General features: G+C 38.5%; 3 protein-coding genes and 1 long non-coding RNA gene across 8 annotated transcripts; 2 read left to right on the top strand and 2 right to left on the bottom strand.

The window, feature by feature from the left end:
- Positions 1-4,371: 4,371 nt before the first annotated feature.
- Positions 4,372-18,687, bottom strand: LOC106496240 (uncharacterized). The gene is made up of 3 exons (XR_010883271.1): positions 18,569-18,687; positions 13,379-13,537; positions 4,372-5,762 (listed from the first exon to the last, which is right to left on the bottom strand). It is a non-coding gene; the product is annotated as an uncharacterized lncRNA (long non-coding RNA).
- On the top strand, positions 17,629-155,340 carry COL14A1 (collagen type XIV alpha 1 chain). Of its 5 annotated transcripts, none has more exons than XM_067290210.1 (49): positions 17,644-17,744; positions 20,694-20,815; positions 26,500-26,616; positions 31,696-31,839; positions 35,176-35,262; positions 63,450-63,605; positions 64,338-64,457; positions 65,832-65,996; positions 66,395-66,556; positions 67,986-68,137; positions 68,981-69,110; positions 72,240-72,385; positions 73,594-73,723; positions 78,861-79,000; positions 80,673-80,799; positions 81,871-82,010; positions 85,700-85,832; positions 87,735-87,806; positions 88,632-88,774; positions 92,309-92,438; positions 93,482-93,604; positions 95,085-95,234; positions 95,952-96,068; positions 97,964-98,110; positions 100,331-100,405; positions 101,745-101,884; positions 103,152-103,275; positions 104,426-104,569; positions 106,537-106,701; positions 107,896-107,934; positions 108,171-108,309; positions 110,716-110,858; positions 112,373-112,482; positions 114,179-114,337; positions 118,776-118,853; positions 119,133-119,219; positions 123,712-123,765; positions 124,161-124,256; positions 125,527-125,580; positions 126,806-126,859; positions 135,544-135,597; positions 137,899-137,970; positions 140,092-140,127; positions 140,589-140,655; positions 141,158-141,346; positions 151,838-151,915; positions 152,865-153,020; positions 154,411-154,503; positions 154,594-155,340. In XM_067290210.1, the coding sequence occupies exons 2-49, from the start codon at positions 20,707-20,709 to the stop codon at positions 154,728-154,730; spliced, it is 5,583 nt and encodes a 1,860-aa protein (XP_067146311.1). In that variant the 5' UTR covers positions 17,644-17,744; positions 20,694-20,706; the 3' UTR covers positions 154,731-155,340. The 5 variants fall into 5 exon arrangements, with proteins under 5 accessions (XP_067146315.1, XP_067146314.1, XP_067146311.1 ...); XM_067290209.1 differs by having other exon boundaries at positions 88,632-88,783; XM_067290214.1 differs by having other exon boundaries at positions 17,629-17,744; positions 88,632-88,783; positions 154,411-155,340.
- A 6,566-nt stretch (positions 155,341-161,906) lies between these two features.
- Positions 161,907-197,610, bottom strand: MRPL13 (mitochondrial ribosomal protein L13). Its single transcript, XM_067290207.1, has 7 exons — positions 197,539-197,610; positions 196,942-197,065; positions 193,135-193,228; positions 191,408-191,468; positions 182,371-182,457; positions 180,278-180,399; positions 161,907-162,183 (listed from the first exon to the last, which is right to left on the bottom strand). Exons 1-7 carry the CDS (start codon positions 197,563-197,565, stop codon positions 162,159-162,161), a joined length of 540 nt encoding a protein of 179 aa, XP_067146308.1. The 5' UTR covers positions 197,566-197,610; the 3' UTR covers positions 161,907-162,158.
- A 133-nt stretch (positions 197,611-197,743) lies between these two features.
- On the top strand, positions 197,744-228,960 carry MTBP (MDM2 binding protein). The gene is made up of 22 exons (XM_067290206.1): positions 197,744-197,821; positions 198,570-198,650; positions 200,246-200,319; positions 200,418-200,563; positions 201,063-201,121; positions 201,910-202,054; positions 203,591-203,705; positions 204,372-204,500; positions 205,337-205,431; positions 206,202-206,274; positions 208,994-209,111; positions 210,315-210,488; positions 211,686-211,799; positions 213,170-213,334; positions 214,683-214,776; positions 216,139-216,294; positions 219,407-219,502; positions 222,039-222,305; positions 223,608-223,854; positions 225,201-225,314; positions 226,887-226,952; positions 228,454-228,960. The coding sequence occupies exons 1-22, from the start codon at positions 197,752-197,754 to the stop codon at positions 228,487-228,489; spliced, it is 2,634 nt and encodes an 877-aa protein (XP_067146307.1). The 5' UTR covers positions 197,744-197,751; the 3' UTR covers positions 228,490-228,960.
- The last annotated feature ends 1,928 nt before the right edge of the window (positions 228,961-230,888 follow it).

The following is a 230,888-nucleotide window of genomic DNA, read 5'->3' as shown; positions in this document are numbered from 1 at the left end:
AAAGCATTAATAAACTTCCGGTGTATCAGAATTTGGCCATCTGCATTTCAGGGCTCCATAGAAGCTGAAAGTAAAATCATCAGCACTGAAAAGACATAGTGGTGTCATAGCAGCATCTGCAATACCAGTAGATCTATCCTACCACCCTTTTCTATGAAATTACCTTCCAGATGAGGTTTGGGAGGGAGGAGGAAAAAGTCATGCAGTAGGAATTTTTCTGTCAAAATTTTCTTCCTTTGCATGCAAGGTTAATTCCTCATTAATAACTGCGCAGTGCCAGGGAAGTGTCTCAAACCTGTCCCACAATCCCTGGTTTAGCTGGCATAGTCTAGATCTCTGAGAAAATTGCCTGAGCATAGCTCAGAGGATAACAGGGTCCCAGATCAGAATTTGAGCATATCAGTGTAGGCTGTGTTGTGCCACTTGGCCTTAGGACCAGAGAACGGTTCCCATACCAATTTGATTTACTAGCACAGACATAGCCAAAAACAGTATACTAAGGATTAGGAAAAAAAAAGAATGAGTGGCCGACTTCTTTATTCATCTGCATGGACAGCGATGTATGCATGGAAGTTTCCTTTTCCCTGTGGATGAAGGCAGAATGATCAGATTACGGGGAAATGCACTAAAAATTTCAGATAAAACTTGACATTAAATATTAATTATTTTAATGTTAATTTTGCTAAATAAGAATTTTTCTAATTCTAGAGACAGGAAAAACTGAGGCAATATGGTTTGCCCAAATGTTTGCCTAATGCAAGACAGAGAGTGAGAAACTAGTTGCTGCAATTATAAGCATTTTTCCCACTGTATAATTAAAACTAGACCACTTGTATAAGTGAATAAGGATGTGTATGTCACATGTATAAATAAAACTAGACCACACCACTCTCCAAACAAAGTGAGAGAACTTCTAACCTTTTATGATAAAAAAAGACACTAAAGATTTCCATAAATCACAATTTTTTGAATTAGTCTTTCTTTATCTGGTGAGTGATATGGCTTGTATTTTTTCACTTTATATTTGTTACTTATTAAAAAAAAACCCCAGTAACTACCATTGTAATAATTCCTTTGTGTACAGACTGTCCAGATAAAAATATCATTGATGTTACAGAGAAGCTGAGTGATTTTAAGGCATTAGATACCTCTACAAAACTGTACATAAATAAATGTTTACACATTTATTTTTAAACTGACCCATTAATATAAGAGATAAGCTAGGAATATCACAGCACTCAAAGATACAATCAATTTATACCATAAAGGCAGTGTTTCATGTATAGATGTTCAGTTCTTACACTTGTAGTTCCTCAGTAAAATTTGAAAATATTCAACAGGGAGAAGGTATAACCATCTACTGAATGTCCTCAAGAAAAAGTATGTTTTGCAGTTAAGATACCTATACTTGCCTTGTCCACGGGAGCTGTGAAGGCTCATTACCCTTGAAACTCAAGTTGCGTAAGCGCACACATACAAATTAAATGCTTAGCTTCCAGAGCATGCATTGGAAAACAGGCCCTGTATGCTGGGTAGCACAAATCATTGCATGGCCTGGTTTATAGTCGTGCTGCCATGCACACCCAGCTTTCCCATCCTATGTCACTGTAGCTCTCTCTGAACTTACAGTATAATAGATGCCTACTGGCTTTTGTGTCACCTTGTCAAATAATAACTGTCACTTATTTTCAGAATTTGCATGTGATTAGAGCCATGGAAAATTATTTTTACATACAACTTCTTGCTTCTTTTCCAAAGGCACTGTTACACAGAGACTTCTACCAAGTGGCTCCTAAATTATTGTACGTGGATGGCTAATGATATGCAGGCTGCTTTAAAGTGGTGTTTACATGCTGCAGGAGCATCTGAACAGCTCCTGTAGTTGGGAAATGCTGCTGCTGCTGCTGCTGCTGCTGCTGCTGCTGCTGCTGCTGCTGCTGCTGCTGAGCGTACCCAAGCAGGCCCAACTGGGTAACGCTGGTGTTAAGGCAAGCCTGTGTCCACTGACTATTTTGTCTCTACCACTGGTTTATGGACACATTTAGTTTTCTTTTCCATTCTTCCATTTCTTTTGCCACATGGTCAAAATGGTCCTACTTTCTGCTTCCAGCCCTAAACATGGTTCTGGAAGGTCTTGACGGTCCTGCTTGCTTTGTTATTTCTACTAGTCTGGTTTCTGAGTAGCTCTGTCATAATCGTTAGCTTTTAATAAACTAGCAGTGCTTATTAATCAAACCTGAGATTTCAGGAAAACAAGTGTACTGGCTGCTGCTTTACTATCAGATGATAACTCATATACCAACAAACAAGCAAGGCCTTGAGATAAAAGAACAAAACGTTACCATAATGATGGAATAACATTCATTCGTGGTGTAAAATACCACCACACCTGCACCAGTATGTTCGTAACACATCATGGGCCACGGCTTTCATGGGTTTTCCAGCATTATATGAGAGAAAAGAAGAGAGACCCCCAGAGAGCCTGTTCTTCTCCTCCAGTCCCCTGGATGAGCTAACACCAAGCCTCTGCTCCTCTCCTCAGGACACAGCTCCTTTGCTGCTGAGGTCCAGGGAGTTATCACGTCTGGCTGGAGAACAGCCGTGCAACTGGGGCTGTGGTTAGAATTACATAAACTCCTGCCTTAACAGCAAAGAGTAAGTGACTGGAGAATTTAATCATTAGAATTTATGTTTTTCTCTCCAGGTTTTTAAGTATTATTAAATAGGAAAAGTTTTTTTTTCTCCCCCTATTCCATGCTTTTCCAATTAGGAAATGCTCCCTTCCCCCCTCCTATCTTTCCAGTGAAGCTTGAGATTAAGAGAAATCATACTTTCCTATTTGCATCCAAGTATCCCTCAGAGAATAATAGCTCTTACCTACACTTGTTTCTCATGCAAAACTCCGCTGAGTCTTCCCGAGAAAATTTTATCTGTGCAAAAAATTTCAGTATGGTGCCTATTACTGGGCAGCAGCTGGAAAATACATAGTACATACAAAGCCTTATTTTTACATAAGATCGAGTTTGCTTGTTTAAAAATTCTCATTAATGGTTTTAAGTTGAAAGCAGAATGAGCGTGGAACTCGGATTATCCTATCAGACAGGTGGTGACAGGATAGAGAAAGCAAAGTTTTTGTCCTGTTATGTTTCTTAATAGCATCACAGAATGGAAAAATGTTGCAGTTTTATGACTAAATTTACAATTTACATTCTTACCCCTTTCTTCACAATAAGAAGAAAGTTGTAATTTATATGTTTGCATTTAAGAACATTCAAGCATAAAATACACTAGAGGAGAACATAATAAAGATATATGTTGGTTTGTGAAACATTTGATATTCAAATTTAAGAAGCTACCCTGACAAAACCTTTTTCTTTAAAGAAATAATTTTCACTTATGTTGTGAAGTATTTATTTCTCACATCTTAAATGTCTAAAATCTTGCTTTAAAAATACATATATTCTTATATATATGTACAAGCATTGCATGGGTAGACTAAAAATAAATCCACAGGCAGCTAAGTGGGCTTGACTGAACAACCATTTTGTCAATGGAATTTAGCTATGGAGCTAAATTGGGCTCTTCATGTTTATTAGCAAAAGTTTAATTAAGCGTGATGTTGAGCAAAGCCTAGGAATTATTAAGTGACTCCACTCACAGGAAGTGCTTAGTAGTTTGCAGGATCAGTAACTCTTTAATGTGTGTTATCAAAATGTCCTAACACACTTGCTTTACATGCAAAACATTTCTGGAAATGAGGTAATATTTTCTTAAAACTCATTTAAATATTGCACATGAAACCCACTGGCTTTTACAGGTTAATTTGAAAAGCAAGAAACATGAAAGTATTTAAGATTCTAAATGTTACATTAACTGGTTACTGTTTTGTTTTTTAAGCACTGTCAGTTTGGCTGCTTTTTAAAGATACCTACTATATGCTTTTGTGTGTTATTGAAGCCTGGGGGCTGTGTGTACTTTGTTTGTTTTTCCAGAACCAATAAGATCCTGCTGAATATTTACAAAATTCAATAGTTTGTTTTCCACCACTGTCCAGCAGTCAAGCCATCTATTACAAAATATGCTTAAAAGAACCATTTACAAAGGGGTACTGAGTGACCCTCTTAAATGTTTGATTTTCATGGTGAAGTACGTATTACACTTCTAAAATTTAGTTTCATTACCCACTATACATGTATCTGCATGGTTGTGTTATTGTTCACACTTCTACAGAGATTATGTCCTAAAGCTACTGGCTTGTCTTCTGTACAGCACCATCAGGATTCCATTCCAGAGCCCATTTAAACATAAACCCACTTGATCTCACCCCCTGTATAGTTACAGACAATAATTTTCTCTTTTGGTTCAGTTAGGAATTTTATTTGGAAGATGAAGGTACATAAAACATCTTCCTCATCTCTTACTGATTCTTACCATTACTTTTGCAAAAAGAGGCAACGCTGTCTTTAATGTGCGGAGCTCCAGGAAGCCACATAATACAGGAGTAAAAATCCTTTAATTAAGGTTCAATTGTCTGCATTTTACGAGCTGTTTGATGATTCCCCCTTTTTTATTGGTTATCATGAATGACTCCTAACAACGGGCTTGTAATTGCAAAGATGACCTTTGGCATGTTGTCTAACGTAGTGCTAGTCCCGCCGACCTGCAGATAATCCGAGAAGGCATTGCGGCAGGGTGATGGCATCTACTTCTATCTATCTAACTGGAATCTGAACTCAGAAAGCAGGGACCAGTTCAGTCGCATACACATAAATGTTGAGTGCCATCTAAGATGCTTTAGGGTATTTGAGACATTCTTATGGGGCTGAGAGGACCTGTGGGAAACCCATGCCCACAGGGATTGCATCTGGAGACTAGGCCCTTGAGGATGTCTTAAATGCCATAGGATACTTCAAATGGCACTAGACACCTTTGTGTGAGCAACTGAATAACATCCCTAATAACTATCACTTCATATCAGCCGATTAAACTGTCTTACTTCTGATAATTTTGTTGGAGATATCCAGCTGCATATTCCATTAGTGCTGCTGATGGGAAAGAACTTCCTGGCTATCTAGCCAATTCTCCGAGAAGTCGTTGCACAATTATATCATGTAGAATTGACTGTAGCGATGTGCTATTTTTAAATGTCCCAAGGAATGGATCTTCTTTTCCTTTCCTTTTATGCCTTTTAACAGGCTGCAAAGTGGTATCTTTCCCAAGGATAGCTTTGTTTCTGAATTGTCTATAACCACTCAAGGAGACCGGAGCCATTTGTCAGTTGAGCTGTAATCTTCATATATAAATGATCCTACAAAATTTCTCTCTGCATGCATGAGTCTCTACAGACTCCTCCTGTTTTTTGTTGCCATTAAGTTGTCCTAAAAAGTACTATTTTCACCCAAGGAGTCACAGCAAGGCAGAAACCTGCTTCCTTTAGGGAACTGAGACAAAAAGAAGGACTGGCAACAACTACAACCACAAGAGATGAAAATGGAAGGAAGCAGCTGTTGAAGATGACCAGTTAGGCTGGAGTTTTGTTCCACTGCTTGCAATTTTGGCAGGTATTGCGGCTCTCAAGGGTCTTGAAGAATTTCCATACTTCCCATACACTTCCAGGATGGTTCTCCCTGCCATGTCTCCTGCACTGCAGTCAGTCAAGTATCTCAGTGTTTAACTTCTCATTCCTTGGTTCAAGGGTAGCTTCTTCTCACCCCTTGCAGCAGAAGGAGGACAGAGACAGTGTCCAAAACTGAATTAGGAATCTGAAGTGAAATTTATAGAAAATTTAGGTCATAACATTAAAAAAAAATCCATAAAAAATACATGCGAATGCGCTTAGGTGTTTAGAGGACCATCAGCGCTGAAGATTTCACCAGTAGAGAGTTGCAGAGTGTACTGTGACTCTACAGCTCTACTAGCTGGCTTACATGCCTTCATGCTCAGTGGGTTTCCCAACCATAGCACATCCTCAGGCCCCTCACTCCCCACATCTGCTCTCCTCTCAGCATTGCCAGACAAACTTCTGCATGTGCAGTGCAGGAGGTAGAACTCACATACACAGCTTGGATACCTTAAGTCGTCCAGGAAACCTGTGGAAGAACAGGGCTGAACCTTGATCTCTCAAGTCCTTGGCCAGTTTGCTACCCATTGGACTACCCTTCTTTTCCATGGACTTCAGATGGGAAGCAAAGCGCACAGTGCCTCACTCTGCCTCCTTTAATGCAGAAAGAAAGCAGTCCCCTGTATTGACTGCAATCCAGAGGCTCTGTGGTTGTGGAAAAATATTATTCTTTATATATTTTGAATCTTCTGTAGCCATAAAGTTGTTATTTGCAATCCCATATGTTCAGTTTTGGCAAGCTCTCGTTGCCAGTTTGCCAGATACCTGTCATGTGCAACCAACCTGTGGGCTTCTCAGCTTCACAGCCCTATCAAAGCTCCTCTCCCTCCCCTTCCTCCCCAAATTTTTGTGCGAGAGGCTCCCTCTAGAGCAAGTGTCAGCGCCAAAGCCTGAAGGCTGCCAGCTGAGCTCGCTGCGCGTTGGATCAGGCCTGGTCCCCGGGCGCTTGTACAACTGCTAAGTGCAGCGTGTGGGAGGATGTGGAGGCAAAGCGGAATGCCGCCTTACGCAACCGGCTCCGTGCTCAGCAGGGAACACGATGTTTACCCAAGCAAAGCCACAAAAACAGCCTGCAGTTCATAGAAAACTGCATTGTGCAAAATCCACTAAAGAGCACATTCAGTTCAGGGCTTGATTTGTCCAATACGCTACTTCCTATCGCTACAGAGGAAGCCTCGGGCAGCCGGCAGGCTTTTCAAAGGAATAATCTTATAGCTAAGTAATGAATATTGCTAAAGTTCAAGCAATATTTTCAGTAAAATAACAAAAATGGAAATTGGTAAGGAGGTATGCTGGGTTAGCATCTTTTGAACTATGACAAAAGTAAAATATGGGTTTCTCTTATGTAGAAAGACTGTGAATTATGAAGACTTCAGATGTGTAATTTTACCTCTATCAATAATTTTGATTTCATGATTGATATTAATCACATATAGAAAGCCATATATATCTTACATCCTTGCTAGGCAAGTGAAGAAATTTGATGCTAATTTAACAATTAGTGTTGAAAATTGTTTGAAAATGCAGATAGGCAAGTGACAATAGTGAATATAAATATTTATGGTGAGCTTCTGTTTTATTTACCCACTTGAAAATCAGGAAGAATTCCATTAACTGTATAAAAATGGCACTTGAACATAATAGAAGAAGCAAAATTAGAACCTGTATTTTCATTAACAGGCTGATTTTCTCAGCAGAAGGATACAAGACCATTCACATTTAGGAAATTATTTTGTAAATCTGAGCTGAGCTTGCCCACCGAATGCAGCCCTAGTTTCATAACAAATATTAATTCAAAGGGAGAAGCACAGATTTGACTATGATGATTCTCTAAATCACTCTGGAAGGGGAAAAAAATGACAACAAGGTTGGCACTCATTGTGACTACAGCCAAGATGCAATTTTATTGTTCTACTGATAAACAAGGTGGTTACTTGGGGTCATTCAAACACCAGTCTTGTCCAGGTACGTATTTTAATGGGATACTTAAAATGTGGGACACAGGGATACTAGCACTGATCTAATATTGTGAGCCCACAAATGACTCACTGTACACTTGAGGTGCTCATCTCTTTGTTTTCCTCTGTGCAGAAAGTTTTATATGTTGTGAAATACCTTATAAGTTTTACGAGGAAATTTTATGAAAACTAACAAAACGCACATAGTAAGCAATCTGAATTTACTTGCCCAGTCTTGTAACACTTTCTGAATGTGGCAAAAGGCCATGAGTAGATTTTTTTTTAAGATAAAATATATGAAAAATGTAACACGATGGAGAAACAATCCTGTGCTTTCCTGTTTTCAGTAATGCCTCTCTTCTTTGGAGTGCAGGTAATAGCTACCCATGTTTTTAAAACTACCATCAGATATAATGCAAAGAAAGTGAACTTCAGAGTACAGTGAGGAGCAAATGCACCTTAATACTTAATAGTTCTATAACCTCTTTGTGCCAGAGCTGCTGATTTCAGTAAGAAAATACATCATTACTGCCTTTTCCTCTGTTAACAATATACTACAGAAACAGCTAATTGGCAATTAGCTGGATTCTATTTTAGCCTATGTATTGGCACCATAATTTTGGCATAGGCCAACGCTTATAAAACAGAGTGCCCAAACGAAGTTCCTAAGTAGTTAGGTATGAAACTATCATGCATGTGAATTTCTGGACAAGCCCCCCATTATATTCCACAGACATGGAGATGGCTCCATATGAACTGGTGGAGAACTGCTCAGAGAACTGCGGTGTGGAAAAGCTGAGCCTGAAACTTGCTGAATTTCCAAGGTGCTTATAACTCTCTTTGAAATGGACTTTCCTTGTCAATGAGTTTCACTCTTGATTTTAGTGGGAAAACACTCAGATCCCAATCAAGTAGCTTTTATCATGACATAGATTCAAGTCCCCACTGTAGACTCCCATGGCTTGTGTATCTTAGGTTCAGTTCTATCTGCAGATTTCTTTTACTGCAGAAAGCTCATTGACCAAAACCCTCCATCCTCCTCTTCACCTTCCCAGCTAGGCTTTCCAGGATGGCCGTCTGAACAATAATGGAGAGCAGGGAAGATGGCAGGAGAAGCTTTTAAAAGATTAATGTCACTCAGAGAATCCCTATGGAGGTGGGGATTGGTCCTTCTTAAACCTTACCTCCATGGTATGGGAGACGGGGAGGGAAGTTACTTGCTTGGCTGGCATAGAGGAACAAGAAACCTGAGTCACCACTGAGCTATCAGTGATGGACATCATAATCTGAACTGAACAGTACAGAATAGGATCGTGGTCCATCTTGGTTTAATTAATCTGCTGCCTAATTGTCTGTATACTAAGCCTCTTACACACACTAATATTAGCCCTAACAAACTGGCACATGCAGAGGCAATACAAACATACGGTTCGTTACCAAAACAACCCAAATGCTTGTTCTAATTGCGAAAGCATTCGGAGCTTAGATTTTAAGAATTGATTCTCCAAGTCAAACCTTCCTAATATTTAAAGCCATAGTGTGACTGATGTTGCAAACAACAGCAGCCCCCTTTGGTGTGCTGATCTATTATTATCAACACCGAGACGTGCCTAGTGGCCCATGGCAGGGCTTAGGCCTTGGGCACAGCTGCTACGACAGAAGAGATATTTCCTTCCCAAGGAAAAAGCAAGGAGAACTGTGTGCTCTTGCCAGCGCTGCAGGAGGAAGCCTGTGCTAATCTGCAAGGCAAGAATGCTTTTTAAACTAATCTGATCTAAGTTAATATTCTGCTTCTCTTCCTCTACCAGTGATGTATGGGAAAATCTTTCCATCCTTAAGAGATATGGTAAATTCCTATAAAATGCTTGACCAATTTATAGAGGACTAAATTTGGCAGGTGTGGAAAAACATCTGTGTTAGGTGGACTGCCATAACCTCCTGTCACACAGCCAGCTTTTAGGAGTCTTCTATGGCATAGTAAGGATCTTAATTTGTGCCAGATGTTCTGGCTGTTCTTCCAAGACTGCAAACCCTGGGACACAGATTTTGGTCATATTAGATAATGAAAAACATTTACTATTTCACCAGTGTCTCTGACCATTGTGCTGTAAGAAACACTGTGCTCTTTAAGGCTTTATTTTACATATGGCCCTGTTGTAATCTGAGCCACCTGAAGTACTGTGTTAATTTAAACAGGCTATGATCAAACCTTTTTTTCTATGAACCATAAGATAAAGAATATTGCTGTGGCTGGTGCCAGTATGATGAGAACATTTAAACTAGCATTTATGAAGACTGCCTACAAGACACCAGTCAACTAAGGATTAAAATAGGGCCCCAAAAAACCGATAGTCTAAAGGAAACTGCAAAAAAGAGATCACATGCTGATTACAGTACTTCATAGAAGAGCCTGAGATGAAAAGTCAGTTAAATGAGAAAATACTGGAAAATGCTTCTTACTAGTCTCCTGTGTCCTAAACTACTACCTTGTGGCCTGTTACCAAACATCCCACTTTTACTTAGGCTTTGCAAAGAACATGGATTGAGGTGATCACTTGATCTTGTACAAGATCCAGATGCTGCAAAAACTTGCACACGTGCTTAAAATCTAGTCTCTGAATGTTCACAGAGTCAGGGCAAAAAAAAAAAAGAAAGGAAAAAAAGTAAAACCAAAAGCTTTCAAGATGTTATCTGGTTTCTGTGGTTTGAGACAGCTGCCTCTCCTTTTTTCAGCTTTCACAGTCTTTGTCACAATACCCTGTAATTCTTCAAGTCATCAGATCAATAGCTTTGGAGCACAATTACTCCCAGCTATTTCTTTAAGGCTAGTGTATATTCTTGCTTTTCTCCTGTGTAATTTCCTGTTATTTTTGGCATTATATTTAAAGCACTTAAATCATGTCCAATGGAAATTGTCTAAGGCCTTCCTGGGTACACATGCTACACACAGAGCTAGATCTGCTAGCACATGCAAAGCAAAGCTAAGACTTTGCTTCCTTCTTGTCTCTGACATAATAATTCTTGTCAAATCTTGAGGCAGTAAATGGCGATATCAATCTCAGGACAGTTCGCTGCCAGCAGTTATCGCACATCCTTGCAGAGCAGGTACCAGGGGAAGAAAGGGTCCCTTCCACTCAGTGACTTTATCAGTAATCCTGAGCAGGACTACAGTGCGTCGCATGTTGCCACCTTCAAAATAGAGATGAAAACTGTCCCACACCTTCTTTCTTGGATCTCCTGGAACTTCAAAAATCTCCATTGCTTTGGGGGGATGTGTGGGTTGGCTTTAAACAGCATTTGTTAAGTAGGGGCCAGCTTATGTGCTCATAGCCAGATTCAATCTCCAGTGATCAAAAAATATTTAGGCCTGAGAAGTTTTGAAACAATTTTATTTTTTAAAGGGAAGCATCTTCCCCTGAAAGGAGCTTTACATGAATTGCCTTTAACTGAATGGAACCCTTTTGCACAGAAGCTGGCTAACAGAGGTTTTCGCCGGTGTTCATTTCTTGAATCTTGAAATGAAGATCAAAGCATGGGGACTACCAGAAGTGTTGCGTTTTACCAGACACAATGCTTGAATTTGGATGCTCAGAAGCTAGAAAGGTAGAGGTTTGTTAAAACACAAAGGAGAATTTTGTCCAAGACTGCCCCCATCTGTCATCACTTCGAAATTGAAAGAAGTTCAAAACCGTGACTGCTGCAAATTCATTTCATAGCTGACCAAGTAGGATTTCCAGTATACTGATTTGAATGTTGATATTTATTGGAATAATTAACCGACAGTTATTTCAGATGCCTAAATGCCCCTGAAATATAAAAACGGAAAACATATTGAATTTCTTCAGTGAGCATTTGAGTGGGTGGCAATTTTATTGAGTTCTTCACAACAAGTAAAATATATTTTCTCTTGTTTTTCTCCACCCCCACTTTCTTTAAAATTACTCCAAAATACAACCTACAAATTTTTACAATAATAGCTTTTTCCTTACAAATACAAACTACACTACCACTTCTCCATAATAAAATTTCTGCTAATGTTAATTCAGTATTTTATTCATGGAAAGGTAACTTTGTATGTTTTATCTATGCTTAAATAAATACAGGAAAATTAAGCATTGCTACTAAAATTTTCAAAAGCAGCCTTAAAAATGTGCAGGGGAACAAAGAACCCAACTCTAAATTTCTCAATCTATTTTAAATCCCTTAAAATAAAAGCAAAACAATAGAACAAGGCTGTTTAAAAGTGAACAAAGAAAACAATTTTGGTGAATAAAAATTATGAGCAATAAAACTCCAGTCTTAGAGGACAGTTTTGTTCAGGTTTTTATTCAGCCACAGAACAAAACAGCATGTTATAATGTGGTATTATTCTAGGAGACAACTCAGTAATATTTCTTCAGAGTTTAATGAATAGGGGTGCTTTTCTAAAAATTGCAGATTTAAAAATCTGCGAATTCATAGTTTTGCATTAATCAACGAGACGGGAAAAACAGATTGTCAGAAAGCATTTAACGAATCTCACTCCTTTCTTGTCAAGATTTTTACTCTCATAGACATATACACTAGAAAAGTGGTTAAAGTAGATTGAAGCAGTCCATCAAAGTGTAATTCAAGAGTGCATAGGGCAGGAGGCCTGCTCAGACAGACAAGAAGCTCTCCTTTTAGCTAATAGCTTAAGATAAATGATATTTGGAAAGGATTTTTTCCTTGTTCCAGATGTCTCTTGTGGACATCAGTAAGACTTCTTCTGACTTACATTCATAACTCAAGGTACATATTACAGAGACCACAGAGGTATTGCTTCCTGTCACGCTACGAAGGTTTGATAGTAACGACCGAGACAGAAACGTAATAAAAAAACTATGTTTACTTCCTCACGCAAGCTCTTAGATTAGTAACATCCATTAAAATAATGTGATTACTAATTTAGAGAGGATAGCCTGAAAAAGGATAGCCCGAAATCATCGATTATTGATTCAGAAAGGATAGCCCGAAATCATCGATTACTGATTTAGAAAGGATGGCCCGAAATAAGGTGATTACTGATTTAGAAAGGATAACCCGAAACCGTCAGTTACTGCGCTGTTAATGGAAGCACTGCTTATCCCTGCTTGAAAGCCTTCTTGTTCACTCTCCTAGTGAGAGGGCTCTCAGCCTCGAGGAGTTACCTTAACCCAGCGTCCCAGGAAAAGGGGAGCGGGGAGGGATACTCACGGCCCAGCCGGAGAGGATGGGCAGGTCACGTTCCCGTCCCTGCTCAAACCCTCTTAGCTGCCAAGGGTCTTTTTGTACGGCTGGGGCTCCGGGCACACACTGCTTTTGCTGACCTCTGCGAGCTTCATAACAACAGGTCTGTTTGCCTGTCTGCTTGGGAGGACCCTGCCAGCGAGGCAAGAGCACACCACCTCCGCATCGCTCCTCCCCTCCCTGCGGCTCCATGCAGATCCCTTGGCCTTGTCGGGCGGCAGAGTTCTTTAGCCGTTAGCTCTTCTAGTCTGCAGCCTTGAGCATATCAGTTGGCAGACTTTTTCAGTCCTGTTAACTCTTCACTCGCTCGACACTTCCAGCTCCTACTGGTTTTAAACATGCATTTCAGCCTGGATTTCATTCCAAGGGAAATTACCTCTGGCACAGCCAGCAAATATCTGCAGGTCTTTTGCCTATTCAGGAGGGGATGGGGAACCCTTCCCTCACTATGTTACACAGGACCTTTCGTGGGACGCAACCAGCACCACAGCATTATCCAGTGAAAAGTAATCTCTGCTCGCTTCTGTCAGCCTAACACAATGTTTGTGCCTACCCGTTGCCAGCTGGTGGTAGCTCCAAACGTGATAGCGTCTGGTCTTTCTCCTTTCCGCAGGGCGCCCCTGCCTCCGTGCCTTCAGCTTCCGGCATCTGCCCGTCAAGCGCAGCGCTCTCTCAGGTAGGTCAGTAACATCTCTCTCCTCTCGCAGGCGGCCTAGGAGCACACAGGAGTAGTGACTGCGGACTGGTGTCTCGACTGCTCTGCTTGTGGCTCCAGAACATTTTCCTGGTCGCCAGGTGGGCACTCTTCTCCCAAACCCCCAGCCTCCCTGCTGCTCAGGACCTACAGCGAGAGGCTGAACTTCCCCCTCAAACGCATCTACCCCTGGTAAGCGCTGGACCTCCCTGCGACTTCCCCAGCTGCCCTTAGCAGAGGCCATGAAGAGGGAGCTGAGCTCCTGGCCGGGGCTCCAGGCTCGTACAGGTAATATTTCAGTGTCAGTTCCTCGCCATTGACCGGAAAAAGACTAGGCAACTAGCTCCAATGTTGAAGTGTAAACCCAGGAAAGAGGAATCTAAAAGGATCTGATTCGATTGCAGAATGAAAAACTAACTTCCCGAAACACTAAACTCTACATGCTTCCCATTGCCTTCTGGCTCCCTCATGCTTGACAGCCAGATGGGAAAATACATGACAGAGAAGTACTTATATTTTTCCATCTCCCTTGGCTCCCCTCTTCCCAGTTTTGCTCCCTTTTCTGGACTTTTGGAGGAGCAGGACCAAACCTAAACAAGAAGAATTACGCTTCAGTGGCCATGTCATCAATCTGGCTTCCTAGGTATCCCTTTCACTTGCTTCATTATGTGTAATAAACTTCAGATGAATAAAGCTAGCAGCTCAGTAAAGTGCTGACAGCACTAAAATCTCCTAGAAAGTATCAAGGAAATGAAAGTACATGACTCATCAGACATGCCAACCAATAACGAAGCAAAGCTGGACTACTCTGTCCGGTCTTGGCTAAAAACCGAGCTGCAGAAAGCCACATTTGTGAGGCTGATACCAGAGAAACAGCTGTTGTGCAAAGAAAGGCACTAGGAAAAACATTTCACCATCAATAACTACCCGTTTCAGAAGTAATTTTACTGCATATTTATATCACAAAATAACTAAAAATTGTCTTAGCTACTAAAGACAATAAATTTCAAGAGGCAAGCATGACTAATATGTTAGATATGGTGTATCACGATTACATTTTCCACAAAAACATTTTTGCTTATTTTTGAGGGGGGAGAATACATTCCTAAATCCTTCTCAGATCTCTCAGCATACACCTTCATAAATCATTTAATTATTACAAGTGTTGACAGACTGATCTTGGCAAACCACCTTCCAAAGAGCATTGTATGTACCATCATATTTAATAAGAATTACAAAATTTAAAGCAGAAGTTAGCTGTGCTTTACCTCAGGTTTTATCTTTGTGTGTGTTCTTTAATTCTTTTAATAGCAAAATAAAATGTGGGGAATTTTAATTAGGCTTGGGTGACTAGGTCTAGTCATGCAAATGGCAGTTCTGTAGTCAAAATTTTCAAATGTAACTGGGGTTTGGGGGCACTCAGGAGGAGGGGGAGAGAGAAAGGGCATTTAAAAAATGTATTTCTCCTTGTAAGATACATTAGCTTAGGAAAAACCTAGTCACCTTTAAAAACACCACTGTAATCAAAGACCTGATTAACATCAAACTATTTCCAATCTAAAGATATCCCCAAAACTTGATGCTCTTATTTCCCCAAAAGTTTTGTGAGAAATGGCACAGCAAATAACATTGCATCCATGAAGATATCGGAGAAAATGACAGAAATAAAAAGGCCATATTCTAAAAAGCAGAGAATTGATAGTCACCAAGTAATTCTTCCCCACAGTCACCAAACATACTAGTTTGGTTTCTGTTCAGCTCCCACAAATACTGCTTTCAGGGATCCATTACTTGGTTCAGTTTTAAAATCAGATATTCAGTCAAGTTCACTCTGGGCTCACCAGTCTGTGCTAATTCTGTTCTTTGTGGCACTTGGATTAGTTGAATTGTTCCGAGCTACGTTTTTAATATAATTCCTATTTAATACTATTTAAATAAATTTTGTGTGACCTACACTAGCCAAGCAAAGGATGTTCAATATCTTGTTGGTTAAAATACTATTAAGTGTGGTGACTGTAAATCAGTGTTGCTCTTTTGAACTCACTGAGGCTTGGCCAATTCAAATTAGTGTAAGGTAGATTCATGGGTCCAACACATATTTGGTAAATTTACTTAAAAAACTCCATAGTTTTTTTTTCAAAAGTGAGATAAGAAGGAAACACTGGTAAGTCATTTGTACATTAATATTGCTCATATGTTACTTCTGTGATTTTACCCTATTTCCAGATGTGCAGCTTACAAGAATTCTTTGAAGGAAGCCATACCTTAATAGGAACATTATTTTCAAAGGGTGTTACAAAACTCAGGATGAAAGGAGCACAATGAGAACAAGTTTAGAACAACATGAGCTCTTCCTTGTAGTTATGAAAGGAGTTCTGCGGTGCTTTCCAGAGCAAGCTGAGTAAAACTCAATGGCAACAAGCACCATTCACCCTAAAAGCGAACAAATGATATAAAAATATTACTGCAAATTAGGAAAATGAATTGATATTAAAAAAAAAATCAGCAGAATTACCCTTGAAATAATATACTTTGCATCGATGTAAAGGATTTGTTTAATTTCTGATGTAAACTCATGGTTCAAAATTACAGTATAAAGTCACGCAAAGGCTGCAGAGGGTTTCAGAACCTATTTACTGGTCAGTGGACTCAAGACTTGTAATCGTGGCTCCCAGGGCTCTGACTAGGCGCAGCCACAGGATGGTGCTCATGTACTTTGCATACTACAGTATTAAAAAAAAAGAAAAAGAAAAGAGAGAGAGAGAGAGGGAGAGAGAAACAGGGAACGAGACTCTCCCTTTGGCAAACTGTTCCTTGACTCATCCTGATATACACGCGCCAGCAAGCAGTCAAGGATTAGGCTGATTTCTCTCTCTACATTCACTAACTCTTCAGAGGTATTGCAGATAGACCCATCCATCTGCCTCCTTGTCTTCCAGATACTGTTGTCTAAGCTATATACATAAATTAGGGACTGAAAAGGTAAAAAAGGCATCACACATCAATGAGCTGAACATGTTATCGCTTCGAAGGAATCGTTATCTTGCAAGCTCTTCTGCTCTTGACAGGCACGAAGTGTTGGCCACTGCACGCACCTGGCAGTACGGGAGGGGACAGGATCTCCCGGATCCCATAGGATCTGGGAGAAAGTCTAAGACTAAAATCTTCAAAGTGCTTTATGATTTTTAACCTTTGCTATAGAAAACAGCGGAGCTTAAAGAGCTTCTCTGTAGTTTAAACACTTCTGAGGTTTCAGTAGAAAGATGCCTGAGCACAGTGACTTTGGACAAGAGTCCAGACAGACTCGGCAACAGAAGCTCCCACTTTACAGGGTTTAAGGTTATTACACCGATCACAGGCATCTCACTGGGACTTAGTGTTCCCCTGCCCTAGAAGTGATTCCTACTTACATTAACAAAGAGATGCACATCTCTGTTTCACCCATATCTGTCATTTCTTTAAATGCAATCCTTCGGGGATTTCATTACTAACTTTATGCAGATGATCAGGCACATTGAAATGAATATTTTCACTCATCTTGAGTGCCAGGCACGTGTAAGCTTCACAAGTAGTAGCCTTAACTGTACCTTCAGGAGGGTACATCACAGGACATATCCTTTCTTGATATATAGATTGATCTTCATATATAGATTCTGCAGTTCCCCTTCCCCACTGCTGTGTCCATGCATATGGCAAAAACGTGCTATGTACTATGACACGTTTGGTCAAGGTTTATATTAAGCCAGACAAGCACTGGAACACTTTAATAGAAATAATTCCCTGGTGAGTCATTAACTGCAGTAAGCTGTGGGAGGGATACCTGCACTCCAAGAGGCACCTTCGGCATTATTTAAAACTAAGTGAATTAGCAACTTGGGGGAGCAAAGAATGAGTTAAAAGGTAGCAAAACTGAAAAAAAAAAAAAAAAAAAGGAAGGCAGAAGCAAAGCAGAGCACCTGCAGATCTGACGTGCCTGTCCCGTCCCGTCCCGTCCCGTCCCCCCCGGCAGCGCGGGGGCGAGGCGGGGGAGTCGCGGGGACGTCAGCGCTCGCTCGTGCCTCCTTTCCCCCCTTCTTTCCACCTTCCCTCTATAACTGCCCGCCTCCTCGCCTTGTCGGAGGCAGGGAAGAGCGGCCGCAGGGGTGGAAGAGCAGCTCTCCCCGCGGCGCAGCAGCACCCGCCTGCCGCGCGCCAGCGGGCCGCGCCGCCGCCGATGCCCGCGCAGGTCGGTGCGCGGCTCCCCGCGGCGGGCGAGGGGCGGGAGCGGGGGGCGACACCCGCCGCGGCTGCAGCGGCGGCGCCCGCGGCCCTTCGGCACCTGCAGAGCCGGCGGCGGGGGCGGCTGCTCCTCGGGGAGGGGGCTCCGGCTGTGGGAGAGGACGGGGGGAAGCGGAGGCGACGGGGGGACCCTCTTGGAAACGCCTGCGAAAGCGGCGCTTCAACAAAATAACAAGGTTTTTTTTTTTTTAATTTAAAAAAAGGCTTAAAGCGGAGGGTCTCGAGGGGAGCGGCGCCTGGGGGAGGGGGGGGCAGCTCGCCGCCGCCGCCGCTGCCTCGCTGCCAGCGCCTGGGGCGCGTTGCTGCGCGGCGGCGCCGGGGGCCGCGGCGGCGGGAGGCACTCGCGGCGGCGGCGGCGCCGTTGGGGCTGCAGGTGGAGGCCCCCGCCGCCACCGCGCTGTGTGAGGGGGCAGCGGCCCCGGCGGCGCCGCGGGGGCGCGGAGCGGCGAGCCCGGCGTGTCCGCGTCCGCGGGCGGCTCCGGGGCGGCGCCGCCGGCCGCGCCGCGCCCTTCCCCCCCTTTCGCCCCGTGTCCGCGCTGGGTCACGCTGCTCCGTAGCAAATCGGAAAACTATTTGGTAAAAGAGTTATAAAAGGTGATATATGAAGGAGCGGGACCAGGGTGTTTCCTCACATCTCCTGGCGATGTCCCCAGCCACGAGGTGGCTGCAGGCCCGTGGCTGCCTCCGCGCTCCTCGCGAGCGAACCGGAGGCGAGGCGCGTGCGGATTGCTTTTTAGCCGGTGCCGGTTATATGGGTGTCGGAAATCGTACCTTCTCCACACGGTGGGTCTTCTCCCAAAGGAGGAGTGGAGAGCGGCTTTAGCCAAGATTGCCGGCCAGGTGGCGTCCGTAGCACCTCTCTGGAAGGAGGGTTTACATCTGCTCTAGCAGGTGGGGACCTGAGCCACCGCTGTGAGTGAGTATTTCCATGTCCAGACTAGTACGTGGGAGGAAATCCGCACGCCTTCAGTGGTGGCTTCAGTGAGCCGTATGCTGTTCTTTGAAGGCTCCACATTTGCCCGCTCCGGGTTGTATTCCTGAGCAATGGGAGAATCCTCTGTCCCCAATGTAAGATATACAAGGGGTGCTATTCAAGATCTATGTCTCTTTATTTTTCTTATTGCCTGTCACTAGGCAACTGACTGTTGACTGTGCTGGCCAGTTTGGATGAAGTCCTTGGATGCCAGACTCTGTGTTTGATGTATTAGGAAGCCTGGTTTTCTGAATCCCGTCTGGAGGACGTGTCCCTAAGAACTGGGCATAGCAATACCTAAGCTTTAGGTGCATAGTTTCTGTGTTGGATCTAGCTCTTTGCCTCTGTTTTAAGAGATTTATGGTGTAAGAAATGGATCCAAAAATATATTTAAGTACTGTGAAACTTGGTGATACATTGCCTAAATGTTAGGTAACCTCCTGTGTGAGTTGAATTCAAAATGACTAAGCACCCTCTATTTTTCTAAGTGGCACATTAGGTATTGATAACTGGGATTTGCAACAGTAAACTTAGAAAATGCTCGGACAGAGAAGGTGTTGGTCTCATCCTCTTATTTGGTTAATAAGGGTTGATATACTTCAATCCACATTTTCTATTCTTAGATAGTGGTTAGACCATTTGCTCTATGCCTTCCTCAGAAGACAAGGAAAACAGAGAAGGTCAGTTCAATCCAGATATTTTAGGGATATTGGATAATTTAATTTGCCAGTAAAATGCCAACAGGAGAGGGCAGCAAAAATTCTTCCTCCTAGCCTAGAAAATAGACTAAAGACAGTGCAATAAAGCTGGATAATAGATAACTATTTAAACTTTTTCAACATCATGCTGTATGAACATGCTGATATATCTTGAGAGATGCTTCTATATATGTTAAATAACTGTAGTAGAAAGTATTAAGGCCAAGTTCAGATAATGAAATTTGTATTGTTTTTAACCAGCTTCTTGGGCAGATTTACTACTCCATCTGGAATTCATTCTTTGGCACTGGGATTGCTTCCTGTATTTGAACTAGCTCACTTAAGACTACCTTGAATATTCATATAATGCTGCACTCTGAAGAGTAGATGTTACTACTGGATTATTTTAGAGTGTTTTTGGACATGGCATCATCTTCAAATAGAATTAGTACTTATTCAGCTGATATCCTATATGCCCTCTGAGCTGTGTCGGCTTTAGTCACTGCAAGTGCCAGATAGTACGACAGAGAACAGAGAATAAACTGAACAAGATAGAAATAGGAAAAATAGAGTAGGCTCTAGAGGACAGTGAGAGGAGGACTTGAATTTCCTCAGGAGGCAAAGTTCTGCCTTTTTTGTTGATGTGCTGAATTGCTCTGTTGAACTGACCAGTGATTATATCATTAGGGTTATTAGTTACACATACTTGCTGTTTTAGGGTAGGCTTGCCAGGCTGTTTTTGTTTTGTTTTGTTTTGTTTTAGTTACAGAACCTGAAATACATAATTTAAGCATCCCTCAAAATACCTATTAGTCTGTTGGTGTAGCACTTTCTAGATGTAAAGTAGATTAACAGTTTTCATCCTACTTTGTTAGCTAGAGCTTCAGAACTCCCCTGCAACACTGGAATGTATAGAGATATCCATTTTGTCTTATTATGCTTTGCAAACTCCATTTCCAATAGTCCTTTATGCTTTGCAGAAAATAAAAGCTCGCTCTTTATATGGGCCTAATTTTCACAACTGTTTGGTGCCCCAAATTTTGTCCTTTTCAAGTAAAATGTGCTTTGGTTATGAAGTTGCTTTCAGGATGAAATCCTGGCTCCACTGATGCCCATGGCAAGCTCTTTATTTTTTAATGGAATCAGGATTTTGCCCACACTTTTCATTAAAGTGAATGACTTAGATTGAAGGTTTCATAAATATATCTGTTCTGTGTGTTTTCAGACCTACTGATACCATGGGTATCGAGGGGAAAAAGATGCTTTGTCGATACGAGGTACAGAGCTGCTTCCTCTTGGCTTTTTTAGCTGTCACATCTTATTCCATCAGTCATGCCCAGGGCCAAGGTAAGCGATAAATAAGAAGACGGAACTTTTCACTAGATCACTCTGATGTGCAGAAATTGGCTTCCTTATTCCAAATTCAAGTGTTATTTCCCTTTCACTAGTGTGCCAATCCAATATTACTGAAATGAAGTAGTTTTGCTGCTGATCTCAGGGGAGTAGAATTACTCATTCACACATGCTCACTGAATCTAATATCTCAAATGACATAAAGCTTCTTCTCTTTGCAAGTTTAGGTGTCTCAAAACGAGTTATATGGAACACTTTTTACTCTTATTTCCATGAAAGCACTGATCAGATATTGGTGTGATTGCCCTCTATGTAATCAACTAAGTTTAAAGACCAGCTATGATACTCAGCTTGTATGGAATATGCATTTTTTTTCTTTGTTGGAAAAGTAGCTATTATAACACTTACATCATACAGTATTGCACAAGACTGTTGAATGTCACAAACTACTACTACAGCTTTTTCTAAAAAACTCCTTTGAGGATATTAAAAAATACTGCTGAGATTGTTAGGCTTAAATACTTATTGGATCAGATTGACAGTGGTTTGACTTCTAGAGCAAATTTATCCTATTGCTTGGGGAAGGAGTGAGGAAAAATGCCAACAAGTTTTTATGATTTCTAAAGAAAGACATTTCTCTCAAGGTCATATCTATATAATCCCTTTGATATGAAGCTGCATAGGCATCACTGGGAGCAGAATTTGGTCCTGGGACTCTTCTGTTGAAAGAAGTACTGTATAATGTGTTATTCATGAGCACATTCAGAGACTAGTGGAAACCTGAAGCATTCTGCCTCCAGAAATTGGAAGCAGGCAGCAACGGCTTGTGGAGTGGTCAGTGGGGTTAACCCTGAAAAGAGGTAAATGTAACAGCATTGTCCAGTCTGCATGACACTTAAGCCATGGGGAATCATACCATCTTGGATGTTTGGGCATCTGTGAGTGCTTTACAAGTTATTAGGGACACATGTTAGTTGTAATATTTATTGCGGGCTATGTGAGGTGAATGAAGAAATCCAAGTTCAATCCAATATTCAACACGTCAATTCTGGTCAGAAATGAGGCCCTGAATGTTTGTGACTTAATGAGTCAGTAAAGCAAAGCATATGGTTAGTCCTCTGTGTATTTCAGACCTAATACATATGGTTGGGATTTGCAAAGCAGAATTGGGGATTCAGACCCATCTCCAGAAAGATGTGTAAAATTCCTTGAGCTTTGAAAACCATACTTACCCCTACCCTTTTTTAAGCTTTGATTTAATCAGTCATATATAAAGCAAATAACGTACAGACAATTAATACAATGAAATGAAGGTCAGAGAAAGAGCTTTTTCCACGATGATCACACCAGCAGAAGCTGGAGTTGGTGTACTTGGTGAATAAAGAACAATACTCCGCTTGTTCTTATACTTTTTCAGCAAGCATAAGCTGCTGTGCCATCAGCAGTGAGATACTAGGCTAAGTGGGCTTTTGCCTTGGTCCGATATGACTATTATGTTATTGGATGAGGTGATATGAAGTCTCTATTCCATATTCACAGAATAAAAAATCTCATGCTACACTTAAAGTAATAGGATGTTTCCCAAATCCTTTCTTTCTCAAGGTTGTCACCCCTTGCAATAAATAAACTCTTTATGCAGCTGGCTAACTGTTTACAATTTAATACAACACTAACAATATATTTGTCTGTTTTAAGAAATTGCACATTCCATCAAGGTGTAGGAAGAGCAAGTATTAGTTCCAGCTTGTAGTTCCTTCCCTTGGCAAAGATGCTCGGTTAAAGGTGTGTAAGGTGACTTCTTGGAAAGGAGATGTTTGGGAAAGTAAAGCCAACATGCCTGCAGCTACAACTTATTCCTTCAGCTGAGGAATTATCTACATTAAGCTCCATGGTTTTATCTTGTGCATTGACTGGGTGCCTTCTAAACCACACAGTGCCATTCAGTTTTTAGTCAACATCTAATTATTCTCTCACCACTGCTTTAAGTTGAAAAGGCATTTCTTCCTCATTCAACCTAATGTCACTTAAACAACAGCAACAACCCCCCACTTTCAACTGTTCATGTTCTTATATAGCATACAAAAATAGCAGTGGGCAAGAAAAATACTTACTTTAGTTAGTTTTCCATTTATTCATAAAGCAACTTGGTATACTGTAAGAATTTTCCTTCTGTATTTAAAGATGGAAACTTTTCTTTGTGTAGCAATAATTTCCATATGTTGCTAATGTAACTGCTAAGTAATTGCATATTAACTTGTTCAATTCAATTTTTATGACAACAGAAATAAATTGGATGCCACAAGGTTTAGTGTTCCCAATCTTAGAGTATTGGATGTCTTTGAGAGAGCTGCACATACAAAATCTATGGTATTTTTCATTTCTGTTAAAATACTGAATAGTTCAAAACACCCTTTCCTCACTTGTCCGCAAGAATAATGTGTTTGGAGCACTAATCTATCTAGTTGCATAAACCAAAGCCTTGAACTTGTCTCTAGTTTTCTTTTGGGTGACTGCTCTAATGTTGCTGATGGCCATTCACTTTTGCATTCCTGTAAAACCACTTAACAAGCTCTAGCTACTGATTTTTAAATTTTTTTCCCTTTCTGCAAGAAGTGAGATTTTGTTCCACAGACAATAAAGGTCCAAAGAAATAAAGATATCCTCCTCAGGTTGGTGACTGCGTAGTAATTCCCATCAATATTTTGTTGTCTGTCCAAGTGTTAGATTTTAACTTCCTTAGCTATATGTACTTCTCTATGCCAGAACATTAGTCTTTGCACAACTAAGACACAGTTGAGTATCTGTCTGGTGAATAATTCTTTTCTTCCTCATGGTTAATTGCTGTGTGGGAATGTCTGCTCCCCTGCACTATCACCTTTCGATACAAAAAGTACCCAGAGAAAATTGACTAGTTCTGTAAAGACTATTCTGGCACAACTTTTCTAGTCTTTCATATTGTAACTCTGTAAAACAGAAAAACTTTTGGTGGTTGTGTCCTTCTTTGCTTGTTAGATCTGTGACTGTTTTTTTAAGGGCTCAAGTTTACCTGGTTTGGTGATGGCTAATTGCAATTAGGCCAGAACTATGCTTCTTTGTTAGAAAATGCTTTTATAAATTATTAAATTAAGAGTGGGACAGAATGACAGGGGATGAAAGATGGCAGAGAAAACAAGCTTTGAAATTCTAAGATGTATTTTTTGTCAATCCTTTCTTTTTTGATTGTGATAGCTCTATGCTCTGCCTCTTAATCCCCATACAAATTTACCATTTAATCCCGATAAAGTGTGCAGCCTTTTTACACTTACCCCTTGTCATTGTCCAAAAGTTTATTTGCTGTTTCCTAGACAAAATAAATAATAAAAGGAATTGCATATTTTGCAAACTCCAAGGTATGACTTGTCACTTTTGGTTCATTCAGCACCAGTTCATTATGATTTATGTATAGCTCAAGGACAGAATGAATCTTGAGAATGAATTAAAGGCTTTAATCCATAACTACAGTCTGCTTGGCTTTTCAAACTTCTTGCCATAGTCTCTGTCATTTTATTCCAATTATAGCATGCTGAATGTTCTTGCAGAAACCTGCTCAGCAAAACAGTTTTCAGTATGAGGGCCAAATTTTCAAAGAACTCATTTTGATGTGCAGTGGTACCTGCACACACTCTTACTTGCAGCCTCTCTTTTCCTAAACTTCAGAGATGTGATAGGCAATTTGAAGACTAGGTCTGACAAGACTGTGCCCAGCATATGGGGGAATGCGCTGGCTGGACATATGCCCAGTGCTGCAAATCTGAGAACAATTTTCAGTATGAGAAATTAGTTTGCTATCTGCTCTCTCTGTGCCCTCCCCTCTCTTCCTGAGCTTGTTCTCTGAAGTCCTTGAGAGTGCTGAGGTGTTACTAAACTGTTCTTGGTGCTTACACAGTCTCTTCTGTTCTGGTGCTAAGTCCCTCAAGATAGAGAACAGCAGAAGCTGCCTGTTGCTGTGGTAAAACTGTCCTTTATGAATTGATAGGGTGAATACAAGGGAATAAAATTCCTGTGTTAAACCTCCAGACTTTTACTTCTAACACCCAAAATGTTTTTAATGTTAGATGGCATTAAAAAATCCACCTAAAAACTCACAAAAAAGACTGCCTCTTTCTTTTTCCTTCTCTCGTCCCCCAAGCTGTTGGAGAAAGAAGCAAATAGGGAAAAGTAATCAGCTGAGGACAGATCCTTGGCTGCTGCAGTTGCCAGAGCTGCCGTGACTTCAGCAGGTCAAATAGAGAGGCCAGAGAGTGTTGGATAGCACATTCTACCTGTAGACTGAGATACTCAGTGTCATTAAATCTCAGAAATACCATGAGAACTATTGGCTTATCGTATCTAGTGGGCCAAGAGACCATGGGCATGAGCTTAGGCCATTAAAAAGCGGTATTGGGCCCTGGGGTAAACAAGTTGCCACTCCTCTATCTGGATAATTTCCCTTATTTTTTAGACTTATCTATAGAAACCTTAAGGGTGGAATGTGTTAGAAAGTGGAGGAAAAAGTCCAGGGAGCTGTGGAGGTAGTGCAAAGAGGAGGGATAAGGATGACAGATGAGTTTGCTAGGCTTTTCTATCCCTTTCTATTGCTCAGCCTCCAGACAGCTTCCCTGGCTGCCTTTTCCTCTAGACCAGTTAGTTCTGTGTGGGCCAAAACCCATTAAAATGTACGAAGATCCCCTGCCTCTTGACAGCCTTGGATGCCACAGACTGCACAACCAGCAGCTCTGCTTCAGTTGTTTGCTGTGAAGCAGGAGGGTTGTTGCTCCCCGGAGCAGAGCAGAAGTGCTGTGCAGAGTATTGTCCAACCTCAGTGGGGCTTGCCTCAGCAGAGAGATGCAAAGCTGCAGGAGCACAGTTACTTTCCACTTCTTCCTCTGTGCATTGCTTCACTGAAATGTCATGTCTTTCTCAAGCATTTTATGCTTTTACTCATTTCACCTGCTGCTCCTGTTTGATTCCTAGGTGATGGCACAAGATAAGTACAGGCCAGATTTGCTTTCCATCCTCAGAGTGCCCCTGCCTAAATCTTGACTAGCCTGTCCGTGTCTGCCAGCCTTGATGAGACCAAGGCAGTGCTTGCAGCCAGAGAACTGTGTGTGCCCCTGAGATGAGCTTTGCAAGCTGGGCAGCCAGTGTTCCTCCTGCCTTGTGCATGCCTACCTCTCCTCTTGAAAACTGTGTCTTCACAAGGCTTTGAAAATTTGGCCCTGAGTGACTTTAAATGTGGGGAAAAGCTCTGCGGTAATGTGAGGTAAAGGAGGTTAGGTAATGCATATTGTCAGTGTAAGCAAGGAGAGCAATTTTAATTCTCATATATTAACAAAGAGCATTTGTATTACCAGCTTTGCCTGCTACGCTAGTGTCTTAACATCTAACACTGTTTGTCTTTCTCTCCCCTGCCATTAGGTTGTTAATTTGTTTTTATTAAGAGATATATAAAAGGTATGTCTGAGGGAAGTAGTGCACCTGGGAATAATGTCATTTTTACAAACTAATAAACTGATATATGTGACATTTTGAATAACTTGCATCCTTTGTCATTAAAATTTTGTGTTGTCTTCCTATATGTGTTTATTTTAACGTTTATTTAAAAGTGATGATTACTTTTTATTGGAATTTAAAATGTTGTTTTCTTTCCCCACTTGCAGTGTCCCCACCAACAAGACTAAGATATAATGTAGTTGCTCCTGACAGTGTACAGATCTCATGGAAAGCCCCAAAAGGGCAATTCACTGGATATAAGCTTCTTGTCACTCCAAGCTCAGGTAAAAAAAAAAAGAAAAAAAAGTCTGTATGTACTCTTGTAAGACAAAATGACCATCATGACCTAGACCTAAGGCCAAGCAGCTTTTTCTGAGGCTAATCTCATTCTTCAGGACTACAGAACTGCAAGCAAGCTGTGGATAACAGAGTATTGACTGCTCAACAGGAGAGAGAAATCCATCTCACCACAGGATGGCTAGAGGCATAGAATATAGGAATTGAATGCCTAAGCTAGAAGAGGCTGGATGCTAGTTATGCTTCTTCTATAGTCTTTGGGAATTGTTGCTGATCATCTGTCTTTACCTTTCTTCCAGCAGGGTATAGGAAAGTCTGGGAAGTATTCAAGGGAAAACGTAGGAATTGAATTACAGTTATGTAACTCATGGGACTCTGTTTCAGCCAAAGCTTTGAGGTGGATCTTCCTGGGCCTTCTCCTATAGTGAGCTCCCCACAAAAGACCAGAAAGCTTTTAGAACAAACTTTAAAAAAAAAAAAAGACTTAAATTGAACAAAAACTTGAACTTTAAAATGGAAAACAAAGTGGTTATATTGGGCAAATAGAGGTAAGAAGGGTTATACACAGCTTCTGCCTGCCTGCTGTGTCCTCCAAAACGGGTCGTTGCTTCTGTACTTTGATCCAGTTAACTTGGTTACTTTAGGTGGTAACTAAGTCCAACCAGTCCCTGCTGGTCTCTAGGAAATTCTTTCTGTCACCTCTGAAGCCTGGCTGTCTTTTTCCTACTCACGGTAGCATTTGATACAGTTGTGTAAAAAGCAACCATTAAATTCAAAAGCATCAGCACCCTGTCAGTAGCTGTGTAACCATCCAAAAGTAGGCACTCACTTGATACTCACCACTTTGTAATGTGTGACGGAGTTGATTTTTTTCATTTTCGGCCACGTACATGCGCTGTTGAATAGAGGGGGTCAAATATCTCTTTTTCCTCTGATGATAGCCATCTGGAGAGAGGAATGCTACTATTTTAGGTTTAAGCAGCACAAAGCAGGACATGGACATGCAAGTAGAAGCCAGAGTGGTATACTGAATGGATCTATGCAGTGATAAGCCTTCACCTTTTCATCACCTTCCTTCTTATGGAATGTGTGTCAGGTCATCACCATAATCTCATTCCTGTGTCATCTGTAGGCCTCCTTCAAAATTTTTACATCTTGTTGGCAGTAGTAACTCAGTTCTTTTTGCAGGTCAAAATGTTTTCCTGGTTAGCTGTGTACCATGTGACAAGCTGCTTTTTCTCCACAAGCATCATGCTGTCCACTCCATTATATTCAGGTTGTGGAAGAGAGCCTATATAATTTTGATTTTCAGCGGTGCTGAAAAAATGTGGGAAGTAAGCTTTGCAGCCCTTGAATCCCAATGCTTGGGGAAGGCTGCTTAGTTTCATGGGTAAAAAATTTAAAGAGTCCGTGAAATGTGTACTCAGGCTGCAGAGTCAAAAGCCATATGAAAACATATGGGTATGACATTAGCAAACATGACAGCTCCCTGCCATAAAATAGCAGCCAAATCAAAATGGCAGCCCTTGTGTATTTAGTGGGAGGTGACTTCCTCTTTTGATATACTTCCAAGTAAACCAGAAGGGGCGGAGGCTTTCCTTGCCAGCCAGTCACAAGGCTGTCAGAAAACATGTAATGGATGATGTTGTGTTGTGTTTGGATAATTAAATGTATGAGCTATTGCAAATACGGCACTGACTTAGTTTCTATATATCTTCAATGTATTGTCTTATTAGGCATTTTGCACTTATTGGTAATCTCTCTGAGAGATACCTGTTGTGCCATGTATGTGGAATGGGCATAAGCATCTCAGGGACATCTCTTAAGAGATTATGGTGATTATCCTGATGAAACTTTCCATGTGGTAGTACTTCGCCCTGGTTAGTAGATCTGTCACTGGCATTAGTTGGTAGATCTGATGTTACCAGTGAAAGCAAACTCATTTTTATTGTCTTCCAAAAGTTCTTCAGACTAACCTAAATAGGACTTAGACTTTGTTGTGCTAAGAGAGGTAGCAGACAATATAAAGCCAGTTGACAACTCCTAGTTTGTTCACCCTGAAAACTGATTTTTTTTTTCATTTGGTTTTGGTGTCTGAAGATTTTTTTTTCCAATTGCACTCCTTTGTGTTATAAAACATTGCCTCCATGTTTTATCAGTTTCAGTTCATTTTTAGTGTTTCAGGTGATAGACCAAAAGCTCTTAGGTTTGTACTTTTTTGTGTTATGATCCCTTTACCTGTTGAATTAATTGTCTTTCATTTAAAGGACTGATCAGCTTTTTCTTGAAGCTTAAAACATTAAAAAGCCTGTAATTCTGTCATTGAGTGAGTTCTCTGACTCCTGACTTTCTTGCTTAAACAATACCGTATGTTGCTTCTCCTTCTTAACCTGCTCTGTCAGTGCAGTTCCTGGATTCTGTCTTTCCCTCATCCAAGTAGTTGATCACCTGTTTGATATTGTGATTTGCTCAAGCTAGGAGGAAAAGCTGTCAACACTATCAGAACTTCCTTTGTAACTAAAATGGTTACGAAGACCTGTTATCACAGCAAGAAATGTGGGGTGTAGGCTGGAGAACAGAGTAAACATAACCATGCTTCTATTCAGAGTGTTAAGCCCTCTTCTCTTTGGCATATCTTGGAAATTCCCTTAGATCACCAGAGGACTTCTCCAGTGTTTTTCTCTTGCTACCCTCAACCTTCTTGTCTCCTTAGAAACGTGCAAAACAGAAGGCAGTGAAACGCCTGTGCTTCTGTCTACTTAACATGTACTTTTATTCATTTATTTTTTAATAAGCCTCTCATGTTCAGACAGCATGTTCTCTAACGGCACCTCATAATACTGCTCTTGGATGATGGGACAGTGTGCACTCTCAGCAAGTTTGATACCAAACTGAGAGGAGCAGTTGATATGCTAGAAGGCAGGGCCACTATTCAGAGGGACCTGGACAGGCTGGAGAAGTGTGCTGACAGGAGCCTTATGGAGTTCAGCAAACACTAATGCAAATTCCTGCAGATGGACCAGAATAACACCCTACCCCAGTGCAGGCTGGAGAAGGTTTGCAGAAAAGAACCTGGGGGTCCTGGTGGGCTAGTTGAACAGTGTGCCTTTGCAGCAAAGAAGGACAATAACACCAGGCCGTGTGAGCAAAAATGTAGCCAGCTGTTTGAGGGTGATTCTTCCGCTGTGTTTGGCAGGTGTGAGACTGCAAGTCCTTGAAGCAGTGCCCTATTTTGGGTTCCCCGCTTCAAGAAATTGACATAGGAGAGTAGTCCTGTAGAGGGCTACCAAAATAGAGGGTTGGAGCACATGGCTTATGAAGAGAACTGAATTTACTCAGTTTTAAGAAGAGAAGGCTCAGGGGAGCTTTTTCTGCTGTCTACAACTACCTAATGGGATGATGTAGAGAAGATGGAGGCAGACTGCTCTCAGAGGTGCACAGGGATGGTGCAACAGATGATGGACTCAAGTTGGAAAATGGGAAATTCCAGTCAGGTATTAGGATTTTTTTTTTACCATGAGGGTGGTAAAATATTAGAACAGGCTACCCAGAGAGGCTGTGGAATCTCCATCCTTGGAAATACTCAAAACTCTTCTGGACAAGGCCTTCTGTTCAACTTCTTCATCAATGACCTGGATGAAGGAACAGAGTGCACCCTCAGCAAGTTTGCTGATGATACAAAACTGTGAGGAGTGGCTGATACACCAGAAGGCTGTGCTGCCGTTCGGAGAGACCTGGACAGGCTGGAGAGATGGGCAGAGGGGGATCCCATGAAGTTCAACAAAGGCAAGTGCAGAGTCCTGCAGCTAGGGAGGAATAACCCCATGCATCAGGACAGGTTGGGGGTTGACCTGCTGGAAAGCAGCTCTGCCGAGAAGAACCTGGGAGTCCTGGTTGACCGAGTTGACCATGAGGCAGCAATGTGCCCTTGTGGCCAAGAAGGCCAATGGTATCCTGGGGTGCATCAGGAAGAGTGTTGCCAGCAGATCGAGGGAAGTGATCCTCCCCCTCTACTCAGCCCTGGTGAGGCCACATCTGGAGTACTGCGTCCAGTTCTGGGCTCCCCAGTACAAGAGGGATGTGGCACTACTGGAGAGAGTCCAGCGAAGGGCTACGAAGATGATTAGGGGACTGGAGCATCTCTCTTATGAGGAAAGGCTGAGAGAGCTGGGCCTGTTTAGCTTGGAGAAGAGAAGGCTGAGAGGGGATCTTATCAATGTATACAAATATCTGAAGGGAGGGTGTCAAGAGGATGGGACCAGACTCTTTTCAGTGGTGCCCAGTGACAGGACGCGAGACAACGGGCACAAACTGAAACACAGGAAATTCCATCTGAACATGAGGAAGGGTGAGAGAGCACTGGAACAGGTTGCCCAGAGAGGTCGTGGAATCTCCATATTTGGATAAATTCAAAAGCCATCTGGATAGGGTCCTGAGCAATGTGCTCTAGGTGACCCTGCTTGAACAGGGGAGTTGGACTAGATGATCTCCAGAGGTCCCTTCCAACCACAACCACTCTGTGATTCTGAGTATGATTCTGTGATTGAGCAACCTGCTCTAACTGGATCTGCTTTGAGCAGAAGGGTGGACTGGAGATCTCCAGAGGTTCCTTCCAACGTATATGGTTCTATGTTTCTATGATTATTCTTTAGTCTGTGATTCTTTCTGTCTTAAGCAGCCCTTCCATGCTTTGTGGGTTGGCTGGTTGGTTTGTTTTGACCTTTTCTTAAGCTGCTTCCTCTTATTGCCAAATGTTTCTTTCTTCCTAAGAAAATAGTTATGTTAGGCACCTTGGCTATTCCATGAGGCCCAGGTATATAGGTAAGGCTGATCAATCACAGAGAATATTTGTATCCTCGTAAAGTCTTTGGTCAGGCTGCCTGACTTCTTGCTTTTCTGGGATGCTCTGACTCTGGCCTGGCTGTCTGGATCATTCTGGAAGTGGGTAATCAGTTACACTTGGTTCATTGTAGAGCTTGAGGTAGCTTTAAGTCATTAGATTTACCTTATTATAAGGAAAGCAAACACAAAGTTATGTTGTTTTTTTTTTGTCTTTCCCATTACAGGTGGAAAAACCAATCAGTTAATTCTTCAAAATACTGCAACCAAAGCAATTATTCAAGGACTTATTCCAGATCAAAACTATGCCCTTCAGATCATTGCATTCAGTGAAGACAAGGAGAGCAAGCCAGCCCAAGGCCAGTTCAGAAGTATGTATCTTTTATATCTGACATACGGAATTTCTTTATCAGCTATTTTATGTGATTTATGAAATTGTAGCAAACTCAGATGTAGAGAGGGACCATGGAAAAACACTTTTTGCTGTGGAGGGAGGCTGATCAGAGCCACAGATTTTACCTTGCACAGTACAGCTGGAGGCCTGACTTACTGCAATTGCTGTTACACAAGAGATTTTTATCCTGAGGTGCTTTGGGCTATTGCCATTTCCATTGTTTCAGGATCCCTATCTTCCTCATTCCTTTATGAAATTAGTTGATGTCTCATGGAAGAGAATCTCCAGTAAGCAGAAACAAGAAGGGAAGAGCTATATTATGATATTTTAAAAATTTCCTCCCCTCTGTCCAACTCTTTTTGTTAAAAGGTTCTTGGAGCTATGCCAACTGTCAACCAGTTTCTAGTTCAGTGATACTATCAAAGGCTAAGTTCTTACTGGTCTTCAGCTGTCAAATATGTTTGCAAATTATATTCAAGACTCTTTTATCTGACCTGCACATAACCTTAATGTCTGTATTAATGCCTATATGTAGCAAAAACATAGTGTTCTTACAACTATTTCACAGGCAGAATGCTGATTTGTCCTGATTTACCTCTTAAACAGCTCTGGATCAGTTAAACAGGATCAGTACAGATTTGGTCAATGAAGACAAAAATGCGACAATCTGGGAGTACAGTTGAAAGCGTTCTGAATTCCTTCAACACTGTGAATATTTTAATAACTATTTATGGAGGATACTACTCTCTTGCTGTCATTGCTAAACCACCTTTCTCTCAGAATCAGCACATGATAAAATGTGCTGACTATTTGATGTGGTATGTGTCAAAGTCCTAGTTTTTCACCACTGCAACTGTGTGTTTACTACTTTAAGTACCACTCTGCATAGGAAACCCACAAAACCACAGATTACTTTAGCTTTAAGAGCAGCCTACAGAACAGTTACACCAAATTCTGTAATATTAGGTGTATTTGTTTTTTAAACTAGTTCTATTCCTTAGGAAAAGCAGAGTTGGCAGCTTGATTTAAGAATGTGGGGGTTATGTTCTATTTAATTATGTTCTTTCTTTGCTGCCAATGAAAACATGTAACACTTAATGAGACTGGAGTTCCATTTGACAGTATAATGCCTTACGTGAGTAAAACCAGATACAGCATGTATGCAAAGATTTCTTTTTTCTTATCTGGTATTTTTATGTTTTTTCCCCCTTTTCTGACAAAGTAGTCACTAATTCTTAAGATGATAAAAAGTCAAACAAATCCAAAGCTTTGAGAATATCCTGGGTTCTAGTGCATTGAAAATGTGTTTTTAATGCTGCTGAATTGTAATTGATGTACAAAGAAAGTCCTTCTCAAACCTACAATAAAATTGTGTTGTTAAGAGACTATTGCTCTTACATAGTCAGATATACTTTCTTATTCTAATACTGCTTGTAAGTTATCTTACATAGTATGCAATTTGCAATTAACAAAGGTCACTGGAGAATTTTGTCCTTTTAAAATGCAGCCATAAAACATGCAGTAGATAAGTTAATCGTTTGTGCAAATAGGTGAATAAAACTGTTGTTCCTGTCTCTTCTTCCAATGTGGCTAGAATTTTGACAGTTAGAAATGGTTTTCCCAAATCCCCAAAATCTCTGTACGGATGTGACCGACTTGTCTCCTATGAGCATTTTCACAGACGTTTGTACTGTTTCTCCTTTGGAGACTCACCCTGGTGTTTTGGTATCTTCAACAGCACTAAAGTTAGAGGAAGTCAGCAGCAGCTCCTTAGTGGTGCTTGCTCTCAGCCTTTCCTCAAAGGAATGCTCTCAGTTGGCTGAGCAATGACATCCTTTCTTCCTAGTATTATTCTGGCAATTCAACCTCTTTTACTTTATTTGGAGACTTGTTAAGGTAAAGATTAAACCCAGACTTTTGAATAAGATCTGGTGTCTTCAAGGCTTTATTGTAACCCAGCTAATAACCAAGGTCTGCACTGATAGAAGTTGACTCCTCAGCAAGCTTGTGGACCTGAATTTACTTGTGAATGTTTCACAACCATTGTTTAAGGGGACAGGTGATATACAGGTACACATGATATATTAGTCTGGGGAGAGGAGTCAAAATTTCAGTTACTTTTCATTAGTATTCATACATCTGTACTTGGATTGCAAAGGCCCGAAGTTCTGCAGAGGCTTATCTTCCTGAAGGTTACACCACGATGTTTGACAATGGTCTTGTGGTTATATTTTGGATTGGGACTTGGAAGAACTCTGTTTCTGGGCTCTGTTTCAGATATTCCATATACAGTTGGGTAAACCAGTGAAATCCATTCTGCTTTGGTTCCACTTTTGTAAATTAGAATACCTGTATTGTCTATTTTATATCATACGTCGCAAGAGATGGACAGTCTTCCTTCACCCTCTCCCAGTGTTTTGTAAGGGGCTTAGCACAGTGAGTCTGATCTTGGCTAAGACTCAATGACTGCTTTGATGAATGTTGGTAATAATCCAGCTCTACATAAACTAAAGATTTTAATTGGAGTAGAATTTTATTTCCTGTGAGAGATCTTCTCTGTTTAGTTTTTAAGCTGTTCCTGGTCATTGTAGACAGCTGAGGTGTTGACACCAATTAACTTTCTAAGGAAACTCTGAAAGTTTTTTTTTAGAAAAATATGTGACTTCAGCAATGATTTTGCCAGAATCTTTCAGATTATGAAGGATTATGGCTACTAATATAATATTAGGAATTGCTAATCAGGCTGGGTTCTGCTTGTCTGTAACATCAGCTCTGGAACAAAATAAGGGAGCCATCCCACCCACTGCTGGGACAGGAAACTGTTGAATTCTGAGCTCAGGAGCAGCTCTGTTATGGGAGTATTTGGTGCCCTGAACACAGATTTGGGCATGGGATCTAAGCTGAATCTTTAAAGAGGATAATATAACAGCTGGCTTATGTGCTTTTGTGCAGGATGACTTGGAGTGGAACCCTGGAATGCTGGATTTTCCCCAGCTAGCTTTGCCAGCTTTCTGGGCTGTATTTCCAATGCTGGCTCTTGTCAGCGTGGGCTTAGATACTGATGTCATTGCATTTGGCCTCTCCTGTGTGAGGAGAGTCACTTTTGAGAACTTTAATGATGATAAGTTGTGGGCAGATTCATGAAAAGAATAAACCCAAATGAAGGGAGGGAAAACCTGGTAACAGTCACTTGTTACCTAAGTGTGTTGCCAGATATTGCAGGAAATGTCTCCTCTGTCTGAAAGAGGAAAATAATATGCATCTGACTGTGCTTTTTCTAGTTTGATTGATTTTTTTCCCCTTACTTTTCTAGTTAAAGATATAGAAAGAAGAAAAGAAACAAGTAAATCCAAGGTGAAGGATCCGGAAAAAACAAATGCGAGTAAACCAGCTCCAGAAGGTCAGATCATAACACATATGATTTGTGTGATACTCTGATAATAATCAGCTTCTTTATTTAACCTGGCCATTATATAGATTTTCTTTAAATCTGTATTTTAAATCTGATTCCAAGGTTATTACAATTTTTAGCAGTTAAACAGAAAGGCAAATCAAAATTTTCAGGAATATTGGAGAGTTGCTACAAAAGAGGGATTGCTTTAGTTCCGTGTTCTGCTTTATCACTTTAGACAGTAGGCATTAAATACCACAATGGAGAACATAAAAGCAGTCTTTGAACCTGCATAAAAAATCATTTGCCTGGATGTTCCCACCTGATACACTTTGAATAGTGAAAGAATGTAGTGTATTCATATGTAATAATAATGTCATATCATATTGACTACAAGTCAGACATCCAGTATTAAGTGACACCTAAATCAAATTAGTATTATTGTGTAATTCTGCACATAATAACTTGATATCTTGATACTAATGTGGGCCGTATATATGAAAACATTTGAACGTATTTGGAGGGAAGAAAGTCCATTTTATCCATCTGCAAGGAGTCAGACTTCTGGTGATATGTCACATGGCTTGTCATGAGAAGCACATCTAGTATAGGCAGTAAAATCCATTTTACACTTAATATATAACTCTGTTTCCCCTTATTCAAAAATTCAAGTACCATCTTCTTTATGAAGTAACTCTGACAGTAATTATTCCTTTCAGTAGTTATTTATGATTTACAGAACAAGCAGAGACAGGAGTAGCTTGATATGACCTTAAATAGTCTCCCTGTGAATAAGTTGGACAGTTTCAAGGCTCATGTTTTGCCAGTCCCTTTTAGCTCTGTATCGCAGTAATGCAATACCGAGAAGTATCAAAGACCTCATCCAGAGTTCCATGAAGCCCATGCAAATGTTTCTGTCTTCAGTGTTTTTTTTGTCTTACCATAAGTATTTGTGTCTTGTAATTATTAACAATATGCAAGTTTGTTTCCATACAGCATTGTTCAAGCCAAAGCACCCTTAAATTCATCACATTATGTATTTTGGGGAAAATGTTAGATAGTTTGTACTACACTTGAAGAAGCAAGTTATACCTATTAAGATAGGATGGGGTAATGGATAGGTGATCTCTCTTTCGTCCTCTTTCTAGAAGAAGACCAAGTTGGAAGAAATGAGAGCGCTGAAGAAGGAAAATGTGAATTTTTTTCTTAATGAGGGACAAGTGATAAAAGTTCAAGGAGGGAAAACTGGGCCCGTAATAGGAAAGTGTTGATTAAATGCAGACAGAGGAAAGTGTCTGCCAGATTGAGGGAGAGGATTTATGCTTTCTTCACAGAGTAGGGGCAAAAATGCAGTTGGCAAGGGGAAACCGGATCTGCAGTCTCTTCCTTTTTAGGATTCTTGTTTACTTGGAAAATCTATAACTCACCCCCCCCCCCCAACTTTTCAGTTGTCTGAACCTCATTGGTTGTAGAAAGATATTGGAATTCTTATGTATTGGAGCAAAGTACATTTTCATCTAGTACTTGTGAAAAGATGTTGTCTTACATTTTCTATAGCATCTTATACTAAAAAATTGGTGTATATCTGAAAGAAAGGCAAAACGTACAAATTTCTCAACCAGCAAAACTGACCAAAAAGAAAAAAAAAACTTTGCTAATTTTTATGAAATCTGGCTTTTGTTTAGCCTTAATTTCAATCCAGCTATATTTTAATATAATGAACATTTTCCTGCTGTCTAGCTATTTCATATTTTCTCCCTTTGCACAGTATAATGACTATTGAAAGTGATAGAGATTCCAGCTGAATGACTTCACTGCGAGTAGGGTGGGAGTCCAAGCACAAAAGTTATGTAGAAATAACAGCATCAGCAAAAAATGCATAGCTGGGACAGAAGTGAATTAAGAATTGATACAGAAAGAATAAATATCTCAAAACTTCCCTAGCATAATATCTAAAGACCTTTCCCCCTCAAGTTGAAATTGGATCAAAAGAAATTCAGGAAGAGTCTGTGAAAGAAATGGATTAAAGAATTAAAAGCAAAATTTTATGATAAAACCATGAAGAATAATTTGATCCTCTGCAGATGTTTGACAGGAAATGATTTGAGTACGACCAAATGAATTCAGGCCAGCAATTAATTGGTTTCATAACAAGTTAGTATATGGCTAAATTTGGTGGGTTTAACAGCAACCCTGATATTCTGTGGCTGCATTATATCCTTGATCTAGTTAATGAGACTTTAGGAGTTAAAAGCACAAAATAAAACATTAGTTAGTACAGTATACTTTTTGAAAACAAGGGCGATCTTTATACGCAAAACAAATTTAAAACAACCATTTTCTGTATTGGTATTGCCAGGAAGTGGTTATGATTTCTGCTTTTGGTCTTGACTGAAAGAATAGCAAAAGCCTGTTTCACCATTTCTGCAAGTATTGGAGCCAATTTTTGAGGAAAGGAGATGGCTTCTGTGGACATCTGTCCCACCTCTTACTTAAGGATGTTTATATAAGAAAAAACTATAGAGTCTTTGCAAGCCTTATAAAGGCAGAGGTCATTGGTCATTCTGCATATGGAGAATTGTTTGGCAAAGTTCTTCAATGTGAATATTAAAGCAGGTTTTGCATTTAGTAGCCCAAATAATCCGAATTCAGTGGTTTGGGACAAAACTATTAAAACGCAATAATGCACTTGTCAAAGTATTTGAAAAAGGGTGTGGACTCTAAATATTGCAAGGTCTTGTTTGTGCATTATGCTAACTGCTATGATCTGGTCTATGTGTATCCTGCTGATGTTGCTGAAAGGCAAAAAAGCTATATAATCATTGGAATTTGGTATTCATAAATACTTAGCTAATATACTTCTTAAGGATCACATAATAGAAAACAGGAGAACACCCAACAATTTCAGTGGGACAAAGATTTCACCATAAGCCTTCTATTCACAGAAGCTGGTTCTTCAGTAAGAAGCATAAGACAGATACCTACATTAATGATTCCAGATGGTTTCTAAGCTTCTTACTCTTCTTTTTCTCCATGATTTGGAGGATTAGTTCTGCAGTGCTGTCCTCTATTTTATTACCTAGTATTTGAGGCTCCAGGTAGTGCTGGGGAGGTGTGGTTGTCTCCTCCTAAGACCCCAAATCTACCTTTTTCTTCTGTCTCTAAATTACCTGATGTTTGGATTTACCTCTGTCCTTATGTGACTCTGTCAATGGCTTGAGTGGCTTGCTGGTAGTTCCCCCAGCAGCTTCAGTAACCTAGATTAAAATTTTCCATCTATTGTGTCCTGCCAATTCAAGCAGTTTTAAAATCCTGCACCAAATACTATGCTCTTATCTCAACAAACCTCCAGTAATATCATTGTACCAAATTAATTCAGCTTTAAAGTCTAGCACTTATCCATCAAATGTTCACTTTATATTTGATTTCTAGAAACCTTGTCTAGTTCTCCTGCACAGACACTTTCAAGTCTTGAATCTTCTTTCTGTAGTTTTCAGAACCTGTCAGATTTGAGCTTAGTGATTTGTCACTGTCACACACTCATATTAATAATGTCAGGAGCCTTTTCTCTTTCTCTCTATTCAGATAAAGTTCACAGACTCAGCTTCTTTCAGCACGCTCTGATATTCAACTACTTGTACCCTGGCACTTCTCCAACTCCCTCATGTACAAAGCTCCTTTCTGTACAGTGAAAGGGGTTAATACATTCTGTGCCTTCTCAGATGTTTTACAGTTTTTCAAAGAGCTTCTACAAGTGATTCTCTGATCAGATCCCTTTGGGGAGGGGAGAATTCACAGCATTTTAACTATATCCCGTGGCAAATTCTCTTCAGACTATTTCTGTGTGTGTCTTAATTCTAGCTACCCATCTCAATGAAAAAAAACAAAACCCTGAGGGCCAATTTTATTTTCTTGCTTGCAGACATTATTTTGGGGGTTTTCTAGTTGAGAGGCATTCTATTAATGTCCTAATAGAGCAAAATGCTTACACAAGTTCTTAAATCTGTTCTGTTCAGAAAATTCCTATGCCCGTCTGAAGTCTGGATGACTTAGGACAGCATAGAGCATCTATAGACCAGATTGCTCTACAGAATGAAGTTTTTGCAAGATAAAAGTCTTCTACAGATTGTAAGCTATTAAAACAATGAGAAATAAGCTCCTATAGAATGATCTAAAGTGATTTACATATGATGCAATGTAACAGTTACTTTCTCATCATAAAATGCAAGTAATATATTCATACAGTAAATATGACTTGTTAGGGAGGTCAGTGATCTTCATCATATGTTGCAGTATATGCTGGTTGGTTTGACCTGACCATCTAAAATTGTCATTCATCCCTGGCACAAGTCCGTTAGGGACAGGTGCTTTTTTTACCGATTCCTATAAAAATCTACCAAAGTGTGGCTTAGTTAGAAATCCTGGGAGAACTGCAGCTCCCACACTTGGTGAAAACTGGCTAAAACATAGGCATTTTAAATTCCATAGATGCTTCCTGCTGATGGAGTCTTCTCTAGCACGTGCTGGAAACCAAACTGACAGAAACTCACCCAAGCTGCCTGGGCCAGAGTGGGGCCAATTGCCCTGAGAGAAAGAATATTGCCCCTCAGTTCCCTGCTCAGAGAGGATGCAGGGGGAAGCTGTAGGATAAATGAACTGAGAATAAAAGCTAGATATGAGTTTTCATCATGGAAGACTGACAAGCAGGTAGAAGTTTGAGAAAGAGTTTTATAGTTAATCTGTTGATCATGTGTTTTGATTGATATTCCTAAATTTCTACATTAGTTTAAGTACAAAAGTTTGTGAGGAAGAGGTAAAAGCAACTTGGATAAGCAACCTAGATAAACAAATATGTTTCCTTTTAAAGAATTTAATATTATTAGTAATCCAGATCAAGGTTATGCACATACACTGGAGAATGGCTGCTCACCCAGATCAGAGCATTCCCTCTGACACGTGCTAGTCCCACCCTCGTCTTTGTTGTCTTCACTGCTCAGGCCTGCACAGAGAAGATATTTTGGTTGTATTGTTCTAAATTCCAATTCTTAGTGCTTTGGGGATTCATAAAGTATCAGAAAGTCTCTTGGGAAGACTTTCTCTCTGCTTCTTAAGCCATAAGTCTTGTATAATACTTACTCCTATTAATACTTAGCGGGTAAGTATGCCTGCAGTCTCTTTCAGGTGAATATGTTCTGTCTGTGCTCTGAATCCTGCAAAAACAGTGTCTCTTTGGTGCTGGATCTTTTGTAGCCTTTGTTATAACATTTATCTTCCTGGTCCATGTGTAGAAGTTCTCAGCTGCCTGCAAAAACTGTGTAGACATGTCCAAAGTTCATCTGTTTTGCAGTGAGATAATTTTAGATTTTTTTGTCCTCCAAATGGTATTTACCTGCTTTCTACAATCCTTGAAAGCAAAATTACATTTAGTGGAAAAGTAATTATGTCTTTTTATTTGTGTGAGGTTTTGTCATTGCTCTGAATGTTTCTCCTTCATAATACTTTTTCTTCTTCTAGTGATACACATACTATTGGATAACACAAAAATCGTTTTGAGGGATGACATGTCATAACATGCAAATCTGGGGCTTGTATTATATAGCTCTTGCAGTGAGTCACTTTGGTGATTTTGGATAGTGCTAGAAAACAGAGATACTGTAAACCTGAAAAATACACTGATTTGCTTTCTTACTCCTATGATCACATGCATATCTTTTCCTAATAGTGCTATCAGCTTTGATACGAATAAGCTTTAGACATTTACTCCATAATTGTTGAATGGCACTAGGTTAAATAGAGGAAAAAACTTCACAGTGGTGTAATTAAGATACTATTCAACAGAAGAGACTAATCATCTAATTTATTAGCTCATCTGCTTAGTTAATGTCAAATGCCTCAGTAAGTGTTACTAGACAGTATGAAATGAGTGCTATGAAGTATTTGACTAAGCCACAGGAATGAATACCTTCTGAACTTCTGCTGTATTGGCTGTGTTTCATAGTCTTACTCACTTCATCCATGGCTAATGTAACTGCAGATATAGGTTTTGTTCATGACATTTTTCTATTTTTTTATTACTTACTGAACTCTTAGGCTATGGAATTCATTAACTATGTCTTTATGCAACCTGTAATTAGCCTTATTAATGGTGTTTCCCTGAGCTCTTTGGAGGGCACTTTGGCTCTTGCATTATGAGCAACCAGAAGGAGATTGTAACTGTTTTGTATGTGGGCATTTCTCCCCAGTGCTATTCTGTTCTTCCTAAACAGTCCTTACCTTTTCAGCTTGTTGCACATTAATCTTTTTCTGCAATCTGAGATTAAAAGGAAATACCTGTTAGGTTACTGGAAAGTGCTTGTCTCTCCCACAGTTGGTGTGAGTTCTTTTGTGTATTGTGTTAGGGATTGCCAAATCCAGTAGCCCAAGAGAAGCAAGGATGCTGCAGCTCCATGCCCTAAGATCCAACCTGTAGCAAGGCTGAGCATGTCCAATAGGCACACACACAAAAACATGTATACAACACATATATGGCCACACAGATCCTCACAGACAGAAACACTCAGCATTCATGTAGATGCAAACAGCACCAAAGGCCTCATCCTGTTCCCCTTTCTGGCTGATCAGGATATAAGCCCATTATTTGGAAATATATGCATATATATACAATGCAGATCCTCTAGTAACTGGTCTTGGATCCTCACTCTCCCCAGCTACTGGCACCTGGGCAGGTGAGCCCCTGAAGCCCACAGCCCCATTCCAGCTGCTGTTCCACAGACTCCCTTGAACACACCGAAACATGCACAGACACACACACTATGGATCCCTCCAGCGACTGGGCTTAGACACTCTGTCTACCAAGTAACAGCCCCTTGGATCCTCTTGTCTCAGTTGCCTCATGCACAGAGACACACACATGAAACAGGTTAGTTCTCTTAGTTGACCCCTAGACCTTACGATCTTATGAGTGGTTGACCTGGACCTTGTGGTCCCTCCAGGAGCTGTCTTCTCTACTTGTCTCACTCACAGAGACACATACATACCTGGCCCAGACTTATGGTTGCTTCGATACCTGGCTCCCAAGCTGCTTATCCTATTCACCAGCTAGTCCGGCTTGATATTTGTTAGCCATCACACAGTGGTACACACACCCTGACTTGCTCAAGTTTCAGGGAGCATGGACATGAGCCCTTGTGATCTGTGGTCCAACCCCGGTTGCCAGCACTTAATTTTCACTCACTCTAGTCTCTCTCCACTCAGCTCTCTGTTTGCTGGCACCACAGACATATGGGCCCTGTGGCTTGCGGTACCCACTCCAGTTGCTAGCCTGTAGACCTCCACACACACATATGCACACAGAATAGAGAGCCTCTCACCCCAGAAATCAGAAGTGGAGTTTGAAGAGAAGACAGGACAGACTGGTGATCAGACACAGGACTTGGCCAGTCAAGTGTACTGACTAGCTACCCATTTACATGTGATTGGCCCTTTTTGTCCCCTTATCCCTCTATTTTCCCATGTGTGTTCCTCCCCAAACCACCCTGATGCCTCCCTTTCTCTGCCTTTGGTTCCTCCCCTAAACATCCCATACTAAGTCTTGTACAATCCCCAAAAGCTCTTGCCCTGCATCCCGTAATAAGTCCCATCACCTGATAGGCAGTAACCACCTCAGTCCGAGCGGTGTTCCAGAGAACCTTTCACTTGACTCATCATGGGTTTCACCCTGAAATGGATTGATTGCTCACCTGTGATGGCCCAGGGAGCAGCCAGGCCAGGCTATTAGTCAGGTTCCCCCCACCTGCCACTGTTCTGTGCTCCTTTGTGTGCAGAGAGGAGCTTTTTATCACATAACCTAACATACTCTATGTCTGCTGGTATTACAGCAAATGCAATATACATCTCCCTCTGAAACTGGATTAAGGGTCTGAACCAGCATAGCAAAAATACGGATTTATTGTATAACAATGAATGAATATTCCAGAATAACCACAGCAGGTGGAAGAAAGGAGATTCCATTTCTTCAGTGCACAATAAAACTGTTGTTCATGGGCTGTGTTTCTTGTCTTTGTATTTTGATGTGGATGACATCTTGTCTCCTCTCAGTCTTCTATTCCCTGTATCTTTGCTCTTTTTTTCTTTTTTTCTGCAGTCTTAAATTCTGTGAGATTCTTTTGTCTTTCTCTGTGAATCTAGGATTAGATTAGATTATTCCTGGAATAATCTGTTCTGTGAATACCTAATTACTAGTTTAGGTTCAACCTTGCTTTCTTGTTTCCAAGAAGATACTCATCCTTTTCTATACAATATCTGGCCAGCATCAGTCAGAGCAATAGACAGAAGTATGATTTTTTTAGACTTTTTTTTTCTTGCCTGTCCCAGAAGGATGGTGACCTAGTTCTTTGATAGGAGAGGTGTTACCAGGGAAATGTATAGTTTCTACATCTGTATTAGATTTAGACAAGAGACAAACACTGAGCTACTTGGCCTGTGAATAGCACTGAGCCTGCCCAGTAGCTAAAGCACAAAAAACATCAGGTCACCAGGGAGCTATCTCATGACTTTTGATAGTTCTATGACTAGCAGTTGCTGATGAGCGATTTTTGATTAGTTTCTGCATGTCTTTTTTCTGGTTCCTACACAGTGTAGTGTAATATTGAAGGGTTTCTTGAACTAGATGCAACCAAGCTTACTACAAAACTGATAGCAGTGCACTTACATCATCCAACACAGCACTGTGCCTAGTGAATATACTAGCCTGTTCACAACTAGATAGCTCCAGGCTTTCTGCTCTGTCCTCCCTTAGAAAGTGTAGACGTAACCCTAGCTATTAGTTTTTAGTATCTTGGTTTCTTAGATACTGCAACATTGAGGCAGATGCATTTCCTACCTTGGAGATGTGAGTAAGCGCTTTAAACACTGTGGAGTACTTTAGTATAATAGGGTTCATGTGTTGCATGTGTGAAAAGTAAACAGAGACTGCACCAAACTAAAGTGAAGTTTAGAAGTGTTGAATGCATTTGTCTAAAAGATAGGCTACTGTCTACATTTCCCTAAAAGGTATGTATACATCATACTGAGACTTGAACATTTCATCTTTGCAATGTCTGTAAAGGGTATATGGAGGCGTCACCTTCTCAGGTATGCAGCAGGACGCATGTTTGCTGCCATTTAAATACCCCCAGCTTGTGATACAGGCTCCATGTAGCCTGTTACAGTACTTTAGGACTGCTTTTTTTTCAGTTCACATTTGAGTTCTATGCTTACCATCTTGATGAGGATTTTAGTTCTCCAAAATTACATTTCAACACTGTGTGGCATGCGTTCCTGTGACTGACGTGTATGTAAGTAACTGATGTGTGTGTGGTGTATACCTGGTTGTTGTAGCATTTGCTAGTATTGAAAGACCATGTCAAAAACAAAACAAAACAAAAAAAATCTACTATCTGTGCTCTTTCAGAGGGATAACCTTAGATCTCAATGTCCTCTTTCAGAAGATTGTGGAATGCTTGGACCATGCTGCAGCATTCTGAGAACCTTTTGGACCACCACAAAGATTTGATAGGTGTTTAGGATTATGTTCCCCTTACCACACTCCGCTTACTACTCTTAGGCTACTCAACCCCAGGAGGAATTTTATAGACCCATCTGGTTTTAGACTCTAGCACTTTGGCTTATGGTTCACTTCTAAGGCTTTGTTCTGCCCAACCATGGCCCAAGCTGAGGATCCATGATGCATCCCATCTCAGCTACCACTGCTGAAAGCAGCAGCTGGCCAGATGTCTTTGCCAACAGAACTCTCACTGGACCCCCTGTAGCCAGTCTGGTGTGTCAGTGGTGTCACCACCAGAGTACCATCTTTATGCCGTGCTAAAAGATCTCTGCTTCGGGCTCCACTTGGTACCTGCCCAGCAGTCCTATCTGCAGGCCCCCATCCATGCCAAGTGAATGAGGTGTGGGTTTTTTTTTGACGGTGATTTTTTTTTTCCTGATGCCATGCAGAGATGGCTCCATTTTTCCTTCTGTCTGGCATGGAGATTCAACATCAAAAGAAACTGTCCTCTCCTTCCTCAACTCCAGGTGATGAGAACATCTGTTTAACGAGAGGAGAGGAAGTAATCTTATCAGGCTATACCACTGCCATCTCTGGCACATGAGTATAGGATATCCCATCCAAGCTGTGTTGGTTTCTCTGCTTCTCAGAAGGCAGAATTTGATGAGTCATTCATTAACTTTCCAAGCTAGTCTGTAAACCTATCTGCCACTGTGTAGAGCTTTGTACAGTAGGAGTTCCTTGTTAGTCGCTGGAGGATTTCCAGGAGAGCTCTGTTGCAGGGGAACTCTTGGATGAATTCTCCTTTAGTTCAGTTTCATTGTGCTGTGCCTGATCAATGCTTATTCCAGGAGTTCACCCTATGAATATCTCTGGAGGGCATAGCTAAGCCTTCTCACAACTTCGTGTCTTTTAACTACCATTTGCAAGTTGGATTTCCTATTTCAACCACAATGCTTTTATGGACCTGGCTAGAACTTTTTGGCAGACACCTGCTTCCTGCCTTCCATGGCCAGAAAAACTGATAGGAAATAACAACACTGAGATGGGCATAGTTCTTAAAGCCTTTCCTTTACCATTGTTTTGGTTGTTGCTTTGGAGAAGACCAACCAAACCAAGTTTAGAGGTTGTGACCGTAAGCTCCCAATAGCTGGGACAGGAGACTGCACTCCTGTGTCAGCTATATGGGATCAGGATGATTACCAGACCTCTTTGGTCACTTTGAGTACAAAAACCTGAATGGTTCTGCCTTACTGCCTTGATGGACTCCGGACTTCAAACTGCATAGAGTATATGGTTGCAGCTGTGCGTGCAGCATTAGGTTCTGTAACACCATCATCATCGCTGTGGCTACAAGATCCTTTGAAAATAGGCTCTGAGTAGGAAGGATAGCGAGTTGCTTTGCCCAAAATCTGTTGAAATACTATTGTAAATCTGTCAAGCTAAGTGAACTCCAGTCTATTTCTGCTTCTTAGATGTTTGTCTGAATTATGTTTCTAATAGTACAGGTTTGTGTTGGCCACTTGAGAACGGAAGGCATGGGAGAAGGCAGTGTTTACTCTTTGAGTCGAATAGGAAGAACAGGCCAGTAAGTTTGAGAGATGATACTTTGTAAGATTTACATTTCTGAAGGGGATAAATAGGCATTAGTTTAGTTGTAAAAATGTCACAGTTGTCCGAATTAAAGATAAATATGCTCTTGGGAGAAATAAAGTTTGAATATAAATGAAACTGAAGACCCAAAAGTGGCTATAAAGCCTTGACTTGGGAAAGCGGTCTGTTTAAATAATGCAGGCTGATTGTGGGAGCAGGAATCATGGTTTTAAGTGAGATCAGGCAAGAGAGATGAAGAAAGCATCCACGTTAGGTCAGCTGAATACAGAGAGAGAGAAATTATTTTTTTGGATTTGATCTTAGCATAAGAAGGGTCTTCTGTAGATATTTTTTAACTGCCCTGTTTTGGAAGTCTGTAAAATTGTAAATATTTACCTTAGCTTGGTTTGAGATTTTGTATTAACATTGAGGTTGCTGAATACCTTTTTCAATTTCTGTATGCCAGACAAACTCTACTTTTGCTTTGTCAGAAAAGAAAAAGCTTATTATTAGAAATTATGGCCAGTCTCCATTCTTACCCATGGACTCCACTTATCTCCTGGCTCCTGCTCCTAGCTCTGCTGCTTTTCCTCCATCTGGTAATGTTAGCATCATATAAATGGGTATGGCTGTGCATTACCTCTCATACAGTGTTCCAGGTCAGGCAAAAGCTGGAGATTAGACAGATTGCCTCTCTGTAATCCACAGACTCTCTACCTGTCCGTCTTTAGGAACTCTGCTTGAGTGCATCTGCTTTGTTGAAAAGTAGATTCAGTGTTGGCACAGATATCTAAAGAATAGATTCTCCTGTAGTTCAGAAAATGAGAGCTTTATGGTTGGTACAGGGTGAAAAAAGAGACTTGGCCTGTCTTGAACCTAAATATAAGTTTCAATTTTGTCATGAAATGATCCAGCTCCTAATATCAGGACTATTTAGATTCATAACCCTAGAGTTATAAGATGCTTATCCTCATACCTCTGTAGAGGAAATATGTATAATTCATGGTATGTCTGAAGCATTGCCAACCGAAAGCCCTTCTGTCTGCGTTCTTCATGTTCTTGGTGGCTTTCCCCCAGGCATTGACTATTTTTTGTGCAAGCTGTTCATAGGGAAGTGGGAGACTGCTATTCCCATACTTGAATTACTGATTAATAAAAGCTCAGCTGAATGAACTGTCTTTCATTCTCTTCAGACTGCATTTCAGCTCCTCAGGTCATTGGTCTTGAGTATCAATCCAATTCATAAAGTGCGCTGGCATGGCTGGATTCTGCTGGCAGCAAGAACCTATTATCTTAAGACAGACTCATGGTCTACATTGACATGTTTCATTATTTAAATACTCTCATTGCTGCCATGCTGAGACACTCTTGAACATTTCTTGATCATGTGACAGCATGAATTTTCATAATGCCACCATTTGAAGGCTGTATGCTTGCTTATGACTATGAGAAAAGTAAATATCTTTGCATCTCATGAGTGGTGATTTTCTTTGACATAAAACACTACCTAGTGTTTGAAACTGAAGCTACGTAGCAACATGTTAAAAGTCCGGTCAGTTTTTAATATCCATTTGGCAACCTTGAACAGCCAAAAATGCTGGTGAGGTCATAGCAGACTGCATCAGCACCCTCTGCTATATTAATGAACAATGAAGGGGAAGGCCAAGACCCTCTTGCAAGAAAGCTACAATCATATGGGATTGATGCATTCATCAGCAAATTCACCTCTCAGGGATTTGCATCCCAATTGTCTTGAACTCTCTGATGAACAGGCTGCATTGTCCTACACTCTGGGCAATGCAGTGGGAGATTAAGGTAAACATTTTGGTATCTGTTTTCAGGGACTACAGTCCTTGAGATGACTTTGTCTTGAATGCCTAGAAGGTGTTGAATCTTTTGCTGTTGAGCTGTCTGCTGTCCAAATTCCCTTTCAAGGCTGTTCCTTACACCTTGGGAGGGGAGTCTTGTTTCACAGTCTGTCTCATTCATCTAATAGTGACACTGTTGGTCAATGTTAAGCAGGAGATGGTAGTGAGGAGACTGACAATTTCAGGGTCATTTCCACCTGCTCTGTGTAACCTGAGGGTCTTCATGTTCTTTCTAGACCTGTTGATGCAGGACTTTCAGATTCTGGACTGTCTCATTGTCAGTACTCCTTCCCTTGGTGACCTGTGTGCCGAGTTACAATTGAAGTGTGCCCTTTGGTTAAAAAAGGTGCTATTTAGTAGCTGAAACAGAACTTACTCACCAGGCTAATCAGTTCATGTTTTCCACCTGAAAGGTGTCTCATCTGTTTAGTAATCTGTGCTCATTGACCTAGTCTGTCTGTGTATACTGAGGGAGTCCTGTTTCCTTATCTGTCTGCAGTTTGGTGTGTGTGTGTCTTGGCTGATTATTCCCCTGTGAACGGAGCCATGGTATTCTCATGCTCAGCCTCCTGGAATCCTCAAAGGAGCCAGTGCTTCTGCAGAGCTCAAGCTTAAAGCTTAGGGTTCTTGTTAGCCAACCCTTTGGAGCCTGCAGTAGTGTTCTTGGGGGCCGTCACCTCAGCCAAGTAATGGCTCTGAGAACTGTAGAACTCCAAGGCTGGTTATGTGTGTTATTTCCCTTTTGCCTTTTCTTCTCTGAATGCTTCAGAAAATCTGCCATTTTCCCTTTATGTGTTTTAGGACTGCTGCTGAAGCCCGGTGTGCTGTCCATGCAATGGCTGACTTCATACAAGAGTTGAGCAGTTAAAAATAGTTTCTTCAGCATGTGAAGGTTCCTTGTATGCATGAAAGTTAGCAGAATTAGGTCTACATAGTGGTGTCGACAGCTATTTCAGGAGTAAATGTTAGCTTCAGCAGTGTCTTTGCTTGATTGGCTTATTTATCTAGTACTAAAAATGTATGGTAACATTTCTTGTCTTGCAGTGATCTTTCTAATAAGCAAGAAAAATGGAGGAAAGCTGTAAATTGTGAGCATGGGGATGGTAGCTCCTGAAAGGCTGAATAGGCTGTGGCCTGTAAAATACTGCTCATATCTCATCTCTCCTCTCCCTTCCCCAAGACCTTTCAGACTCAACAGCCAAATTTAGTTCAATACCTAGAGGGCAGGCAGGTGGTGTCAAACTGTGGCAGATGTTGCTGCCTTGAGAGTTTCATAATGTTTAGAGTTTCTTTGTTCTCTTAAGAAGTAGTAACAAAGCATCAGTTGCATGCAATGATGATGTATCTGTCAGAAATAGACTGAGATATTTATACTACTTTGGTGGAGGCAGTTCTGTTTAGCTGTATCTTTCAAAAAATAAATGACCCTCAGAAGCTCATATTTTGTCATTAGAAGTCATTGAAACCTGGGAATGGAAAACAGATGAGGGGAGAGAAACCCTAAAACTCAATTAATAGAACATAATTATGTCTCTATGATGCAGCAGTTACCATTCATTAGAAAAAAATGAAGCTCCTCTACTGAGCTCCATAGAACTACTCTAATTTTAATAACTTTGATTCCTATATGGTTGACCTTACCCTGCTCTTTAGGCACCAGTGTGATTCAAGTATATATGTGTGTACTGAAGTACATGATTTTATTTAAAAGCCAGCAGTTTCATTTTGGTTATGGCTATTGTAAGCTACCACCTAGTTACTGACCAAACTAAAAATAAACTCAGATGTCTAAGCATAGGCTGTGTTTTGTGATAGGACTTTCCTTTGCTTTTGACAACGCCTGTAATAGTTGCATACTTTGGGTAGCAGTCTGTAACTCAGCTGGCTTAATTAAAGTAATTCTCTTTTCCTCAGTTTACATTTTAAATTCCCGCTTTCAGATTTAAAATTTACCATTGCTTCTGGCAGATGTTTTCAAAAATATCCCATGCAATGGAGTAATTGGAGTCCTATATAGACTACATCCTGTGTGAAATTTAAGGCAACTACACCCATTCTACAAAATCAGATTAATAATTTTCCTATATAAATGCAAATTAAAGATATAAAATTATCAGTTTCTGTAGAATGATTTTTTTTAATAAAAATTCATGTATTAAAGTCTGCAGGATAAAATACTGTATTAGATTTTTGGTTTTACTTTTTAAGAATGCAAATGAGTTTGGAGATAAGACTGATCATTTTGTTTTAAAGGCTTTGAAACACCATAAAGAGAAGTAGCTATAAATGGCATTGAACACATCCAATGAAGTAGTTTGAGGCTTAATATTAGTTCTGCTATTGTTATTAAAAATTTCCTTAACTGTCCCGCATATATGATATGGTGTCATGTAACTGACTGGCTTATATGCATTGTTTAGCTGTCTAGCTAGTTTGTACTGTAAGTGCAAGATCAAAGAAATAGTAAGGGAATGGAAGAGACTCGAATCGTGGACAGAAAGAAATGTTATAAACTTGAAGACATCAATGTAATGTGCCTGTGTGGAAAAATATGTTATATGGCTATTAAGTTATTTGCTTATGGTAGGGAAAAATCACTCTGGCAGATGAGAGGAATTTGAAAAGCAATGAACTAGAGGAAAAGAAAACCAAAAGTAGCTTGTGTGCTCAGCTGGGAAAGGATGTCTATTAAGTGGTGTGCTTATTGCTACTTAGCCCACTGATCAGGACTTAAACACAGTGCAGCAACACAGACTCTTGGGATTCTTCTTTTAAATACCGAGTGAGACATAACTGAACAACCACATAAACAGATCCTCACTGGAAGATTTTTTTTTCTTTTTTTTGTTTGCTTTTGCCTAATAGCACCTATTTTAAGAGATCAGGAATTAAATATGTAGAAACTAATTATGGTAATTGTGTTGCCTGAGACTCTCTGCATTGAGTGGTAACCTATCATACTGCTGGGAATAATTTTTTAGTAAGGCGAATACAGAAGTTGAAAATTTGGGAGCAGATGCTGTTTATGGTAAAGTATTTGTACTTCATTTTTTTGAATTATGGTCTGGGACTGTTGCTTATTCTAAATGTCCCTTCTTCCACACAGGTCCAGAGAGAATTTAAGGCTAAATCATGCCTTCTTGGTAAATCCTTTATAAGGCTCCCTTGCTTTTTTTTTTTTTTTCCGTATGCTTTTTTGATACTTGAATTGTTTCCTTAGAAATACTTCTAGCCCACTAAAAAAAGATTGCAATACATCTCTCTTCCAGTCTTCCTGGATATTCCTTTTTTTATGCATTTCTTCTTTTCTTTAAACTATTCATGACTTTGATGGATCCTGTCTTGCCTGTGCCCAGGCAGCCGAAGACACGAATGCTGGCAAAGAAACAAGCAGAAAATCGGATGACAGATTAGTTTGCAATAAAAAGAGTAGAGACTAGAAATCCTTAGGCCTCCCCTAGGAAAGGAGCAAGAGTCATCATTACTGGCTTTCAGAAGGTATGACTGCTGGGCAATCCAGGTTTTGTTCTCAAACCTACTGGCTCAGAGGAGCTAGACCAGAAGACCTCTTTTTGTTTTGCATAGCTCAAGTATTATTTCCAGAGGCATTTTGTGGAAAGTGGGTGGAGAATCATCAGTTCAGTAAATGAACCTCTCTTCTTTGCATTCCTAGTGCCTGATACAATAAGGCCCTGACAAGCATTATGAAATACCCCTTTGTTAAGATTTAGTACAAAGAAAAAAGGTAGCTGCTAATAGGTGCTGCTTGATGTAGGTAAGGATGGCAGGATTAATCTTACAGTTTTCCATTAGCTCATTCCATGAACTGAAAATGGTAACTTGTGCAAAGGATGCTAGGTCAGTTTTACAGACCCTAAGTTATTTTTCTTGAGGTGTTAGAGAATACTTTGAAATTCTAACAGAGCACAGCTAACAGAAGCAGCCAACAGACACAGCAATTTGCACAGCAGTTCACACAGAGGGGTGCACTCAAGGGTGCCAGGAACTCTGCTGAAGACAGCGTACATGGGTTCAGCAGTGGTGGTGATGTACTACAGGGCACGTTCCCCAGCAGCTACTGGAGGAGCCCGGAACAGCAGAAGCCTCAAGTCAGACAGAGCTCCAGAGGGAAGATGCAGTCCTCCCAGTCTGAGGCTGCAGGGAGTACCTGGTGCCTTTTGGCAGCTGAAGATGGTGTCCTTGTCTACAGGAGGTGTGTACTTTGTCTGTGTTAACAAGTAAAGAAGCTGCCAGGAGGAGGTCAGTAGACTGTGCAGCATCAGAGATGACAAAATGGGTATTGACCAGATCTCTAAGACCCTGCAAATACAAGAGCCTGAATTCCCAACTGTGCCAAAGGAGGGACAGGCAGAATCTGCACTTGTCAGTTTGGGAAATGGAGACTCCCATGATGGTGAAGGCTGGAGGCTGGTGACTTCTGGCACCAGGAAGGTGGCTCCTGCTCCCCCTGCAGATCTACAACTACAGACTAGGTCAGTGTCCTGGTGACAGATGTGGGGCTGGGAGGTCTGTTCAACAAAGCATTGAGCTGGCTGAGCCCAAGCCATGCAACAGCACCAGGAAGAAGCCGTGAGTTGTAGTAGTGGGAGATTCCTTCCTGCGGGGGACAGAGGTCCCCACCTGTCAGCCTGACCTGCTGTCTAGGGAAGTTTGCTGCTTGCCAGCGGCTCAGATCAGGGGTGTTGTGTAGAGACTGCTGAGGCTTGTCCAGCCCTCGAACTATTGCCAGCTGCTGCTTTTCTATATGATGCAACTGGGGAGACCTGGAACATATCAAGAATGACTGCATGGGTCTAAAGGTGAGGATCAAGGGCATGGGGGCCCAGGTGTTTTTCTCCTTAATCCTGCCAGTGAGAGGAAAGGGCTTGAGAAGGAGTGAATGGATCCTGTGGGTTAACAACTGGTTGTACAGCTGGTGTCAACAACAGGGATTTGATTTTTGTGACCATGGGACCCTCTTTGAGGACTGAGGACTGATAGGGAGCGAGAGGATTCACCTGACCAAGCAGAGCAAAAGTATCTCTGCCAACAGCCTGGCAAACCTGGTAAGGAGAACTTGAATGACATGAGAGGGAGATGACAATAGACAATCAAGTGAGGAAGAGGTGGACTGGGTTGACAAGCAAAGGGTGCAGGGTGATGTGGACAAGAGAGACCTTATAATCATCAAAACAGGGCTGAAGGGGGCCTACCCCAAGTGCATGCACACAAATAAGAAAGTGCCAAGAGACCAACGTTATGGGGGAAGCTCTCATACTTTTTTTGTGAAGTCAGCATGATTGGATGCCTCTCTGAAATGCCTGTGTACTAATACATGCAGCATGGGTAAACAAAGAGGAGAAATTAGAAGTCTGGGTGCAGTCCCAATCTCATTGGGATCACGGAGATGTGGTGGGATAGCTCACATGACTGGAAGGCTGCAATGGCTGGATACAGGCTTTTCAGGAAAGACATGTTGGGAAGGCGAGGAGGGGAAGTTGCCCTTAATGTGAGGAAGCAACAAAAATGCATAGACCTCTGTCTTGAAATGGATGATGAGCCAGTTGAGAGCTTATGGGTCAGGATTAGCAAGCAGACCAAAGTGAGTGACATTGTGGTGGGTGTCTGCTACAGACCGCTTGATTGGGAAAAAATAGATGAGGCCTTCTTCACACAATTAGAAGCCTCACGCTCACAAGTCCTGGTCTTCATGGGTGACTTGAACCATCCCATGTCTGCTAGAAGAGCAGCAAAGCAGGGCACAAGTAATGCAGGTTTCTGGAGTGTGTTGAGGCTAACTTCCTAACACAGTTGATGATACAGAGCCAAGAAGGGGAGGCACTCTGCTGAACCTGACACTTACAAACAAGTATGAAGTGTTTGAGAATGTGAAGGCTGGGGGCAACCTTAGCTGCAGTGACCATGGGATCCCAAGAGGATGGAGCAAGCGAGTAGCAGGGTCACAACCCTGGACTTCAGGAGAACAGGCTTTGGCTTCTTCAGGGATCTGACTGGAAGATTCCATTGGGATACAGTCCTGGAGAGAAGAGGAGTCCAGAAGAGCTGGCTGATTTTCAAGGATCACTTCTTCCAGTCTTAAGAATGCTCCATCCTGTTGTTCAAGAAGTCAAACAAAAGTGACAGGAGGCCTGCAAGGATAAACAAGGAGCTCCTGACAAAACTTAAGCATAGAAAGGAAGCATGCAAAAGGTGGAAACAGGCTCAGGTCACTCAGGAGGAATATAGAGACCCTGTCTGTGAATGCAGGAATGGAGTTAGGAAAGCTCTAGGTGACCCTGCTTGAGCAGAGGGGTTGGACTAGATGATCTCCAGAGGTCCCTTCCAACCTCAGCCATTCTGTGATTCTGTGATTCTGTGAACAGGACTACTGCATCCCAAGCCAAAGCCCACATAGAGTTGAATCTGGTGAGATTACTCTGCTGGTAAAACTGGCTGTCAGGAATCCCAGTGGGAAAGCTTAGAGCAAGGAGGACTTAACCCTCAGTGGAGGAGGATCAACTTAGGTAACATTTAAACAACTTTGACAGACAAAAGTTCATGGGACCTGGTGGGATGCACACAAGTGCTGAGGGAGCTGGCTGATGTCATTGCAAGGCCGCTCTTAATTATCTCTGAAAGGTCATTGCGGTCAGGAGAGGTTCCTAAAGGAATGGAAGAAAGCAAATGTCACTCCTGTCTTCAAGAAGGGCAAGGAGGAGAATCTGGGAAAGCCTTACCTCAATCCCTGGAATGTGATGGAGCAAATAATCTTGGAAGACATTTCCAAACATATGAAGGACAAGAAGGTGATTGGGAGTAGTCAGTGTGGATTTATGAAGGGAAATCAAACCCAACCAACCTGAGAGCCATCTGTGATGAGATGGCTGGCTTGGTGAAAAAAGGGAGAGCAGTGGATATTGTTTATCTTGACTTTAGCAAGACTTTTGACATTGTCTCACATTAGATCCTCATAGACAAACTGGAGAGTGAGCAGTGAGGTGGATTCAAAACTGGCTGAACTGCCAGACTCAGAGGGTTGTGATCAGCCACACAAAGTCTACCTGGAGGCCAGTCACTACTTGGTGTACCACAGAGATGGATACTGGGTTTAAGACTGTTTAACGTCTTCATTAATGACCTGGATGATGGGAATGAGTAAGTCTGTGGACAATACAAAACCTGGAGAAGTGATTGATAAACCTGGTGGTTGTGCTGTCTTTCAGGGGGACCTTGACAGGCTGGAGAAATGGTCAGAGGGGAAGCTCATGAAGTTCAAGAAAGGGAAATGCAAAGTCCTGCATCTGGGAAGGAATAACCCCATGCACCAATACAGCCTGGGGATTGACTCTCTGGCAGGCAGCTTCGCAGAAATGTCCCTGAGGAGTCCTGGTGGACAACAAGTTGACCATGAGCCAGCAATGTGCCCTTGCAGCATTGAAGGCCAATGGCATCCTGGGCTGCATTAGGCAGAGTGTTGCCAGCAGGTTGAGGGAGGTGATCCTTCCCCTCTACTTGGCACTGGTGAGACACATCTGGAGTGCTGAGTCCAGTACTTGGCTCCCCATACAAGAGAGACATGGATCTACTGGAGCGAGTCCAGCAAAGGGCCATGAAGATGATTTAAGGACTGGAGCATCTTTCTTATTAGGAGAGGCTGAAAAAGCTGGGACTGCTCAGCCTGGAGAAGAGAAGGCTCAGGGAGATCTTATTTTGTATAAATATCTGATGGGGTGAGTAAAGAAGATGCAGCCAGACTCTTTTCAGTGGTGCCCCGTGACAGGACTAGAGGCACGGACTGAAATACAGGAAATTCCATTTAAATCTAAGAGAAAACTGTTTTACTGAAAGGGTGGTTGAACACTGGAACAGGTTACATGGAGATGTTGTGGAGTCTTCATCCTTTGAGACACTCAAACCCAAGTGGAGTTAGCCCCGAAAACCTGCTCTTGCTCACTGTTCTTTAAGCAGAGAGTTTGGGCTAGATGATCTCTAGAAGTCCCTGCTAACCTCAACTATTCTGTGATTCTTTGAGACTGTGATTTTTCAAAATAGAGTGTTCACTCAGACTTATTAGATACAAGGTGAATTGTTACTCTCAAGTGAGCCAGAATTTCATCCCAGACTTTTGTAAATTGGTGCATTAGAAGTCATGGCATCCAAAATTAGTGCTGCTTCTAAATATCACTCTATATTTTTATACATGCATATGCCCTGTTTAAATTATGAAAGCATCTTTTCAAGAAATGCTTGAAGATAATACAGAGACTTGAATTTAAAACAGTCTTCTCCACTGTAACTGTAGTGCACCATCTTTTTTTTTTGGAAGAACTGACCGCAAAGCAATACCCATTTGGATCTATAGAGTTGGGCTGGAGTGTAACAGTGTGGTAGCATTTTGCTTCAACTAGTTTTTAGTTAGTTCTGTATTAATGATCTTCAGAGATACACAGCTTGTTCTCTTGGTCTCTTTTCTTTTACCTTACCTGGTGTGTTAAAGCTGTATTTTAGTTATAAGCTCACCTGCAGATGCCTTATGTATTGCCACATAAAACCAGATCATGCTTTGGAGGGATTTATAGATACAACTTAATCATTGTTCAAGGTTTCTGAGTGCTGATTCTGTCTACAGACCTCTCATTAACTGCATCCTAGATAACCAGAGAAAGTGGTCTCTAGGATTTCATACTTCACTAAGCCAAAGGAAAAGATAACTCTCTTAAATCATCAAGTATGTGGTTCACAGAAATGGTGAATAAATGTGACCATATTAATAAACTTTAAAGTTCTCTGCCTTGAAAAGTCATTTAAACTTTGAGACAGCTGTTTCATTTAAAACATAAATGCACTCAGATTCAGACCTGAGAGCAAAGAGAAGTAGAGAATTATTACTGTAATCTGCAGAAGAGTTTCTTAGTTTTCATGTACTTTATGGAAGGGTTGTGGAACATCTTCAGCATAAATCATTCTGGCTAAATGCACATAATATCTTGCTGTGTTGAACTTCAGTTTCAGGAAAGAGTTCAACAGTGTGCTTTGGTCTGCATGGATATGCTGCCTGTTGGAAGACAAATTAAAATAAGTGTTTTGAACGCTCAGTTTAAATACGGGGGGGGGGGGATTTTTTAACTTTTTTATCTAGGTAAATAGCAAAAAAAGGAGAGGTTAGCTTTTTGGGAAGCTGCTGTAGACATCAAGTAGCTCAGTGCTATCAATCAGCAATGTTCTGCTGGAAAGTATCAGTACTTTGCTTCATAGTTAACCTTTACATTTATTCTGTCTCTCAAGTAAATTACAATGTTAGTATGCAAGAAGAAATTTCTAAATGTTTCTGTAAGCTAGGGCTTGCTAGCTGCAGAAGTACAACTACTATTCAGTGTGTATGGAAAGGTGTGAAGAAAATAGCTGTATGCTTCCTGCTTCTTCACGCTTGAAAACTATCATCAGTAAAAATAGACAATTAAAACGTTTTATTGTCTACTACTTTAATTACTTTTCTTACCTTAAGTGCAACAGATCTTCTTTGAATAATAACATTTATTTATGTCTGCATACTTTTTGAAAGGAGCAAAATACTATTAAGCAAGTATTGAACTACAGCAATAACATTAACATGAAAATGAAATCCTCCAAACATGATTAGACACAACAGATTCAGTAAATCTTAATATTCAGACTCTCCAAAATAACAAATTTGTGTGCCTGCCAGTTGGGCTAAGGTAGTTCTATGGAACAGAACAAGATACATGGGAAAAGACTCATTGCTTTATTTTATTTTATTTTTTCTGTGGAGCAGGGACGAGCTCCTAACCTCATTGGGCTGCTTTTGCAACCTAATAATGTTCCAACATTTGAGTACTTCAGATTCAGGCTATGCTTGGATCTAGTTCAAAGAAAAACAGTTATGTTCTTTGCATTTGTCTGGTCCATAGCCTGACATATGGGATGTGTTAAACTGAGGTCTAAGTGCAATGATGATATCACCAGCACAGTGCAATAATATCAATGTCAGAAGAGCAGACTGGTGAGTTGCTGAATTTTGGAGTTGAACACTGCCTCACGTCCCTCTATTTTGTTAACCTCTTTTAAAAAGAAATACCATTTTGCTAATGTAGAATTGTATTGCCCTTGTCATCAGTGGGGCTTCTGCTCAGCCATAGTGCTGTCAACCACTGGGGGACTGACTCTTCTCTGTAATTCATGCTTTATTCACAAGGTATTTTTTGCTTGCTTCTGTCATCAAGCTTCTTGTGCTTTGCTACCCCATGGATGAGTCTTCCATTCATACTGTATGATTGCAGACCTCTACTTGAACTTTTTTCCTCTCCTTTCCCATATATTATTCGACTTTTCCACTGTGACAGCAAATAAGAAAGGAAATGACATATTGCAGACTCAGAAAGAAATATAGTCTTAACTTCTCCTAGCAGAAGTGTGTGTTTTGGCTCTTGAAAATGAGAAAAGAGTTTCAAACCAAAGGGAGGTAAAATATCAAATGTGTTTCTGCAAAATGTATCATAACTGCATGCAAATTGGACTGTTCCTTCTAAGGCACAGAGTCCTCCCATGTGGCAGTGCCTGTATTTGCTGCTTCTCCCTTTGCCTTTCAATGAACCTTCAAAGAACGATAATATTAACTCCAAGAGTCAAAGAGCCACTACTGTAGTCTAAAAATCATAGCTTTTCTATTTGTCTCTAAGTAATGTTTGTAGGTTTTGTCCAAATTCTGTTTTTTAACATCGCTTAATTGCTCACTGTATGCATATGAGAAAGAAGGAATAATAGCAGGTTGAACATCAAGCTTCAGACAGGTAATAAGTGTTTACAGAAACCTGCAAACCTGCTTTCATCTGTGCATTCCCACTACTGCCAGAGCCTCTACTGCAACTTCTCCCAATCCTAACTCTGCACTTCTGCAGTTCCTTTGACAGGAGGTCTCAGGGGCTATGTTTTGCAGGCTCCAGTAATTCTCCTTCTGTCCCAGGAAGTTCTAGCTGGACCTTTTTTTCAGCATTGCCATCACTGGCTTCTCTTCCAGCCAAAGTCTGACATAGGTCTTGATAGTGCAATAGCACTAGTGCATTGGAATTGCAGGGAAATGGGTCATTTGTAACATCTGGAGCCTTGAAGGATCAAAGGCAGGAAACTTCATTTAATAGATGTAAAATTCCTGCAATACCATTTTTTCTTTTTTTGTTTTTGAAAGACTCTCCCAAAACAAAGGACTTGAAATTCTTGTCTTCTGGTGATGATATGGTTGTTGACAATACTGAAGCAGGTTTTGTGCAAATACGTTGTCCTAATATATTGCCGGTAGCCTTGTAGTTGTACTCTGGTGTCTCTCTGGAAGTGAAATGCTGAGCCTAATAAAGCCCTTCTCCTCATTTGTGACACGAGGGAAATGAGCAGACCAAGCTCCTTCCTACTTAGTTCTGACAGAGTGAGGGTTACCTTTGTCAAGTAGCTTTAGAAAGATTGTAAATTTGTTGTAGAAAGTTTGCAAATTTCTTCTTTTCTCCCCATCAAACCCTCCATCCATTGTAGGTTGATGCACTGAAGATAGTTGCTTGTATAAAATATATAAGCTCTTCTTTTGACTTTAGTCTGTAGTTCTATCATTTTCTCTAATCTCCAGAAATCGCAGGCTTTGTTAATGTTTGCTGTGAAATGCATCATCTGAAGTAGAGGTAGAATTATGCTATCTGTGTAAGATTAGGAAATGTTATATAAAATTAGACATCAGGTCACCGTGCTACTGTCCTGCTGTTGAAATTGGTGAGTGTTGTATACTTCAGATGAAAGTGGCACCTTTTCTCTCCCTACTATTTAGTCATTGAGTAACAGGGAAATATGCACAATCTGTTTACAGTGCTTGTAGTGGGCTAAAACACTGAGTTTGGAAGCCTTTTTTTATGGAATTATATGCTATCACCTAGCTTTAAGAAATGTTTTTTTGAGAAAATTGCATTTTAAAGTTATGTTTAGGTATTTTAGAAGTTCAGAATTACCACCAAACAATATAGGAATCCATGAGCATGTATGAAAAGATTGTATGAAAAGATTATTGAAAAATCCATTTGCTAGAACTGGTAATGGAAACTGGCTAATCTCATTGGGTGAGTAAATTAATTACAACACACTGTGTCTTCTAGAATATCTTTATAAACTAGGATGATATGGTGTTTGTATTCCTGTCAGATTTTAACATCTTCTATACAGCATGGTATTCTATTTAATATCTCACTATTGTTTATTCCGTTTTAGGGAACTTTCTACAATTCTATTAAGTACAACAAGGAGAAAGCATAAGCAAATAGTGGGTATGCAGAAGTAACAAAACCTAAATGTTTTATGCAGAAAAGATTCAACAAGTGTCTCCTATCAACGAAGAATGAATTATATTTTCACACTCTGTGGCATTGCAGTACAGTCTTGGATCAAATCACACATGCTATTTTAACAAAAAAATTGCATGATACTATTTGCACTGATCTGATGATGTGGAAATAAAATATTGAAAGGAATGCGGTTATTGTTTTCTTTGCTCTTCGGATTTTGCTGCGCTAAATGCATTTACTTAACCCAATAAAAGAATTTCTGCACAAAGTGATAACCACAGGTTTAAAGAAGCCTTACAGGCCAAACTTGTTGGTATGAAAGGAGTAAGACTTAGGTACTAACTGGGTTTCATAGTAAGCGTAAGTTTTTAGAAGCAGTGAAGGGAAATTCAGCCCCACAAATCCTGTTATCCTCTTTGGGCTATATGATCATACTGCTGAGATCATATTGAAAAGGTACATCTGTGCTACAGTGCAGCTGCTTGGATGTGAATCAGGGGGCCTGGTCTATCATTCTTACTGGTGTTGAGTAGCATTTTACTTTGCCAATAATTCTCCTGAAATTAAAGAATCTAATCATGGCCAGTGTAAGAATGGCATAACTGAACTTCATGGAGAACAAATACTGCAAATAATACAGGCTAATTAACAGGAAGGTTATTTGGCAAATATATTTAAAGCGCAAATTTTGCCATGACCAGTAAGTTCCCATTAAATGACGGAAAAGCAGATCCCAGTCCCACTGAAATCAGTGGAAGTTTTCCTGTTGACTTCAGTGATAGAAGAATTTGGACTTCTTTTAGATTTATCTTCCAATTTATGATCATTTTTCTGATGCTTACTAAATGTTCCCCAGTGTTTATACATTAAAATGTGTTGCCAATTCAAATAGCTTTGTCTTGTACTGTAAAATCTAAAATAAAATATTTGTTTTGGCATCTTCGTAAGTGGAATTTTTGTCTTGTGTTTAGAACTTACTCTACACTGCTAACTGCACGTAGGAAATGTTCCCTGCTCTTTTAAAGACATTTTTCGTGCACGTTTAAGACATTAACTGTAACTTTGTGGATTGGGTTTTCTGTTCAGTGGATTTACACTACAACAACAATCTAACTTTTAATTGTTAACAATTTTTAAAGTCTTTCTGCACATCAGATTGTTTTTATCTGTGAGATTGTCATTTTTTCTTTAATGATAAAATTATCATTAATAATATGATATTAATGTTTTAAGTTGCTAACTGTGTAGTTTATTCCCTCTCTGACATAGGAGAGGTACTTGTGAGCAAATATTAGCACCTTTTTGATGCTCTTTCACTAAATTACTTTCTTGTTTGCTGAACAGCTGTGCTCAAGATCAGTTTATATCTAACACTTCTGTACTCAGTGTTGATTCCTGTTAGTGCCACCTTATGTGTGAGTAGCCTCTATGAACTAATTTGTCTAGTGGATCCTGAAGAAACCAGTGATAAAAGTTTACTGCTTCTTGGTCTGCAGCTTGCTTTACTACTCTGCCTTTTTTTCTGTGTTCAGTAACATGTTTTTCATCCCTCGATGGTTTCTGATGCATGATACCTTTTCTACTGACATGCTTTGCTCTGACTTTTCCGCTTCCATCCTCATTCTGTAATCAACGTTGCAGGGAGTTTGCTGCATTTATACCTCAAACATAAGCTTGTGTAGTTATACCTGCACGGCATTGTTCCCTTGTTTTCCCTCCCTACAATCTGAATCCACTACTTCAGCAACCGTACTTTAACATCATGCAGCCATTTCTGAGTGTTGGGACAGTTCTGTCAGAGGTTACAGGAACCTGTCTTTCTGCTCTTCCATGGTATGCCTTTCTCTTACTTCCCTCCCTTTTTCCCCTGACTGAATGTAGCACTTTTGCTTGTGTTTCTCAATTTGTTAAAAATCTGTTTCCCTAAAAATCTTCCTATTGGCTTACCTCACAATTTGACTCTAGACCTTACTCCCATTTTCTCCGATTTCCCCATTGGCTAACTCAACCTGAGAGATGATTAATGTGTGTCTCTGCTGATTCTGATCAGCTGTTTTCTGTTGCTCTTTTATTTTTGTGTAAACATCTGTAGGAGAGGCACTTAACTGAATGATCATCTGGTGTTAGTTAGCGTAGACATTCTGAATGCTAATTCTGAGGTCTTTGTATTTTACCCTTATTGGGTATATGTTGCTTAGGTTTAATACAGCATATTCAGTCGATCTTCTATTTTACTCTAGACTCCTAGAGTGGGATTCACTTCTAGATACTTCTTTAGATACCTACAATGGCAGCTAAGTAGGTATTTCTAAAGAGTTGTTCCTCTCATTTGCTTTAAGGCTGAGAAGAACTGCAGAAATACCTGTTTTTTTCTCAGATGACTGTAAAAGGAGTCTAGCTAACCTGCAGAAATACCTGTTTTTCTCTGTTGACTATAAAAGGATTCTAGATAGCTCTCTTAGATGTGTATATCTACATTGTCTACGCCTAAAGCTAAGTGTCGTGAATCCTATGTCTTGTATATTCCTGAGAATGAAAAAGAACTGCTGGTTTGGTGGCATTATATTGCAGTTAACTTCTTATTTTTGAAAGTCCATATTTTTAGAAGAAGCATTTTTTTCTCACGGGTCTCCCAAAATTAAGTTTGAACAGTTTAATAAAAGAATTGAAGTAAATAATGGCTAAATTATTTTATTATTGTATTTAGGACAAATGTGTTCAGTGATTTTGCTTAATTCTCACTTTGCACCTGGAAAAAAGCTTTAACCATTAAGCTTAGTGGAGGAAGGAAGGTATAAATTTATTTAGTTATAATTTTATTGTTGAATCAATTCTTTTCATTTTCATGAATTACAGGAAGTCTGTTTACCTGTAAAACTCCAGCTATCGCAGATATTGTGATCCTGGTAGATGGCTCTTGGAGTATTGGTAGATTTAACTTCAGACTTGTTCGGCTGTTCTTGGAAAATCTGGTTTCTGCTTTCAATGTGGGATCTGAGAAAACAAGAGTAGGTAAGGTATCAAAAGTTTTTTCTTAATATTTCAGGTCTGTAGCAGTGTAAAAATGTCATGATTTTTCAGGATAGTTAATGATACTTATCTGTACAAGACTAATCCTTGTTTTTCACACTATCAGAAATGTGGTGTACACCTGCAACTCCTGCTTCTATCGATGGGGGCAACGCTGCTGGAATGTTTGTAGCATTAGTGAAGATATTCCTCACAGTGTATTGCAATATTCAGTTTAATTAAACTCTAATGCGATGGCAGCTGAAAACAGTGAAAACACTCTTACTGACTTCAACCAAAATTAGATCAAACCCTGAAAGTTTAATTTTGAAGGGGAAAAAGTGGCAATGGATGGCTTTTCTCATGCTTTAAACAGGCTTAAATGTTATATTTCTGTTCTGCTACTTACATTTTAATCTGTTCAAAAGCATATTAAATAAAATTTTTCTTTTTCACAGAATGATTTCTTGGAGTCTTACTGAAGTCTGAAATGTGGTGTGCTCCTTCTCATTTACTTTCTTTAGTACTTGTTGTGCTAAAGAAAGGAAGGCTTTGAAAATAAATTGAGGATGTGCCATGAACAAATGGCTTTGGAAATAATAATAGTTTTTTGGAGTCAACTAATGCAGTTTTCTGGTTATGGTAGCACACTTCTAGTAACCTAGTACATAAAGTGTAGATATCCAAAAAAATTGTTTATTGTCTAATGCAGTACCTTAATTTATGGTTCTTTAGGTCTTGCACAGTACAGTGGTGATCCACGAATTGAATGGCATTTGAATGCCTATGGCACAAAAGATGCTGTTTTGGATGCAGTCCGTAATCTACCATATAAGGGAGGGAATACGTTAACAGGTACAATGTGTGTTTTAACTTTAACCTTTTATTGAAAAATATGTCCTGCTGCACAAACTAAGAAGTGCTTATTATGGAAGGTAAAAATGATGTTTAGTTTTGTACCTTTCTAATCAATTTGTGCAGTGTCTCTGAAGTCTCTCTGAGGTGGTTGTCCTTTTGGCTTCACTTGGGAATCTTTCCAACCAAGATGAGATCTCATAAAGCAAAATGTACATGAACTTTCTGTGCTTGAAGTAAAACCTTTTACCTGTTAGGAAGAGAATGCAAAATCAATTCATACTGTTCTTACACAAAGCTTTATTCTGGAGAAGGAAAAAAAATGCTATTTTAATACTTGACAACTGGCAATGGTAACTTTTCAAATGATCATCTGAGGCCTTTAGACTTCTGTTGACCTTTTGGTAGTTATAGTATTGAAGCCCCAGATGGCACTCAGTGATAGGTAATTGGGGACTGTTTATCATTGTGGAAAAACAGAGTTTTCGCAGTTAGCAGTGTTAGCTGTCTTTCCAGGAGAATGATAGACCTGAAGACCCAGGCATGGCTTCAAGTAAATTGTTGCCAATTTAAAGGGGGGAAGTTGAGGGGGAGGAAAGAAACATAAAGATTCTCCTTTTTTTCTCTAACATTTTATTTCTGTGGAAGGGGTGGCTAAGGTAGGATAGAGTACAGAAAGACTGTATTATGATTCCAGGAATGAGACAAATCTGAGGTAGCAAGTAGAAAATCATCATGATTATCTCATATGAATGTTAGAAGAAAATGAGTTAGGAACCTTTGCTGTAGGAGACTTAGGAGAATTTTCAGATAGGATCTCAGTGTGATATCTAAGTTAGCCCTGAGCAGTCATTCTTCTCTTCTGTCCCTTCCAATAATTAGCAATCAGTTATTAACATCAGATTCTCCCTAAGCTTAATTTAAGCTTTTCTTCAGCTTGAAAATGGTAAAACAAGCAAACAAAGAAACATTTAAAGTAAGACTGTATGTGGTATGGGGATTTATTATGTTCTCTAGACCACATTTCATATAAGCAGTGTAGAGGGAGAGTAGACTTCCTATTCTAACTGTCTTTGTAGGGTAAGAAAGAAAAGAAGATGAGTTCATAGGAATATCAGTGACCAATTTAGGTTTAAATAAGTTTCTATTACCAGTTTAAAATATACTGCTTGATCAAAAGGCTTCTAAAGATGAATATCACCTTCTCTGTAGTTCAGGTTGCTAGCTGGAATTTTATCTTTCATTAAAGAAACTCTTCTTTTGTACTTGTTCTTCAGTAAGAGATTTCCCAGGATTTTGATAAACGATATGAAATCAGCAAAATTAACCAACACTTCTTCCTTTAAAAGCCTTTTAAAATATTTCTTTTCTTAGGTCTTGCCTTAACTTACATTTTGGAAAACAGCTTTAAGCCTGAAGCAGGTGCAAGACCTGGGGTGTCTAAAATTGGCATATTGATCACTGATGGGAAATCCCAAGATGATGTTATCCCTCCTGCTAAAAACCTACGGGATGCTGGCATTGAACTGTTTGCTATTGGTGTGTATTCTGCTATATCCATCTATTGTGTCCTATTACACTCTAGTGTATTTATGTTTTTTACCTCCTATATTAAATATTCTGTTATGTGTATATCCAATAAGTATTGTCATTAATTTAAATCTTCTTTAAAATGTTCCTTGATTCATTATTACTTTAACTGGAATTTAGCAGGTTATATACTTGTATCAGGAGAAAACTGAAAAAAATGCCAGCTGTGCTTGTAAAATTGTAAATTAACATTATGAAGTAACATGTTAACTGCAGAGCTATCTGAAGCACATTAAAATCAATAGAAAGAATTGGATTTTAGTCATTTTAATGAGTCCCTGTGTGAGCAAAATAAATTTTTGTTTTTTTGTGGCTGATATTTTCTTTCTTTTTCTTTCCAATTAAAGGTGTAAAGAATGCAGATATAAATGAACTCAAAGAGATTGCTTCTGAACCTGACAGCACACACGTCTACAATGTTGCTGACTTCAACTTCATGCATACCATTGTCGAAGGTCTTACCAGAACCGTGTGCTCAAGAGTAGAGGAACAGGAAAAGGAAATCAAAGGTGAATAGAAAGATCTAATCTTACTTAGTATGATGTTATAACTACAAATCTTATTTTGAATACCTGCAGTTCTAAGCTGGCTTCTGGCACTTCATTCGTTCTGTATTTTCTTTTGCTGTCAGGAAAAGTACACTGTCAGGGAAGTTACCTTCCTGCTGTATGTTTTATCTTTACTTTGCTATCTTTGATCTTTTGCTCTCTTGGTCTCAAATACTATGGTATTTGATAATACAAAAAATACAAAAAAAAATGCATTCATTCCACTGTATCTATTTTCAAGTGGTGGGTAAAGAAAAAACAATTTCTAATATCCAGATTTGTGGATGAATTACATTAGCAGCTGCATATGGAATTTTTACAGTTATGCTATGCTTGCCATTTCCCAACTTGCTGATTTTTTTTGTCTCATAAGTTCTCAAAATTTTCAACTTTTAAGATTGCTTTGTGCCTTCCTGATGTTGGATTTTTTTCTCTTTCTTATTTAATATTTCTTTAAAATTGTGTGTTACAGAGCATAAGAAGATGTAGTTATGGAGAAAATTGTTGCTATATAGAAAGAATCTTCTCTGACAACAATATTTTTTGCTTTTCTGAACCTAAGAAATAGTGATGAAAAAAATATTGTAATTAGTCAGAGAAACAGTTCTACTCAAGGAAATTCTTTCTGAAAGGCTCCAGTGGAATTCGCTCACATTGCTTGTTTTGTGACTCTGATATATTACAGAAATACTAAGTAATTTTTTTCCATAAGCTTGTAACAACTATCAGAAAAGAAATTTGACTTTCATGCGTAATTCTACATGTGCAACGAAAAAGCGTGTATTAGTAAGGCTTCACTTCTTTTTCCCTCTTTTATTCACCTGGAAACTGGAGGAAATACAGAATATTAGCTGTGTCTTGTGGGAGGAGGAAGCAGTAAACTGGGAGAGGGAGAGAATGGAAAAACCATAAAGAGATGAAACATCGTTGTGGAAAGGAATGACTGCAAGAGAAGATGACTGTTCCCTGTATCTCTTCAGTTTGCTAACAAGCAGCATATCAATTTCAGACCTCTAAAGGAGCATAGGATATAGGCTCACAACTGTTTATGTTCTTAGATGTTTTTCATGTTTGGAAAAAAGGCAACTTGAGGGGAAAAAAAGAAAGAGTGAAGGGAGGAAGGAAAGGAAGGGTTAGTTTTGCATTTTTGTATCTTCTTCGTATAAAGGTTTCTACACAGACCAGGGAGGCTTCGTCCCCATGAGAATTCAGCTTGTAGTATTCATTGTCATTAGTTCTTTGTTTCCATTGAAAGTTACCTATATAAATGTACAGTAGCCAATTATTTGAATTTCTAATGAGGAGAGATCTTCGGAACTTCAGCAATTACAAGAAGCCAAATACTTATTTTGGAGAGGAGAATAAAATACTTGTGTTGTCTCTAACCTAGGAACAATTGAGGCTTCGCTTGGGGCTCCTACAGATTTGGTCACATCTGAGGTAACAGCTAGAGGATTCCGGGTTAGCTGGACCCATGCACCAGGCAGAGTGGAAAAATACAGAGTTGTGTACTATCCCTCTCGAGGAGGACAGCCAGAAGAGGTAATAAGAGGGAAAGTTTCTCAGAAGTTTTTAATACGGTAGCAAGGACTAACCAGACAGCAAATATGCTGACTTATTTAAATCAACTCTGAAATTCCCTGAGATTTGTCTCTGAAGCCTGCTACAAGAAGGAAGTATGGTCACATTGGATGGAGATCAAAGTTAGCAATGGCCAGGCTGCTTTTTCTGTCACAAAAGAGTTCATAAAAAGAAAAAATATATTTGATGTATTTGGGATGGCTACAAATGATCATTGAAAATTTAGAGAGGGATATTTACTTGCATAGGATTTATAGGCGCTTTGGAGACAGGAGCAAAAAGAATGCAGTAGAACAAGCTTTTGGCTTCAGCTGACAACTTACAGAAATGGATGAAAAGACAAAGGAGCAAAAGGATTTAACTAAGGACATGCTTGATTTATTTTTATACCAGAAACATTGTGTTTAGCATGCATATGTATTCATATCCATATGTAGTACTGTGTGTGTACATATATAGTACACTACAGGAATATTTATGAAGATACAGTAGTTATATCAAAAGTGCCCAATTCACACTCTTAAATTGTGTTGCGTGCATTTTATTTCTCTAAGCAATTCCTTTGTTCTAAGTGGCTACTTCATGTCAGCTGAGTACTTTAATTAGGTATATACTTGCTGTTCTTTTCTGGGACACTTTATTGTACACAAAGGCAGCAAAAGTGAGTTTGATTTACGAATTAAACTTTAGTAGGTTGATACTTAGATGCCAGTCTAAAATTTGCCTGAAACTGAGATTAATTGATTAAATAGCAATACGGTTAGTTTGCTTTATGCATATTTAGTTGAATTTTCTTCTAAACAGGTTGTGGTAGATGGAAGCGTATCAACAGCAGTTCTGAAAAACCTAATGTCTTTAACTGAGTACCAGATAGCTGTATTTGCCATCTACTCAAATGCTGCCAGCGAGGGCCTCCGTGGAACTGAAACTACACGTAAGTATCCTAATCAAGTTCATAATGGATTTAACTTTCTCCATTTAATCACACTGTATAAGCATAGTCTTTGTGAGGAAGAGATACAGAAGGGAATCCTCTTTTGTTTAGATCCTTTTAATACATTTGTCTTTAATTTCTGCTTGAAATAATTCGGGGCTAAGTTCCTAAGTCCAAATGCTCTGGGGACCTTTAAACTCTGAGAAAGGTTTTATTCATCTCTGGGCTCAATGCTGAAGTCAGTTGTACTGAACCCTAAGTTAGAGCACTCCTAAACTTTGGCTCTGGAGCCAAGCTTTATAAATAAGGCTTGTGGTTATAGATGATCTAATGCGTGGAGGATTAGATGGGAACAGAAATACCTGCGTGTGATTCCCACCTGTGCCAAAGGTTTCAAGGTAACTTCAAGAAGTTTCTTTCTCAGTGATTCAGTTGATTTTTCTACCATAAAATGAAGACTCAGAATATTGTTAGAAGGGACATGTTTACAGTTTGGGGTTTTACAATGGAAGCCGTGTTAGTATCTGACATAATGTGCTATTATAGATTAAATGAATTTAATATATTTGCATACAAAATACAGTTATTTTCTTTAATAAATATGATAGCCATAAGGAAGGTAAGAGTAACTTTTTTAGTTAAAACTAGAAAATTGAATTAAGTTAGACAAAACAGTTTTTAAGTTTGGGATTCAGCCAGGAAATCAATGCTAATCTCAATCTGAAAAGAAAATGAAATGAGTTTTTGCAAAAAGGTTTGAGCCATTAATTTTTACTCTGTCCCACAAAATGTCATCTCCATGGCTGTTGTACCCCATTACACAGTGTTAGGAACTGGTTAATTTATTGAGTTGTAGAGAATGGAATCACATACTGAGCCAACAGCATCATTTCCTCTTGCATCTGGAATTCCTTTGAAGTCACCTATTCAAGTTCTGACAGAGCCCAGCCCTGCTGACTTTCTGTGATCCGATCAGATCACACCCCAAGGTCATGCGGCATCAGGCACTACAGACATCTTTGATAGTGTGTCAGAAGTAATAGTCTGACACGTGCAAGTGTCAATCATTCCACCTAATCAAATATCTACAAATTGAAAGCATTTTCTCCTCTCCTAATGGACAGCTATGTAAAACTGTAGTTTACACTCTTGCCTTCCTGTGAGACACTGGCAGATAAAAATTAGCCACAAATATGAAAACTAGCACATTTGCTTATACAGAACACTGAAAATAGCTTACAGGAATTTTAAATCTAGATAAACATACTCAATATGCATGAAGTACAAGTAATTAGAAATGTTTCTGATTTAGTAGTCACTTCTAACTTGAAATAAATATGAAATTCTTTCACATTTTAATTTATTGCAAATATATTTTTTCTCAGTATTAGTTTACTCCAGTTCTTTTTCAGTATACTCCTAGTTTAATTTATCCCTATGACTTTATTAGGATATGCAGGTAACTGCCAAAAATGCAAATAAGCATTCTCTGATGGATATTTATATTTCAGAATCTCAGCTCTTTAGCTGAAAACTCCAGTAGAAGACACCACTTCTTTAATTTCTAGTCACCTCTTCATTAATTGTTATTTATATTGCCACAGTATCTAGGAGTCCCTGTTGAGACCATGAGTTAGAAAGAGGATGCTTTTCTTGGAGATTTTAAGAATCAAAATAAGGAAGAGAACAGGTGATAGATACCCTTTCTGTGATCGTGGGGCAGTTTGAGCAAGAATGAGATGATGTGGTAGAAAGTGTCCTCAGAATACCTCCAACATAATCAATTCCTTTCTGTAGGTATCGGAGGTTTGAGTAGATCTCTGAGGGAGAAGACTGAAGTAAATTTGAAAATGTTTCTTGGTAGTGTCTCCTTACTGTGAGGGGAAGTGTGCAAGAAAGCAGGAGCTGCTTGTCTACAATTTTTGTGTGTGTGTGTGTGATGGAGGTAGGCTTCATGGGAGTAGAAGTCAACACATCAGCAGGGATTTAAATAGAAGGGAAGCAGTCTGTGAAAGGTTTGAAAGTGAAGATAAGCAGCTTCCCTTGCAATAGGGAACCAGAGGTGATGGAAAGATTAAAAACGAGGAGTTAGTCAAATCAATGGGCTGAGAACACACAGCAGCATTCTGAACAAGACGTGATAAAGTTTGCCAAGGTCAAGGAAAAGGACCTGATGTGATGAAGGCTTTGCACTTCATTTTAATTGTGCCAGATGAATATAGAAGATAATATACAAGAGGTGTTCTGCAGCAAGAATTTTTAAGATGCATGGATAACCTGGAAGTGGAAACCTGAAGAGAGGCCTGTGCTGAAATTTTACCCAGGTTTACAGGCCTGAACAAGAGACTAAGTAAACAGATTCACCGAACAAGAAAGAACGAGGCTGGCATGATTTGTATATGGGGAATTGAGAGCTCTGTTAAAGCTTGTTGAACGTACATAATTAATAGATGAACAACTCCGTGGAGATGTCAGCTAGACAGGCTGCTATTTTTGTCTGGACAAGGAGATTAGAGAAGATCTGTGAATTATCAGCATTGTAATTAGAATTGGTAGCTGAATTTGTGTTTGTGGGTGAGATTATTTAGAAACACGCAAAGCAGAGCCTTGTAGAATCTTAACATCCAGCTTCTTCCAATCTCTCGGTCTTCCTAATAGGAGAAGATTAATATCAAATACCAACTGCCCTGTCCTTTTAGACCTTTTGATTCATTTTTAGGGACAATCTCAGTGTAGAAGTTCCAGAGGAGCAGCCAAAATTCCCTTGCATCTCTCCAGTGACTGGATGCTTTGGTGGAATCCATCACTGGTGTAACGGCAGTGGAAAGGCCTTGGGGCATTTCTCTTTTAGAGGGAAAAAAATGAGAACAATCAGAGAAATGAAAATGTTCAAAGCCAGGTAGGACAAAGAGCTGAAATGCTTTGTAACAAGTAAATTTGCCCTGGCAGTAGAATTCTGCAGGCTTTTATGTACTAATCAGCTCTTCAAGGTTGTGACACACAGACAGCACTTCCAAGCCTGAAGATAGCCATATTCCTTTGTGTTTCCTGGGGCAAAATGAGCTATGTGAAAAATGGCTGGTTGTTCAAATGAGACAACTGAACTGTCTGTCTCCCTCTCCGCTGTAGTTGCCTTGCCAATGGCATCGGACCTGCAGTTGTATGATGTGTCACAGAGCAGCATGAGAGCTAAGTGGACTGGAGTAGCGGGTGCCACAGGTTACATGATCCTGTACGCTCCCCTGACAGAGGGATTGGCAGCAGATGAAAAGGAGGTGATGTATTTAGCTTTTATTTGATTAATAATTATTTGACAAAAAATCTTTTAAAGAATAAAATAGTACATGGCCTTTAACCTCAGACTTTATCAGCAAATACTTAGGTTTTTTTCAATGACCCTTTTAAGTAATGTATTTATTACAGACTTGCTAAACAAAGGGCAAGTTCCAGCTGATTACTGTTTTATCTCATTGTCATACAAAAATGCCACCATTTCAGCTGAATTAAAGTGAGTCTTTTGACGTGATACATGAGGTGATATTGTATCATCATGTAAAGCAAACGCCCAAAGAAAGAAAAAAAATGAAATAAAACTATTTTCTGCATGTGCTGTTAGAAGAATATGAAGTTTAGCCTTTGTTCTCATCAGGACCTTTGAAAGTGAATTAAATTATAAGAAGAAAACCAATAAATGTCTTATCTTATTCTGTCCAACTTAGCTAAGTAGCTAACATAGTTCCAATGGAACCTTCGGACCAGGATTTGAAATGTTGTTTTGTTCCAATTTCTATACATAAAATTAAGTTTAAAGTCTTTGTCCAGGCAAGAACACTAAAAAGCATGCAAGGGCATGTAAACTTGTGGAAATGGGGTAGGAAGCTACCAAGATCTCACATAGACTTGTGTTCTCTGCTAAATGAGTGGCTATGAGCACGTAGCTGTTAAAAATGGGGCCTCCCTGAAAACTAACTGAATCAGGAAGACTGAGCCTCACCCTGAAAAAAGATTTTTTTTTCCACATTAAATAAATCACTTGCCCTTAATGTGGCATTCAGTAAAGACGTGGAGGAGGAAAAGAATACACAGCTTAAGGAGCAAAGAGCAAATCTGAGTCTTGCTCTGGGTGGAAAACAATTTCTCCTGTAACAGACTAAAGATGGAACAAGGTGTAGCTGTGAATGAAAAGGGCTTAGTAGCTGCAGGTTCTGCAGAGGAGGACTATCGTGTCATTGCTAATGTGACTGGTTGCTTTTAAATTCCTCTTACCTGCATGCTGGCTTTTGGCTTTTTGGCAATTTTGATGTTTTGGTTGTTGCGCAGAGTCCTAAAATCTTCGGCTAAGTGCTGCAGGCACGGTATCAGACAAAGCCTTGGCTCAGCAAAGCATTTGATCACGTGCCCAATTTAAGTGTATAAATAGCATTTTTCTCTATCATGAGCTAATTCAGAAATTATGTGTCTTTTTTATTTGTGTTGTTTTTAGATAAAAATCGGAGAAGCCTCAACATATCTTGAACTGGATGGACTATTGCCAAATACAGAATATACAGTCACAGTTTACGCCATGTTTGGAGAAGAAGCTAGTGATCCCCTTACCGGACAAGAAACTACATGTGGGTAGTACATATCTATATTCACTTAAGTGTTAATAAAACTTCAGAAGAGCCTGTACATATTAGAACAGACATCTGATTTTAAAATCTGATTTGAATAGTCCATAGGAGGAGGTCTTAACTGTACCTTAGTTGGGATGACTAAGTAGTTTCTCACTGCTAATACTTAATTTATACAGGCTGAGGATATTAGTTTCCACAAAACAGTTTTTTCGAACAAGATTCTGAACTCTTTTCTCTTACTGGTAGTGGTTCTACTGATATCCCTGTTGGTTTCAGTGGAACTAATGACAGAGTCTTTTGAGCTTGCTGAAGATAAATGAATGTCATGAGTTGTTATAACGTATAGCTAAATTGGGACTGCCCTGTTTAGACTCATGTAGTTGGAGAACCAGCTGTGTGGGAGAGTCTGCTCAGATGGCGAAATTTATTCCTCTGGCTCTGCAGTAGTCATTACAGAGGGGAAAAAAGCAAAGAGAAGACTTCTCTCCAACCCCCACTGCTGAACATCTGGTAAATGAAGGGTTGGAAAGTGCCTGTGCACTCATGATAAATGGTGTGTTTTTAATAAGCAGCAAGAGTTTGGCCAGCTAAATGCTGTGTACGGTTAGCAGAGGACAGAATTGTATGTCAGCTCTCTAAATAGCCTTAGCATTTGGAAGACAAAGGAATTGAAAATAGGCAATTGTGCTGCTGGGATATTTCTGGGACTGCATTCAGTGACATCTCCACTGCTCCCAGGGGTTGAGCGGTTACTTCCTCTTGTTTTGTGCTCCTGACATGAGTAGGTCAGTGCGCAAGTGACTTACATTTAATGGGTGCAAGTTCAGGCATGCAAGTACTAAGAAAAAGAAGCACCAGAGCAATTGCCTGTGAAATCAGTAATGGTGGAAGAAGCTGTAGAAATGCTGTTTGAACTGGGTCATCTCTCAGAGAACGGTTGAAGAGAGACGAGTACTAATCCTGAACTAATGCAACCTGGGCATATCTGTGGACTTGAAATGAGTATAGGAGATTCATAACAGTGAGAACCAAGTCTGTCTTTTCTCCCTCTGTCCCTGTCTCTCTTTTTCCCTCTTTTCATCTCTCATTCCTTCTTTTTTTTTTCCTTTTAGGCAATATCTGCCCAATTTCTGTCTTATTTGTCCTGAACACTAGTTTATGTAGTTTATAGCTATGCCAGCCTGAATTCACTTCATGTCATATGATCTTGGAGGCTGCACAGCTCTAAACCTGGCTAGCACATTGGATGGAAGATCACATGCAAATTCCAGATACATTGGCACCAGCCGAGGATCCATGACGGCAGTGTTTGATCACAGAAGCTAGTAACATATGCTAGTCAGCCCCATCATCATTACTGTACCAGACCAGAATAAAAACAAAACTAACCACCCTGCAACCTTCAGTTATTTTTAGGGTGACTCAATGCAGCCAACTCTGTCTGCTCTTTAGCACTGTAATAGGAAAGAAGATGGATGCTTCTCTATGAACCTTCTCTATGTAGCTATTCAAGTAACCCCTCTTCTAACAGGCTTTGCTTCATCAGGCAGTGGGTCAGTCTGGGAGGAAAGAAAGCTCTCGGTGAGCACATCATGTCACACATGGTGTTCACTGGTATTTTCTTCCCTGTCTGGATCTAGATTTAAGCTTATTTATTTATTTATTTATTTTCTTTCAGTGTGATTATTTCTGGCTTCCAACTAAAGAATAGGCTACCTAGTATTTTCTTCCTGGACTGTACATCTACCTGGAGAGTGATCTGCCTAATTTGCAATACCGTTACATGTATCAGATAGTCTGTATTTAGGGAAAAGTATTATTCTGCACTTTATCATCCCTGTCACTGTAGCAAAACCTCTCTCTATGCCAAACCAAGTCATGATCAACAAGTTTATTCTGGGATGGGTATTTGGGTGGGAGGGGAGGGGGGGCAAGGGGGAGCAGGATTTATCCAAGACTCACCGTAAATATCACGTAATTCTGGCAGCAGGACTGTCTGTCTGGTCATGAGTACACTGTTGGCAGGGGGATGGGTTCCAAAAAGAAAGAACCGAGACTGTAGTATTTTGTGGTACGGCCTGGTTGGTGAAATGAGGTGCGTTCCACAACTGATGGAAAGTAGAAAGGAAAGCCAGCACGTGATACTCCTTTCACTTGACTCAGAGGCATACACTGAATGCCAGAATGTGTGGCAAACTCATCTAATATAATTCCGATCTGTTCCTGTGTTCTTTTTCCTCATAGCCAAGTTGACTTGCCTGTTCCTAAGCTGGTTACATGTCTGCTTGCAGATTCAGGGTCAACATATATGGCCTGGTTAAAGATCCCATATATTACGTGTTTTTTCTTTTATTTTTTTCCCTTTTGCTCTTGTGTGGGGGAAACTGATTTGAAGTGCTGCAGCTTGTTTATCCACATAGATTGGTGAGGAGTGTGTGCGTGTGAATGCAGGAATGGATAGAGATACATTTCAAAATTCAAAGAAAATTGCCAGATGTTGGGCTAATACAGAACCTGCTACTGAGAGCAGCAGAGAGAGCACAAATTATTTTCCTCTGGTGTGAGAGAAAACTGGAAGCAGTCTGAGACTGTCCTGCATGGCCCCTTTTTCCTCCAGTTCATCCCGGTCAAAGAGTATATAGTCTACAGGCATACCTCATTTTATTGCACTTCCTTTATTGCGCTTCGCAGATATTGTGTGTTTTACAAATTGAAGGTTTGTGGCAATCCTGCATTGAGCAAGTCTGTCAGTGCCATTTTTCCAACAGCATATGCTCACTTCGTGTCTCTGTGTCACATTTTGGTAATTCTTGCAATATTTGAAACTTTTTTATTATTATTATATCTGTTATGGTGATCTGTGATCAGAGATCTTTGATGTTACTATTGTAATTGTTTCGGGGCACCATGAACCGTGCCCATACAAGATGGTGAACTTAATCAATAAACGTTGTGTGTGTTCTGACTGCTCCACTGACTGGCCGTTCCCCCGTCTCTCTCCCTCTTCTCGGGCCTCCCTGTTCCCTGAGACACAACAAGACTGAAATTAGGGCAATTCGTAACCCTACAATGGCCTCTAAGTGTTCAAGGGAAAGGGAGAGTCACACGTCTCTCACTTTAAATCAAAAGCTAGAAATGATGAAGCTTAGTGAGGAAGGCATGTCGAAGCCAAGATAGGCCGAAAGCTGGGCCCCTTGCGCCAAACAGTGAGCCAAGCTGTGAATGCAAAGGAAAAGGTCTTGAAGGAAATTCAAAGTGCTACTCCAGTGAACACACGAATGATAAGAAAGTGAAACAGGATATGGAGAAAGTTTCAGTGGTCTGGGTAGAAGATCAAACCAGCCACAACATTCCCTTAAGCCAAAGCCTAATCCAGAGCAAGGCCCTAACTCTCTTCAGTTCTATGAAGGCTGAGAAAGGTGAGGAAGCTGCAGAAGAAAAGTTTGAAGCTAGCAGAGGTTGGTTCATGAGGTTTAAGGAAAGAAGTTGTCTCCATAACATAAAAGTGCAAGGTGAAGCAGCAAGTGCTGATGTAGAAGCTGCAGCAAGTTATTCAGAAGATCTGGCTAAGAGAATTGTTGAAGGTGGCTACACTAAACAACAGATTTTCAATGCAAACGAAACGGCCTTATACTGGAGGAGGATGCTGTCTAGGACTTTCATAGCTAGAGAGAAGTCAATGCCTGACTTCAAAGCTTCAAAGGACAGGCTGACAGCAAGAGAACTAGAATTAGAAATGGAACCTGAAAATGTGACTGAATTGCTGCAATCTCATGATCAAACTTTAATGGATGAGGAGTTGCTTCTTATGGATGAGCAAAGAAAGTGGTTTCTTCAGATGGAATCTGCTCCTGGTGAAGATGCTCTGAACATTGTTGAAATGACAACCAAGGATTTAGAATATTACATAAACTTCGTTGATAAAGCAGTGGCAGGGTTTGAGAGGATTGACTCCAGTTTGGAAAGAAGTTCTGTTGTGGGTAAAATGCTATCAAACAGCATTGCATGCTACAGAGAAATCCTTCGTGAAAGGAAGAGTCAATGGATGTGGCAAACTTCATTGCTGTCTTATTTTAAGAAATTGCCACAGCCACCCCAACCTTCAGCAACCACCACCCTGATCAGTCAGCAGCCATCAACATCGAGGCAAGACCCTCCATCAGCAAAAAGATTACGACTCGCTGAAGGCTCAGATGATGGTTAGCATTTTTTAGCAATAAAGTATTTTTTAATTAAGGTATGTACATTGTTTTTTTAGACATAATGCTATTGTACACTTAATAGACTACAGTATAGTGTAAACATAACTTCTGTATGCACTGGGAAACCAAAAATTTTGTGTGACTCGCTTTATTGTGATATTTGCTTTATTGCGGTGGTCTGGAACCGAGCCCACAATATCTCCGAGGTATGCCTGTATAAATATGGCTTTAGCTGGGGTTGCTGTTCAGAAACAGCTTCAACCAAATGCAGTCCTCTATACAGAGAAGGACTCCTGTATGTAATAAAAGAGGAAAGGTTAAGTAGAGGTAAAAAAAATGAGCAGCTTTGGAGATCTTCTAAACTAGTTATGGTTTTGGACAAACTTACCCTTCTGTCAGGGACTTCTAGGATTCAAAAAGTGTTTTGCCAAAATTTTCCTGCCAGCAAATATTTTTGCTTGAAGACTTATGGAAAACAAACACACATGGGGTACAAATCTAGTTTAATTAAATTAATTTACAAATACAAACACATATTTATGGAAAGTATTGTGCAGGGTAAATCCAGCCATGACATCCACAATGAGCAGGAACCTAATTTCTTTCTGTTTTGGTATTAACTGAAACACACTTACCAGGACTGTAGGTTCTGTTTTAGCAAAGAACTAAAACCACATTACCTGCCTTTAATTACTTAAGTAGTCCCATTGAAGTAGAGATTGTGTAGGTTTTTTTTAATACAAGGATTCATGTCAGTGCTTTGCCTGATGCAAACCTGAATTAAAAGAGTTTATAGGCATACAATTATTAGCCTTATTACCTAGTGGTATGAATTTTGTAATGGAAAATGTGCTGTTTGTTTACAAGGCATGACATGTTTTGCAGATAAAACTTGGACTCATTTTCATGTTTTTATCTTTCTCCTTTTCAAGTGCCTCTAAGTCCACCAACAAACTTGAAATTTTCTGATGTTGGACACAGTAGTGCTAAGCTAACATGGGATCCTGCTTCCAAAAATGTAAAAGGCTATCGCATCATGTACGTTAAAACAGATGGAACAGAAACCAATGAGGTAAATTATTAGCTCTTCCCTTCTCTTATCTGTCTCAGACCTCCCCAAACTTCTTTAATTACTAAGGGTAACCTTTACAAACAAATGTTAACTTGCAAGCTGTAATAAAAGATTTACTAAAGAATTCTGAAATTTAGTGCAAGCAACAGTTTGCTTAGTATGGGACATATATTTGAAGTGCATCAGATAGGTGGGCAAAGTATTCTAAACTTCTAACATGCCAAAACAGTCATAGCTTGCACACACAAACTGACAAAACTACTCAAGTCAGTAATGGTTTGCAGACTTGACTAAGTGTATGGTGTGGAAATACTTATTCTTGATTCAGTCCAGGTAACAAGGCTTCCAGTACATCATATGTCATGATATAAAGCTTACTCAAAAAGACTATCTGAAAGCTTCACTATATTTTATTACATTTATTGCTGTAGTTGTATATTGGAGGGAAAATTGACTTTCCTTGAGCAGAATGGTGACAGGATGATACCAATTAGTTCTAATTTAGACTCTTGCTGTTTTAGTTATGCAATATGATATTTGCCTTGTGACTGAAGGTGTTTTGTATTAGCTTTTAACAGCCTGAGTTCTCTGATAGAATGAAAACTGGGATGAAATGAAATGGTATTAATACAGAAATAAAAAGAAGTAGAAAACAGTTTTAGAAAAATGATGATGAAGTCAGTCTGATTATTAAAACAGGCCAGATCCCTTAAAAAACAAGTTGTCATATATGCCTTAGCCCTCCAAAAATTCTTTAATAGTAGCTATATGTAATTATGTTTTTTCCAGAAATTGCCTTGTCTTTCTTACATATGAGATGAATATTTGTATTAAACCTGAAAGAAACTGTTCCCAAGTTTAGAAGAGAGCATGTCTGTGTAAAGTTTTGTCTTTTTTTTTTCCTCAAGTTCCCTTAACATTTAAGTTAGGAATCACTTGACCTCTTCCTAAAAGTTAATCTTAATATATATAATGTCTTGTCTGCATTCATCATAATGGTATTTGAACTTCTTGGGCTTGCTTTAATATACTTTATACTGTGAGTGAATGTTCAGTAGGTTTTTACCAACTTCTTAACTGTTCTTTTATGTCTATTGAAAGAGCAGGTGGCATTTTCTTTGTTTGTTTTGGATTGGTATCATTTTCCCTATGGTGCTGAGCTAACATGACACTGGATGGTTGGACTGATACACTGCCAGTTTATACAGCTTTGAGTTTTATATCCTCTGCAAAGTCATGTTAACTGTATTCTGGATAGAGACCAGATGAAACTGTCATTTTTTATCTTGACAAATATTAACCATAACAGTTTATGCAACACTTATCCATAATAACAAGGGACTGGATTTGATAGCCCAGGAAGTTCCTTCCATTTACACATTCCTGAATATACAGTGCTGATATTTTAGCTAGTGAGCTAGGCTTACTAAGACTGTATTCTCCTTTTCTCTAGTTTGTCATGAACAAAAAGATCTATTTTTAATGGATTTTGCCAGATTTTATGGCCCTGAATTTATCTTTGTTCATAGTTTCACAGAATTTCTTTCCTGATTACATGATGTTTTCTCTCTGTATTACCCAGAAGAATTTCAGAGACTGATACTGTAAAGCAGTTTTTTTTTCCTTATTCCTAAGTATGATCAATATCTACTGCAAATTACACTTTCTATAGGTGGAAGTTGATCGCATTTCAACACATACTCTGGAAAGTCTGACATCCCATACAGAATATACTGTTGCTATTTTCTCCCTCTATGATGAAGGGCAGTCCGAACCACTTACTGGCAGCTTTACAACAAGTAAGTATTGCTGAACTTTTAAAGGTTTTCCAAGAAGAATTTTGATATTCACTCACTTTACTGGAAAGTAACAGCAAGTGTCTCTGACTGTGGATTCAGATGTATGGAGAGCTTACAATTCATTTCATTGGAGTTTTCAGTGTCATTGCTCCCTTATTAATGGGGCCAGTTTCATCCTCACTCATGGGTGTAAGCTCTGACATCATGAACACATCTGTGTGGATAAGATTAATTTCTTCAGTGTTCACAGAATCAGCCATTTTTAAAGCATCTTTTATTCCATTTAGGTGGTGAAGCAGCTGTCTCCACAGCTTTCTGAAGCATCATTCAACATGATGGCATTTATCTCTCTGTCTGAAATGTGATGAATTTTGAATCATGCATCTAACTAGTGAAAGGTGTAGGCAATAAAGGGTACAACCATAAATACAGGGGGAGAAACTGGAACACAAAAAGGAGAAAATATAAGACACCTAAGGCTCCTGTGGTCCCTTTAGCACAGTTACAGTTTGGAGCAGTTCTGCAAGTTGTCCGTTCATTAAACAAATGGCTGATAACACTTGTAACCTTTTCTAGCATAGCAATGGGAGGAGAAGGACTTTGAGGGAGGAAAGAGAAACATGAGGTGGACAAGGAAAAAGGACATACATATCAGCAAGAGGCTGATAGCCACATGCCAAGTGCGAGTGGGAATGCGCACAGAGCCTCTGGCAAGGGCAGGGATTGGGACATTGGTCTGAGGTGAAAGAAAAGAAAAGAGCATGGTGCACAGAGCTCTGAGTAAAGGAGAGGAGTGAGGGTTGCATGGGGCTCCTTCAGTAGAGAGAGAACAAGGAGGATTTAATGCATGTGGTTGGAGTACATAAAGAGCATGTATTGTGGGTGTTCCCCTCCTCCAGTTATGAAAACACTTCCCCAAGTACCAGTAAACAGGCAAAGAATCAGCAGTGCCTCTAATGTTATACTCTTCCTGACAAGCTGCAGGTGAAATGGTTTGTGCCTGATGTTGTCATCTATGTAGGTTTCAGAAAATAATTTACTCTCACTTCTCCTTTGTGTAATATTTTGCAGAAAAGGTTCCAGCTCCCCAGCATTTGGAAGTTGAGGAAGCATCAACAGATAGTTTTAGGGTCAGCTGGAAACCTACCTCCTCAGATATTGCTTTTTATAGATTGGCATGGATACCTTTGGATGGGGGGAAGCCTGAAGAGGTGAGTTGCCTTGAGTCTCCAAGTGTGTGAAATGGAAGAGGGAATCCCACTCTGAGGACACCTGTGCTGCAAACGCCTAACTTTTGCCAACTAAGTGTGGCCAGTTGACTCATTCAGAGAAGAATCTGCCCCATTACAAAGCTCTCTGAAATAAAATCAAACCGATATTCCAGTTTGTTTTGAAGAGGAGGTGAGGAAAGAAGAGATATGCGAATAATCAATCTAGTCTGTAATGTACCAGTTGCCACAGACCTAGCTTTGCTGTTCTGTACTGCTTCAGTTTTCATAGGGTCATATTGTTTGCTTTGCTGTGAAGAAGATGAATGTGGCTGAGCGAGAGTTGTCGTAGCCTCAGATGAGGCTCCAAATTTGTCTAATAAGCTGTCCACAGTAAAATCACTTGTTAAGCTTTAGCTATGAACCATTCCTTACAGAGGGAAAAGTTTGCACATAGTAATTTTTTCCTTTTTATGATTTTCTTTCTCTTTTTCCTGCCAATGCTGTATTTTTTTTGCTCTAGGCCTTTGTGCATCTTTTCTGTAGTGCCATTTTTTCATTAGGCTGAGTCTTAAATGATTTTTCATCTCTTCAGCTTTTTCTACTTTATTCTCTTTTTCCAGCTACTTTCCCAAATAAATCCCTTTCCCAAATTTTCCTCTTTCATAGTCTGTCTCATATCCTCTCCTCCCTTTTCTTTTTTTTATTCCCTCTTTCTTTTTCCCCTCTTTTCTATTCCTCAGTCTCCTCTACCCTCTCAGACATCTCTCTCTGTAGGCACCTGCACTGTGAAGAGGGGCCACATCTGCAAACTATCTGCCTGGGCACAGGGCATGGTGGGGAAGATTATGTTGCTGGGCCTAGGTTTCACGCATCATTTTTTCTTTCATTAGGGCAGAAAGTGGTCTGTTCAGACTAGGTTATGTGGCATTTTTCTGGAAATTAGCCTAGCCTTATTCTTGCCTCCCTTCCACCTGGCAAGAAGCAGTCCCACGAATTGTTGAAAGAAGTTACAGGAGGGGGTGAGGAAAAGGAAGAATTTGCAAATGAGTGAGCTGACGCAAGTCATCCCCCAGAGTTTCCCCTGCAATGGATGGACTGATTTGTTTCTGTGTTAATTTCCAGTGAGCAGTTGCCAGCAAATCCCTTTAATCCATATGTGTTTTTGTAGTGGGATTTATGGTATCTGTGGTGTTTTTTGAGTGTGAGAATAAATGATCACAAAATATTTGAACTTTTAAGGTTCCACTTACTCAGTTCATTCATTAAGAATTGCTGGAGGCCCTCATATTTTTGTATCTTGAAATATTAAAAATCCCCAAGCTGCTTTCTTGTTTTGCTTGCATGACTTCTCTAACAGGGTCAGGCCAAGGATAGCACAATACCTCCAGGCTGTTGCCTCTTTAAACTTCTTTCCCAGCTAAGTGATCAGTCATGCAGAGAAACAACATGCGCTCCCTCTCTTTCTTCCAAGACCTGGCTTGCTGATTAGCTGAGTGGGGTCACAGAGTGGTGATGAGAATTACACACCTCTCGGCTTACTTCACACACTACTGATGCGTGTGAGAGTTGTGCAGCGTTAGCACTAAAGAGCTGGAATAAGATTTTTAAGAGTGACCTTCTATTTGTAGGTTAAAGTAGAGAATGCATGTTGTTATACTCTTGCGTTGGTTACTCTTCTTGCTATGCCTGTTATTTGTCCTCTCCGCTTGAAAGTTCAGCACTTGTATTCTTTTTTGTGTTCTTCTCTGTGGGCTAAATTGGCAGGGAGTGGAGGGTGATAGGAGTTACATTTCAGAAAGGATGCCAAAGTAATGTACAAGACAGTAACGATGCATAGAAAGTTCATGATGATTTGATACACCTGACTGGAGGCTCTGAGGAACTGGAAAGGAAGGTATTACTTATACCTACTTAGAAAGCAGCTAGACTCGCTCAAGCTCACTTCTGAATTTTTCTGAAGAAAATTTTTACCAGAAAGTGCAGTGTGGGGTGCCTAATTCATAATTTGATTGTTGCAGAAGACATGGGCCCAACTCATCTCTCTCTGCTGTCGTTTTCTATTTCTGAGTTCAGAAAGTCTGTGATTTTTATTTTTTTTAATGGGTCCCTCCTCCACGCAGTTTTTCTTTTTTCTGGACTTTGCCTGTCTGTCAACTAAGGAAATCTTATTCTGTGATAGTGAAAAGAATAAAGTGTGATTTGCTATTTCTGCTGACTGCTGTAGTAGATTTTATGCAGCAGAAGCGTTGTTTGGTTTCCATTACAAACCTTAATTTGATTCCCTTTGTACAGTGGCCACCTTTAAAAAACTTGCCAGTGTTACTCTAGAGAAAGATCGTTTTATCCTAGTATTTGTCTGCATAGCCTAAAAACTGTTCCCAAAACCAGTCAGCCCATTTCACTAGAATTACTGCTCAGGTTCCTTGTATTCTCCTTTACAGTTCCCCTGCTTCCAACTCCATCTGTTGATCCTTTCCAATGAAAATATTACAAAACAAAAAGATCCAAAGTGAAACCTTCCTCTTACAGTTGACATTGCATATGTGAATATTCTGCTGGTGTTGTAGGTAAAAATCAAGGAAACTTACTCTGTAAAACACCACAACATTACAGCAAATTCATCAGCAAAACACCTCCCATAGTTCCCAAGTCTACAGCAAATGTCCTTTCTGTTACACCATACAAACCACTTGATTGCTTTGGCTGTGGACAGACATCCTTTCTGGATCTAGCTCTGTCGGTGGAATAAATTTCTCCTTTGTGCAGTTTGCTACCACCTTCCTGCCACAGATTACCATTTCATGTACACACATCAAATCTGCTAGTGATACAGACTGTACAAGCCATCCCTCACCCTGTTCAATCAGAACAAGCCAGACCTGGTAAAACAGCAGCAAAGACCAACTACTGAAACTGTGTGAGGTGACGTTCTGATGAGTGAGGAACCAAGATGAGGTGCTGTGCTACCAGCCTGGGCAGCAGGGAGGGTGATAACCTGAAGCAGCTGAGAGATGGTGGAGTTAGGAACCTTTTGCATTTATACAACTGTTTGCAGGGTCTTTTTTCCCTGAGAGTAACATTCAAATGTGTGGAATCATTACTCAGATTATAATTATGTTAGCTAATGGCAGCGTATTCTTACCTTTTGAAACTGCAAAGGTATTACCTTAATGTTGCTGATGTTAGAGATCATGTTCAGAGACAAAGTGAAAATTTGAAAACCTGAACATAGGTAGTTGTATGTTAAGTATAGAAACAGCATTTTGCAAAGCTATGGAATTGCTGAGTGTGTTTGCTGTAATGATGTTCGAATGGTAGAAAAGTAAACTAAAGTTAATCTAGTGTTATGTTGCTTTCATCAGGGAATCTCAGTGATTATTTTCAAATGAAATGCACATGGTCAGCTTTAGCAAATAATTAGCTGCAGATGAAAGTCTAAGATTGCACATTAGAACATTCAAGCCAGCAATAAAGTAATAAATACATTCTAAATACTCCTAACAATTTTTTTCCAAACTTTATCTGGGTTACTTCTAATTTCAGTGTAATTAATAAATTATTTGGGCATATTGGAGTGTAGTTTTCTGTGATTTTAAAGTAGAATCTTTTTTCCTTACTTAACTTCAGTTAACTTATATAAATTAATCAAACACAAAACTCTTTTGCTTTAACCTTGCTCTGTTTTTTAGGTTGTCTTAAAGGGAGATGCAGACACTCATGTTATTGAGGGTTTGTTGCCCAACACAGAATACGAAGTTTCTTTGCTGGCAGTTTTTGATGATGAAAGTGAAAGTGAAGTTGTTGCTGTTCTTGGAGCTACATGTAAGAAAAAATATTGATTATGAATTTTAGAAGTTTTTAAAATTTAATGCATAAATCTTATGTTTAAGATATAATTAATCTTTGAGTATCTCTAACATTGAAGAATATGGTGATTTATCACCAAGGCTTTGCTGATTGTATTTTTTGCTCTTCTTATTTAATATTGTGTGGTAGATGGTATTGAATCAAGATGATGGTTTGGCTCCCTCTCTGAGCAGTGGTGTTAATAGCCTTTGGATGAGATAATGAATTCTTTCATCCTACATTTCAATATTTAGTCATGGAACAGGGTTCCTTATTAGAAGCTATATTAGTTTTTGTTTGGGGAATAAATGTTTTAAAGTAAATAGTTTACAAGAATTTCATTGAAAATGTTTGGCATTTGCACCATACCTTTTTCCTTCCTATTTTTGTAATTTATCCTCACTGGAGTTGCACTCATTCTTGGCTGTAATAGCGATCCAGAAAGTTTACACTAATACTTGTGAAATTACCATGGAAGTAACAAAAATAAAACTTAAAATCATCTTCAGTGTAATATTATAGCTCATAACTGAAACAGTGGCCAGCTATTTCAGCTAGGTTGCTAAAGTTCAGTGGCATACTTAGTCATGTATTTAAATCCACTGCTATTTAGTAAAGAAATATATTTTTTATTTTAAGCATATGTTTAAGTGCTTTGCTAAATGTACATAGAATCCTGATTCAGGCCAGAGAGTTGGATTAGATGCACATGGAGATGCAACTGCTATACTTGAACAATATCTACTATAATAATCTGCAATCAAATTGTTGCCCTGAAGATGTTCATCTCCCTCTTTTCCTCTCTCAAATAACCAGTACTTACCATACCCATCTCTAAAATAGTTTGAATCTGAAAATGTATTATTTTGTTTTAAGCCTGTTTCTGGAGAAATGTACAGTTTTGTGGAAATTGGCTTTACTCAAGCAGATGATTTCAGAGGACCAACCTGAAAAAGCCTCTCCTTCCTCTCTACATCAGACATGAAAAATAACTTGTCCTCGGCTGACAGTGTTATTTCTTCCCTAAGAAATCAGGCTGTTTTAGGTTTACTGGAAGGATATGGATTTTTTATTTATTTATTTTATTTTTTGCTAAATGAAGCACTTTGGAAAGTAGTGGAAAAGGCAGCTCTTCAGCAATTTGTTTCTAACATATTAAAGGAGCTTTTCTGTGGGAAAACATTTGATTTTGTTTTTAATCTAGCCTATTAAAGTATCAGTAAATTACTACTGAAGAGCAGGGTAGTATCCTTGTTGGGATGATGTAAACTGATGTGTGTTCTTTCTGTTTCTCCTATTCAGTGAGGGAAAAAAAAAACTTTCTTTAAAAATTCATGCACACATTTTCTTTTTATGGCTAGTGACTTGGTTAAGTCAATGGCTGTGAATTTTTCATGTGTAAATTCAAAAACTTATTTGATTCCCATAAATTAATCTGGGGCTTAATCTTGAATCTTCTGTTAAAACAAGAGGTCCTTAACCATCCAAAAGATGCTGCCTTTGCCAAGTGTTCCTGGGTGTACTTCCTCTTTTTACTTAAAGAGTTCTCAAATCGGTTAGTAAGATATTCTTAAGAAAAGGTGAAAGTGGAAGTCATGGTGCAGTGCTCAGCCAGAAATGTGGAAGACTATATGTATTCTTATTTAATGGTACAATTTATAGTTGTGTCTTATCTGCAGAGCTAAGTGCTGATCCTGTAAATAATGTGCCTAAAGAAAACTAAATGAACAGTTCTCTTTTTAGTTTCTAAAATGCCCAAAGTGTGTGGGATGCTTGTGTGTGTGAGTACAGTTTCACTATCATAATTAGAAATAGGAGATAAATACTGTGACTTCCCTACCTTGTTGAATTGTTATCGAGCTGAGTGTTGTTTTTCAGTTGCGATGACTACCACAATACCTACCACGGTGGCTACTAGCAGTACCACAACTTCTAAGCCCACAACAGCAGGTAAATGGAAAAAAATGTAAACAGTTTAAATGCTGAAGGCAAGCAACTAAGGCTCTCTGCAGCATAACACCCCCAACAGATCAAGGAGCAGAGAGCTGTGATATTAATGAGGGGCTGATAACCCCAGTTCCTGGTGGTTCAAGTGGTCAGTGCAGTCCCTTGTCACATCATGTGGAGGTGTAGACCCCAGGGGTGGGATGTCACCTGCAAAAGGCACACACTATCCTGCTCCTGCACAACCCTTCTGCTTGTTTCCAGCTGCCTGCACCTGGCATGTGGGATTGAGGAACCAAACTGTAACACGGTGTAGGGACTTTGAATGGTACTAGAGATGTTACGTAGGAACAAAGAGACTGAATCCAATTTGGAAAATCCAGCTCCCTTTTCTCTTTTTTTTGTGACTGAAAACACTTCAGAATTTTGTTTTGTTTTGAGGGTTCTGTTTGTTTTCCCTGGAATTAGCAAGCTGACTTTTAGGGATCAACAGTTTTACATTATTTCTCTTCTGTAACAGTCTAGCTGTAGTAGATTTTTGATTATTCTAAAGCTCCACAAGCCAAGCAATTTAAGTAAACAAAGCATGTGGGATAATACATATTAACTGGAACATAAGATAAGTATTATTTTATTAAGTTATTAATATTTAGTTGTTATTAAGCCCAGGTATTACTGAACTGTAGGTGTTTGCCCCAGATGGGTCTGCAGACCCACCATGACTTCAGTGGAGATGTAATGTCGCTTGCAGTTAGTTGATGATAACTAGCACAAATTTTAAATCTAAATATAGAGTTTAGAAGTTATTAATTGAATTATTTTTGGCTTTAGTTTTTCGACCAGGAATAAGAAACCTTGTTATAGATGATGAAACAACATCAAGCCTGAGGGTGATATGGGACGTTTCAGATCACAATGTTCAGCAGTTCAGAGTGACCTATCTGACTGCGAGAGGTGATCGTGCTGAGGAAGCGGTAAGAATGGTCTGTATGGGTTCCTTGCATGGTTAATAGGCTTGAAAAGTTTGTTTAATAATTTCTAAGGCATGGTGTCACCTTATGTGACACTCTTGTTGCAGTTAGGAGATGATCTATGTTTGGTATTACTGAGATTGAACTTGAAAGCTTTGATCCTGCAGTGCCTGATGCATAGCACACAAGGGCAGTCACATGCTCCTGATGCAGATCAAGGCCCTGTTGCATGTGTGTTTAAAGAGGTTGTGGTTAAAAGACTACCTGCCTGACTTCTTTTTCCCATGTTTTTTAAATTTGGCTAATTTGGGGGGAGGGGTTAATCCTAGGCCTTTCTCTATCCTAAGCTTGTCTTTTAACACTGCTCAAGATTGTTCTGTGCAAAAATTGAGGGATTTCTTTTATTCAGCAGTTTTGTTCCTTTCCTCATTTTATGCTCAGCCAGTATAATTAGGGCTCAAATGCAGACCTCTCATACTGCTCACAGGACCTGAACATGTCACTGTAAGCACAGCGCTTTTTAACTTAAGTGCCTAAGTATGCTTGTTATTCTTTTAGTATCATGTGATGATTAAAACTAAAATTGTTTTACAAAAACTAAAGCATCAGATGCTCAAGACATTAGGAAAATATCTGAAAGCATGACTAGTACTATGAGTACTCTTCTTTGCATATAGCAAATAAAAAAAATCCTAAGTGTGCTATTTTAAGATTTCACAATTTTTGAGATAATCTCAGAATACTGTGAGGCCAAGAACTTTCTTTTTAACATTTGGAGAAATGTTAATATTACAATGCTTGGTTTCCACAAAAATCAAATTTTTTAATTTTAAGATAGCTATATGTAGATATATTTAATAGAGTAAATTGTGTAGTGCAAGCTTATTTTCTAAGTTAATCGTTCAGAATGCAAAAATATTCCCATCAACCTCCTTCAGTAGAGTTTTGTTGGTCTCAGTCATGTGACTCACTTCTGTTCATGTCAGTTATATTAAAAATATGGGATATTCTTTTTGATACCAGCAGCTGTCATTTTAGCCCTATTTTTCTTTAAAGACGGTATCAATGGTTTAAAAAGGAGTTATTTGAATATTTTTTTCTAGAAAGAATATGAAATAGCCTTTTTGCATTTTGATTTCATTCACCTTTTATGAGACTTTAATAGAAAAATACTTTTTAGTCGTCTCTTTCATCTATAATCTGAAAACAAACTCTTAAAACAGTGGTTTCCTTTTGGACTGGAAAACATTCTTAGTAAATCTACATTGACTATATGATAGTACAGTATATAACACATTGCAGAGCAAGTAAACTTGCACAGCGTAATGGGTGCAACTCATTGCTCATGTGACAATAGGCAGAAGTTCAGATTCCATATTTACTGTGTCAGCTCTGGAAAGCTTAATCAAATTCAGCTAGATCATATAAATGTAGTTCTGTTTTAGTATTCAATGACTGGCTATTATTTTGAAAGGAAATTAAAACTGTAGGAAGGGTATTTAAATTCTGGCTATTAGAAGGAATTGAGTTGACTCAAAAATGCATTAAAGAAAATAATAAATTTGTAAGATTAGGCATCTTGGCTGCAATTCAGCAAATTATTTAATTTTAAGTAAACAATTCTTACTATCTTTGGTCATAATTCAACAAGCTAATTAAGCATGTATTTCAGAGCCTTTGACATTAATCATATGCATAAATTCTTTGCTGAATAAGGAATGACTGAAATATGTACTTTAAGTATATTCTAAACTGAAGGAATGTAGTTTATCATGTAGCTTCAAGCACGTGAGAAGTATAACACATGTTATATGATGTTAATGAAATGACACACACATTAAATTTTGGGGGGAGTGTTCACATCTTTAAGGACATTTCTGTAGCACAACCCAAGTTTTGTGGAATCTGTGCTCAAGTATACTATAGCGTGACAATTCTGTGGTGGACGCTTTCCTTAGGTTGTTTTGGCTCTGATTTCAGTGATATAAATTTCAGTTACTCCTCCCTTTCCATAAAAAATATGAAAAAGTTTTTTTTAATCCTTGATGCAATTGGCTGAAAATCAAGGTCTAAAAATGTAATAGAATACTTTTTACCACAGAAGGGTCAAGCCCTTAATTATGTGTATGTTCTTGGGTGTGCTGTACATGCTGGAAGGATCACATTTTTTGTCTTCCTTCAAGCCAAGAATGTTTCTCATTGCTGGAAAATATATTGTTTGCTGATGTGCAGATGTGGAGAAGAGGGACTTCTCAATACTTGTATCCGTTCTTTAAAAAAAAACAAGTTGTGTGTTGTTTTCAGAAACTTGGATTGTATCTTTAAGTATACGTATGGAAGAGTTTAGCATCAGGGTCTTTCATGCACATGTCTTTAGATGGTCTTGCACTAATATAGTTTCCAGTTTTGAACAATGAATGAAATATTTTGTTGACAAGTCTCAACACTTGGTATACTAGATTAATTTCCTTCCGTGTATCACTTGCTAAAATTAGAAGTAGTTTGAATGTATTCTGGAGCTTTAAAACTGGTGAGAGCTTTCTCTTTTATTCCTCAGAAGATTTTGTTGTGCCATCAACACTTTTTTTTTTTTTTCTTTTTTACTGCATCCATTCCATGTGCCGGGTTTAGCTCCCATTCAGGCTCTCCAGGCTCTCTGAGATTAAAATTTTGTTGACAAATTAGAAGATTCCAAGGCTTTCCTTGGTCACCTAGATCACCACTATTGCGATACTACTTTTTGAGTCTTTGGCTAAAGTGCAGTTATCCACTGAAGGTTTTCAGCAAGTACAGGAAGAGCAGCTTAGGAAGAAATCTTGTACTGTATTATCAAGAGCAATGCCTAATGCAGCGGTCTGAAACACTTGCTCTTGCACAGCCAAAACTCTCCAGAAGGTTGTGTACAGCTTCTCCACTTCTCTCAGGTTGCCTGATTGGACTCCTGCTGCAGAGCTTCAGTATTTCATGACAGTTGAGGATCCTCTGCTCTTTGTGGCATGTACTCCTGCTCCTCCTCTCTCAAATAGCTACCACTGCAGAGAGGACAAATCTGTTTTAATTGTGCTTGCTTAATTTATGCTTTCTGATCTCCGGAATCCATATGTCTTCCTCCCATGACATAACAACTGACCTTTATTAATAGGCATAGTTTTGGGCAATCCCTTTCAGGTCAAAAATAAATAAAATAGGAGGGTTTATTTTGTCTGTAGGGTGCAACTGTGAGTAGTAACCATGGAGATAACATCACTGGTTTATGGAGCTGTAGTGCCTCATAGGTTTAATATAAAATTATAGTCTCTCATAGGCACATTCTCTTTTTTAATTTCACTCAGGTATAATTAATAGATTTCTTAAAAGAGGAGACAGTTTAGTTATTTTATTTTACAATAGAGCATCAGAAATATATCTAAAAATGCAAGCTGTAGATTGCTGTAGAGCTGTATTAGTGGAACATGTTGTTAGATATCACCTATGATATAAAAACATTTTGGACCCTAGTCGTTAAACTTATTTGTTTCTGCTACTCTGACCATCCAGGTAATGGTGCCTGGGGGACAAAACAGTCTTCTGCTTCAGCCTCTGCTCTCTGATACAGAATACAAAGTTACCATTACTCCCATCTATTCCGATGGGGAAGGAGTCAGTGTCTCAGCTCCTGGCAAAACCTGTAAGTACAAACTTTCTGCTTGTCTCTGGCCAGGATATGTATAAAGAAAGGCTTATTCTTTTGGCCTTTTTTTCCTTGACTGTAATAATGTATTTGAGTATAAACGTCAGTTTACTTTGCATGACTTATATGACTCGAGCTTTATATTACTTTCAATTCATTGATTTATAAGCAATGGGTTACTTATAATTATGAGATTATATTCTATGCTCAAATACTGTAAATTGGAAGAAATTTGCTAAGGAATAAATTTGGTAAGTCCTTGATAGATAGCCCACCAAGGAAAATCCAACTAAATCAGAAAATAACATAAATAATGCCCATTGGGATAGAATTAAACCCACCACTGTACTGTTAGATTTTCTTTCGGGTGAGATCATTACGTCCTAAAGGTCATTAGAAACACTGCTGAACTTTTTATAAAAGTGGTTGCATTATCTCTAGGGTTCTGACCCTGTACCAAAAGATTACTCGGCTCTAGCTTAAGTTCCCTCTCTCTTGTATGTTGGTAAAAAAATCATCTCATCAGGCACTGCCAGTCAGGATAGTATAGTTTTATTGAATTATTCTCTTAATGGACGTAATTTCTGCCTTAATTGAAGTGCCATTTGTGCAGGCACTAAAATTGTAAAATAGTCCTCTGAATCCATTTGAAAGCTCTAGTGTTCACAAGAGCTTGATTTATACTCTTTAATGCATTTGGATTGAAAGAAGCTACGTATGTGAAAAATAATTATCTCTGAATTGTCTTATTTTTTTTAATGTTGGGACAAAGTTGAGAATTAATTTGAGAATTCATTGTTTATTGAACAGTTGCAAAGCTCTTAATTAAATCCTTAGTTTAACTTTCTTAAATACATCAACATTAATCCACTGGAATAATGTGAAGGATGAATTTGATTAACACTTTCATTCTGACAATGTTACCCATAAATCTGAGGGTACTGGGTGATGTCTCTTATTATTTTTATGTGCATGTCTGAGTTTTATGCCTGTGCTTATAAGAGATACACTTGTTAAAGGACAACTTTGCTTCCTTTTAGTACCCCTGTCTGCTCCTAGGAATTTGCGTGTCTCAGATGAATGGTACAACAGATTACGTATTAGTTGGGATGCACCACCTTCACCAACTATGGGTTACAGAATTGTCTACAAGCCTATCAACAGTGAGTTTTTAAACTGATTTCTTTTTGTCATTTGTTTTTGTCTGTAGAGTGTCTTGACATTGTCCTTTGCTGAATTATGCTTAAAGCCAACACATTATTTGGTTGCAGCCTATAGAGAACAATTTTCAACGTTGTTCACAGAGCTTTAAAGTGCTATTAACTTAGATGTCTCAGTTTTTGAGTATAAAAGCTTCATAGAATCACTGAATGACATAGGTTGGAAGGGACTTCTGGAGATCATCTGGTCCAATTCCCCGGTCAAAAAAGGGCCAACTTAGAACAGGTTCCACCAGACCTCATCCAGTTGAGTTTGTAATATCTCCAAGGATGGAGATTTTAAAACCTGTCCAATCACCAGGCATCTGTTCCAATGTTTGACTACCCTCACTGTGAAATTATTTTTCCTAATATCTAATTGAAATTTCCTGTGTTGGAGGTTTTGTCCATTTCCTCTTGTCATCTTTTTGTTTGCCTCAGAGGAAGGTCTAACTCTATCTTCTCTACACCCTCCCATTAGGTAATTGTAGACAGCAGTAAGAATCCCCCATAGCATTCCCTTCTTGAGGTTGATCAAACCCAACTCTCAGTCTGTCCTTTTATGTCATTTTACCTTGATTTCTTCCATTTATTCCAGTGACTACCTTTCGCCCCTTCCTGTACCTCTGGCCTCTGGTTCTCCTATCCTTCAGCTTCCTTCTCCTCACAATGCAAACAAAGCTTTAGTTGCTTTGACTTTCACGTCTCTCACCCTACTCCTCCCAAATACTTGCCATTGTACTCGTTGCCCTGTCTGTCTGTGCTGCATCCTACGCCTGCCTGCATGTTGCTGGTAGACAAGCCACCCGCTCTCATTCAGATTTCTTTATAAAACTGTTGTCCTCTCCTGAGAGTGAAATAAGAATGTGTTACCATTAAGGGACTAAAATGTTGTCTGAAGACAATGCTGTCTGGTTTCTCAAGCGTATCCAGAACAGCTAAGAGAAACATGGCAAAGGAGCTGTTTGCAGTTCTGATTTGGGGATAGTTTTGTTCTTTTCTGTTTTCATTATCATTTTTGTACAGTATTAAATGAAGCTGTTGTATAAGAACCCCTTAGGGACTGTGTTGCTGGCTGGCATCTGCTGTCCCCTGTTGGTCCTGGCACACCATCAAACTAAGGAGATTTTGGCTGCCTATTTAGGGCAGTAGTAAGTCACTGAAGCAGAACAAAAGAGTCTTAACAGATGCCAGTGTCTAGCCCTAATGAATCCTGCTGCTGAATTTCCCAAGTGTGTTGTGGCATCTTTCCATACAAGGACTGTGCACTGTTCTGAGTAAAAGTAGAGTGTCTTTGTTTTTGTGTATGGTAAACAACAATGAGGCAGAAACTTTAGGAGTGCATGTAATTTTGGATAAGCCTAAAGATTTGTTTTTATTACCTGCAGATCAGTGGATGAGCAAATGATTTTTCTAATTTTTTTTTTTTTTTTTTTTTTTGCAGTCCCTGGGCCCGCATTGGAGACCTTTGTAGGGGATGATATTAACACTATTCTCATTCTAAATCTCTTCAGTGGAACAGAGTACAATGTTAAAGTATTTGCTTCATACTCAACAGGCTTCAGTGATGCCCTAACAGGCGTAGCCAAAACCTGTAAGAATGATTTCATGCTGTTCACATCTCTACAGGCTGTTTTGCGCTGTAACTTCAGCTTTGTGCAGCTCCCTGAGTGAATTTTCACATGGAAGTCTTTCTCTGTTGTGTGCTAATTGCCTGCTGAAATAAAAGTCTCTTTTTTTATCAGACTGCCTCAGGCTTTAAAATATCCTGCTGGACATTAGCATGAGATGCATTATAAAGCAGATGTTACTGTTTAGCATTCAAGCATATTTGCCTAATAGTAGATATAAATCTCCTTAATGGAAATCTGTTTACTCTTTTTTTTTTTTTTCCTAGCTCCATGTATATAATTTGAATTAGGTGTTATACATCTAAGCCTTAGTTTTAAATTAATCTTTTACAGAAATATTGTTGTTATAATGATATTTTTATATTAATTGAATTTTAGCAGTGTTCATTAGTTGATCTTAACTAAACTGAGTTAGTTCCAAACCTTTGAACAAAAGATTCATATATATATATATATATATATATGTGTGTGTGTGTGTGTGTGTGTGTGTATTTATACATACATTTTTTTCTTCTTCCTTTTTTGGATTTTCTTGACAGCATTTTTGGAAGCAGCTGTTGAAATTATTTGTTATAAATGAGTTGACACAAGTGTTTCACTGTAGTTCTTCTGTCACTTTCTCTTGTATGTCGTATTAGAGGAGTAAATCTACTAATTTTTTTTTTATAATTAATTTTCAGTGTACTTGGGCGTGACAAATCTGGATGCGTACCAAGTCCTCATGACTAGTCTCTGTGCTCAGTGGCAGCTTCACAGACATGCTACTGCATATAGAGTAGTTATAGAATCGCTTGTGGGTAAGTTACTAAATCATTCGATATGCACCCTGCTGTACGGGGTTAGGCTACAGCTGCTGTACCCAGAGAATTGAATTGTATGAATTAAGAAATTGCATGAGGTCAGACCTGTAGACTGGCTCCTGAAAGACTCTACACGTTAAAAGTTTCAGGAATGGAAGTAGCATTCCTGTCATTTTAGATCAAATAGATGTCGATAACTTGTCCTGTTGATGGGAGGGAGTTCTATCTGTCAGTAAAAGATAGGTGATTACCTGAGCTTGTCACTGGTGTGAGGGACAGAAGATGGATAAAGGATGAACTGAATACATCCAAGATTTTAAATAAAGCATCAATGATCACTCTGTAGATTTTAGTCTTGTAGGGTTAGGATGGACTTGAGGATAGAAAGGTGGGGAAAGCTCTGATTGAATGCAGACCATGTTCAGAGTTAGGACAGGGTCCAGTTTTGTCTGTTCTCATTCAGTTGATGGTTAATTTGTAGTAATGCTACTCATCTGGATAAGCATGAGATATTTTTATGTGGCAACACATGGTGTCTTGACCCTTTCAGCTCAGACTGTATAGAAAGTGAATTATAACCTCTTATCACTCGCTGTCGGTCTCAGTGTAGCCAGAAGAGGTTGTGGAGAAAGTCACTATTTATGTAGACTAATTCTCTTATCCCCGGTAGACGTGAATGAGTTTTTTAATGGTGACAAATTAGACACTTGGATAACTTGTGAGAAGTTTAATTAATAGGTTCTAACGAGATCTATCAAAGCTCTCATGAAAAGTAGTACTAATTTGACTGCAAAAAATTATGATCTTTTTTGTGGTATGGCAAATGAATGGTGATATGGTTTATTTGAAGGCCTGGTCTACAGACAAGTGCAGAAAGCACAGATCTTTGCTGACACAAGGCAGCACTGATTTTCTTCTCATTTAGGAGCCAGCCAATATTCTGCTTTCTTGGTACAGTGTTCCTTATCATAGAGAACTGCCAGAATTGTTTTAACTGAGCCAAGAAAGCCCAAATATTAATAGAATGAACAAAAGTGTGAACATTTGCTTCTTATTAACACCTATCATGAAGAGTTGTGATTATCAGATTTGTCCCATTCAGGCAGTGATCAATTATTTTTATACTAATGCAGCTTCTCCTGATAAGCGTCAGATGTTTTCTCCTTGGCAGTGAATGACCGTTTGGCATTTTTATATATCCTCTGTAGAATGTGAGATCAATTGCTTGTGTTTCACTATAATGCTTCCTTCTGCTACAGATTATGAATTGTGCTGAAGGTTTTCCTCTTATTATTAAAGTGTGCATTGTGCTATTTCCAGTGTTCACACTTTTTCAATTGTAGACATGTTTTGCAGTTGAGAATTTAACTGAATTAATTTCAGAACACTATAAATGCTATTCCTTAACCACCATGTTAAGTGGTTACTAGTGGAAGCTGGAACTCGCTGTTTAATTCAGTTCGGCCTGCAATTACTAAGCACATTACAGACTCTGAGAACCAGAGGCCTAGACAAAGACTTCAGCAGAATTACAAAATGCAACAAGTCCTCATTAGACACTGATAATTTAGGACCAGATCCAAAGCCCATTGATGACTGCGTTAGTGTTTTTATTAACTTCAATGCATGGGATGAAATACATCTTTTTTTTTTTTTTTTTTTTTTTCTGCAAATGACACATCCCTCAGCTCCTACTTAATATGAAGGCTGAAATGTTGCAGAAGCCTCTGCACAGAGGCGAATTTCCAGAAGTCATCCTGTGATTTATTAATTTATGTCTACCACTTGCCATTCATCTGCTGTTATGTCCCTTCTAATTTCAGACTTATGTTACACCATCCAATAAAACAGGATAGGAAAATGTGTTTTAATGGTTTCTTGTGTGATTTCAGATGGGAAAAAGCAAGAGGTAAATCTTGGTGGAGGGGTGCCTAGACATTGTTTCTTTGAGCTAATGCCTGACACTGAATATAAAATCAGTGTTCATACACAGCTTCAGGAGATAGAGGGCCCTGCTGTGAGCATCATGGAAACAACATGTAAGTAAAATTGATCAGAGTTCAGCCAACAATGATAATGTTCTATTGCTTCTTGTTTCTTGCCCTTGACTGCAAATATGCTATTACTATGGAGTTTCCTTTAGCTGAGTTTTTAATTTTTCAGCTGCATTGTGACTCCTCTGCAGAAGTGCACAAAAGGCTGCTTCTTCCAGCTGATTCTTACACAATTGCTGTGTATTACTTGTGAAGTCAGTATTCACATTCAACAACTGTGTTGGGCTTCTTAATGAGAATGAAAGAGGGAGTATGAGTTACCTCCCTTAATAAAAAGTTCCATTAGGACATTTTCTTAAAATCTGTGACTCTGTGAGAAGAAAAAAAACAAAGGTAAAGAAATGAACCAAACAGAGAAACAGAAAATTTTGTATCCTGCAACTCTTGTCCTTTAGTAAAATTTTAACCAGTGTCTGAGTAATTTAAAGTTAAATGGGACTTTGATACGCAATTTACTGATGTACTTTTTTTAAAAAAAGTATCTTGTTTAATTTTCAGGTACACAAAGCATGCAGAAAAACATGACAGACATGTATGAAGGCAGGATCTTGCTTTCATGGGTTCAAATACTGTGAAACAAAATACAGAATGGGCAGAATGAAATAAAACATTTTAATATTGTTCTTCCTTTCTTCTAGCCCACTTTCAACCCAGCTGATACGCTTCTTCTCATACTATGTTACTATACACCATGGTGCTCTTACCCTTCTCTCAGGGTACACATTTTTATCATTTTTCCCCTTCAAGTTGACCCTCCCATATCTATGGTTTCACGTAAGAAACAATTGCACAGATGCATGACTCCCACTTCTCATTTTTCCAACCCTCATTGTCATCTTCACTCTCAGGGCAGTGAGGAACAGGCCAAAATTCTGCTGCTTTTGGCGAAATGTGTTCCCTGCGCTCGGCAGTTAGGGAAGTTAAGAGAAGTACCTACCCTGGCCTGCGCATTCCCCCTTTAAGGAGATAGCAGTCACAGGCCTTAAGTTGATTTGAGGAAGATGGTTTATCATGTAGAAGAGTTACTGTATCACATCAGAAAAATGAACTGTTCAGACTGGCCTGTACCTCTCTGGTGCTGAGAACTGCCTTTCGAGTTACCTTACTGCAGTTGTGGCACCTTCTAAATGGAAGCTCCTGACCTTTCTGGGTCTGTGGAGGTCCCCAGGCATTAGTTACTTTGTAGGTGTTTTGGAGTCTTGGCCCTTTGCTTTGTTGAAGCCCATGGAAAAACTATTGGTTTCAAAGGGAGGGAACTTGGATGTGGAGATGAGTCTTGTGTTGAATGGCACTGGTCTTTCCCCAAGATAGGTGTCTTTCCCAAGCTGGTTGTATCTAACTCTATCCATTGTCTAACTATAACTGTAACTTGTATATTATAACAAACACCAAGTTCACCAAGACCAAGTTCAGTCTTACTTGAAGGAACAATGTTTAGTTACATCACCTGTTGTTTCTTATGTTAATTGCATTGAAAAATTTGGAAAAAATGTTGTTGGACAGAAGTGGGAACTGTTCCTGAGCTATAGATGTGGAAATCAAGCATGTGCATGTTATCTTTGAGAGTTCAGCCAAAACTGTGTTGAAATGCACTGAACAAAGCTCTTATATTCAGCAAAGTTGTCAATCAGTGATCATGTATTTATTCAGCTAGGTTTCTGGGAGGTTGTCATTCCAAAGCTAATCTTTATGTGAAGGGTGAGGAACCAGTTTTAGAAACTCTGTATAGCAGCCTTAGTAAAAGTCATGGGCATCAGACAACAGACCCACAGTCCTGTGGAGTTATGCTAGGAACCTCGTTTCAGCTGGAAAAGATGATAAGGTCTTCTACTGAACTCAGAAAAATCTTCATTTTCATTTTCTTCATCCTTCATTAAAGGAAGGGGCTGCTGCAGGGTCTGCTGTGCTGGGGAAACTGAGAAAAGGGGCAGTTCCTGTTGTAGCTCTGTAACACATTGTGTCATTCACATCACTTTCAGAAATGCAGCCGTTATTTGTTTTGTAACAGTGATATCCTTTTTCAGGTGGTCAGTAGAAGAGGACATTACATGCACACATTCACCTACCTTTTCAATTGCCTAACTAGTTCGTTAGAAATGAATCCAAAAAGGTAGAGGTGAATAGAAAATGCTGTGTCTTATGTAGTTAAAATATACTGGGCTTTTCTTTAAGCATTTTCTGATATTCCTTCCTTGTATTCGCCAGTACCGTTTCCAACTCAGCCTCCAACTTCTCCTTCAACAACACCTCCACCACCTACAGTCCCTCCTGCGAAAGAGGGTAAGTGCTGCATGTGTGGGTTTAGAGTAATTTTAGGGTGTTGATGCAATGGCTTTCTGCTTCCGATACTATTTTAGATATGTAAGGGTCAGATTTCAAAACTCATTTGCTACAACTATACTATTAAGGCAGCTAGTTAAATGTAATGAGGCAAGAATCTGCCATCCACTGTTCTATTGAAATTTGCAGAAAGGAGTATTAATGTCCGTGGATTTTCTTCTTCCAGAGCTCCTAAACCATACATATTTTGCAATGAAGCAGATATCATAGGGGAAATTAAACTTCTAAAACAGCATGATTTTTAAAAATATGTCTACTTCAGGTAATGAGAAAAGCACTGGCATGTTCATCCTCTCCTCTTTAAATGTAGACTTCTATTTATCATTTCAACATGTAGTGTTTCATATAGGGTCTCAAATATTTCTGTGAGGAGAGCGTTGTTGTTGGAGACTGAAGGCCAAATCCTTCAGCTTAAAGTTGGTGTACTAAACGGACTTACAGTGATGGAAGATTTAATCCATAAGTACAAAAAAAGACCTTGTGTGTGTGTTTTAGATCTGCATAGCAGCAAATGCTTTTTTTAATCCAAAGAAGAGTAATGAGCAGAAAACCAGAAATACAAGTATATATCTTCGTGTCCCATCCTCTGGATTTTGATGAACATTTCTCTTCAAGACGAAACATGTTCAGAAACTAACCTTCCTTTGAGCCTCTTTGTTTCTGACCCCAAGCAGTACATTTGGATTCTGTAGTGCATTGGAGATTCCTTGCTGTAATGAGCAAATTCTGTGAGCAGGAGCACAGCTCTATAGGCCATTTTGCATAGAAGCATGTGGAATAAGATGAGATGGGGGAAACTTCAGTTGCTTCTAAATTACAAAATTAAGGGGGCAAACATTAGGCATTACAGATCTTAGTGTAACTTTTTGGATGGACTCATTTCTATAGTGAAGCTCCACAGCTCATCTTGGGATTCCTTTTGGGCTCTGGGACTGTGTAAGTGAGTGTGTGACTTTATTTAACAACCTAAATAAAAAGAAAAATGTTTAGCCTGTTTTTAAAGAACTCTTAAGGCCTTAAGCTGTGGCCTGTGATAGAATCTGCCAGTGCAGACCATTCACCCCTTGCAGAGCTCAGCTGGTTATACACCTGCACTGAAATCAATGCCAGCAGGTCCATTTGCTAGTCTAAAGCCTTATTTAGTATTAGCAATTAATTAACTTTAAAAAAGAAAAAAAAAGTCTTTTTGTGACAGTTATGTTTTCTTAAGTGATTTATTAGGTTTCGTGAGGAGTTAAGGCATTGCTGTGATTCCCAAATACTTGTTGTTCTTTCTCAGTGTGCAAAGCAGCCAAAGCTGACCTAGCGTTCTTGGTGGATGGGTCATGGAGCATTGGAGATGACAATTTCAATAAAATAATTAGCTTCCTGTATAGCACTGTTGGAGCTTTGGATAAGATTGGTCCTGATGGAACTCAGGTAATCAACTTGTAGAGAGAGGGAGAGAACGTGCACTTGTCAGGGCATTTTACACAAGCACCAGGAGTGAAATGAATCAAAGTATTTGGCATCCTTTCACAGGTCTTTTGAAAATATAAACTATTTTGTGACAGCAGGGTTTTATTTGTTTATTTATTTTTAATATATACACCATATGGTGAAATTCATAACATGAATTTTGCTAACAGTGCGAAGGCTAAAAATCAGCTTAGTCTCCCCTAAATATTTCTAATGAGATATAGGTTGTGTTAATGTTTTTGGTTTTAGTACTCATTGTGGTTATTTATTTCTAAATAAGATAGAAATGGCTTTGGTAAGGAAAATTAAAGGTTCATTTATTTAAAATCATATGGATACAAAATTTTGAAATAAAGCATAGTATCTACAGTGATTATTCTATTGATGTATTTGTATAGCTTGTAGAGAAAGATGTTTGAATCTGCTCCAGAAAAGACTATTTGCAAATGTCTTACTGTTTTAAGTGTTACCTGTTTAATATGCAGGTTGGGATAGCATTGAAAATGATTTTTAATTTTTGCAAAGCCTGAAGAAAGTTCAGTTTTTGCTGTGTCTTGTAGTCTGGCTATTTTCCAGAATGTAGTCCATGGTGCTTCAGAAACCTCGTGTACGCTCATGCTTAATTTAAGCATGTGAATATGCTTATGAGGAAAATGTGCATGTCCCCTTTCAAATCAGGGACACCACTTATGGAATATGAAGTTTAATACATCTTTTGTGAATTGTAGGGACTTAGTATGTCCTATTGTAATAGACAGTCTGGACTCGTGTAGCAGCATATTTGGGAGAGGCAATGTCTTGGAATATGGTCTTAAGATATTTCTATTACTTGCTTCAGTATTGCTCCTTAACTGTAGGTTACTCATGTGTAACTATTCATTGATGGAGACTGAATAAAGTTCCTGCAGTTCTGTGTGTGAGTAACTGTAACTAGGATTATGCTTTTGGGCTGGATAGAGCGTGCTTTTGCCAAGATGGGTGTTACTTTTCTCATCCTGTTTGCTGCAAAATGAAATCAGAATGCAGTAAGTGGTTGCCAAAGCTGCAGAGAGTAAAATTAATCTTTATTTAGTGAAAGCTTTTTAAAAAGGAAAAAATATTCTGGCTTCAATTTAAGAATGAAGCAGAGTCACAAAATAAATTCTTGTTTTAAATGTGCTGATTCACTTACTCTTTGCTTATACATTGGGTGGTGCTTTAATAACGACCATATCTTCTATGTGTGCAGGTGGCAATAATCCAATTCAGTGATGATCCCAGGACAGAATTTAAATTGAATGCATACAAAACAAAAGAGACTCTTCTTGAGGCTATTCAGCAAATAGCTTACAAAGGAGGAAATACAAAAACAGGTGAGAAAGGTCATGATTGTGATGCACACTTTCTCCCTCTTGCTCTCTCTGCAGCATTTCTTTTCCATTTGCTAAGTGGTTTAGGATGTCAGTGCAAAAGCAGTGATGATACGGTATCTCCCCACTGGAGATGAAAGGTTGGGCTCTGAAGTGTATTGTATTCCCAGGCAGAAAGTCTTTGGAATCTGCGGTTCACAGCTTTCACCCCCTGCTTCTGGGTCTTTAACCAACAGTGAGGTCAAGGATCAGTGGAGGGAGGGAGAGAGGGAGTTGGGCAGAACTGACTGTCTCTGGGAACTGGAGAAGGTGAGATGGGGAGTAATAAGAAATCAGCTTGGCAAGCGGAAAAGTGAGAGGGGAGAGAAGGTGGGAGGGAGATTGGAGAGCATGTAGGAAAACAGTGGACAGAGTGGAGGGTCTGTTTGGTTATAAGCCAGGACAGTTAAACCTCAGTGGTATGTTTAGGACTTGGGGCTGAGGGAAGAGGTCTGTTAACTGAATATAGTTATATTCTAATTAGCCCCTTAGGATAGCTCTCTGATGTGAAGAAATTAAAGATGACTACTGAAAGGGTTAAAATCTGTCTTAGTTGGAACCATATGTTTTATTACTCTCAGACTGCACAGAAATTTCTTGCAGCTGTTGCATTGCATCAAGTCTTAATAGGGTCAGAATGACACATTTTCCATTTACTCCAGAAAATGCTACAATGGCACATTTCAGTTGTTACCTTGTCTGTGCCCTGCAAGCCAGTAGGGGAAGATTTTGTTATCTCTAACTTGCACAGAATACCCTTTCTCAAATGTGTCATGTTCTTGAACTTCACCTTCTGGATTGAAGAAACTGATGACTGAAGCTATCAGATTTTCAAAGGCTAGGATCAAAATCAAATTTCTAAATCTTTATTTTAACAACTGCAGAATGCCTTAACTTACATACTGCTGAGCACCTGACATACATTCATAGCTAGGTGCTCAGCATTCTTCAGCCTCTTGATAATTATTCATGCATCTAATCATACCTCTGGGTAGGCAATTTTGAGACAGATTATATGGAGATATCTGCTTTTATTGGTATCTAACATATGATATGAGAAGCCAATAGAAATTGGATTTATTTCAAAGTATGTTGTCAATTTTTTCTGTTTCAGGCAAAGCCATTAAGCATGCAAGAGAAGTCTTGTTTACTGGTGAGGCAGGCATGAGAAGGGGCATTCCCAAGGTATTGGTGGTCATTACTGATGGGCGATCACAGGACGATGTGAACAAAGTCTCCAGAGAGATGCAACTAGATGGTAAAAAGTAGTTTTAAGAACTATTCACATTTTCCTTTTCCTCATTAATCATATTTGCCTAAGTTTGGACGAGATAAGGCTCCAGAAGGATTTCCAAGTTTAAATAAAGCAGATAGCAAATGCTGAGAAACTCAGAATATCAGTAGGGTATGGTTAGTTTCTAGATATTTTTTGTAACTAACGTTACGGTTGCTCATTTTGGAGGCAGTTCCAGAACCATGTAGCACTCAATGGGATTGCTCACATGAGGAAGTATTTAGAAGACATGATCCTGAGAATATGCACTGTGAGCTGTGAAGTATACTTTCACGATTACCAGAAAATTGAACTATTTTGTTCTCTATACAAGAACTCTTTTGAAGATTCTTCTATGTGTTCTTTTACTGTTTCTGAGCTGCTGCTTGTCCTACACTAATTACCTTTAGGATATATATATATTTTTAATGACTCTTTTAGTGCTTTAAACTATCACACAATGCTGCATTTCTAAGCATGAGAATTAGGTCAGTTATGTAGAAATATCTGTTAGTGAGGTTTGTATCAAAACCCCAAGTACACAAGGTGCCGCACAGAATGGAACTAAAGGATGGAAGAAAAAGAAGAAAAAATACATTTGTACTTTTTTATTTGCCTTTAGACTTTGGCAGCTATGAAGTTATCAACATATATTATTGGCTCCTGAAACTCAGTGCAATCACTGACCTTGGTTGTCTGCCTGTATAATTACTAGAAACTGAGTGCTGTGCCTTTGTAAATAAAATCATACCACAAAATAACAGAGCACATATCACTTGTTTGAAATGGCAATCAAGAAAACAAATCCCAACTTTGTGACCAGATTAGAGTCTCTGTGTAAGCTGAACAAAAATGTTCAGCTCTCAGAAAAGTCTTGCAGATACCTCATTACATATTAGAGGGCATTCAGTTGCTGACTGGGATATGTGACCTTGGAAAATGACTTCCAGTCTTCCATTTCCTTTTGTGCATGTTGTTTGCTTAGGCTGCAGATACTTTGGAGTAGGTACTGACTACCTACTCTAGGAGATACTGTGTGTGATGGAGACTAGCATGAAGAGATGCTGATCTTGGATGGGGCATGGAGGTGCTGTTACAATATGCTAATCATAGTTTTGTTGTGCTAAAAGCTCTACAGAAGGTGATAAATAAATGTTAAGAATGTCCCTTGGGCCTCTTTCAAATTTAAAGAAAAGACTGCTTGACTAAGAGTAAGTTTGGGACTGAGCAGTATGATGATGGACATACAGGAAGAGTATGTCCATTGCCAGTATTCAACCTGATGTAGACAGATCATTTCTTTATCTTTTATGGAAAGGAAAATGTTGAAGAACTTTCTGTTAATTTGCTGTTCTTCAGTATATAGGATATGATTCCCATTTCATTTAAATTTTTTAAATCAGACTCAGGTTTCAAATTATATTCATGTGGAACATATTGAGCAGATTAAACCAGTGGAGTTTAATTGCTAATGACATGAGAAGCAGTAGCTTGAAAACTCTGATTAATGCATGACATAGAACAAAATCTGTAATTAAAAAAAGAAGAAAAAAACTACCCGAAATTAATTTCTGTGCTTTATATTTATGTTATATTTTATACATGGGAATTTTTGTGTGTAATATAAGTACAGCGTTAATTCAGAAAAGCATTTAAACACACGTTGACTTTCAACAACTGAATAATCTTAGCTGTCTCCAAGAAAACAGTTAAGCACTAACTTAATGGCTTAAGCATTCAAACAGCCAAAAGAAAAATTTTAGAAATCTCACAGAGACTGTATTGCCTTTATTTTAGGCTATATGAATGAATTTTCATGTGTTAGAGGAAAATAATAAAATTTCCACCTTTGTATTTGATCAGGAAAGGAGCCAGTGCAAATACAGTTGTTGTGTTCATGTTTCCACTCTTCAGAAGAATGACTCACAAGAGTGCTCTTTTTTCTTTTACAGGTTTCAGCTTTTTTGCTATTGGAGTTGCTGATGCTGACTATTCAGAGTTAGTTAATATTGGCAGCAAGCCCAGTGAAAGACATGTCTTCTTTGTGGATGACTTTGATGCCTTTACAAAGATTGAAGATGAACTGATCACTTTTGTCTGTGAAACTGCATCAGCAAGTTAGTCATTTTGATTTATACTTGCTTCCAAAATAAGTGCTAAATATGTTTTTTTTCATGAATATTAATTTTCTGTTAAAATGAATACCTGTAAAAGGATCTTTTTGCTGTAATTTAAGGCAGATATTATAACTCTAATCTTATTTCCATGAAGAACTAAGGAGATGAAGGTGCTGTACTTCAAAATCATTAATGGTTGTTTGCTATAAATCCAGAAGAGGTTGTCCAGAAATGGAAAGGAAAGACTGTGCAACAACACCTAATGGTTAAAGATCAATGATCCACACACTTCTAGGTGTATGCCCTCAATACGTTTCCTGATAGGCCAGGAAGTAGGCACAAGTGAATCACTTGTGATTGTATAGAGTATTTGTGCATGGGACTGTGAGTTATCAGAGCTGGGGAACATAAGAAAGTTGCTTGTGTCCTGTCAATTCTTTTTTTTTTTTTTTTTGACCTTAGACACTAGTTACAATGGTAGAGAGAACTTTGAAAGTTGAGAATACTGAACAGTAATATTTACTGGTCATTCAGGCTTGTATTTCAAAAGTGACCTCCTATTATGAGTGCTCTGGAGTGCCATATTTGCCACCCTGCATCTAGGCTTATTGTTTCCCCAGGGCACCTTCCCTGAAAGAGATTAGTATTGCTTAGTATTATAGCTTGCTTTCATGCCAGAAAAGAAATAAAAAGCAGGCTTACAGCTTTTTAAAATGTGTACACCCATCTTAAGGACTGTGTGCAATCCTGGTCTCTGTCTCTCATGAAGGCCATTGTGGAGTTTGAAAAGGTACGCAGAAGAGAAGCTAAAGTGATTGAGCTGGAACTAGAGTTGAGTTGGGATTGGAGAAGCTGCTGCCTCATGAGGAGACACTTAAAAGGCTGGGACTCTTCACTTTGGAGACAGAAAACTGAAAGAGGATATGATTGAGGTTTACAGATTCATGGAGGAGGTAGATAGGGTGAATGCAAAGGTATCATTCATTAAACCTAACAAATATAGATCTAGGGAGTGCTTGACTGAAACACAATAAAAGAAGTCCTTTTTTTACTGAGCGGGCAGTGTATTTGTTGCCACAAGAGGTTTTGAAGGCAGGTTCACTGTTGGGGATAGAGCACTGAGCTGCATGGACCATTGTTCTGACCCTGTGGGACACTCTAACAACCTTAAATATATCTTTCATTCTTTTCCAGCTTGCCCATTGGTATTTAAAGATGGCAACAATTTTGCAGGTATGGTATTTATTGTTCATTTTTGTTTCTGATTTATGGAATCATTTTCATTACCTGATTTTCACTATATTAGGCAATAAATTGCATATGTATTCCCCTTTTAGATTAACAGTTGGTAAACAGATGGTGATATGAAACTCTTTGACGTGACTGACTTTGTCTTCCTTTTCTTCTTTCCTATAATGCAGTATTAATTTAATTGAAATTAATAGAATGTTTATTTTGATGCCTTCCAGGATTTAAAATGATGGAAATGTTTGGTTTGGTCGAAAAGGAGTTTTCAGCTGTGGAAGGGGTTTCAATGGAACCTGGTACATTTAATGTTTACCCCTGTTACAGACTGCACAAGGATGCTCTCGTATCCCAGCCTACAAAGTACGTATTAACATATAAATTTTCCTAAGATAATTGTTCTGTGCAGGTGATTATTCGTTTAAGGTGTCAGCATTTTCATCTCAGAAGAGCAGAGAGATTAGTTTATCTGTGTTATGCTAATGGATAGAAAAAGTGTTGTTGGCTCCTCAACCAGTTTCATTCAAAAATAACAGGGGTAATAGCAGGTAAGCCCACCTGCTATTTTGGGTTTCCAATATGAGCCACTTTCAGGCTTGTGCCAGTTTGGTACCGAGCAATTTTGTATAGGCATATGTTGCAGCAGATTCCAGTACTTAGTAGGTGGTGAAAGGTGCCTCTGTACAACAGGATGAGATATCATAGAGCGTAGAATTGCCAATTTTGAAGAAGAACATCAGTTGAAGTTGTTTACGGAGGCTGACGTTAGACCAGTAAGGCTTATCTACCTGCATTTTCCCTATAGTGAGTGGAAGAGGAAGGAGCATCTTTGAAGTGTGAGAGAGATTGGGAACCTGATTTAGGTGTCCTCAGTCACTTTCTGCATAGGTCTATGTCCATCCATTGATTATAGAGGAAAATTATCCTCCCTATGCTAAAATGAGTCTGTGCGAATACCTTCCAGCACCTCCCTGGGAGCCGGGACATAGTTCAGAAACTGGGACTGTGTCCTGGGAGAGATAGGAAGGAGGCGATGAAGAATCCTCCCATAGAACTTTTACAGACCCTTCCTCAGAAATAAAGTGATGGGAAACTGCCTATTTCTTCTCTGAGGAGCATGTGTGTTGTGCTTGGTTCCTCCGGTCCAGTCCCCCACTTCTTGTTAAGTGGTACCAGAGAAAACAGTAGCCATTCTGGATTAAACATGGGAGGAGTTGATAAAAACTAGACTTTAGCTGACAGAACGAACAACAGTGGGAAATGGCTTTTAAAGTTTATTTTAGATGCCTTCTTAGTCTTTTTGCGTGATTACCCTGTTATGTTCCAGCTGGAACAGCTTCTTGGAGCTTCTGTGTCATATTGATGGCTTCTCCGTGTTTGGATTCCTTCTGGGGTTAGAGGAAAGAGAATTTACAGGGATTAGCATTTCTCACTTCTCTGTTTCCCTTTCTGTATCTTTCTAATTGGATCTGCTGCATTTATATGGTCTTCTCTAGCTACCATCTCAGCACAAGCTTACTGACTGCTTCATTAAGCTTTCAGTCCTTTTCATGGTTCAGAGAATACCTTTCTCTTGATGATCTACAGGTATGTCTGAAAAACACCATTTTGTTTCTCATCTTGTCTGTGCGCTGAACATCATTAATGTTATTCTCCTTTTTGAGCTCTGCGTGCCCAGACCTTGTGTTTTCCCCACCCTGCTTATTGAATTCTCCTTCCATTGCTCTTTTTTATAATGGTGTACTGCAAGGCTTTGTCCTTTTACCTATTCAGTTCCATCTCTGCTTTCTCCCTGGGAAATGTGCAGTGTAGTGTCATCTTTGGTCATCCACAGGCCACAGTGGGGATTATATTAATCATAGAGCACATTTAACTCTCTTGCCAATATGATTCATATCTATGCATCTTATAAGAAATATTTTGGATAGAATGGCTCATGCTTTGGGACAAGAAACAGATAAAATAACCTCTTCAAGCTTCCTTTAGACCCCTCTTCTACGATTTTAAGTAATCAGAGTAATTAACATTTTCAAAATACAGGCAGTAATTTCAGACATTTCTTTGTCCATATGTCCCACCTTGGGATTTGTTAACCAAAGCTTAAATTAAATTGTAAGTACTAAATAACAAATCCAAACTTCAGGAAATGAAATCAAATAACATACTTCTCTTATATCATAAACTTCCTATCCCTTTGCAAAAATTCTAGGAGACCAGATTGTGTTTCCATATGCACAGTCTGTTTTCACTGCATTTTGTTACATGTTGGCTTTGAAGAGTATAAATTACATTCCCTATAATTTATAAAGCTTCCTGTAACAGTCTCTGCTATTCCTGATTGGTTTCTATCTATTAGCGATGGCTTAACAACAAAGGACACTTCTGTTGTCATTCATCTTCCAAATAACTTTTATTCTTGTTGTCCGTTAAACCAGACAAAAATGGAGGTCTTGCAAGTGGATACTTTTTTTTTTTTAATTCATGTATTCATTTCAGCTTTACTTCAAACTGAATTCAGATTTGATCTTCAAATTTTAAATTAAAAAAAATTAAGGCCAATTTTGTAAATTTCAAAAGAAAAGAACACTCTTCCATTCTCCACGAGTGTTCTCTTGATATCTATCAGAGCTTAGGTTCTGCTTACACTTATTCATGTGGCTTCTCACCTTTGAGTCCAAAGACAAATATGGAATAATAGAAAACACTTCTAGTGAGCATTGGTGATTTAAGGCTTGCTTCAATGTTTATAAAACATTGCTTCTCTTGCAGGTATTTGCATCCCGAAGGCCTCCCTTCTGATTACACCATTACTTTTCTCTTTCGTATACTTCCTGACACACCTGAGGAGCCATTTGCTCTTTGGGAGATTTTGAATGAAGAATATGAACCACTGGTTGGAGTTATTTTAGATAGTAAGTATTTTGTGCCTTATCCATGATTTTTTTCTTTTAAGTGTATGATTGATTCGTTCTGTGGCCAGATTCATTATTGCTAGTGTTTTAATATGTTACTAGAATAACTACCTGAATCTTGAAGGTGATGGTCTCTAATGGATTTTTTTAAACATTAAATTTACTTGAGATTAATTTGGAGTTAGAGTCAAATTTTGAGCACACTGCTGTAAATTGGGAGTAATAATACTGAAATCCAAAGAGTTCTACTAAATGTAAACTGATATAACTGAACTCTGATTCCTATTCATTTGCTTATAAAATTTCCACTGCTCTGGATCTGGTTCGAATAGTGTCTGTCTTGTTATATGCCAGTGGGACTGAGAACAGGATATATGTAGAGGCAATGCAGCCTGCTGGATAGCAGACTTAGAGCTAGAGACATGAACTCTTGATGACTCTCTTTTCTACATGGTTTGGTTTCCACAGCTGTAAAATGGGAATTGTAATTTGGAACATTTCAATATTTACTGTTGAAAAGACATAGATATTATGATAGCTGTTCTTTATAGCTGCCAATTTTTCTTAAAAAAAAAAAAAAAGATATATTAGTACTGTTTTTTCCATCTTTCCTAAATATTTTTAGATATGTTGCCCTGAAGTAGGTGGGACTAAGGCTTGAGGATAAGGCTTCTATAGCTTGAGGATCTGTGCCTCAGTTCTTGCCCAAGGCCCGCAGGGAGAGGGTGGGAGAGTGGGATTGGGTAGGCAAGCATGAGGTGGGCTCCCAACTATTGGCCCATACTTCCTCTCAAACTAGGAAAGACCATTTCCGTGTTTGAGTTTTTTTGAGGTTTTCTGTGTTACTTTTGGGCCAGTAGATCACATATGAGCATGCTTTATTGACATTTGATTGCAAGCCAATAATTTGACAAGTCTGACAGCTTACAATCAGGTGCAGCATGGGTGTATGAAGGGAAGAAGGTGTGTTCGTGAAAGACACTATATCATGCCATCTGGGAATGCTAAGATTAGAATTATATTCAGCAAACAACCCAATTCAGATTTAACTAGAAAATTAAGAAATAGCTTTGCAGTCATGTAGGACTCGCAGCAGTTTAGATGGGTATCACTGGATCACAGTACTGAGCTTCTGGTCTTTCTCTTAAGCTAGGGGCATTTGGGCTGGGATTGTTCAAGTACTGTGAAGAAGTTTTGGATTATGTTTATTTCTAAATTTGAAGCAAAATGGTGAACTGGCCTCAAACGTCACCTGGTGTTTCTAACGTGGACATCTCTTTTTCCACACAGAATGAATTTTCATTCATAACCAAATTTCAAAATGTTGAACAAAATGATTTTTTTTTTTTTTTTACAGTTCTACACAACTCTTTTTACATTTCTTTTAATAACTTGTCTTGGAAAAGAAAGCCAACATCTTTGATCTTCTTTGTTAACAAAATTGACCCTGTCAAATAATATATTGGATCTTTTACTCCTCTTACACTGAACACTTCTTTTTAATTCTCACACAGATGGTGGTAAAACTCTGACTTTCTTTAACTATGACTACAAAGGAGATTTTCAAACTGTAACTTTTGAAGGTCCTGAAATAAGGAAGTTATTTTATGGGAGTTTTCATAAGGTTAGTAATGGTAATAGAAAAATACACTCTGGATAAAAGTTTTGGAATTCCTTTTCTATGTTTTGAAATATTCTTGCATGTGATGGGCCACTGACAAAAGGAAGGCATTTTACATATTCAAAATCATCTACCAAACCATCTTAAAATGCTTTGCAATACTGACTTAGTATTAAACAAATGATTTGTTTTATGTGGTGAAGCTGGTGTGTTTAATTTTGGTTTCATGCTTTGTGCTTGTATTTTAGACTTGATTAAAAACTCTTGCCTTGAAAAGTAATTTAGAAATAAATTGGGCTTTCCTTTGAAAGTTTGGCTTGGAAATGTCACCTAAAATGAAAAAAAAAAAAAATCCGGCTAGAAATAATTACCCTCTTTTTCTTTTTTTTTTGACTGGTGTTGTTGTTTTTAAACATATTTTAAGGGCTATGCCATGTTGAACTTTCCTTGGCTGTTAGAGATCTCATAACATTCTTTCCAAAAGGAGATGAAGTAACGGTCAGGTTGCAGCACAAATTTGTTGAGGAAGGCTTTGTTGCTCGCTTTCATTCCTGATGTTTCTACCTTCCCTAAACAAAAAAGAGACTGTGGATTGAGTGATACTATTTACACAGGTGAACTTTGCTAGGTTTCCTTTTTAGTTGATGGAGGGAGAGAGAAGGTAGGTCAGAGCAGGAGTCTAATTTTGATTCTTTAAGCTTAGTCTAAGTGAAGAAATATATAAGCCCTTAGCAAATCCTCCTTTTATGTATTTTTCTGCTTTTAGAGTGGTGAACCAGGCTATACATGTGTTTGAAAGGCACAAGAGGCCGTATGCATAGCTGCTTTTCAGTCATTTACTTCCAACTCAGCTCCGAGCAAAATAGCTACAGGACTTCTCCATGGCCGTTCTCTCCTGCACCTTGGGCTCTGATCTCCTCGTAGTGCACCAGCTTAGAGCAGCTACTCCATTTCTGCCTGCTCTTCATCTGGTCTCTCCCCGAAAGAACTGCTGTTTCTTTGCTGAACTGAGAGCTTGCTAGTGACAGGACTGTGGTTAAGATTGTCCTTGCAGCTTGGGTGTATCCTTGCTGCATCAGGGCTGGATAGCACAGCGTGAGTCAAGGCAGACGGAAGAAGCTTTGTTGCTATATTCTGCTTTTCTGTGCTGCATTTCATGTGATTTGATTTTTTTTTTTTTTTTTCTGGTGTAACAACTTCACTGTGAAAGGTTTTCCTGTGTGGTAATGTCTAATTTACTGAGTAAATCTCACTGCTTACTTTTGGCTTTTGCAAGTGGCTATAAAGGATATATTGGTGAAATCCAACCCTATGTAGCAGGCTCATACAAAGCCCAGGAATCATTAATGACCACATAAATCAAGGGTTCTGTGGGATCTGGGTGATATATGAACCTTGTGTGGGTCTTTTGTAAGGGATAAATTATTTTCTTACTGAATAAATTATGGAAAGTGCCAATTTGTACACAGATGTTCCATAAGCAGAGAAATAAGGTGAGTTCATTAAAGAGATTAGAATCGTAGAATAATTCGGGTTGGAAGAGACCTCTAGAGGTTATCTAAGTCATCTGCTATGGATTATTCTCTCAGTTTTGGGAGCAAACATTAGGAGCTGATTTCAGAAAGTCCCTCTTTTGCCCAGTAATTTAATATACTCTGTGCACTACTCTGTATTTTAAAGCATCTTTTCTTTTGCTTAGTTGCATGTTGTTATCAGCAAGACTACAGCCAAAATAATTATTGACTGCAAGCAAGTGAGTGAAAAGACCATTAATGCAGCAGGGAATATTAGTTCTGATGGCATAGAAGTACTGGGGAGAATGGTCAGATCCAGAGGACCAAGGGACAACTCTGCACCGGTGAGTAGAACAAGCAAATTCTTTAAATCATTTGAAAAATCCTAAAATGAAGTGTTTGGGATCTGTGCAGTTTGTTTTAAGCTGAAGTAGAAGGAAAGCATATTTGAAACAGAAAAGTTTCACACAGAAATTCTGTGGAACCTGTAAGAGTTCTCAGCTTGAGCAAAATCTATTTTTGACTATTCTAGTAAATCACATCATGGCTAGATCATCACTGTTCAAGTGTTATTCTCAAACACACACAGGAACACAGACATACGCTCAGATATGGCTTGTGCTCCAAACAGTGTGCATTGCACAGAGTAATACAATGTATAACTCATTTGCCAGAAATCATTTAAATTTGGGGTTTAATGATAATTGTTCTCAGTGACTCTTATTCCTTCTTACGCTTTATCAGCCCCAGTGCTTACTGTCTGTTCATTAAATGCTTGAACTGGTTTGACACAGACTATCCCCAAGAGCCCCTGTCCTAATATATCTAGTTCTTTTAAAGCCATTAAATATTAAAATATTGAAAAACGTGAAAGATCCTTTCATTCCTCTGAAATTATTCTGCTAGAGGCAATAATTGATCATTCTGCTTGAATGGCAAGCTATGGGATTCTTCCCATCTTGCCTCAGGTGTCTTTAAGAAAGTATGTGTGTTTTTCTCAGGTAGCTTAGTTGCTGAAGATTTGACAGACTGGTGAGGATCTAAGGAAGGCTTATTTGCTGTGCAGTGTTGTTTGCCCATTTTCTTTCAACTTTCTTGACCCTAGAACGAGGTTAGCAAAGAATGTGAACCTTGAACTCAAGGCTTGATTTGAATAAGAATGAGGTTTCAAAAGTGTGTGTACTTTTTATTTTATGGAAAAACTCCGTTTGTGTATTTACTTTTTATTGTATGGAAAAACTCTGTTTAGTCAAACATATACCCTGAGAATATGTCTCTATGTACAAAAGAGAGCCTTTAGGCCTCAAGTTTATGGATAATAACAAATATATCAAGCCTGTAAAGGCAATTAAACAGAGCAACCGTTGTAGTCACATTCCAGTAGAAGCAGAAAAAGGCAAACAAAAAAGCTTGGAATTAAAGAAGGCTTTGTAAAGAGAAGTGGAAAGAAATGGTGGCTTTTGTTGGAACCTAAGAATCTATAAAAGATAAGTCAAACTACCCACTCGCTGAAAAATCTGGTTTTGTTCGAATGAACTGTACAGCTTACGTAAGACTACAAATAAGTAGCTGAAGGTGCAGTTTTACTCCATAGTACTCGTTGGATGCCTTCAAGTGTTACTGTATATACCAAATTATAGGTGGGTTGAGAAAGCATCCAAATACTGTTCTTTAAAGTCTCTGTTCTGCACATTATTCGTATTGAGTAGCACTTCTGTGAAAGGTTACATTTAAGAAATGATATTTTATCTTGTGCTAAAGGTGTTCATCAGAGGCCCAGGTTTTTGCGTAAGTGATACTGTTTTCCACTTCCTCAGTTCTTCGTTGTAAAATGGGATGATAATACTCTGTCCCTCTATGCAAGCACCCCAATTCAGAGTGGTTTTTTGTTTGGTTTGGTTTGGGTTTTTTTGACACTGTCAAACTCAGACCGTTAACAAAGGAGCGGGAACACATTCAAATGTTAAAATTTATGTCATGGAGCATGGATGTGTCATAGAAATAACAACTACTGCAGCAAAATTTTATCAGAAAGTGACATTTAGTGGGTAAGGTCTTTCCTTTAAAATCTAGTGGTTTCCAAGAGCAGGTTCAAATTTTTACAGACTATCCAGTATGGAAAAGAGACAAGAGAGGGGATATATGATAAGTGTCTGTAAAGTCATTAGAAGCTTGAGGGAGATGGGTAGAGATGGATTGGTTTCTTCCATTACAAGAAATAGTGGACATTGAAGGGAGCTAGTTGGAGACCGGCGAATAGTTTTTTGCACAAGTAGTAGATTTGTCAGCTCCTTGCTGTAGAATTTTGTGGATGCTATATATATATTCAGATTCTAGGGAAGCCTGGACAAATTCATGGAAAAGAAAAGTATTGGGTGTTACTAACTAAAGAAACAAATCTGGGGCAGGAAGCCCCTGAGCCGAAAGTCTTTGGAAGCTAGTGGAATATAAGGGAGAAGTATGACTTATAGTCTTGCACTCCATTAGATACCACTTATGCCACTGGTGCATATGGGATACTGGGATTTAGTCTGTTCCAGTATCTTCCCATTCTTAAGGGGGTTGTGAAGCTGTGCATACAACAGAAATTCCGTTATGGAAAAGATTTTGAAATTTGTTATGAATTGATATGATAATTGGATTTTTTGGATAGTTCTTTTTTTATTGATGTTCCCTTTTCTTTTGTATCTGACTTGTTTTACCTCCAAGCGTATGCACTGTTAAAAAGGTGACGTCATGTTGTCTGCTTTTGAAAATTCTTGCAGAGCTATAGTCTGAGCAGATCAGGATGGGCAGACTTTTCTGTCTTACTGGCTCCGCTTGCAGGATTGGGAGATCGAGGAAGCGAAACACTATGAATACAGAGACTTATGAATAAATGTTTAACAGCAGCAAAGAAAGCTTTGTTTAGTTATTTAGCTTGAGTCAGACAGAGCGACCCACATAATATTTTAAAATCAGACTATTGAGTCATTCAGCATTTAGATGCATTTAGATGGTGAATACAGCAATTCAGTGAATGTCTGTTTGCTCCTTATTTTACACCAAAATGTTTCATCACCATGGTTCTCTAGATTGTCTAATCCATAGAGAATGAATGCATATGCATGCCTATGTAAGGCTACATAACTTTAGCCAATACTGTCAACCTTCCGTTATTCAGGCAAAAAGAGTAGGCTGGGATGGACCAGTTTATGGAAAAAAATGGCCATACTACTGCTTCTAAATCTGAGCTGATTTCTGCACAACCAGCTCAGGTGTTTCTGCACTCCCTTGTGCATCAGACTCCCTGATGTTTTCTTAGCCTAAGTGTAGTACCATAGAAATGCCTAGGGTTATTTTGAGTCCCAGAACAGTGTGTTCATGCATCCTCATGTGATATTTTGCACAAGCTGATGAATGTGGTGAAGAGGCAACTAGGTGGCTCCACATGGAGCCAACTTGGATGTGACATAGCCAGGGACACAGACTCGTTGCACTCAGGATGGATCTTTGTGGAGCCAACCCAAGTGTCCAAAAGCTGCCTTCATGCTGCACTGCACCTGGTTACGTTTGTCCAAGCTGTTGAGCATGGAGCCCAGCACAGGTGTGGCAGCATCTGTAGTACAGTATATCTACAAACCAGGTAATCAGCTAGCAGATAAGGAGAATTTTCATGTATGTGAAAGTATCCCTTTGTTTAAAATACAACAGTGGACTTCTGTGAGGAAAAAATGGAGACAAAAACAAAGGTGCACGTGTGTAATTTATTTTTAACACAGAAATCACTAAGTTTAAACAACTAATGTTTAAATTGCACTCTTCAGTCTAGTATTAAAATAATGCCACTGAAAATAATACGTTAAAATTGTTTAAATGAGCACGAGAACAAAACCAGAAAGAGTTCTATCTCTAGCAGTTCCTCAATTTCTTAAACATGCGAGCTTAATTTAATGTTCTGTTCTGTTCCTCTTTCTATGCAGTAGGCACATACATGAGGCATGGAGACAGAATAGGAATAGGAACGGAACAAAGCTCCGTCTCTGTAGACCCCTTTGTTCAGTTCAAGGTTGTCAAGGAGACAATTGGTTTTACTATTCAGTTTTATTTAGTATATGAAGTGTTTCTGAGTATCTAGCAGCTTTTATTCTTACCAAATGTGTGTATTTCTGTAGATTAAATTCTTGTCCAAAGCATGTTTCCAGACCTGAGGTGGGATTTTTTCTTTCTGACCAAGATTGTCATGTGTTGAGCAATCTTTTCACCATCCTTAAAGTTTCATTGCCTGGGGATAATATGGGTAAGAGAGGGCATATTCTAAGGTAAAACAAAACTGGAGAATATGGTAAATATTATTTGTGGCTCAGCTCCAGTGTAAGTAATAGGCTGCAGGAGACCTTGTCCCAGATAAAAATCTGAGCATAGAACCAATGGGATAAGAGTTCAGTTTTGAGGAACTGAGCTCTCTTTTGCCTGTTTCTTGCTAGGCAAAATATCTGGAAGCACCACTGAACAAATCAAGAAAGTAGTCAATGTGGCTGGGATAATCAAACAAACACCTATGGCATTTAATATGCAGCCATTCAACACCTTGCTCGATGCATTTAATGTCTGATATGTGGACAAGTTGGTTAGAACAAAAGCCTTTTACCATTTAAGTTAGCATACTTGTGGCTAGCTGCTCTAAGTTCATAGTCTTTCCTCTGCTCCGAGTACTTCAATCAAGGTAGCTTTTCTTGCTGAAGGCTTCTTTTTGCACTGATCTTATAACTAACCTTGTGCATCATCCTTGTTTTGAAACAGTTGCAGTTACAGATGTTTGACATTGTTTGTGCTACCTCATGGGCCAATCGAGACAAATGCTGTGAGCTTCCTGGCTTGGTAAGAATGAATTTCAATGACTGCAGATTTTACCCTTTTTTTTTTTTTTTCTTTTATTGAGATGAATATTTTTAAAGGGAATGCATGGGTAGAGTTTTCAAAAGAGCCCAAGTGTGTTTGGATTAAATGTCCTATTGAAAGTCAATGTGATGTGTGTTTCTAAATCACGTAGGTGCTTTTGAGGCAGCCACACGATATTATGTATTAGATTCATAATATTCTCAACTTCTGAATCAAAGTTTTGGACATCAGGCTCTTCCTATCTTGACCTTTCCTTAGAGAGATGAAGAAAATTGCCCTTCCCTTCCTCATGCTTGTTCCTGTTCAGAAGCTAACAAGGGACCCCTTGGACCTCCTGGACCACCGGTAAGGCTTTATTCAGGTTTGTACTCAACTATTTTAAATAGTTCACTGGCCATCTTTATTCCAAGATGTGGGAATATACTGCCATCATACAAGTAATAAGGTTAAACTAGACTTTCAAGTGTTGGCAAAGATATAAAATTATATTCCATTTATTTAGCAAAGGTGCCAAGTAATACATTGTAACAAACCTCCTCACCTAATAAGTGAATCAAATTCTTAATGGTCTAATCCAGGCAAGAATAAATTAGCGTAATCTCTAGACCTTGAACCATATCTGAAGCGTTACTAAATATATCATAGTAAGTGCCATTTGTTTTCTTTCATTTTTTTTTTTTTAATCATCTGCTGTCTGCTCTAGCATACATGTATTAAATATAGCTTTAAATTTAGCTTTCTGAAATACTTAGTTTATGGTATACTTACGAATTAAAGGCTTGGTGTATGACCATGTCCTTTGTGTGGTAAAAGATGAAAGAAGACTGCTGTTGTGGAAGGCCTGCCGAAGAGCTGAAACACCTATTGGAAAGCAGAACCCAAAGTGCATATTCTTTTGTGAGGTCCTGGAGGCGGAGAGATAGCCAAGAGAGGCGAAGGGGAAAGAAGTGGATGTCCCTCCTTCTTTCCACTTTATTCCATGCTGAAGGATGGACTGAAGAGTGTATATTGAAATTTGAATTGAAACCTTTTCTAGCTTGCCTGTGAATGGTGAAATGCACAGGGTCACTTTTCCCTATATTTTACGTAACTGGTAGCAGTCTAACTGTTAAGATCTAGCTTAAACTGTACAACTAGGCTCCTTGCATAATCAGTGAGATAAGGTAGTCTCTTCTAGAGGGCAATAATTTCACTTCCATCTCAAGGAAGTATCTTAGAAAGTTGGGATAAATCTTTCTCTTCACTGGCTTAAGGAAAACTCAGATAATGGATCAGACCAGACAACTGATATATGGATGACTAAAGTCAGATAATTGAATTTCACATCACATGGCTGATTTTTAGCAGTTTAGGTTGTCAGCTGTGTTTCTGACATTTTATATTGAGATATTTAAGAAAAAAAAAAAGATTCTAGGTAAATTAATATATCATATGATATGGTTGCGACATTGCAACAGTGGAATTGTGGATAGCTGTAGTGCAATAATAATTTAAGAAAATACAAATACTAAGGTGTGCAATGGATTTTTAAATTCTCATTGATAGGGCTCAGCTTCTTTTATGTTACTGCTTCTGTTTCCCCAGATTTTAGGTAGTGTAAAGATAGCCAGCTTTTTCATAGTTTCCTAGACAACAGGTTGGAAAAGATCTGGAATCATCAAACCCAGACCCCTTTGCCTGGACTGTGATTTTAGGTTACTCATTTCCTCTGAGCATTTAGTCTGCTCTTAAACATTTTTAGGGGCCACATTTATCTCCCAAGGCAAATTATTCGTATAGTCCATGTGCTGAACTTGGGCCCCTACCACTTACTGGAAAAAAAACACTAATGGAAGAAAAATACTATGCAGGAAAAAAAATGGAAAAGATTGAATTTGGGTAGAAACTCTTGCATGCAGACGCTAAAACCTTTCAAGTTATGGATACAAAAACTTGAAAAGGATCTCAGGAAGAATTCTTTCTTATGCAAATATCTAACCAAAGAGGTGTATCTTGAACAAGAAAAAAATGATTCTTTTTCCTGTTTTATTGTAGTTATAAATCAAGTATGGATTAAGGATTTAATTCTTATATTTAGGAGTCCCAATTTGTGTTCTGTGAAAAAGGCAATGGGGTACTTCACGTGAAAATGCAAGTGAATTTGAGTAGTTTTACCACATTTCACAGTAAAATGAAATATGTTTAAAAATATATGTATATTTGATTGGAAGGATGAGTTTTACCAGCACAGTTCAGAAGATATGCAGATCAGGACTCACCAAAGCTTAATCCAGCAATGAAATAATGTACTTTTATTTATTACGGTTAAGATTAGCAATATTCGAGTAGCAAAGTTGCATGCAAGAGGAGGTTTGAAATCAAACAGAAGAATCGTTGCCTCATCATGGGAGCCTGTAATTCTAGAACTCAGCCTCTTATGAGTGACACATTTTTTGTCAGATAGTTAGATGGCATAGTTCTGGAAAAAGTTAGAAGCCTAGGAAAAAGCAGAACAGAAAACCAAGTCAGTGCTCATTTTTGAGCCAACCAAGAGTCAGAAAGTCGCATGTGCTATGTCTGGTCAGTAATGCTCCAAGCTGTTAAAATGTCATGTGACTTTTCTCTAAGCCAAGGATATTTCTGTTTAAGGGATCAGGATTCTTCCGTGTAGCTAATTTGAGAGATTATATTGAAAAGACTCAAAATAAAACCCTTCTATTTGTTTGTGATATCTCTGAAAATATTTTTAAAAATCTTTTAGGAAGTGGGTGATTTGGGGTAAGACAAAGTTTTGTTTAGAGTTAAGATTATATGGCAGTTTTCCTTATAGGTTACCGTTTTCATGGCTTAATCTTTGCCAGAATTTGGTCATGCTGTCTGAAGTTCCCCGTGCAAAGTAAAATTAAGATAGCCCACAACCCTGCTGCCTGCATTTTAAAAGGAGTGCTGCAAAACTGGAGAAAGTGAGGAAGGAGACAAAAATATTTTTGGAGGACTGGAGAAGTTTAATTGCAATGAAAAACATTAAGTGCCTCATATGTTTTAACTCAAAAAGAATATAAAGAGGTGACTTGATAACAGTTGATTAAGGTCTGTTTCAGGGAGAAAGTACTGGCTTCTAAGGAGTTATTTAAAATAACAGAAAAAGGCATAGTAATTCTTGGGTAGAAGTAGAAGTCAAAGAAATGAAAAAATTTGAAATTGGACACACAAGTTTCATAGTGCAGGGGATTAACCACTGAAACTTCTGAGGAAGATGAGGGAGACTCTTGTGATGTTTTCAAATTGAATCAGTGCTTTTTTACAAACTGCAGCCTACTGGATTCAAAACATGGATAAGTGGGCTAAAGTCCATGTGAATAGGAAAGCATATGATTCAATGGCTCCTCATCAGTCTATGAACATGATTGATTTTTAAATATATATCCTTCTTCAATAAACAGGTTCACTTGTTTCTGAGAATGAAATTGGAGAAAACTGTGTAATTTTGTTTATGTTAACGTTACAGTTATTTTGCTGAGCATTTGCATCAGAATTTTTGATCGGATAGAGAGGTTTCCAGGTAGGGGAAAGGGGAGAGGGAAGCTGCTGGACTGGAACGCAGAAGTGTGAGGACCAGGAATTTGGGAACTTGCAACTGGAACATGATTCTGTGGAGCATGTGGGACAAGATTTAAGGGTCAGAGAAGAGGTACTGGATGTGGAGCTGAGGCCTGATGGCGATGGAGTGGGTAGTGGGCGTAGAGTTGAGGCTTGGGATGGAAGTGAGAAGAATGAGGGCATTGGGACAAGGTGTGGAAAACTGATCATACAAATAAAGTGAAGGTATCATAATACTTTCATTGAAGGGCAAGAGCAATCCTGGTACTTCCAAAAATTTCCATTGTTGGCATTCCTATTTGAAGTCTCATAGATACTAAATATGCATTTAATCTGATATGCATATTTTATATTTTTATGTCTTTGATGTAGTTTTTAACTTTGATGTAGTTATTTTTATAACTTTGCTGTAGCTTCTAAATAATGCTAGTTCGCTATGGTGCCTAACTGTACGAGGTGCTCTGTGAGTACAAAGATGGACAGAGTCCCTGACCTTTAAAGCTCATATCCCAACAGATTAAGTAATATATTGGGGTGAGGGAAGAGGGAAATTGATCTGAAAAAAATGAAAATAAACCTTTACTTATATTGTCCTAGAGGAAAAAACACATCCAGCATATATATACAAAACACATTCATGGAAGCTGTCCATAGGTATATGCAACTCCAGTGTCTCAGATGATACTAATAAAGAAAGGAAGCTAAGGCAACAGTTGGCTATCAAATGATTAACAGATGTAAGCATCACTGAAGAAAGCTAAAAGAGAAAGTTGAGAAAGTTAGAGAGACAGAGGGGTGTTTTACCTAAGAATAGCTCTAAATCAAACCTTGATAAGTCTAGTAGGTCTGGGAGTTGCAGCTGCAGTTGGTTAAAAATATGCCTGAGTCATTGAACACTCACCCTTTAACAATGTGATGATCTTGGGGTGAACTGACAGATGTGTGGGAGGTTTCAGCAACTGGAGGGAACCCGTGACCACGTGTGTGCATTTCCTTGCACATCGTAGCTTTCAGCAGTATTTTGTTTCTTACATGCTGTGCATTCTTGGCTCTGGGATGTGTTTAAGTCCATGTTTAAATCCGCTCCTATGTATGACCAAACTTAAGTGTGTTCTTAGTTTAATTGCTCCAGCGGAAGGATATGGACAGATACTCTCTGATTCAAGAACAAGAAAGAAGAGTTTGGGCTTCCCTGGATTTGATTTGTGTTTATTTGAGAAGTTTGCTTTTCAGCTGGTCCTGTGCTTGTGCCTTACAGGGCGGTCCAGGTGTCAGAGGTGCCAAAGGTCATCGTGGTGATCCAGGTCCAAAGGTACTTTGTACAGCACTATACAATGGTCAAATGCACAGGTTCATGGTTTCTCTCTGCTGCATGTAAACCTTGAAATGAGTTCCCGATTGTCTCTGATGTTGCTGAGGAAAAAGCATAGCAAAATGCTGTTGGTGTTTGGTGTGTCTCTTTTCATAACAATTGCTTGTCATGTTTGTTCCTTGATAAAGGAAATAAAATTTGGAATGCTGTTGTGACAGCATAAATCTTCATTATTTGTATGTATAAAGGAACCAGGCCTTTTTAGACTGAACTCTAACTGGTCAAGTGTTACTCATATTTCAGATGTTTTTGAGTCTATCAGTGTTTAATTCTTCAAACAGAAGTTGCCTTTGTCCAGATGATAGGAGTTTAACTTATGTCCTGTGCTACTTTAGGGACCAGATGGACCTCGAGGTGAAATTGGTGTTCCAGGACCCCAAGGACCTCCAGGACCTCAAGGACCCAGTGGACTTTCTATTCAAGGGCTTCCAGTGAGTCTTATAAGCAATAGGGTTCTGTTTTCACTGTGATGTTTAGAACAACACATACCTTGGATTGAACAGAAATATCTTTTGGTGTCCTGATCAGAGTCTGAATTTCAGAATTTCAGTGTTTAAGGTAAAGTCACAGGTTTGGGTTTAACTTACAGTGGACCAGCTGACCAGTGGTTCAGCATCAACATGCTTGTTTGTATGTGGAGCTGAACTTTTAGTTAAGCTGGAGAGATTTGACCACAAGTTGAATATGGCCCAGGTATTAGCATCCAAGCCTGGAGACAAGTGAAAAAAATTTCACTGGGTTGTAACATGCTCCAGAAACAAAATGTTAGTATTATTTTACCCTTTTCTTGTTGTGGTATTGCTCATCTCAGATCAATTCTGATTTGAAAGGCATACCCAAGCAAAAACACCGCACTCACTGCAAAATTAAGCAATAGCAATTGCTACACTTACAGAGACTATCATCAGAGGAGATGATTAGGCCTGGAGCTTGGAATGCAGTTGTGGAGTACGTCTCAGAATTTCGTCATTAAGACACATTGGTAGAATAATTAATCACCAGCAATAATCTTGTCTTATAAACATTTCCTGTAGGCATCTTGAAATACACAGGCCTTCAAAGGTGCCAGATACATCTCTACCCACTAGACTTTTCTTTAAAATTTACTACCGTATAATACACTTCTTTATAACCAATGTATGAGATACAACTGTAAAAATATAATGAAGTGTTTTATGAAAACTGTATGTTCTTGATGATCTCATCAGAGAATAATGAATACATTAATTATAAGGCTATTTTCAGTTCTTTCATAGAAAATTTGTTTCTGTATAAAATTTTTTTAAATTAGTTTATTATCCAGAAAATTATATCTTTATCATATATACCTACCATAGAAACATGTAGTTTCCATAGAACTCCATTGGTGTCATCATTATGGGAAATATTCCTGAGGGCTGAAGAGAAACAGTTTCGTTTGAAGATAAAAGAAAACAACTTCCTTTTTGTAACATAAAGACCACAATTTTGTCAGGTTAATTCTGAAGTCTTTTAAAATGAGTTTCCTTTTCTTTATTTCCCGTGTAAATACTTCATTTACAATTTTGCAAATGTAGTCTGCAGATTTGCTCTTATTAGGAAAAATAATCTATCTTGTTGTTCTTTGATTAGTTTGTTTTTTCTCAAGATGCTGAAAGTAACTATTAAAACCAGAAAAGTGACCATGTATTTGGTTTATTATGTGTGATTCTTAATCTGCAGGGTCCACCAGGTGAAAAGGGAGAGAAGGGAGATCTTGGTTTTCCTGGCCTACAGGTATTGCCTTAGTTATTGTTTCATCTGTCACTTACTGAGTAAGTTTGAATGTCGAATTGACATCGTTGTGAACTTAAGGCACGTGTCCAAAGCTGTTGAGAAGTGTGTTGCTTTTGTGAATATGAGAGGAGGTTTAAAATCAGGAATCCAGGGTATGCTGATATGCAGTGACCAAATCATTCAGGGTCTGATTTTAAAGAACCAGTTAATCTTCTTGACCTTGTTAAACAGTGAAATTGGGTCTTTCTAGGCTCAGAGGCTATCCATTCTTAGATTTCTGCTTGCATATTACTGTCTGCTTGTTTTCATTTTAAACCCATAAAATTGCACCTGGAGTTATCTAGGAGGATAGATCAGCCACTTAATTTTTTTGACTCTATCTTTCATGAGATCAGTATCTTAAAAAGCTGTAGTGCACAGTGAATCTTTTCTCAGTTTGGTGACCGGTATTTAGTGTATAGAGTTTGCATTTCCTAATTTCAATTTATTGCTGCTTCTCAGGATCATTTGCTCTTCCTTTTACAAATGCTTTTCTGCTGCTGATTATATCCCGTCAATATTTGTTGGTTGTTACCACGTTCCCTGTCTCTTGTTACCGTGTGCTAGGGATAGTAAACTTGTACAGTCTTTCCTCATAAATCAGTTTTGTTAGCCTCCTGCACCACCGCAGCAGTGGTCCCAGACTGCTGCTCTGTGGCCTTCCATGTGCCAGAGAGTGAGATTTCATTTGAAGAATGTGAAACTCTGCTGGATGTAACTCATGAAATCATTCTTGGTCAAGTATTTCCCCCTTTGCTACTACTGCACTGACTTCAAATAATATGGTAACAGACTCCATTTTAAAAACAGGAGAGAGAAATGGTTAAGGGACTGATGTAGTGCAGTGGAGTTGCACTGATTTGAAACTGGAATGATGTAAGAAATTGAGCTCTCTTTTCAGCTTAATGGAGTAGGAAGCCTGACTTGACTAAGTAGTCTGCGTTATTCACAGAGGATTGTAGTGAGTGGATATGAAACCTGTGCATTTTAACAAGGTCTGTTTAACCATCTCTCATTTGACAGAAATGCTTTCTTTACTGAATCTCTTCTATGGCTCCACCCAGTATCTAAATTCCCTAGTTCCTCCCATTGATCCAAAAGCATTTAATACAGTTTCATTGGAAAGTGATTTTGTTGGACTGTATTAAGTTGATCTCAGCATTTGCCCTCTCTTTATAATGCTTAGGGTATTCCAGGAGCATCAGGTTCACCGGGAAGAGACGGAGCTCAAGGTCAAAGGGTAAGGTAAAATGAATGCATTGTCTGTTTGTTTTAAGAATTTCCATTCCATAACCCGCCTGGATGCAATCCTGTGCAATGTGCTCTAGGTGACCCTGCTTGAGCAGGGGGATTGGACTAGATGATCTCCAGAGGTCCCTTGCAACCTCAACCATTCTGTGATTCTGTGATAAGGGATATGTTTGCCGGTGTGGTTGATTTATTATACTTTGCCACTTCTGGAGACCCATATGTCTGCACCAGTCAGCAGAAAAGGCAGAGATGGGGTGGAGTATCTTTTCATGTATTAGATCAGGGTTGAGAAATACTAGAATGGTAATGAGGAACCTTGTACTGTGTTTGTATTTAATCTATTTCATAGGAATAGGTGTCACCTGTGACCAGCACTGCCAATTAGTACATTTGCATATACATTTAAAATTGGATGCTGGGTAAATGTTACAATTAGCATGCAATCCAATGCAACAATCTAAAATTGCTTTCTAGCTAATTAACAAATAACGAAGACAACTACAAAGGGAATTTACTTCTGAATGTAGAAAAATACATTTGAAAACTACTCAGAGTAGACATTTAGTCAACTTTCTTCTGCTTGTGGTAGAACAAATGGAAGTAATTACATTCTGTCTAGGTATTGGTAAAAGAACTTTCATATTAATTTAAGCAGTTAAATCTGTAAGTGCTTTCCCAGGCTCCTTAGAAACGATTATCAATCCTTATTGACTGGACTTTCAAAGCATCATCTAACAAGTCTTTTCTTTCATATTATTAGTCAGGTACTTGAAAGTGATTGTTAGCGTAGTACAAGGGTACTCTTTACAGCGGAAGTTCACTATTAAATATGACTTTTAATTTCTCTTAAACAACATTTATATATTTATGATCCTTTTTGGGGATATTTTATGTGACTTTAACTGCAGTGAAATCTGGAGTTTCTTTGGGTTTCTGGCATTGAACTGAGAGTTTATTATAAAATAATCCCTACAGTAATACGTGTGTTTAAGACCACTATTACAAATTTAAGCATGTGCATATCTTTAAATGTGTAAGGTATTCCACTGAAGTTACTGTAGAGTTTGGGCCATGCATTGATCGTTTTTTTTCTTCCTCTAAAATCAAGAGAAGAAGGTATTTTTATTGAAAGAAAATTTTGCACAACATTATCACCCAGTGAGTGAAATAGGAAGGTAAATGTATTCCTTTTCCCAATTTATAATACTACTATGACTTCTTCTGTATAGAAGCTCTTTTTTTTTGCGTGTCTTAAGTGTGTCCTTTTTGACTTACTGGAATTTTCTACCCTAAATTCCCCAAGCTTGGTGTCACCTGCTCATAAAGACTTAGAGCCTGACTGACATTGGGGTTCTTGCCACCATCCTGTCTAATCTTGCTCATAGCCAGGTCCAGGTGACTTGGTGCTTGAAGTTGTGGCAAGTGGTATGTGCCTCCTCTTTCTGCATTTCTGATTGCTGGGGACACTGAGTATTCCACAGTATCAGGAAGAAGAGAACCTTATGTTTTCACTTTATGCTGTAGCTAATTTTATATTTAGCAGTGGAGGTCCTCAGCCATGTCTTGATGTCAGCCAGCAGTTCAGAACTGGTCTAGTTCTCTTGCATGTGGAACTCAGCAGGTTGATGCAGAGGGATGACATTTCAGAGAAAAGCAGGGGAAAAGACTAGCGTAGGCAAAGGCTTTTGATACAGTCAGGGAAAAGGCATGTAGTGCTGCTTCTGTAGAAGGCCCCAGTGTCATCTGTAATAAGGCAGGCAATTAAATAAATTGCCATTTTATATAGAAATGATAATCATGATTGGTTCATGAGTTCACTTTCTTCTGATGTTAAACAAAGGAGCTACATAAATTGCCTAGATCTCATAGAGTCAGGCCTATTAGCCAGTTATTTGCTCTATGCGACCCTTATGCAGTATTGTCCTGCTGCAATTATTTCTATGGCAACAAACAATGATGTTATACTAATTTTATGGTGGTGTAACTCATTTGATTCCAGTGAAGTTATGACAACGTAATTGCTTTTAATGGGTGAAGATTCAAACCAGTGATTTCACTACACAATCTCTTTGAAGGGCAAGCACTGGAGAAAGGCGTCATTCTAAAAGGCATGACTGCAGCAACAGCAAAAGGGAGCTGGAAAACTACTAAGAAATAAATTGCCTTTTTGTATAATATACCCTTTGTCAAGCTTCCTCCTCTTAGCCAAGTTCTCAAACTGTTTTGCAGTTTTTATACAACTAGAATTGAGATTTTCCATGTTATTCTTAGCTTAGCCATCATTTTCTCATTAGTATTTGTTATTCATTGAAATATTTTAATTATAGTGGATCCAGTGCTGTAAAGCACTTAAACAGATGGCTAAATCACACTGAATTTAATGGGAGGTAAGTATGGGACTGGTATTTAATGGGAGATATGTGAGAGCTTTGCTGAACTGGGGATAATGTGATAAGATTCAAGAAGTCCTTGAATGGAGAGTTTTTTCTTCTAGTTGCTAGTAGTCAAAATCACTTCACTTTTACTTTTGTTTTTTCTTCTTCTTTGTTTTAATTTCTAGCATTCATCATTTCTGTTTTTATTGTTGAAATCAGTTGAGAAAAGGTCTTTTTCTTCCTCTTATTATTTTAATTCAAGAATGAGTCTACAAAAGTTCTTTTTGTATTTCTGAACTTCTGATTTTTAATCTCTGGTTTATATATTTATGTTTTTCTTGGATTTTAGTAACTCATTTTAAAAAAATAGAGCATCTGCCCTAATCAGTTGTGTAGAATTCAAACAGAGATCATTTTCACAATGAATCACCCACCCTATGAAAAAAGTGAGGTGAAATAAAATTACTATGTGAAGGTTGAAACAGAGTAAAAAAATGTGTTTTCCAATAATAAAGCAAACTCTCTGAATAGCCATAATAATGTTTTTAATCTGTCTGGTAGCTGGTTTAAATCTACATTTCAGAGTCACACTAAGAACAGTCCCTTCCCCTCTTGTCAGCTTCCAGTTATAAAAGAATGTCATAAAAAAAATTATAAAATCCAAGATGGTTTCTTCTAATTTTATGGCTGGGGACATGGTTTTGTTTTGAAAATATTTGGTGTCCTCTCTTGCTCTCTCATATTTGTAACCGACCATATAAAGAAGTTGTACTAAAGACATCAGATTGTGTTTCTATGCCAACTCTCCCAAGATAGCATGTTTAAAAAATAGTTAGATTTGCACATGCTAGAGAATCCAGACTGACATCATGCTGTTGGTTAGTGTGTGGCCAGAACAGTCAGTAATTAGATTCTCTTGTGCCTTTGATTTATCTCTTTCAGCAAGAGTATAAAGTTTGGAAGCAGACTGAGACTTGCCCTTTTTTAGAGGTGTCAGTAGAGGGGAAAAAGTCTTTCCTTTCCCATATCTCCCATATACCATGGCTCATATCCAAGGCCAGGTCACAGTTACAATTCCCATTCTTTTTTGTGAAGTGCAGGCCACCCGAGAGGACAGATCTACACAGCTGTGATGAGAGAAGCCTAGTGTATCATCCTGAGCAACAAGCACGTTCCTCTTGATAACACAGTGTAGGGAGGGGTCTCCATAGCTCTGGACCCAGAGTTTGAATCTGCTGTGCCCATGACCTTGCCATTTCTCACTGTTGCCTGGTGGTTTCCTCAGAGGTGTCTCCTCCTGGCCATATTTCTCCTGGCTCAGGAAAGCATGGCTAGGGCATGATTCAGAGGAGTGACATACTCTTCTTTAGAAGGTTGGGAAGTTCTCCTGGAGGAAGCTATGTTGGATGTGCTTCCCTATATGTCTGGTAAGGTGGGATCAGAGGGTTGCACTGTCTAATGATTGCTTTCTCTTGCTCAGCTGCTGCAGCTACATTGGGGTCCAGAAGCATTCACCAGTGCTGCCTTATTCTGCTTGCAGATATGGGTCCAGCAGTGAGGTACATCTGTGTGAAAGAGAGGATGATTCAGTGTCTTAGATGTTGCTCCAGCTCCTAGTGGCAAACTCCTTTCTCCACCTGCTCAGCATGCTCTGAGAGCAGGAAGGCACTCCTCCAGGCCCAGTGCTGGCCTGTGCTGATTACTGCCCTTTCAGCTCATGGTTCAGGGGACAGCCCAGATCAGAAGCCATTTCCAGTAGACACTTCGACTGTACACTGTTTTGCTGGGAGGGGAAAGATCACTTCCCTGGACCTGCTGTCTACACTCTGACTAATGCAGCCCAGGAATGTCGTTGGCCTTTCTTTTGGCTGCAGGGGCACATTGCTGGCTCGTGTTATGCTTGTCCACTAGGACCTCTGGATTCTTTTCTGTGAAGCTGCGGGTATGGATATGTGCCACATCTTTTGCCCTCTGGGTCTGTTTAATTTACTAGTATAGACATAGTCAGACAGACCCAGCTACATGAGGAAAGGATTATTACCCTCCAGATCTTAATTTTAGTGGCATGGAGAAATACAAAAAACATGCAAAAAATATATGTGCTTTAAATTATGAAGAATTAATACAGAAATATTTTCCGAATTTCAGCTATTATTCCGAATATTGGGTATTAGCTGCTACTGGTAGTTTCACAAGGAGAGGAGGTTATGCTAAGTCAGCATTATTGTGTGTTGAGGCAGAACTAGCCTACTGTGGCTGAATAAAGGCTGTGTGTTTTGAGCAAAGTTTTCAAAAAAAGCCACGTTCTTCTCTTTTTCTGGGTTACCGTTAATTAAAAACAGCTCACGTTGATGCAAAATCTTCTTTTGTGAGTGGCACTGTAATACACTGAATTAATCATTTAGGGGATTTTTCTCTGACAATAACAATGACTTCACACAGGAATAAAGATTAGTCAAAATACTTTTATCTATGCAGAACAGTTGCATATTTTGAGACAAATTTGTGTGCGTGAAAGTACTTCAAGCCTGAACTCAGTAGCTTCAGTTGAATTTTTGCCAGTGTCTAGTCTTAATTGCAAAATCACCTCTCCATGAATACCCAGAACAAAGTCTAAACTACCAAAAACTGAGGAGTTTCCGCTGACAATTTTCACTGACTTGAACAGGGCTGAGATTTTAACAGAGCTAAGATTCTACAGGGGTTTAGGTGGTGCCTACATTTTGTGATGCCATTTGGATTCAGGCAAAAAAAAAAACCCTAATAAAAAATTCTGTCATAGAAAGCTACACACATTATATTATTTTCTCAATGACTGTCTTTCAGGCCATTATCAAAATATGCCTTAACTCAAGTTAGCTCTACAAAATAACACTCAGCTTGAGTCTAAACTGCCCAAAATCTGAGGTCACACATGAAAAACTGTCACACCCAGCTCTTGGACATGCAGCTGCATGCTGAGATTCAGTAGCCCTGTACACTGTCATTCCTGTCCTGGATAGTCCTCCATCAGAAAGACACTGCTGTGGTGCCATGTAATTCCTCCAGTCATTCTGAGGCTGTTCAGGGTGAACAAAGAGAAGAGACTTCAGTAAATGAGAGAGTGAATAGTATTCTTTAAGGTTTCAGTGCTCCGAATACAACTTTGTGAATTCTCACAGTTTCCTTTACATTACACAGACCAAAAATAATGGGAGAAACAGCCAGAAAAAATACATTTCCAGTCTTTCTGCCAGTTTCTTGTTACCTATTAATCTCCACTGCTCACTACTGACATGTTCAGAGTGAGTATCAGATCCATTCTGGCCGTCGGATGATCTCAGGAACATCATATTCAAACCCTGTTGGCAGCATAAACAAGTAACCTTCGTCTTTTTGCCTGTGTGAGAGAATAGATATTGCCATACTCTTTCTTGAACCGAACCTCTGTTTGACTTACTTAATTTATAAATAAAAATTTTCACATCTAACAAATAGAGTAGGAGGTGATTTTATGTGGCCAAGAGATACAGAGACAGTGCCAAGAGGAATGAATCCTAGGAGAATGGAAAGGAGATGTTTCTTGAGCAACCAACAGTAAGATTATTGTTCAGAAGAAATAAATTTTGAGGAAAATGTAACATTTCTGATCATAGTGTTGATTCTGTTGTTTGACTGGGATAGGAGAAAAGAGGGGCATACAGCATTATTTTTTGCTTATGACATCTGCGTGAATCCACATTAGATCCTGGAAGTCGGTGGAAAGCTCTCCATTCCCTCCCCTGGTACTTAAGCCTTTAAGAGGGCCCAACCAGTTTTCATCCTGCACTAGGACTGATCAAAAATAAAAGCAGATTTTAAATCTTTGCTTTTAAAAAGTGAAATATTTCAGTAAATATGAAGGTATCGGTCTTTCTGAAAGTCAAACTGTTGCAAGAACAAGGAGATAGGCTAGTTTGTGTTATCTTATGGGGCCATGTTGTAAAGACTATGAAAGATGGCTGTCAATGAATTTTTCAAAACTTTGTTCATGACTAAATGCTTCTTCCAGACAATATCAGAAACCCTAGTTTATCATTTTAAATGTAGTTCACAGTTTCTTGTGGCATTCTCTTTCCTCTAGAAAAAACAGTTTGAGGACTGAACATACTTTTATTTGAGTTGAGCTAGGCTTAGACTCTTTTCTCCATATATATCTGAAAATTGCTGTCATGTAGTAACAGCAAAGTGACATTGAAATAAAGATACATTTGCTTTAGTTCTTATTGTGATAGGGGGCCTATTTTGAACCATGTAGCTTCAGGAATCATATGGCTATACTGCAAAATAGAAAAGTATTTTCTTATCAAGTCTAAGGATGCACAGATGACAGTATATGAATGGAATACATGGCTTATTTTATGACCAAAATGCTCTTCTGGTGGAATTAAAAATCCTTTCCAGGTACACGACAGATAATCCCAAACCAGATTTTTTGTGCCATATAAAAGAACTTTTGAATCATAGTTTCCAAATTATGTAAAGCATAAAACCACTAGTTCATGATATATTCGTTACTAAAACCATGTCAGAAAAAAGTACAAAACCAAGAAGATGTGAATTTTTTTTTCTGAAGTTCTATGAGATATGGAGTTTAGAATGTTCTTTACTGTGTGTATGAACATAAACACTTTCAAAACAAAGGCAAGTGCAGGGTCCTACACCTGGGGAAGAATAACCCCCAGCACCAGTACAGGTTGGGGGTTGACCTGCTGGAAAGCAGCTCTGCCGAGAAGGACCTGGGAGTGCTGGTGGACACCAAGTTAAGCATGAGGCGGCAATGTGCCCTTGTGGCCAAGAAGGCCAATGGTATCCTGGGGTGCATCAGGAAGAGTGTTGCCAGCAGGTCGAGGGAGGTGATGCTCCCCCTCTACTCAGCCCTGGTGAGGCCACATCTGGAGTACTGTGTCCAGTTCTGGGCTCCCCAGTACAAGAGGGATGTGGCACTACTGGAGCAAGTCTAGCGAAGGGCTACAAAGATGATTAGGGGACTGGAGCATCTCTCTTATGAGGAAAGGCTGAGAGAGCTGGGCCTGTTTAGCCTGGAGAAGAGAAGGCTGAGAGGAGATCTTATCAACGTGTACAAGTATCTGAAGGGAGGGTGTCGAGAGGATGGGACCAGACTCTTTTCAGTGGTGCCCAGCGACAGGACGCGAGGCAACGGGCACAAACTGAAACACAGATACTTCCATCTGAACATGAGGAAAAACTTTTTCACTGTGAGGGTGACAGAGCACTGGCACAGGTTGCCCAGAGAGGTTGTGGAGTCTTCTTCTCTGGAGATATTCAAAACGCGCCTGGACGCAATCCTGTGCAATGTGTTCTAGGTGACCCTGCTTGAGCAGGGGGGTTGGAGTAGATGATCTCCAGAGGTCCCTTCCAACCTCAGCGATTCTGTGATTCTGTGAAAACCTCTGTTTCCTTCTACTCTCACCTCCATATACTTTTCTTGAGCCAGTGCTCAGATCATATTTCCCTTTTTAGTTTGTATAGTAATTAAAGATTTGACTTATGCTCAGAAACCTATGCTTTATAGCATGTGGCTGCAAAAAGTGCATTTTGGTTAATTTGCAAGAATACTTTATTGATAGTGTATTTTCTTTTACATCTGGTTAGTCTTTCTTCTATGATTTCCTTGCTTTCCAGTCTCCAAGTTATCTTTAGTTTCTGGCTGTAATTTCTGGAAGCTCTGAAGCACGTTCATAATTTAAACCACATGAGCATTCCTATCGAAGTCTCATTACGTAGCTTCCTGAATCAGGACCTGTGATTGCTAGTACATATGTACAGTATTGCTGGGCAGAGAAATGTACTCTCAGTTACCATCTTTCAGCACTTAATCAGTGTGACTATGAATAGTTGCAAGCAGTGAGAACAGATTTAGAGTTGTGACCCATCTCATGGTAAAGAAGTTTGACAGCAAATCCTCTCATTTACCTCATTGCAGCAGTATTATGAGTGAAATTCACTCAGAGGTCGAAAGTGCCATTACAAAACTTTTGCATTGCTGCTTCTTACTTCAAAAGTATTGTGAGGCTTTACTTAGAATTTCGTTGAATGTAGGCTACGCTATAGGTTGGTCTTTTTCAGAAACTAACCCTCCCCTGTGCAAATAAAGAAATACCCTTCTTCTAGAACAACTGTACCACCATTTCTTAATTTAAGAAAAATAAAGAAAAAAAAGTCTTCTAGATGAATGGAACAGATTCATTCTTCATAAGCATACACAGAAATAATGTGTAAAAAAAGCTGACAAATTGCATATATTTCTCTTTTCTAGGGCCTTCCTGGCAAAGATGGACCCACAGGGCCACAAGGACCTCCTGGCCCAGTGGTGAGTGTTGCCCATGGAATCTGTTACTATAAAAGTCAGCAGGACTTTGGGGGATTGTAGGTCACAGTCTGTTATCTAGCTTTCAGAAGACAGACCAAGGCCAAGGGTTGTCCTTGGAAGTTGAAATTCTCACATGACTCATGTGGTTGGCAGAGCTCCTCATCCGGTGTAATTTCTTTCCATTCTTACTTAGCTCAAGAAAAAACGTCTCCCGTAGGGAGGAAAGACAGTTGTTCCATCAATAGATTGATAGTTTGCATTCAGTCAAGTAACTGCACCGTATAAAGGGAATTAATGCTCTTTGCAAGACTGAATACAAGACTGAAATCTGTTTTTGTAAGAAATTCCAATTTGGACTTGTTAGTTGAAGTGAACCAATGAGTTTTGCTTGGTCCTGCATTGCTGGAGGTGTTTGCAAGTATTCAGATGCTCTCATAGAGTCATCAAGAAAGACAACAGAGGCCACATGCAGCCTTCAAAACAAGACCTGTGTTTGAGGGCAATGCTTTGCCCTTAGCCTCTGGAATTAGTCTCATTCTTCTCAGCTGGGGCAGTTAGAGGCAAGGTTAATGCCTTCTTGGTGGAAAGTAGTTTTAAGTTCAGCAATCGATGCCTGGGAAAACACCCAATATGAGTTCATTTTTCTCAAGTATTTTTCTCAGGGCTGTGCTTTCAGTGCTCTTTTTCCTGCAATATGTGCTTCTCTGTTGTCTTTTCTCCTAGCATCTCTGGTCTTTGACTGGCAAACCTGTTTATGCCTGGGAGATGTAGCTGCTATGTTGGTTCCCTGCAAATACCTTTCTCTTTGCATTTTCTTGCTGTTTACTTAGCTCATATTCAGCTGAGTCCTTGGAAAAGTGTTCTTTATTATCCTCATTTAATCTGAATGGAAATATCTGTCAAGCCCCAAAACTGATCAGCATTGGTGGAGTTGCCCAGTCTGTGGTAACCTGTTGATTAGGAGCAATGCAAACACCAGCGACATTTGTAGTAGAGATGTATTGAGGCATAAGCCATTTTCTTTGTGATATGGAATATTTAAACTCCAATAGCCAGATTTTTGCCAATATGGTCCCATACTTTGCATGTAGATCAGATGAAATCAAAGATTATCTGAATAAGGGTGTCAAAATCCGGACCTGAAGTTGCAGTTTTGTTGTTAACATGGAAGCATTGTCTGTGTTTGGATTTACCAGTTTAAAGTATTTCAACATAAAAACAATATATCATGTAACTTGAAGTGTTAAATTGTTTTATTACAGTTGAGCAGATCAGGAAACAAGACAGACTATTACATTTACATTAATTACAAGAAAATAGATATTAAAAGGGAACATCCTATGTACAGTCTCCTGATTTTTACTCCTCCTCATCTGAATGCTGAACTAATAAACTTAAGTACCAGTAGCTCCTAAATCAAAAATAACAGAACAAAGCAGTTCAATAGCTGTAAGCCATTCATTTTTAGTTTTGAATGGAGACTGTCATTATCTAGTGAGTCACAGTACCTCATGGAATGTGTTAAAATGCTTAGTTTTTATTAGAAATTTCTCATTTGTGATACAGTTTAAAGTCTAGTGCATAAGGTTTCTCCATATTGGTCTAGAAGCAGGTGATGAGGGCAGGTTACATGGTGCTCAACAACTTGGCAGCCCATGAAATTAGGCTGTGGCCCCCATGGGTTGGGGTCGGGGTTAGGGGGGCCTGTGGTTGGGCAGGGCGAGGGCCGTGGCCAGGCTGGAGCCAGCACCGCTACAGCATCGCAGGGCAGGGACTGATGGCCCCGAGCTGGGCTGAGATGGGAGGCCCGCGGATGTGACAGGGCCAGGAAGGGCTGGCAGCGCCCACGGGGCCAGGACATTTCGTTCCTCTATAGAGCAGGAGACAGAGGAAGTTGGCTAGCAACCCTAATGATTTTTCTCAAATTCAGAAATGGACCTTTTTATCCTGATTTTTTGTGAGGATTGTTAATTCTTAATGTATTTCTATATCAATGTGTTTCTTTCTTTTAAAAAAAGAAGAAAAAAAAGAAAAGAGTTTGCATGTGTTTTACTGTTATTTCAGTCATTTGCCCTTAGGATTTTATAAAGGACCACACTTAGCCACAAAATTTGTAGCCTTCTTGCTTTGACATTTACCTGTGCTTAACAGTGCAACTACAATAACAGGTTCTCTTAATGCTTAAGTGAAAGAGTAGTGCTTTGTACAGTTACTCTCCATCACACAGTTATTTCTGTCAATAGGCTTCATGGGTGTTGATTGTCATCACCGCTAAGTATTTGCTTTCTTTTTTCTATGTAGGGAATACCTGGTGCTCCAGGTGTTCCAGGTGTTACAGGAAGCCAAGGGCCACAGGGTGATGTTGGAGCTCCTGTGAGTAAAATAAATTAATATTGCTATATTTGCTATTGTTGCATTAATTGGTTTCTGATCTTTGCTTTTACCATTGCACAGAGCTACAGAATATTTGTAGCTCATGATCTGTTTACAATTAGTGGGTAGCAAACATCACATTGGTCTTTCTTTGTTGATTTTTTCATACTTAAATTTATTTGTTGATTTTGCAAACAGTGTTTGGAATATAGGGATGAAAGAGTCAAAAGACAAGGTTAAAACACAAGTTTAAAAACATAACAGGATGTGGATTTGTAGTCTGTGTGTAATTACATTCTCCTTTTTTTCCTTTGTATTTCAAACAACTCTTAGGAAAATAAAGTATGCTATTTATTAACCTGAATATTTCCAAAATAACTTCATTCTGATTTTCAAGCTGGATTGTAAAAACTATTGCATGAATGAAAAACTGACTTGTGGTTACTCTTAATTTACATCAGGGCAACTGACAGAAAGATCACGCCTTTTTCTATAATGTCATTATAGATTTCAGCTGCAGAACAGTTGACCACCAACTTCAGTGAGTGCAAAATTACACCCTCAATTTTACCAAGAGAAGCTCTAGTACTAAGTTTGTCTTTCAAATGTCATTTTCTTTATTATCAAAGAAAACAGTTTAACTACAAGAAGAGAGTCCAGCTATAAAATTAATGTGTAAATTACGTAAAAGGTACAGTTTTGGAAGATTTTCAATGACCTTTTTTTCTCTGCAACAGTTCAGATAATTTGTTCTATTATAAAATTTGAACATTTGGTTAATTATAAAGCCTGGTCAAATTTTTTCCATATATCAAAGTGAATGTTGTATTTAATTTTAAAAGGCAGCTGAACATGACAGTGTGCACTTCTGACTTGATTTGTAGACTAGACTTTTTTTGCTTTGGAGATTTAGTCCAATGCAAGCATTTTTATTTGGCTAAATGGGGGAATGAAATGACTGATAATATATAAGCAAAGATGATAACCTAGTGCCCAGTTCTGCATAGTTTCTCAGTGTAATCATGAAGGCTATTAAAGAGATTTGATGAGCTATGGAACTTATTACTATCAATGTATAACATGTTGACTCTTTAGTTCCTGTCCAAACACATGTTTCAGATATTGAACTAAATTTCCTGGAGTGTAGATATTCCTGTGCATCATGTAAGCCTTGCACTATGAATGTTTAAACTCTTAACAGTTCTGAAAAAACAGCTAGGTGGGTGAAAAATAATTGAATTTCAATAAATGTCTTTCCAAAAATTAGGATAGAAGTCTAGAAAGAATCTTGCAGTGATTTTAGGACTTTCTTCTTTCCCAAGATATGCCTCAACCATGCATCAGTTGCCTGGTTACCTCTTCATACAAACCTTTCCTCATTTTAGCAGTTACTGAGAGATGTTTAACCTGCCCTCAAAAACCTCCATTGGAAAAGTTGTAACTGCTTTAGACAACGTACTCCAGTGCATAATCATCGTGGCCATTGATACAGTATTACGCTATCTCTAATGTCATACTTAATTTTCTTTGCAGTATAATCCTATTGCTGACCCTGTTCATAGTGGATACAGATACTTGGAGCAACAAACGCTACAAATTTCAGGCTGATGTTTTGTCTCCCATCAGTCTTCTCAGATTCATATTAGATGCATTTCATCCATGTGAAATGCATCACCTGGTCTCCTGCCCTTGCTGCCTTTTTAGTCTACAGAATTCAGTATGTGAATGAATAAGTCACAAGAGAGCAGAAGTTCCTTCTCTTTCCCCCAAGACGGCTGTTACACTCCTGTAGTGGTAATCTGCTCAGGAAACACTGCTCACTTGTCCCCAGGAGTTCAGACACAAAGTGAGGAAAAACTGAGAGGTCAGAAACCCCTGGGAGAGTTGTTATCTCTTTGGAATTGCCAAGTTGCATACTGAAATGGAAAAAGTATGTTATTATATTATTATATTATATTATATTATATTATGTTATATTATTGTCACATAGTATCCTGAAACTTTGTGTGTTGGGGATTTTTTTGCTTTCACTGTATTGTTGTAAGGGAGACTATATCAAGGGTTTCAAAGTTTTGAGGTAGAAAAAACAGAGAATTGATATCGTATTTAATTTTTTCATAGGGTGCTCCAGGGGCTAAGGGTGAAAGGGGTGAGCGGGTAAGTCTTACACTTGTATGTGAGCCACCTTTTTTTTTCTTTTTTTTTTCCTGGTCTGACCTTGTATCTCATATTAAAAAAAAAAAAAAAAAAAAACTTTTCTCCAACCATTTATGTTTCTCTGTGTTCACAGACCCAATAGAGTTCTGTGTTCAGTCAGGCAAACTTTCCTCCTTTCTCAGGCATTGTCTTAACATGTAGCTACATTAATGTTTTGAAAGTGAGGAGTATGTGACGTTAAGCATGTCCCCAAATCTCTCATTAGGGTTATCTTCTCAGACCTCTGCTGACTGAAAACAGTAATGGGAACCAGGGAAATACCCAAACTTTTTTGGCTTTTTTCCTCATCTGTGAGAATATACTCTCTCAGGGATAATAAATGTCTTTCATTGCTCTGAATATTTTCAAGAGAGAAATGATAAAAAACAGTGTGTTATTATACTGCTGCTGTTGTTATCCAGGGTGATCTCCAGTCCCAAGCAATGGTGCGTGCTGTTGCTCGTCAAGTGTGTGAACAACTCATCCAGGGTAAGTACATCGATAGTTCATATGTTCCTATCTCTAGAATGGATCTCTTCCTGCCAGTTCCTTATAAATATGATGCTTTTCACAGCATCCAAGGGGATCTGTTGGTTTTAGGCTACACAGGATTTATGTTCAGCTAGATTTATGTTCAACTGGATTTATGTCTAACTAGAATTGATTACCATCAGGCATCAAAAATGCTGTAATTGTCTCCAGGCTATTAGAATATACAGAAGGTTTTGCTATAACAATTTTAAAATTTTTATAGACATAAAATACCAGAAAAACCACCAAAGCAAAGAAATGTAATTCTACACAATAGCTCTTCCTCTCGTCTGTGTATCCCTAAATCACTATTTCTCCACCAACAAGCACAAACATCATATTATCAAAATTCGCTAACATGACAGACCACAGCCTTGGGGACCTGCCAGTGCTCTGTTCAAACATAGCTGAAACAGATTCTCCAGTGCAACTTGAAAATGATGACATTTTTTCCTGCTAGGTCATATGGCAAGATATAACTCAATTCTGAACCAGATTCCAAGCCAGTCTGTCTCGACACGAACCATTGCAGGACCTCCTGGGGAACCAGGTCGGCCAGGGTCTCCAGGGCCACAGGGTGAGCAAGGATCACCAGGCATGCAAGGGTTTCCAGGAAGTCCTGGTCAACCAGGAAGACCAGGAGAAAGAGGTAGGCTTCATATTTCACATGTACAAAAAGTACCTTACCTTTTCTGATACAATTAAATGGCTTTTTTCCCCGGTCTAAATTTATCATGAGAACAAAAGTTTTCTTGATACTTGATTGGTGAGCTCAACATAGACCATAATGAAAGCTCTGGAAACTTTCAGTCCTGAAAGTAATGCAGGCTTTGCAGGATGTGATGTGGCAGGATCAGGCTGAGGTTTGATGCCTCCAGTGCTGAAGACTGGTGATGTCTAACTGGGCACATCACATCATGCTTGCATTTTAGGAGGTTCTGAAGTGAGATGGAGCTGTGAATGTATAAACAAAGGAGATTTTGAAGAAAATCAGCATGAAAACTGAAAGGTTAGTGCTGGTGAAAGACTGAGCTTTCCTGCTAACTTTGATATGCATATCAATCTGAAGATTTCTAAATTATGAAAGGAGCAAGGTTGATCAGAAGAGAAAAAGAAGTCGTGGTTTGTAAGGGGATGGAAGGAGCAAGAACAGGAAATAGGGAAGGCAGAGAGAAATAATACAATTAACTCTCTACTTGCAAGAACTCTATTTTCTTACTTGTAGGGCTATATTCCTTCCTCCTCCTCCAGTTTTGTCCAGTAAAGAAACAAGTTCCGTGTTGTGATTTACTTTCTATCTGTGCATCACTGGGAAACTTCTGTGTACTGGACTACCTCACAGAGGTAGTACTGAGTAGATCCATGTCTGTGAAAGTGAATCCTTATCCAAGGAAGTGACTGAAAACCCAAAAGACCACCAGAAAACCCCCAAAAGAAATGTACTATTCAAGAGTAAAGAATTGTTGTTGTTATTACAAAATCTGTTAATTAGGTTTTAAAAATGAATTGTTATAAAAGCTGCTCAGTTCAGGGACCTAATAGTTCAGCAGATCATTGCACTAGCCATGAAGACCAGAGTTAAAGCATTGTTTTGAGGAGAAAGTCTCTGAGTGACGTATGAGTTTATTGGACCTTCCTTCCCCTCAGAACTGTAATTCTAATTACCATCTTCTTTTAAAAGAGGCAAGTTTTACAGTACTGACTTGTCAGATGTTGCTGAGCAAAGAGAAGACATTGTCCAGAAAGAATAAGGAAGGAGGGGGCAGGGGACAACAATGAAAGAAAATTGGAAGAGGCAGCAAATGAGTAACTGACTTTAAAAATGGTGACCTGGAGAAAATGAGTGCAGACTTCAGGGTAATTACTTCCATAATATATTAGCATATTTTAAATGTCTTCTTAGACAGGAACTATTGAGCACACAGGATATTTTGCTGGGGCTTCTGGAATGGAGGTATCAAAATGCCAGGCTATGAAAGGTAAACTTCTGACCCAGCATTTAGCATGTATCTTCTTTGTATTTGTTGTGCTGAGGTCCAGACTCTGCATGCTGTACTACACTGAAATCACAGAGGGATTAGATATAGTAGTTTAAATGAATCGTGGTGCAGGTTAGGTGATATTAATCTGTAAGAGACAACATTGGCAATAGAGTGACCACAGAAAAGGTAAAAGTTCAAATTAAAAAGAAAAAAAAGTATTAGATAGTCATAACTGAATAATGCACCATAATGTGGCCTTTGTGTTCCTACTCCTGTCTCTATAAATAGCTGATGCTAGAATGGACTGATTTTGGCAGAGAGCGCTTGTGGAGAATTTTGTGCATGGTAGAGAGCAAGCTCTTAACAAGCAGGCTTCACGAACAATAATCAGGCAGCCAGAGCTCTCTGCAGATTTTCATAATACGTGACTGATCACAGAATCACAGAATGGTTGAGGTTGCAAGGGACCTCTGGAGATCATCTAGTCCAACCCCCCTGCTCAAGCAGGGTCACCTAGAGCACGTTGCACAGGATCGTGTCCAGGTGGGTTTTGAATATCTCCAGAGAAGGAGACTCCACAACCTCTTCGGGCAACCTGTGCCAGTGCTCTGTCACCCTCACAGTGAAGAAGTTTCTTCTCATGTTCAGATGGAAGTGTCTGTGTTTCAGTTTGTGCCCGTTGCCTCGCGTCCTGTCGCTGGGCACCACTGAAAAGAGTCTGGCTCCATCCTCTTGACACCCTCCCTTCAGATACTTGTACATGTTGATAAGATCTCCTCTCAGCCTTCTCTTCTCCAGGCTAAACAGGCCCAGCTCTCTCAGCCTTTCCTCATAAGAGAGATGCTCCAGTCCCCTAATCATCTTTGTAGCCCTTCGCTGGACTTGCTCCAGTAGTGCCACATCCCTCTTGTACTGGGGAGCCCAGAACTGGACGCAGTACTCCAGATGTGGCCTCACCAGGGCTGAGTAGAGGGGGAGCATCACCTCCCTCGACCTGCTGGCAACACTCTTCCTGATGCAGCCCAGGATACCATTGGCCTTCTTGGCCACAAGGGCACATTGCTGCCTCATGCTTAACTTGGTGTCCACCAGCACTCCCAGGTCCTTCTCGGCAGAGCTGCTTTCCAGCAGGTCAGTCCCCAACCTGTACTGGTACATGATGCCAAATGTTGAGATTGTTTTACTGTATTTACAGCCTAAAATGAGATTGTTTTAAGAATTGAGAATCTATGGATAAACTTAAAGACAAAATGATTGGTTAGTTTATTTGGAGTGGAAATGGTTTTTAGCTCAGTCACATAACAGGAATCTGTAACAGAACCTGCAAGGAAGAGGAAGGAGCTCATTCAGAATCTAGGAAAAATTACAGGATAGTTTATTACTCCTTGAGGATCTAATTTCTTCAGAAACAGCTGAAACTTTGGACTGATGAGTGATTGATGTAATAGTAGTTTATTTAACAGAAACACATCATGGCTTTCTGAGTTGCACAGACCCTAGGAGATTTCAGAATCCATTTCCACAGAGATTGCTCTAGTCTGCCCCCAAAACAGAACAGTAAAAGGTAAAAATTAGTTTTACCAGCTTTGTGGTAGTGGAAATTAATAAGTTTTTTGTATATTCCCAGTTCTCACTGCCTTCCCAACTACATATCATACAGTGAATTAGCAGGTAAGAATGATCCTACTTGTGGACTAAAGTCTACTCAGTTTCCAGTGACTAGAGAAAGGAGGATAAATGGACTCAAAACCCATCCTTTGCTGTGGTCTCAAGCATTGTTTGCATTTATCTTTTTCATAAAGTCACAATTTATAGTCCTGTCATGTCCAGCCAGCCACTTAGAAGTCTTTATGAACAATATGTTTCTTTTTGTCATTTTTGTTGTATATGAAGTTAATTTTATGTTCAAAAACAGTGCCAGATTAGCAACACTGAAAGTCAACTTCCAAGAGTGGCAGCAGTACCAGCAGAGCATACTAAAAAATAATAGACTAATTAGAAGAAGAAGAAGAAAAAAAAGACCTGTTTCTTTATCTAGTAGATTGTTGCTTTTTTTCCTATAGAGTTCAAGCTATCGAGGTTGCTGCAAGAACCTATTACTGGCTCTGAGCTGAATGAAAAGGTGTCGTTAGACTGGGGAGAGAGAAAGTAGGGGGAGGCTAGACATTTCCTCTCATCCACCTCTCCTGCCCGCCGAGCATTCAGTCTGCATTTGTGAGATGTGGGGACTTTTAAATGCAGAGTGGTTAGAAATTGGTTAGAAATTATGCACTGAAGAGAGCTTTGCTGGAAATGTCAGCAGTGAAAGATCTTGAAATCAGTGAACTTCCTTGCTAACTTGCCTGGCCAATAGCTTCTTTCCCCTTGTTTCCTTTGTCACTCTGCCAAGCATTAATCAGAGTTTTTGGAAGGAGGCTCGGAGTGAGAGAGTGTCTTTGAGTTGTGCTAGAAACCTCCACTTGAACTTCCAGGCCCAGGGCTTCCCGTTCCTTAATGTGTTCTCACTGCTAATACTCTAAGCTAGTCAGTCCAAGAAAGACCACCTCAGTGAGAAAGGGTAATTCATTCTCTTGACAAATCTAGTTCTCTGGGTCTATTGCCAGTTGAGATCTTTTCTTTCAGTGTAGACATTAGTGAATGGATTGGGATCCCACCAGTGCATTTGTCATGTGGTTTTACCAATTGATTGTTGTTTTAGTTGCACGCTGTGGGGTCTTAACTGTTGTAATTTTTTTTTAATGATGTAATAAACATCTCTGGCTACCCCAATATTTTTAGCGATATTGACATTTTAGTGGTGCCCCAACACGCCATTTGAATCAGACCAATGACTTAAAGGTTAAGGAGGCCATACTGTGTCATCATTCCCCTACAGTATCTAATCCTGGATAAATTACTAGTATTTTGCTCCCTGACATATTTGCATAAATGCAGGAGTTTTGGAAACACTGATTATTCACAGCACTGATTTCTATTTTTATTTTTAATAGTTTCAACAGCTTTTGTTTTAATTTTCTGTTTATGAACAGGGACTTAAATAACTAGTGTCTGGTTTCTGAGTATTCTGGAAGAATTTGGACTTTTCCAGTCCAAATTTTTTCAGTTGTTTTTATAACATCTAGATGTTTTTTCCAATCCTGAGTGAAATTATAAAATCAGTAGTAAAAATTACACTGGTGCGCTGCTAGCTTTCAAATGCTGTGAAAATGCCGTTCTTTTTTTACCACTGGGTGGACTTCTGCTCTTATGACTTGTCCTGAAGTGATGTGCAAAACTTGTGGCTGCTGATTCCATCCTGCTATTATGAAAATATAATAAATACCTAAGCTGTCACTGTGAAAGTCACTATTCTCAACCACAGCTGCATACATATTTGCTTCCTGGCTTCATATGAAAGAGCTAGTTAAATGTGTGTTATCAAAAACCACGTTTACAGCTCTGATGGCTAAATTCTAATTGAGTTAAATGGAAGTTTTGCCAGTTGAGTCAATTAAATAATTTGTTTCCAATTTTAGTTTCATATGGGTAAAAAATCACCGCATGTTGTTATACACTATGGTTACAACTGAACACCTTTAAAAGAGGGCAATTTTGCGTAGTAGTTCAAAATTTTTTAATTGCATTACGCAACTCTCCTCAGATGACCATACTCTCTTGAAGACAAAAGTACATAAGCAGTACCTAAGATTTCTCTTTTTGCAGAAGCCATGGACAATTCATCTTCCTTTCTACAGAATGAGTTCATGATCTTGGTTTTGTTTTTAGTAACTGATACTGTCAGAGGTATCTTTAACAGAGGGTTGGAAATAATTGATTTAAGTTGCTTGTCACTTCCACAGGGCTCAACCCAAGCCACTGCTTATTTTGAATGGAGTCAAGACATACAAAAATGTTTAGCTTGAAGGGGGAGAGATGTTTTGAAGGTATTGTTGAAGTATGTCCTGAGAACAAATATGAAAAGAGTTACTAGAATTTGAAGCCAAATGAACTCAAATGACAAGTTTTGACACGCATTTTTATCCCTAACAGGGATTAACTTTTACAATAATGTACATGGAGAGCGATGGAGAGTCTGGTTGACTTTCTTTGAGCTATGCTCTAATGAAATGCAAAGGTAGACTCAATATAAAGAGAAATGGGTGAATTCTGAATGTTTTGTGATTTATAAGAGGGAGCCATTAACTATGACCAAGAGGTCTGTGAATCTGTCAGCTTACTCTCATTAAAGACCTTTGGTGGAAAGTCCTTTAAGGGAGCTTACGGAGTGCTTGTGTCTCTAATTTCTGTGAGTTTCGCCTTGGGAGTAGGTTTCCTTGCTTCAGTGTTTATGTTCTCTTTCACCTGTGTAAATTTTACTGGAAAAGAAACCAAAAGAAACCTGAAACAGACTTATACCTTGGCCTTCAGCATGTTTGCTTTAGGAACTTGATACCCAGGTGATTTCAAAGAAAGTTTGCCTTGTGAGGGAGCTTCATAAATTGTTCCACAATGAATATTTTATTCTTAGCTTGGTTAGATTTGTTCCATATTTATCATTTCTTACTGCTATAATTTCTCCTGTGAACACCATATATGGATGCATATACTTGTTTGTGTAAAAAATAATAGTTGAGTGCATGGAAGGCTGTGATTTGAAATCATTGTGGCAATTGTCTTTGTAGTCAACATTTAGTGTTATCATAGAGTAGGGTAAACAACGGCCCTTATACTAAACATCTGTGTAGATTTCAGATAGTTATCATGGGCCAGTCTTTTCGTGATCAAAGTAATCCACACATACAGACTCTGCATTTTGCAAATAGCAAACATTTCCTTACAAGGCACATATATTAAGAGGCAATTTAGATGAATTTACCATGTTAAAAACCTGCAATGAAGGTGCAAATGAAGGAATTGCAACAGAGGAGTCTCTCCATATGTTTCAAGCAAGCCAAGGCTAAACAAATTTTAGATATCTGCAGGCTGCATTTGGAATGCAGGACAAGAGGTTCGAATGAGAAATTAATCTTTAAACATGGGTGGAATTCAACTGTTGATGACAGAAGACATGTCCAGAGTGTTTTTTGGCAGTTCCCCCAGGAATATAGATGTAGGTTAGAGCATATTTCTGCCATCTAGAACTGTTTCTAGCATACACTGTGTGATACAATCATTTATCAAAGGTGTGGGATAGCACTTCACATTGAAACTGCAAGCTGTGTGCTATCCAAACGCTAGATTACAAACAGACGGCTCCTACTGGACGTGGAAGACAGAGATTCTGAGAGCAGGGATCCCATATATTGCATTGCTAAGAATCCTGAGAGAAAAGATGTTGGCAAATTTCAAAATGCCTGAGTAATTTAAACACTGAAGACGTTGACCTTCAATGAGATTTAGGAAAGGATATGGATATAAAATTGCGAAAACTTACCTTTTGGGCTCTTGATGATCTAAAAGTCTAAAACAGTCTGAACAAGACCCATAGTCATCTCATACAACCATGTGGTAGGATAGGTATGCTGTAGTATGTTAGTACATGATGGAATACAAAATACTGAATCGGATACAAATTTGGTCTGCTGCTGTTCTGAGAAGATCAAAGTGATTGTGCTAACATGGTGCTCAACCTTTGCTTTGAAACAAGGCTGTATTAGCTCAAGGCTACCGCTCCATCAATCTGGCCATATTGCCTTTAGTAATCTTGAGCTTGGCAAGAAGTTGCTCATGTCTGCCTGCAAAATACCAGGCATGAACTGACTTAGTTGTAAGAGAAAGCAGCTGGGTACAAGCAAGGTAGAAAATAGGAAGATCAAATGTGAGGGATGCTTGAAAGAAGAGATGGTGGTGCTAGTACCTCTCCAATTTTTCTCCAGTGGCAAAATGGTTAGAGCACCACTGCAGGAAATTTGAAGCTGCATCCCTTTCTCACCTACTCCTGCCACCACTGTGAGAAGGTCTTGTGGTCCTGCTTGTCAAATATATGCTTCTGTGTTTTGGATATTCGATACTAGAGCAAGGTCTGAAACAAGCTCTCCCTCTCCCCTGGTGAGTTTTTAAGAATTTAGGCTAGAGAGCCGCTCTTGATCTTTCTGGCCTAATGCATCCTGAGAAAGTAGTCGGAACCACTGAGTAGAGGAAAATATATAATCATATCTAAGCTATATCACCTTTTGCTGGCTGAAAATTTGCAGTAGATTTTCAGGATTGTCTACATTTGGACATCCAGGATTTCTGGAAATACAGTAGCTGGATTTGAGCTATGTGCAGTCAGCCTGCACAAGAGCTTACTGGTGTGTGTGTGCATGCAGTTCTGTCTGGGAAATCCTGAAAAATATAGGATGATCATAAGGGGGAGCAACCTCATCTTGGCTGAGTTTTGTGTGAGAAGAGACCACGCCACCTACACCTTGCAGTGCTGTGCAGCACTGGTTTCACTAAGGTAGCTCTGACCTGCATAGCTACATCTACCCAATACAAGTAGTAGCATGCAGGGGCACTAGCTTGGAACTGAAATCATCGTAGCTGCATCTGCATGGTTGTTCATCCAGAGTCTGTTTCTTGCCATGAAGTCTTGTCTCTTATCATGGTTTATAAGCGTGGGCAGAGTACCACAGGCCTGTGACTGTATTGCTCTGCTTCTGATATTTGCTCGGACTCCATAAGCACAGTTGTGATGAGTGATAGCTTAGACATACCTGCTAGCCATGTAACTCTGGAGGAATGCTCTGTGGTAATACTGTGGTGGTTCTTGTATGTGTCAGATGAGATGGTATCAGGGTTGTGAAGCACTGATGTTACTGCAATAGCCTCAGTATTAATTCATGTCCCGCTTTGCACCACTCTGTGCTGTCCAGCCTCTCCTGTTCTGAGCTGCCCCATCCTGCTGCATCTCTGCCTCTGCTACCTTCCACACTGTCATGCCAGTTCTGCTGACTTAGTTTGGCCACGTTACTGGAGACACTGGAGACCTCCTAATGGAAAATATTGTATAATGTGATTATGATTTTATAATTTCTTAATGAAAACAATAATTGGTCACTGAAAGACATTAAAAAAAAAGGGTGACCAATCAAAGGAAATAAAAGGTATAAAATGGAAACAGAAAATACTTAAACTGTACCAGAACAGTGGCAAAAAGCCTTCTAAAGTGTGAGGTAAGACAAAGAACTTGTTATGTGTTGGTTAAAAATGATGTGCTCAGTAAGGAGTAACTGAGTGCAGTCGTGTGGCCTGTGTTTTCCAGGAGGAGTTAGATGATATATTGCCCTTGAAGCCACCTGTTCTGTAGCAGACCTAGCAGATACTGAATCTCCTGCCTGGTGTGAATTAAAATCCCTGAGGATGCTGAGTGTGAGGCCTAGGTTCTTCTCAAGTCTTCAGCTGGGGAAGAGATCACAGGAAATATGAATTTCACTGCCTCCATTCCTGTTCTCAGTTCCTAACATCTCCTCCCCGAAGAACTAAGGGAAGTAATTTATATAGGCCCAGATGAGGACCTGCTTGGCCCTGACCTTGGAGAGGAGGCACTGAACTAAAGTGTGCAGAGAGCAGAAGGTGGAGCTGGAAGCTGTCCATGGATGGCGTGGGCTCTGCTTTCAGTGCCGTCAGTGCAGTGCTTTCATATGCTGACTTACAATGTAAACCACTGTGCAGTGTCACATCTCCAGCAGGTTAACAGTTCTCTAAAGCTACTGTTGCTTTTCAAATAGCATATCTGCAATGTATTCTTTTCTTGGCCTTTCCACTCCCCCTTTGCTCATGCTGTCATCAAAAGCCCAACTGCTGTCTCAAGACATACCCATGCAACTGTTTGTCCACATTGCTTATTGGTGGACCTTTATTTCATAAACTTGAGGTGAACAGTTCTTTGTCATGGATGGGTTTTAAATTCTTTTTTTTTTCCTCAGTTAAAGTTTGTTTTTGTTTCTTTGCTTCCATCAAAAATTAACTAAGGAAGGAAAAAATCTGATGTGGCTCCTTGCAAAAAATGAGGGCCTGGACAGAGTCACCCAGGAGGTGTCTTCCAGATGTTTTTCCCTATCAGGTAACAGTTACCTGAGGAAGGAAGGAGGCCAGTCAGTTGAAATTAGAGATATACTGACCCATCAAGGGTAGCAGCTGTTTTCTGTCTACTTTGCTTTTATAAAGGTGCTCAATATTGGCTTTGATTCTGAAAGTGTGGAAGTTGTGAAGCAGTGAGAGCCATTACCAGTGCTGGGAGGTCTGGAAAATGGGGGGGAAAGTCCCACAAACTAGCTTGGATTTTGTGTCTTTGAACCATCCAAATCAAACACAGACTTTATGAGAGCTTCCAAGTCACCAGTGGAAACTCAAGGTCTGGAATTTGTAGTTTTGACACCTACTTTAGTTTGACTGCTCATTGTGATAGCTGCTGTATAGTAAGTGTTTCATAGGATGCCATCAGGGTAGTAGAGAAGGAGATGGAAAGCTGGAAGAATATAGTGCCTTTTCTGAATTACTAGATCTATGATCTCCACAGGTCAGACTCCAACAGTGGAAGTTCAGAGACATGAGCAAGTGCAAGAATGCAGCTCACAGGCTGAGCATGGTGGAACATCAGAGTTTCATAGCTGGGAAACTTCATTTTTGGGGGGCCAGATTCTGGCTGCGCAAAAACTCCTTTCTTGCACTTCAGCAGCTTAAGGCTCTGCAATAAGTCGTGGTAACGCTCTCCTTTTATTTGTAGAGCTCCTCTGCTGAACCACTGTTTGGTGGGTAAATGCTTGAAGTGAAGGGAAATTGGCTACAGCATTAAATATTCTGACTTTTCTGTGCCACACAGTAATTTATAGACAGTTTTGTGAGGCTCCAAGGATTCTTCTGGCTTACTGTAGTTGTGCCTTGGTATAGTCCAGGAGCAGCCTTCCAGCACTGCCGATGGTGCAGCCTGGAAATTGGTCTATGCCTCTACATACCGCCTTGATGAAACCACCAGGGCAGCAGGAATTTTTAAGACACCAGGAATACCACGATTCCTTTGAGCAGCTGTCAGAGAAGGGAAGAAGAAAGAATCAAATAATTCTTTACTTCCTCCTCCCTCCATCTCTCCTCTGTTTCTAAGTGAAAAATAATGTATGGAACTATAACCCTGGTTAAATAATAAGCCTTCCATATTTTTGTTCAAAATGTGGCTCTGATGAGTACTATTTCACTAGGTTTACCAGGCGAGAAAGGAGAAAAAGGCAATCCAGGCTTTGGAACACAAGGACCCCGAGGCCCACCAGGATCTACAGGTAAAGTTACCACATTAGGGGCATCTAGATTAGCCCACTCTTACCCGTTTGCAAAGCAAATTAGAATTTCATGGTTCTTCCTACACTTTTAAGGCGTAAGCAACAGAAAGTGTCATTGGTTTGGATACCTTAGTGTCATGAAGTTCTTACTATGTAATATGGCATTGCAATATTGTATGTGATGGTGTCATCAGTCACACTAATATTTTCTGTTTTCCAGCAATAAATTGCTTCTTGAAAAACTTTTTTAAACAAGTTTCTTTTTTTTTCCAGAGATGGGGTCTGGCAGAGAAAGCCATTTGTTTTCTCATTGACTCAAGACCATACCTAACTGTAACTTGAGAAAGAAATGTATATTAAGCATGTTAATCGAAGGGATTTATATTTAGCTCCTGGAAAAATATAGAGGGTGAAATCCAGGTCCTGTTGAAACAGATGAAAAAATTGCATTGATTTGGTTAGGATATTCTCTCCGTATGAGTACAGGTATCGAGGCACAGCATTACCCAGATGGTGTATTGAAACGGAGTAGATGGTGTATTGAAACGGAGTAGGTAAATAGGAGAGCCATGCCAGGAGCCAGGGCTATCCTCCCCCATGAAACTGTCTTTCCAAATGTCTGACACTTGGTGAAACATTTGCTCTTCGGAAATACTAGTATAAATTTCTGGCTAAAAGCTGTCCTGGCAAGGAAGACGTAGCTGCAGCCAGAGAGGAGGTGAAGCCTGTCAGGAGCAGGGAAAATGCTGCAGCTTTTCCCTCGGCTTGCCTGGGGGAGTTTGAACAGGCAGCTCCATCCCCTCCGGTTAAGCTATCTCCTGTAAGTATTTGTAATGCGCTCCGTGCCATGGTGTCCTAGCACCAGGCCTGCGGTACTGCCAAGGCAGCCTGAACTCAGTGGTTTTATGAAAGATGCTAATCATATGTTTCATCTCTGTATTTCATGCAGGACCTCCAGGTGAAAGTCGCACTGGCAGCCCGGGCCCACCAGGCTCTCCGGGCCCACGAGGCCCAGCTGGTCATACAGGGCCACCGGGCTCACAGGGTCCCTCCGGCCTGCCAGGGTACTGTGATCCCTCTTCCTGCGCTGGTTATGGCATGGGAGGTGAGTAGTCACGATCTGTGTGCTTCAGGATTCGGTGTTGCTGATATTTTCAGATGTGGGGGGGTAGCAAGAAAATGTAGCACTTTTTTTCTAACAGCCAACGTGAGCTGGAGGCTACTGCTAAACATTGCAATAAAATGTGGTAACTCTTTAAAAACACGCATGTCCAATTCTTTTTGTGGAACTGCACCAAGAGCAGAATGTGACCACAGTGTGGTGACCAGAGAAAGTCCACCATCTAATTCAGGCCTCTAAAATGGATGAAGTGTATTGGGTTTTTGTCTTGTACATGTTTGTGTAATTGTATGAGCCTGCTCCATCTCAACTGAATGTTCTGTGTGTTGAGTCCCCATCTCCTAATATTCATGACAGCAGTTTTACATTTGTAGTTTTAAAACGTGTTGCTCAACTTCCTCTTCTGTGTGCCTCTGTACAGCATGAGAGCATGAATGTTACTAAACCCGTGATAGTGTAACCTGAAATGAGGATGCACGTGTGTTCATCATTAACAGTTGAAACAATCTGGAGAAAACGATTCTTTCTAAATCTTTTCTGTACCTTACTTTTCTTTTTTGTCATAGCATGGAGAGGCCATGGGAGGAAGTTAACACAATTAGCAAAAGTAATGTCGCCCAGCCTAAATTTTAAATTTGTTTTAGTAAAATCCTAGTCACTACAAATGGTATGCACAAGCCAGATTTGTTTGATGTTTATAGTTTAATCTGCCTGTGACCTGATTTGTATGTTTTACTTATGTGAATGTTTTTGTTGTCGTCTCTTCCTATCCTTTTCTCCTCATTTCCCTTCCCCATTGTTCATTTTCCTGTTTTAAGGCCCAATCCCTTACAATGGCTACGAATCCAGAAGGTGAAAGGCTCATTCTGGTTCATTTCTCATTTGGCTGAAGGTCAGAAATGGATGCTGAACTGCTCTATGCTTTCCATCAACGATATTGACTACCACTAATGAACTTCTTAGCTGCTGTATATGAACTTAGCTTCCTTGCACTGCTAAAAATTATTGCCTGACACATTTTGCCCATTAATCATATATTCTAGACCATAATTGGAATGAGCTAAAGCAGGCAGATTGTGCAGTGTATTACAAGCACAGTATTACAACTGGACACATGTCAAATTCTGGTGGTGGTTTCCAACAAACTTGGCTGTCTGTTGGTGGGTTTCCAATTGCTCCAGCTTATTAATTTTGTTAAATGTTTTCACTGTTCCTTTTTGTGAATAAAGATGTGTAATTAAAGAGATACATATATATTCTATATACATATATACATATATATTAAAAAATGTCAATTTCCTAATGAGTGCTCTAATTTTCTACTCTCCTTCTCCTGTGTTAACCATATGAATACTCTTGGTGGTGGTGGGTTAAGGTGGATACGGTGAGCCAACAGATCAAGACATCCCAGTAGTGCAGTTGCCACATAACTCCTACCAAATCTATGACCCTGAGGACCTTTATGATGGTGAGCAACAGCCGTACGTAGTTCACGGGTCCTACCCCTTACCATCCCCATACTCCCAGTCCTATCCATCACCTCATCTTGCTCAACCAGAGTTTACTCCTGTTCGAGAAGAGATGGAAGCCGCTGAACTGAGATCCCCAGGAATTAGTCGCTTCACAAGGAAGATATCCAAAAGAAGCATCAACACGCCAGTACACAAGAAGGCAACTGGAAAAAAACCCTCTTAATGAACTGTTAAAAAGGGAAACATTTTATGTGCATATGTTTGGCCTTTTGTCCAGGTGCCTAACCTGTCATGGAAAATGTTTACAGGTTCTTATGTTAATGGAAAAAAAATGTACATGACCAGTTGACACAACAAATAATGGTAATTACCTTGCATGCCAGAAACTTAGTATGTTAGTGGGTTGGTGCTAGATGATGATGAAAGGTCAGCTGTAGATCTTTCTTTGGATTACTGTTTGATACACTATTCAAACTGTGCCTAAAAAACTGCATCAGGATAGTTGGCGTACTTGGAACAATTCAGAAAAGTTAATGTTTTGTTATCCATGATTTTCCAACAGACTACGTTCTGTTAGTCTTTGATAAATTTGCTTTTTCTAGCAGAATAACCCGACTAAATTCACCGGCGAGAAGAAAGCATAATCAAGATGTTTCCTTAAACCCAGCTATTACCCTTTTGCAAAGAAGTCTTATGTTAATGGAAAAATTTTTTTTAACCCACATTATATAAAGACACAAGAATGTTCTGTGGGAACACACTGATAATTTATTGTGAACCTCTTTAATTTCTGTTTTGTATGCAAATAAAAGTGGCAAGCTTTTATACATTAACTCTGTATTCCACTGATTTTTAACTTGGAACAATTGTATTGATCTTCAGGGGGACAAAACAAAGAGAAGAAAATATGTTTTCCTTTTTCAGCACTTCTGGACAGCAGTTTTATTTTAAAGGATATATGAAAACAGTTTCAACACTTAGTTGAAACAATGTGTGGCCTTATTTTAAAAATTATAGATGAACAATTGAAAAGTGTGGATATGAAACAAGTTGGTTGTACCACCTATGGATGTGACATTTTGCATACTGACATGCCAAAGTAGTAGCAAAAGACTGACATATATAGTTGCAAAGGCAACTTGGATCACTGAATGATGAGGGGGGAAAAAAAAACCCAACCCTTAACCACTTAATGAAGAATACAAAGCAATTATGTTAAAACAAAGCAGGTAAATACATGAACTGACTCAAACGACAGCTTTGAACAGCACGCCTGAGACTGATCATTGAAGTAGTTTTAAAGTAGAAGCTCCAAAGATGTACATACATTTAAGCTGAAGTTGAAGACTTGGCATACTTTTAATCCAGCCCTATAAAGAAGTGGAGAGAGGTCAACCTGCAGCGCCCCAGAACTGTGTTCCTGCTCACCACTGACACTGTTCAGTCTGTTCATGCTCAGGAAGGAACGACCTGTCGGCTATTGCCTCTGGCTCCTGCCATGCTTAATCCCCCATGAAAAAGAGAGAGTGAGAGAGAGAGAGAGAGAGAGAGAGAGAGAAACTGGTGTTAAGCCTACACCTCAGCCTCATTAATAAACCAAACCATTGATCCATGTGACTAATACCCAGTGCTGCTTATACCCCTGGGCACTGTCCAGCTAGATGGCCATATACCTTTCTCTGCTATACTTCTATTTTCTCATTATTTCTCTCACTCCTAATGCCCACCATTTTCTTGAAAGAGGGCAAGAAAAGTTGCTGGAGGAACAAATTGAAGGTGGTGATATTTCCTCATCCTGACTTGTATCTGAAGTAGAAAAAGGTGGAAAAGTATAAAATGATTGACTGACATTCCATACCATGATATATGCACATAGTTGTTTTGAAATCCTTAGTTAGGAAAGGCTTAATTATGTGTCTTAAACTAATAAGAACAGAACACTTCTCCCAAGCAGTGGACACTTGTTGAATGCTAATTCTGCTGGCAGTTTCCTTGGAGTTGTATAAATGAGATCACGAAAATATTTCTTAGTAAATTAGCTTATTAAGTAGCGTGGCATATATTGGCCAGCTGTAACTATTTAGCTTTATACTAACACAGTACAGCAGACAGCGTAACATTAAACATGAGGTTAATAATGCTTTTGTATGCTGAGAGAGCACAAACACAATCGTACTGTCCTTATCATCGTTTGTCTGCTTTGAATTCTCAGGATCTATCTCAAAAACCATGCCACGTTCAAGCTCTCTTCCAGCAGGGTTGTTTAATATACTAAGCCAGGCTATTGTGTCTTCTCTCCCTTTCTTGTACTTATTTTAATCCCTTGAAAGCAGCCACTTGCTTATCATAAACCTATTACCAAAAAAAGTGTTTCTGCCTAAGCAAGTGCCTGACTTTGCAATCCTGTAAATAATCTAACTAACTGTTCAACTAAAATTAGATTGGTAGCAGTGGCACAAGGAAAGGTTTTGAAATTCTCAGCAAATAATGAAACTAATGGAGATGATATTTTATTTCTGTGAGAACTGAACGAGACTCAATGAACTCTAATAAACCTAGATAAAGCCATGTTTTCTAATGTGTGACCTAAAATAATGCATAAATAATCGCAAATTCAAGGTTAGCAATCTATATAGTGCCCAACAAGGGTAAACTTTTGAAGACAGTAGCATTTAATCCCATCCTTTTAAGAGTATAGATTTAGCACTAAACAAACACACTCATTTCGTTTCCCTGTATGATACGGGAACGTTTGGGTCTTCTGCTTACCTGTCTAATCCACTCAAATACCCACCTCAGTAAGTAGGAATTCCAGCCCACAGAACTGCCTTTCCAGAGAGGTTTTCTCAGCTGCTTCAGACACCACCCGACAAGCCCACCAGTGCAAGCTGGCTACAGGAGTGCAAGTGGCTGGTACTGCTGTAAGTGAACACCAGGCGCTGCCACGTAAGACTGCAGGAAAACTCAGCCTGGAAGGGACCTCAGGAGGTCTCCAGTCCAGTCGCCTGCTCAAAGCAGAGTCTAGGTCAGAACTGGTTGCTCAGGGCTCTATCCAGCCGGGGTGTGAAACCCTCCCGGGATGGAGGCTGCACAACCTCCCTGGGCAACCCACTACACTGTTTCACTATCCTCAAGGTGAAAAAGTTTCTCTTTATATCCAGCCTGAATCTCTCTCGTTTCCACTTATTATCTCTCTTTCTCCCACTACGCACCACTGGGAAGAGCCTGGCTCTGTTTCCATGATGATCTCCCTGCAGGTATTGAAAGGCTGCTGCGAGGGCCCCTGAAGCTTTCTCTTTCCAGGCTGAACGTGAAAAGAATAAACGATGTTCTACTTATCACTGAATCTTTTTTGGACTGGGGGCATGGGTACTAAAAGAGTACATTATATTACTGTATTTCAGCACTGCATGCTGAAAGATGCTTAAGGGTTTTCCTACCCCTCCCCAAAAAAAGAATCCAAATCTTCCCAGAGTAAGTTCTCCAGAACACTTTGAAGTACAGAGTGTATGAACACGAGTTACCAGTCAGCACAGCAGAAGGAATAAAAGAACATGATTCTCTCCAAGGCCAAAACCTGTATCTGTTCAAGATCTTGAGCTATTATCTAAAGAAAAAAGTGTTAGCAGCAATACATAGTTTTCTCTCATCATCTGATTAGATACAGCATCTCTGGGATGCTCTTAAAATAGCCCCCCTCTCCCCAATATCTTTATCCAGATAAACCCCAGTTTACAGATACTGAGGCATCAAATAAATGGGCATGTCTGTGTGCGTACACTCATACACATATCATATGTAGAAATTCCTAGCATCTAAGTAAGTATAAGTCTTTCATTGTAGTTAAAATAGAGATCAGAGTGCTTTGGATGGTCTTGACAGGTTCAAGCTATGTGGGGGCACATGTGTATATATGTGCGCATGCACGTGTGTGTGTGTGTGAAATGATGTATTTCTGTTTTCCTGAAAAGTTAGATTAATAAAGTAACTGTTTCCAAACCTGGCACATGTAGTTTAAATTCAGAGACGTATTAAAATAAATGCAGGTTATGTCTGTGTCAGATGATTAAGTTACCTGGTTGCACTTGGCTGTGAACACCCAGGTGAACACAACCTGACTGTGAACACTCACATAAAGCCCCATGCGTTTGGGGGAAATCCCCCAATTCCTTGTGCTGAGACCTTCCAGAGGCTCCCTGTAGTGTGCCAATTTGTTAGTCCTTTGGAAGAAACTCTGAGGACAGTGGTGGAAAATCAGCATTCAAGCAATTCTGCTGGAGTTGTCTCAGAAAGACTTTGAGCCTTAGGTAAAGTTATAATTTGCAGCCTAGACTGGTCATCAAGCAACACCATATCCAAATCTCAAGTTCCTGTGGGACTAGTAAGAGCGGCACAGAAAAAAGGGAGGTAGGGAAGATAGTGTAAACGTAGTCAAATTCTACATAATAAGGCAATTCACTGGAATTATTCACTCCACATTTCAAATGAAAAGAAACAGCTTGAAATCACAGTGAAACAATATTAGTAACAGGCAGTAAGATAAATATTTACTTAAAGGATGTCTATCCAGTGAATTGAACAAATGAAGGGATTGCTCAGAGGTCATCAAGTAGGGGTACTAGTTACAAATTTACAGATTAATTTGTATACTAAGGTACAAACTTTAATTGATTTTATTAATTTATTTGCTTTAAATTTATATTCATAATGACATTTACTGGCACCTCCTAGTCAGAATGCTTCATACATCCTGGCTCACATGTTAATGTCCTGCATATACCTTGGTAATAAAAAGTAACCGTTAGATGGGCACTACCACATTACAAAAATATGATTCAGAATTTGTGTATTTGCCAAAAAAAGTAAGACACAGAAGCATAAGGTTAACATTTTCTCCAAAATTCAGTCACTGTAATTCAGATTTTTCCACATGGACTTAAGTTGTTGATTGTGAAGCATTTAACACAGGATGAACAGCTGAAGCCACCCAGATCTTTCTTACCTATAAAATTTATAGTGTCTTTATGAAAAAAGAGGGTCTATTTTAATCTTTTGCTTTAAAAAAATACCCATATTAGTTAACTACATTTGGTTACTGACTTAAGAATAAAGTCTGCAAACTCACTGGAGAGGAACCTTTCCTGGGATAAGCCCATCTGAATGCCAGAGAACTGCTTGATGTGAAAAATAGGTTATAAATAAAATGTTTTTCTTCCTATACTATGTTTGTACAAAATAGATAAAGAAAATACTCAAATTTTCTTCAGCAAACAATGTAAAATTTGGAAGATGATAACACATCAGTGTTTTCTACTACACAGACAATAGGAAGTGCTTCAATTTATTTACATAACAGTTCTGGCTGTAGGATTATCTATTCTGAAAAACAGTAACAGACTTCAGGGAAGTGATCTGCAGAAGCAAAATAAAGTTTATTTTGCATCATTCAGCACTTAAGTTCAGTTTCATTGTTTTGTTTTCATAAGGAAAAAGCTGCTGCTCCATTCTTTAATACAAGTAAGGAAGGCATGTTCTTCAGACTTGAATCAAAATCAGATTTTGGCTTAAAAGGGAAAGGAGGGAAGGAAGAGCATCTCCACATAAGCTGCATTTCCTGACTGCTATTTCAAGGAATTCTTTAACGAATTCTATATCATGTTGGGTTAACATCAGACCTATTCCTGAAAGAGGAACAGCCAGTTAAAAAAAAATACACTGCAGAGTTTCCAAAGTGCACTATCTTCAAAGGTTATACCTGGATGAAGTTCTTTTGTTCGTCTACATTTTAAGGCAGAGAGATTGTTATGAATATCAACTCTCCTTCTTACAGTTGTGTAACGTCTCCGTACCAAGAATGAAGTAGCATATATATTTAATATTTAATACCATTCAGCAGCCAGAAAGAGGAGAAGAGCCAACCCTGATGTTCTCATCCGGTGCACTAGAGGTTTAAGTGCAGAGCAGACTAACAGCAGTCTTGAAAACAGTAAGACCTTAAAAAAGAAAAAGCAGCTCTGTTTCCGTTCATTATTTGAATTCCTTAAGAAACTGTGTAATGGAAGGATACCTTTCCCACCAACACGGTCTGTTGTGTGGATGCAATCAGGTTATGGAAGAAGGTTATGGAAGGCTGAAGATGAAGTCAGGCACGACCATGCCTGAGTACAGTATCTTGTAGAGTTTATAGCTACGGTACGTCTGCTTTGCTTAAACTTGTTAGTACAATTAGTCTATTCAGCCTATTGTTTAGGAACACTTTGGAAACACTTCAGCTAAAATTCCATACATTCCATAAATTTTGAGAAATGTCCTAGCTCACATCTGGAAGAGCCAGATTGTTCTCAGTGTAGCAGACAACGTCTTGCCTCTGAAAGTCATGCTTTCCTTGCGGCTTTACGGTTTTATTCCAGCAAAATGTTTGCATGGGGACACTGAAAGGTCAGTCTTGCAGCATCTGAGAAACTCCAAGCACTGTAGAATGCTACAATCTCTTTCCCCCTAACAGATCTGAAAGCATAAGTCTGTTTTCCCTTTGGCTTCATTTTCAGAGTTGCAAACCCTGGGCACACTGTATCTAAAAGAAGGCGAACCCTTCAGGATGAAAACATGCGGTCAGTGACCAAATATCTGCCTAGTCATAACAAATGTGCTAAAGTATAGGCAAAGTATGTTGTGCAGAAAAACAGTTTCTAGAGAAAAGAGTCATCTGAAGATTGCAAGATGAACTCCTGCAGGACCTAAAAAATCCCCACCAGAAATCTCACCACTTTCTGATTCCTCCAAGGTCCATTTTTTGATAATATTTTTCCTATATCTAAGAGGACTACAGTATGCTTGAACTGCATAGTTCATATGAATATGAACTGCTTTCTCTGAGAAGCAGCATTGGTTTTAATATAATTTGGCTCTGGAAGAAGTTTGCTATTCTCATCACTACAATAATTTAAGCAGGTATATTCATCTAAAAAGGTATGGAAACTACAGGTCTGCGCAGATGTGCATTCAGCAAAAACTCAGCATTACTTTCACATGGTATGTACTATCCAGATTCTAGAAAAGGCTTTCAGAACTGCACAAGATTTCTTCCACAGAAGTACAGAACAGCTCAAGTCACTTGTTTTTGATGTTCTCTAAAGAGAAAACGAGTACTTCATGAACAGTTCCCTTTCTCCGACCTGAAATTTGCACTTTCATCAGACTGTCATTCAGCATCTGTTTTATCAGAATACTAAATCAGAATACTGAGAGTCTGCTGTTCATGGTGCCTCTGTGACCACAATTATTCACTACTCTTACTGCATGAAATTCAAGTTTTGCAACCTTTAGAGTGAAATGCTTTCATTTCAATAAAGTGTACCGTTTCCATGAGATGTGAACATTCATAAAAATTGTATCAATTTTGTAATAATAATAAAAGAATTTTAATTAACAAACACCAGATCATACAATATACAGTACAGATGTATTAATAATGCAACACCCATTCTTAGCTGTTTCAGTTATGATAATTTTTACAGTCTTTCCCCATGAAGTTTGCTACTACCTGTCAAAAACATTCCATATAGAAGGGATGACTCAGAGACTTCCAAGTGAGAAGAATTCTTTTCAAACGGGGCAGATATTCCTGAGAATAATTTTTCTTCTTTTATTGTTACTTCCTTCGATAATCTTTAGGTCTAGAAAAAAAATTAGTACTTGGTTAGGAAAATACACAGAATAGAATGTTTTTGCTTTAAGAATGCAGTAACAACATAGATGTTATTTCCTCATTCTGGTGCTTGACATTTTTGTGCTGCTGAATATTTTCTGGATCAAAACAAGTCTACTAACACATCTCAGAATTTACAAACATCATGACTAGTTGGTCAAGGTGTTTCTCATGGACCACTCCTACTTTCCTAAGCAAAACAAAAAGCCTCTTTAAATGAATGCAGTCTTACAATGACTTTAAACACTATTATTAATTTTTCTCCACTTCTTAAAAATGAATAATCTCTGCATAAAATGACAGGTTTTAAGTTAACAGCATAGTCCACCACAGTGTTACTAGAATAATGAAACCTGATGACTGAAAATAAACCCCAAACCCTACTTCAATTTTTAAAGGTTCTGCAATCTCTTCTTCTTGGATCACAAATGCGGAAAACATTCAGACAAACAGACTGCACTGTTTGTAATCCTCAGTAATTTCCTATGAAGTGTATGTCACCCTCTCTGCCTGCCATACCTCCCCTGGCTGTAGAGCGCACGTTGTCCCTGAACTCACAAGGCGCAAGATCAGAGCAGATGACACTTTTTACACGAATGCTAAGTTCTGCGGCAAGCTGCAAGCTTATGTCCCTAACAAACCCTGGAGAAAAGTTAGGCCTCTGCTCAGTCACTTAACCCCCCCCCCCCCCAAAAAAAAAAAGCAGAACGGTGCAGGCTGATGGTCTCCGACGCCTGGAACGCACTGGGTGCACGCGGCGTGTGCACAGCATGGACTAGCTGCTCTGCACAACACACCACATCCCCAGCCAAACTATTTGCCCTAATACAACCTATTATAAATACAGAAGCATCTTACTTTTGGCTTTTCTGATGGCTTGTCTCACATACAAATTAGAAAAGGTAATGTGAACTGGGTCTTTTGTTAGAATTGAGCAAGAAATGTAATCACAAAGGTTTTGTAAATATGTAATAGTATAAAAAAATTAGGGTGGTGGATTTTCTGTGAAGCTGAATGAAAACCCAAGAACTGCAATCCACAATAGTAAACCAAGTTAAAGTTATGATGTTGCTAAATTTTATTATTAATGTTGTTAATCAAGGCAAATTAAAAGCAGATAGCAATGGAAGTAGGGAGCTCACTGTGGAGACTGAGAGAGCTCAGATGGTTGCAGAGAAGGCATGCAAAAATCTCTTACTACCTAATTAGATATTAACATCGTAGGTTGCAGATCTAGCATTTCTCAACTCATCATACTGCAAAGCCAAGTCATTCATGTCATTCTTCTACAAGTCTGTAGATTCTTACATGAAAACAACTCTGGAATTCAATTTGTGCTATTTTCAGTGCATCATCTAAAATTTTATGATTATATGAAGTTTAAAGAGAAAAAAAGAACTTTATAAAGACAAGCTAGCATTCAGATTGTAATGAATTACAAAGCTTCACTGTTTTCCCTTGAAGTGGTATATTCTGTATTAACGTTTAAATTTGTATCTTTTTGACATGAAACAACAATTTTAAGTACCACACATGGACAAGGAAGTGCTTAAATCAAACAACATTGTTTACCTACTTGTTTAATGTTGGACTCAAATGTACTTCACAATTGGTGCCTCGTATGCACTGGAAAAACAAGTCATGTTTCCTAGAGTCTGTGCTTGAAGTCCTCAGAAATATTTCACATTTTGTGTGACAGATCTCATCCTTACATACCAGAATATATATTTCATAATATTACACTGTTGGTGGTGCATTAGGAGAGAGTGGAATTTTGAAAAATTCTCAGCAGTGACTTAGTAAAAGTTTTATTCCTGCATCCATCCTGAACAGATAGACCATGCTGAAGGTTTTTGAATATTAAATTGTACAAATACAGATGTCTTGCAGCTCATATGTATTACTCCTTTTCATAAGCCACTTTATCTTCTTTCACATTGCTCAGCAAAGCATTCTACGTTTTTCTTTGAATGGCACATTTAAAACTTCAATCCAGGCTTAGAGCGTTGCAGAGGTGACGGTCCCACAGTACTTTTCTCTGGTGAGGAAATCCAATTAATTTATTTTTATTTTTTGCTGCATCCAATCTGCATTTCAACCTTAGTGCTCGTTGTCTTAAAGTTAAATGTGTAAGACACTGGACTCTCAGTTTGCAGTCTTAGGAAGTTAATGAAGCTTAAAAGCAGAATCTTCTATGCTGAAATGCTTGTGTGAACAAATATAAAAGTTTTTAAAGCCTTTTCTAATGTCACAGTAGGCTTTTATGCCTACTGGTACTTGGCTTTTGGAGGCCACAATCTCTGCTTTTAAAGATTCCTTAGCACTAGGAAAGCTAAGCCTTGAAAAATATTGCCTTTGGCAATAAATATTTTGTCAGAGGAAGAATATAAACCTACAAAAACCTTGTCCATTCCTAGAGAATTATGAACTACTTGTGAGCACCAGCAGAGAACAGCTCACTGATAAACCACATAAATCCATGCAGGAGTGTTCTTCTTAGCTGGCAGCGCTTTCACACTTCCTCAGCAAAGCACTGAAATTATTATGCATTTGGAACAAAGAAAATGATATCTCCTGGCAGAGATGGTTCGGAAATTCACCCAAAGGCAAGGCTTCACATAGCTTCACCTCTTTTTCTTTTTAAAAAGTAACATTCTTGAAAAAAAATTTCTGCTGTGTATTAACAGCAGACTCCAAGAAGCAGGGGATAGAGAGGGCAGAATGAGGGAACCAGCATCTCTGAAATCAATGCTGAAAGGCAAAGTATAATGCGTTCACCAAAAATATGCAACATAAATCTGTGCAGCAGATGTCTGCCACCAAAACACGTAAAAAATGTTTGTCCCACTAACAGTTTATACTGCCCATAAAAAGCATTTTAAGAGACAGTCCAGTAAGTTCTAGAAAAAACAGTCAGCAAATTAAATTAGCTGTTTAATGTCCAATTATGCCTTTCCTCTCAGTGCCTTTCTCTCGTAACAAATACTTTGCAGTTGAGTAAAAGAAACTGGAGAGCTGGCCGCAAGCAGCACATTCCGATTACAGATTTTAAATCTCTCACGTTCTGCCAACATTTTTCCATACTCACGGCTGATAAAAGAGGAATACAGCTGATGTAAAATTCTGACAATCCATAGTTAACTCGCACTGAACCTTACCCAACAGGTAGACAAGCACATACGTGCAGTTCGTAGGATCAGTCTTTGCTATGGAAAATTAAACAATCTTAGTGGTCCCCACTGTACCTGCTAGCACTTTCTTCTTCCCAAAACTCTACAGAATTCATGTAATCCAGAGTAAACTGCCATTTCATGAGGATGCCAGCCCTACATTCTTGAATACACACGAAATCAAATGGACCGAGATGGTTTGCCTATTTACAGCATCAACCCCTATGTTCTGTAGCCCACTTTCAGAAAAAAAGAACAAAACCAAACCAAACCCTGGGGCACCTGCTAAAGTTATCTCTAGAGGCACCATTAGGCCTGGTTCAGCCTATTGCATCATCTGATTTCTCTTACACATACGTCTGAGCACAGCTCTTTGTAAACCAACACCCTGTAAAGCTTCTCTACCCAGATTAGCCAGTCTATTTTTAAAAGAATTTGACCAATGATAGCTGCTAAGTCTAGTAGTTTCAGCGAGTGTTAATCCTTTCTACAGAGAAACACTGCAATTAAATATCAAGAGCCAATATGCATGAATAAGGAGAACTTTTCTGAAAATGTCACATATTTTCTAACTCAGTCACTGGACTGTGTCCTATAACACAACATCTTTAGGATCTGCACAAAGCAGGATGAAACTTTGGGTAGTATTTACTCAGGAAAACAAGTATATTCAGAATATAAGAGAAAACAGAACTGACAGCAGGTTAACAAGACTGAACTCTTACTAATATATTTCCAAAATAGAAAATGAGATGATGAAGAAAATCTTTACTCAAAAAACCTTTAAAATATTACATCATTCTCTCAAACAGATGTCAGGATTAGAAAACAGAGGTTCTTAACTTCATAATCTGCCTATTTATTTCTTATTCAAGTTATTTACAGATTCAGAATAAAATATTTATAGAAAACGGTGGTGAGTCTTCTGAGAACTCTGATACTCGGTGAAGACAATTCTGCCTGCTCTACACAAGCTGTTCCCAGCATGCTAGTTAGTGAATACACAGAGATCATATGGAAAGGGAATTGTGAATCTGTGGCCCAGGAAGACCCTATACACAGTCTGCAGAGTGACATGCTTCGCGGAGCAGAGCAGAGAGGAATGGGATAACTGGTTTAGAAAATTAAGAGAGGTTTGGTTCATATTTTAAAGGTAAAGGGCCTGAACCTGCTGTAAGGCTTTGTAAATACAGATATTCTTTCCATATCTATTACTTGAATGTAATGAAAATCTTGGGCTAACTGTGGACTGTACATAAAGGATAAAAACTCCACCTACAAATAGACTGTTAAAGGCTAAATCTACAACACTCACAATAAAACATTCAAAATGTTGGTGGGATTAAGAAGCAAAGGAAATGGATTATTTAAACTTTCATAAATGATGAGCTACACTTACAGGATTCTGAAGATGTCATGTATGTCAAAGTAACTTACAGTGATTAAAAATGAGAGCAATTAGTGAAATCTCACCGAAACACAAATCTGACTTATTCTCTCTCAAGATTAGAGCTATTCAGATGTATTAGCAAACTGATACTCAAAAAATGGGTCGGAAGTGCTACTTCAGAAGTGCAGATGCTTCAGATACCATTCATTTTAAAACATACTGATTTTGGTCTGTTGTAACACAATGAGGCAACTTACAAAACGTAGCAGTGTGTGAAATTTCGATAGACACTGAAGAAAGAATTCACAACGGCAAATTAGCTTAAGGAGGTAAGTCTCTTCAAGCCATCTCTAAAGCCAAAGAAGAGAGGTAGGGCTTCCCCAGGGTACCTTAAGTGAAGATCCATTTTAATTATTCCAAAGGGAGCTTGAGCTTCTTGGGTAAGACTGAAGTTTGGTGACCACACACTTTAGGAGAAGAGTAACTTAAGCAGCTTCCCTAACAACTCCCATCAACCCCAAAGCACACCAGTTTCTGCAGCTGCATAAAAAAAAGGGTTGTCTTTAATCTAGGTTTGTTTCCTGATTCTCTTTATTCTGTTGCTATACAAATGGAATAGAGAAAGACAGGAAAAGTGATGGAAGATACTTAAAACCAGCCTTTTTTCAGAAGAAAAGCTCATCAAGCAACAACCTCACTCTCTGAATATCTCAGATGGCAACTGCAAATTAACAATCCAAACAGATCAATTAGTTATGGCTATGATGAGAACCACCCTCAGCAATATTCAATATTCTTCTTCAATATGATGTGAAATGTGGTCTTCGTAAAGTATTTTCTCCTGCCAAAGTGGATAGAAAAGACACAGACCCATTCCAAATGTTAAATGTATTCAACTTTCAACTCCTGGAGAGAATATTTATTTTCATCAAGTCTGAACAGACTTGCCACACAGTTCCATCTTTATTAAATTCTTGTCAGCACATTCCAGCAAAGATGTTTCCCCTTGCCTAGCAGTGTTTTGTGGAGCAAAAACATCCTCCGGGGGGAAAGAAAAAACAAAAACAAAAGGGGGATGTTATTCTGTTTGTGAAGACCAGATCTAAGTACTCACCAGCCTACGCTATAGTGGAACTGTCTCATTTTCAAAATATAAAGCCAACTTCACAGCTTCATTTCGATCTGAGGGACAGAACACTTTTTAAGACAGTCACTACAACAGACAGTTGAAAAACAGCATTTCTTACCTCAAATAAATAATAAGGCTCCAGTGTAACATATAACATTATTTGAAGATTCAAGTGCTGTAAAGTACTGTGAAATAACTGCTTTATATACTCAGCGGATAATTTTTTAGAAATATTTTCTCTTCATTTTAGTAACTCAGAATACTTCTTCAAAACTATATATTTTAACTCACTTTACTGTTTCTTAGAACTTCCAAATACAGTGGAATTCCCTATAACGATATAATATATAATAGAATTTCCTCTTCCTTCTTCTCCCCAAAGAACAAGTTGCATGCCTGCGAGTGTTTTCAGCCACATACTGCTGGTAAAATACCATTTGAAAACATGACATTCTCTTCTTTGAAGAAAAATTTTCTTTGAAGAAAAATTGTACAAGACCAAATTTAATGGAGTTGTTACAGTCATTTGTGTGATGGCAAGAACGTATTCATGATACAAGCTGCCTCTACTAAGGAATAAGACTGTCAGTATTGCAGAAGAAGTAGCCTGTCAATGCCTGCACCTGGCTTGAAAGCTTTGAAGATCTCAAATTGCATTTTTTTTCTCTTCACCTGCAGGCAATTATCTCAACACTGGAGAAGGTGACCCAAAGAGACAGTTCCCTGCACTCTCTGCAACCTCACCACCAATAAGACTGTTCAGAAGGGATTTAGACCTGTAAAAGCTCAGTGCCTTAAAGCTAACTAATTAATGCTGCACACAAATAAACTGACACAAAGATGAAAAAAAATTCCAGATGTATTAAAAATCCCATAAAAGTTAATAACTATGCTGTATTAAAGGTGCACCCATCTCTTTTCCATTCACAGTCTGTGCAATGCTCCATATCACTTATAACTTGAAAAATTTCATGTCTGGTAGGATTCCCATTTTTATGGGTTATGTATCAAAAATCAACTATCAGTCTTATAACTCACAGTTACCAAAATGTTTTAAGATTATCTTATGCCAGAAGATTTTAGGTCTCTAGCGGCTGCTATGAGAATTTTTTTTCCACTGACACTTGTTAGCTCTTTTTCTAATGCACCTCCTTCCTGCAGGAAAGTGGGGAGTTCCCTGAACAGCTGAGTGAGCAATCCTTCAGATTGACTGCGTGTAGTTTTACAGAAGCTCTGCATGATTTTCCTATACAGATTTCAAGAGTTTTAAATTACAACAGGGCTAAAATCTCTCCAAACTTGTGTGTTCTTTTCAGACTTTCACCCAAAGAAATGTAGTTAAATTAGTCTTAGAGTACTTCTAAATTATTTAAAAAAATAATTAAGTGGTTAACCAGTGCTATATACTGGCTCATAAATGTGTCTTCTAAGTGGGTTTATAAACAACATGGTTTCTGACAGAAGATGACAGACAAAGACCAATTAGTGAAAAGATCCTGTGGACAGATCATGCCACTTAACATCTAGTCTTCAGGCAGTCTTTGATCCGATTACTGTGAGCTAGTAAAAACATTAAATCTGTATTACTGTAATGCTCTTCTTCGCATTTAAGAAAATCATAACCGCAGGAATGTGGCCTTATTGCTAACTGATGACAGCAGACTGCATACACAAGGGAACTCCACAGCCTCTCTTTCATGTCCACTTAATAAACTACAATACTATATACGTATTTTTCAGCCTTCTGCACTATTAAAGGTTGCAATTAATTTGTTTTTGTACAAAACTGCTACACAGTATATGTGGAATTGAAATTGTGGTCTATTTTGGCTCTTTTGTTGTTTTTTAAGATTAACTTGTGAGTATAAACATAAAATTTTAAATATCTTAAGATTCATTTTTATAGAGAATCTTACAAGACAGACTTTTATACTGAATCAAAATGTACTGAAAACTCCAAAACAAAAGGACTAGATATATTATTTTAGGTACACTTAATAAGTTGAGCCAAAGTCAATAGCTGTTAAGTAAGTGCTAAAGGGGGTTTCTGAACACATTTCATTTGTTTGACTAACCAGACTAGTAAATCAAAAAACAAGATTAGACATAGCTATCATTCTCCATAAGACCATTTTAGGTGGTTACACTCAAATATAAACTGAATTTGAAGCTGGGAGGACATGAACTGTTTTTCTATGCACGATATACCTACAGTCCCAGAGTAGTTCTAGGCCTCTGGCAAAATAATCAGTGAAAACAGCTAATGATATTTAAACTATCATTAAACTTCCAATAACCACCACCTTGGCCTGTTCTAAACTGTGAACTTTTTGCTGTTTGGATGCAGAAGAACCTCTTTCACAGCAGTATAGTTTTCATGCAGATGATTACCTTGGCTAAAAAGCATTTCTGCAAGCATAGCTTACTTTGCTTGGAGAACTGGTATAAACCACAGTAACGGAAGTAACCAAAGCTGGCTCTGCTTATGCCAGTACACCTATCGTGACGAACCTTTTCTTGTATACACAAAGCTTAAGATAAATCTTTTGTGGTCCTCAACTACAGCTCAGGCTTTTCCTATGTAAAAAATTCGCCTGCTTTAATAAAAAAGAGTATCCATAAATCAATTTATTTAAAACAGTGCAAACATGCATTTAGGTATTCTTAGTGAGGTTTAAGAATGGTTCATTAAAATGTAACATAATCTGGCTGCAATCCCAGCACAATTCCTAAACTACTTAAAAACTAGTGCCAAGTCCAGATTTTGACCTGGATTATAAGAATTTCATTTATAAGCTTATTTAAAGTTAAATCAATACAATGTATATGTAAACAGGATCTTAGCAAGATAATGCTTTTTGCAAGTGGAAGGGTTTTCCTTCAGATGACATCTTAAAAATTAAATATATTCTACTAAAACATATAGGGCCATAGAAAGAATAGCACTGTTCACTTGGCTTTGTCCAACAAATTACAACATTCATCAAATAAACAGAGAAGCTGGTAGAGGAATGGTGAAATGCCTTCCAGACGAATCACTGTCACCATCAAAAGTGAAAAAAGCAAATGTAACTAGACATTTATAGAAGGTTCATCCAAAAAAAACAAAAACCAAAAGAACAACTAATTTTATTTTCATGGGAGCAAGTAGTTCAACAGTACCACACACAAACACTCTTATATTGCTTGTCAAGTTCCCATTAAGGTAGTTAGGACTTTCTCACATATGAGATCAACAGATTTTAGGGAGGGAGGGGAAGTAGCTTTAGACCTTTATTTTTGAGATCCTCTTCAGACAGCTGAAGTCACAGTGTCCAGTTACCCATTTATTAAATCTCTTACCTTCTGCAATACCTTTAGCTACAATGTAAGCTATCCCCAGCAAAGAGTATGAGAACCACTTGCACTGGTGTGTTTTACATATGCTAGAGAAGAGGCAATAATTCATTTTAATAGGCTAAATGATTTAAACATAGATTTGTCAGATTTTTAATACGATTAAGCCACTGACCCTTCTAGTTAAGTATCCAGCTGCTGTCTTTGGTTAAAGCTTAATGTTGCAGAGGAGAACAGTTTTCTTCTTAAGTACTTAACTGTGCAGCTTTTTATCAATGGGAATTTAGATCCAGCTCTGGCAGCCTGGAATATGAGACTCAGTTAGCTTTGGTCTTCTGTTAAGCTAAATTCTGCATGAAATCATGGCATATTTTTATGTCCCTACCATAAAAAAAGGACCAATGACAGTTCCTAAATTGTAACAGGGGTTAATGATTTCCAGCTAGTTACTGGAATTTCTATTGAGAACCAAAAAAAGTCAGAGAAAATGAACTTCCAGAGAGATTCCTCAAAGAGTACGTTGGAACAGGACTGTGTTATATTGGCAGCAGAGCTTTTTCTCTGTCTCTCCAGTTTCTGTTTTTAGGAAAAAGTAAGACTGGCTCAAGTCTTTCAAAAAAAGTTTGTGTTGGCCATCTCTTCTCTGCGTACTGACACATACCAACCCTGCTTTGTGAGAGCAGAGAAGAGCACACAAGTTAGAGAGGCAGTATTTAATTCTACTGCAGAAATACCCCAAGGCCCAAGGTAAGAGCCAAAAGACTACTGTGTGAGGTGCTCTACATACACAGTTCAAAAAACAAAAAAAACAGACATACCCTGCAACTACACAGGAACTAAGAAAATGACTGGAGGAATATGTTTATTTCAGTGCAGAAGTTTTAAACACTCATAAACAAACTTCAGATGGTCCTTAAAAAGTAGCTCAAGACCCCATCATCTTTGGCTGAGATCTTCACAACTTTCTTTGAGATTCTTCAGACAGATGGACTAATGGTCCTCATGATTTTTCATTTATTATATCTCATACTTTCATTGTAGAACAAAAAGCATTTTACAGGCTTCATATTAACTGCAAGTGTCCTTTTGTGGTGGCTTCCTGTAATGTTATCGGAGGAAATTAGCAGATCAAGAACTTCATAGAGCAAAATTGCCCATCACTGTTGCCCACAACAGGGTACTGAAGTACCCCGTTGCTCAGCATATGGGCGACAGACAGTGCCACAGCTGAGACTTTGCTTGTCATAACTGGGACTCTGCTCAGCTGAAACAAAATTCTGTCTTCAGACTAGGCTCTGCCACCCCCTGCCTCAAAACAAGATGTAGAGAAGGGGGCTAGAAAATCAAGGAAGTTGCTCAGAAAAAAATAAACATTAAAAAGGAGTTTGTTGTTCTTAAATCAAATTTCAGAGTTTACAATACATAAAGTTTTAAAAATATCTGAAGCATTTAAGGACTTTTTTTTTCCCCAGGAAGACAAGCAAGAGACTGTCTGACCTATGGAGAGGCCCACGGAGAGTTTCTGTTAGTCCTGGCAGTAGACCAGGCGCTCCACATACACACCAGCAACAAACGCGGGGCACTCCTAGAAATCAGGCTCTTGCTTTATTTCCTTATGGGAAAGCAGCCATCTAACTGGAACAACACAGAGTTGTCTTTCTATATATTTGGTAACATTCTGATCTAAGTAATTTTGAACTACACCTTCAAAAACAATTTCCTGTCTTTAAAAGTTCACTGTCTAAAAACAGTCAGAGAGACAACTTTCAGATAGTATGTAACGGGAAAATTTACGCTGATGTAAATCCGATGTATCCCTGCTTTTAGAAGGCAGGTACAAAACAGAACTGTCCTTTTAGCCATATCTGCTTGGAGAATTCAATGATGGTTTCTGTTTAAAGCTCTCATTAAAAATATTCAGTTTGAAGCCTTGAAAAAACTTAAAATAACAGATTCATTCATAGTAAGAAGCCACAAATCAAACTCAGTCAAAGGAGCAAGTTTTTGATTTTTTCTCCCCTCTAAACCCATCTGGATAGATGCCTTGAACCTATGCATTTTCCCACCACAGTTGTTCCAGACCTTTCCATGGAGGAGCTAAGAGGTAAGCTGTGTACGGTTTGGGAAGTCAACTGGTTCAGGTTAGCAGCAAAAGGAAATGTCTCTCACTGGAAATATTCTGACATTGAATTCTCTGTTTTCATGGTGCAGGATCCAGCTTGACGTAGCTGTCCGTTCCAAAAAATACAAGCTATTTGTTAGGTTTTCACATGGGACCTCTGTTTTCATTAAAAAACATTTCTCCATTTTAGTGGTCAACTTTGATATTGTGTATTTGTCCATAGTGTGTCAGTCTCCTATTACCAGCAAATAGCCTTAAAAAAATAGAGTTACTTCAATACCAAATATAGGTAAAAGTCCAATGAGATCACCAGCAGTGCTGAGCATGTTATTTTTACTTTGAGAACGAAATTATTTGCATGTTACTTCATATTAAGAGAAAAAGGCTCATTTCCTCCCAACACTAGTAACTTTTTTCCATGTTTTGTATTACAATTTATATTCATACCCTTATATCTGTCTTTTGACCAATTCATATTCAGTGAGTTACATTCTACTTCTTCTACTCTGACTACGTTTCTTAGGTATAAGCTTTAACATAAAACCTTAAACATTAATTTTAACATCACAATTGCATTTCCCTGTATTTTATGTCCTTATATACTTTTCATCAAGCTATGCTTTCCATTTGATCCTTTCCACTAAAGGATATAGCTATTCTTAAAGGGCTAATATTAACTAATCTTATTTTGTTAGAGAAAAAAAAAAAAAGCCATGTGCCCCAGAGTTTTTATCAAATTGGCTCCCTAATTTTATCGCTCTCACAGGAATTTAATTCTCTTGAATCTATACCCTTTGTCAAGCAGAGTAATCAACAGGCTCAAAACTTAGTGGAGGATAGACAAAAATCATGTGTCAGAACGACTCGTTAAAACCACATGAAGAAAAAGTGAGTTTACAGTCTTTCTGTATCCTTCATTTTCTGGTTTACTGTGGAAACTACTCTTATTGCTTGGAAGCTATCTATTGGCCCTGCAGAAACTCACAGTCCAAAATGTATACAACAGTAAACAGCCCTTTGATACCCCAAATGCAGTTCACAAGCAGGATACAGAGACAAGAAAAGGGTACTCATTTCAGTGCCATATATTTTCACCCAGACCTTTAAGGCCATAAGCCTTAAATAACAGCCACACATATGATCTGTGTTTGTTTACTTTTATCATATAGAAAGAACCATAGCACAGTGTAGGCTGGAAGGGACCACAGAAGTTATCTGCTCCCCCCCAAGCAGGACCATCTCCAGCATTAGATCAGGTTGCTCAAGGACTTGTCCAGTCAAGTTCTGAATACCACCAAGGCTGGGGGTATCAGGCCTCCACAACCTCTCTGGGCAACTGACAGCTGGAAAAGCATAAAATGACTAGGAACTTAACAAAAAGTCAGTTTTGTATTCAGAGATACACATATGTTCCTCCAATATTTGGATTTCAAGACCTTTGGGGGCTTGAGAATATTTGCTAAAAAACAATTGATGTTTCCTTTACATTTAAAACACTTTCAAAAAAAATCTGAGGTTAGGTGATTGAGTTTTTTGGTACATTACAAATTGTAAAGAACATCAGATTTATACAATCATGTTTTAATTAGCTTCTCTTCAGTTTGTTGAACAAAGCTGTCTACAGTATTTTATCCCATTTTAGACTCATTTTTAAAAGAACCTTTTTCTTTATAAACATTACAGAATATGTAAATGCTTAAACCTTTGTTGCTTCTATTGTCTCTCAAAGCAATAATGCAAACGCTACTTCTTCCATGGGCTCATACACACTAAAAAAGTTCAGAGCACAGCAGAGTCTCTTATAGCCGGGTATTTCTTCTGCCTTTCTTTTAATACCTTCCGTGCAAAGCTGCCTATTATCAAACGTTCCCGCTGGCACTCTAATCCGAGAACGGCGACCACTACAATTCACTTTAAATCCCCTTTTATAGACTTCTTCTGTGTTCTACTTATCAAATCAGAAAGTTATTTTACAAATTTGCTCAATTCCATATCTTTTATTTCACAACTAAGCTGCTCTATTCCTGTCCCTGTAACATTATGAGTGTTGCAGAATCACTGTAATATATTAAATTCCCTCGGTCAGGAAAAATGAAAAAGCATTATATTTTTCCCTTTACTTCAAATTGGAAACTCTGCCCAGCATTAAGAAGTGAGCAGAAGGTTAAATTAAATCTCATCTAATTGACACTAGTATCTGACATCCAAAGTAGTCTGGATGCAGGCCAAGACAAGAAGCTAAGATCACAACACTGACTACAGCGATGAGCCCTGAGGCTAGTGGAGAGATGGTAGATAATCATTTTCATTTTAATCTCTGTATGAGGACTTACCAGTTTTTGAGAGCAGAAAAGAAGGCAGGACTAGAATCCAATAGTTGTATAAAATAAAGGTATGGCTGCAGTGATAGCAGTGTCCTCTTGCTTTCAAAACAGGTCCCTGCTAGAGTAGGTGACTGAAGGGAAACTTCTGGCCCAGACTCTCCACTCAGAGACCTAAAGTTCTCCCAAATTTCCCTCTGTTTCTCCCTGTCCCGCCTATAGCCCGCTAACTCTAGCCATCTTCTGTCTTCTAATGCTCTTTCGTTGCAGGGCCTCTGTTACCCCTAGGTCCACCTATTCCCTGCTGCTTCTCACCAGAACATGCACTTGAGTTACCCACTCATCCCACAGAGGAAGCACTATCGTCTCCTCAGTTGAAAGCATCCAAATCTGCTGCAGCTGCAGGGCTTCTAAGGCAGCAGCAGATGTGGCAGTCAACTGGCCAGGTAAGCCTTTATGTCTCTCTTGTGTAAAGCACACCCCAACCTCTGTAACTGGCAGGGATTTAAAATAACAAAAACAAAAAAGCCCAAAACTGTACACAGACAGCACTTTTCAAACATTATCAATACAACCCTGCAGAGCAGAGAAATAAGAAAAATGGGTATGTTTACTCTATTCTTTGGATTCCTTCTGAGTGAATGCCTCCAACAAATGAGGAAGGGAGTTCTAGCTTCAAGAGTCTTCTTACTTGCAGATTTTCCCAAGAATCAACACACTCAAGCAGTCTTCTCAATGCTAACATGAAGCTATTAGGAAACTTAGATTGACAGCAATGACTAAATTAGATGGCATCAAGGTTTACTTATCCTCTACCATATATGACTATCTGTCAACACAATTAAGGTGGCTAAGAAGATGAACTCCAGCAAGACTACAGCAGTGCAGGAGGGCAAAGGAAAGCATTTCCGAATCTGGCAATGCAGCACTATTCCCTTTGACAGCAGTGACACTCTCAATCAGCTAGTTCAAGTTAACTGCCAGATTCCTGTTCAATAGGAACAGTTCAGTGCATGAGTGTTGGTACTAAAGATTGTTATGTGAGAGTATAATATAGCATGTGAAGTTTAGCAACTTTACTCTAATGCACTGTGCAATTCTGGTCATTTGTGCAGAGCCTGAATTAATCTCACAGGAACTACAGGCAAAAGGACCTCAGCATTTTCCACTCCATCCAGGAGAGGGGATAATCTTGCCTTTTTAAAAAACAAAATAGCAATGTGTATATCTGAAAAAAGCCAAAACCAGTCTACTTGTTTCCACCCTGAAGAGAAGGTGAGAAAACAGATGATAGCTACTAGTCTTGTTTAATGCATTACCGGGCTTACAATTGTGGCTATACTAATGTGCCTCAGACTATATTCAACTCGTGCACAGACTATTTTAGAATCATCTAGGTTCAGGAGCCTAAGGACACCTGATTTTTGAAGCAGCGTTTAAAAGTATTACCCACATTCATGATAACACAGGAGGAGTATAGCACAACACAAATAATTTCAGAAATCCCCTTCTTTTTATGCTGCCAATGTCCTTCCCCTGTTTTAGAACAACAAAGGCTAAGTCAACTCCCATTAAGGAAGCACTATCACAACGGAGCGTCTAGATTCTGATGCCTAAACAAACATGCTCCTTTTCTTTTTTGCACACTCCTTTTAAGAGTCCTCCATACAACATTCACCAGATGTTTAAACTTTCTTTACCAAAAATACATTAAATTCTACATACTGAAAATGAGCCGAAGAGCACAAGTCATCTGTATTGATCATCTGGCAGACTCATCAAAACTCTAGTCTGTTTGCTTAATGCTTGCAGCTATTTGGGTTTGACACTTAAAGGAAGCACAGTATTAAGAAATCAATACATTTCAAATTTTATCATCAAAGGGCTGCTGGAAACTTTCTAGACTGATGAGCAACTATTCATTTAGTTAATAAACACATGTAAGATCTGCTATTCTAGGTCCCATCAAAGTTCCATCAGCTTAGTAACAGATTCACAGGGGGAAAAAAAAAAACAAAACAAGAAATAGGATAAATTCACAGTAATATTTAGGACATCCTGAGCCAGGAGTCACATTTAGAGAATCGTATATAATAGCCATTTATGGACCTACACTTCCTTTTTTTGGAATCCACTTAAACATTTACTCAGCACCTGTACATTGACTGCCAGACAAGGAAAACATCCCAAAAGACAATAGCAAAATGGTGTGCATCTTTAGTAGCCGTGATGTAGTCAACCCTCACGATATCACATGCTTCACTAAGTTTAATTACTGAAAGCAGAGGAAAAATATTCCATAAATGAAAGGTTTCATACCCCATCTTTAACATTCAGTGCAACTCAGTATGAACACTATGTGTGTGCATGTGCAAGCATAAATATGTATTATATATAAACACAGAGTTCTACTCAGGTTTTTTACTCAACTCAAGTCTACGACATTTGTCTAGTCTAACTTTCTCCTGCTATTACGAGGATTTGCAAGCAAAAGCCTACTAACATTAAGAAATTTCACTAAAAATTTATTGTGTTTCTGTTAAACACGTGACACAGACAATGGAATGTTGCTCCATTTTCCCCGAAAGGAATACAAATCCTATAAATATATGTGAAACAGATACAGACATCTATATTTATTATTGGGATTTCTTAATTGTATCTGTCTGGCTTAAGCAGTGAGAGCTGTTGGTATATAAAAGGAACTGTGTGCACCTTTCTTTTGAACTACAAGTAAATCCTTCTCAAGCGTCCATTTATGTTATCCTATTACAGGTTTTCCTTTGGAAAAGTTCCATCTCTTGTCAACTGATCTCTGCAATCCATGAAGGGTAAAGCACTATTTGTATGCGCTTTATAATACAGAAAATACACACTATGTTTTAAAATGTTTAATTTACTTAAAAAAGAGCTTTAATATAAATTTTAGCCCCCAAAATAAAAAAAGCATCAGGCCTCTTTTTAAGGTATTCTAACAGTATTGGCCATGCACTAAGATGATTTGTTTTGCTTATTTTCTCATAGACCATTTCAGAATATTTTTCTAGTGTGAAATACTCCTTCACTTCATTAATTCAAATTTTATTTTGTTCCTCCAGACAAACTTTACCTTCCTACTTAAAACACCAAGCCCCCATTCTTTGTATTTAAAGTCTTCCTTTGTTTGAAACAGTTACTGGTTTTTGAATTGTACAATGTTTTTTTTCTAATGTACAAGGCTTGCTACTATCTAGTCTTTACTAGCTAGAAATCTAAACCTCATAATTGTCACAGATCCCTCTGCAATACTGTTGTAGAATCAGCCAGACATGAAAATCTACACTGAACCTATTAAATACTCATATTAAAATACAAAGGGTTCAATTCTGCAAAGTTCTGCTTTTAAGTCCTACCGATCTTAACAAGATCAAGTGATCATGCAGCTATCAAGACACCTGAGAGATTGTATCTTAAGCAGACTCATGAGATAAGGTACTACCATTTCAGCAGCTGACCTCTGCCCACATACAGCTAATGTCTGGTTCAGTGGGACCACTCAAAGGATGAGATACCACTTGAGGCTCATACCAGGACTATTCTCTAGGATTACTGTACAAATATGAAGGAACACTTTTTTTTTTACAGGACAAAGAGAAGCAGGAATTCAATCACCTTTTAAAAACTACTATAGTAATAGAAATACCAGAAATCTAATTGAAGATAGAATGCTTGTGAATTAGAAGACATTAACAGCTTTCTGGAATAGCAAATCACGTGTACTTACTTGGTAACTGAACATGTTATTCAAGACCATCAATTTGGTATTGGTGTTAACCTATTTACAGCTTTGCCTGCTTCCTTACTTGTTACATTTCGTATTGAATTTGACTAGAATATTCAGGGAAAAAGGCCTATTTCACATTCATTTCTGTTGTCTACCACAATGAGATCTTGATCCTCAACATGACTCTCAGAACGAAGACAAGAAAATCACACTAGTACTAATCAGAAGATGTCATGAATGTAATGCATTATTTCCACTCACAGGTTGACTCAGTGTTGTTTTTTAATACCACCAAATGCAAACAAACAAACAAACACACTCAGTCATATTTCAAACAAATACTATAGAACTGATTTTGCATATTGAAAAGAAAGTACTTATCAAAATAAACATGTGGTGTGTTCCCTGCCAAAGATCCATTCTCCAAGGTCTGAATTGGCAGAACTCTCTCCCACTTTCTCAGAAAATTGAAAGATGACTTTTTTATATGTATCATTTCCTCACAGAACCATGTGGGGTTTCCTTTGGCTGCAGCTAACAATTACATACTATAGAACACATACCCGTAGCTCAAAGAGAGTAACTGAGTAACTATTTACTCGACTACACTTTGACAAAGTAAAGTTGAAAATATCATTTTCAGGAGCTTTTCAGAAGCAAGAAGAAAGTGGCAACCACCCCCTGCTAAGTATGTTCATTCTTTGCATCCTCCCTCCAAAAAAACATGACTTGAAGAGATAAATCATTATTTTGTTTTCTTACTCATATTGTTAGAGGCCTATACATCATGTATTCAGTCAAGTTTCCTTCTTTAAAATCTAAGATACTCACGGAGTCCAAACCATTGGAAAGGCAGCAATTTCTTCTGGCGTATATTCATCTAACCTCTTAGGGACTGCACGTGGCTGAGGAAGCTCTTCCACAAGATTTTTCTGGATATCTTCTGGGATAACCTAAGGTGGGGGAAGCACAATTGTAGCTATCCGATTGTTAAAAAATAAATCTTTTGCACAGCACAAAGACACTAGAGAAAAAACATTAAATAAGTATTAATTTATACACGTCACATTTTTCACATAAGATCAGTCACTAGTTCCAATTCTGCATTAAATGATTCAACTTACTTAACATACTTGGTGCTAGCAACTTCAGCACAACTAGTTTCACTGGCATTTGAAGACACATAATACAGGAAGTCCTCAAAATAAACACCTGTAAAATATTTTTAAAAAGCTTTCCTTCAATCCTTACCTACAATTTCATGTATCAAAATTTATGATTCATGATTCTCAGAAGAATTGAGGAACAGATGGGCACTTATAAAAAAAAGCTATCAGCCACAAAAACACAACCAAATTCAAGTTGACGATATATTTCTAACCACCTACAAACCTCCAGAAAAATGGAGAAAAAAATAAATTCTCACCTTGAAGATCTCACATTGAATATTTCTTTTTAGGAGACAGTTAAAAAATCCTGTTACACACTCCTTGGAGATCAAGCCTGGACATAAACACCAGCGTGTTGCCAAGTAATTCAGGACAACAACAGTGGCATAAGGTGGAAGCAGAGGGGCTTAAGAGAAACAAGATCCAGGCCATCTGTATTAGATGCTGCATCACAGTCATCACTAATTTTGAAAATAGTGCTTCTAAAAATAAAAGAGTTAATAGATTATTGGCCACAAGAACTTATTGTACTGTGTAGTGGCTCACAAATGCAGCAAGAAAAAAAATCAAGTAAGTTCTTTTGTAAAAGGAACAGGAAAAAAAGTGATAGGATTACAAAGCATTAAAACTGGAGAGAAAAGATTGTGACCACCATATCCAGCGAACAAAAAATGAACCCTATCTTACCAATCAATCATTTATTTTTGTTAAATAAAAGGTACACAATTGAAATCTATTATTTTTTATTTTAATCTTTTTCAAAGATCAGAAGGAAACAGTGTTTGCTTTGTGCTAAGAATCTCAGAATCAGCATTCATCTATTATGGGATACTGACAAGAATAAAAATGCCATTTCACATTATTTTCCTAGAAGAAGAACTATATCTGCTTTTTGTTTTTTATTTGGGGAGAATGAGGAACAAGAATCAAAGTATAATCAGTTTCTAAGGTTCTTCTCAAAAACAGTAATTAGCATGTTCATAACAAAGATGCAGTTCACTGCTTGAGCTAAAATACCTCATAAAACAGGGTGGAAAGCTCTTTAAGCTCCCTATAGGAAACGACAGTGCATTCTGAAGCACATGTACACAATTTTCTGTTCCCCTGCCCTAAGTACAAACACCTTTTTTTGCCCGGATTCATTTGTTACAAAATGTCAATGCTAAGATTGCTTTGTGCTGTCTTCCCCCCAGAACATCCCAAATGATAACTACCCTGGATAGTGGAGCAGTCTTATAAATACCTTTGGTGGGGAAGATGGGGCTCAAATCCCCACCGTATAAAGGCATTATGCTTCAGAATTTGCTAAATTTTTCGTCTCTCAGAAAAGCATGCTTGGGGAAGCTGCAACAGTCAAAGTTTTTCATTATTTTCATGTACTTTTAGAAACCAGACATAACCCGTGAAATCTTCATTCTGTGGCTTTTAGTAGACATGAATCTTCTGTTACAACTATCACTGCAGAGTATACAAACCAACCTGTCCACCAAATTGTATCGACACTACTGCATTCTTCACACTAAATGTTCAACCTAAATACAAAAGACTAATTCTCATGCATGTCAGTTTTGTGAAATAATAAAAAAGTATGAACATATAATCTGTATTTACATACATAAATAAAATGCAGCCTGATTTTTTTTAATTCATCTATCTTCTTATGACAAGTAAGAGATTTGCTACTGCTAACACTCCCCTCTTCACCTCCAAAGAAAACAGGAATGAAAACGTAACTGTGCATAACTACTGACTCACATCATCTGGGAACAGGTGCAACCTCTGCATCATAGTTCTTCTCTGAAGGTTTTTTGGAAGCATTCTATAAATAGTCAGTTTAACAATCTGAGGAAAGAGAAATGGTAACAAAAAATATGAGAAAGGCCAGAAACAACAGGTAAAATATAAGAAGTGTTTCCCTTTGCCCATTCCACTAGACTCTGAACCTCTTCTCAGTCGACTTCTTCTGTATTGAAGAACCCTGGTACCACATTCTGAAGATGCTCTAGACATACTGTTCTGCGTGAAGGAACACTTTCTCTCAACAAGATCAGTCATATAAAAAACATCAGCTTAGAAAGTTGAGAGTTATATTTAGTATTGTGGACGATTAAATATGATCATTAGACTTGCCAAAATATTGATAAGTTTGCAGCAACTCCACTGATGCTGGTACCATATTACATGCTTATAGATACATTATTGAGAAAAAAAATACACTGTAACAAAGTCACCAGATATTCTCTGTGTCTATTTTAACACTAACTTATGTTCCATGTTTCTATGTAATTAAGGTATCCTATCTTAAGCAAAGCTGACATACCAAGACACTGCATCAAGAACACACTATATGTAATTATACTTTATTCCCTTGTTATTAGTTCCAGGTGAACGATCCCACTTTTGAGCATCAGCAGTGAACAGAATTTGTTCATCTATAGTAGATGAAGCTTACAGAAAAGCAATACAGTTCAGTATGATTTGTTTTGGACTCTGGTATAAATACCTGCACTTTAAATAAGAAACCCAGTGTTATGAACTTCATCCATAAGGAGAACATTCTTTGACATAAAACAAGGTGCACAGACTGTAGGAGACAAAAAGGGTTTCTATGAAGGACAGCAAGTCTTTTAGGGGTAGATCTACATGTAATCTGGTAAGTAGAAGCAAGCCTGGTCTGCCCGTGCTCCAAGCCAGCCAGACATAAGCCAGCTCCAAATCAGAAATTGTGTAACCATGCTTAGTGCAATGTTAAGTTGAAGTCAATAAGCCATGCTGAAATGAAGTACATTAAGCACAAATGTACAGTGTCTGGACATTTTGAAAAGTGTATTGAACAAAGTTGCTTTAATAAAGTTAAGTAAAGTTGTATTTATAACATTAATTAAACCAATTAAACCAATTTTTTAGAAACATTCACTAACGTTGAGTTTCCAGCTGGAAACACGCAGTCCTTAACCATTCTATCTTTCAGATGTTAAGTGTTTGAAAGTCATGAGAGGCACAGGTTCTTAAACCTGCGAGCATTTCTACTTAGATTCTCAAGCTAGCAAACATTCAGATAGTTTGGTCTCAAAAGTTTTCATTTTGCCATTCACAGGTTTGAGAGAAAACTTAACAGACAATAATTACACTGTTAAATATTCAAATTCTTCAAAGAACAGATGTTTGTGCCAGATTTTACATTCTCCTCTGCAGCATTAAGCATAGACAGTGGTTGGAACAGGTCAATGAACTAGATGAGCTGCTGGTCTATCTGGGTTGCAGCTCTTTCTGCCTGCTGAAGCTGATCTGATTTTTCTAACCCCATTACAAAGAGAACAATTCAGCTGTAAAAAGGTGCCTATTAAAAAGTCATACTGGAAAAGAATGAGTGATTTATAGGTACAAGTTAAACAATGAAGAAATACTTTTTACACTGTGTACGGTCACTGCAGAACTGACAAGCTCAGAGGACCAGAGACTAACATGAAAGCAGGATTTGGAGAATGAAACATGGATAATTAGACATTCGATAACAGTACCTGTAGTTAGGTATGCTTAGTCCAGTAAGCACAAACAAAAGTTTGCTTCAGGCTGTCTGCCAACTTCCATGCCATGCAGAGACTGATTTGGCCTCCCATCCCCTCCTCACATATACAAGAATTGCATTACTGGAAGATCTGTGTAAGTAGAAAAATCACCTTCATGTGAAGCAGACACTATTTTTCACTGCCAGACAGTGGGTTCGGGCATGCATGATCCCTGTGCCAGCAACTCACAGCAGGGGCAAGAGACAGAGGGCAAAGCCCCAAACTGACTTCATACACCCTTTACACCCAGTGGTCAATTCACCTAACCTGCAGCAGAACATCATTTCTTTGCTGGAATCGGTCAAAGGCAGATTTACCTCTTCTTCCCCTCAAGCTTATTCACTTTGGTCAAGAAGAAGAAGAAGAAGAGAAAAAGAAAATAAACTATTACTTGGGATTTTTAAAAAGCCAAATAGGCATGCTGCTAAGTAAGCTGGAGTGTGAATTTACAAGGCCCTTAACATTGAGCAACTCACAGAATCACAGAATCACTGAGGTTGGAAGGGACCTCTGGAGATCATCTAGTCCAACCCCCCTGCTCAAGCAGGGTCACCTAGAGCACGTTGCACAGGATTGCATCCAGGCGCGTTTTGAATATCTCCAGAGAAGGAGACTCCACCACCTCTCTGGGCAACCTGTTCCACTGCTCTGTCATCCTCACAGTGAAAAAGTGAAAAAGTGAAAACTCAAGGTAGTTTACTTCAAAGCACATAACAGAAAGCCATGTGGGGAGCCAGGGCAGAGAAGATAGTGCTGGAAAGCCTCAAGCTTCCTTTGTTGCAACGTCGCCCTCAAAAGATCTTGCTGTGGGCCAAAGCAGCCCCAAATGCTAGAAACTCCAGAAAAGACTGAGCTTACATTCAGCTCCTTGCCCAAAACTTTGCCTACAGTCAAAATTTCATGCTAACTATTTTGATGACAAGTCAAAGAAGCTGGTAAAGGACAGGCTTAACGTTGTATGGGCTGCTTTTGCTACTCTGGTAAGCTAGCCTAACATAAAAGGCAATATCAGCAAGCAGTATTTATAGGTTGTTAAGTTAGCTACAATAGCACTCTTCTATTACCTGAACATGGTTGAGCATTACTAAAAATAAACAAAACCTAAAGAGAAAGCCATGGAATTGCAAGAAAAACTCTGCTGCTGAGCTCAAGCAAAATCCAAACCCAGATTCAGCGCTCCTTGAAAACAATAGATCATGCTGTTTCTTTAATGAAAAAAAAAAAAAAGTTCTATATGTCAGTAATACCCTTCGAATACAAGACAATTCCTATTAATGCTTTCTGTGTGATTATGTTTATTTTAGACTTCTAAAATAACAAGAGCTTAATTTTACATGAGAGGTAAAAGTGATTTCAGTGGGATTTCTTATTGGCAAAGGGATCTACTCACATTTCTCACTGCAAACTTGATCAGAGTTCAAAACTAATTAGTACAACTTCACAATTTATTCAGTTGTTTGTGGATTCCCACCGCCTCCTCTCCCCAGTCCTTTACCTCTGCTACCAGTAACCAGTAAAATTCCACATCCTCATAAATATTCACTCCCATTTATAAAGGCCATGACATCTCTGTCAGGTAAAGACGTCTGCTGTCACATGTATAACTCCTTAACAGACACGAGAGCATTAAGATTTGGGGATTTTTAAAGCACTGGAATTACAAAATTCCTTTTGGCTGTAGTTACGATTATCTTCTCTAATATTTCAATACCTTTTTTCCTAGTTGGCTAATTTACATATTCAAGCAGAAACATGCTTTTAATCACACTGCCACACAGAGCTGTATTTTTAGAGTTTTCAATTTACTTAAAGAGCAAATAGAAAAGGAAAATACTCTAAAGGCAACTCTAGTAAAATTCTGGCATTTTCAGTCCTTTACTACTATCTCTACATATTTTCTGAGTATGAACAAATTAAAAAAAATATATGGCTCCTATGACTTTGGCTCCTGTGCAAATTGAAGGCCATGCTTATAGAGACCAGTTCCTGGGAAAGAATTTCTGCCAGATAAAACATACTTTAAAGAAGGAGATACCACTCCCAGGCCTGAAAAGTACAAAATAAGTGGCCAAAGTTCCAGAAGAAAATCTACCATAATGGCTCAGATAAGTTCAGTAATTGCTAGGAAGTAATTCTAGAACATGAGGAGGACATGGCCACTCCAGAAAAGGACAAAAAGTGATTAATTGCTGGGCATACAGAAAAAAACAGGAAGAATTTCAGGAGATATATCAATTACCCAGAATTACAGTGTGATGCTATATCTTCCTTCTACCAGTTCTTGGTCTGTTTTGTATACAATACTGTTCTTTTCACTAAAGTTATGTAAGGATACATAGACCTTCACCATTCTGCCTTTGACAGCTATATGAGTAATACAGCAAAAATGAATGTACTTAATATTGCAATAGGAATAATTTGGCCATAGGTGAATTAAACTTTTATTGCATGCCATTTTGCTTTTCACTACTGTTCAGCACTTAAAAACTTAAAAGTATAATGTATTCTTTGAATGAATATCAGTGCCTTGCAGATCCAGGTCCCAAATAAGAAATGGGAGCAAGACTTTTTTTTAAACAAAATAGTGTTTATTTTTATCCATTAGGAAGCAACGGATCAAGCCAGCTCTAAGTCTTATTAAGAGCACTAAGAAATTTTAAGATACCAGATTCCATAACAGTATTCTCGCCTCCATGCCATACTAACTTCTGTGCCCCTACTAATCCGGGCTTTCAAGTTTTGTTCTACTTAATTAAAAAACATTCCCTATCCCACAGTCATAAAAGAAAATTCTATGCGGTGTTTTATTAACAGACCTTTAGGACGTGCATATTATTCAACCAACTATCCCTTGCTTTCCCTGATGCAAAGAAAAGAGGCTTTCAAATATCAACAGCAAGGTTTAACCATGTTTTCTGTCCAAGTTTTTCTTCAAAGGTCGTTATTCTGCTGCTATAATGACAAGTCAATACATGCAAGCAGTTGCTAAAGAGCATTCAAAAGCAGAATTAGAATGTTTTAAGCCCCTTCATATCAGTGCCAGCAGCTGAACAACACTGACACCCCCAGAAGCTTCCTCACAGTTTCCACTGAGTTACCCTGGCTTCCTTAATAATCTTACTTAGCAGGTAGCATTCATTCTGAATAGTTATTGTCCATTATTTCTTTGTCAGAGGCAATAGAGCCCCTGCGTATCGCACAAGCCAGTTATCTTACTGAGTATTTGGCAGTAGCCAAATTCGCTTTTTTTTTTTACCCTCTCAAATCTATGACAGTTAAAAGTATATCTTCTAGTCTTCTCACATCAAGCACTTAGAAGCCTAATTTTGAAAATATTGGTCTCACACCGATCAGCATTTATCCAGCTAAACAAGACTTCTGCAGATATTATTAAAAAAAGGAAAAAAAGAAAACCCCAAGCTTCTGTGCATTTCAAACACCCGCATCTCAAATAAAAAGGTTTCACTGTTTCCTTTATTTTTGAAAGGCTCTCTCTTGGAAAAGAAAACACATCCAAGTTTTCGAACAGATTTGTCTTAGCAGCCTACAATGAAAATTAATGCTGCTCCTAAAGGAGTAGTGGTAGCATAAAGAATATTAAAATTGTATAAACCTGAAAAACAGAGAGATGGTTTCAAACTACAGCAACAAGCTATTATCATGCTGCACCTAAAGAACATATTTAATACCCTAGTCTGTGGGTGGTCCAGGAATTTACACTAAATCTAACTCAGAGAAAGAAAGGCTGGAGCATAAAAAAGCTGATTTTTTTCCTTCATTAAACACTCCTTGAAAAAGTCTGGCCAAGTCCAATAGAAGAGAGCCATTCTCTGCTATTCTCCAGAGTAACAGACAACAGCAAACATCAGAAATTTTAGACCCACTCGCACATATGCAGGAAATCAAAGATTCTGAAGGTAAAAATGTGCTAGCATGTTTACTTTGAAAATCTTTTTGGCAGTGCTTCTACCTTTCCACGAAAACAAAACTTTCCAAAGAGCTGAAAAAATCAGCACAATGAACATGGAATTACACATCCTATATAAAATGTCAACTATGCAGCAACTATGCATTTTATATCCACTGTCCCATACGAACATAAAAGATACTTAAAAGCGGAAACAATAATAACATTTTGTCTAGCTCACAGGAAACAAAATTATACACCTGAGATTAAATACCTTTAATATGCATACTTTCTTCTGAATTGAAAAGAATAATAAATAAAAAGAAGTCAACCATTGGAAAAAGTTGCCCAGAGAGGCTGTCCTTAGAAGCTTTCAAGGCCAGACTGGATAATGGCTTGAACAACTTGGTCTGACCTAGGAGCTGATCCTGCTTTGAGCAGGAGGTTGGACTAGAGATCTCCTGAGGTCCCCTCCAACCTGAATCATCCTAGGATCCTACAGAAAAATTGTGCATGCACTTTCAACATTTAGCTCATATCCTTATTGAATGCTAACTACTATCTTCAAGGCAAACAAAATTCCAAAGTTAGTAAGATAAATAGGTTGAGGTCCATCTACACAAAGTGAAATCATCAGATCATCATCCATCTCTGTCTTGGTACCTTTTGAAGGAACTAGAAAAGATCAAGGATGATCATACAACTATATTGCAGTAAATAGGTCTAAATTCTGACAACTGTAGTTATGACTTTCAGCCCTGCATGCAAACGTACACCGTATTACTTTGCATCAAATTACTCATTATAACCCACTGTTTTAATTATTAGCTGTGTACCAGCTTTTCCTAAAACAAGTCTATCTGTATCCTAGAAACCACATTTAAATGAAATTGTAATGAAAAAATATTTATATTTGGATTTGCGTGTTTGAATTTAGATGGATGTAATTAAAGATAATGCTAAACAGCATTAGAGTAATACTGTACGTGTACATGGAGTATCTTACAAGTTTAAATCTATTTCTTACATAAACTGGAAACTGTCACATCCATTGCAAAATCCACACAAGTTTACAGCCGGTTTTATGTCAAGATCCTTTTCTTTGCAAGTAGCCTCTTCCATTAATTTAATGACTTAATTTCTATAACATCATTATTTCCAAGAATAGTGTTGACTCATCTAATAAAGAACTATCAAGATGAACTAGCAGGAGATTACAGGAATTAGGACAGAGAAAAAGTACTAGCCTCTGGAATGAAAACAATGCTTTACAGAAGTAAGATCTTGATTCCCAAAAAAGATATATTCTGTCTCCTACAACCTACCTAATTCCACTGGCTTCACAGAAATTGGATTTAACGTAGTTTAAAAAAAAAGTCCATTTTAAATTTAAAAAAGTAAAATAAACTGGTATATAAAGCCTCTACAATAACTATGCATCATTTATATCATATTTTGAGGATCCAAATGCTACTTAGACTAGGCACTGGCCTGCTTCACAGCAATCCTTCTTCTGTACCAACTTTAATAGTTAGTTCTAAAAATAAGCTTAATAAAGCACCATCATAATTTCCACCTTTATCACGTCTTGATGTATGTCACACCAGAACAGTTCAACTAGTAAACAAATGTTTCTAGCCATAAAATCACTTGCAAGTCAAAAACCATAACAACTGCATATACACAGAGTATGTCATGCCAAATGACCATCCACCACTATTATTTATAGTATGACACAAAATATGTATCAGATACCTTTATGAGAGACACATCCAAACACTTTGTCTTGAATAGAATGAAAGAGTTAACTGCTAAAGGGCTCTTCAGAATTCTGTTAAAAAAAGTTTCTCTTGCTAAATTAAACCAAGTCTTTAGCCACATCACCATTTGCTGAGTCTCTGTCCAACATGTTTTAACTATTGGCAATGCATTTAATCCTTCTCTGTTTCCAGAGAAATTCATCTACGAGTCTGGCAAGAAAAAAAGTATTTCAGAACGAATGCCAAAAGGTAATTTATAGAACATCCAATTCTCGGGGCCTACCAAACAAGTTGTGTTACACTGCCTCCCAGTGTACAGCTTCTAGCTGAAGCACAAATAAAAAGGTTGAAGAATCCATTTTAGACATGAAACTACTGGTAATTTCAAAACAAAATTACAACTATGCTAGAGCCTGCTCTCAAAAGCACTTCAGGTGTTTTGAAATTTTCCACAAAGAAATATTGAACCATGGGATTTTATTTCACCATTTCATTTTTAAATAAAAATATTACTAAACTAAACCAAACAAAAAAAACAAGCAAATTCATTTTGCAGAGACTGCTTTTTTATTCTGTACTTGTACAATGTCTTGTAAAAAAGAATCTTGGAATAAACTGGGATTTCCAAATCACAGATAAAACATCATTGATAAAAAACAAGAATTTTGCAGCAGATATAAATTCTCTAGGAAAAGGAGGAAGTATTTCTAGTATTCCATATATAAGATGACCTAAGACAAAGCATCTGGAAGTCAAAAGCAAACATACAAATCTTAACCTCAGTGGGCTTCATATCATCCTAAAACACTGGCACGCAGAGAATCCAATCCTCCAATGCTGAGGATTCAAAATCCTAGTAAAAGGGAAAATATGACCTTTTCAGAATTTTGTATTGGTATAAGTCAACATTTCAAAAAAGGGAAAAAAAAGTTCTTCTCTAGTACCCTATTTTTTTAATCAGTAATAAACACATCAACACTACTAATACTGTCTAATACAGACAGTTACTAAAGATGCTTAAGTTCAGCGTAATCACCATTTCCCGCTCTCTCATAGACCACGAGTATACAGCGTCACAGAGAAGATTAAACAGAACATCTGAAAAAAACTTACAGCTGAAATTTACTGGTAGAAAAAGACAGATGTATTTCCTCACATTTTTAAGATCAGCTTTATTCCTGCTAGCTTTTAAGAAAGTAGCGGGTCATTAAGCTGAAGTACAGCTTGGCTAAGTCTAACTTGGGTTGGTTAATTTATAAGAAAGGTTAGATCTCTGAAACGAAAAGCAAGTCAATCAGACAAAAGTGAGTGAAGGAAATGAATCTTGATTTGCCCATTTGCACAGCATGGAAGAATCAAGAAAGTGCACAAGCTACAATCTAATCTCAAAACACACTGCTTACAAATACACTGTCACAAGCAAAACAGCTGTTTGTAGAATGTTTATAAATTAGCTTTAGACATGCTGGTAATTGCATCCCTTTTCTTTAGGAGAACTAACTAAATAAAAACAAACCAAACTGCAAAAATGAGAGGGAAGGAGGAGAAACACTTACAGCAGTTGGATCCTTCATATGGAGCTGAGTTGCTGTCACTTGTTTGAAACCACCAGGATATCTAGAAAAACAAAACAAACATACAGAATTAAGGCTATATGCTCAAGCGTGATGTTAACACAAATATCACTGTATCTTAAAAAACAGCCTTACTATGTGTCTTATTATAAGCCCTCAAAAAAGGAAGTTTTCACGAGGCCAACAACTACTTTATATTAGAAGTCTTTTCTGCCAAGTATCTAAGATTGGAACCATTTATAGCTATTTGTAGTTCTTTATTAATTCACTTGAGTACTGAAGGATTATTATTTCACAGGCAGATGGATGTGTTGTTAAATATACCACCTCAGCTATAGAATACAATGGGAGTAAGATATACAAAATTTCAAAATATTCGAGATGATCAACTGACAATCAGACTGGGGCTGATGTACATGAGATAACCATTTTGAATACTACTTATTATTTTCTTAATATTTTAGCCATGCTTTACCATGATTTGGCATATCTACAGCAATAAAACATGACTTCATGTAAATAAAAGTGTAGTGGAAGGTGTCTACCTTTTAAAGGTCTTTGTGATTTGATGAAATTGTGCTAATTCACATTTAAATATATACTTTAAATGATACAGTGGTGCAAGAGATTACACAGATGTCAGATAAAGCTGGGCTTAATTTTAATTTAATTACATTAATAGGAACCAACCTACGTGAACGCAAATAAGCCCAACATCTGTTAAAACATCTCCACATAGGGAGCTACACAGATTTACATACTTATTTTAGCTGTACAATTCCTTTCACTTATTCAAAACCAATCTAGCTACTTACACTAGTGCTTTTCACAAAATACTTGTATGCCAGTTTCAAGTAGTGACAGGGGTGAGGGAGGAAGAAAAATCTGTTAATTTCCATCAACTTTGAACAAGAACTTTTCAGCAATTCTACAAAAGCTTCAGGACTGAAACATCAGTACTAGCAAAATTAGCTCTCTCAACATTGCTTATTCATCTCCCAACTGCATACATTTTAACACTTAGAGATTAATTATATAGTGTTATCGCCATACGAAATAGGAGCAACTGTTTTTATTTGACTTAATTGATTATTCTAATTCCAGCTATAAACAAGTTATGTCTGTCATAATATTGTATTATGCAATATTATTACAATATTATATACATCCATATGTCTTGAAAGTATCTCATTTCTTACTAATTTTAGGAGAAATTTAAATCTCTGAGATCCAACCCTATCAACACTAAGTACATGTTAGTTTTTCTTTCTTTTTTTTCTTATTCTCTGATTCAATTATATGTCAGTTTTGATACTTGCTGTTAAGTATGGTAACATAATTGAAGCTGATGTCTGTATATATCTTAAATGTGCAGTGATGAGAGGAATATCTTTTACTGCTTGGTAAAAAGATAGTCCTGATCTTTGGGTTCCTCTCCACACAAAATAACATGGCTCACCGAATTTGTTAACTCACTCCATTGCTCTGACTTCTTGTGAGTCTGATTATTTACCTAACAATATACACTGCAAAGAAAGGTTTGCATCCTTTTTGAACATCTTAATACACACAAACACAAAACAAAACATGTAAGGAGCTAAACCTTTTGAATCAACACGCTACAAAAGATATTAACTATTAAGAAAACAGAGGATGAATTTTAGTGCTAACTCATTGGAATGTTCATTAAAAAGTGATTTAACACTTACCCACTATGTGAAGAGTATACTTTCTGTTCCCATTTGTTACCAGAAAAGGCAATATGCCTTGTATTTATTATGACAACATGATCTCCACAGTCACCTACAAGATAGAAATTAGTGGAAAATATTAAGAGAACCACAGGAGTAACTAACAAAAATAATAGCTGTAAAATGCACAATACATAAATAATAGCACATACATACACATTTCATAAAGCTCAAATGGAAAGATTGAGCCTTCTGAGTCACTCCATCCAAAATTATACTTAAATACCAACTTCATTATTATTTTTCTTAGGACTCTCAAGTTAGAAGGAAGGTGAAGCAGGTAAAATACCATCAGACTAGATAATTAAACCATTGCAATTATTCACATAAGATCTGTAAGTCTGGCTTACAGGCAAGTGTATTATTTTATTCAACATATTATGTTGCATATGCACTTATACTTCAAAAACTCCGTATAAAAAAAAGTAAAGGTCAATTCTACACATACTTAATGTTGTTGTTTAATTTTGGCTTTCTTATAAAACCTTAACAATGTTTACCAGAAGACTGAATATTCTGGATAAGTAAAATAATTCTACTAAATAATCACAGCCTAGGTCTAAATATAAATAGGAAACAAAGAGATTTCAAGTAAAAGTTAACAGCTGGGCAAAAACATTCTCAGAGTCAAGCAACAGTGAATGTTACAGCAGATACAGATATGTTCAATATTTTTCCTCTTATATCAGCAACTTTCACATCAATAGTTTTTTAAATGCAGAATCTACATTCTAACAGCAATACCTTGCCAGCAGTAGTTACTTCAGCAGACCTTCTTTACCAATAAAATACTAATACAAACTTTACTATCTCAAAAATATCTTTAGAAAAAAGATGTAGTTTTTCATTTTAAAAGTAATCGTCTTGATCTTCAGTGCAGGTTTCACATACTATTTAAGTTTTCTGCCCTTTTATAATCTGGTGTTCCTTTACAGCCTTACTCCCAACTACAGTTACACTGCGAGCACAGCAGCACAGCTTCAATTTGTCTTTTGTGATGCAGCCATTCATCATTGGCAGATCCCTCCTAAAAAGAAGTTTGTGTATAGACGAATTTGATAGGGAGCTGAGATCTGATTAGATTTTGTGCATTTTTTGGTTTCTTCTTTAGCTGGGAAGATGACAGAATAGGTGAATCTAAGGTAACTCTTGCCAACGGTTCTCCACTTGAATAAATACTGAATTAACAATTCTGTACACTGATAGACCAGTTACGATCAATAAAGAGCCAACAGAAAAATTACCTGGGATACATACACCCTGCGTGAATAGTGAGTGCAACCTGTTCTCTTTAAAGTAGATCAAGTTTATGTATAACTAAGGTCTCCTTTGAAATTTCAAGTTAATACATTATTCTCCACTTGTTTCTTAAACAGTGTTGCTCCCACCATCTCAGGAATGACTGCACTCAATAGGAAGAAAGTAAAAAAAACCTTACTGTATGCAAAAACACAGTCAAATTGCACGCTATTTTTGAAAAACATTCAAAAAATCATGTAAGAAAACTCTTCTTTTAGACTATTTTCACGCCATAATATTGAATTGTTCTTTTATAAAGTATACTTTCTCAACAAATACACAAAAATAAGGCCAGTACATCTTATTATGCTACATACTATTCATTACATATAGCATATGTTTTGTACCTCCTCAGGTGAAACACTATGTAAGCCACCACGGTAATTCCATTCTATATCAAGAAAAATAATTTTGAAAATGAAGATTTATAAATTTTCAGTAATTCTTACATCACAGTAAAAAACACATGATTCAGGTACATATGTTTTAATCAAGGACTAAATTCTGATCGAAGGTAGGCATCATATTGTCAAATGCTAGCTCACAAGACCGACAACCTACATGCCAAATTTTTCATTTTAAGGCAAGTCTTAACTTTTCTTCTAGCCGTTATAAGCTAACATTGCAAACTAGAATGACACCTGCACCAGATCTGGCTTGCAGGACTCCAGCCTAGTCTTCTCCTTCAAGGATGCAGAGATCAGCTGTTTGAGCAGCAAATACTGCCCAAACAACGTAACAGGTTCACCTGTACTTACTGACAATCCAACATAAAGAACCAGGCTGCCCATATTTTGGCAAATCTGGCTCACTCAGCCACTATTTTTGATGCTGTATTGTCAAGCTGCTCAAAAAGACAGGATGCAAGGGAAAGAGGCAGGGTGACAAGAAGGAGACATGCTGAAGAAATCTGAAAGTCCAGGTCGAAACTCCACAAATGACAAGTTGTATCACCTTATTTAAGGCATTTGGTTCAACAGCATCTAAAATCGTGATACTTCAGAGAACAATGGAAGACTACCCTTAAAACAGAAGGCAAATGTACATAAAATCAAATTTCTTTCCTTTCCTACCCATAGCTTAAATTTAGTTCCCCACACTTTTCAAAACAATAAGTGAAATAATGGTTTTGTAGAATAATGATGTCCTTGTACCTAATTAAAAAAAAAATCTGTGTTATTGCATCTAAGGAACTGCTCTCTCATAGATACTAAAATATTTCTTGTTAGTTTGAAATAACTGAATACATCAACCACAAATTCACATATACTCTGCTCTCTTACAGAGTACAAACTGTCTTTTAATAGTAGCAGTCTGTTCAACACCAATATTTGAGATTAATCTCTACTTTCATACTTCGTAAGTATAGTAAATAGGTATAATGCATTTGGTACTGATTTATGGAATGCTTTAGACCAAACAGAGTTATCCTTGAAATAACTTCCCAGGATTTTATAACTTAAAGAATATAAAAGTGAATGACCAAAGATCTTTTCCAGAGGACAATCAAAAACATTTCCTCTCACTGTCTGCTTTAATTTTTAAACAGCCTTAGTCTCCAGTGACATCTTGTGGATAAAAAACATTTTGCGAAAGTAGAATTTGTGTTTTTAAATAATCTTGAGAACACTACATATAATACCTTTTATTTTGAAATTTAGATCAAGATTAATTTTATTATGTACATTCTACATGTAAGAGCAGAAGTTTAATGCTCCATTTGTGTTTCAGCAACATCTCTTGAAAAGTTTGCATGAGCATTACAGCAAATATTTTACCATCAATTTTAGTATTTTGAGTAAGGATCACCTTTTTATTACTTATCACAGGGAGATAGGCACTATGGTAGTACAAATAATACACAAGATCAAAGACAAGGTCTTTACTGCTGAATCTTCCAATTTGGAGATAACCAAAACAATTTTTTCATTTAAACAAAAAGACATCTTTCAACAATGATTACATCTACCATTTGGAAATCACATACAGGTTCCAGGCTTCTCAAGAATACGGGACTTATCTGCATCTTATGCAGAATTAAGAATTGCTCCAGGATTCTGTGGTGTTTTGCAGCTATACGTTGAAAGGTATTATTCAGAACATTTAAACAAGAATCCTGTAATCATTTCATTACGTGTGCTGAAAGTTAAATTTTTATGTTTAAAATAAATGAAAAGAAACACATTTCAAGCTTTTAGGAAAATGGGAGCACAAGTGCATTATAACACAACTATTAAAAGGAAATAAATAAACAAATAAATAATTAGAAATAAGCTTTATACAGGTTGGCAAAAGTGCCAACGTAAGGCTGTAGAGAGGAATAAAGGCTGAAGATGAGAAGGAAAACGGAGACTTCTACAAAGGCTTGAAAAACACAACCTTATAAACCAGGCTTGATTTTAAAACTGAAGTCAGAAGAAACCAGCGAAGCACAGCCCAGTCGCTTCTGTCTACGGCAGTACTCACTCAGCGCGTGATAGATCGGTTTGTGCCTGCCTTCGAGCCTCACCGCGGTCACAGCCGCTATCTTGCCTGGCGGCTGCATCCTCGCGTCCAGCAGGTACCAGGCCCTGGCGAAGGTCGCCCATTGCTGAGGGAACGAGAGCTGGCGCTTAACACAGCGAAACGAGCACGCTGCCACAAGTAAACCCCAACGCATTTTTTTACATATCAAGATATAACAATAAATAAATACTCGATTACACCCTCTCTGAATAAATTTTCAAGGGAAGAGACTATTATATATTGCAATACGTTTAACGTGTCGCACTAACTTGTAAGTGCTTGTAACGTGAACAGTGATAATGGCAGTGTGAAGGTAACTCCGGGCTTTTATTTTTTTTATTTTTTTTTGGGGGGGGTGTCAAAAGCGGAGCTCTTCTGCCGCCGGCCCGAACTGAGGCCCGGCCCCCCCGCGGAGGGCTCAGCTCGCCCTCCGGCCCCGCCGCGCTCCACGCAGGCCCCGCCGGGACGGGCCCGCTCCCGCTCCCGCTCCCGCTCCGCTCCGCTCCGCTCGCCCTCGCTGCGGCCCCGCGGCGCCGAGGCCGGCCGGGCCGCGCTCACCTGGGCCGCCTTGGTGAAGCTGGCCATGGCCGCCCGGGTCGGGTCGGGTCGGGACGGGAGGGGACGGGGCGGGGCGGGGGAGGCAGGAAGCGCGGCGCCGCGGCCGGCGGCGGGAGGCGGGAGGCGGGAAGCGGGAAGCGGAAGCGCGGCGCGGCGCTGCGAGGGGCGGCGCGAGGGCGGCGGCGCGGGGCTGTTGGAGCGGCGGCGGCCGCCATGGACCGCTACGTGCTGCTGCTGCGCTGGGAGGAGCGCAGGGCCGGCGGCGCGGCGGCGCCCGCTGCAGGTACCGCCGCGGGGGGCGGGGGGGACATGGCGGCTCCTCCTGAGGGAGGCGGCGGCGCGGTAGCGGCCGGGGAGGGGGCGCCTGCGCCGCGCCTTGGGATAACGCCGCGCCGAAACGGCCCCGCGCCGAAACGGCCCCGCGCCGAGCGGCCTGCGCCCGGGAAGGGGCCGCGCCGAAACGGCCCCGCGCCGAGCGGCCTGCGCCCGGGAAGGGGCCGCGCTGCAGCCCCGGGAAAAACCTCCCGGAGGCACCTGCGGGCGCCGCGGCCTCGGTCCGGCGCTTCAGTCCGGGCAGCTGGGGCCCTTCGTCCCCAACACACCTCTGTGTGGTTAATGAGGAGTTGTTGTTCTTTTTGTTTGTTTTGGTTTTTTAAAAAAGCTTACTGGTCAAGGACCTGCACTCAGAAGACATCATGCTGGCTCCACTTCAGTTTTTTCTTGATTTCTACCTTATTAAAACCCTTTTCTGTCAGAGTAAGGGCCTCTAACAATCTAACCCCTTAGAAATTCAGTATTTCTGTGTTTCATTGCAACATTGATATTAACTGTGTGGAACCTTCTGGAGACACACAGGAGTTTAACTAGATTCATCAAAACCTCGCCTCTTGAACCTTCTGAAAAATCAGTGGTTGGCATCGATGTTTTTACACTGAGCTTGGCATATTAACCTGCACTTTACGCTCCATTTGCAAGAAAGCAAGATTTTAATTTTGTATTTGAGTAGGTTGAAGAAACTTTTTTTCTTTCAGGGGTGACTGCTGCACATGTTTGCGATCTCCTGAAAGAAAACTGTAGTTCACCTGTAAATGCAGATGTAAGTGCGTTTCCAGGTAAGTATAGCAACGTACAATAGCGTAAGACAAATGTTATTGAGGTCTTGTCCCAAGGCAAATTTGTGCATCTGGGTGAAACAAGTCAAAAACTTGAGGAAACTGTCAGTTCTGCAGGATGCCTAAACCTGCAGGCAGGGCTGCTGTTGCTACTACTGTTTTTATAGAGAACTGACTTAACTTCAAGAACCGAGAGGTCAAGAGATGGTTAAGTGTACTGGACACCAAAAATGAAAGTAAAGCTCTTGAGAGGTTGGCTTTCTGACAAATGTCGACACACTTTAATACCAAGTAAGAGTAGAAAAGGGCTTGCTACACACGTGGTGGGGAGTTGATATTTTCATGCCCAAGATTTTTGTTGCTCCTGTGATCTCATCCCAGACTTATAATTATTCTTTGTGTCTAAACTTATTTCAGTAGAGGTAGTATTTGTCTGTTGGGTAAGCATTCAGAAACCTAATTACTGGAAATTTATTAAATATTTTTATCTTCTTAAAAGAGATTTCTAAAGACCTGCTTTGGTGCTTTTTAGTTGTTTTTTGGTTTTTTTTTTTTAACTTTAATACTTTCTTAGTTTGAAAATTAACTGATTAGTTTGTCACTTGGTTTGGATGTCTAGTGTTGAGCTGTTAATGCTCACCTCACTGTCACAGCTGTCATCTAATTGTGATCCCTCTGAGGGAACCAATGACTTCATTAAGGCGGGAATGTTATGTTCTTTTCTACTTCTGTGCTTTTATTTCGTAGAAATGTTGAGAAAGCATCAGACAGCATCTCATTTTGTGAAAGTTGTGATTCAGTTCAGGTATGCGGCAACTGCTGGAAGTGAAGAGCCTTATTGCTCAAAATGGAGTAAAGATCAAAAGCTTTCTTATCTATTAACAGTCAGAGAGGGTCATTAATAGGTAGACACTTAGCTAAACCTTAATATATTTTAGATCTTAATTATGATGTCAAAAGAAGGTAGATCTTAAGTCATTGTGGCACATTAAAAAGTTTGAAAAATATATAAGATGCAAATGTGGTATTCCAGTGTTGATAGTTTAAGCTCAATCCATTCAAATCAGGAATTCTGTGAAAATTTAGCTGAATTCTAGGATTTTTGGTCCTAACTGACTTTTGTGTAGGTAATCTTTTTTTTGTGCATGTTTTCATCCTCTGTTTCCGAACTGTTCAGTTTAGCTTGATATGAATGGAAATGACAGTGGTCTTACGTGGGAAATCTACTGTGCATTTGCTTCCTTTGTTGACTTTTTTTAACCAATTTAGGCAATAGTAGGCATAACCACATAACATAGCTAGGTATTTAAGTAAAAAAGTGGCTGAAATTATCAAAAATAAGCCGTGGCAATACCATCTGTGGTTATTCCTCCTTATAAGTTTCATTAATAAGGAAAAAATACCAGAGTTTTTCTGAAAATCCACGTACAGTTTGACTGAGTTACCTCAATTTCTTGCCGGCACGGTGCAGTAAGATCACCACTAAAATGATTCATTGGAATTCTTTCAACAGAGACAGTAATTAAAATAGGAAGAATAGATTGTAGAGTATTTTTTATTTCAAATAATTTCAAAAAAATTTGCTCTCTTTTTAGCATGTTCAGTGGCTGGTATTCCAGGTGGAAAGAAATGGTATTTTGCAAGTCATATTATATGTGGTTATTATCAGGTAAGCAAGATTTTTCAGAATGTATGTTCCTCAGCTCTCTGTCTGTCTCTAATCCAAGTTAATACTGTGATATTCAAAACTCTTTTTACTCTGATTAGTTCTGCAGTCCTGACTGGGAGGAAATAAATTTTGATGCACAGAAAAATGAAAATTTGCTCCAAACAAGTATCGATGAATGTCTGGGAGCTATACAGAATTTTGAGGAAGACGACAACAACAGCAGAGAGTCACTGTCTATGACTGAGTATGCGTATTATTATTTTCAGTGAAAGTAAAGTAATTTGACGTTTAACAGTAAAAGCCCAAGGAAACTGAGAAAATTCAACAAACACAAGTTATTACCAAAGCAATAGTTAACCGTGAACAGTCCTCTTCTACCACTAAAAATAGTTATGATTTGTTTTACATTGCTTTAATTTTCTTAGCTACAGAGGAAGCTTTTGTTATTCTACAAAAATCATAACTTCTGACAGTTGTATATACAAAAAAGAAGCTTCCTGCTAAGAAAAAGCAGACTGTCTTGGCTCCTGCTTCCAGTTTTATTGCAATTTGTTCTGAGGTCATTTAGCTTAGTTCTGCCTCAGTAAAATGGGAGATAAGTGTATCTTATTGCCTAGGTATTATGTTTGTGGAGAATTTTAAAGATGTAGAGTATTTACATCAGGTAGTGTTTATTGCTTGTAACTTTTTGTTTCTAAATTACTTTTTTTTTTTTTTCCAACCATGTTGCTCTTCATTTTCAGTATCTATGATGAAGCTGCAGAAAGTCTGCATCAGTTAGCTGATAAACTGCCTGCCCCAGGTAAGCTCTTTTAAAACAAAGGACCAATCTCTGAGTTTATATTTGTGTTGTTAGTTATTACTCAGACAACTCAGTTGGTAAAATCATAGTCAAATGGAAAAAAAATCAAGACATTGGTTTGCCTTTTGAATCCGCTTGTACGCAGCCCTTAAAAGTGGTTTATTAAGGAACTTAAGTATGACTGGCCTGGCTCCAGCTTACAGAGTTTGCTGTTCATGGTTTTGGAAGGTTGTATTTCCCAAGACATTAAAATAGTTAACTGCTTAACTAATTTTTCGATCTCAAATGGCACCAAAGTAGTAAGAGACAGTAAGCAATGCGAAACTCAACATGCAACCATGCAACTTCATGGCAAAAAGCTCTAAAGGAGCATAGATCTATTGGATTCAGATTCCATGAATTAGAGATTCATATCACCTTGTATGTTAAGGAATACATAATGTTGAGGTGGGATAGCAAAAGAGCTGGGGGTGGAAAGAGAGAGACATATGCAGTTCAGAGATGTTAAAAGGAAGAAAATGACAATCTGTCAAACACTGTTCAGTGATAGAAGAGAAAGGTGTAGAACTGAGAGAATGGCAACTCTAACTCTATTTTGTGTTAATCTAAAAGGAGCAGCTAGAGTTGAGCTAAAATGCATTAAGTGTTTTAAATCTTTCCTGAATTATTTAAAGTTGATCTTTAAGCACATTTCAGTAACCTATAATCATCACTTTCTGTGGAACATTTCTGTCTTTAAATGACTGAATTGTCTACTGAATAATAGTAATCTGAGTCTGTTTTCACAGGCAGAGCAATGGTTGATGTCATACTGCATGCTGTTGAACGAGATGTACCCAGGTTAAAAGACTGTTTACCTGCCGTTGGTGCGCTGAAACACCTGAGAGAGTGGCACTCTGCACAAATCACCATTGCAGCAAACGACTCTAAAGGGTATGCTGTTCATTTAGGTGTACAAACTAACTCACGTTTTATGTTGGTATATGTTAGTGTTTTAAAATAAGATGCTTTGGTGTCTTTAGTACTTGATGGGTATTCTTTGCAAGTATGTAGATTTTGTCCTGTCATTGTTTGAGTGGAGGAATTTCTCATGTCCGTTTATTCTAAGTACATGACCTAAACAAAGGGGTAAGCAAAAAAGCAAGCCCTCTCAAGTATCTTTCTATGAGAGCAGAAGGTAAAATGTTTTCATCCTTACTTCACTTTCCATTAGTATAACTTCACCAGTGGCTTCAGTGTGCATACTATGTTTTGAAGATCAGGTGTATTATACTACACAATAACTCATAGTGGTTCTAGTTTTCCAATTTTTATAAAATTAATGTCTAACTCTACCTGTTTTACTTTAAATTTTTTATTTCTTTTGGTATTACATTAAAAAAAAAGTGACTGGCTTTTGCTCCTTCTTCAAAGAGTATAAATGCTGTTACTTCCTTTATGCTTTTGAAGAGGTTTAACCCTAGAACTATTAATTCAACTTGAAACTAAGTCCAATAACAGCTAATTTCTTAGAGAAAAATCCCTGGTGTCCTCTTCTAATTGATATATGTTCCCTTTGATATGTCTCAATATAAGCCACAGTTCTTATTTTCTTCTCTTTTGTGGAGAAAATTATTTTGTGTGTGTATTTAATAACTTGACAAGGTCTCCTCTGTTCCTCCCCACTGCCCAAAATCGAGTCTGCTTCACAGAATATATGTTTAAGCTTAATCACAAGTTAACAAAACTGATTAAAATGAAAAAGTCTAATGCTTAGTCCTTGGATAGAATTGGCAATATCATGTAATACTTACTAAGGTTTACAGAAGAAGATAAACTGATTATAGTGACTTTTATCATTAAAAAAAAAAAAAAAATCTTTCTCACCTCAGTGCTTATTGATATCTTCCTGTGCAGCCAACTTTTGACTGAATAAATTCTGCTGCTGCTATTTATGTAAAAATGAAACCATCTGGGCATTCGCTTTCTTTGAAAGTCCTCTCACTTGCTCTTCCTGTTCTCTCTATGGTGCTGATTTCACTTAGAAAAGGGATGGCCAGTAGTAGATGTGCAGATACTGTTCGTTCTGTCTCTGTCTGTAATATTTGCACTGCAGTCATATCTCTACTTCCAAGGCTAACTTCAAAGTGACTGGATGGACTAGTGCTAGCTGCCTAGCTTTGCTCCAGCTACTAGCGCCCGACCTTACTGTGGTATACCTACAGCTTGCCGTTGCCAGTGTTATTTGGTATCTGACAAAGTTCTTTGCTGTCGCGTTCAGGAAGGATATGAACAACTTCCTTTACAAAGCCTGAACCAGCAATTCTATCATTTTGTACTTTGTGGAATGTAAAGATATATATTTCTCTCTAAACATACACAAGACTACTCAGTGCTAAGGAGTAATAAGTGTTTTCAATCAAAGTGCACTGCATGCTAATTTGTAATATTAAACTCAGTGAGATTAATTCTTCCTTATTTTTACAATAGGTGGCAAAAAATTGCAGACTATCTATCAGCAGACTTTGTATCTTCAGATAATCTCAGGAATACTATTGATTTAGAAGAACTCTGGAGGGGAAAGATTCAGATATGGGAAAGAAAGGTAAAATAAGTACTTTTACTTGCAGTGACTTTTTAAAAGTCTATGTACGTTATTTGAAGCATTTCATGCTTTTAGCCAAATTTCTTTTTGACAACCTGTTTCTGAAAAATAATGTTTCTAAATATTTGGTGCTGCATTTCTGAGAAGTAGTGGGAGGAAGGGAGAAAAACTTGCTTTTTAGCGTGATGAAAGAACAAATGAGATCAAAGTATCTGGATTTGAATTTCAGAAATTCAGGCACCCTCTGAAATACTTGCCTTAACTTTTTGTTCAAAATCAGATTTCCCTATCTACCACAAATCATTATAATGCAGGTTTTTAAGTCGTTGTTGTAAGCGCACATCTAATGTTTCTGGAAAGACTGAAGGTTTTGTCACTGTGAAAAACATGTTTATGCTTTCAGTATTAAAGTCTTGGATGTAGTGCTTGGTTACCTAAACCTCATATTTTTATCTAATTTTATAGATCTGCTAAAATCAACTGTAATAGTAATTGTTAATAATACGTGTAACTGGCTGAAGAGAAATATTTTTTCTTATGTAAATTTTCACTCTTCATCCACTAGTTACAACAGTGAATTGAACATAGGATAAATAATGTCAGAGCAGTCTTGTTAGCACCACTTTTTATATCTGTTTCTTTTCACTATGTTTCCTCATTTTCCAGTTTGGATCAGAAGTCAGCTTTCCAGACTTCTGCATGAAGGGTATTTCAGCAAAGCCATTTAGCACTTCACATTTAAATTCCTGCTTTGCTGCTAAGAAGGAGCCAAGGAATACTGATACTTTGGCAGAAGTAAGTCTTACTCTTGATGTCTCTTTGAGCTACTATAATACACCTGATTTGCCTTCCTGAAAAAATTGATGATTAGGGGAATCTTAATTGAAATAGAAAATCAAGTATAAAAGTAATGCTTACATAATTGAGGAAGACTTGAGGAAGTCTTTACTATACATTGAGGAAGACTTCTTTTGTTCATATATAGGCAAAACAGGTCCTTAAAATTTGATATGTTTGTTCTTAAAAATGTTATATCAAAATGTCATTAAAGTTGAAGTTGAAAATTTGTGCAATCTTTACATTCAAAATATGTAATTTATTTATGAATTCTATATTTATCTGAACTTTTCTAGTTCATTTTAAAAGAACATTATTCAAAAGTTACTAATGCTGTTTATCTTTTCCGCTGGAAGTAGATCTTCGGTGGAAACTACAGAATTATAATTGATGAAAGCAAAAATCCATGTTATCAAAACTGACATCAGTTAAGAATATTATTTTCATTGTTAAAACATGCATGTTTTGGATTGCATTTGGCTGGTCCTGGTAGGGTGTTTTGTTTTGTTTTTCTCCTTTGAATTGGAATAAGAATTAGTCTGACACAGCTTGTTTAATGCACACGGTTGGCATTCTAGGATGTAAGTCTTTATTTAATAAGACTTACATACCTTCCCTGTATTTTTCTATGACTGTATTTAATATGGTACTGTGAAATCTTCCCCTCATATTCCTTTATACCTCTTTCAGATATACTTGCAAGACCAGTCCTTCCAACAAAACACTTGAACAAAGTTTACTGAGATAACATGTCATGTATAGTGCTGCCACTTATCAGTTTGATCTCTTTGCAGGTTTTTCATTACTATGGTCCTGCGTTAGAATTTTTGCAGGTGGTGATGCTTTCTGATCTGCCCTCCTATTTTATATCAGATCTGGAATTCGAGCTGTATCCTTTCTTAAGTATCTAATGATAATGGTCCCCAGCAGAAAGAAAACAATCAGGACGGTGCAGATAACACTGAAGGAGTACCAAGAATTGTCTTTCATTCCAGCTTGCTAAAATAAAGCCATACAGTGTTTCTTCACCACTAGATTTTGTATGTTGACATTTAAATTATGCTAACCAGCTATTTTTCATTTTATTGCCTGTGTAATTGATCTAATGATAGATACATTATTTGTGGGGAAAAATAGAGAAATTATTATGCTGGTGCTGTAAGTTTAAAAAATAATGCAAACCTTACTCACATTAGTGTATATAGTGTGCTTCACGGTAGAGAAACATTTTTTCCACAAATAATGTTTTTATTACATAGAAGCAAAATCTGCAGCAAAGTCTGGCAGAGGTTTTCTGTTTGGAGTTGTGTGTACTGCAGAGGTCTGAAGGTGCATTTGTATTGGTTCAGATCTATGTTTCTTGAGTCCTAGTCTTGGTGTGATGATTGGTAGCTAGGCTGTATGAGCCTCCTAGTATTTTTATATTAAATTGTCTGTTGATCCCTGACTATATTAAAGGTGTCAGCAATCTTGTATTTCATCATATCAAATTTCCAAAGTAAATGTACCACTTTGTCCAGAAAGTTAAGTTTAGTATATTTTATGGTACTTGAGTGTTACACGTTAGACACTTGCAGTCTTTATTTAAAACATGATTTATAAAATAGATATACATACAATTCTTCCTGAAGATGAGATTCCTTAAACTGTTCTGTTCAGGAGCCTGGCAAGAAAGAATATAAAGAAGGCATCTGTGCTGCTTCTTGACCAGATTTCTTCTCTCTCTGGGAAGGTATGACATCTTTTTATTCGAGCTTATCAGAAAAATGAAGACTTGTATATTGCTCTTAAAAGATACAGGAATAATATTTTAATACCTAATCTCTGAGGAAGTTCCTTTAATATTAAGTTCTAAAGCAAATTCTGTTTTTAATGGTGCGTGGTCCTAGCAATTTTTAGGTCCTAATAGTCTGTAAACCTGTTAAGCTTTTTCTTTACCTTAACGAAGTTTTGATCTCCTAAAATATCTTGGTACTTTGAATCCTATCCTGATATATATTTTGGTAATTTTCATAATTCAAACATTTCTTTAGCAAAAGGCAGGGCTGTATTCAGGTTATAAAATTTATCTCGGTAGTCTGAAGTGGTGAGCGTTTTTCCTTTCTTCCATTCTGATGTGGTATGTTCAAGTGGATAATAATCTTTTGCTTGGTGATTTGATCCAGTGGCTAATTTATGTTAAACTTGATGTTAAACTTTAAAAAAGTTATTTACATTGAATTTGAATTTTTCTTGTTTTAAATTCCAGGTGTTGGCTGTTCTTAGACCTCCCCTTTTCATGGGGAAAAAGAGCCTATGGGCATTTGGTACCTTTTCCATATATTTTTTTTCTTTCAATCTTATTTTATTGTCATAGCCGGATGTGAGACCTTTCGTTTGTTTCCGTATTAAAAGATCAAGGATCATGAATCTTTCTATACTATCAGATGTTATTTAAACCTGGGTAAAGCTTTGCTATCCCAGTCTGTCTTGTATGTCGTTTTGATCTGTATCATTGTCACACAATGTTTGAAAGAGACATTCCTTCAACTGGTTCCTTTTTACGTTCCTCCAGCTATCTATTAGCAGATTTGCATCACAGACACTCTGGCTTTTGTCAGTTGTAGCTAGAGTATTTTTGACTGCAGAAACAAATGTCACTCTGTCTGAAAAAATCCTGGCATTTTTAAAAAGCAGTTCCTTTTTAACTATCTCACTGTGGGGTTTGGTTTTGAGGGGGGTTGGTTGGGGTTTTTTTTGTTGTTGTTGTTGTTTTTTAATCTCCAAAGCTGTTTAGGGGTCTGTGTACCTTAGGTAGACATCACATTTGTAACATAACTACATTTAAAGGCAAAAAATCTAAATAAGGACAACTCATCTTAACGTGATTTTTTTGCTGTACTGCTACTTTTTACCCAGCTATGACAAAACCTTGTTACTTGCTGCTCTCCTGACAGTGTCCTAGAAGAATGGTTGTGTCCTTTGCTAAACGTCATGCTAAATAGCCCCTTGCTATCCCCAAAATATGGAAGAGCTGGTGATTTACCTGTGAGGATGGCCTTTATGCCCAGCCAAACTTTTCCATCTGCAATCTAAGGAACAGCTGGTAAATGCAGCTGTTGCCTTTACAATATGTATTAGTGTCCGGTACACCTTGAACTCCTCTGTCTCTGTAGCCTGATGCCTTTTTAAGTTTCTGTCAATTTGCAATTGCAGATGTTGGTCAAATTCTTTTGCAATTGACAATATTACGTTTTTCCTTAGGATGAGCCCTCCTAAGCTTGTATTTTGGATAAGAGTTTTTGAAACACCTACAAACCTATCTTTCTTTTCTTGGAATGATAGCATGATTATTTGTAGCTGCAATATTAGTTTGAAGGTGTTTTTTTTCTCAATGTTTAAGGCAATGCAGGCATGTTTATGAAAGATTTCTGATGTTTGTAAATAAACCCGTGCCAATCCAAACGGAGCCTGCAATGTGAAAATGATGATATAATTATAGTGCATAACTAAGGTTCTTTTAGTGTAGAATTGGAACTCCATTTTTCAGCCGTATGTTTAAAACTGTGGTTCCAGTCTTCAGCTTATTTAGGTTTTTAGTAGTTTTTTTTTCCTCCCCCCCAACTCCATTCTCTGTTATGCCTAATCAAAAAAGAAATAAGCCCTTTTTCTAAAACCATACCAAAAATATCTTTTGGAATAGTTTTATATTTGTCTATAGCTCCCATAATTTTCATTTTAAAAGAAGATATTGAACATTGGTCAAGTATCTTCTACAGTGTAAGAAATTGTATTTCTACTTGTTTAAAAAAAAAAAAAGACAAAACACATTTGCAGGCCACTTCTTAGAGTTTGCACATGTTGAATCAAATACGTTTTTAAAATTAAAATTTTTCCTAAAGGTTTGTTCTGTCTGTTGGAAACATTATACATTTGTAGTCTTTTCTAATAGCTGTAAAAAGTGTTTTATAACCTGAGATTCAAATACGTATGTATTTTTTTATTAGTAGTAATTATTGGCCTGAAATTTAAATATGAGCATAAACTTAGTCCAGTATCAGATTTTTTTGAGGAAGATAACATATAGGGGGGGAAAAACACGTTTTTCAAAAGAATGCAAAGTAGGTACTTCCAACTATTTCTTTGAATTATCTTTTCATTCTGGATGCTACTCTACAGAAGTATTTTTAGCCAGATTGTTGCAACATTTGGAGTAGAGACCTTTTTATGTATGAAATAGAAATTCAGCAATTAATTGTCTCTTTACTGGAGCAAAAACAAACACAGCTTTCACAGCATCTGTGCCAACTGATGTTCCATCTCAACTGATGTGAATGAAAAAAGTGTTGAGTAAAGATGTTTGTGTTTAATTGAAATACATTTGAAATAATGCCTAATCAGTAGCTCAAAAAATGAAATGTAGAGTAGCTTTCAGTAATATTGCATGTATTGTATTTGCTGTCATTATTTAGGTGGGAGCTTTATTTGCATTGCCATGTAATGTAAGCAATGTCCTGATCCCATCCCCTGCCCAACTGAGTACGAAGAAATGGAAGGAATATATGGCTAGAAAACCTAAGATCATTACTGGTAAGTAAGAAGACGATGACTGCAGGTGTATTTTATTCTGATTATATATTTTATATATATATATATTTTTTTTTAAATGAAATCAGGCAGTGATTGCAGTCTTCATTGGTTTTGGTGGATGCATTTCCAGCTATGCAGACTTGTTGCAAAGAAAAATTGAAAATAATGCAGTCAAATTATATGATGGTCATGGTTAACTCTAAGATCTAGGGAAATGATGCAGCTGTTTTAAACCATCTCTGTGTGCTGTCCTTCAGCTGAAGATCCAGCCTCCACATACCTTTCTAAAGATAGCTGCTTCTGCAGATGGAAAACCAGTGTGCTTCACTTTGGTGCTTCCCTTCTCACTTAAGCATTTCCAAAGGTTCTTGCACTTGCATTTGATTTCTGCCTCTTCCACAGCAGATGCAAAACATCAGGAAATGCTCGGTGCCTCCATTCCCCTGAGAACCAGTGTGCTTAACTTGTGATTGAAAATAGGCCTCTTCTTCTTCCTTATGGGCATCTGATAATGGCAGCCAACTCCTCTTAGACAGTGTACTAATAGTTAGAATTTTTATTCAGGACGTGAGAGAACAGAATCAGTGCGGACTGAAGGAGGTTGCATTGGATGGAGTTTCTTAGTCATCCAGTGTTTTAGGTCACATTATACTGAATGCTGCCCTGAAAGTGGAAACACTGCACGAGTAGTGACTGTGAGGTTCATAGGGACAGAAAAACATCAGGTTGGAAGGAGCTTGGTGACAGCTCAGTGCTTCCCTAGGACAGGATAAGACATAGGATTCTCCCTTATGTGATTTTTGTTTATGCAGTGGTTTTTGAATATATAATTCATGAAGATTCCGAGGAGCGGTGTCTTCTCCTGTTGGTTGCTGAAGATAGTGTTTGTAACAAGTATATAGATGAGGATTACTGGCAAAGACTGGTGGGTTTGGAGGTCTGGGGAGAGGCAATAAATTGAGAGGAATTGCAAAGAGCTGTGTAATTGAGGACAAGAAGCTTAATGGTATGGAGTGGGTGCTGGCAATATATAGATTCAAAATGATCTATGGGTGTTTGGAGGTGGCAGAGCGGAGAGGCTATGATTACAGAGATGGTGACATTACTAGCATTTCCACTGTACTGGAGAGGTGCTCCTGATGTAACTTATTTTAAAGCTGTTTTTCTGAAGGTGATTCACAGTTGTCTGCTGATGTTTCTAAGTTCCAGAAGTTGAACTGAAAGGAGAATCTTGCCGATATTATTTCTTGCTACAAGGCAATGGCTCTGGAGGATGTAAAGCAACCTTGATTCATTCAGCCAGTCAGATCAATGGAGTGGCTGCTCTTGCTGCGGTAAATGGGAAGCTGAAGACAAATACAGGAGAAACAGAATCAAGTAAGACTTATTTATTTATTTTAAAGTATCTGAAGGCAGGTAAATGCTACTAAAATTTATACATGCATCTTATTTATATTAATCTATGTTAGAAGGGAGAGAACAAGGAGGAACACTACATTTTGATGTATATCTTTGTGTTGTTTCTGCAGTATTTTTTCAAGCCTCTTGAATTTTTTAACATTGATAGAAATATTAATAAGAACCAATACTTTTACACAATTTACTACTACTTTATCTTTTAAAACAAATTCTTAAACTTATAGTCAGTCATTTCTCAAAACTGTCAGTAGGCAGTGCAAATGTTTTATTGTACAGGGAAATGCAGGTAATAGGCATGCAAATCAAATCTGCAAAGACTTAAAATTAAAAAATATATTGTTACAAAGACTGACTACCCAAAGCCTAAAATCTAATTGATTATCTATTGACAAATCTATTTCGTTGAAGTTTTAAAATAAAAACCTCAGGGCAAGCAAACAAGTGGAATTCCATGACTGTGTCTTGAGTTACCTGGTAGATGCCCATATTACTGTGGAGTGGTAGGATAAGAGCTAGCAGCTGGTCATCTGCTCCACCAGATAAGAGCATATATGTAGACAGTTTCCAGAGAATAGTTGTCCTGTTACAAGTACATGTACTAGCTAACTCTGCTAATTCATGTATTTCCTCTCAATAACACTGACAAAGAAAAAGAGCAGAATGACCTGCATACTCTCATTTCCTTATTATCAGAATAAATCTGTGTGGTATATGACTGACTGCTTACCATTTTACCTGATTAAAATCCCACTAGTAGGTTGTCAAGGACTTTCAGTCTTTTGGCAATATGTTGGGAGAGAATTTTTCTTTCCTGCTATCAAACTGGTGGTAATTTTACATTCTTTGAGTGTCAGTCATGTTAACTGTATTATCATATATTGGTTTTATATGCAAATTCAAAACTAATGGCAAAACTGGTATATCATCTATTCCAAGTTATCCCCTTGGTGTCTTAATTTAATTGTAATTTATTCTTTAAGATTAGCTGTATGCTGTATTGTTAAATTCTAGTTGTTTTTCCTTAATACGAAATTTGTATGTCTGCTGTGTTTGTGTCTTCTTGAAATCCACTTTCTAAGAAATAAGATGAATGACCTGGTATCGCTGCAGTCCTACGAGAAACTCTTGATAACAGATTTCTCCTCACCTATACAGGTTTTCGTATTGCAGACTTCATTGAGTCTCTTCCGCATTTCTGTGGAGAGCAGATTGTACAGAGAGAAGAGAAACTGTCTCATATCCAGGTGTCTGCCTTGAAGGAATATCTCAGTAAGTAATGGAGAAAACATGAGGTGTTCTCAAATTGGTATTAAAAAAAAGTCTTCATTTCAAATTGAATGTGATAGGTCACCCTACAAAACCCAGATAAACTGGTCAGTTTGTGAAGAAAAAAGGGGAGCTTTAAAAATGAAACTTTCTGCAATACAGCTGTGACAACATGTCAGATAATGGCTTTTAAATACTGAGGAAAAGAGAGGCTGAACTTTAGTTTAAGTTGATGAGGTTTGTTTCTTTTTTTTTGTTACAATAGTATGCTGAAGGCTTGAGTGTAGTTTCAGAATAATTATTCTGTAGTAGTTAACTCTTTCCCTGCTTTGTGATTTTTTTTTTTTTCTTTTTTGTGGTTTGTTTTTCAAACCTACTGCTGGATGCGCCTTCTACAAATACAAGAATTCCACCCTTTTGTTCTTCCCTCCAAAAATCTTAAACAGCAGAGGGCATGTATGCATCATAAATTTGTTGTTTCTGTGAATGGGTATCATCTTAGAGAATGAACTTTCAATCAGGTTTATAGATTTTCATTACTTTGCAAAGATTTTGGACACTGGTCATCCTGGATTTTTCAGTCTAAGTCTGTTGCTCAAAATGACTCAATTAAAACGAAAAATGCCTCTGAGAGACTGGCTGGATTATTGAAAATGGCGTACTATAAAACTAATTTAAGTGGCTTATCATTAACAGAATACCATCTTAATGAGAACAAGTTTTGTGCTCGTAGTCTTTTCCATTATTTTTTTCCCCATCACATTGCCTTAACTTACGGTCGTTCTCAGATTCCCACATGCTTTAAACCCTGAACTTAGGGCTGTCTTAGAGCTTAGGTTTTACTTTCAGTTATGGTTGATTCTCTCACCCAGTTCCATTAGGATAAAGACTGAATAGGAGCAGCTGGGGTTTGATAAATCATATCAGAATCATATGCTATAAAATCATATCAGAATTGCCTGACCATTGATGTTCTGACCAAAGAGCCTGGAACACACAGTCGGGTATCTTGGAGCCACACTCTTGTAATGGCAGTAGAAATAGTTACGGTGGGTGACGGTATCCTATAGCAGACTCTGTAGTGGAGCCTTTCATATTCAGGTTCAGCATGTCCAGATGTTTATCTTTGGGAGATTCAAACCTGGAAGTACTCAGAAATACACATAAAAAAAGACTTTAAAAAGGTGATTCACATGTAATTTCAGCCATTCTTACTGCTATGTGTTCTTACTTGCCTGTGGAATAAATCACCAACATCTTCCTCAAGGATACAATAGTAAGTGTCAAGTTAACTTGTTTTTCTTTAAGGAGGCTCCAGTTATTCTTAGCAGATGCAATAGCTTTTCTTTCTTTCTTTCTCTTTCCTTTTATAGAGAGAAAGGAATTGGCCAAGCAGCCTCCAGTTATTTCTACTGATGAGCTCAAAAACTTGTTAGTACTTACAAGAGAGTGTTTTTTGGAACTGTGCAATACTAATCTTCCTAAACCTGTTCTACAGAAAGTTGCCAATAAAACTAGATCATACACAGTGACTTCTGGTAAGTATCTTTATTTAAAAAATTCACTACTTAAGATCTTTCTTGATGTATTTTCATACCTATTGTCAATTCTTTACTAAAAGAATTGACCCAGACAAAAGAGGGAAAAAACTGGAAGAAAAATAAAATAGCTTTCTAGGTTTTTTTGCAAGCTGAAATTACCCTTGGCATTAACTATTGGCAATTTTTTTTTCTTGACAAAAAAATTGATACACAAAACACTTAGGATCACAGCACAAGGCAGATTTACCTATGGTGTTACTGTTTACTTCTACTATGGGTTACCAACTTTCTATTATAAGTATATAAACACTTCAGGAAAGCATGCATTCCCCCCCCCCGCCCCGCTCTCCTGTATTTCAAGGGAAATGTTAGCATACTTCTCATCTCTGTTGCTTGTATGTCCACTTGCTGTATGTCCAGTTTTCGTGAGTTAAGTCCTGTAAAGTTCGTGTGCATATATCTATGATTATAGTTTCTTGTATTATGGCAACACAGCTGTTGGGTAGAATCTCCTACATCCACCTTTGGGAAAGCTCTGACACATTGGTGAACTCGTCTGGTTGAACAACCAGTCTGTGTCTCCCAGCCAGAGAGACAGTCTTGCTCCAAACGTTTAGGTCTGTAGAAAACCCAGTAATGCCAGTACATCCTATTGAGTGACAATTTTAATTCATAAAGTTATGCTGCATGGGGCAAGGTTTCAAAATCTCTTCACGTTCAACAGAACAAGGTGGTTGGTATTTGCCTAATTCATCAAATTGCACTGCTAGCGTGATGTACCTGTTTTGTGTTTTGGTTTTGTGCTCCCCCCCCACAATATAAGCATTAGTCGTCTTTTCCTCCATCCCCTCCCCGCCCCAGCCAGCATTCGTTTCAATATGATGCATTGCAGCACAGTGGCTGATAGGGTTGCACTTAGCATTTTGGAAATGACTATCATGTCTGTCCTGGCACTTCGTGTGGTACCAGTGTACGTGAGCACAGTACAATAATGGTTGCTTATCTTTGCAACACCCTTTTCACCGTAGTTATTTTAGCATTCTTTTGCTAGTATCCACTCTCCCTTCCTCTGCTTTTGGAGTACTTAAAGGAATCTTGGAAACTATAGTTCATTACTTTAATTCTCTAGTGCTTTTCATGATTCTAGCAATGCCAAATGTGCTTTTGTGGATGTCTGCATGGTAGAACGCACTTCTTTTGATACCCTGTGGAGTTCTAAAAGTCTTGAGAGCCAGAAATCTGTTGTTGGTAGTGTAAATTCCTTTGCATTTAGAGACAAATTGTGTTTTGCTACTTGTGAGCAAACAATAATACTTTTGCTTTCACTGTGGATATTTTCTTGCAGATTCCGATTTAATGGAGCCAAATCCATTGGAGTGGCCAGAAAGACATGTTCTTCAGAATTTGGAAAACTTTGAAAAAAGTAAACAAAAAGTGAGGTAATGGTTAAATACTGTAGGCTTTTTCAGTTATGGGCATTAAGCATAACTCTAGAGGAATTGTGTATTTTGACAGACGTTTTGTAAACTGTTCTGAAATATATTGGTAGTCTTTCAGAGGAAACGTTGCTTAAGACTGATGCTAAGTTTCTGTTGGACTGTCAATTTCCAAGGGTGTTTTGGGATAACTTCCTGGTATTTAGATTAATATTGCTTTGAATTGTATTGACGAAACATAACTGAAAGTTAGCTTTGGAACTATGTTACTTTGAGCTATATTAAAGATGAAATGGCACTTCTAGGCTTCAGCCATACTAGAAAAACATGTAAAAGCTTTTCATGTGCACTGTGGTTATGATCTCTTTGTAGTTCCTAAATAGTCGGGACTAATACCAAGTCTCTCATAATTTTAAAGGAGGCGGATCTATTGGTTTCACGTTTGAAATGTATATTTGGTTTTGTTTTTCCTTCAGTGCTGTTTCTGTGAAACCTGTAGGCCTTCGTGTCAGTTAAGACAGCCTTTTGGTTTCTACCTAATTCTCACTTTGTATAAGACTTTAGTGGTCTGTTCTGGATCTTAACACATCTGATGACTGAGTTTTAAAGCCAAGTGTCTAACTTCTCTCTCTTTCTCTCTCTTTATCATTTCCATCCCATGTTTGTCTTTCAAATACCACAGTTGCCATGGCCTAGATGGGAGTTCTGCATGTCACAAATTCTCACATTAGATCTCTGCTTTCTCATGCCTTTTTTTTTTAAATAGTATTGACTTTTTCTTAAACAGGTAAAGTTTTTCCTTCTAAGTTTTGAAAAGCTTCCAAAAGGACCTTTCTATTTCATAGTCAGTTAATATTTATTTCATCCTATGCCGAACTGGTAACCTTCTGCTTATCCTGAATCGGAGTCCAGTGTGTTGCTTAGCAGTAGAGGAGAGAGAACTTTGCTGTACTTCATTGAAGACACTAGAAAATAGATTGGGGAATTGCATGCAATGGTGGTTTTATGGTTCCTTTGCTGCATATTGTAAGTCTTTATTTTATGGGAATTAATTTTTGATCTTAGAAGTCCATAAATAGAAAAAAAACAGGATGAATAATGTAGTTCCTATGTTGTATTTCATAACTAAGGTATAAAACGATAAAATTACTTTCTTCAGTGGGATGGTAGAGAATTTGCATCTAATATATTTAATCATCAGGTTTCATGTAAGTGTTCTCAAGTAACAATCTTATTCATTTTACTTTGGAAATAAGCTATGTTTAATTGCTGTGGACTAGCAGTGATTCTTTTTGTATGCAACAAAATTACTTCATTTAAAAAATAACAATTTTCTTAGATTTTTTTTTTTTTTCTCTTTTCCAGAGTTTCTATGTTTCCACATTCATCTGAGCAGTTACTGGGACATAAAGATGGCCAAAAGGAGTCACTGACATTGCTTGATGCTAAAGAGTTGCTGAAGTACTTCACACCTGAAGGGTTACCGGTTGGTGATCTTCAACCATTACAGATTCCCAAACGGTATGATTTCAGCATATTGAAAACACTACAGACTATACTCAGAACTGATGTACGAGATTACCAATAATGACTGAATGAGAGTCTCAGAATTGCCTAATTGGATTAGAGTTTGCAGCTAGTAATGTCCTTGCATCTCATGCCTGCCAGTGAAATCAACCCTTATGGTCTTTATCTCAGCCCAGCTGGTCTTGCTATTTAGCTCTTTCAGAGATTTGTCTTTGAAGAGAGGATGATTTTTTTTTTTTTGAGTACCCTTTGAAGGGAGTATGCATTTAAACAACCAAATAAAAGCTTGATTTGCAAAAGTGTGGAGCAGGCTTTTGCCATGACTGTGCTGCGAACTGCTGCCAGTATACGTGTCTGTTTACAAAGGACTGTTTCTACTGTAGTAGAATTTATTCTGGCAGAACTTCACTTTTATTGGTGTGACTCATTTCTTTCAGTGCAAGGGAGGTTAGATGAGAACCTAAGGCTTTATGCTTTAGCTGTGTTTGCCTCATGCCATACTGGCCCAGAATTTCTAGCAGTATTCTTAATTGCTAAAGTGCCCCTTGAAGGAAACTTGCCTGCTCTGACTGCGTTGCAAGAATCATCCTTAGAGTTTCTGCTGGTAAATGTTATTGTATTAACCACTGCATTTTCAGCAGCAAGATTGATATAAGAAGTTAATGGGCTAGTTTTCCGGATCTGAACTTTTTTGTTTCTTTGTTTTTTAAAGTCAGGCCCACTTGTACAACAGAGTCAGGTGGCATGTGTAGAATCAGAACCTGTACTGTTCATGGAGTGTGCTACTAGGTAAGCTTGAAAGTCTTTGCAGTCATTAGGGTTATATTTGTTCTTGACCTTTTTAGTGTTAAATAATGGAATTTATAAGGGAATTATTAGATTAGGGCAAATGATCCTTTTTTGAGCTTCATTATATGTAGTAAAGTAAGAGGACTTGTGAGAGCAAAAGGGTCTGTAGGATTTAGGTGATTTCTAAAAAATACTTACGGAACTTTTGAAACTAACTTCAAGATGTTCTGTGCGGAGAATTCAAGCAGGGTAGAAAATTTGCAGTAAAGATTGAGAGTCTTCTACAGAGTTGTTAGTTAATCAGTGCCAATGCCTTAGGATTATGGCTGTAATATAAAATGTTTTAATTCCAATTAGCTGTGTGAGAAGAAGTCAATAATTTGCTCACTACAAGCATTCTCTTAATCCCTGATTTTTCGGAAAGCTGCAGAGAAGCTGACTGTGTAGAGTATTTTGATTCTCTTGAATGGTTTGCTTCGAACTATAGTCCAGCGAAGCCTGAATTTGAAGGGGTTTTGCCCCAGTCTGCTTGGATTTTACCAATTATTACTAGAAAGAATGGTGATGAAACCTTTCACTTGAAGTGCTTTAAAGTAACAAGAATCTCTCTCATAATACTGTAAGAGATCTTGGATAGCTAAGGAAAGTATAAAGGTATTAGATAATAAAGCACACTAGATGTTTTTGCTTGAAGGCTGAAAGGTCTGCCAGTGACTTACCTTGAAAATATATATCTGGCTTGATCCAAGCAAGAATATTGAAATTGTTAGTACAATAAATACAAGAAATTGATTGGCTAAGAACTCCATTTGATCTGATGCCCTAAACTACTAAGCCAGCATGCCTGAAACTTAGTCTGGAGAATAATTACTTTTAACTGAGAAGGGTCCCAAACTGATGCTGGTTGAAAAGGTGAGAGCTGCTGGATTTTGCTGTTTTGTTCTGGACTTGCAGAACCTGATCCAGTTCTACACGTTCTCAGATGAACATCATTGAATTTGGTAAGGGCTTGGCTCAGGCTCTGTGCTACTAGTTCTCAGGTCTGCAAAATCAAAGTGCCAACTCTTTCAGAGGGAAGGATACCCCAAATCTTGGAGCTCCAGTTAATGAATCTCCCTGCATTTATAGCCTTTCTAGACAGCTAGTTTGCTATCTGGAAGATAGTGAGTCATTTCCTTTCCAGCATACCCCATGGCTTCTTACTGTTACATCCAGTAGTACTCTGTACTCCTAACTGCTCACCTTTCTTAGTAGGCTTTATCCGTAGCTTCTCTAGGATGATCAATAACTTTGCATATTAGATGTTCAGATACAGTGACTATAGACCCAAGGATTTTCCTGACTAACAGGAGGAAAAAAGAAGTTTGATATGAGACTGCTGAATTAGAGTAGTTTTCACTTGTTTTCCCTTTTCGAGCTTAACTAGAGGTTTGACAAATTAGAGTTTTGGCTGTCAGTCTTTTTAACAAACCATCTTGCTATATTCAGTGCCACATCTTTCCTGGAGGTTTTTCCCAGGTGATGCAGCAGTAATGGTGCAGAGACAGCATATGTGAAATGGCAAAACGTGGAACAATGTGCAAGTTCCAGATAGAGCTGCATACTGCTGTATCTTTTGCCTTCATCTCTTCCTCGCTTTAGAGGTAATTAGGATGTGACTATTCAGGGTACTCTAGGCTGTGGCAGCTAGTTCTCTCTGTCTTGTTATCACTTATTCTGTTGAAATACTTTCAAATATGCGATTTTATTGCAGAGAATTGCTAACTGGAATTCAAATATCACAGGAGGCAAGTGGTTAGTTTTGATACCTGTGAAAGGTAACTGTTAGGCCAGGAAGCAACTTGGAGCTGAAAGGAAGGACTTCACAGAAGGGTTGAGGTTGGAAGGGACCTCTGGAGATCATCTAGTCCAACCCCCCTGCTCAAGCAGGGTCACTTCACTGATAATAGGATTGGGAGATGGGAGGTCAATTCCTAGTTCCTCTCAGTTCACTCTGCTACTCAGCTGCCCAGCTGTGAAATGGGTAATGGTTGCCTGGCTTTATTTAAAATTATTTGGAGCAGTGACCGCTAACCTGGTCGAAACCTCTAATAGCTTCCAGAATAATAATAGCTCAGTAGATATTAGTTAAGTTGAACTTAAATTCTTACTTAAGTGAAGATTTAATTTCCCATTGGTACTGTACCCCAGGGGCCTTATGAGCTGCAAGACATGCTGTTTTGGTATTCCTGTGTCAAGACATTTGGTTTTGATTTATGGAAGTATAATTCATCCGGATTGGAACTATTTAAAAGCATGTATATTTTTTTTCTTTCAGTGAAAACGTTTTCCTTCTGACGCCAGAGCTTACTCCTCGGAAGCTCAGAGGTTTGCCTTTTGAAAAAGCAGCTGGATGCCATTATCATGGAGTTGAGTAAGTTCCCTGCCTTCTTTTCCCAAAAGTGTTTTCAGCTTCCAATCACGTTACAAGCAGAAACACTTAAAGCAATGTGAATGTTATTAATGGAAAACTTTAGGTATCCATTTCATTCATTGGAATAACTTTGCACATCCGTCCTCTCCCTTTCTTACCTTGATTTTCTTCATTGGTTTAAATATCAACACTCCTGCCTTGATGGTAATAACCCCCCCTGCTATAGCCATACTCAGTGTCTCTGAATTTTGTTTGGAATTGGGAGTGACAAGGGGAAGAGCATTCATTAGCACCTATCAAGTCACTATCAGTGAGGTGGTGGGAACTGGAGATACAGTGAAGGGAAGAAACCTAGAGTTGTCGAACCGGAGGATATTGTGGTGGGAGTATCATAGGGAGCATGTGGTCTTTGGGAGCAGCTGGTTTTTCTACCATGCAGTTGTGATTTGCTTCCATCTGGATAACTCCTGTATTTATATTTGGAATTAAAGTCTTGCCAACAAAACAGGAGTAACAGTTATGATTAAATCAAATTTCTGGAGTAATGAGCCTGTGCCAAACATTTGGATCTTGAGTTGCAAAGAGCAAGCAATTGCAGTTAGAGTGAGTAACATGATGGTTTCACCTCTAAAGATAAAAATCATTTTCATCTTTGTAGGGAGAATGATTACTCAGGAGACTGAGAATTTAAATAAGGAAAATTAAGTACCTTGAAATTCGTAAGTTAAGAGAATTTAGTCTTATCAGATAATGAATTTATTTCTAGTGGAAAGTCTTAATCAGCTGTAGAAATGGATTCTGCAGTCTGTTATAAGAAAAGTGATTTCTCGCTGAATATGAAAATACTTTGAGGAAAGTGGAGAAATCAGATCTAGCAATTTAATGAAATACCACGTTAGTAGACAGAAAGAGTATGCCCAGAGTTCCCAAGAGTAGGTAACATTGGTAAGTTGTTTGGAGGGTGGGCTGAAAGAAGTCTCATATTGCCTGTTCAGAATGCTTGTTGAGAAATGGATGGAATAATATTGGATAATGCTGTTGACCTTTCCTGCACTAGAGGTAATTTAAGTGACCAGGAGATGAAACACTGGGCTCTCGCAAGGAACCTTGGAAATTATTTACACAACAAAAAAGTTAACATGCATGTTATATTGTTTTAATCTCATCATGTTTCACTGCGTTAGCACTGTTCTTTTGTTCTTCTTAAATCTGAATATGAAATTATTATATAAAAATGTGAATTTGCTCTCCTTTTAAAAGAAAAGTTGCAATCATAGATTCATGTGGAGCTCCACCAGATTTAATGCAGTGTCCTATTTTGACTTGGTTGATTTAAGCCACTTAATCTTTGTAATCGATAGGAAGCTGAAAAGCTAGTGAAGTCTGTGCTTGTTCAGTGCACGCTCTTGTATGTTTGGCATTTAAAAAAGCAGGACTTCCTCATATAGTGGTGCTTATCTTGGACGAGGTTGAAGTTTGCATTTCCAAAGAGTGCAGTTAGTGAAGAATCTGTACTACACAGCACTTAGAATGCTTACCAGGCCCTATTTTCCTTGTACTTACGTTTACTTAATATAATCTCACAGCAACCTAGTTTTCGGCACAGCTGGGCTCTTCCTAAAATTATGTCAGTATCATTGCATTTTGGGATTCCTGGAGCACTTGTACCTGTTACTTTTGACTAGGAAAACTACTTTCTTCCTTTCAGTAAATGCAGATGACTTAGCTTCCAGGTGTACGTTATATAGATCGATATGGTCAAGTGATAGAGTAGAAATAGAGATACAGAGGACAGAGTAGATGAAGAGAAGTCTTTGTTAGGTTTCAGATTTCTTTCAAGTGTGTTGGATGTCTCCCAGGAAAAAAAATGAGGCATATAGCATAATCACACTATCATATTATGCAGCATTATTTTATATACAGTATCTTGTATTTTCTGGGTCTCAAAATTTTGATGGATGCTTGCAAAGTCTGAGATCTGAAGATACTGAATCCACAGTGCATTGGGTTCTTCTTCACATGTTTGGGCTCAGAAATGTTCTCGTAACTGTTTTGTCAGACTGTCACACTGTTTAGCAGTTAACAGAGAGTAACATTTGCAAAGTGTGGACGGAATGTGAAAAACTTTCAACAAAATATAAAATAAAGAGCTTGGTAATATAAATGTGACAGGGGGCTGATTATAAGGAGCAAAAAGAATCCATTGTTAGTATCTGACGAGTGAGTCTGTGTATTGTTCGAAGAAAACAGTCTGTTAATGTCCATGAAAATTTCATTTGTGACAGCACAGGGTAAAGACGTACAAATATTTAGTATATAATTTATCTTATATGTTGGAGTTGCACTTGAATGTAGCTAAGTCAATCAGGTGTGGGTTAATTTACTGGGCAATATTTAAGGTATCTTTCAGAACAATACTTCAGTTCAAACAAGAAAGTTTTGGAGACTATACCATAGTCAAAAATAAGTTGTTCCATTTTTCTAATTGTAATAAATCAGACTTTTCTCACAGACTTCTCACAAATTTCAATTTTAGGTATTGTCTAGATAACAGAAAAGCTTTAGAGAGAGATGTGGGATATGCTGAACTTCAAACTCGTCTTATTCGATATGAAACTCAGACTACTTGCACCAAAGAGTGCTGCCCTGTACCAGTTGTCCTGAGCCCTCTGCCGTCTCCTGCAGTCCTCTCGGAGCCTGGAAGTGTCCCTGATGGAGAATCTTTACAAAGCGAATTCAGAACGGAGGCATCAAGGCTAAAACGCAGATCAAAAGACTTGGATTGCTTTTATCCCAAGAAGAGGTAATGCACTGAATAAAATAAATCTTTAGCGTGAAATATTTCCGTAGTCTCTTGTGAAATGCATCTTTCCTTTCATCTTGAAATCTTTTTAGGCAAAGCTATCTTGACAAATGTTCCAGTTGTTTAATCCTCTTCTGTAAGTTCATTTTTCCTCCAGTGTGACCTCCCATTGAGAGTATTAGATTAATCAAAACCATGCCACACAGGCACCTTTTTTTTTTTTTTTTTTAAAGATTTGGGGTTGTATTTCGCAAAAAGTGCTGCTTGCCTTTTGCAGGATGACAGATAGCCTTATCTAGGACCAAAACTGTCAGAGCTGTTGCAATACAAATAAACAACTAGAAGTTTAGAAAGCTGAGTACTGTACAAACAGAATAATTGAATTCCTAATCCAAGGACTTCTGGTATAAAATGACCCACCAAAATCCAAACTCCTTCAGTTGTCAGAGTTGTTTATTTCTTTTCTGAAAAACTCATTTTTAAGACCTCCCTTTGTACCATATCCTCACTCTTGGAATGCAAACTCTTTGCGTCAATAAAAAATAACTGCCATATAATATACAAATATTACTTCTAAATGCACTTCTTATGGTAGTACTTTGCTTTCCCTTCCCTCCTGATGTTTGGTAGGTACCCTTTGCAATCTAATCACCAGTGTGCTACAGTAAACCTTTCTAGCAGGGATATTATTCTGGGAATATCTTATCTTTTGGAACTTACTGAATAGTTAGAAGAGAAGATGTGATTGTGTTTAGCACTTCATACAATTGGTGTTTCAGAATTACTAACACTCTTACTCTTAAAGGATCAAATAGTGCAAGGTTTCAGTAGCATTGCAACTTTCAAGTTCCCTTGGATAACGATTAAAAAAAGTTGTGGAGTTCCTATAGGGCCAAAAGAAATTGGGTAGTTTCAAGAAGTTGTGTCTTAATCCTGAGATTGGAGTCCAGCAAACTTGGCTTTTCCCTGTCTAGGGAAATCTCCGTAAGCAAAATCATTCCTTCTTCCAAAGAGTTTCTCTTCCTAGTTGTCTAACTTATTCAGTTTTTCTAGAGTATTTTAATCGGAGATACAATGGATTTGAGTGTCGGAGACCAAATCCAACAGCGAAGTGTTCTCCTAATTGGAAGAAAGTTGCATTAATAGAATCCTGTCTGCCATTTTCAGATTCTATTTGTTTGCAAGCATGTAGAATACTTAATACTTTTAGCAATTATTTAGCAGCCTCTAAAGCAGAAGCAAAGCACTAATACATTTTTGTTTTTTACTTTTTTTTTTATATTTACTTTTTTTTTCCTCCAGGCTAACCAAATCTGAGAGCACAGACTCTCTCCTTTCTCAGGCAAGCAGTAGTAGTGGAAATCACTGTTCAGTTGCAGTAACAAGGAAGCGCTCAGAAAGATCAGTTTCTTTAGCTTCGGTGCCATTGAAACAGTCCTGTCAAGCCCAGAAAGTAGCCCCAAAGGCTGGCTCAGCAAGTCGAATAAACGCAACAGAAGCTGAGACTTCAAAGCCAGCTAAGGAATCGAGATCTCAGAAACATACAAGGGTAAAGACTTATTTTGTTTGCTTCATGCTCTAAACATGTCTATTTAACTTCTTTTCCATGTGTGAATTGACCTTTTTTTTTTTTTTTTTTTTTTTAACCAAAATGAGGACTGAATGTTCTCTCTGCGTTATTATTAAATTTCATTCTGTTCACTTCTGTAAGTGAGTCCTGAAGGCATCGAGGAGAGTTTTCCAAAAGTAGGAAGTGAAAAAGCCTATAAGAAATAATTATATGGTGCCCAGGGAAGTTAGGCTGAGAGAGATAACAAATAGGAATAAAAAGGGCAGGAATAAATATTAATGAGTAGGTATTACAAAATGTAGAAAATTTATATTAAACCTAAAGACATCAAAGAAACATCTATGCTGGAAAGACAAAGACATTGCAGAAGAACAGGACTATTTTGTGAATGAAAAGATATTCCAGTAGTTGTATACGTCCATTAATACAACATTTGAATACTTTGATGCAATAATGTTTAATTAATAGCTGTTTTTACATCTAGAAGGAGGATAATGTCTTTATAATGACAGCTGTGATCGGCAACAAAATTAATGTTTTAGAAAAACTTAGTTGTTGTATTAGATGGTCTGAAATTAAGTTTTGCAGGTTGTTACCTGGCTGCCGTGAGGGCTTTTGACAATTTTGCTTTGTATCCCAAGGAAAAATTGCAGAATTTGAGAACCTTGTAAGCAGAGCATTGTAAGCAAGCAGCTGAAGGAGATATGCTTAGATTTTCCCGTAAAGTATAAAAAGGGCATTTTCCTATAAACGATACTCATGCATACTTTGCACATGTGATAAGTCGGGATGACCTGAGTAAGCATAAAGTGGTGAGAATTATTCAGATCTACGGTAAAGTTCCAGCGACTCTGATATGAAAAATGTCAGAGTAAACTGTTTGATCTGATTCTAGTGTCTGAACTTCTTTTTTTAATATGGATGTAGCAAACAGGAAAATATCAATATAAAGGAAAGTAGCATATATAGTATTTCGGGAAAGAGAAAACCTAAAACACTGCAGAAATTTTTCTGTCTTCAAAGCCCCATGTGAATATTCACTGGTATTGCTGTGACTTCTACGCATTTTCTTAATTTTTGAGATGAAGGAAGTGGAAATAGATTGTAAAATAACTCTGCCCAGATTTCTCCAGCGGATTAATGGCAGAGGCACGGAGGCAAGATCAAACTTCAGGATTTTTTTTCCCCTCAGTCCTCTCAATGTATTATAACACCCATCTTCTTAACACTTACTGTGGGGCAAAGATAAAGAAAACAAGTGTGACTTTGTTTTTCATTGCCAGTAATTGGGATCAACTTTTGAGTGTGTTTCTGTTGTTTCCAAGATGCTGAAAGAGGTGGTGGCCAAAACTCTTGAAAAACATGGAATTGCAGAGGCTCACAAGTGCTTTGCATCGTGCAGCCAGCGTCTATTTGAGATATCCAAGTTCTACCTAAAGGTAACCAGAAGACATGGTCTCACAGCTGTTTATATGCTTAATTAAGTGAATCCATTGCTCAGTATAACCAGAGATTGACTGTAGGATGTTCAGACTTGGTTATGCTAATATTTCCTAGTTATGAGTTAGTAACATGTTTAGAAGTAGAATGTCTGGAAAAACCTTTGACTTGTAATCAAATGCAGAAGCTATTTTTACAGGGTATTTTGTTTGTTTGTTTAGGGGTTTAAACCTGATAAAGCTGTGGTCTTTTATGTGAGGTAACATGTTAAAGCAGTGGTCTGTTAGGTAAGGTCATGCTTATACTGTAATTGCTCTCTTAGCTGCTGTAGTTATCTGGCAGCACCATGTGGAATTGTATCAGCCTCATTTTTAGGAGGAGATGAGAAACAATTCTTTCAGCAATACCTAAGAGACTTTGTAAGTCAATATTTGAACCGAGGTTACTTAGTCTGGGCACAAAATTGAATAAAAATGCAGTATGGGAGTTTAACAAGCTATTACTCAGGAGCTGAGCTGCTGTTTCTTTCATTTGCATGCATTTAGCCTACCACCATTTGTGAACTAACTCAGTTTAGCTTGAACTTCAGTAAAGGTGATTTAAGTTAAATGAAGTTGCTCTGCATTTGAAGAGGACTGAAAGCTCACACAGACAGTTATAGCAGCTTTCTGATGAGCAGCAACTTCTTAAATAATTAGAACTCAATGTTCAGTCATTCTGTGAGCACTTCTAAAATCTCCCTGAAATATGCCCTGGAGGAAAATCTCCTAATCCAAAGTCAAAAAAACCTGTGTAGGGCTAAGAGTGATTAGGGGAAATCAGATGGCTTCCTGGTCCCACTGCGACTTGGAGAGCAGAGGAAGAGTGCTGCAGTGATCTCGTCTTGCAGCTCCAAATCTGCAAGAGCTCTTTGACTCCTTATCTGTGCAGCAGATCCTGTGCAGCTTCGGAAGTCCAGTATTGTAGCTATTGTTTTCCTTTGGAGACAAGTAGCAAATGAATGTCCTTAGTTTTCCTTTCTCCTTATGCAATGTTTTTACGTGCTTAATTAGTTTATTAGAGTGGATTAGTGTGGGAAAACTGGGCTCCGGAACAGACAAGCCATTCTAGGCTTTTCCTTTCTGCATTGATTTTTTTTTTTTTTTTTTTCCCCCCTCCAAGTTCTTCTGTCTATTCTAGGCCTGAATTCTGTGTTGCAGTGTAAGGGCCCAGCTGATTTCCATGTTTATATAGAATTAAGATTTCAATCAAGACCATAAGAATTTTAAAGGTCATTTGAAGAACGTGAGGGGAGGGAAGCCTTTATGGAAGTGTGCGAAAGGTTGGGAAAAGTGGCTCAATCCCACTGTTGAATACTAGGCTTGAGCTGCTTTTGGGAAAGATGAAGCACAATTGGAGTGGATTTAGATTTTTTTCTTTAAAACAAAATCAAAAATCAAATAATTCTATTTCTGTGCTTCTGGGAAAGATGATAAAAGGATATGTACCCCCAGGTAACTAGTGCTTTTATCATCCGACTAGAGTGAACATATGAGTGTCCTAATCTCTGTGGCTTTGTGCTTCATATTTAGGATCTGAAAACTTCTAGAGGACTTCTTGATGAAATGAAGAAAACGGCAAATAACAATGCTAAACAGGTAACAGTGATTTGGAAAGATGCTCCTATAACTAGCTGAGGCTAAAGGCGTGTGCTGCTACTTGGTGTAGGATGGTTTGGTCCACAGTTTTAGGAGATGAACAGAAACATTCCTTTGGCTGTCGTCTTATTTCACTTCTGTAATCTCACTAAAACTTTCTCGATCAGTAGTCCCATGGCAAAACTTCCAGTTGCACACGCTGACGTTTTAGGAAGTGTTGTAGTTATAGCTGGCAGCGTGATGTGGCACAGTGAGAGATGTAAATGAAGAAAATAAACTTTTCCACATCACTGAAAAAATGCATATGAGATTATTCTTTGAGAGGAATCTGGACCATTTGGGAATTCTCCTTTCCCTGCGTTCAAGGAAAAGACATTTCAAAGGTCAGGAAGCAACAAAGGGATCTGTAAAAGGAAATACATTTCTTCAAAGAAGCAGTGTAAAATTTAGTAATTTTAAGCTTGGAAATACCTGTAAACAAAAGCCAAAAGAGAAATCAAGTGAGCTTATTTCTGTGTAGGGACTTCGGTGAACGTTAGCATAGAGGACATACCAGGAGTAATAAGTACTCCTGTCCTCCAGAAATCAAGCAACTCTGCTTTAAATTCTGGAAAACACACTGAAGTAACTGCATGATGAAAAGAGTGTTTTGGATTTTTACAGTATAGTCTTCAAAGTTATAAATCAAATGCAAGCATTTGAACTAGGCTAGTTAAATACAAATCCTTCAAACTCTTAAGGAAAAGTGCTAGAACCCTACTCATGTTATTCTGTCAGAGTAGTATTTATTGTGTTCTGCGCCATGTTCCCCTGTGAACTGGTTCCTACAGATCGTAAGGACTCAAAAGCTACGTAGGTTTTCAGGTTTGGTGTTGAACTGGGGTGTTGGTGTGCTGTTTCTCCCCACCGTATTTGTCTGTGAAAACCAGCTGGTAGTTTTATGTATGAACGTTATTTCTTTTGGCAGAGAGATATTAAAACTGAGGATCTTCAAAGTTGGCCAACTCTCTCTGTGTTAGAGAATACTTTGAAAAGTACCTTATGAAAATTCTGATTGCCCAGCACTCATCCGTGGTCTGAACAACCAGCCAGGTTGGGGAACAACAATAACAATGGTGGCAGATACAACACTGTGAAAACAATCCTTTCCCTTATCACTCAAAGATTTTTTCTGATGGAAACGCCAGCTATCTAGCATTGTGTGTGTACCTTGCTGCTAGTACCTGGAGAGTGGGGTGAAGTAGCTCAATTCAAGGGATCTAAAAATGCCTTTTTCTAAAGACAAGGCATTCTGTAGGATTAAATACAATTTTCTGGTAGCACTGCATCTGCTGTTTGTTTATTAACACTCTTTCTTCTTTTGAATGGATTATCTTTTAATTCCTGGCAGAGTAAAGGCTATGCAGATCGAGAAAGAATTGCTGAAGTACATTACATGTTCTTAATTTCCTTCCAGAACGGGAGTTATTTTGATAATTCATTTTCTCATTTATTTTCTTAGGTGATCGAGTGGGTTTTGGAGAAGACTGGCAATTAGAGATACTGAACAGATGCTATTCACAGCTTCCTGGAAACTTCAGAAGCAGAGCACTTCCCACTGTATGAAAACACTATACTGGATGACAGGCAGGCATGTGTGTGCATGTGTGCACGTGCGCACGCACACACACACACACACTCTTGAAGGATGTTGGTTAGGGTAATTATGTAGATTTAATTCTCGAGCAAAGTAGCATGTTTTGAGTTGTCATACTGAAAACTTTTAAATTAAAACTCAAAATAGTTTTTTATATGCATATTTATTATGTTTCATTGTTAAAAGGAATGCAGACTGATCTGATTTTTTATAAAACTTTGTACATTTTTTAACAAGGATTTGTTACTGACATGAGTAAAAAAAAGGCTGTATTTAACTGTAATGACAGGCTATTTTACCTTTTTGCACAAAAAGGCCTCTATTCTATTTACAATTACTTGCTGTTTTATAAATAAACTGAACAAAACTGTTTACAGAGTAGACCTTTTGTAGTGTAAATGACAAGCGTTCCTATTTGTTCTGCAGGTGAATACAAATAGAATTGAAGTCACAATTATCTTTCTGTGTCATAATACATGAATAAAAACAAGCATGTCTTTCACAACCTGCTGCAACCTCCCATTAAAGGATGATTGTGTGAAGGGCAGTATAAGCTGAATTTCTGGCATAATTTCATGCATTCTCTTTGCAACACTCTTTAGAAACAGTTCTGCAAGGGGGGGAATAATCAAAACGATAGTAGTAATGATGACTGTGAGAGCTGTGAAACAGTGGGAACATTGTGGTTAAATGTACTAGGGAAAAGTAAATTGCGAAATTCAGGCTCAGTTTGCCTAAGGCTTGGAGGTATATGCGTTTTGTACTGGTACAGTCATTTACATTTGTATTATGTTGGAGGGGAGGGGTTCCTGCCAAAGCAAATACATTTTTACAGCTTTCAGTGTAGATTCCTTATAGCTCAGATAAACTAGTAGGATTAAAATTGATAGGGGTCACAGTGTTACTGGCTTGCTATATACTCCTGGAAGGAAAGTGAATTAAGCAATGCTAATATAAACCACACTCAAATCAATATGATGATAAAATTATACTTGAACTAAACCACGTGTAGATTCAACTTTTTTAATACTGTTGAATCTACCCATCCTCCAAGGAGTCTTTATGACTTCGTTGCTTGCCAAATTCTGCTATTGTGTAAAGACAAGCCCTAAGGAGTGTGGTGGCTGTGGGTTTTATTTCTCTCTCTCTCTCTCTTTTTTTTTTTATCCAACAGGATCTTGCATTTAACTCTTGTGTTTGTTCATTCCAGTGTATATTGTTCTGCTTAAGTCTAGATGACCTTTTTTATATGTGGGTGTGTGCTGGTTTTAACTGTGCTCTGAGCTATATGGCTGCTTTACTGTGACAGTGAGCTCTAGCTAGTACAGTGTGCATCTCAGCTGACTAGGCTGGAGTCAGCCCAGGACAAACACAGCTACTGGAGCTGGATTATATTTAAATAATTATTTAGTAAGTGGACGCACAAAATTGCTCCCATGTATTACTGACTGCATGGCTTATATTTCTTTCTTCGCATTCAAGATTAATTGTTTAATCACGTAACTGCATGAATATCTTTACAGCCAAATACCTAAAATTTATGAATACTTAGACTTCTAACATGTTAAAATTCTTTGCACCCAAAACAAAATCTCAGGATGAAGACATTCATCTTCCTTAATGTCCAGTGTTGAATAAAAAGTCTCTACCTCTGATTGTAGAGCATTATAATCTTAATATAATCTTAATATAATCTGATATCTTGAACATGAGTGCTGATACTACTGTTGTGCATATCTTAAAGTAAGCTACTGAAAGCTGCATTTCCTATTTAATACTGTGGGGGTATATTTAAATCCGACCCATGTTTGCCTTACTGCAGAAGGTTTGGTTGCTTACTTTCATGTTTATACAAGTCAGGATGCAAGTCGTATTCACCACTATACATCTATGGTCTATCCCCAATCCATGTTATGGTCTTAGTATACTGAGATTGGGGTGAGACAAAACTGATGTCATGGATATGTGATAAGATGATCACTTCATCTAGTGATATTCACAGTGCAGTTACTGTACTACTCCCCTACAAGATAATTTGTACAAGCACTTTTCTGATTTCACAGACTCCAGTTCCTCCCTGGGAGTTGTTTTCCAATGCCTGTGATGATTTACATAAGCACAGAAATTGTGATAAAGGAAACAAATTGAGAAGCTATTTCCGATGTGGAAAAAGTCACTGATGGGTTTACAGAGGGTGTGATCTTTGTTACTTAAATATTAATGGTTTTTACTCATGCTTCTCACTAAACTCTTCACTTAAGCATGCTGACAGTTGCTTGAAAATTTGCTAATTATTATCT

The sequence above is a fragment of the Apteryx mantelli genome, chromosome 2, assembly GCF_036417845.1.
Source record: "Apteryx mantelli isolate bAptMan1 chromosome 2, bAptMan1.hap1, whole genome shotgun sequence".
NCBI classification, from domain to species: Eukaryota; Metazoa; Chordata; class Aves; order Apterygiformes; family Apterygidae; genus Apteryx; species Apteryx mantelli.
This window is presented reverse-complemented; position numbering and strand designations above follow the sequence as displayed.

What these genes read in the sequence shown, in the direction of transcription:
- COL14A1 (XM_067290214.1), top strand. Translation starts at nt 20,707, where the DNA reads ATGGGTATCGAGGGGAAAAAGATGCTTTGTCGATACGAGGTACAGAGC. An exon ending in AGCCCAAGGCCAGTTCAGAA is followed by an intron (nt 31,840 to 35,175) that starts GTATGTATCTTT and finishes TTACTTTTCTAG; the next exon opens with TTAAAGATATAGAAAGAAGA. An exon ending in TTGGTCCTGATGGAACTCAG is followed by an intron (nt 101,885 to 103,151) that starts GTAATCAACTTG and finishes CTATGTGTGCAG; the next exon opens with GTGGCAATAATCCAATTCAG.
- MRPL13 (XM_067290207.1), bottom strand. Translation starts at nt 197,565, where the DNA reads ATGGCCAGCTTCACCAAGGCGGCCCAG. An exon ending in ATATGAAGGATCCAACTGCT is followed by an intron (nt 182,458 to 191,407) that starts GTAAGTGTTTCT and finishes CTCTTTCCTCAG; the next exon opens with ATTGTTAAACTGACTATTTA. An exon ending in TTTCCAATGGTTTGGACTCC is followed by an intron (nt 162,184 to 180,277) that starts GTGAGTATCTTA and finishes TTTTTTTTCTAG; the next exon opens with ACCTAAAGATTATCGAAGGA.
- MTBP (XM_067290206.1), top strand. Translation starts at nt 197,752, where the DNA reads ATGGACCGCTACGTGCTGCTGCTGCGCTGGGAGGAGCGCAGGGCCGGC. An exon ending in AAAAGTAAACAAAAAGTGAG is followed by an intron (nt 214,777 to 216,138) that starts GTAATGGTTAAA and finishes TCTCTTTTCCAG; the next exon opens with AGTTTCTATGTTTCCACATT. An exon ending in CAAATAACAATGCTAAACAG is followed by an intron (nt 226,953 to 228,453) that starts GTAACAGTGATT and finishes TTATTTTCTTAG; the next exon opens with GTGATCGAGTGGGTTTTGGA.